The following is a 288,358-nucleotide window of genomic DNA, read 5'->3' on the forward strand; positions in this document are numbered from 1 at the left end:
GAAACACTTTTTTTTTTGTGTGAACTTCCTGTGCTTCTGACATTGTAATTTGTCTCTACACGCCCGACATCGTTCATACTCGCATGCATGTGTCTGCTTTGCCGTCCTTTCTTGTGTTTTTCCACTATCCAATTTTTTCTTTCGACGCCATTGAAATATGAGAGGACTTGTAATATTCTGGGACACTCTTCGAATAAAAGAATGTAATAAAAATGAATACCATGGCTTGGTTTTGATAGTACTAGATATAAAATCTAAACAGCAGCAGAAACATGGACTTCGCCTACCCGGAATACCGACGCGGCTGCGTTTGAGCTTTTTATAGGTTCGTATATGCAAAAGGGGATATGCAAAAGAAAGTTGGGCTTTGGAAACAGCGCCATGGTGGGGCCTGCAAAACAGAATTGCGGCATCAGATAGAAGCGGAATTGAGGCAGAGTTCGCTGTTCCGGCCTATCGAAAATAGAAAAAAGGAAGCCGTTTAGAACTCCCTGTAACGCCGGATTAGAGGGCAGCTCTTGAGGAGGAGGAGGGGCGGGAAACTGAGGGGAAAGTATACCCCTCCTCCCTCCTCATCCTGCCTGCCACTCCTCCCTCCGAGCGGCGTCACCGTCGCCTCACGAGGGTCACGTGACCTCACGGGGGTCATGTGACGTCACCGGGGGCACGTGACCTCACAGGGGTCACGTGACCTCACAGGGGTCACGTGACCTCACTGATGACGTCATCACCATTAGTGACGTCATCAGTTACGATGACGATAACGATGCGAACGCCGGTGACGCCATCAGTGACGATGGCGATGTCGATGCCAATGACGTCATCAGTGATGTCACTGATGACGTCATCAGTGACGACGATGATGACGATACAGATGCCAATGACGTCATCAGTGACGTCACTGATGACGTCATCAGTGATGTCACGCGTCCCATAATACACCGCAGAGTTACGCCGGCGGCGACGCTGATGCCGACGCCGCTCAAGCCGGAAAAGGGCGCCTAAGAGCTGCGCTCTAAAAAATGAAAGTCGCTTAAAACCCCCTGTAACACCACTAGAGCGCAGCTCTTGAGGAGTAGGAGGGAAGGGTACTGAGGGGAGCGTATAACTCTGTTTCCTCCTCCTCACCTCCTTATCCTGCGTGCTACTCCTACCTCTGAGCGGCGTCGCCGTCGGCGTAACCGTGAGGTCACATGACCCTCGCAACCACACAGGGGTCACGTGACCTCAAGGGGTTCACGGAACGTCACCGGGGTCACGTGACCGCACGGGGGTCACGTGACCTCACAGTTACGCGGACGGCGACAGCGTCGGCGACGCCGACGCCGCTCAAGCCGGAAAAAAAGCTGTTAGGCTAAATAAAACTTATCAGTAAGGAACGACGTTCTTGAGGATATCAAAGTGCAATCATTCAACTCTGCAATGTGACAAAACATATATAAATATAAAACCTTGAGCGGTCATGATAGCACGCCGGTGGTCGTGTCTATTGTGCTTTTAACCCCCGTTCCTCTGTTTCAAATCTTCGCAGGCAATCCAAGAAAGTTTTCGTCACGCATTTCAACAATGTCACCTTTTTGCTACGAGGTAGAGTCATGTTCTCTGGAGTTGGAATTTCGAATAAAGAGCATATGTAATCATGCTCACCTGTATGTTTATCACAACTTCTTATAAGTATTATCAAGCGGAATTGAATAGAAAGTTAACAGTGCTGTCGAAGCTACTGACACGAGCGTGTGGCCTTATATAGCGTTTCATGTGCATTCTTTCTCATGCAAGAAAGTCGGAAGATCAAGTCACACGCCTGCATCAGTAGCTTTAGTAGCGTTATACACTGTGCATGAAAGAAAGTATAAGATAAATATCAAAAGAAAAACGTAAATCTAGATTCCTAACTGCCCTCACAAAAATAACGCGACAAACAGTAAAAAATTGGTGCATGTAGAAAAGATAAGAACTAAATACTCAAGAACGCAGAGGGTACCACATAAAAACAAAGTTAACGTATCTGTTGATTTGTTTAGTTTCTTTCCGTCGAGGGCTTGGATCGTTTCCCTTAGTGATCAGAACATTCAAGATATATTTTTTTCAATAGTTGTAAACGACATTTGGAAATGGCGTCAAGGCGGCCAAAATAAATTTTATTGACATACCTTATGCGTTTTCTCCGCTGTTACTTATTTTATTGGCTACCAGCCATGTTTCAAAGGTTTGACCTTCGGATCATTTTTCTTAATTAACACGTCGAATGTAACGCTCCATTTCTCAATTCCACGTTGAGGTTAATGGGAAAACTGCCAAATACGCGAAGGTCATTGGTAGCGCAAGGTAAGTTAATGGTCTTCATTCATTCTGGGACATTCATAGTAAATAAATGCATTTCGCGCATGGATCAGCTACCAAACTACGACATATGGGAGATGCAAGAAAAGGGGCAAGGTGAAGAAAGGGACGCTATAGGCTCTGCATCGAATAGCCAGTAAGACTGCAGGCAGTTCTCCGGCCCTCTATCTCCCTCGGGAGAACGATGAAGTGTCACAAAGGAGTGCTTATGCATAGCGGCTGATCGAGGCAGCGTTTATCAGACAGATGAGATACGGTCTAGATGAAGGGAAGGCACTACTGGCTAGCCTCTACGAAATATTGTGGATTTGGGGGGTTGGTATTCATGTCTACGGTGAGTTCAGCGTAGAACAATCTGTCGATTACACTCTGTTTCACCTTACGTCCGGGCGCAGCGGATGCTACCAGCCATCAGAGCCAATCGAAGGCCGATTGAGTGTCACGTGACCTTGAAGAGGGGGCACAGCGACGCGCGGAAAGGGCATCACGGGCTGTTGTAAATTGTAATTTTGACACCTCCTACAGTCCTACTCACGGGAAACAGCCGTACAGTGCTCGCGTAAATATGCGGTTGACGAAAACGAGGAAGACGAGAGGAGAGTTGGGCGGGAGACAGATCGAAGAAGAAGATGTACGGAACGACTGCGATGACCGACACCCGTAGATTAACTTCGCCATGTAAATAGTAAATTTATTTTGTTTCTTACTGTAAGTCTTTGACGTTCAATTACTGCAACAACTGAATGGTGCCGAAACCCGGGACTTCAAGCCAGGAACGACCCTCAGCGAAACGAAGTCAGTTGCTGAGCAGCAAACGAGTGAACGCCATGGACTGACCTCGAACGAAATTTGGATCGACATCGGAACAAGTAAGCAACCCTATTACCCGAAGCTTACCAACCTTTGATTTATTCAAACATGGAAAGGGTGCGAACGAAAAGGACTGCTCGCAGAGCACAAAATACCCGAATTGTCAGAGAGGCCACCGCAATTCTCAACGCTGCGGATGTAATTCAAATCGAGGCCATAACAAGAAAGCTTGAGGTCAATTATGAAGAACTCAAGAAGCTGAACACCGAGCTCGAGCCCTTCATTGCTGATGGAGATCTCGAGAACGAATACCAGTCGGTAATTGAGTACGAGGAAGAAACGACCCAAACCTTGAGCTTGCTTCAAAGTCGAGCAGTGCAACTACGTTCTGGTGAACCAGCGCGACCATCAACATCGGCAATTGCCTCACGAAGCGAAGAACGAAGACGGAGCGGTATTAAACTACCGAAGTTGCAGCTGCAATCCTTTAAGGGCGAGCTTGCTGAGTGGCAGCCATTTTGGCAACAATTCAAGCGTGCCATTCACGAAAACGGAGAGCTGTCAAGCGGCGAGAAGTTTCAATACTTAAGGACGCTGGTTAGTGGACCCGCCAAGGCATCTATCGATGGTCTCCAAGTGACGGATGCGTGCTACAACGACGCAATTGAAATCTTAACTAGACAGTTTGGAGACTACAGGCGAATCCAGCAAGACCACCTTACAAAGCTTCGAACGCTTCCAAGTGTCACCTACTCAAACGACACCAAGGGTTTCAGGAGACTTTACGATCAGGTGCAAACCCACATCCGCGGTCTTCATGGACTTGGTGTCAGCTCAGACAGCTACTCGACCATGCTGATGGACATTCTCATCAAGGCTCTTCCATCTGAAATAGTGGTGGATTTCTACCGACGTGCGGGCCATTCCGAAAGGAAGACCGTCCATCCGTATGAGGGAGACGTGGCTGCACATTCATCTCCACCCACATTACACGCAGAAGAACTGGGGTCAATCTCAGGTACTTCCAGACCTGCTGAGCTGTCCGCCAGACCAACACCTCGAACTGAGGACGTTCAACTGAACAGCAGAAGGGCGGAGGGAGATTTGCAGCAGTTGCTCGAATATCTGCTAATCGAGATCGAGAGTAGAGAAAGATCTGGTGTCAGAGATGATCGTCCACCAAGAAAACATCGAGAGCAACTACACCAACGAGCTCATCTTCCGACTTCTGTGGTTCTCCATGCCAAAGTTCAAGATAACAAGAAGGAGTGCATTTTTTGCAAAACTACAGGACACAGCACGGAAAACTGCACCAGTAACATCTCTCTAATGGAGAAGAAGAAGAAACTCTCAGGAGAGATGCGGTGTATCCGGTGCACCCTAAGAGGGCATAGGTCAAAGGACTGCCACAGGAAATTGTCTTGCACTTCCTGTGCGGGGCGACACGCAACATCCATGTGCGATCCGACCTGGAAGCCTTCGGCGAACACGAGTGCAACACAAACCATGACGACTAGCGTTCAAAGCGCTGGCACTGCTAGCACTGAGATTTCGATAGACGACGACGTCCTACTTCAGACCTTTCGAACCTGGGTGGTCGATGATGGGAATACTGTCTACGCACGTGCCATCATAGACGGTAGTGTCAGTGAATGTTTATACGAGAAGACGTTTCTCGCAAGTTGAATCTTAAGGTGCTAGGAGAGACCAGACTACGCTTGAACACCTTTGGAAGTTCCACTTCACTGCCGCAAAAACGAAGGCTGGTTCAAGTGAAGCTGCGTAGTCAGTGCAACAACGAAGAATGCAGCGTTGAAGCGGTAGAAATCCCATTTATATGCGAGGACATTGTTCAGATACCTGTAAACCATGAGTTTGTCCGCAGCATTGAAGAAGACGGAGGCTGCATCGCTGACAAACTTCTCTTTCCCGGCGTTCCTACTGAACCAGGCATCAGCCAGCTCATTGGGTCGGACCAAATCTGGAAAGTCGCCAGTGAGCGGGCGCAACGTTGTGAAAGCAACTGCAGCCTGATGGCTTTAGACACTAAATTTGGGTGGACATTTCAAGGACCCGTAACACTGCAGTGCTCGCTTACTGGTCGCGCCAACACGATGGAGTGTATACTAAAGATCGGAAACATCGAAGTCGTAGATGATGCGACCTTACGCAGCTTTTGGGATATCGAAAGCATAGGAATAACAGACAACGCGTGTAGCTCAGGTGAAGAACAAAACGAGGTGTGGAACGACTTCAAACGAACTATTGCAAAAGTGAATGAACGGTATGAGGTGTGCTTGCCATGGAAACCTAACGCAGGGGAGCTAAACGATAACCGAGCTACAGCTGTGAAACGACTCAAGGGATTGCAGAAGAGGCTATCACGCAACGAGTCCCTTTCCAAAGAATATAGCAACGCTATGCTTAACTACCTTAATGATGGACATGCGGAGAAGGTTCCCTCGGAGTTACCATGCACAAACTCACGCACCTACTACATGCCTCACCAAGCAGTGATCCGAATGGACTCCGAAACTACAAAACTGCGAGTTGTGTTCGACGCGTCGTCCCATGCAAATGAAGCTCCTTCACTGAACGATCATCTAGAGAAGGGGCCCAACATGAGCGCGGATCTAGTCGAGGTTCTAATACGCTTTCGAACGTATCCTATTGCTCTCACAGCAGACATAGAAAAGGCCTTTCTTCAAGTGAGCGTGAGACCAGAGGATCGTGACGCACTCCGTTTTCTGTGGTTTGACACTAAGTATGAAACGTCAAACAAAGAGCCACCAACTGAAGAATGGAGAATGACACGCGTGCCATTTGGAACATCGGCAAGCCCATTCCTTCTATCGGCTACTCTGAAACATCATTTTCAAAGTGTGACAGGAGATATGAAGGATACTGCAAGACTTCTTCAAAAGTCATTTTATGTAGATGACTTGCTTTTGGGAACGAAAACAATCAAACTGGCTGCGGATTTACATAAGCAAGCCAATGAGATTTTGAAATCTGCAGGCATGACACTGCGAAAATGGGCAACCAACGCAAGACATCTTCAGGATATGCTTAACGATGGTCATAACACGTCAACGTTTTCAGAACCCAGAGGAATTCTTGGACTGCGATGGAGAAGGGATAACGACACTTTGATGATTCCAGTCAAGAATGTACTCAACTTCATCAACAGCAACACCACAACGAAGCGTTGTGTACTACGTGCTGCAGCGAGGGTCTTCGACCCACTTGGACTTATTTCCCCGTTTGTAATAAGGGTGAAGGTTTTGTTTCAGCGATTGTGGGAACGCGGACTTAACTGGGACGAAGAGCTTCCTGAAGACCTCTCAGGAGACTGGCAACAATGGTGCAAAGAGGTTTCACAGATAGAAGATATTGCGACCAACCGGTGTGTCATGAGCGCACAAGATGAGCACAAGACGTCTCTACAACTGCATGTCTTCTGTGATGCCGGTCCCCTCGCTTATGGAACATGTGCCTACCTGAGGGTGAAAGAAATGAATGGGAAGACAGATATCAGTCTGGTATTCTCTAAGACTAGGGTAGCGCCTTTAAAATGCTTGACACTTCCGCGCCTGGAGATTATGGCGGCAGTGATTGGGAACCGAATAGGCAACTACCTGAAGAAGATGATGGACCTCCAGGAAATATTCTTCTGGACAGACAGTACTATTGCTCTTCACTGGATCAAGGGTTCAGCAGTGAAATGGAAACCTTTCGTGTCTAATAGGGTTACCGAAATTCAATCAGGAGGAGAACCGGCCAGTTGGAACCACTGCCCTGGACTTGACAACCCTGCGGACTTGATGACACGAGGATGACACGAGGAATATCAATAGACAAATTACGAACTAGTCAACTCTGGTGGAACGGCCCTAGGTGGCTCTCTGAAGATAGAGACACCTGGCCAGGTGTCATTACAAACGAAAATATTCCGACGGAAGTAGAAGAAGAGGAACGAAATGGTAAACATCAAGTGCTTCAGATACAAACCAAAGTAATGACACCTCTTTTGAAGCTGGAACGATACAGCAGAATAGGACGACTACTACGAGTCACTGCATGGAGAATGAGGTTCGTTAATAACTGTAGAACGCCTCAAACTCGCACCAAAGGTCCTCTAATAACTGAAGAGATTGAAAGGGCAGAACTGCATTGGGTCAGGCGAACGCAAGAGGAGGCTTACCCCAAAGAGCTCAACGAACTGCTGGAGGGAGGGAGATTAACCGAGAAATCCAGCATCATCGCTCTCAACCCCTACCTCGACGCACACCGGCTCATGAGAGTTGGCGGACGGCTACAAAATATGAACGAAGCAGTGGAGATCAAGCACCCATTACTACTGCCACCTGAACATCCTTTCACTGAACTGCTGATTAACGACATGCATAGGCGTACACTACATGGAGGACTTCAAGACACTGTGACACAGTTACGTTAACTTTATTGGGTGCCAAGGGCACGACAAACCGTCAAGAGGGTTATAAACCGATGCAACGCCTGTGCGAGGTCAAGAGTCAAAAGAGCATCAGCACCGACCGCACCACTTCCAAAAGACCGCGTAAATGAGGCGAGCCCATTCGAAGTAGTAGGAGTGGACTTTGCCGGACCTTTGTTAGTCAGATCCGGACACTCCGAGAAAAAAGCATATATAGCACTATTTACTTGTGCAGTTACTCGTGCTGTCCACCTGGAACTAGTTACAAGCTTCGCAACTCCAGCATTTCTCATGGCCTTCCAGAGATTTACAGCAAGGAGAGGGACACCTAGAGTAGTATACAGCGACAACGCCTTGACTTTCAAGAGAGCCTCAAAAGACGTCCGCGACTTATGGAACGTGCTGAAAGACAAAAGAGTGCAAGAACACTACACCGAACAACGAATACAGTGGAAGTTCATTGTTGACCGAGCTGCCTGGTGGGGGGGTTTTTGGGAACGCACGGTACGCACTGTCAAAACAAGCCTTCGGAAAGCTCTTGGAAGAAATTGCTGCAGTTTTGAAGAACTTACCACTATACTCCATGAGATTGAGGCAGTCGTTAACTCACGGCCCCGCTCATTCCTGCATGCCTCTCCCGACGAGCCCGAAGCGTTGACCCCGGCGCATTTTCTCACTGGAAAGTGACTGACAGCTCTTCCAACTGCGGGTGCTGAGAAACTACAAGCCACTACAAGAGAAGATGTCACCCGGCGTTGGAGAAGGCATCAACAATTGCTAGACCACTTTTGGCAGCGGTGGCGAAAAGAATACTTGCTCCAGCTGCGATCAGCACACGAAACAACTTGTCGCCGAAACAGCCAAGTTCAAGAAGGAGACCTGGTTCTAGTTGAGGAGAACAAAACTCCCAGACACCTGCGGCGGACTGGACGAATTGGGCAGGTATTCTACGGCCGGGATGGTATAGTGCGATCATGCGCTGTGAACTTGCCAGGTGGACAAGTGTTAAAAAGACCCGTTCAACTTTTATATCCCCTAGAGCTTTATATTGGATGAGCGATCTAATAACGCTCATTTGGGGGCAGTGTGTTGTAAATTGTAATTTTGACACCTCCTACAGTCCTACTCACGGGAAACAGCCGTACAGTGCTCGCGTAAATATGCGGTAGACGAAAACGAGGTAGACGAGAGGAGAGTTGGGCGGGAGACAGATTGAAGAAGAAGATGTACGGAACGACTGCGATGACCGACACCCGTAGATTAACTTCGCCATGTAAATAGTAAATTTATTTTGTTTCTTACTGTAAGTCTTTGACGTTCAATTACTGCAACACGGGCTACGTCCGCAGAGCGGGACTGGCTAGAGTAGCTCGTTGCGTCCGCTGCGTCCGGACGTAAGGTGAAACGGAGTACAACTGTAGTTCACGCGTAACCCATTTATATATGTCTAAATACTCTTTGCTCGTGTTTTCTATTATATAATTTATTATCAATAATTTTATAAAGTCTTAGAAGCAATAACTCTGCATGGAAACACGGGTACTTCCGTGTCAAGCGATTTCCTTTCGACATAGATAAGTAGTGGCCACATACTCTCCTGTGGTAGAGAGTGTGTAGGCCAGACTGGAAGGTGCTTGAATGATCGTTTAAGAGAGCATTTTTATAACACCCACCGAGTCGTAGCTGGACACTTGGGAATCCATTGTGGCGATTGTGGCCCATTTTGAAAATTGTTCTGTAATAGGTAGGAGTCGAAACGCAAGGACAAGTGTGTAAGTAGTCTTTCTATAGCGCTGTCGACCCAAAGAGTTCCAATTTCTATCTAAATGATAGCGATGAGGGAGAGGGACGATTTGTAAAAGTTTTTGTGTTTATATATTTTTTTCGTTTCTTTATTTTTCTTCTCTTTTACTGTTATTTTGCCTTGTCTTTAGAATGTTCCTTGTATTGCGTGCTACTTCTACTTATCACGTTCTGAAAAGTCAACCCAGACGTTGAAGAGAAAAATGAAGTAGTCGAATACACAAGAGTTGTAAGTTCAGCGCGTGTGCTTGTCTTCCTGAGTGTCTGGTGTGAGGTTGGTGTTTCCTGCGCTGTCACCGTCAAGTATGGTTCACAAACTCGCCCAAGCATCCATGCTATCAAGTTACATGATTTCGCTTGTAAAAATTGCGTAGTAAAATTGATAAAATCGCTTTTATGCTTCTTGGCCGATTCAGTAGATTATTTGTTCATTCAATGCTTTTCTAATTGTCAATGCTCAAAGTGACAGATGTTCTGCGTGCCTCGTATAAAACATTTGTATGAGGCTTAGAATTGTGGAACATTAATTGTCAGGACTGTAGCGGGAATGGTCATCGCTTACCTTGAATGGCATGACTAATGAGTTGCTTTGATTTTTTTTTCCTTTTGAGGATATCCCTGTACTAGTTGACATATATAATAGATATATCACACAGCGCCGCCAGTGTGGGTGAGGATTTTCAGTTTCTAATGGAAATTGCGGCACAAGTTTTGACAGTTTCTGTTCCGCGCTAAAATATATATTCATATAATTGTATACGGCGTTTCTTTTTTATTGGTTTTAAAGTACAAATACCGTTTTAGTTTGGGGTGGGTGATAGTTTTAATTTGTATTAAAATATAATGTCGCAACTTTTCTTTTCTATTAGTATAATACGTTTTTTTAGATCCTTTGTTCGTAATACACGAAATAGATCGGTAACGTGAGGTTGGTTTGAGAGAATTGAAAGTACAACCTAACGTGACTTTTGTTTTCTAGGTTCAATACAATGTGCATATTAGCTATTAGGACAGTTTATGAATAGTAGTTCGATTTATAACGGCAATACAAATACATTACACTACAAAAAGTTACGAGGAAAAAGGTAGCAATGGAATGTTTTCCTCCCCTCTACTGACGTTTCCTCAAGAGGACACAAGAGGAAGGGAGGAACGAGACGTTTTTTCTCCTTCTCCAGGCGACGGAAGAAAAGTTTTGCCCTCCCGCCTCATCTTCTTTCGGTTTCGTTTTTCGAGCACGTCGCGCTCGTTGAAATATAAACGTCGTTGAGTTGATTGAGCTTCAGCGCCAGCGAAGGCCGTTTGTAATTCCGTCTCCCCGCCAAAACATGCAGAACATCTAGGTTGCATTCACGTTTTTACCACTAATTTTGTCGAACGAGCAAACGAAGCCGACAGAAACAGCGATGTTCCGAAGCAGTGCCAGCATTGCTACGTACACTGAGCTAAGATGGCCGCCTCCGGATTGCGAAATGACGTGTCTACGTTGACGACGTTATGGAAACCGCGGAAACTGCGTCAAAGACAGGCAGGTTTCGCTGCCGGCTGCCTGCGCCTATTCTGTGCTGAGCTCGGTTCTGTTTCCTAAGGCCGATTTCCAACCGACAATCAACGTGGTTTTGTATTTCCGTGTGTCAGCAACACAGAAGTGACATATCGATGACAGTGTTGTGCGTTGCGAACGAAGAGACGAAGAGAAGTCCCAGGAGAAACTGCCCTCCAAGTGGCGCACAATCATGAGCGCCAAAAGGTTTTGAGCTCAACATGGCGTAGCTCCGTGCATTTAACACGTGCCGCAAGTCGCGGCTTTGAGCGCGGTCATGTTTACCAAAAAGTGATTTCTCTGCCCGTAAATAATCACTTCCAGTTGAATGAATATCCCCTCGGACTAATTCAAGACAACAATTTCAGCCGCACAAGAACAGCCCAAATATAAAACAAATACTACGATAGAAAAACTGGCTATGACGTGCTGTGCGGAGAAGAAAACACATGGCTTGGAACCTCAGTGGAATGGCGCGTATTTATTGGTTTTCAAATATTTACGGCATGTGCCTTTATTTTTTACTAAGATATTCATCCCCCGAGCCGTTCAAAATACTTTCAGAGGCATGACATTCCCCCCCAAAAAAATCGATATGCAGGGAATGTTATTTATTGCTTAGGTGCTCTACAAAAAAATCCGTGCTATTAAAACGACGAGCACAAAAGGCGGAAACGCAGAACTCCGGAGTTGTTGTCGGGTAAACATATACAACGCAAAAACCAAAGCGGCCAATTCTGTAATAGCAACACATATACAGTAATACAAAAACTGCACGGCACAGTGGTCGAAGACAGAAGTAGTGCATAAAGAGGTTAATGATGTCAAACAAGTTGTAAGATAAACTATTAGAATTAAGTCAATATGCAACTGTATAAGCCAGCCTCCCATGTACTTGCTGACAGCGCGAAGGCGTTGCCGCATTTATAAATATTTTGTGGCTTGTCTTGCGTGCGTGTCCTTTTTCTTTTTCTAGCATAGGACGATTTTCGGGCGAAGTTAGGGTTTTGTGTGAAGAAGACAAATAGCGTGATGGGTAATGAATATTTTGTTTGTTTTGAGGTTTTCTTATGGGTTCGGTGGGTTTGGCCCAGCAGGGTCGTTTCGGGCTGGGTGGGAGCGTGGGAGAGGGGGGGAGTCCTAAGAAGTGTGAGCTTTCTTCGGATGTAGAGTGACCGCGCAAAGTCATAGTGTATCATAAGTGTGCATCTAAGTGGCTGCAAAACTTTTAGAACGATAGAAACGAGAAAAGGAATTTTTTTGTGGTGCTGGTTGGTGACGACCTTGGCTTTAAAGGTGTATATAAGATGTTTAATGAATAAACCTATTAGCTGAGTTTGAGACGTCGTCCGACTGACCTCTTCCCCCGTCTTTCTTACTTTTGGTTGATTCAAGTCTTTTTCACACCAAGTTTCAGGTGTTTTAGCAAAATGGTAAACTTACACCAGCCCGTCCGCACCCTCAGTGTGTATGCGTTATGCAATGAGTATTCACGCGTTGTATATGTTCAGCTGATGCTTGTGGTACGCGTAATGTATCTGAATCTGTGTATAATAAAAGTGCCCGAAGCCCATTGGTGATGCGAGGAAATAAAAATCTTTGTAGCACATGAATTGGGTGTTAACTAGCGCCACCTAGCCTAGCTACATGCAATTACCCTGCTTAACCCTGCCATCTGGCGGTGGACGATCTAACTTCTTCCACGCTTCGCGGCGTGATATTTTTTTATTACCGCGCTACAATGAGTAAAGTAGGCTACTTCGAATTCATCTTTTGAGAGCGCCTTTTGGTTTCGCGAATGGGTTACCACTCCTCCGTGATGTGCGGTACTGGCGAAGAAGTTGCGGTTTAAGAAACAGCAAAGGTAAGACGTAAAGTGCTTGAAGTAACTGGTATCGGATGTCTCCCTTTAACGACGCGGTGCTGACGACGGAGAGACTGAGTAACTTCTTTCGAAACGCAAGTCTCTTTACCTGCGGGGAAGCTGGCTTTGGAAATAAATACAGTTTGAAGAAAGCTCGTGTTACGCTTTTATTTGCTGCTCCTCTCACCCCGTGCAATGGACGTAGCGTCCTCGTTAAGCCTTATTGAGCTCGATACGCTCGATTCAAGGCCGCCATAATAAGATGTTAACGACGGAGGAACTTTGCTCCCCAGCTGTCAGGGAAGAAAGGTTTTCACTTTCTGAAGGAACATCGGTGTCAAGAGCGTTCCTTCCTTTAAGAAGGACTATAGAGACCTTTTTTTGCTTAGAGTGTAGGTGACAGATACCCATGTGAAGCCTTTTTCTTACGTACGCAGGGACATATGTCGAATAAATATATCAAATTAGTTATACTTTAGTCTGGAGACATACATCACTGTTTCTGCAGGGTGAGGTGAGAGCAACACCACTGCTTTATTCGACACGTATTATGTTTAATTTTCCAACATTTTTAGCCTAAACTGACTTCGTCCCTTTTTACTTTGCATCGTCAAGATAACATCGGCAGCGTTAATTAAAAAAAAAAAAAGAAATATGCTTCCTAAGAGGAGGTTTTAAATTATGAAAATATGTTGACGGATTCCAGTAACAGGTAATTAGAGAGCGAACTATTTGTCCTTCACACTGGAAGTAATAAATGGCCGCAGACAAGGACGGAGACAGTGAAAACAAACGCCCTTCTGATTAGAGCATAGTGACGTTATTGCGGCAAACGAAATCTGTAGTAAAAGTTACACTTTGCATTCGTTGCCAGATTGTACGCCACACATACGCTGAAGGTTGTATATTTTGAACGACAGAGTTAGGCCTTAGTAAAATACCTTACATAAGAGGGGAAATAAGTTTTTGTTGTCGCGTGTTTCATCCTTGTTCTGCCTATGTGTGGCTCTGAATGCGGACCATCAATCGCAAATTTCGGTACTTCAATATCAGAAAAAAAGGAAATTTATAATTGATAATAATTTCCAAAAACGTTTTAGATATCTATGTGGAGAATCCAGGAGCCGAATGTGCAGATTTAGTATGAAGACTTGCTTACACGAGACAGACACGTGAATTACACAAAAACACGCAAAGAGACAATTTGGAATACCTTAAGATAAATATGTAAATGATAGAATATATTTTTTATATTAACTGTCGCTCCTAAAGGTAGTGTGAAAATCGGGAGTAACTCTCCTGAAGCCCAACAGTAACGTCGGAAAGGTGCGGCCTGAAAGTAAAGTAAATAAACAAAAAGAGGGCACATATGAATGTTGAAACAAAACTGCAAAGTCTTTAACGAATGAAAGATAAAGGAACCTTGAATTTATAATACTAAGCATATGAAAGAATCTATTGACTGGAAGAGAATAAACTGACCTTATTTACGATTAATTTTTGACTTTTTTTTTCTTGATTATTTTTTTGTTTAAAAAGGGGCGGAACAGCGTCATTTTCGGAGCCTAAAAGATTGCAAATTTCAACCCCAAACATCACCAAGATTAGGGAATGACATGTTTACAGCGCAATTGTGGTGTTTTCGCAGGTTGCAGGGCTCTAAGACAACACGTGCTTATCGAAATTACCCCTAACCATACGTAACTAATTTTGGTTTTAATACGAAAATAGTCCTACATTCCTCGGGTATAATGCACTTAGGGGGAGTGTTTTTTAAACTATTATTTACTGTATCAAGATTGGAAGCCAGCGGAACGAAGCATTAACATGAAATACTGCTATATGTCTTCAGGTATCCTTCAACCACTTCCTGTGTGCTCGAATAAAGCAAAACGTTCGTAGATTCCGGAAGCCAACCCTCATACGACCACGAGCCGAAGAAAATGTATCTTTGGAAAACAGGCCATAAACAGCTATTTGTCAAACAAAAAGTCAAGAAGTGAAAAAAATACATAACGTAAAATATAAATAAATAAATAAACAACGGTTGAAGGGCAAAAACGAAAAGCGAAGCGTAAAACAAAATGTCCCGTCTTTGTGGGGCTCCAGAAGGCTCTCTTAACCATGCAACGCTTCTTGATAAACTTTCCTGTTATGGTGTACGGGGCACGTCCTTGGCACTCATTCAGTCATATCGACAACATCGCAAACAATGTGTCTCAATAAATCGTTATACCTCATCTTTGCAACTATTGAAGTCTGGTGTTCCGCAAGGCAGCATACTTGGCCCACTTCTGTTCAATGTGTACATAAATGACATCGTCAACATTTGACAACACTCACGTTTTATAATGTATGCAGATGATTCTAGTATTTTTATTTCTGCGACGAATATCGATGAACTGATTATTAAAGGTAATGTTATCTTAGAAAAGTTTCTCTTATGGTCAGAAAAAAATGGCCTCGAAATAAATACTACCGAAACAAAAGCGATTGTTTTTAGACCTGTAAATAAACATATTGATGCTAGTTATGCTCTTAAGATTGGAAACAAGGAAATTGAAATAGTAAGTCATCATAAAACGCTAGGCATAATTTTTTCAGAGTTTATGCAATGGGATCATCATATAGAATTTCTAACTCACAAACTGGCAAAGGTAGCTGGCATCATCGGTCACTATCGCTCTCTTTTGCCTACAAAAGTTAAGATTCAAATTTATCATGCTCTGTTCGGCTCACAAATCAACTACGGCCATTTAGTTTGGGGCACAACGACCAAAAGTAACGTCAACAAACTCATAACTCTTGAGAAAAAAATTATTCGTTTCATTGCTAATGTTCCGTACGACACACATGCTGAACCATTATATTTGAGCTACAATATCATGAAAGTTTCTTGTATTTATGACTATCGTTTGCTATTTTCTTACGCCTTTTCAACTTTGGAGTTTATTGCTTTTTTGTCACAGCTAGCTAACCTGACTGAGCGTGAATCAGTCTTCGATGTTCGTCGTAGAGAATTCTGGAAGGTTCCTCATTTTCGTACAAATTATGCACTGCAGTCGCTTGCTCATAATCTACCTACATTGCTTAACAACATTGTAATGAACCGCATCGATATTCATTGTATAACTAAGAAAACATTGCGTACTTTTCTGTGTTGTTAAATTAAGAAAAAAAAATGTTCTCTAATGTCGGTGATTTTAAAATTTTATTGGAACATTTTAAATTATTTGATTTGAATATTGGAAGAAATATTTAGGATTGTTTAAATATGATTGTGTTCCCTGTACATGCAAGGGCACCGGACCCAGTCAAGCTAGCTTCTGTTAGCTTTTTGTCCGGTGTCCTCGGCATAATGTTGTTGAAATAAAGTTCAAAGTTCAAAGTTCAAAGGTATCTTGATACGATACACTCGATATTGCAAACGATAGGGAAGTAAACTGTAATGTACAGGGATCGCTTTGGCATCATGAGGCATGCCATAATGTGTCACAGTTATGATTCTTTTTTGAGACAACGAGAATAATGCAATGCGTATGTGGGTGTGCGGTGGAAGAGGGGGAAAATATCAAGTCAGCAACCTAGTACAGGGGTGGCCAAGCTGCGGCTCGCGAGCCACATCCGGCTCTTCGCGTGTTAAAGTGCGGCTCTCGGCTCCCCCCCCCCTCCCCCCCGTTCCCTCCCCCCTCCTCCACACGCGCACACTTCCCCGCCTTCCTCCCGGTCACACGAGCACTTCACCAAAAAGAGAAATGGAACGCGTTTTAAATCAAAATACAGGTGGCGGTTTGGTAGCCTTGTGCTACTGCTACCTTACGTACAGTCGGACTGCTTTCGACTCGGATAGATTGAAAGTGGTTCGAGTTTCGTTTATTGCTCTAAACAAAAGTCTGCCCCCCCCCCCCCCCCTCTGTTTTTGGAAGTTTCGTGGTTTTGTTTACGGCTCTTAGGCTGGGCCAACCCGGCCACCCCTGACCTGGTATAAGGAAGTCATGCACAGTGAGTACAACAGAGTATTAACCCCCCGTCAGTGGGTGGCATTCGCTATGGCGTCAAAATCTTTGGGTGAGTCGCCCATGACAAATTAGCAAATTGAAAATGTTGAACACCGCGCAACCCTTGTACCAAATACCATAGAAGCCAATACTGGCAACTCCCGCGGAGCGCGGTCAAAAAGTGATTGCAGCGGCCCTGGCGAGCTCGAAGTTACCGCTAGCACTTATTGGTTGTGCCCATCCCCGTGCGACGTGACCAATGAAAAAAAAATATTCTCACGGGCATTCGCTGCTTTCAATGTTAAAAAAAAAGGTGTCACCTCATAAGTGAAGGACATTTTCTTTGCGTGGGAAAGAGGTTACAGCTTTCTGGGTGCAATTTTAGAGCTCTCCTGAAGAAAATACTGTCACAACTTATGTAAGCCAGGGGAGACACGAGTGTACTACCTTCGCGCTGCATCTCATTCGCTGCATCTTTTCCACCACATCGCAAATCAAGTTTTGCGATGTGGTGGAAAATCCTTCTTCCGCTTTCCGAAAACCAAACAAATGTGAGTAATTAAGTTACTGCGGCATTCAAGTTAAACTGTTCAAAGTGTAAATGAACGGAGAAAGCCATTTTATTTTGCTCTGAACAATTTTTTTGTTCGCATTTCAGTTGTCGCCTGTGGGTGTACAGTTGCAGACGTGCTGACCTTCATGCTAAGCTGGAGCAGTAACGGAAAGTAGATGCTGCTGCTTTCCATTTTCCCTTCTTTTTTCTGTAAGCGCCGCAATGATCGTTGTCGCTGAAGGAGCTTTTTGCTGGGTATCTTTGTATCGCCTGCTAACTTCTCTGTTTTATTCGCCGTTTGTCGCGACTGTTCCCCATTTCTTTTTATTTTCATCTGGGATGGCGACCCCACCTTTCCTGAAAAGTTCCAGAAGTTATTGCACGGTCATTTTTATCCTTACCTTTTGTTTTGTTCTTGGTAATCTTAACCTATTGTTTGCGCACATTTTAATGATCACCTATTCAGGTAAGAAATTCTGGCAACTCTGTTTGTAACGGATCAACAGTAACCTCTTACGACGAAGTTCGAGTAGCTAAACACCTTTTTTTCCGCTTCCCCCGCGCGCTTCAAACGCGTGTGATCCACTGAGAGGCGTTTGAGACCGCTGAATAAACTTCTCTATCTTTGTTTATGCGCGCGTTGTTATTTGTTTGTCGTTGCAGTTGCGATCAGTGGATTCCGCTTTGCAAGCGAACTAACCGTAATGAATTGTTTCAGCTGTGGGGTAACGAAACGGGGCTCGCAAAGCTCGAGGACGTCGCGGAGCCTATACTTTTCTATTGCGTCGTCTGCTCCCGTAGACTCCGAGTCCGCTAGAGGCGCCGCTGTCACGTTCGCCGCCGCTCCTACGGGTTTTCGGAGGAGTTTTCAGTATTGGGGAAGCTTTATCGTATTTGCCTGTACAGTTGCCTTTTTGTTTTCAGTTAGTTATTTTTTGAGTAAAAGTAAAGCATAAACAACAACAAAAAACCAGGTTGCGCCACGCGTACCTGTTATTTATTCACTCTGTGGAGAACATGTTCCTGTTCCACAAGGAGTCGCATTCCGCTGGAAACCGAATTCCGCCAAAGAGTTCCCCGCACAGCATCAAAAATAGATGCCGCAGGCTTATTTAAAATATTTTTTTTTCGAGATACTCCAACTTATTTTGTTTTCTTTATTTCAAGGGACAAAGCGGGACATGAAGCCATACAACGGTAGGATTTGTTTTTAGTTCTTAGAACTCGGAAATCTGGGTAAAATATTTAGGAAATGGGAATAGAGGAATCACGCCCTCCGTTGTGCTCAGCAACAACACATCAAGGCATGGAACTTCAGATCATATTTAAATATATGTCGTCATAACATTAAATTTCGTTATGCCTGATATATTTCAAACACATATGAGCATACCCTCGAATATCTCTTTCCGCCAATGTAATAATAAATTGTTTATCCATCTTAGAATTATACCATTATTGATAATATGCTAAACTAGTTTTTCCAGAATTGTGAGATGATGATTGTCACTTTCGTGTTAAAAGTGTCCAATACAACTGAAAATATCTATACTGAAACGCGCTCTTTTGTAGTTTTCTTTAAGTGCCCTGAAATTAAGTTTCAAAATTGTGTGTCACAAAATAAAGTCACAAAGCGCAAAAAAAGCGGTTTACCATGACACTGTCGGAACATGATGTAATTTACCACTAAAGGAATTCAGCAATACTTATCCGAATACTATAACCACAGAAATCCGCTCTACCCAAGCTCAATCTTTATTGTTGTAAAGAGTGTTTATAAGTTTCTTTATATTAAAATGTTCTATGCCACGTCTCAGTCTTAATAATGAATAATAAAAAGTTATCGCTGCATCTCGATGAAGAATTGGCAAAAAAAAAAAATGGCTACGTGCTGAGACAAACTGAAGAAACCGAGTTGGGAGAAGAGCGCGCTACCATTGCTCAAGAGGGGCCGAAACGAAGAGCTCGTAAGTCCAGTGGAAAGCGTGCAACAGCTGTTGCAACCAAACGGCAGCAACAAACCCGCCAAACCAGAGGACAGCATGCAACCACAGCAGCCGTCAAACTCTAGGAAAGAACGAGGTGCGACAGTGAATATCGTGTCACAAGGGCAGATACATTGTGTACGTACAGGCGTTGTCGTTGCAGTTGCAACCCAGAGGCTACGCAGCAGCCGATCATGAGTTACAATGTCGATTTCTCGACGAAACATTCGAACGTCTGTGCAGTATAGGCAGCTAGTAATGCTGTTAGGTTTTCCTATGTCTAGCGACAGAAGCAGCCAACATATGGGTATGCCTGGAAGTGGCGGCTGCATTGTTCAAACGTGACCACGCATCGCCGCGAGCTTTCGCTGCCATGAAGTGCCAGGCTTTTCGCTGCGCCATGCTACAATATGCGCGCATTTCGCTCATATACGTAGCGCATATCGAAACCGTCGGAACGAAATGTAGACGTTAGGGTTCCCAATTGGGCAAGTTACAACGAGACAGAGTATAACCATTGCCTCCCACTCTACTGACGCCCCCTGGCCCTTTTTGCCGGCTGTCTAGAGACATTCCCAGTAACCGCCTTCTGGGCGCTTTCATCTATGTCGAATGGGCTGCGGAAGTCATTCTGAGGGTGCGCAGTGGGCTTCTTCTACCAGTTATGAGACGCCGCGCGTTCCTTTCGCAGTCGAGTGACTCAGCATTTTTCGCCTGGGTGATAGGCGCTGCAACGGTTCATTAGCGCGGAGATGGTTCAGTGGCGCCCCTTTATTGTTTCCCTTTGCGACGTCACGAAAAGGATTTTCCTCGCCGTGATTGACAGGATTTGCCTCGTTGTGAACCGGAGATTGGGCAGTCATTATCATAATACAGGAAGCAATGGTTTGACCAATTGCAAAGTCCGACCACAGAGCCGCTTTCCGTCGCACACCCCGCTAATACTCAGCAAGTAAATAATTTGAAACGCTATGAAATAAACGCTCCCTTGGCAGCAACCAGAAAAGAGGCGCCCTTTTTTTCTTTATTTGTTACGTTTTTATTATCGACAAAGTTATACTTACATTCACTGTAAGTTCGATCGCAGCATACGCAACGATCCAGTTGAGCTAATCAAGCAGCACCAAAGTTCATCGTCATTGAGCTTGTCCTTTTTGTGCATTCGCTAACAACAGCTAAATCAATCAAGCACAAAAAAAGTTGGGGCTCCAATCCACGTTAAGATGGATAGACAGAGAAGCTGTCGTATCACCTGCAGCGATTGCCCACCGCACTATAGACCGTTTTCATGACAAAGGCCACCAAGTGGTGCTCCTGTCTTTGACGTCCTAATCAACTTGCGGTTTATAAAAATAATAAACAAAGGCCACCTTAAGACCGCAGGTTGAAATGTAGATGAGCGCTTAACCACCAATTCTCCAGATGAACGCCAAAAGAACGAAGGAGTGTGAGATCTGTTAAAATGTTTCGAATATTTTTGTAAACCAACTTGCCTGCTCTAATATGTAGTATTGTAAAGCCGAAGGTGCTCGTTAAATCTCCCGGTTTTTTTTTTTTTTGTCCATGTAGTACTTATGCTTTCTAGCACTGGTGACAGAAGCAAGCTAAACAGGCTTGCAAAGACGGTGTGAACGCAAGTCGCTTGGGACGCAAGTGGTAGTTCATGTTTGTATACAGAGAACGGGTCTATACCAAACGATTGACGAAAAAAAAGTAAATCCACTGTACCAAACCCTTTTTATTAGTGATGGACCGAATCTGCCAAACTTCAAATTCGGCAAAGTTCGGCAAATGCCGAACTTTTGCAGGAAAGTCGGCAAAGATTCGGCAAAAATTCGGCAAATGTCTGCGCACGCGCGAGAACGCGACGGAGCCAACGGAGCCTTGGATTGCAACTGGACGCCGTGCAGTCGTGCGGTTACCATCGTGCAGTGTAGTACAACCGGCGGTTACGGCGCAGTGTGGGGTAGGGAACATGGTAACTGTGGGTTTGTGAGCAAGTGTGGTTCTCTTCAATATTTTCTGCCTCAAGAATAGAAGATCGACCAGTAATTTACGCATGCAGTCCACTGCGCGAGTGACAAATGATTCGGTGCATTCTGAAATATTGAGACATTGGCCGACAATTAAATTAAAGCACTCCTCGCAATTATAACAATTTTGTTTTCGGCTCACAAGTATTGTTTGTGCGAAAGCAAAATAATACTGCTTTTTTAATTAGTGTTATTTCGCAGTTTTCATGTATCTGCTTAAAACTAAACACAGAACTATAATGCTCGACGTTGCACATCCGGCATTCACTCTCCCTATCTTTCGAAACGTTCGTGTGTGTCCTAACATCAGAAACAGGCAATTTGAAGGTTAAAACGAGACGTTGCGAATATGGGACGCAGACTTTCAAGCAAAGCTGACGTCAAGTGACTCAAATCGAAGAACATGCATATTTACAATATTATTATTCTCTTTTCTGGTGAAGGCTCAGCAACCGTTGCATTCCTTTTCGCGCACAAAACGGTGACTCCCAGAGAGAGCAAGAACGCAGTGTTATTGCCTTCATTTTAGCAATGTACACACACATGCAGGCTTACGCTGATGATGTCTCAAAACCGAAACTCTCGTAGCGTAATTCGTGACTGCGCCACGCTCGCTTCTATCCAACCTCGTTGTCACGCCACTTCTGCAAGGAGTCAATAAAAGTGCCAGTAAACACACAAAAACGACACCGACACAAGTATCTTGCAGAATATCACCCTATTCAGTAAACATCTTGGATTTAAGTTAAGAAAAAAAGGAATATAAAACCTTTTGTTTCTCCAGAAAAGAAAAAAAAAAAACCGAAATTTTAACGAGTTTGGGAACAATGTATTTTTGCCGAATCTTTGCCGAATCTTTGCCGAATCTTCAGAAAAGTTAGGCAAAAGTTCGGCTTTGCCGAATCCGAAGATTCGGCACCAAAATTTCGATTCGGCAAAAGTTCAGCCCATCACTACTTTTTATATATAAAATACTTTGTTCGCTGCCGTTGCGACGGGAGCTCATGCAACCACAATCTTTGCCGCGAAACGCATGCACTACGTGCTTCGCATTGTTCGCGCGCGCCTTATTATATATCATCTAGTTTTGACACTAGTTTTGTGGTTTTCTTATTGAATTATGTGTCAAAATCAGATTACAGAGGATAAGGCGAGTGCGAACGAAGATAAGGCGCACGTAATGGTTTTCTGTCAACTATCCTGTCAACTTAGATATAAAAATAAAATCCGCGGGATTGCGCTGGAGTTTTGTGCGTGACGTGTTTAGTCGGTGATAGTAAACGTACGAGGGGATAACACGCGCCGTGACAATACGCTATTGTCCCTGCTTGATTGGCATCAAAAGATCGAATTACCTACTGCGATCGGACTTAAGTAAAACCGAGTATCCCACAAAAATGCACGAATAGTGTTTTCCTTTAAGCACATCTCGTCGTATTAAACCAAGCCCAAAAATAGTAGTTTGGTGAATTTTAGTGCATTCGAAACGTGTTGTACCGTTGTTGAACTGCGCTGTCTATCGGCAGCTTTCTTTAACTTCTAAATAAATATATCTAACAATAGTTATATTGCAGCTATAGGAGCTTTTAGTGTAAGCATCTAATAGCCAATACCATACATATCTGTAGCCTCCTTTACCTACGCTATGACTATACCCGCGTGATATGTGCGCAGCTAAATATATATTAATTGTCTTATTAACTTGCCCTAGTCCCTTCGTGCACGCACATATGAGTATAGCCGATTTACACACGCGCTAAATTACAGCCACCCATTGCTGACCTTCTCGTCTCTTTCCCAGATGCTCAGCCATTAAAGCGGGAGCTGACAAGCCTCCAGAACGCCAATGCTGTCGAGAAGGACACTGTAGAAACTAAAATGGCAATAAACTGCCCCGCTATGGTAACGATGAAGCGAAGTAAATGTAATAAGAGGAAACAAGAACTGAAGGTCGCTTATGGTGGCGCCCATGCACAGCTGCTGCAAAGCGTCTATAAATAAGTTACACGCACATAAAAATGGCTGAAATGTTTTTTTTTGTTTTTTTTTGTTTTCTGTGGATGCATTTTCATTGAAAGTAAAACATTGCTCCTAAACCGGTTAGGAGCCAGGTATATTATGACTCGGGACATGCTCCCATTTAATTTTGTGCTTTATATTATATTTTACCACAGATTAGGTACTTTACAAAAAAATATATATATATTTATTTGAAAATAGAACAGTGCGCAGGTGAAAACACTTGAGGCGGATTATATTTTTGCAATGTTTCTAACCTTTCGAGGGAAATATTTCAGGGTAATGAATATTTCTAATAGTTTGACTAAACCGCAATTTTTAAGTTGTGCCATCGAAATAAAGCCCGATTCAAGCTTAAAAAAAAGTAATTCTGAAAAACGTTTTTAGAACTAAACTTCAAGTCCTGTAATTATATTGAATAAATTGTTTGGTAACGAAGCAACAGGTCGTCTTTAGCATTATGCTTATATTTTTAATGAAGGTCAAGTTGTTACGAAAATAAGTTTATTTTAAGGCGTGAAATAAGGGGTCTTTGATAAAAGCGCCCCCCCCCCCCCCCCGTTTTTTCGCTTCTTTTAACTAAAAGATGTTACTAGTTTTAGAGCGCAGCTCTTAGGCGCCCTTTCCCGGCTTTAGGGGTGTCGGCGTCGGCATGAGCGTAACCGGGACCTTCCTCCCCCCGAGGACATCGGGAAGACCTCGGGAGGACCTCAGGAGGACCTCGGGCTCCTTCGGGAGAACCTCGGGGGAACCTCGGGTACCTTCGGTAACCTCGGGGAGGGGAGGGGGGAGGTCACGTGACCCCCCCCCCCCCCCTCCCCCCGAGGATTTTTTTGTATATGCCTGTTCAACAATACAACAGTTGCTTTGACCTCGTCATCAAGAGCACTACAGGTAAAGCCTACCTGCCTCGGAACACGTGGCTTAAGAGCTCGCTTGATCCTGAACAAATAAACAGCATCCGCTGATGGTCGCGTCAGACCAACCCCTCGCTCTCCCAATTGAACGTGAAGCCCTTGGTCAAGCGTGGCCTGGTCTTTCCAAGCAGCACTGCGATTGGAGAGTTCTTCTGTTGAGCAGACCTCGCTCTGCCGCGCACGCCAGTGGTCAATATTTACGACCGGGTCAACTTCAGCAATGGCTTCTCAAGTTCCGGGCTAATTAGAACGGTCGTTCGGAAATTTGGAATGACTTTAGAAAACGTTCCTCGTGACTGCGTCCGAGCACAGTGAATTGAGATTGCTAGGCTGATATACGGGGCTTCTGGCAGACCCCTGTGTTCTGCCAGAAGTTCTGTTTCCGGGATGAAAGTTTCCCAGTCGGACTCTATTTTTGTGGAACGTAATTTATGTGTTTCACTATTGCGTCGTACCGAGTTCAAAGGGAGTGTTTGTTTTCGTTACGAGCACTTGGTTTTTAAATTTCTTACTCGTAAAGTTCTCTCAGTCTCAATTTCGGTGAACATATGTATTCTGAACTGTCGCACATTTCATTGGTAATATGAAACGCAGACAGTCACATAGATCCAAAATTATACACAAAGGATCGACTCCAGTGTACGTCAAAAAGTTGTCACGTCACTAAAAACGTCTATAGTAGATTGGTCAAGCCTGTTAAATTCCAGTTGCATTCCCGTTAAGGGAGACGTATCATATAAAGTCAGGGTGTGGAACAGGCTCTGAAACCGACTAGACCGCAAGGGAACATGGAAACACGTACTTAACAAAGGTGATGAATCAATACTTCCGTTCACAATCTTATGTAAAATTATAAATTCATATAAACGCTTTCTATCAATAAAGGTGCGTTCAGGTATAAATGGCTAAAAAACGAAGTCCTAGTTTTCGCAAAAAAAAAACACTGTTTTTATAGTCGCCCAAATTGTGAACTGAGACTCGCTGCGAGACAGTTTGAATATAAATCCTCGAAGTAGCAGTTTCCAGAAACAAGAAAACAATTACATATTTGTGAAAATAAGTTTGTAAAAATTATGATCGTGTTGATTTCTTTTTATTGGTCCTGAGGCAGATTTCAAGACTACCTAATTTAGCTGGAGTTGAACGTAATGTACAGAACTGTGCTTGCCGACAAGAGGCATACTTAATTCAGTAGATTCGTTCAAAGATATTTGCAAAGCGAGTGCCGAACATTAAGCAATGTGCAATTTTATTTTATGTTTCACATCGTACCTATTTTAATCTCTTAAACGCCAATTTCTCTCAAATACGCTAAGTTACCATATGTTCTAGATCTCAAAGCTGCCAGTTCAAATTAAAAAAAGGCTGGCTCTATGGAGGCCAACGCAGAACCTGGCTCATGACAATGTTACCACAAACACTCTGCAAAACGATGGAGTGCTATAAGCAGTGCGTGTTTAAGTATATGCATTAGGCGTTAAAAAAAAGGAGGCGAACACTATCCAAAGAAATATTTTCTTCACAGCAAACTCATCCCGCCCTGTGGACATTCAGTGAATAATAACAGTCACAATAATTTAGATAATGTCTTAACATTGTTAACAAGAGATGACACGCTGAATATTCGGGGTAATAGTTTTCATTTGATAAGTTTAAAACCACAACTTTAAGGCTAAGGGACAGGTTTAGCCGCATGAACTGAAATGTATAAAGGATGTTATCATTTCGAAAGAAAAAAAAGCAAAATGATTTTCTCGACTGAACTTTGTACGAATAACCTTATGCCTTGGTGCCTAATAGTGAGAATTTGCATAAGTTACTACACGTGGTCCTTAAATGCTCAAAATGAATGTAGGCGAGGAGAAAATAAGTAAACTAATGATTTAAGTATACTTTCATTGTAACTACAAGTCTGGGGTTGGTTTGATCTGTTTACAGTAAATGGCAATCTATTCCACTGTGCATGACAGACTAAATCTAGAAGGAAATCGAATTTTGTTTTGAGTTGTAATAGCAAGGGTATATGCTTATTTCTTCCAATTGGTACTTCGCTTAAAAACCATCTACTTAAAATTATCTATTGCGTTGGGAATTTATTGTTAGTTTTAATTTCGTTTTCATATGCGTTACAGGTGTTTGAGAATGCGTTGATGTAGGCTGAGGTAAAAATAAATACAGCAATAGGAGCATAAAATATTATTATTTAATGCGAGAGGCGTATGCTCAAAATTACAAAATTAAAAAAAAAGTCAACCTAATATACATTATACAAAAGCTCAAAGTGACACAACATAAAAATAAAAACAAGAATATTTTAAAACATTTACACGCACTACCCCTAATCCTGCTACCATATTTTTAATATTATGTAATGCCTGTTAGTAAAAATCTGGTAATGCAACTCATACTGCTCCGCAGTAGACAGTACTAAAGTAGAAAAAAAAAGTGTTGAATTTGTGGCATCCGGAATACTGCATTTTATTTTATCTATCCCTTGGCGAAAAATATAATGGGTGAAATAGCACTGATATAGATGAAGTGTGACTGTATTATATTAAACAATGCAACGTAACATTTATATTTCGGGGAAAGTCTCTATTAAATAAAACAAAATATTAAAAGTCAGAGTTAGACACGGCAAATGCCAACTTAATTATAAGGCCCTTCCCTAGGTATATTCAGTTTAGCTCCTTACCCAAATGTCAAAATATTTCTGAAGCCGGAAGTGCATTTTAGTAGAATTGGCATTCCTGCTCTCCAATAATATACTTTAATTAGGATCAAATCTCTCTCAAACGAGATTGCAATTCGAAATATAATATATAATTTTTGGAACAAAATTTTGTAGTCCAGAGCAGCCTGTTTTTTTTCTTTCTTCTTTTAACACAGATCGGTTTGTATGAAAGGCAGCTAACCATATCTGGTTAGGTGCGAGCGACAGACGAAAGTAGAGAAGCCGACTACCAGCAGAACTTTATTTCCTTTTCAATGAAAAAAAATTCTATAAATGTATTTATGAGACCATCATTACTCGTAAGTTTACATAATTGTCTTCGGACAAAGATAAAGTCGCCCCTTTGCCGTACTAACGTGGCAGATGAAGTGGTAATACAAAATATGTTGTGTTTGTGTGAAGAAACAGTGTACACATAAGAGCACTGCACGGGCTGGAGTTTCTAGGCCCTGCCCGACCCGGCCCGGTAGAGACACAGCCCGGGCCCGGCCCGAGCCGGCCCGGAAGAGCCGCTGCTTGGACCCGGCCAGGGCCCGGCACTATTTGAGACAAGCTTGAGCCCGGCTCGACCCGGACAACATTGTTTTTAAATATAATCCTGAGCCCGGTCCGAGCCCGACAGAATATGTAGATGAGCCCTAAAAAGTTTGCAGGCTTTAACCTAAAAACTATCTAAGCTTAAAACGAGCGTATTTGATTTAAATTTATTTTAAACTTGGACCGAGTTTTTTTACACAATAAATATCTCGATTTAGACGATGCAGTTTCGAGAATATGGGCGAAATATGGAAAACATAAGTGATTTTGCGGAAAAAAAGTGGACAATATTTTAATAATGCATTTCTTGAAGAGATACTGGGCTTTTCATTGTTCAATTCGTTTTACAGAGAACTCTCCTCTCTACATGTTTTTGTGAAGAAACAATCACCATCACGCTAGTGCATCTCAAAAACGGGTGTATAAGCATTAGATTATCTATGGTAGTTAGCTTATCTTTGGTGGCATGTTGTACCCTACCACTGGAGTGCCCCCGTTTTCTTGACCGCACTTTCCCGCCATGCTGGTGGAATCCATACGTTTCCTACGTGAAGGCTTTCCAAGTAAAAAACGTCTTTTTTGTTTTCTTGAACGGCGCCGTAGTTATTTTGCATTTGGCTTGTTTGCTTCCACTGAACCTAAAGGATCAATGATCACACTTTTTGTCATTGACAATTTCGAATTTACGGCACACGGCTGCCAAGGCACGGCCCTCGCACGGCCTGAAAAAAAATTGTTCAAGCCTGAGCCCGGCCCGGGCCTAAAAAAATTAGTGCTACCTGGCCCGAGCCCGGCCCTCGGGCCGGACCGGGTTTGGGCCTTCTGGCTGGCTTGGGCCCGTGCAGTGCTCTAGTACGCATGTGGAGACTGGATGGCGGAAAGCGGCCCCTTGTTGTGCTGTAGTCACGGGATTCTTGGAAAGTAGCGCCATAACCTTCCCTACCTGCTAGCCGGACAAAAACATATTCCAACATACAGACGACCGAAACCTCGAAAGTGCGTCTACGTCGCCATGGCAATTGCCGTCTCGGTTCATTCAAATCTTCGAAGGCTCCAGAGGGTTGTTCTAAACCAGTCGCGCCAAGATCACCATGGAGCATCATCCCCCTGGAAGCGTTCCTCGACAATATAAGTGTCTTTGTCACTGTATATGCAATCAACTGATCAATCATGCTCATCCCCACGAATCTGTTACACTTATATTGTTCTTCTCGCGTATTTTGAAATAATAGAATTATTTCTCAGTGCCTCTAAGCACCGACACTGCATGTGGTAGTACGAAAATGTACGCTTGTTTTGCCGGTGTGTGGATAGCAAATTCTCGGCATACAAGAAACGTCTCTATAAATGTACCCGTCACCAGGGAATTCAGATTGGCTCACCAAGAATGGAGGGGTCGAGGAAAAATCGCTCATTTCACGGACTTAAATGCGACCATACGGGGAGCTTGGCGCTACTTTCACAAGTTCCAATGACTTCATGTCGTGCAAGCTAAGCGCGTGAGTGTTCCGTAAATATCTTACTTCTAGATGCAATACTCTTACATTCAGGTGTCAATGAGACTTCCTCAGGGGTTGCTAGAGTGTCAGATGGAGTGAACGGAGCGTGCAGAAAAATATATCAATTGGAACGCGGCAACACCGAGCAGAGCCCTGGTACAATATACTAGAATTCGGGGTGGTGTTGGGACCCGAGCGGCTCGCGTGAGGCGTGTGGTGTAGATCACGATAGGTGTCCACATCGGCGCATCGGCAGAAGGGTCAGTATGGTAGTGGTTGTGAGCGTGCACCATGTGCACGCGCAAGTTAGATGGCACTTGTGGGCTGCAGCGACTGTATGCTTCCCTGTCGACCTCAGCGCCGCCAATGTTTTCTACAGGCGCAGCCTCACAAGCTTACTTGCCGAACCGCGTCGGCCAAAACACTACCGCGCATTCTAGTACACTGTAGCCATGGCACCCAGAGCCGTATACTGTAAAACCCTTAATGTTCGCGAGCCCTCAATTTTCGCGAATTTCACGAATTGAAGAATTCGCGAAATTTAAGGGCGCGCGAAAATTTCGGTCCTTAAGATTTTCAATGCAGGCGTCTGGAATTCGCGAAATTTAGTGGTCGCGATTCTGTCATCTGTGACCGATTCGCGAAAAATAGGGGCCACGAAAATAAAGGGTTTTACAGTATTGGGAGAGTGTGGCCATTCGTGGTATGAATAGGCAAGAATCAAGCAGTGGTCAGTTCTAAAATTGCGACTCCACTAATTTATGCCGTTTTAGCGTCACTAGAGGAAAAAAGGTGAAACTCTTCGTGACTAAAAACTTGGCGCATGTGAGGATTTCGTCACGTCCCTATTCAACGGTAGAGTAAACAAACGCACGTTTCAAACTAGAGCAAACTTTGTAATTCCGATCATTACTGATGCGAGATTCGACGCTTATATTTAGTGCTTTAAATGTTGTTTCCAATATTGTGACGTCGAGGTCTGCTAGTTGGTCAACGCTGTGTCGCACATTTAGTTTACGCGCTAACTGCAGGGGGGATAATTCGGCGTGTGCGGCGGCCTTTGCTGCGGCCATTGGCCAAACTCTCCCACTTTACGGCTCTGCTGGCACCAGCTCGCGGCAAGAGAGAACTCAACACTCGGAAGCATACCTCAACCCGTTGCAGCAAAGGGGTATGCTTTTTTCCCACTCTGTTTTTCTGTAGCTCTCTTGCGCCCTTTCTTTGAGAAAGGCCGAAGCGCGCTAGTTTCACGGAGCAGAGCGCCGCTATGTCCGATGGGAGTAAAACATCCGAATCTCCGAATCCAGCCGGGGTAAAACATCGCGTCAACACGCGATGTTTTATCCCCGCCGAAGGCAATAGGGAAGCACTTCAGAGATTTAGCTCTCCAATCAGTGAGGAGACGAGCGCTGCGACAACCTTCACCTGGTGGTCGGCCTGTCAATTTGTGTTGCTGGTTCCTAACCTGTTATAGTTAGGTGCAGCCGTATAACACATTCTGCATTAAAGCCCAAGCTCAGTCAATTTGAGTTTTTTTTTGTATATACAAAATAACACGACAACATTATGAAAGGATTTTCGCATAATATTTGGTTCCTAAATATAAGACTGGCTGTCATAAGAAGACAGACTTGATTAGAAATGTTTAATACTTTGACTGAATAGTTACTGTCGGAGACGTAATGCGAAAATGTAAATGTTCGCTTTTCCTATGTTCTGTCGAATTTAGCTTTTTTTTCCTGAACACAGCATTCAGTTTAGCCTAGCTTGTCTCCTGCCTGGAGTCCAGAAGTATTTAAAATTCACAAAATTTGGAGGGCACCAATATGCCCCCTAAATCAACTTCCAAAAACAACGACAACGACTATGAACAAAAAGTAAGGGCTTCTTAACAACTATGGACAACGACATGGCAACCATGGACAACGACTACGAACTTAGAGGGCTTCTTAACATATTCTAAATGTGGTGCACATTGCTGTAATGCCCGAATGTTGCCGTAATTACCAACCGTCTATGTTACGACAATCTCCCGGTGTCTCACGGGTGTACTTCTAAAAGAATAGAATAGTCTGAAGGAACAAAGGCACTTTAAAGTTTCAAGCACTCAGGTTGTAACACTTACCATTAGTCGCGGTTCCTTACACAGATGTCGACAATTTAAAAAATTATTAACAATGCATGCCGACATTGCGAGCACGTCCTCTCTTCGCCTATTATGTTTGTAACGTAACACTTCATTTCTAAACGACGAGACAAGCATCACGCTCGACGCCAGAAGGCCGCAAGTACTCCTAAGTTCGTCTCTGAATTGTGCGCTTTGTAATCCACATTCTCAACAAACATTATGGTTGTACTATGTAAACAGCATATCTCGAGCTCGGACTCATAGGATCGTTATATTAAAGCACACGCGTTGTTTTAGCTCGGTGGTTTACTAAAGAGGCTGCTTAACACCATTTTCGCTTGCCGAGTTTTGTTCAGAATGAAAGCAACAAATGTTATCAAGAGTTAGCAAGTGTCGGACATTTAGAAGCATACGTTCTGCAGCCATGGGTTTTGTACACTTTCTGTGCTGTAGCGCTTAAGGATTCTCAGCGAACTGTGTTCTGTGTGTGTAGGAACACCGGATCCAGACAAGCTTTGTATTGGAAGCTTTTTGTCTGGCTTCCTCGGCCCAAATTTGTTCTAATCGACCTCAAAGAGGAAAATGGCTATTTTCTTTTTTGTTAAATCATCGCCGCACGTTTCCTTTTCCTACTTTCTCGTAACAGAACGTTCATTGGTAACTCTGAGTGCTTACTTGCCTTTACAACGGCGACTTCAATCACTGAAATGTTGTAAGCCTGCTAGTAATGATCATAAACGATAACACAATGTGACTGTTTCCCGGTATTCTTAGTTCGTAGCCTGGTTTACTTTGAAATTATGCTTTTGGGGAAAACACACAGGAAATTTTGTCCACAATTAGGAGTTTGCTACCAAATTGCAGTATTTTTGTACGGGTACACATAGATTGAGTGTTAAACTCTTCAAAATAGTTTGCAATAATTTTGCAAAGAACTGCTGACCATTGCGGTGGGTCAAAAAATTTGATCATCATGGTTCTTCATTGGGCCGACCTGCTTCTGTGCTAACTTCATTTGAAAAATCATTTAACGAGGGCGAACACATTGTTAACATTAACGTACTAGATTAATTGTATTTCTAGAGAGTTCACCAAAATATTAGAATACTGGCGTCTACTTCTAATCCAGTCTACTCTTTGAGCTGGACTCTTCCGTAACCAAGCTCACTTTTAATAAATAAATGTTTTCTAGTAGTTTTGTTGATCCTAGCTTTCAGAAGTATCACACGTCAATATCAATTTCAGGTCTTACTATTTCATTCCAGTTTTTTCTATTGATTATTCATGGTATGAGACAGTTAATAAATAAGGTATAACTACGGTTCTACTCATTGGCGTGTTTTTTCGCTTCTGTGGCATCGGCTGCGGCAACTTTGCCTTATTGTACCAAATATTACAAAAGTAATTTTACTGCGAATCGTTAAGGCCTGGGGGACGGACGGGCTGGAGACCCGGTTTGGGCGATAAGATGATTATGTTTTAATGAGACATGATTCGATAGAAGCGCTCTATGGTAAGTCCCATTTTGTCTCTGCCGCGCTTGTCCACGAGTTCACTTTATATAGACCCTTCCACTGTTTACAAACGTAAACCGCACCTTGCGTTCCAAGCGACTTCTGGTCGCTCCGTTTTTGCAAGCTTGTTGAGCTTGCTTATGCCACCGGTGTTAGAAAATAAATTCTACAAGGAAAACAAAGTTAAAGCTTTCAAAATTCAAATAGGACGTCTAGTGGTTAATACAGCGTAAGCTCGGTCTGCCAGGATGGGCGACTCTGGTTTACACTGTAGATGTGCAATTTTGCCAGTGCAGTACGACTGCTAACCTGGGGTAGTTAACGTGATCATGCAGTAGTGATACACGACCGCACGCCGGTACGATACGATGCCCATCCATATCGAAACGGGCAGGGGTAGGGATTGAGTCCAGGATCCCTGGGTTCTGCAGCGCGAGTTTTCGCTCCACGTGCTCCGAGCTGGGTGTGCACTTTAGTTCACTCGGCCACCAATCTCAGTTAGAGATTTAGCGAGGGTCTTTGACTGCATAATTTAACGTCTTAGAGGGAACAATTTGGTTTACAAGAATATTCAAAGAATTTGAACGGATCTCGCGCTTTTTGGTTATTTGGTGTTCACCTGGAGAATTAGTGGTTAAATGTTTCATTGATCTTTCAAACAGCGGTGTTAAGGGGTCTTTGTTCATTATTTTTATGAACCGGAAGTTCGCTGGGACGGCAAAGACTGGAGCGCCGCCTTGTGGCGGTTGCAAAGTGAATGGTCTATAGCCGCTGTGCCATGGCGATATTCCGTCAAGTGCGGGATCCTTCCGTGATTAGAGGTGGCTGTCGGCATTAAAGAAAATGAGGTCCGAGAGCCCCTGTCATTCGCTTCTCCCGGAGGTTTATGTACATAATGGAATAAAACGACTACCAACTAGCCCAGCTATCAACCTTATTAGAGGTTTATGTCTTCGCGGCAGCAGTTTCTCTCGATGTTAGAGAAAAAAGAAGACGAAGACCCATTGACTTTGGTAGAGAGTCTTCGAGAGGGTTTCTGTCGAGCGATAATTTTGCGGATCGTCTCTGTAAGTGCCCCGTAATTGGAACACCGCCTCACCGGGGTTAGAGACATAACAGAATGTAAGTACCATTGGTAACAAAACGCTCAAAAACGTATTTATCTCCCACAAGGCAACGTCACTTTCTTTGCGAGTAGACTCAATTCTCTTGGTTTTTCTAATTAGTCAAGTATGGCATGAATTATCAAGAATGTAGCATCACTGAAGTATATTTATATTCCCTTGACCAGTATTTGAAAGTTTTTAGTAACATGCTTACAAATACGAGACAATGATTGAACCCAACAAACAAGCGAGGAAATCAATGTGTGTTAAAATACTTACATTAATGTGCAGTTGGCATGGTTTGTGCTCTTGTTGCTGCCTCACAAAAGCGTTAAACATTGACGTATTTAATGCTCCTCGCAGTCTAAACTTTTAAACTTCACCCGTGTTTTCTACGGGTAATTTAACTAATCTAAGTATTGCTGCTGAGATAACCAAGTTTGAAGCAGGCCACTTTTCCCTTTCCGAACGTTCCAGCTTTGAAAATATCCGGACAGTGCGCGAAGTATTTGGTCATGAGCATAAGATGCCCATAGGCTATTCACGCGCAACGTTAAAGGAGAACTATAGATAATCATGCAATTTTGAAGCCTATAGGTAGGATAACGCCTGTGAAAGCAAATAACCGTACCCTCTAAAACACAATTTTGCCGTAAAAGTTTATGTTTTGTAGCCTAAGCAGTTGTTTTATGCACCCCACTGAAGGTTTCTTCGTGAAAAAACGTATGGGTTTCTTTAGGCTCCTTTCTTGATGCGAAAGTTCATTGTGAAACCCTTAAAACTTTCTTTTGAACTCTTTTTGAACGGTTTTTATGAACAACCATTCAAGAGTTCTATTACGGATTCTTTTATGAAGCGGTGCTTTATTAATAACACGGAAGAAGTTATTATCAGCCCTTTTTTGGATTAATCAGTTCACCATAAACAACTCGTATTGAGTTCTGCTAAGATCGTTTTAGGAAAAACTTTTCTTCATATAGAACATTTGAAGAGTTCTTTTAGGCTGTTTTCCACATTAACTCAGTTCTTTGTGAGGCACATTTCAAGAGATAATTGAAACAGGGGACGACGGACAAGAAAGGGAAATACACAACACATCTCAATTAGGTGTATTGTGGGTCTCATTTTTATCTGTTGACTTCCGCCATCTCTAGAAAGGTGCCACACAAAAAAATTTACTTGTTAGAAAAAAAGCTAAAAAAAGACGCTTTGACAAAACAAAAATCATAATGATTTTTGTTATGACCGTGACGCTTCAAAAAGTTACTAAAAAACCTTAGCATATTTAAAATTTGAAATACGGCCAGAAACAAGTTTAGAACGATGGACACTTTTTTTTTTTTTTGTTGCAAACGCTGCAAGGCGGTGCTCCAGTGTTCGACGTCCCACTAAAGTTCCGGTTGATAAAAAACAACAACAACAAAGCTTACCTTGCCACCGCTGCTTGAAACGTCGATGAAATACATAACCACCAATTTCACAGGCGAACGTCAAAAAAGAAACAAGAAGCGTGAGATCTGTTGAAATTTCTCGAATATTCTTGTAAACCCAATTGTCTCCTCCAATACGGTAAATCGTACGGTCAAAGGCCCTCGCTAAATCTCCAACTTTTTTGTTGATGTAGCATTTTTTCTTTCGAGCACTTCTGACATAAGCGAGCTTGGAAGGCTTGCAAAGACGGAGCAACCGGAAGTCGCTTGGGATGCAAGCGGCGCTTCATGTTTGTAGATAGTAAAAGAGTCTATAGTGCTTCTCTTCTGGTGCTCTGCCTCTATCGAAACATTTCTGGCTCCATGGCGGCTTGGAGCACATTTATCCTTTCTGGTTGTATCAAGATAAGGTAGAGAGGTCTATGTCAATAGATGCAAGGAAAACTAGAGGTGCTATAGCATTTGCAACTTGCCACTGGCGATAAGTGAAACCAACATAAATGATACAGTTGCTGAGAAATATAAGGACATTTATTGAAAATTATTAGAATAACACTGGGTACACAACTGAAATGTTTATCGGCGCAAACTATCGAAATTGTGGTTCTCTGAAATGACGCACTTCACAAACTCATAAGACTTGGCATGTGTCTATTCAACCTTGGTATGTCTATGCAACACCAAGGGGTTTTAAAATCTGAAACATGTGTTGTCGCTAAAAAATGTAGCGTTCATAGAAACTGTTCACGACGAAGAAAATCACTCTTGGTTACTAAGCTTGGAATATTAATGAAAATTCAAGGCAACCTTGCAATGCTGAAGCTTGATATGTGGCTTTTGCAAGCAACTGAAAACCCAATTCTGATAAGCTGTTTTACTAAACTAATACTTTTTATCTGTTAGTATTCCAGACATAATACTATAGTCTTAACACATAACCTTGATAGTATAGATGAAAATTAAAAGCTGCTTAAAGTAAAAATAAGCCGCACATCCTCTTCAACAGATACATCGTAAGTATTTGAGCAAGGGCAGAATTTCCCTCTAATTCCCACGAATCGTTCGCCAGGAATTTTTGAAAAGACTTAGGTGTGGGGGGGGGGGGGGGGCAGCACTGTTATTGCACCCCGTTTTTCGACGTCACTGCAATTGAACATTTAGATATTGAATTACCTACTTAAACAACCTCGCTAAGATATTATCTTTCTTTCACACTCGCTCACACGAACGAAGAGTTGTGAGCAAATAGCCACTTGTCAGTATTCTTATATATTAAAAACATAAAGATGAAAACGAGGCCTTTCAGGATGAGCACCGTGAGACACCGGCAGAAACACAAAAAAAGGCTGGCCTAAACATTAAGCATGCGACGCACCTTCACGGGCCCCTCAAAAGACTTTTTAAAACATACTTCGCATTAATGACGAGCAATGTCTTCTCTGCACCTTGGCACATTGCAATATTTATCACATAGTAGCCGGACAAGACAGGCAGCAACACATGTGATGGTGCCAGTACTGGGTCATCGGTGGCCGAGTGGGCTAACGCACACAAGCTCGGAGCACGTGGAGCGAAAGCTCACGCTGCAGAACCCAGGGATCCTGGGTTCAATCCCCACACCTGCCCGTTTCGATCTGGATGAGCGTCGTACCGGCGTACGGTCCTGTATCACTACTGCGTGATGCGCGTCAAAGACCCCAGGCTTGCGGTTGTACCGCACTGGATAAATTTCTCACTATAACTGGGATAAAAGTTGCCCGTTGAGACAAACTGGGTTGTAGGCTGTGTAAACATGCATACACCCCAATTTTTTTGATGGTGCCAATACCTTCCACCAGAACCAATCCGTTATTAATAATTTACAATAAAGGAGGGTCTTAAGCATTTTGTTCTGCCTTGGTACATAGCACAACAGTTGATTGGGATGGGGGTGGATCATAGGAAACAGTAGAAGTGATTTCTCAACTAGGAAGACAGATACAGCCTCGCGGACTGATTAGCGTTTACTGATTAGCGTTTACTGTAATAAAGCAGTGAATGAATATTGTTTCTTTGTGAAGCTTTGGTTTTTCTCATTCAAGGACACTTCCAATTCGGGTTCTTTCGGTTTTCGGGAGTTTTGATTAAATCAGCTCAGGGGTTAATTGTCGGTTTTTATTACTATTTGAAAGAGACAGGAAACCTTGCTTATAAGCAAAGCGGTTTCATACATCCAAGCCCAATTAATAATTAATAATTGCGGTATTTTCAATAAAACTAAACCAATTAATAATTGCGGTATTTTCAATAAAACTAAATAAATGATGCAGGCACTATTAGTTCAGGCATTTTAACTGAAACTGATGAAGGTTTATTAAAACGTTACTTTAATTACCGAAGCATTTCACTTGAGGAACCGAAAAGCCGAGTGTTGAGTTTCACCACAAAGATCACTTTGGGGGGGGGGGGGGGGGGGGGGTATGTGTGAAAAACAGGCGTGGAAGATAAACTAGGCCGAATAGGCGGGCTGCCTTGGACGCAGATATTTCTTTTGCTACCATTCCCCGAGAGCAGGTATACGACTCCGGACGGAACCATTGATCACGGGAGCGTTGTTGTCAGTGCGACCGATTCCCCAGTATTGGCACCATCCTTCGCTCGGATTTCCTTTATAGGTAACTGCGTGCAATATAGTGGGCAGATGTATTGATTCCCCCCGCCGTACAATAGTTCTCACTTTGTTCAAACGTTTTTCTCATATACACGTGCGTTCACTATTTTATTTTATTTTTGTTATTTTAAACGGACATCCTGAAACGATATGTTTTTATTCGTAAATATCCATATGGTGTTTATATAGAGAAAAATGACACCGTGATAATTTTGGTCAGCTGAGAAATGCAGTAGGTAGCTTCTTCGGTAATGTAGGTTCCTTTATTCCCAACCGGATTTCCGATTAGCTTTAAGATTATCGTTATAGCTTTGATAGCTATAGCTTATGTTATCGTTATAGATTTGATTCGTGATTTGTGTACTCGTATTAAAATTGGAATTACTATAGCAATTTTTGAATCGATTTTGAACTGACTGAAAGGCAAAACTTGATTAACTTAACTTGATTTATTCTTTTTAGTTCATTTAAATATCTGTTCTTGAAACACGCGTTTTAACAAAATAAACATACGACGTTATAAAAAAAAAAAAACAGACTCCACTCGTTAATTGCGTAACTAAATGGCTAAATTAACCAAGGGTGTCAGGCTTATTTGCAAAAAACATCCTCAATATAAATTTTCTTATATTTTCAGGGGATTCTAAGCGGAATAGCTCGACGGACAACCTATAGACTGTCTCGATTTTGTTTTTTATTATTTTTTCCTGTCTGTGCTTTGTTCCTATCGTCCTAGCTGACTGTTTTCTTTTGCATTCTGTACCAACTAGCTCAACTTCAACCTGTTACTTTAGAAGTTTGAGCTTCTGTCTTACTAGGGTAGGTAAGGACAGCTTTCAAGTGGCTTGCCGTAGCCGATGAGGGGAAGCGTGTAAGATTACTAATTTTACAGTGTTTTTGTTACTGCACTCTGAACTATTGGCCTCGAGATGGACCTAGAGGTGGTGCTACTGTCGCGCTATCATCATCATTAAAGCGGAGATAGAAGCCTGGCCGCCCCATAGGCTCTCCACGTTCGCGAGCGAGACAGTGTAGATTCTTGTGTTTATTTTGTCGCATATTATCGGTGAGAAAACAATTTTAGCGGAAAACGGTGCAGTACTGTTGGGTGCTTCAGTGAAGATTGAATCGTAATACCAGCGTACGGCCTTAATTTAAAGAGTCGCACGTGTGTATACGTCGTCTGCTCTAGGCAGACTTTGGGAAGCATGGATCACCACGACGGAAGCTTGTCTCTGGGTCAACTGGACTATTTATGTTAAGTATTTGTTTCTTTTAAAATAGATGTATCGGTTCTAGAGCATGGGAATTAAACAAAAAAATAAATTCCAACCTAAATAACATAATGCGGGTACAGTGAACTGTAAAATCGCAGGTTCTGTTTTTTTTTTCTTTTCAATTTTCAGCTTTTGCAGTGATATTATTGATTTTTGCTGCAAGCATTGTTTCCCTTCGCTATGCCACGGTGTGGTTACGTATTTCGGAGTTGCAACAATATTCATACTTTGCGATGAAAAGAGAGTGCCTCTTCTATTTAAGGTTCGGAAACTGTTCGTTGGCAGGACAACTAAAACAAGTGAAACAAACAAACTATTCTAATATATCTGCCGCTGGTGGAACAAACGAGTGTAACAGAGCAACGCTGTAGAGTGCGTGTTATTCGATGCTTTCTTCAGTAGTGTTGCTTCACCCCCTTAAATTTTTTCGGTGAGGGCCGCGGATGTCAAAGGGCTAATATTATAAATTTATGGCTAAATAACCTTCTATTTAAGCATAGTAGACCCTACAACTCCAACAAACGACCCGCACCGCGACACAGACAGCATTGGCCGCAGCGATGCTCTCACTGATAGGTGCTAGCAACTCTCACCAGACTTTCCAGTCACCTTTTGCCCTCATCTAACGCATGTCGGGACTGGGCCGTTCATTGCATAACATTCAGGTTATGCGAGTGATGCTTTAGTTGAGATTTTTATTTTTGCCGTTTAATCAAAATCTTGTACTAAAAAAATTCAGGAAAAAGTAAAAAAAAAAAGAAAAAAAGTCTGGTTTATTGTTTTCGGCGTATTTATGTTTTTTTACAACAGAGGCTTGCACGGTAAACCACTTCACCGTGCTTGCGATTGTCATTGTGGTTGATGATACTGTTAAAATAATATTTAAAAAAAGTACTTCACATTAAAAGGCTTCTCGTGTTCATATTTCTGTGGGCGTCACAACATGAAGTTTAAAATGAGAATGCAATATGCCATTTATAATATAGTAAAAATAGTTGAAAAAGTATGTAGTTTTAACGTCTTTCGTGTAATATGACTGGAAAGTAATAAATTACCGGATTTATTGATTGATCAGTCTTTTAAAGGGTGGCTATCAGTCGGCTTAATTTGTTAATGAACCCGCAGCTCCATCAAGAATCAACGTTTTATAAAAGTTCTGGATTGTGCTAGAAAACAAAGATATGTATGGCCAAAGGCTGTACAAACCACAACACTAAGATTATGGAAGCATCCGACTTAATATTTATCGATTTTTTTTTAAATTTCCACACGTGTGAAACGACAAAACACAACGTTTGCTAAGAAGAAACAACAACAAAAACATCAAACATTTAATGAGGAGGATCCAGCTCAGCCGAAAACGGGCTTGCGTCGTCCAGACCATGCTTCTGAACCTGCGCCCGTAGCAGACGACGCACGGTGGTACCCCGGTTTTCTCATGTTTCCAATTTCGGCCGCACAGTCGCGGCATTAGGCGAATATAGGAAGTTGAAAAAGAAGCCTAAAAAATTAGTTCGCGAAATATATAGGGTGTTTCACGAGAGGCAGGCTATTTTTCTGTAAAAAGTGAGAATCGCACTTTTTAGGTATTCGAAAATAAACCCATCGTCCTGTTTAAAAACGTTCTGAGAGCCCTCGTTTCCGAAAGTCAATAAATCAGACAGTCAAAACAATGGCGGTTGTTTTTCTTCTTTATGTTTTGCTTTTGATTACCCGCTGTTTCGCCCTGCCCTGCCCTCTAGCCCAAGCGGTAATTTTTGCTGTACCGTCCCACGTGCTTCAAGCCTGAAGAAACTTCCGATTAACTGGCTGTGGCGAGGTCAGCAATTTTCTAATTAGAAGCACATGCTCGTTTTTAATTATCAGAAACCTAATTATGCCATCCTAATTAATGAGCCAAATATTAAAGCGGCACGAGTGTGGCGGAATGGCCCCCATCGCGGTGACTAATCGGGCAACAACACTTTTATTTTTTTGTACGATGCGTAGTTTTCTAACGAAACTTATGGCGACCGTTCTGTGAAACACTGGTATGCCGAGATTGGAATTTCCTGACTGGATGAAATCATTGATATGTCACCACGAAAACCGCATTTGATACCACACTAATTGAAAATAAGGAACTGTATAGGTATAAAAATTGTATATCTAATAGTCCATTTCAAGTCAAGAACGTAGGGCGAGGGTAAGACGGGCCGGGGACGAGGAAGCGTACGGAGCGCTAACGAGAGAAAGAGGTTTCCCCTCTCCCGCGTTCTGTCTGCTTCCTCCTCCCCCGGCCCGTCTCAGTATCCTTAATAACCTACATAGCACAGGTTCGTTTTTCACCTCATGCAATAGAAGTAGCAGAAGAAATTAAAGAAAAACAAGCAGCGTTCACCCCTCAACTCGCACCCAGAACTAGCGGCGACGTGATCTGGAGCCCATTGTATGACGCCAATACTGATCATAGCCAGGCGCTGGGGTTGGCAGAACACAGGACACGCGCTGTGTGCCAAGCATTGTTATGGTTTGGCTATTGTCGTATTTGCGGCGACTGGACACGGGCCACTACCCGAATGCTTCTAGAGATATGAATTATCACGAACCCAAATTGAGTGTCCACGCAATGCTTGCGTCCAATTCATGAGCCGCATTCAGTGATCGTCACCGGAGGATACTGCGATCCCACAGTAACGTCATCAAGTTTCGCGAAGGAGAGATTGAATAAAAATACTCGCCTTTGTCATTGAAATTACACCGCAACAAAGGAGTTCCTTGGCCAGTGCCATTGCGTGCGAGTATCCTTCGGTCCCCTTAATGCCAGTTAGCTCGTGTAAAGTGAAAGAAATTTCATTTGCATATTGTTGCACTGTCGCTTCAAAGGGATGCTGAACCATACATTTAGGTTTCTATAATAAGTGGCGCACTATCTTTCCATGAGCAAGCAGCCGCCGGTATGCGCGAGCACACACAACAAAATTGACGCCATCATATCCCCCCTTCAAGCTTATTAAGCATGAATGAGGGATACGATGACGTCAGTTTGGGTTTGCGCGTGGTCGTGCACATCGGCGGCTGCTGTCTCATGGAAATATAGTGCACCACTTAATATAGGCACTGAAATGTTCGGTTCAGCACCCGGTGTGCGCGAGCACACGCAACGAAATCGACGTCATCATATTAAGCGCGAATAGGGGATATGATGACGTCAACTTCGGTTTGCGTGTGCTCGCGCACACCGGCGGCTGCTGACTCATGGAAAGATAGCGCGCCGCTTATTATAGGCACTGAAATATTCGGTTCAGCATCCCTTTAAGGAGAGCAGAGTGTGGCCTATTATGATCACGCTTATCGCTTTGTGATTGGTTCGTAGGCATTCTTATCGGCTAATGCCGTTAATCTATTGGCTTCAGAGCGATGATAAGATGCTCTGAATTCGCCATGCCCTGCATCTGTAAAGCTACCAGTGGCTATACGGAGCGCAACTTCGTCTGCTTCTAGCACAGGTGTTGCGATGATATCAGAACGCTGGGCTTTTAGTGGATGATCGAAACAAAAATAGTGGGTATACCTCAAGGCGACTCGCATTGATGTCTACCCACTATCCTCCCGATCATACCCAATCAGAGCTCGGCATCGTTCTGACGTCACCGCAACCCCGCGCAAGAAGCAGACGATTTGCTGTCCGTATAGGCTTTGACCGCGCACGAATTTGAGGACAAACAAAGTATAGATTTTTGGGAATGCATTGGACACTTGGCGACGGCAACAGGTCTTTTAGCATCTATACGCAACCGGAGACCACAGAAAGCTTGCGCTGGCTTCGTGTATTAAGCGGACAGGACAAGACCGCGTGTGTGTGGACTGTGCAAGTCTACTTTCGTGCCTGTACCATACAAGAATCCAGATTAATAAACTTCCATTTTTTTCAAGCTTTGGTTACTGGTGCATCTTTTCTTTCCTGTCGCTCCTTTTTCCTTTACAAGATGTTTAAAAACAGAATAGATTGCATGGCTTGCCGCTGACCGCTATCGTCTCTCAGTCTTGAGGAGGATCCAGAAATCGCGAGGGCCCGTAAAATGTCGACGCTGTGTACTACCCGGGTGGATACGTGTGCCAGCCGCGCGTCTTGCCCTGGTTGAGACAGCTCAGATTTGGAAAGTAACCCGTTACAATAACGAAACACTTTTAACTTTTTTAGGCTATTTTTTTTTAATTTGCCACATTACATTTTTATAGCAGTTATTAGTAACGTAATTTAATTACAAAATTTAAGTAGCACATAACTTGGTAATTTCTAGTAACTTTTATAATAATGTATACGATCACTAAAACTGAAGTATACAATACTGGTCGTGTTTGAAATACGTATTGCTGTTTTTCCTGTTTTTTTTTTTTTTTTCCTTTGGCGCAGGAGGTTTTGGTTGCTGGCCAACCCCTTGCACTGTACGCCAAGGAGGCTAGGCCGTATGTTGTACACTCTTATTTCCTCGTCTTGGATGCTTGACAGAAATGGCCGATGGTGATGTCTATCATGGGCCATAGGTTGCGTACTACGTTTCACCTTGCGATGAATCGCAGTGGCCGCTACGAGCTAGCGGAGCAAGTCCTAATGCTGTGTTAGTGTCATGTGACCTTGGGAAGGGGTGTAGCAACACGGGCGTGTGAAGTCACGTGATACGTATACGTTCACAGCGCTAAATTGATTGAGACGGTTCGTGGAGTATGCCGCAGTTAATAGTCAGGGGAAACAGAGTAAAGGAGTATTAGATGGCGGCCATAGCTGTGTGTGCGACTGCTGAGCGCGTGCTGATGGCCAGCTTACACCGTTCTTTTGCAGCGTGCATTTCGCACTATCAAGAGTGTCGTTCTTAGCAGCCTACGTGGACTGCGCGATAGTGAGTGCTCGCGCCCCGAAATACTCAGGGTGAAAGCAACTCTGAAGGCCGGTCCAGACACTTGCGTTTAAGTGCGTTTGACTGCGTTGCGTCGAGAACCGAAAGCGAGACACCGGCACATCTGTGCTTCGTATGAAGCTTGGAATTCGATTCAAGGTATCATCTTGGCACGCGATATAAGCAGCAGGGGTGTCCTGGTTTCTCGCAGCCGCAACGCAGTCAAACGCAACTATCTGAACCAGGCTTAAGTCATTAGAGCTGGGAGGGGGCACAGGAGGCACAGTGACAGAATAGCGCCGGACGTTGGAACGCGGGGAAGAAGTCGGACAGATCGAGGCGCCGCTTCAAGCCTCCGGTTGTGTGAGCGCGTGGGTGATTGTCGTTCAGCCACCAAAAGTACCGAGGCACATGAAGACTTCTCTCGTTTCAACAGACGGTGGAAGAGCGCCATCCTAGCCGCCGCCCGGACCAAGTTTCGGACATTCACCCGTTGCTTCTCTTTTCTTCAAAATATGGTTTGCGTTGATTTTTTTTTTGTCCGCATAGTCATGTTTGTTTCTCGCGCAACCAGACTGTAGAGCGATTAATTATTTTTCCTGCTTTCGTACGTGTGTGCGCGGAGACATAAATTGCCTAAGTTCTTGTAAGTGAGCAAACTTTTTCTGCTGTGTATGTCGACTCTGTCACAGTCCCAACCAGAGCTCTCCCCGGGCTTCGCTCTTCTCCCGTGGGAAAATTTAATTTTAATATCAGGCTCGGGCTTACGAAAAGCCTCGTCAGAAGTTACCGCCGAGGGTATGGCGAGCTAGGCCACCTTTAGGATACCGGTTTCCGATGCAATGTGCACCAAAGGAAGCTGTCGACGAAAACGTCACAGTGTGTGTTAACAGAATGAACGCGAGCAAATACCAAAGAAATGAACTCTGGATGAAACGTCGCAGTGTCGACGGAACGATCTGTCGATGAAACGCCCTTCTACGAACTCATGGCCACCGGTTTGGGAACGCCATGAGCACGAGAGATTGATATTCAAAAATGCTTTCTTGTACTTAGCGCCAGCGTAACCAGAGCTCTGCCAAACCTGAGTTCTCTGCTTTTTATTTTCGATAATATCCCGAAATCTTAGGAGTGCACGACCAAACCGCCCAAGGGAGGCAACGTGCACCGACTGAAGGCAGGGCTTCTACTGCATTTTTTTTTTTATTTTCCCACCGACGAATGAGATTAAATGTATCGCTCTCATTCTTTACTACTTAGAACGGTCTCAATAATGTGGCACTGTAAGACACTGAATGCGGTGCTGTAATACGAATTTATAGAAACATCACATTTTTTTTATTTCTTGAAAAGCGTCCGATGGAAAGTAACGTGAAAGTAATCTGTTACGTAACAATTAAATTAATCAATTACCTTTTAACACAAGTAATTACTGACGGTAATTCATTACATTTAACCCTGTGTGACCTGTAATAGCATTCCATAACAGTTTGTAGTTAACAGTCAGGAGTCTGATTACAGCGCGCTCTAAACGAGCGAGCACTCCGCGCTTTCAGCCCGACGCGCTTGCTGTTTACTTTTTCTTTAGTTTCTCAGCGCGCTGACGCTCACTCGACTCGGCAACTGCGCGTTCCTTTTGTTCTGCTATTCGTATGTTCCGTCGACTGCGTCTCAGAGCTCCTGGCATCCACAAACAAAACAGCCTCAGAGCGCCCGCGTGCTTATCGTGCACGACACAAGACTGCGAAGCCAGCTGTCGCAACCAAGAAATGTTTCCAAGACATCAGCCACGCGAACGAGGCTCTCCAGGCTCTGCCCGTTTCAAAAGGCGGCACAGGCATCCTCTTCATGTGCCACGCGACCCAGTTTTCTTGACGACCACATCATACTCAGTGTTAGTACCGGCTTTGTCACAGTAGTAGGGCAAAGGGGAATTTGTGCAGTGTTGGTAAGGTACATCTAAAAAGTACTCGAGGTAAAGTGCAATGCAACCGAGAGGTTATGTACAACAAGTAAAGCAGTGAGAGAACTGGGCGCAATGTATTTAAAAGAGACTACTAAATCAGAATGTACTTTCAAAGGAAGGTATAAGTACTTTTTAACGCAACCTTTCATGTACCCTTTCATTCAGTGTTTTGTTTTTATTCGTAGGTCCTTATTCAGGGTAATTGGAGGTGCATAAGTTATTTTCGGAAATGGCGGCCAAGAATGAATAAAGCAAAATGGCCACAAACTAGTTGTTTTATCCTCGCTGACTAAATATATAACACAATCAACTAAAAAGGCGCATGTTTGTATCGGTCTTATAGCCGCAATTTCTTCACTTGGAGAAATAACCAAATGACGTCTCGAAAGACGACAGCGCGATTTCACACGATGATACACTTTTTGTTTTTTTTGGTTAGAGTTCGGGGAGTACTCACCTTCCCAGCATTTCTTCAGAGTTGACAAAGCTTGTTCTTGTGATACAAATTGAACAACACCAAATTTGGGGAATGTACTTTGAAGTCGGAAGTTGCATTTTCCACTAAATGTACCAGAAACTTACTTTAAGTGAAGTACAAGTACATAATCGGAGAATGTACTGCAAGTAAATTTCAAGTTTTCTTAGTCCACTTGAGTGAGTGAATAAACTTTTATTGTAGCGACGTGTGACAAACTCTCGGGTGGAGCCCCTAGTCCGGGGCCCCATATGTGGCGGCGACCGCCTTGGCGCGGTCCACCAGCGATTGCTGGCCAGTGGCCGTGTCATCGGTCAGCCGCTCCTCCCAGGAGGTGGGGGTGGGATTGGGATTGGGTGGGACGGCGGGAATGAGCCGGCACTGCCAGACCATGTGAAAAAGGTTGGGACGGTCGCCGCAGTGCGGGCACTGAGGCGGGCTGAGTGACGGGTAGAGGTAAGAGTAGAAGAGGGGGGTCGCGAAAGTGTTAGTTTGCAGTTGTCGCCATATTACGGCGTCTCTGCGAGTAAGGGAAGGGTGAGGAGGCGGATAATGCTGCCGAGCGAGGCGTAGCTCTGCAAGGTGAGTGCTGTAGGAGTAAGGGGCTGGTTGGATGCTGACAAAGTCTTCCCCTGGCGCCCGGTGTGAGAGGTCTCGGGCGAGCGCATGAGCGCGCTCATTACCGGGGACGGCTGCGTGCCCAGGCACCCATATCAGCCGGAAATTGTGGGAGGTGGAGGATAGGAACGGGTCGAGTAAAGATGCAGTGGAAGGATGTAAGGTGTTATATAGGAAGTGCCGACAGGTCGTCTGCGAATCAGTGAGAATGTGAATGGGCATGGAGGAGGAAAGAAAGGAGGTAGAAAGTATTGCCCTGGCGACCGCTCGTTCTTCCAGGATGGAGACGTCGGTAAGACCACGCTCAGTGGCCGCGTGGACTGTCCTGAGATCAGAGTCCACGACAACTGTAATACCCCCGCGCACACCCTGTGGGCTGGCGTCCGTGAAGAGGGCACGAACGGTATCGCAACCTACCGGATACGCGCGTCGGAGGTAGCGCGAACGATGGTCGCGCCTAGCCGAGTGGCGGGTAGGATTCATATGACGGGGGATGGGAGCCACAGTGAGTCTGGCACGCGCAGCGGGGGAGAGACCCTCAGCTGCGAGGGTAGCGGGACAGGGTGGAAAACCAAGGGTGGCAAGGAGTGCCCGCCCCTGAGCCGTGCAGCGCAAGCGCGTCAACTGGGCAGCCCGATGAGCTTCCATGAGCTCCTCCAGAGTGTTGGTCACCCCAAGCCTCTCGAGGCAAACGGTGGCTGTGCGAACAGGGAGGCCGAGAGCAAGTTTCTGCGCCTTCCGCAGCAATACAGACATACGAGTGTGTTCGGTCTGGGTGAGGTTGTGGTAAGGAAGGTGGTAGGTTAAGCGAGTGTGTATCAAGGCCTGGACAAGGCGTAGGGCATCCGCCTCTTTAAGGCCATGTCGACGATTTGAGACGCGACAAAGCATGTGCATAATTTGGTTGCACTGGGTGGTGAGTTGATGGAGGGTTTGAGTTGCTTTAGCGTTGGATTGTGACACAAAGCCAAGCACCCGTATGGCCGATTTACGCGGGACGGGTTTGTCGTCTAATGTGATGGTAATGGGGAGGTCGGTCTGTCCGCGAGCGTGTTTTGTCACGATTAGTAATTCTGACTTCGTGGGAGAACAGGTGAGGCCTCCACGCCGGGCGTAGTGCTCGATGGTAGTGGCGGCTTCTTGTAGCTGAGTCTCTATGTGTCCGAGGGAGCCTTTCGTTACCCAGACAGTAATGTCATCAGCATAAATTGCATGTCTGACATCCGAGATCTGATCCAGAAGGGGAGGAAGACCTCGCATGGCAAGGTTAAACAGGAGCGGAGAAAGTACAGAGCCTTGCTGTGTGCCACGGTTTGCCACTGGCGCGGAAGGAGAGCGAAGATGACCAAGGGCGAGGCTGGCAGATCGGTCACGGAGGAAATTGCGGACGTAATTGTACACTTTCACTCCGCAGCCAGTGGCTGCCAACTGTTCAAGGACCAGGTCGTGGGAGAGGTTGTCAAAGGCCCCCTTAAGATCTGCGGCAAGGACGGCGCGATATTGAGCAGTGCTCGGCGAGTCTAAAACATCATGTTGGAGACGGAGCAGTACGTCCTGGGTAGAAATGCCACTACGGTAGTCATAAAGGGTGTCAGGAAGAGCTGATGTGTCCGCAAGAAATTTGTGGAGGCGAAGCTGTACAACCTTCTCAAGCAGTTTGCCCAGACACGAGGTAAGAGAAATCGGGCGCAAATTCTCCAAGGAGAGGGGTTTGCCAGGCTTGGGAATCAGAACCACTGTTGCTTCCTTCCACTCCTTGGGAAGGGTACCCGACTCCCACACCTCGTTCAAGTAGGTAGTAAGCTGCGTGGTGTCCGAATCCGAGAGGTTGTAGAGAAGAGAGTAGCGGACCTGGTCAGGACCAGGGGATGTGTTGCGGCGTATGTCGGTCAGTGCAGCGCGAATCTCAATTGCTGCGATCGGTGCGTTAAGATAAGGGAGTGTGTTGGGGGGACCCATGTAGTCCGCGTAACGTGGAGCGTCAGGAGGGGGAAGGTAGCGTTGTCGTAGCTGAGTGAGGCATTGGGCGTCTGTTAGGTTAGTGGCGCGTAGAAGTTTATGAATGCCCTTGGCCCTGTGCGATTTGGCTTGACCGGGCTGTATGAGGTGACGGAGTAGGGACCACGTTCGTGCGGTACCGAGCGTGCCATTGAGATTGTCACATAGCGCGTGCCAGTTTTCACCAGTAAGGTTGGTAGCATAGTCTGCAGCATCAACAGTAAGTTGGGCAATACGTAGTTTTAGCCTCTTGTTGCGGCGTTGACGTCGCCACCGTTTGGTTAGGCTACGACGTGCTTCCCACAGATGGAGTAGGTGGGAGTCTATATCCGGTGCATCTGGAGTGGTAGTAAGGGTGCGCGTGTGTCGGTTTAGCCGGGTTTGCAGTGCCTGCACCCAATCGGTGAGTGTGTCGGAGGAGGTATAAGAGGAGGACGATGCGCGAAAGGCAGGCCAGTCTGTGATACGGATGTGGCGTGCTTCCCCTGTGAAGTCTTTAGTGTGGATACGGGTTTCAAGAATCGAATGGTCACTGCCGAGCTGTTCCTCAAGGTTCTGCCAGGTGCAGTGTTTAGTGCCACGGTACATGGTAAGGTCTGGGCACGTGTCTCGTGCAACGCTGGTTCCAAGACGTGTGGGTGTCGATGAATCAGTAAGTAAAGTGAGATTCTGTTGTTGAATCAGAGTGTGGAGCTTTCGGCCTTTAGGTGTGTCACGAGGGTAACCCCAAGTTGGATGTGGAGCGTTAAAATCGCCTCCAATGAATGTGGCGCAACCCTTGCAGCGTGCGGCTTCAAACAACTTGTCAAACCGTGCATGACGATCTTGAGGGAGGCTGTAGATGTTGAGTAGACGGAGGGATTGGGTGTTACGCGTGCGTGGATTTGCAGGAAGGAGTTCAAGTAATACATGTGGAACGGCCTGGCTGTCGAAGGTTAAGTCGACGGCGGTATGAACGCGCTTGACTAGGGTTGCCACAAGGTGGTCTTTATCAGGATCATTGTGTGCCACATATGTGACATATGCAGGAAGATTGGGAAGGGTACGAGGCTCCTGTAGAAAGATGATGTCGGGTGGGGGAGTTTGCGATTGGATATACTGGATGAGACTGCAGCGTTTTTTTCGGAAACTTCGGCAATTCCACTGCCATACCGTGAGGTCTGAAGAAGACCGTGGTGTGGTGGATGCAGGGGGAATACAGGTCGACATTTACAAGGATCGAATAAGGGGAAGGGCCAGTTGAAGAAGTGTAAGAATGCTGCGGGCCCATTCTGCATCAACAGATTCCAAGAACCTGCAGGCGAAGTTTGCTGCTGCTTGAAGGTTCAAGACCCACCCCTTGCTTTGAGCTGTGTCTGTTGAAACGGACAGAGTCCTCCGTTTTGTTGTTCTGCGCTGTCTTGGATCGGTGGGCGCGCTCCCTGTAGTTTTTGGATCCTCGAGTGGATTTGCTCCGTTTGAACTGGGCCCTTCTTTAGTCAGAGGTGCCTTTGGTTTATCCTTTCTGGGCAGCTTGATTAGTGTAGCATAGGTCGGTCTCTCAGGCCGCTGGTTTTCAGTTGTGCTAGTCAAGGTGTCTTGCGTTGTTGAAGAAGACCCTTCACTTTTTCTGGGCAACTCGGGCCAGTCGGATGCTTGAACTGCAGCTTTGGCACTATAATAATCGACTGCATGTTCCTTGGCATAATTCCTCGTCTTTTTTTCTTGCTGCCATTTAGAACAGGATGTTGATGTAGCAGAGTGAGCGGCTCTGCAGTTTACGCACTTCTCTTGAGCAGTGCAGGAGTCCCTGTCCTCGTGCGTGTTACCGCAGCGCTTGCACACAGGACTGTGCTTGCAGGAGGCCTCACGGTGTCCATAACGGCAGCACTTGCGGCATTGGACAGGTTTCTCTTGGAAGGGAGTAACTGGATGCCGAACAAGACCAAGGTAGACGAAGCTTGGCAATGAAGATCCGCAGAAAGAGATCTTAATTGCCGAACTTTTACCTAGCCGTCGCAAACGTGCAACTCTGTTTTCAGGAGATCTTAAGTTGTTGGTGATCTCCTCGTCGGTCAGCGTAGTGTCCACATCTTTGATTACACCTGTGGCGCAGTGTCTGGGGAGAGGCTCGTATGCTCTGACTTTGATTCCGCAGAGCTCTGTGCAGCGTAGCAATCCTCGTGTTGTCTGTCCGTTTCTCACGTCCACGGCAACGAGATTGAGGCGGCTGTTGTACCTGATCTCCAGGATGCATTCCGGGAACGTCTTCGCCAGAGTATTGGAGAGTCTCAGGCTGCTCAGCGACGTAATAACTTGGCCGTGCTCGACTGGCGCAAATATAACAGTAAGTCCTTCAGGTACTACTGCAGTACTGCGGACTGTTTCAACGCTTGGGCTGGAATTAGGGCTGTTCTTTTTTCGCTTTTTCCTGGCGACATCAGTCCAATCCAAGTCGTCAAAATCGGAGAGTTCTATGTCACTGGATGGCACAATGACTCGCCGCGAAGAGGTTGTAGCGCATTGCTGACCTGGAGTGATGTCCTCTGCGCTATTCATGGGTGTGTCCTGTTCTGATTCAGCGAGTGAGCTGCCACAGACGGACGAAGGCAGACTGTACTGATCAGTGGAGGCGCGATGACTGGAATGTGGCGAAGGTGGCGTTGGCCCAGTAGACATGGCCATGGTCGATTCACGGGCACCAGGGCAAGCCCCAGTGCGGCCGACCTCAAAGTGGACAGGAGTAGGCAACGTACGAATGAAGTTGGAATGTTTTAGACCGTCTTATAATATTAAAATGTTGATCCAGAAGAGCGAGGCTCAAAAACGCAACCGACTTCGAATCACTTCTTCTTCGTCCTCCTTGATGTAGTATTTTAAGTACAATGTAATAAAAGTACTTCCCAAACATACATTTTTATTGACCACCCGTCGTTTTATAGGACGAAAACATCTTCCTCCATGCGGCAGCCCAACATCTTGTTCTTGCGTCATTTTTATTACTGCGTAAATGAACAAACATACTGCCATGACGTGAGCATGTAAAGCGACATTCTCACTGTTCCATAGAACACTTAAATTTGAGGTATAAACATACTTTCCTTTTTGCTATAAGCAGTGATTGGCTATGCGAGACACACGGGCATTTTTAAAAGAACCAGAGGGGTCATTCCATAACAAACGTCCCAGGCGTGACGCTCGACCACCGCCGATTCTTTTGAAAAAAATTACAGGGGTTTCCTATGTGTTGAATATTGACTCGCCTAAATATTTTTGTACATAAAACTTTTCTGGCCGCGCTAGCGCGGCTTGAAATTCCCGAAGAAGCGCGGAACTAGGCACAAGTAAAAAAATAGCCAAAAGTATAGATATTTAGTTATCAATGGAAAATATTTTCTGTCTAATTCTACTTGCATTATTGCTTCATATGAACCCGATTTTAAATAATTTAGTTGTTTCTTTGTTTCTTTGTTTAATTGAAGACAAAATGCTGAATTTGAGCCGTTTTTTTAGATTTTTTGTTTACTGTAGATATACTGTATATACTGTAGATAAACTTTTTTTCATGAAATAGCTTGCTACCGTTAAAAGAAAGGTTTTTGTTATTTTAAAGTTTAAAGTTGCGTAAAACGGCATTTTGGTTTAAATTGAACCGCAAATTTCGCAGTGAGGTGGTCCAAGTAAAAGTATGCCAGACCACTCAAGCGAAAGAGCGCCATATGAACTTATGATTTATAAACTTTAAACGAAGTAATATTTTTTTGAGCGAGAAAATATTTTTTGAAGTTGAGCTCCCGCGACACCGCGCGGAGTGGTTTCATGCGGCAGCTTCTCCACACAGCACGACGGCAATAGACCTTATCTGAGCCCAGGCACGTTCTGGTGTTCTAAATGGGGCATGCAGCTTAGTTTGCGCAGCAATAAGTTGTCACAAAGTAGGCAGCAAGAAAACACAGGTCTTTATTCGTAATTTTTCCAGGAAGTGGCTTGTGCCTGGTGAGTGTTACGTTATAAAGCTGGGAGCTCTCGGTGCCATCTGTGAAGTTTTTAACCAGAGTCTACAGGTCGCTTTTTTAGCCGTTTTCAAACTGGACGGGAACGTAACTACACCGTTACTAAGTACACAAGCTCTATTTGCAGAAAAGTACATCTTGTAACCTAAAATGAAGGGCGTGAGCTAAACAAGATGAATAGTTTATTTACAAGCACATAGATGGCCCTAGGTGATAGCTAGCAACAAAGCATGCGCCACGGCTCGGATAAGGTCGATTCCGTCGTGCTGTGTGGAGAAGCTGCCGCATGGAACCACTCCGCGCGGTGTCTCTGGAGCTCAACTTCAAAAAATATTTTCTCGCTTAAAAAATATTACTTCGTTTAAATTTTATAAATCACAAGTTTGTATGGCGCTCTTTCGCGTGAATTGCCTGGCATATTTTTTACTTGGACCACCTCACGACGAAATTTCCGGTTTAATTTAAACCAACATGCCGTTTTATGGAACTTTAACCTTTAATATGACAAAAAGCTTTTTGTTAACAGTAGCAAGCCATTTCATACAAAACATATATCTACAATAGAAGCGGAAAACAATCCTAGTACGGGTATACAGACTCCCAAATTTAAGCGAAAAAATCCCGAACGTGGCACAAATTCAGCATTTTGTCTTCAATTAAAAACAAACAAAACAAAAACAACTAAATTATTTAAAATCGGCCTCACATCAAGCAATAATGCCAGTAAAATTGGACCGAAAAAATTGTACCTTGATAAGTAAATATCTGTACTTTTGGCAATTTTTTTACTTGTGCCTAGTTTCGTGCCTTTTTGGGAATTTCAAGCCGCGCTAGCGCGGCCAAGATATTTTTGTGTGCGAAAATATTTAGGCAAGTGACTATTCAACACATAAAGAACACCTGTGATTTTTTTCAGATGAATCGGCAATGGTCGAGCGTCACGCCTGGGACGTTTGGCATGGAATGACCCAGAGACCTTTTTAAGTGAAAGAGAGCGCGGTTGTTTTGTGGAACATTGCACACTGAATGGACCAATCATTGTTTGAGCATAGTTATAGACTGGAGAGGTACTAAGTTACGCCCTGGCTCTCGGCTTATAACGGTAATTATTACGTCCTATCACAGACGGCTTTTATTTTGTGTAAGGAAGGGGATACTTTCAAATGTTTTCGGGGCTTCGTCATTCGATGAAATGATCTTTAAATTGGCACAAGTGACTTCCCCTGTTGTTGTTTTTTTTTTAATTATACGTGTTGAAAAATGTTCGCAAAATATTGAACATCAACTTTCAACAAATTTGCGTCTGTTTCTTTTATTTGAGAACTTGGAGAGGGCAAGCATTCCCGGCGATCTCGGCAAATGACAAACGGGCACAAATAAGTTTAGATTTACAAATAATGTCAGCAATCTGAAACTGTACATAAATTTTCAAGTGCTGGCATCACGCTCAGTGTTACATTGGGGACTTCATTTTTAGCTTGCAGTGACTCACTCTCTGAAGGCTCGCGAAAGTAGACGATGTGTAATTTTTAGAATATATATTGGCATAAATTTGGTCACATCACTTGTCCTTAGCCCATAGGTATGACGGTCTGTCAACGATACTAAGGGGCATACCCTATTTCATGCAGGCGGAGTTTTACTTGATCAAAGTAGGCTGGGATTTGTAAGTTCAAATGGCAGCAAACATGGATATATTTGTTTCGCTTTTTAAAGGAGAAAACATGGCAGCTTCGGTTAAACTAGTATAAGCTTTCCTGCGCGTTAATTGTTTTAAAGCAGTTGCGGTTTTGTTTTTTAAAGTGTGGACATTTTCACATTTTGGTGCAAAAGTAAAGTGCCATGATTGGGGCGAAACATATCAAACAACAATTTGAAAACTTGAAATCTTGCTTACTGTATTTATCTTCAAAACACTTCTTACACTTTTGCTTGCTTGAAAATAGCCATAGTGTTTATTATGAATCCGCATGTTTTGGCCCTGCCAAACGAGAGTACACTTTCTATGAATCCGAATGCCATGGAAAGATCATAAAAAAAAAAACACTCCCCAGCTTTGCGGAAGGCAACAACGTTTGTGCACCTTAGACCCGGTCTATAACTGCAAAGGATCGCGAACTCCTCGGTTGACTTTTCTATGGACCACAAAAACTCCGACCTCTGCTTCTGACTGCAGGGCGATATGTTGCCTCAAAGACCTTAGCGGTGCCTGTCGGGAATACTAAAAAAAAGGAGAAAAATAAATATTTATTAATTTATTCCGCTGCACCAAAAATTATATCAGTGTCGCCACATGTTGCAGAAGCTCCGAAAATTGTTTTATGCACCTCTCTGCAGTTTCCCGAGTTTGCGAATTGGCTCGGCCATCGAACGTTTATACTAGCCTCGTTTGCCAAGTGTCAAAATACCGGCATATGTTTTTATTCTTTCGCGTTATGGAAATTTGTACCTGAAAATACAAAAGTACTTCGCGGTTTCGCGTGACTTCAAGTGAATAGCACCGGTCGTTGGGAGGCACGTTCAGTCTCTCATAATTTCAACGCTTGTCACTGGATTGCAAACTGAGCATTTATATGCTTGCGCTATTTTGTAATGTAGAGATAAAATACCACTCTCTTCGGAAAATTATTCACGCATATCTGGTAAATGTAAATTAGGCGAGACATTTGCACACATACATCTTTTGAATACCGTTTTGCAGCAAAGAAGATAGCGTGCTCTTATTCTATTGTCAAGGTTTTAGGTATGGGGCCATAGACTACCCTGATGGGCTATTGTTTGTAGAGCTTTATGGTAAGAGGTCAATCTACCTCATATTTATTTTGGTCGTAGTATTTTCTGGAACGTCACCTGTTAGTGAACTTTCTAATATTCTTAAATGTGAGAAGCTCAAAGGAAAAGCTGATGGAAATGGAATTATCAAACCGTAATTGAATTCAAATCTTTCTACAATTACCCGAAGAGGACGCTTGGGTTTTCTTTTATATACATAATTTTAGAGCTGCACCACTGTGGAAATATTCAATACCAAAGTAGTACTGACAATTGAATTTTCCAATCTGTGGTTTTTTGGGGGCTGCTTTCTTTACAAGAGTAGCGCTAAATGTAATATTATAATTCTTGTGCTCCAAAGTTATTTGCTTGATTCTATCTTTCTGCACTCTCAACTACGACAGCCTGCATAACACCTAGCCTGCCCTATATCCGAGCAAAGTTTATTTTTTAGTAATAAAATGTACATCGACCATGTTTATCACGATGTCACGCCTGCCTGCTACTTAGCACAGTTTGTGGCACTAGCATACTGCTGGATAATACAAAGTGTTAGAAAAATAATTACATTTTTTTGACTGCAACACAGAGTGCGCATTATTAAACGCTCATTTTCCCCACAAAATGTAGCACAAATCGTACACGTCAATGTTTCAGAACTAGCCGCTATCTCAATCAAAAGTTATAAAATATTATCTGAAACTGCATTGGGAACAGGGGGCCCGTTTTCGACCGTTTTCGCCCGTTTTCGTCCGTTCTCCAACTAGTGTTGTGAAAACGGAAAAGCCCCGGACCAGACCCTCCCCATCTAATCCGTCCGGCAACGGTGAACTCATTGAGTAGCATCGCCACATGGCTCCGGTCGGCTTGCCCGGAAACGAGGCGAGAGGCGACGAGGGGGTGCCGTGGGACCACCGTGTTGGCGTCGCCCCACCTAGGCGCGGAGCTAAGCCGGACCCTTCTTTCTGGCTGCGTTAACGCTGGTCCGAAACGGGGTCAGCCGACTCAAGAACCGGGAGGATCACCGGGCCAGGATTCCGGGTAACGACGCGCCAGCTGCGGGACCTCCGTGAGGGTGGGATTATCCCCGGACGCCACCTGCGGATGATCCGGCCAAGCCCTTTCCCGTGCCTCAACGCCGTCTGATGGAGGGGTCAGCACTACCACGGCCAACGTCGTCACCCGGGCAAACAATGGACCCCTTGCTCTCGCCTCCTCGGCGCAGCTTTCGAGGGCAAGGGTGCCTCGGCGCCGGAGTGTAAAGTCCGGCCACAGCTGCAGTGTGTGCATGTGGGTGTGGGCGTGCTCAGGGGATGAGTGGAGGCGGGGCCTGAACATGATTTGTTGGCAGCTCGGCCACCATTGGCTGCCAGCCGCGAGAGTACCGAAGAGCGACCCTATAAAAGGGGCAAACATGATTGTCGCATCTGTGCTCTCGGACGTTGTAAATACTTTGTACATATGTATTAAACAAAGTTTCGTTGCGAGAGACCCTTCCGCCTCGTCATGTTCCTGGACGGGAGTCTGCCCGCTGCTCCTTTCCTGGCCTGGCCCTGCGTGACGCTACCCGGAGAACCCCCTCGGTCCCAACACTAGTCGAATTGAGCTTCATGTACTTGAGGGCTCCATTGGCCATCGTTTTTTCATTGAAAGTATCAGAAAATCACCTATAACTTTTGAATTATATAATGGAAAGTTCCGAATCTTTGGCAACTGGTTCGAACTGCTAGCGCTAAATTTGGGCAAAGAATGAACGTTCGGCGATGCGTAGTTTATTTAAAATGTGAAAACAAAACCTGTAAATTTGTTTACACCTTGTATGTACGTCTTCTAGTTTAAATATTTCAGACTAGGATGTTACCACTGGCGATCAGAAGCCAAGTGCCTTGACATGCGTGCCGAAATATCTACTGCGGTTGCATTAAGTATCTTCTAAAATTTAGTGATACATGAGCCCTTGATAGGCGAGCTCTTTATCAATTCTGTTAGATTTTCTTATCACGGTCATGAGATTTTTTTCTCTTAATGAAAACCGGGCAAATCACAGACGAAGCCAAGCCTAAATATTTTAGCCGTCCAGAACAGTATTGCTTAAAGAAACCTTCAAATTTGTGTGATAATGTTCGTCTAAATCCGCTATTTCCTAAAACAGTTGGCATCTACAAAACCTCGAATAGACTGCGCTAAGTTCAAGGAATCCAATATTTCTAGGCTTGCAACACATACCTATAACTGGTTTATTTTTGGCACCATTTGCCTAAAGCGCAGTTATTGATTTATGGCCCTTAAGCAGCGTCAATATAAAAAAAGCGTTGTATGTTTTTGACCGTAGCTTTAAAATCCGGAAGGAATACAAGTAAGAAATAAAATAATATATTTAAATCCCCATAATCCAAATGTACTTTCAAGCGCCTCGGAATTGTGATCGTAGGCAAATACATAATAAAGAAGTAATCGTGGTTGACGATGGCTATTAATTACCTCTTATCCGAACGCTCATACCGATCGTCAGCTTCTGGGTGAGTCTTGCTAGTGACGAGTAAATATGACTATCCTGTGGCGAAGGCGACCAAGTTCTTACATCGCCACGGTAACAAACTGCTTAAAGCGGCACATATATTATTATCTAGTTCATTCCAATCTTCATTTCTCTCTATTGTTTGGGGTGCAAGAACTAAGCAAAGCCTAGAAAGGGGATTTTCAGGAAAAAGAGCAAAACACTTTATTGGAATATTTCAGCGTATGGAACATAACTACTCCTGCTCAACTATTGCAACTCAAGCTTGCAATAAATGCTTAAATCGAGTTGAAACGTGACCTCTCCACATTCTTCGACCTATACCTTTTTAGTAATACGCAGTACAATGTTCGACGTGCTAATATAGTTTTATACCTCGCTCAAGGACATACTGTTGAACTAATCTATTTGCACAATTAATATGTCTCATCCTAAGCGAACACCACACCGTTTTAACAATTATTCAATACTTTGCCATAAAATACTTGTTTAAGAAACAATATCAAATGTGAATTCTATTATGTCCCGCATAACAAATTTTATAACATGTCCTATTGTTTCTCTACATTATATAAAGAATGTTCCGCACGCTTTATTTATTATGTAATCATGTAAGAATTTAGTAGCCGTTGTTGTACGAACCTTGCCTTTTGCCTTTTTGCTACGAATTATTGTTTTAATGTTTATTTTTCTTGCAACTTGTGTTTTTGATTTGATGCTGGCTTATTCCTGCCTGCCAAAAATATAATCATATGATAATGCTTTGTCGAGAAAAACAGATCAGCCATTTACCATGTTTCTCGAGACATTGTGTGAGAAAAAAAAATCAATCAAACTAATACAAATGAGAGTCTGCCAAAATTTGTTTTTTGTATACAAGAGAGATAAATTTGAGCTCACCGAAGGCTATAACTCTCCTTGATCCATTCTTGAATAGCCTGAAATACGTAAACGGAAAGTACAGGTAACAATATTTTTGGCTGTTTTCAATTTGAACGAGGCTTGCGAACCTTTGTTTGAAGGTGGAGAGAGTAAAACAGAGTGCACTCTACATAGTGTTTTTGCGAAAAGTAGTGCTTCTGAAAATTGTTTAGCACAAATGGAGTCCGAATTCGTGTCGCATTCCCCAAGGCTTCATGTTTGTTTGTTTTTCGGGGTGTGAAAAATGTATTAGGTCTTGCTTTTGGAGAAGCTGCTATCATGTTTGGTCACTTGTGCTTACATTTCATTTCAGAAACAAAGCTTGCAGTTACCCGAACTTTTAAACATTACACGTTGAATGAACTTCTTCCTTACGTTGTATGTGATAAGAAGCAACAAAAGGTGCAGGAAAAAATAAGATTGCCATATAACAGTTCTGTCTTTCCCACGACGTCCAATGGTAATGAAATTTGCCAACTTCAGTGTAAAGGCCACAAACATTTTTACGTGGAATGACTAAATTCCTGTGCCATAGTCATCCCGAGGACGGGAACTTAATTTTGTACACTTTGCTTCATCGAGAAAGAAGCCGATTACCATCGACAAGGTCTTCTGGCATTAAAATTGCAAAACAACGAAATGAAGCATTAGGAGCAACGGAAACAATAAAATAAACGGAGTAAACTGCCGTTCGATAGCGGTCCTCCAAACCGTTCAAGTACCGTCTGAGTATACCATTAGAGTGTTTTCAACTACATTCGTGTACAACAGCATTTTCGTCAAAATACAATTGAATCAACTTTGTACACGGGCTGCTTTTTGTGGTGAAAATCGAGTTTCAGAATCATCCTCTGGTGTAAAAATGAACTGTAAATGAGTATAAGGTTAGGTAAGCTAATAATGCGAAAAAAACTGCGAAAAAAACAAAAGATAAGGGAGAAGTCGTAATATGTACACATCAAGTGCGGGTGCGTATGTTTCCTCGACTTGTCCTTTGTCTTTTTTTTTTTTTGCGCTGTTTTCCTTCAGATAAGCAAATGCTGATTTTAAGTCTGGAGAAACGTTGAGTTCAACACTAACACCTATAAATAAATATTCAAAAATTATTGTCATCATTTAGGGGTAGCCGTTTTAAGCTCGAATGGAGTGGGAGGTAGCCGAGGCCTTCCTCATACAGAAAAGCGACAACAATGGGAGTGACAAATTCGTAGCCGATGCCTTCGTCATTCAGAGAAGAGACAACGATGTGGGTCACAAATCCCTTAAATTGACAAGAAAGGAGGAAGGTTTTCTCGAGAAGGAGATAAGGAGCCTTGGTCGGGGGGAGAGGGATGAGCGTGGCCGGGAGCCAGCAGGGGCGCTGTCAAGATCACTCCGGCTCTGCAAGCCGGAAGAGAGAATGAACTTTTTTGCGTGTTGAACGCTGTCCGTGTCTGACGTGTTTTTGCGTGTCCCTTGTCTTCTTTTGCGTTCCCATACCAATATATTTAACCAACACGCTCTCCTAATTCTATCTAAGAAAAGTGCCATCACCGAGAAAAAAAGCTGAGGAGCATTATTTCCAAACCAGAGATATTTTTAATTACCCAATCATAGCCCACGAGCGCTAGTCACGTTATCAAACGTGGAGTGATCCCACGTATGTGTTCGACAGAAAAAACGAAAAACGCGAGCTTTCGTGTTTTTTTTTTTTGCGCTATCTTTGTCTTGATATTATAGTTAAAAGGAGTAGGGGCCACTAACTCTCGAAACATACAGCGGAATGAAAGCGTAGCTTTCATTTCGAGGACGTTCATTAGGGCTAACTTCCGGCTTCATCAACATACGCACATCACAGTTACTTCACTGTTAACTGTCACCGAACTCTTCCATGAAGCTGACAAATTGAGAAGCGCACCAATTTCGAATCAATACTGTGTATTTCGTCTATGAAGGCGACAGCCTCCGGTTTTTAATATATGATTTCCCAAGGTTCCTCGCAGCACCTCTGTAGCAGTACGAAAAAAAAGTTTCTTGTTTAATTTTTTTACCTTGCAAAGTCAGTTTAATCCTAAAACAAGACCCTTGTGTCCTGCACAGTACAAAGAAATGCGCTCGAGAGTACGATTATGAAATTCCGGGTCCTTTCAAAGGAAGTGTGGCCCCTTTTATATGAAACAAGCATGTGCGTGAAAAGAAGGTTTTATGTTATCTTCCATTCCTGAAGCGAACGTTGTGAGCAAGTTTCCTTATTGCTTACTGATGAATTAATTTACTTCAAAGCCACAGAATGTCTCTGAAGGTATTATTTTAATTATTAGCAAACGTAAAATCAGCATGCATTTTATTCAGTGTACATTATTACATACCTAACTTCTAAGTAGTTTAATTACCACATAGTTACTGTGGCTGATATGAACCTGAGTGCACATGAAAAATCTTCACTTATGTTTGCTTTGCAAAACCATTCGCATAAAAAAGGCGACATAAGGAGAAGTATTGCCTTTGTCGCTTTCACTCGGGTTGCGCTGAATCGGTGAATTTATCAAGTTTTGATTAGTCGAAGAGCCTTCTAAATGATCGCCTAAAAGTGGAAATTATTAGCTTTAGTAGATATACGGTGACTAATATTTACGCTTTTAAAATAATTACTTATATTTCACTAAGCATATTGACACAAAACAGAACTGATGGGAGACTTACTAACTCAGTTTTGATTCGTCTAAACTAATTTTTCACTAAGCAAAATTTAGGAGAAACAAACACTTCCAAGATAGATATTTATAAACGTTTTACCGAAACGATGCTCTCTAATAAATATACTGTCTGTCTCCGTAATCTGTTCTTAGATGTAATAAAAATTCATGAGTTAGATTACCTGCAAAAGTTCAAAACATTTATCGCAATGGCTTGGAAAAAGAGACAAACCTTAGTAGTTCTGCGAGATACAAAGGTGTGTTATTGTAAGTCTCATACCAATTTTTTCTATCAAATTTTATTGAAAAATAGACGCATAAAAAAAAGAAACTTTTCGCAACGGCCCTGCAATCGCTCAGATTTTTGCTGTGGATATACAAAAACGAACTCTACGATATTCAAGCGTTGAGCAACGGGCCATTTTGCACAAAAGCAATAAAGTGTAAGTTGAAAAGTAGTCCCTGCTTTTTCTTGGAAATTTAAAATATTAGAAGAAGAAACACGTGTGTGTCGCAAGAAGCAAAGACGACATTATCCCCACTGTCTCACTTAAAATGGGATCATGATGAATAGAAAAGAATCCAATCGTTCGATTCACGTTAAGCCCGGCGTAATCCTGAGCAGTTTACAAATTGTATCGCAAGGGGATTTTCGTAATACTGAAAATGGAACAGCGGTAATCTAGCTTAGAACTGGGCATGTGAATATAACCTACGTTTCTTACTAGTCTTTTTATTTCAAACCTGCTTCCTCGTGACATAAAGTTCGGGACACAAACGCCGACGGGTCGGGAACCAGGCGAGAGCCCGAAGTTTTAAAGTGCTACACGCCTATGTACACTATTGCTCATGTATACGGCATGAATATTTGAAGTTCCAAGCATTACGTCAAGATATATGAAGTTATCTTTAAGAGGTGTTGAAGCGGGAAATGTATCTTGGCTCTATAGGGTACGCGTCAAAATACTGCTTTTCCGTGCCATAAAAAACACTCTTTGTTATGCAGAAACTATTCCTAACTATGGACAAGTGTCATCACCACTACAACTTCATTTAATAGAGACGGTGATACTCAGGGCGACTCCGCTTCTGTTGAACCATTTCCTCTTCAGACGGCCCCTTCCTCTCGCGAAGCATTATGAAGACTGCGGAACAACCTGTGAGCGCCTAGCTCCGGAACTTGCGCATGCGCGAAATAAAGATAAAATGACAGTACATAATAACTACCGCTTCATAAGTCTCCCTCCTGGCACAGTAGTTGAGTGCTTTTCTCAAAATATTTGGGTATTGAATTCAATTGTCTTTGGGGGACGTTCAGAATTTGGCTATTTTTTCTTCAGGATTTTTATGTATCACCCCCTCGCCTATGCAGATGCTATTTGCGTTAAGAGATGAGAGCTTTCCTGTAAAATTTGTTCAAAAAATTGCTATTGCCTTTACTATTGCATTGAAGAAAAATAATGCAAAGGGTTATGGTTATAATGCGAATACTGCAAAGGTGGAAACAAGCTAGACAATAATAACGAAAATAATCCCTGCAAAAAGGGAACAAGGTGGACAAAGGACGATCACAAATTTGTCAACACAGCTCAGGCAACAGCTGAGCGACTGAAAAAATCCGCCTGGTCCTTATATCGAACGAGTGACCTCTCCATTTCCAGTGGAGCGCTTTATCGAGTGAATTAACCAGGAGTTAGACGTCAGTAGCGAACTCTATTGACGTCTAACTCCTGGTTACCTCAGTTCCTGAAGCGCTCCAATAGAAATGAAGAGGTCCCTAGTTCTATAGCAGGACCAGGTAGATATTTTCAGTCGCGCACCGGTCATTCGCTGTGTTTGGAGATTTCTATTTGTCCCTTGTTCTCTTTCTCTCAGTATTATTATACCAGGACTAGGCGAACTTTTTTTTTCAGTCGCGCACCAGTCACCTAGCTGTCTTCGAAAATATGTGTTTATCCTTTGTCCCGATTGTTTGCCTACTTCAGGGATTTTTATCGCCACGCATATGGTGACGCGTCTAGCCCCCCAGGGACCTCGCTCGACGGTGCTGCTGGACAGGGACGATTTAGCGGAAAAGACGGCTCAGTTATCGATGCAATTTAATTTTTAATCATAGTTAACCATATTATGAACCTAACAACGAATAATAGGCTTGTAGTGTACAGAGCTCGCTTTAGGTGACTCCAGAACATGAAATTCGAAATGGCGACGTGCGTGGATTACGGGTTTTCGCAGATCGCATATCACAAGGTTAGAGCATAATTTCTTCGTTCGAGAACCAAAAGAAACGAATTCCGTTCTGTCGAAGTGGTTCTTTAGTCAAGGCCTTTGAAAGCAAATTTAGCATGTATCTGACCCGAACATGAGGGGACTAGTTCACCATAGGAACAGCGTAAATGAACCTGTATTTTGCCAGTGATTCAGTAAATAAAATTAAAGAAAAGAAGCTTAAATTCTAGGGATTCGATAGTTGAATCAAATGATTTAGACAGTAATTATTCGATTCGAGTTTGAAACTTGAATTTTTGCACACCCCTAGCATTAAGTATGCCAAATGATAAGTTCCATAGCCTTAACCAACGTATTTTATAAAAGCCATGCCGAAGGATGTGTTGTGTATTACTAGGAAGGAATGGATCAAAGAATGTGGACAGATCACTTTTAATAAATCGAAGAAATCAATTTACACCTTCAGTTGCCAAAGTCGAGTCGTACGAAGTAAATTGCATCAAACTTGTGTGGTACATGCGCAGAAAGTTTTATGTTGCTCGTAATTATTTTTTCTAAATAGATTTCTTTTTGTTTTAGTTGCGGAACATCATACACATAGGCTGTGATCAAGATGATAATGCACTAATGGATATCATAACTGACTGTTTAACCAGCTTAGAACCAGTAGATAGTAGATTTATATTGTATTAGATTTGGTTAAATCTGGATATATTCGCGCGAATTAATGCATATAAGGTGTCAATTTTCAGGCTTTCCAACAACATAATTTGAAAGGTTTTTAAACGGGAAGGGGTATATCACACTGTTGTTTTGAGTTTTGTATTTGTTTTCTTAAACTTCAAGTTGAGCTGACTTGAGTTTAAGCTCTAAGGTAAGTCATTTGGCCACGCATTACCATAACTTCAACATCACGGAAATATGTGCCAAAACATGAAGCTTTACAAATCAAGCAATTGCGAAGTAACTGCATTACTCTCTGACAGTAATGTATAATTGTAATGAGTTACGTTTTGGACCCCTGAATTTTTATTTGCAATTATCTTGTTTAAAGTAAAGTAGTTGTCAATGTTATTAAGCAACCCGTTTTAAATTACTTTACCAAAGTAGCCTCGTTTATAGGGGTGACTGATTGTGCTAAACTTACACTCCTGGCTCACGGTCCTCTCATAGGACTTTCGATTAATGGCATTGATTAAACTGGCGACTCAGCGCATTCCAAGGAGCACGCATAGTCAGGATTGCTGATTGATTCGTTGATTGCAAAGGTGTTCGGTCTGAATGCCTGTAAACAGGCGTGTTGCTCGTATCTCGACAACGCATCAGCAAAAGGCCAACGTTACGAAATGATATTGACGACACGACAAGATACATATTGCAAAATAAAGCGGTCGTGGCGGCGACGTGTAGGAACCTATATTGCGCGCAGCCAGCCGGAAGAATCTTGAGGTGCTGGGGAAGGCACTGCCATACCGCGCCAATGATCAATGGTTCCGTCCGGAGTCATATACCTGCTCCCAGGGAGAGCACACTAGCCATATATTCTCGCCTCGAAGAAGCTGAGAGAACTTTGGATCGATTTATCCCCTGTGCTTGCTTTCCCAGAAATAAAAGTAATAAAAAAAAAGAAACCTATGCCTGCAGCTGCCGGCTTGTTATTGAATAGAATTCGCGCTGCTTCTAAGGGCAACATTTGGCTCCAAGCAACGGTACCGTGCTTATATTTTATTTAGTATCAGTGCACTTCTCCTAGAATCAAACGGTTAAATCCATCAAGGCCTCCATACTGCTTCTCTGGCAAGAAGTCACTGGATGAATGCATCGCCAGTCTGACCTACTGAGAGAATTATGCCACGCAAGCCACGCTTGTCTGCACTCATCCACCGAGACCTCAAGCGTATGGCGTCCCGCCGAGATTATGTCAAGCCCATTTGTGCCCGGTAATCGGGTTGGAACTTTGCGGTTTTAGTTTTACGGAGGCTGGTTGTGTCATGTAATGTGTATCGAGATCTCGGGCACGCTAAAACACACAAAATGTATATCGTTCAAATCGGCTCGCTAGTCATGCATGGTGGTCGCTGTATGATCTATAGTTATGGGATGGACGTAATCAGTTAAATACAGAAAGAAAAAAAATGAGGAATAGTTTTGCACAGAAGTGATATCTGAAAACGCAAAAGAACTACTATAGTTTCAAGGTTGTTTATGATTTCGCATTTGCTAAGACAGCGGTGATACCCTCTGTGAGCCGTGGCCATGCCAACCAATGCACTCGAAAGCAGCGAAATGAAATAAATAGTTGTGTTCTCTGCCAATTCGTGATACAACATGATAGTAGGTTTCGGTTTATGTTGCTTGTAAAAGCCTGACACTTATGAGCACAATTCGCATGCAGATTTTTTATAGCCTCCAACTACCGTATAGGTATATTTTCCTTCGCCATAATTTACTGCGCTTCCCTAACCCCTCGTGAATTTCCTTACATAGCAAGCAGCACAATGAAGTCAAACTGAGTCGGACATTGCAGGCGCCGCTGGCCGGCGCACCGAAGAGTCACGCCTTTCGAATTCTTTCTTCACGATGTAAGTAAAGTAGAAGGCTTTGTTAAAGGGCCACTGGCAACCTCAACGTCGATTAATATTTTATTGTGCTATGTGATCAAGGATGGCGTAATATAAAAATAAAAACTGCCTTGCTAGAAAGAAAGGATTGCACGAAGGTTCCCTTCAAAAATTCGTGGGTTTCTTTTTTTATATTAAGTTTTATAACCACAACACGCTCGCCTTAGCCAGTCCCCCCTGGCCAACCTCCTAATCGCTTTTTTCTTTTGATGACGTAGATGGCAGCAGCGTTTTTAATGAATTCTTTTATTTCGACAGTGTCATGTCTCTAATTAATATTAAGATTCGCCATATATACAGACTGTTTTGGAAACGCCGATCAAGTCCCTCCTGCAAAATGCTCCCGCACAGAAAAAATGATGACGCCGTTGTAGAAGCCAAAGTTCCCATTAAGAAAAATCATTATCGTTCAGTAGAATTGCGTGAATAATTACATTTCAGTAATTAAATGTTTAGTTGCTAATCGTAAACGCATAATTTTATTGAGAAAGTTGCTAGGCGTCATGCAAAACTATTAAATCCACGAAAATTAAAATGATATACGGGACGCGCAGCATTTTGCGGCGTTCTGACAAAATTCCCAATTTGGACGCGTTCCTAGGTTTCAGTTTCTTATGGGAGCTCGTCTACGTGACATCAATGCTGCTTCCTGTGGCGAAAACGGACATTGTACGTGCGCCCCCGCCTATCACGCGTAGAAAAGGCTGAAGTCGGTGACAGGTTGCGAATAAAGTGGAAGCTCCTCCCACCTCTTTCCACTTTAGCAGACCGAACGCTGGACAGGAGATTGCAACCTGTCCAGCGTTCGCTCTGCTATGATGAAAAGAGGCGGGAGGAGCTTCTACTTTACTCTTTTAACCTCTCACCGCCTGTAGATAAGAAAGCCTCTGGGCTGCCAGATCAGGTCTGGCTTTTTGACGTTGGTGTCAGTGTGCAGACACCCCTTTACATGCGATGCGTGGGAGCGCAACCTCGATGCCTGTTTTGAGCACGAGGAGCAGGCTTGCAGAGGGGGAGATGCGTTCCGATAAGAAATCGAAACCTAAGAACGCTTTTAAACCGACCAATGTTTGGGAACGCCGTTAAACGCCGCCACTTGCCTTACATATTCCAACATGGACGGATTTATTCGTTTTTTTAATATTTGCTTCAAGATTATAATTGAAACCATTTACCTCGAAAGTAATAGCTAAATTGAAATTATTAAATTTTAATTAATTATTTAATTACGCTGAACACTAAAAAATACCTCAGTAGAGCATTGGTCACAGACCACACGCCATCACCCATTTTGTTTGTGCGATGCGTAGTTTTCGGACGGGCGATTTGGTACACCTTTCCAAAAAACAACCTGATATGTGACGTAGAACGTCTGCCGTAGTAGTAAATATAAATGTGTATACATATCTTTTTGTTATAACGATTGGAAAGATACTGTATCGCTGATTTTGAAATCAGCGGCGTAGTGCGTCACGACAAGGCACCGCCTCTTTTCTCGCCTTTTCTGCTGTTTCTTGTCCACTCCACGCCTCCTGTGCAGGGGCAACGCCTAAGACAGCACCTAAGAGGCATCGCTCCTCACACCGCTCAGTCAAGTTTACGGCACGTGGTTTATTCGCCCTACTTAAAAAAAAAATAATAATTAAACTGCGTAAGTAGACCACTGTTCATATACAAAACTAAAAACAGAAAAGTGGCACGTTGCCTCCACCCGGTAGAAGTAAACATGCCACGCGCGGAACAAGGATTCTCCTTATAAAGCCAAGAGTGCACCATTTCGCCATCTATGTCATCCACTCACGCGGAACCGTGAAATGGAGCGCTTTAAAATGTTTTTGTTTATTTGCAAATACGCAATTTTTAAGCTTCAAATCTTGTGGATGACAGCTAGAGAGAATGTCCAGTTGTTCGCAAATATATTTGAAAAAAAATGTTTGAAGCGCCACTGATACTTTCAAAAATTTTAGAGAGAAAGTTTTCAATAGTCAAAAGATTGTGAAGTCCTTGTTAAAGTAACTCTGACGCACGTTCAAGCCGCTGGAGAATATGGCAAGACGCGCATCATGAAACAAGGAAGCGCTCCAATTGGTTTGCAATACTTGTCACGAAGACAAACTTGAACAGCCCTAGGGGACTCTCCAACTCCGACATGCATGGCGACATTGATTACACGTGTCAGACCTTAATTAATTTTTTTTTTGACATAGGCCGGCCGTGAAGGATTAAAAAAAATGAGTGAGGTCACGCTTTTTTTTTTGTAACTGTTCAAGCGAAGTAGAATGTTCTTTCAAAATGCGACATTTCAGGCATTCACAACTATAAATTTTCTAACTTTAGCATTTTTTTAGAGAGATAGGTCTATTTAAACTCTCTAAATATTCATTATAAGTACACCTCCTCACCCTAAAAAAAGCCCGTGCGTCTGCTTTCCCGAACAACACTCGCAAAGCCAATCACTGCAACTTACGGAGGCAGCTCAGCGAATGACAATGCCGAAACATTTGTTTAGACCAAAAAACGCAATCTGAGTTGTGACATTAGGCAATGCAAGCGTGACGTTTTGGATTGTTTAATGTCACAACTCAGACTGCTTTCTTTGGTCGAAACGTATGTTTCGGCATTGTCATTCGCTGAGTTTCCTCCGTAAGTTGCGTTGATTGGCTCTCCGAGTGTTGTGCGTGAAAGTAGACGCACAAACTTTCTTTAGAGTGTACGAGCTCCATAATGTGACCATTGTAAATCAGTCCTGCAAGAAATTATGTGGCTTCGATTTTTAGATAAAAAAAGATGAAAGACGTTTGCAATCCCATGTAACGCCGAATTAGAGCGCAGCTCTTGAGGGGGAGGGGAGAAGAAGGAGGTTACATGGAGGGTATGCCCCTTCTACTCATCCGTACCCTCCCCCTCTCCTGCTCGCCTCCCATTTAGCGGGAAATTTTCCCTAAACTTCTCCCAAATTTCGTGGTTAATATGTTTCCGTTAAATATAGCGGGGAATTTTTTCCGCTAAATTTCCGGGGAAATTTTTCCGTTAAATTCAGCGTGGAATTTTTTTTTCGCTAAATTTTGCGTTAAAATGTTTCCGCTAAGTTTAGCGGGGAAATCGTTCCGTTAATTTAGTGGGAAATTTGTTCCGCTAAATTTAGCGGGGAATTTTTTCCGATAATTTAGCAAAATATTTATCTGCTAAATTTAACGGGGAAATTTTTCCGTCAATTTTAGCGGTGAAATTTTCCCGCTACATTTCGCGGGGAATTTTTTCCGATAAATTGAGTAGGAAAATTTTCCGCTAAATTTCGCGGGTAAATTTTTTTCTTTAGTAAGGAAGAAACTTTCCCGCTAAATTTAGCGGTACAATTTTTTTCGCTAAGTTTAGGGGGTTAGTTTTCCCGCTAAACTTAGTGGGGGAATTTAGCGCTAAATTTAGTGGGTAAATCTTTCCATTACGTAAGTTTAGCAAAAAAACTTCCCCGCTAAATTCAGCGCAGACATTTACCCGCAAACTTTCCCCGCTAAATTTAGCGGAATATTTTTCTCCACTTAAATTTAGCAGAAAGATTTTTCTGCTAATCTAAGTGGGGAAATTTTTCCGCTAGATTTAGCGGGGAAATTTTCAGGCTAAATTTAGGGGGACATTTCTTTGTTAAATTTAGCGCGGAAACTTTTCCCGCTATCCGCTAACTTTCGTGAAAAATGTTTTTCCGCTAAAATTTAACGTGGAATTTTTTCTGCTAAACTTAACAGAGAAATTTCCGCTGGGTGATTTCATTTGAATTCGACCAAACTTGTCGGGGGGGGGGGGGGTCTTTAGATTTAATCGTAAAAAATATATATGATACCCGAATCCTTATGATGAAAGAAACTGCCTTTGAAAAAAATTAGAATTGTATTGTTTGAGAGAAAAACATTCTGAGGCGCTGCAGGGTAGAAAACGTCAAATTCCCAATTTGATTTTATCTCGACTTTAGCCGCCATTTACAAAATATCGAATTCTTGCAGAATTATTATATTTATTACGCAATATTTACGCAGACTTGGCTATTTTTAGAGGTAAATTTCTGTCTCATGTTATTTTAAATTAATTTTCTAAAAAATCTCAAACATGCAACCTAGAGCAAGTGTGACGCAAATTCGGACAGCTACATAAAACGAACGGTAGGGTGCAATGACGTGAGACAGATACCTGTGCGTAGCTATCAATGCAACCTATCGATTGACATGTATTTTCTGGTTATTGTGTTTGCCGTGTTGTTTTTATTCTGCCACAAATATAGACAAAAATGAAAAATATGCAAATTTTGAAGTCAATTTTCTCAAAAAAGCCATTTTTTATTTCGTTCATACTTTTTTTAATTTATTGCCCAGGTTCTGCTTAATAACCGGGTATAAATATTGCTTGACCTTTTTTTGTTGTAGTTTTAGGACAACCAGTTGAATAAGTCATTTTTATCGCGTAATACCAACCTCCGGCTCCGGTATGCGGGCTTCACCGTAACATTAATAATTGGCTCAGCAATATCAGATTTCACTGAAAACTACTTTACCCCGTTGAATTTTTACTAATATATTTAAAAAAAATCAGTAACGTCATAAAGAAATGAGAGATGGCTGAATTGACGAAGTGATGTCTGCGAAGTCACAGCTTGCATTTTCGAACGTCGCCACGACAACGTTTTACTACTGAGGTTGCACGAAACTTATATATTTAAATTATTTGTTTGAACATTGTGCCGTGATAAACAACAACAAAAGTAAATTTAGTTAACATCAATGTTAACTAGCCTAAGCGAGTGGAGAGATCCAAGACGTTTCATCCGTTTCGATCATGTCGGGTTGCAATATTCTACGGCACTATCTTGTCCAGAAAAACAATATCCCCGTTTATGCGTTTCGGACAATCTTTATTTTATACAAACATTATCGGAAAATCGGCTCGAATTTTTTAAATTTACCGCATGGCATTCTTTCGCCTATCCTTCATTGGCCCTTAGTATTCCGAGGTACGTGAAAAAAAAATTGACTACATTTTGTCCATCCTTCGGCTTTTGGACTACTTGTTGCATACGTTTAAATTTTTTGGGCTACGCACAGCATATCGGAAGTTGCTTTTCAGCTTACAGTAATCATACTCTTTTGTTGGCAGTATGCAATAAAACATTCATAGGTAACAGTTTAACAAAATCACTCTATTTATTGAGTAATTTATTTGGGTTAACAAGGCACACCTATAGAAACACATAATTTTTCACAGAAGCGCAAATGTACAAGAAGAGGCTTTAACAACAAAACAAAAGAAAGCCGTAGATCATCTGAGAGTTCCGCACGTGCACCACAGAGGTTCATGCATTAAGACGAAGATAGAACAGTTCGCTCAAGCTGCACTTCGCCCCTTTCGCGTCGCCACACGTGCGAAGCGCGGATGCCTTTCCGAGTTGGTACGCAACTCCACTCTGTTTTCTTGATTCTGCGGAAGTCACTCACCTCCTTCTCGGTTAAGTTCATGAGAGTTACGTTTTTGACACGCCTTCCAACCTTGTCCACAAAATCTACTGATGTTCGGACGAGCTGCTCCTCCGGTGAACGGAGGTTGTGCACCGTTGCGTGGTGTTTGAGAAGCCCTCCAACCCCGTCACAAGAATTTTTACCGTGCCCAGAGGCAGAAAATATCCACTTCAATTGGGTATGGCCCACTCGTTCGAACTCATGCAGCTGAAATCTATTTTTAAAATGAGCAGGTGCCCCGTCGGATATGTACGTTAGTGAAGCATAAACTGGGATGTGCTCCTCCAGCCAGTCTTCTATAAGTCTCAGAGCCAGCAGCGCATGGGAAGTGTCATGACATAAGTCCTCACAGACAACGCCGAAGCATTTTGAGCCTTGCGACGTGGATGCCACACACGTGAAAACAGAGAGCTGACGCTTGTGCCAGTGGTACTCCTGTATCTCGTGTGGCAAAATTACCGTCCAGTTCTCCGCAAAATCGAAGTGCATGACGATGTGTCTTGAGGTCACACTAGACTTCTCAATCCGTATGGCTTCCCGTTGTGTCCTACGAATAAAATCGTGCGTGGAAAACCTTGTGGCCCATTTCTGTAGCTCTTTCAAAAAGGCGCTGGAGTCGGCAGTCTTGCTTATCAAATTACCATTCTCCCATGTGAAAAATGTAATTTCCTCTTCAGGCACCATTTCCAATGATTCTAAGGAGAGTCTGTCAATCGAGGGGCAGTCTTTGCATTCGCCTCTGAAACATTCGGACGAGGGTTCAGGGCAGAGGCACAAAGCGAGAATCTCCTCTTTTGTTATTTTTTCTTCTCGCATGCTGTTCAGGGTGGAAAAGTACAAATCGAAATTCGTACAGCACACACATGCACAGACAGTCTGTTCAGGGTTTAGCTTGACCCACTTTGGCCGCAGCGAGTAAAATTTAGTCAGACCTAATTTTGAGTCCGGGTTTGCTTCCTTAAACAGCCTGTACGTCTCTCGGACAGACCTTGTCATATACCGCTTCACGACCACATGTTCTTCGCCATCCTTAAGAAGCTTAACAGCATCTTTTTTGTTTGGGCTCTGCCGAGAACAGTCGAGATCGTCGTCGGTGTAATATTGCGTGGCTGCCCGTATGGTGTCCTCGCTTATGCTTCCACCGTGATAAGGCTCCGGACGCTCCCATACGCCGAACCGTTCACGAAGCTGCTTTGATTTCTTCAGAAGGTACTTCGATGCCTCAAGAATTAGCCGTTCTACCTCCCTAGTGGCTACGCCCTTGGGCACAAGCGTGAGGAGCTGACATCTCTCCTGGTAAGATGCCGCCTTCACAAAGGCCTCTTTGATGTTTGCCCACCACCCGTCGCAGCCGAGGCATGGTTGATCACTGCGAGAACTTGACCCACTTGGCTCCAAGGTATATGCAGTCGCCAACTTTTTTCGTACCTGTCGGCAGTGTGATCCTTCAATCTCCCGCTGTTTTCTTTCAGCATATGCCTGACGGCTTTTCGGGTTTACTGTAGAAGGCATGCGCAAAGGAGTTGTTTCAAGCCCAGCAGCAGAAATCTCTTCGTTAAGACCTTCCACTACTTCGTGCTCTTCGATGCAGCTTGCTGGAGAGCTCGAGCATGGATCACTGACAGATGATGAAAGCTTCTCACCGGTGTACTGGAAGCAGTTCTGGCAGAGCACGTCATCCAACGCAAGAGCCGCGGCTTTCGATGGAGGCAGGATCATCTTCAAGGCGTCTACGTTGAGATCGGCGACATAACGAAAACGTCGGTTGCGGTATACCCTTCGCTTATGTCTCTCGAAGTAGTCCGCGCAACTCTTTCTTTTAAAGCTGAAAACTGCAGCCATGACTGAGTTCAAAATAACGCGTTCATTCCTCGGGAGGTTCCGGCTTTCTGCTTTCGACGCAGTTCCGCAGTTCTCTTATACAAATTCATTGCTGCAAGCCCTCTTCTTATATATTTCTTTTATTCTCTTATACAAGATGAGTTTGTCAAATATAGACACTGATTAGCGAATCAACCTAAGGACGCCAGAAATGTCATGGTGCGTGTTATTCGCTTACAAGTAAAAATAAATAATGGATAAGAGAAACAGACAGACCATAGCACCAGGGGCTCAAAGAGGACTACAAACATTAGTTCTGGAGAAAAGCGCTGCAACGAAGACACAAAATGATATGCCAACCAAACCTTCCTTTTTGTTCTGATGCTCTTGCCGACACTGTGGCCATGTTTGTACTGGTGATAACTTGGCACCCTTGAAACAAATAAGTATCCGCAAAAGCTGTATGTATACAGTTACGACTCCATCGACCGGCGTGATAATGTCTAGTGTTTACTGCATTTGTTTTCTCCTTTTGACAAACTTGACCCAGCCGAGCTACAGAAACTTCGGGCACCAAAGAGTCTCAAGCTTCCGCCCATAAATTTATTGGGAGAAGGACAAGGACTGCTTCACACAGTTCCACTTCTCTGTGATGCATTGCGACAGCCTGTGGCGACGCGAGTTCCACTCTAACAAGATTAGTATAACCCTCTTGCAACGGCGCACGCCGAGGTCAACTAAGAGTCGCATGGTAATCTTCATGATAAGAATCGCAGCCTTTCGCTGGCGCTCGCGAAGAGGTTACTGAACCTATACTTCACCTAACAACTGGACCAGTTGCAACTGATGTAACGAACATGGCTCTTTCTTTTGATGTAAAAACAAACATAAAGAAAAGCGCCAGAAAACGTGCATACCCAGCTGGTAAGCAACACACGGGAAATCAATTAAAAAAGTTTGAAAGAGAAAAAAAAATTTGCCTACGCCACTTGCCTTCTGTCATTTTTTTGTGACATTTCTTTTTTTGTAAAAATTATATTACTAGGAATGCAACGAGGTAAAGTGGTTGTCAGTGAAATCTGATATTGCTGAGCCAATTATCAATGTTGCGGTGAAGCCCGCATACCGGAGCCGGAGGTTGGTATTACGCGATAAAAATGACTTATTCAACTGGTTGTCCTAAAGCTACAACAAAAAAAGGTCAAGCAATATTTATACCCGTTTATTAAGCAGAATCTGGGCAATAAATTAAAAAAAGTATGAACGAAATAAAAAATGTCTTTTTTGAGAAAATTGACTTCAAAATTTGCATATTTTTCATTTTTGTCTATATTTGTGGCAGAATAAAAACAACACGGTAAACACAATAACCAGAAAATACATGTCAATCGATAGCTTACATTGATAGCTACGCACAGATATCTGTCTCACGTCATTGCGCCCTACCGTTCGTTTTATATAGCTGTCCGAAGTTGCGTCACACTTGCTCTAGGTTGCATGTTTGATATTTTTTAGAAAATTAATTTAAAATAACAGAAGACAGAAATGTACCTCTAAAAATAGCCAAGTCTGCGTAAATATTGCGTAATAAATATAATAATTCTGCAAGAATTCGATATTTTGTAAATGGCGGCTAAATTGGAGATAAAATCAAATTGGGAATTTGACGTGTTCTACCCTGCAGCGCCTCAGAATTTTTTTCTCTCAAACTATACAATTCTAATTTTTTTCAAAGGCAGTTTCTTTCATCACAAGGATTCGGGTATCATATATATTTTTTACGATTAAATCTAAAGACCCCCCCCCCCCCCCCCCCGACAGGTTTGGTCGAATTCAAATGAAATCACCCCGCTAAATTCAGCGTGGAAACTTTTCCGCTAAATTTAGCGGGGAAATTTTTCCACTATGTTCAGGGCGATAATTTTTCCGCTAAGTTTCGCGAGAGAATTCACCCATAAAGCAACGCGTGGTAAAGTTACTTGAGACGTCATCATGGGAAACGTCCTATAATGCACCGCGCGGTTACGCCGACGCCGACGGCGACGCCGACGCCGCTCAAGCCGGAAGCGGGCGCCTAAGAGCTGCGCTCTAAAAATATATTAGTCTAGGGAAGCCAGGTTTTCATTCGGAACAGTCGTAGTAAAACGATTTGTCACAAAGATCACTCCTAATGCGAATAATGTTTTCAAATTATCCGCCCCTGCAGCCGGGTTAAGATATTTGTTCTGCGAAATAAACATTTTTTTAGCAGTTTTCTTTAAATTAAATCGCATGTGTTTTTTGTTTGTTGTTGTTGTTTTTTACTAAAGGAAGCTTTAAGGTGCAATATGCTCATCATTTTACGCGGCGGCCACAGTCACCTAGGATTTTTCCTGGTTCCTTCTAAACATATTTCTAATAAAAACAACTGTGCCTGTAACAATGTTTTTGGCACTTATTTTTCCGTAAGGGCATAATCCTTGCGTAATATAACAGCAGTCCTAATATTTGTTGCTGGAACAATATATCCCTTGTGGTTTACTTTGCATTTTTACTTAACATCATGGTTGGACTGACACGTCATGTGCGTCATAAGCATCCAGCAAGCCGTGTTTAAACGCGGCTGACCGCTGGTTTAATGCCTCAAAAAGGTCACTTGCTCGATAGAAGTAGCTATTTTAAAAAAAAGACTTGTTTCGTGGAAAGCTAAGCAATGTAAAATAATGAAACTGTTCACATCTGGCTTCACTTTGTATCATTAAACAAAATCAGACTATAGTGCGGGGTCGATATTCAATTGTCTTGATTACAATTTAGAGATTATACCTTAAAGAAAACGTATAAATGCTTTTGTATCGCATCATTGTGTATACAATTGTCGAGCACCTCGAGCATATTTGTTTTTTAACGACTGAGGTAAAGTTTGCAATACAGAAAAGCTTTAGAAATTAAGTGATAGAATTTACCTTGACTCAAGTTCGTTTAAGCTCAATGTTTCACCTTACGTTTTCCTCAGTCCACGTCCTTATGAGTTGATGTCTTAATGCGGCACTCACACACACATAATGGCGTACAAAAAAAAAAGGAGAAGAAGGAAATAGCACTCACACCATACCTCGGCAAACCTCACTCAAGAGGGCCCTCACTCACCCTCACTCACCCTCATCTTCACAGGTGAGGTGAGGGTGAGTGAGTTTCTGAAGCAGGAAAATTCATGAGTGTGAGGGTGAGTGAGGGCCGTGAGGGCTGTGAGGGCGGTGAGGGCCGTGAGAGCTGTGAGGGCGGTGAGGGCCGTGAGGGCGGTGAGGGCCGTGAGGGCCGTGAGGACGTTGAGGGCCATGAGTGCGTGAGGGCGGTGAGTGGCGTGAGGGCCATGAGTGCGTGAGTGGTGTAAGGGTGGTGAGTGCGTGAGGGGTGTGAGGGCCATGAGTGCGTGAGGGCAGTGAGGGGCATGAGAGGCGTGAGGGCCGTGAGGGCCGTGAGGGCGGTGAGTGCATGAGGTGTGTGAGGGCCATGAGTGCGTGAGGGCGGTGAGTGCGTGAGGCCCCCTTCAGATCGAGCATCTTTCTCAGCAATTTTGGTGTTAATGGCAGGTTGTTCTCTAGCTTTCCCTAGATCGACACGAATTGCTGAGATCGGGTCCAACTCGAAATAAGCAAGCAACTCGGAGCAATTCGAATACGTTTGAAGCGGCTGCATCCAATCAGGGACGCAAAATTTTCACGTGATACCTCGTGCCGGTGATGATGACACCGAATGACTTGGTTCTGGTTTGAAATCGATCGTTTTTTGGAAATAAACTGTTTCAGAAAGGTGCATTAGTATTCTTAACGAGGTTTAAACGCATAAAAACACGTTTATAACGCGCAATTGTGTCTAAATAGTGCAATAAAAATAAAAATTTATGATGTCGATGGCAAATTGCAGCAATTGCTTGCTGCGTGTGATGGCGCGGCCCGTGTTGCTGGTGTTGCGACGTAAAGCTTCTGGGCGAAATTGCCCCATCTGAAGCTGGCCTGAGTGGCGTGAGGGCCATGAGTGCGTGAGGGGCGTGAGGGCTGTGAGGGCCGCATGGGCGGTGAGGGGCGTGAGGGCGGTGAGTGGCGTGAGGGCGGTGAGTGGCGTGAGGGCCGTGAGGGCGGTGAGGGCCGTGAGGGCGGTGAGTGGCGTGAGGGCTGTGAGTGCGTGAGGGCCGTGAGGGCGGTGAGGGCGGTGAGGGCCGTGAGGGCGGTGAGGGCGGTGAGGGCGGTGAGGGCCATGAGGGCGGTGAGGGCCGGGAGGGTCATGAGGGCGGTGAGTGGCTTGAGGGCTATGAGTGTGTGAGGGCCGTGAGGGCGGTGAGGGCCGTGAGGGCGGTGAGTGGCGTGAGGGCGGTGAGTGGCGTGAGGGCCATGTGTGAGTGAGGGGCGTGAGGGCCGTGAGGGCGGTGAGGGCGGTGAGTGCGTGAGGGCCGTGAGGTTCAGTGAGGGTGAGTGAAGGGCTGAAGGTGAGTGTGACTGTGAGGGTGAGGGTGAGTGAGGGGCTGAAGGTGAGTGTAGCTGTGAGGGTGAGGGTGAGTGAGGGGCTTAGGTGAGTGTGGCTGTGAGGGTGAGGGTGAGTGAGGGCGACGTAAAATGCCGACCTCTGACTCACACACACCAGGAAGCGTTGCGTGGGAAAAATCCACTTCGTCCGCCAGAACTACACACCAGTTCTCCTCGCCGGTCCACTACAGTTCAAGCAGAGCTTTCTTCGTGGACTTATATCAATCTTTTCTAACCACCAAACTTGAATCCGTTCTGGCAGGCAGCTTTCATTTCGATATTCTCGACCCGATTTCTCGATTTGTGGACATTTCCCTCCACCGACCTCACCGACCTCACCGACCTCGATCGCCATTCTCAACTGCGACTGCACCTCATCAACCCCAGCCGCTACTCGGACTGAAAACCAAATAATAATAATAATAATAATAATAATAATAATAGTAATAGTAATAGTAAATTTATTTACGCTGTGTTAGTTCAAAACAGAAGAAGGCAGGTTCGTCTAAGCCAACAAGGGCTTGTGGGACTGAACCTAAAGGTTCAGTCCCACAATAATAATAATAATAATAATAATAGTTTATTTTCATTACTCGTGATGGTGAAGCAAAGAAAAAAAGCAGCGCTACGTGGCTTAACGAGTTCTCGGCCCCAGTATATTCTGCAGCAGCTTCGGGAAATTTATATCGAAACGAAGTAGTACATAATTAATCACGGAGAAAGCGAAAAACGTAGAAAAGAGGCAAAGTGACTGAGCACCATATTAGTCGACATTCGTAAATAAACACAAAACATGTTCAAACAAAAAACAATTCACAGGTTTAACCAAAAGACAGAAAAAAAGAAGAAACAAATCAATGCAAAATTTATTCGCTTTTCGCACATGGCTAAGAAATGCCGCCGGTCGTTGTCTCTGCCCTTGGTATATTTTGCGTGAAAGATGTGGTTCTGAAAAGCCCAAGTTTATCTCGTTTCTCTGCTGATTGTGTGCTTTGCTTTGCTCATGAACTCTAATGACTGACTGCACTCGAAATGCTCTACCATACAAAAACACACGGAACCTAGTTCCGGCCCACAGCGACGCCAGGCATTTCTTTTTCTACTGTTGCATAGTTTTGCTCCTCACTATTGAGTTTCCTACTTGCATATGCTACAGGATGAGCATCGGGTCCCTTTCTTGTAGCGTCACTGCTCTAGGCTGATGTCAGATGCGTTAGTTTTCAGCACGAATTCCCTTTTCTGGGTTCGGTGCCAACAAGATGGGAGATTGTCCCAACCTGATCATCAACTGCTCGAAGGCTTTTTCTTTTGCGTTTTCCACATTAACCTTGTTTCGGACACCTAACTGGTTACTTCTACTAACGGTGCTGCTAGGCGTGCATAGTTCTCTACGAAGTCCAAGTACAATCCAGTTAGACCCTGAAATGACATTCTCGCTTCGTTTGATGCATTGGGCCATGATGAATTCTTTCTATAATCTTGAGGTCTGGCATGATCATCCCCATTCCAATGTCGTGCCCCAGGAATCTGATGTCCTGAAACCCTGACTCACATTTCTTTGGCTTAATATCGGGATGTTCGCTTCCCGGAAGCGCTCAAAGACCAGCTGTCTTGAGCGTCTCAACATGTTTGTTCCGCGAGCTCGTCGCGACCAGGACTTAGTGAATGCAGTATAGTGTGCGCCTCGAATAGAGTCTTGATCGCGGGCATTTTTCCTGGAGGCGCTCTGCCAACCTTGCCTTTGGGCACTTGGGCACGGTGCGTTGACACACATCACAAAAAGACCGCTTCTTTGAACTTTGTCGGGAGCACTAATTGATAAATTTTCCTTCCTGAGGTATACTCCACCGCCCTGTACAACAGGCCACTTTTTACAAAAAAGAAAAAAAGAAAAAATGCATCCCTATTGAAAAATCCGGCAAAAACTTCCAGTGACATTCGGTGGAAACGGGCTAATTTCCACTCATTTTTACCAGAAACCAGCGTAGATTACCAGTTTTTTGGTGGAAATATTACCGGCCGCCACTTTCAGTGACCAGATTTCGCTGGACTTTTTACCGGAACCACTTACGGTTAAAATCCGGCAAAAACTTCCAGCGACATTTGCGGGAACGGAATAATTTCCACTCATTTTCATCAGAAACCAGCGTAGCCACTTTCGCTGGAAGCTTACCAGAACCACTTTCGATTACCCGCCGCTGGAATCCTACCGGAAGCCACTCTCGTTTGCCGGACACCGAACATCACTGGAAGCCGACGCAAGGGGAACCGCTAAAGTCAAGGAGGCCAAGACGAGCGGGGGGACTGTGTTTGTAATGGGGGCCGCCAATGCAGAGGCTTTCTTGCGAGTGCGTGTTTTAGCTCGAAACGACGTTGCAATTCTGCAAGAAGTGCGTGCAGCGAACTGTTTTGACCACCCAAAAGGGTGGGCAGCGATCATCAGCAACTTGATATTTGCGACAGGCAAAAGGCTGGGACAGAGCAGGTACAAGACCACTCGAGGGACATCCTCGTGAGTGCGAGTTTTAGCTCGGGGCGATGTTGCAATCCTCAAGAAGTACGTGCAGTGAACTGTTTTGACGATCCAAAAAAGTGGGCACTTTCACCCGTTTTCATCCGAAACCAATTTACCATGTCTTTGGTAGATTATTTGCCGGCAAACTGATTTCGCTGGGATGTCACCGGCAGCCACTTTCATATACCAGACGACCCGGATTTCCTAGAAATCTTACCCGAAACGGGTGACTCGCTTCCCTGTTTACCGACCTTCACTTGAAGCCGACGCGAGGGGAGGGGAAAGCCTAGACGGGCCGGGGACTTGGTGTGTAATTACGGTGCCTCGCACCAAGGACGAGTTTCCACGAACTCTCTCTCCCCGCATTGGGTTCGTGGGGAAAATGGGAAAGGGTCGTTTGGCTGACATTTCTTTTTTTTTTCTTTTTTTTTTTTAAGTAAGCCGGTTTCTTTGTCCGCCAAGGAGCAACGGCGGGCCAGGAACAAACGTTCAGTCTCGGCTTCTCGTTCCATGTGTGCGGCCTGTATCTTCCAAAGCAGCTGGGTGTGCAGAAGGAAAGAATATATTTTTCAGTGACCTCTTTCTTACGCCTCTGTCCGTCCGCCTTTAGAAGCATCCAGCGAGCGAAAAAGACTGCGCACAAGATTTCTCAACGTCGGCGGATGTTCGTTTCGCGCATTCGTGGTTTTCGCGAAGCGCGCTACTGACGCCTGGTGCACCCGCGGCGACGGCATCAGGGACGACATCGTGAGTCTGCCCAGGATTTTTCAAGGGAGTAGGATGTTCGCTCCGCGCGGTCGTGGTTTTCGCTAAGCGTGCTACTGACGCCTGGTGCACCAGCGGCGACGGCATCAGGGACGACATCATGAGTGTGCCCGGGATTTCTCTACGGCGGCGAGTGTTCGCTCCGTGCGGTCGTGGTTTTCGCTAAGCGTGCTACTGACGCCTGCTGCACCTGTGGCGACGGCATCCGGGACGACATCGTGAGTGTGCCCGGGATTTCTCTACGGCGGCGGATGTTCGTTCCCTGATGTCGTGGTTTTCGCGAAGCGTGCTACTGACGCCTGGTGCACCCGTGGCGACGGCATCAGGGACGACATCGTGAGTGTGCCCGGGATTTCTCCACGGCGGCGGATGTTCGTTCCGCGCGGTCGTGGTTTTCGCTAAGCGTGCTACTGACACCCGGTGCACCCGCGGTGACGGCATCAGGGAAGACATCATGACTGTGCCCGGAATTTCTCAACGGCGGCGGATGCTCGCTCAGCGCGTTCGTGGTTTTCGCTAAATGTGCTGCTGACAGTATACGTGTGTGTGTCCGTGTGGTGCACCTGCGCGGTTTTATTAGTTGAACTACCGTGCGTCTAGGAATTTACCCGGCGGCATTGTGAGTACCTTGAAAGATATCTTTTGCGGCAAAGGACTTGGTTGTTCTTATTTGGTATGATTGTTTTTGCCTACAGCTCGGCAAATTGTTTCACTGGTATCGACCCTGTTAAATAAATACATAAAACCTTCAGGTCTGTATGGGCTACCCACTTAAGTTGTTAGCGAATCGTCCAGCATCTGGTAAACATACACCAACCACGGTTCACCGGCTTCCTCCTAAGTGCCTTTTGTTGACGTCCGAAAAAAGAAAGAAAAACACGGTAAATTCCGGTCATTCAGGTGATATTCTGTTCAATTCTGGCTTTACTGGAAGTGAAAAGAGTCCCATAATCCAGTGAAATAGATTTTTACTGGAAATATCCTTCCGGTACGAATCCTGTGACATTCCGGTAAACTGCGGCTTTACTGGAAATGAAAACAGTCCCATAATCCAGTAAAATAGACTTTTACTGGAAGGCATTCCGGTAAAAAAAATATTTTTCAATAGGGCAGGAACCTTGTTCTAGCTTTAGAATTCCTCTGAACTTTCCCAACCTAGTCGATGCATTAAGCAAGACTATATCGTCATTGTTCTTCTCTTGAGCGAGCTCCTGCACGGTGGTGTTAGTCATCAGCCCCTGAGATAACTTCAGTGGCGCCTCTTCCCTTTTCTTTTGTCCCATTCTTGTCACGCTTGTTTTTTTCCTGCTGCAGCGCTCTCGAGTTGCTTCGATTGACACTATCCGTCATCATGTTTTGTACTGGACCCTTTGTTGGCTCCACCCGACTTTCGTGGACACCGATCTGGCGCTGCCTTGTCTTCTGAACTTCCGTCTGAAGCTTCATGTTCCTGCTCCCAATCCGGATCCGGGTAATAGGCGCCTTGAACGAGCAGAATGTTTCCTAAAACCAAGTTCTGGCATTTTCCAGGACCGTTCCTGCATAGAATCGCGTTTTTGCATAGAAATCACAGCCTCCGGTAGGTGCCTAGCTGTCTGACCCAACAAGGTAACGGCACTTGACTTGCGAGTAGGACTCTCTGGTGGCACTATCTTTTTTCTAACCACCATCGAGTTGCACTCAGTGTTATTTAGTACCGTCACTTGATGGTTTCGGAGACATCCCTCCAGCACGGGCATGCTCTCCGCGAGGTCTTTAAGAGCTCTGCCCACGGCAGCATTCACGACAGGGAACTTCTCTTCGTTCTTTGTGTAGGAACGGCGTCATCAGGCTCACCCTAATTTCCTCCAGGCATTGTTCACAGGCACGAGACATGCATGCCTTCCGCATTAGGCTTCGTCTCGCATCGATTCGCCCTGTGACCCGTACGGCCGTACTTCCAACATACCGGTGCCTTAAATGCTTGCTTGTTGGGCCGACTGTTCTCGGTTTTGTGACCCGCCTTTCCGCAGAGGACGCACCGGATGACTCTTTGACTTCGCCTCTGCTCCTCTTAGGGGAATCTCCTGTTTTCAGTTTCCTGTCAATCTCCTCTCATTTAGTCTTACCGCTAAGTGAGGTTGCACTTGACCAGCTAGAAAGATTTCAACTTTTACTGCGACCTCCTGCAGCGAATTATAATTTCGCTTTTTGAGAAACATTGTCAACTTGCTTAGCAGGTCACCAGAAACTGCTCCACCATTACCAGATGTCGTAACTCTTCAAAGGTCTTCCCAACTTCTGCTACTTCGATCCAGCGATTGAAGGAATCTGCTAACCTTGCCGCAAATTTTCCTTTTTTTTTCTCTTTCCTCGGACTTGGCTTCGCGGAAAACTTCACAACGGTAACCTTCTCTGGTGTACCTGAACCTCTGGAGCAAGGCCAGCGTCATTTTCGTGTAGTCTAGCACATCCGCTGGTGTTATTCTCCCGACCACCATGAGCGCCCTCCCGGTCAAACATAAGGTTCACTGTTTAGACTATTTTTGCTGTGTCCACTACATCTTCATGGCCGGACGTTCAAAGTGCAGCAGGTAAGGGTTCAAATTAGCCCTCCGCTTGTTAAATTGGAGGATTAACTTGTGGGGTACTCCCGAGGAACGTATGGCCAAGCGTTTCCCGCCACCCACCATTCACATTTTTTTTCCACCGTGACGGCCCACTTCCCGAGCAGTGATCCTCATCCGCATCACCTCCCGTTCTTTGTCCAGTTTCGCACAGTCTGCAGCTAACCTCCTACCACCTGCCTTGCAGTCCAGCCTAGAGTTTTCCCGCTCTTGAGCTCTGTCATCTCTCAACCGCGCGTTTCTTCCTCCATCAGCGCTCTTTCGTCTTCAGTCCACATATTAAGTTCTGCCCCAGCGTGACACAACTCTTTTGCAGCCGCGATTATTTTATCAACTTCCATAGCTGCTCACCAGCCTGAGATCTTTCTCTTATCTCCTCACAGACAAACACGACTATAGGATGCGAAGGGGCCAAGATCCTGGCAGGCTCGCTAACATTGTCCCGGGTTTCGGCACTACAGATCTTTTGGGATGGCGACCCAATCGTGATGAGCGAAAATGACGGTTTAATCAGGGCGCAATTCACTAACAATTTGCCTACCGCTCGTCATCCTTTTTTTGCACTTCCTCTTCCATTTGTCTCAATTGAACGCGGCCTCTGTCTTTTGTTCACTTCTTCCATTACATCATCGAACATCCACCACCCACGCAAAGTCACACCGATGGCGTTGAGGATATTTCCAGCCGGTATAGAAACTGGATGGGTCTTTTTATCTTTACCCCATTTTCAAGTCGAATTGTGCAGGCACGCACTTTCCATCTTTACCGGAAAATATATCGTAGATGAAAATGAGATTCTGGTATGATATTGGGCGGTTGTCATTTCTGAGAAGAACAACATCTCTCAATTGGATGCCGCTCGAATCAAATGAGCGTGATCTGCGAGCAGATTGCAGCTCCAACAGATACTTCTTGCTCCATCTTGTCCAAAACATGTCTAGAATGGCTTTGCGCATTTTCCGGTGTCTCGATAGTTCTTGGTGCATAGACTGCTCAATTTCATTGGATGTGGAAGGTAAAGATGCAAGTCTTCTGCCAATATTAAAGTGTACAGGAGTCAGAATTTTTTTATCGGGAGAGGAGTTCACTTTTGTTAGAGGACATGAATCAATCACGGATTCTACTTAGATGAGCACTGTCAGCAGTTCCTCCTAATTTAAGCAGCTATATTTCCACTTCCGCAGCGCTGTTTTGACCCACACACAACACCTTCGTCACTTTCGTCACTTTGAACTGGGCATCGAGTTGCTTCGATGTTCCTTCATGAACAACGCGGCGTCCCTTAGCAAAAAGAGGCCGTACTTCAAACGAAGTTGAAATATATTTAGTACGGATATTCATTTTGTATTTATTCTGTATTATTTTGGCCGCATTCGAAATACGCGCGTAAGGTACTCAAAATACATTATAAATATGAATCAAAAAATATTTTAGATCTACCAAAAATATTATCCCTTCACACTCAAGATGCCATTTATGCATTAAAAACCGGTTACACAATTTTTTTTTTATTTTCGGTTTTGTCAGCAAATGGTGTCCCTGTGGTATTTGAAGGCACTACTAAATACATCTCACAAAGCTACATTTGAAACGAACGCAAACACAAACACCATAACGCACTGAACAGCTCATTCACAGTCCCGTTGACTGCTCTAGAGCCTTATATAGCCTACATATTGAAGGTAATCATTTTTTCGGTGACCACCTCTGCGCTTATTAAGGTTCCAAGTATTCGATCTTCGCCTCGGGAGTCTGTCAAAGGGGAAACAGTGTTTTGAAGTTCGTGGACGATATCTCTTACTAAAAGGCATTGGTACAACTAATAACAGTTCGGCGCAGTCCCTAAAACAATATCCACACAAACGGCTCATAACATACATGTTATTGCTTCTCTACGTAGCACCACTCAGGACGAAGCGAATCAAGGCAGTTTCTTCACTTTAAAATACTGTAAACGACTTTATTTTTGTGAGGACCTAATTCTCGCAAAGTTCGCGAATCGCCTACAATTCTGAAAAATAGGTCCCGTGAACAATTCCGGCAAAATGTAAAAAGATTAAAATCTATATTGCGATCCCAGCGCGTCGCGAAAATCAGAATTTGTGAATTATTCGAAAACTCCAACTTTGACCTAAATCGCGAAATATTGAGCCCGCGAAAAATAAATATTTTACAGTAGTTGTTCTGCCTTTTCTTTTTAGTAGTTGATTATTGAATATGGTAGTTAATGTCACTATATTAAAGTCACTATTCACATCACGTACAATGGTGAGTATACACGTTCAGTGAACTAACATTGTGCTAACAAAACCACGCCAAACGTATATCTGTTCACAGCACCTGCTGAAGCTTTTCAGCATCAGCAAATGTTGTGGTTGTAGTTCCCTAACCCCATTTGTGATTGGTGTGCAAGGAACTGATCAGGTGTGTTCTTGATAGACAAAAACAAAAACAAAAAAAAAAACAATAACATAAACTGGGCTGATTTATCAGTGCGATGCTGCGCAATTCAGTTCACAAACTAGTCAAATGTTGTATTTAGACGCTTCAGTGTACTCCATATCTGCTTGAAGTGAACTTCTAAAAGGGGAGCTTTTCAATATTTTGGTAGTTTAAGTCAAACTACCAAACTATTGCAGTCAAAAGGTACCTAGAGTATAACACAACAGTATTTACGATTTTCAGGTATTTTAAGAGTATTCTGCACGTATTTTTGATTGCTCCATTTTTTTAGGGTTGGAGTATATTTTGCATGAATTAAATAAATATTTCAAGAAATATATGTGAAAGGTATTTTGTGCCTATTAATTTAGTATTTACATATTTCGAAACGCATGAAGGGAACTTCAAATGTAGTTGAAGTAAAGGTATTTTAAAATGATTTGTAGAAGTATATTTTAGTACTAAGTAAAAAAAAATAAGTTTATATTTTCGGTCTATTTTTCGTGTACTTACAATTATGAACTGTATTTCAAATACACTCAAATTAGAATGTGGTATATTTCAAACGTATTAGTTTTCGCTAAGGGGTATCTCGTAGCTGCTGGTGTTTCATTTTTGAAGATGCATTTCTGCTTCACTCATAATGGTAGCCGCTGAGTAACATATGACGTAATCCTCTTCGACAGTCTGCGCCCGCGCTACGCAAGTCATATACACAGAGTTGGTTTCCCACCTCTTCTGTCACCTCTAGAAACCGGCCCTTCACACTTTCAGAGTGATGTCGCTAGGAAGCTGCCAAAAGTAACGAACTGGAGGCTGCTCAAAAATTGCACTCGGTTCATTTCCCAGGCTTTGATTGATGGGAGGTCATCTCCAGCAGCCGGCAGGGTCTTGTTTCACAGGAATCTCAACACATCTGTCTATCTGAGCCAAGCTAATTTGGAGGAACGCCCTTCTCATATCTGCCTTGATAAGAATTCGGTATGTACGGAATTTAAACAGAAGGTTGATAACGTATGTGTTCAAATTTTGAATTTATGAAGGGTGCCGTTGACTGATAGTTTCCCTGGACTACCGGAGGAAGCATCAAAAACTATTGGCGATGTCGGAGTTTTTGTTCTTCTTTATGACCGCTTTTTATGCCATATAGCACAACGGGCCGTGCGCGTGATCTTCTTCGATCTCCCCAGCAAAGTTGCCTTTAAGGTACCCCTGTATCACATACTTTTATTGCTTTGGCTGTTTCTCATTATTAGAAAACGCCAGGTAAGTCCTTCCAACCGGCTGAGGGCTACCACCTAATTAGTGCTCAACCCGTCCACGTTGTGTCCCAACGGAAAGCACACCTGGTACTGGTCACCAAGCTTCTTAACCGTAGAAGAAAACTCTTAATTACTTTGTCTCTGCTTACGTCGTGTTGCTCTTCTTGAAGAATACCAAGACTTTCAATTTCCAAGTACACCCATAACTCCTGAGAAAGCTCGTCGCTCTGCTGTTGAGTCATGAATTTCATGACCACTGTTTTCTTCCAGCTACCCTCAGATAAATCTCGTGGCGGACCTTGGAGCGTCGATCCGAATATGATCTCTACTGTCGTCAGATCCTCATCAATTCGTTTGATGAGTTCAGTCATGGCATCCGCGCTTATCCGCTTTACTCGAAATGCTAATGTTGATATTCGTTTCGAATCCCGAGCATGAAAAATCACTGAGCTGCAACGTGAAAGTGTCCGCTGTTTTTCAAAGACACCCAGGAAATACCGCAGAATGGCAAATGATAGGATCGTCCACAGCTTCAATTCGTACCTCTCCTCAATTGTGTTGGTTTTCGAGTCACACCTGTACGCTACAAGAAAACAGGATCACTATAGTCCACCCAAAAGGGAGGAACGCCCTTGACAAAAATGTTCCTTCAGATACGGAGAAACTTTCGTCCTGGGAGCAGAGGAGCAGAGTTCCTGCGTCGCATGCATCTCATTATGGCTGCCCCGAATTGAACAATTCTAGCTCAAAAGGGTTTAACGAGAACGTTAAGTTTTATAATACGGGGCGACAGGAGGCAGCAAATAAAAATGTAACACGAGCTTTTGGCAAACTGTATTTATTTCCGAAGCCGGCTTCACCCCGCAGGCTAAGAAACTTGTATTTCGAAAGCGGTCACTCAGTCTTCTCATGGTCAGCACTGCGATGTTAAATACCCAGATACTTCGCGCACTATACCTCTTACCTTTGCTTTTCCTCGAACCACAATACCTTCGTCAACTGCACATCGCATAGAAGTGGTAAACCACTCGCGAAACCAAAAGCCGCTCTCAAAAAAAAGCAACTTCAAAGCAGCCTTGTTGCACGGAAAGCAGAAATTATGGCGAAGCGTGAAAGAAAGTTAAATCACTTGCCCTCAGACGACAGGGTGAAGCAAATAAATGTAAGTAGCTAGGCTAGGAGGTGCTAAGTTGCACCCAATTTATGTGTTACAAAAATATTGTTATGTGATCACGCCACCATTACACTTCGGGCACCATTATTATACACACATTTAGCTATATTACGCATACCACTAGCATCAGCTGAAAATATTTAAGCACATACACACACGGCAGAGACAAGAATACAACAGCACACTAACCCGATAACCACTCCAGAGGGCTCTGCGTTTCCGCCTTTTAAACTGCTTGTTTAGAAGGTACGGACTATATCGGTGACCACCGAAGCAAGAAATAATATTCCTTGCACGTTTCTTTTTTTTTTTTCTGTAATGTCATACCTCTGAAAGTCTTTGAACGGCTCAGGAGATGAATATCTTAATAAAAAGTAAACAAGGCATGTAGTTGGGCTAGTTGGTGGCACATAATGTTTGCTGGGAAACCACGAAAGAGACGGATGATCAGACTATGGAACACACAGACAGGGCGCTGACTCACAACTGAAAGTTCATTGCTCTGCAAAAAGAGAAATAAACGCAGAAAGGAGGAAGGGAAGAGAACAAACAAATCAAACCGATGACATTCGGCATCAGCCACGCGCACACGCTGTCAGACAAACCTGCCACACTTTTCAACGAAATGTACCTCGTCCCCTGCAAGGGCATTAGAAGGAGCACTCACACACGTGTCAGCTCCAATAGACGCTATAAAATACGCGTCGTCTATATCCGTCGCAGTCTTGCTTTAGAGCGCAGCTCTTAGGCGCCCGTTTCCGGCTTGAGCGGCGTCGCCGTCGGCGTAACCGCGTGGTGCATTACGGGTAAATTTGGCGGGGTAATAAAAAATTTCCCCGCCAAATCTAGCGGAAAAATTTCCCCGCTAAATCTAGTGTAAAAATTTCTTTGGGAGGGGGTCACGTGACCTGCGGGTCACGTGACCCCCCGCCGAGGTCACGTGACCCCCCAAGGTCATTACACAAACCCACAGGTCACGTGACCCCCCCGAGAACAGGTGACCCTCAGTACCCTTCCCTTCTCCTCCTCAGGAACTGCGCTCTAATTCGGCGTTACCGAGAGTTGTAAACGGCTTTCATTTTTTGTGTCGCAACTAAATCTTTATATCATGAAATGACGACGAGCAGCCACACCTATCACAATGGACCGCTAAGTTCCCTGAGTTCAAAGAACGAAAAGAAAGCGAATGTTTCCTTGCCTTTATGTTGATACACCGCCCAGTCTGACCAATATACACACGGCCGGAGGACAAGCGAATGTGGTGCACGATCCCGCTTGCACAGGCGACGTACAGGGTGCGATGTTTGACGTCACACTGAACAGAAGGACGTCCCACTCTATCCACAGCGGCACCATGGTGCCGAGAAAACGACAGGCACATCAAACCTACTGGCAACATGCTTGAATCGGTAGGACAAGGAATGGATATACGGGAGTAAAAAGGATCTGGTGGATGGGCCTTCGTTTTTTTGTTTTGTTTTTAGGACTAGTGTACCCCCTAAACATTCTCACAAGGTGCTCAGCAACACCCACAACAACTACCGAAGTGAAGCCCGCAGAGTCAAGCCTTTTAACTTTAGTCACAAGACGTAACGCATACCTATGGTGACAGGATTCGAACAAAGTCGCCCTAAAGCACGACCCAGCAATCGCTCTTTTCACAAATTTTGAATGGCCCACGTCGTAATGAAGTAAACCTTTCTTCGACCTGGGATCACAGGACCCGCACACGTACGTGTGACGTCCCAAGGCGGAAATTAATATCCAAAAATTGCAAAGTCTCTTCTATTGGTGCCTGGAGTTTAAACCTTAGGCCCTGGGACCACCCAATAAAAAGTTTACAATCTCTCTAACCACTTGAAAACTGTCGTGATCAAGGCTGGGTCTAAGGACACTACTATAATCGTCTAAATATCTTAGCACTTTCAAAACGCGTCCGTCCATTCTCTCAGCAATGCCTCTATCACACTTTGCCAGATAAATATCACTAAGCATAGGTGCTACGCTAGACCCTATACAAATGCCACTCTTTTGCAAAACCTTATCACCCTTGTACCCGATCTAGATTGACTCGAGGAAGAAATGCAGCAACTCCAGAAACGAGTCTGTCGATACCTTTGAGGAGCAACTGAAGGCAACGGCCCTACTGGTTTGGATACATTCCTCCACAGCTGTCATGAGCTCTCCGTGAGGTTTGGAATAAAACATATCCTTAACATCAAGTGACACGATGTCACAGGACCCTGGGTTAAGCCCCCCCCCCCCTTCAAAAGGTCAATTCAGACGCCGTTTAGGGCTATTCTCATCCAAAGGGATTCGTGGCAGCTGCATGTGTCTTCGTTCCTTCAGCGTCCCCTGTCCTCGCTCACCCTAAAGGACTCTTTATATATTCGTAATTCCGAGGCTCTCACTGATATTTTGAGGAAGGAAAACCCAGGATCTTGTGACATCGGAACCGAATTCAGCACAGAAGGCACCCAGGCACGCGGCAGCCAATCCTGCCTGTCTTGGACGCAGTTAGCGCTGTTTGCGTAGGTCGTCAACGTTGAAGCTTCTTTCCACAATCGGAGGCGGCCATCTTAGTCCAGCGTATGTAGCGCTGCTGGGGGTCCATATCACATGAGCGAATGATGTTTTAGCGAACAGCGACATTTGAGCTAATCGACGTTTTAGCGAATAACGGGGGCGCGCGTTAATGCATCCGCCGCGCTGCGCTTTCGCCGCTTCGCGGCGACAGTCTGCGGCGGCTCATTACAAAGATGTGAACCCATTGGGCCCACCCGAAAACGCCGCTTCGCGGTGTCCGACTATTCGCTAAAGTGTCAATTGGTGAAACGTGGGCGTTCGCTAAAACGTCATTCGATCAAGTGAGTGCCTCCCCGCTGCTGGAGCTGCACCGGAACTTCGCTGTTTGTAACGGCTTAGTTTGGTTGTTTGATAAAATTAGTTTAAAAACGTCAATGCAACCGAAATGTTCTGCACGTTTGGACTGGAAGACGGAATTACAGTCGGCCTTCGCTGTCGCTGAAGCTCAGTCAACTGAACGATATTTATTAAGCAATGTGCGCGACGCGCTCGACAAACGAAACCGAAAGAAGATGAGGCGGGAGGGCGGAATTTTCTCCCGTCTGCCTGTAGAAGAAGAAATACGTCTCGTTCCTCCCTTCTTCTCGTGTACGCTTGAGGGCGAGTTAGTAAAATTAGAAAGACGAGCCGTTGATACCTTTTTCTTCCTTTTTTTTTTTGCTTAGAGTTTACTCTTTGAAGAGTCCTTGCTTTCTCCAGGGTCGCATTACCGAAGTCTGTAATTTTCAATTCACCTTCTCCGAGAATTTCGCACGGCTGCTTGTTGACAATTCTGGTCGTTACAAATGTCCGATGGTTCCCCGGCCAGCAACCAAAGGAATAAGCGGCGTTTGGTCTCGCCTTCTGCCCAGACTGTGGCGGTTTTCAGAAGCACCTCAACCCTGTTGGACACTGCGCTTGTCACTGAAATAATCCGGAGTGGTTAGCTCTGGTGTTGGACGGAGATTGTCACTTTGGGGTATGCGAGGAGGGTCTCAAAGGCACGTCAGATGTTTTCCTTGGCACTTCGAACAGCGAAGGAATCTTGCCTTGCGACATTCCCTTCCCCCGGGGGGTATTGTTTGCCTCACCTGAAACAGCGGTCGTATTTTTTTTATTTTTTCTTTCATGGAACGCATGTCACATTGCTCGAACGGGTGCTCATGTGTGTTCCAGAAAAAAAAAATCCTCAGCTCGATTATGGGGTTTTGATCGCAAAAGCTGTTGCCAATGGGGCGACATAAGGTTTGTGTGACCGGGATCATGCTTCCCCGCATACCTGACCTACGTTTCCGTCAGTAGCTGGTCTGAGTTTAATTTCCAGGACACGCTCTCGGCTTTCCACCTGAGACTTAAAAAACTGTAGTAGCGCTTGAAGACAACCCGTGGTGTTGACAACGTCGCAGGTTCTGTGTTAGCAGTAACGTAGCAAGAAATCGCTTGGGAGCCACTTCTGCACAGCATCACGCGGCAGAACGCTGTACTCCTTAGCATTCATTCCAAGCGCCGCTAGGCTGCTCACATTTATGATGATTTATCATACAACAGTCTTAAAGCTGCTACGTCGCTTGATGTAATTACATGGTTCAAATTTAAGAGGCGTGTAATGTGGTCGTCGCGTTGGTCACCTGGTTTTGTCCAAACCGGTCTTTTAGGAGGTCCGCAGCGAGGCTATATTTGTTATACGTTAGCGATAATCACCGAATGCTGTTAGCTGCTTTCCCGGATAAGTAGCCTGCTAATTACCTAAACTTGTCTTTGTGAGAGAGAGAATGTTCATGTGTAGATTTCTTAAGTTGGACCAGAGCGGTTTAAAATTTTACGCAACTCCCGCGAGCTTCTTGATCTCTAACTTCGGCAGCTTGATCGCTATGGCCGTTGTTCTTAATGGACCTTCGTCGTGATCTTGTGGCCGTCCCCTTTCACTCAATATGTAGTTTGTAGCACGCTGGGCTTCGATCTTAAGCGTAGCTTTTGTTTTCACACGGCAGATACACATTGGGTACGCCTCCTCTGCGCATTCTACCTCTTCCTCAAGGTTGTCAACATTAACACCATATCAACCTCTCTGTCTACTTTCTTCAGTGATACTTCTTTTATTGCAGGTATATTGAAATGCTGTGTGAGCTCATCCGAGGTTGCATCCGAAGAGTGCAGTTGTGCTGACAACTCATTGGTGATCCTGGTCACTGCTGCCCAGATCACGGTTGTTTTCCTTCTGTGGCGGTCCATTTTCGGTGGTTGAGTGATTATGTACACTGTTCTTTTGTTCCTTGCCGAGTCAGGTCGCGCTATCTCTTCTGTTATGTCCGACGCCTCAATGTTCCCGGGTTTCGGCACCAGTTGTTTAGGACGTCAAAGACTTACCGAATCGTGATGAGGGAAAATGACGGTTTAATCACTGCACAATTAACGAACAATGCGCCTCCCACTCGTCGTCCTTTTTTGCATTATCACTTCCCTTGTCTTTATTTGAACATGACCTCCTTCTTTTGTTGCACTTCTTCCTTTACACTCATTTAGGGTGCAAACGAGCTGGTTGAAGATTATACACAACGCAATCCCGAGACTGTAGGTAAGCGAAGGACTACACATAAGGTGTATGTCTCGTTCTTTGCTTGCCTGCAGCGTCTTGGGCTATGTGACATTCTTCTTCCTAATTATTTTGCTTAGTTACCTGACTAAAACAAGAATTCGAAACGTTAGCCACACATTAATTTTGGTGCTCACAAGCTAAATTAAAGAATCGAGTTATCTTTTTTCAGACAGTTAATATTTTGTTCTTCTAAGTTTGTCCTATGGATCACCTTAAATATTATGGGAATGTGACGCCCTAGATTAATTTCCAGGTATATTTATGATTCCAAAGTTTTATATGTGACGTAACGAGTAATGCACCCAATACTTGCACACGAAGCAACTGCTATCCGTACACTATTATACTAAGGCATGACACATTTGAATTCGCTATTTTATACGTTTTCTTTAATTGCTGAAAAATTGCTTTGAACGCTATCTGGTCAAAACTAGAATCAGCTTGCTCGCGCACTTGATGTCACCAGTAAGAATCTTTGATTCGCTCGCGTTTTTTTTGTTTTTTTTTTTTCTTTCGAAGTATTAGGCAAAAACGCCAATGTAAATTAGAGGCTTCCATAATCTGAGTGCGCAATGACCAAAAGAAACTATCTAATTCCTGTGATAATATTATGCCGACTGTTTAGGAATCTCGACTCATCAACGCATTCATCAAAAGTATAAAAATACATTCCTGTCACGTTCTGAGTGAACACTTTTCCAAAGTTCCTTGGATTTTCCTGCCGGAAAAACCTCGGGGAAACCAAATCAAAGATACCTCTGCTACCTAAAACACAACAAAGGGATCTGTTTCACCTAGCAGGGCGTTATTATTTTTAGCTGTTGCAATATTTATCTTTCCAAATCCCCCCAGAATTCGAAACTTTTCCCATTGCCCTGAGGGAAAACTTTCAATACCCACTGGAATCTTAGAATTCACTCGCAGTCGGACAAACAAAGCAGCTTCGAATTTAGCATACGTCCGTTTGAATAGAATCGTTCTAAAAAGAAGGAAATATCAACATGGAGCACGTACCAATGCATTGGGCATAAATGCAAAGATGATAAACACAAGTGGAATATAAATAGTGATATTGAATGATCACATCGTTCGAATGCAGAGGAAATAGGAGATGCCAGGCAATACCGATATGGGTTGCTTTTCAATTTCGCAGGTTGCTTATTTTCTTTGCGGTGTTACCGATCTTGCCCCTTGTGCTTTTATTCAAAAACTTAACAGCGTGGCATTGTTTTGAATATTACTATTTATTACAATATACTTATTTGTATCCGTCACCTCTTCGCAGGCACCCTATCCGACACCTGTTCAAGGGGTTAGTCCAAGACCTCTTCGCTACTGTCGTTCCAAAGTCACCCACCACTGTTCGAAACCTTATCGGTGAGTGCAAGAAGTACGACGAGTTGCAAAGTGGAGGCATCTCAAAGGCATCGTTCGAACGCCTTCTCGAAGTATCGCTTGCATCTGTTGCCAGTGCCGACTTGCCGGCATTGAATCGCAGTATCATTCATGAATAGCTGCATTAATTTCTTGACCTATGCCGTGCAGATCCTGACATGACCAAACACCGTCCTTAACGCCAGAGTGTCCAAAACGTTGTCCAGGACGGTCATGCTGCCCTTGGATCACTCGCGCGGTCAACTCCACATATGCTGCTGCATCGTCCCCCGCACCGTTTTACTGCTCCATGCCTTATGACTCTGAACCCTACTACTCCGTACCTCCCCCAAATGTGAGGATGTTGAAAGCATGATTTAATAAGGATTGATAATTCATTCGGTTTTCGAGTAATGAAAGGTTGTTGTCCACCAGCTGAGAGCGCGCGTTGCTTCGCACTTTCGCTTCCACTTTGTCATCTCAATCAAAATATATAGGCTTTTGGGAGCGTCATTATTAAGGCATACGTTGTGTAGTGTCGACCACGTACTAAAACAATTAAATTGTGCTGTGTGTATTTTTAGACAGCCAAAAGTTAAAGAGCCTCGATGGGCATCTGGTGTCTCAGCTGTAGATTATAAATTTATCGGGTGCAGTACAATGGCTAGCCTGAGTCTTTAACGTGCACCACGCAATAGTGATACACGTGACCGCACGCCGGTACGATGCTCATACAGATCAAAACAGGAAAGGGGAGGTTCGAAAGAAGGATTCCTGGGTTCTGCAACGCGAGCTTCCGGTCCATGCGTTCCGACTTCCGGTGCGTTAACACACTCGGCCACCGATCTTCCTCTAAACCAATCGGAAATATGTGCACGCGGAAGGAACAACAACAACAACAACGGTCAAAAAAGTTACTTTGCTCTACGTGCATCTTCAGCTTGAGAACAGTGTTCTTCTATTTTTAACTTAAAAATTCGACACTAACTTGCTTGCACCCCCCTTCGAGTTAAATTCAGTCTACATCTAATTCACTAGCCTCGTTGCGAGAACCCCCCACCCCGCCCCCTGGTCCGATGGACTAGAAGATACTATATCAGTGGTGAGTTAACACTGGACTGAGGCTTTGTATTCTCAGTTGTCTGAGAGCAGACCGCCGACGACGCATTCAACATACTGAACTATATCTGTTACAAAATATACTTTGGCTAAAAGATGTAGCCACAGCAGCTTACTTGCATGTTAGTCGCCTTTTCGCTCAGAGATTTTACATATCTGAGAAATACGTACCTGTATTTATTTGCCAAATATATTCCATAATGCACCCCCCTGCTCGCCACCAAAACAACAAAATACGACGTCTCAAGAAATAAAACAAGCATGAAAAAATCTTTGCAATGACCGAGCGGGAAGGTCAGCAAACAGACACTGTCCCCCCGGAACGAGAAGGTAGCTTTCATAGAATTTGTATCAAAGAAGCTCGCAAACAAATAACACTTTGCCAACAGAAAACTCTTAGCTCACACCCTGGTACAGAAGTTCTATACTGCAGTATGCATTAGGAGCTCTAGGTCGAAAAACAATGAAAAATGCAGCCTCGAAAAACAAAGAAAAATGCAGCCATTCTTGGTCTCTACGAATTTTTTAGACGTGCCGTCAAAAGTGCCTGAATGCTACAACTCGCATGATACAACACTGACGCCGACGTTTTTTAATGTCTTCAGTTGATTCCTTTGCTGCACTTTATGTTACTCAAACACACAAAAGAAGTGACAAGCTGCTGTAAGTATGCTTTGGGTTTAGTGTTACAAGGGCTTTAAAGTCATGCTTTCCCCGAGATAGCCTGTAACCAGTTTTGTCCCAAGAATGTCCGGTTCGCTGGCAGAGTTGGGAGATGCTTTCTGGTGACGCGTATTGACTGCAGATTATTTACATGTTGCCGTGAAAGGTACGGATTTCGATATTCTGCATGATAAGCAGCCCGAAAATGGTGATCAATAAAAACCGGCAATTATTTTTGCAGAGAGGAGGAATGAAGCGTTTGACCAAGTACGCATATCCAGTTCTCTTAGTGGTATCTTTATTTGTGCAATGAAATAGCCAAAAAGAAAAGCAAAAGTGCTCTTGTTTATTCCATAACAAAATACGTTACACGAGAACAATGGAACATTTTTTTTAGTGTTTAGCGATTAATCGAACATGGTACTAGCTCTTTTTTTGCCTCGTTCAAGCCACGACCACTTGCTCCTTTGAGCTGGTGTTATTACTTTCGCCGGGTGCAGCATATAAACTAATTTATATATTATAATACGAGGAAAAATTTTCTATAGGCACTATTTTAGATCGTTAAATTGCCACCTGCATCCCTTACATCATTACTTTTTTATTAAATCAAACTCTTCAGTAGCTTTTAAAACTTAAAAATTGTATTCGCAAAAATATTTTGCGTGCGAAAGTGCCTGTCAAAAGACAGGGTCGTTTCCTCCCAATTTGAGTTTTTCCTCGCTTTATTTTTATGGCTTAGAATAGCTCTGGCTTCGTATAAAAACCTAGGAATGGCACAAGCCCCGAGTGTATTAACATATTCATCAAATATATTCTTACGACCATAGCAAACGCACCCCACCGCAGAGATACACAAACTCCTAGCCGAGAAGAAGTGTTAGCTACAAGGCATCAATCGTCTCCTAGTTTTTTTGTTTTTTTTTTTACTTTTAATATGGCGGCGCCCCGGAGCATTGTATTGAGGGTGTTGAGAAGGCAGAGGAAAAATTGGGATGTCGGCGATGGCTCGGACGAGTGTTTTTTTTCAGTGCCTTATAAACTTTCTGACTTCGACAGAGTAATCGTAGAGCAATCAAGAAGTTCTGGTTGCCCCTCGCGTCGTTCACTGAATTCTTGAACACATCATGTTCTACTGTACCTATAAAACAAAATTGAGAATTACTAAAGAGAGTACTGGTAAGAAAATCGAACTGAAAACTGCCTCGTTGTCTACACACGAAGAAATGAACCTTGCAGGTGCAGCGCGAAATGACCGGATGATTGGATCGTTGGCAGACACGAGCGCCCGTAATTGCAGTGATCAATCAGAGTGAAGAAAGAGAAAGTTACACAGCACTAGCCGGTATGAGTCATACACTAGTAAAGGAGTGCGCAATTTCTCCATCTACTTCATTGATTTGGGACGTTGATTCAAGTCTGACTTTTTGAACATATTTTTTACCCATAGATAAGCCGTTCCCAGGCTTGAACACTTTAGGACGGGAACATTTCCTGTCCTTTGCGACAAAAAGATATAATTGATGGGGTTTTCTCTAGCGCGTTAACATACCCATACGTGCTCTAGAGGAATGGAGAATTGCGCTCCAATTGTTCCAGGTCGACTCGCTTCACTCGAGCGCTTCCAGTACGCACTGTATGCGATTGCTCTGTCAGCGACAGACTTAAATTTTTTTCATTCAATGCTTCGGCAAAAGTTTGGCTTCGAGTTTCGGTCAAATCACACGCCCAGCGCGCTACAAAAGAACAATACAAACTAGGCGACTGCCAATACTACCTGTTTTTTTTTTATGATATCTTGTTTTATTGCAAGTGCGGCTCGTTTAATTTTCTTGTCGCTAACGTACATTTGCTTCAGGCCGAAATAAATTAGTATAAGAATATATTCGAATTCCTCAAGATCTCCAAAATGTTATACTGCGTACAAGTTCGTCTGTTCTTTTCGCACTTTGTGCGTTTGCTTGGAGTCTGCCCACGTGCGCAATTCCTGCGCAGGGGCACCCCTCGCGCGCCCACATGCCCGCTCTCCCTCTCAACCAATGACTGCGCGCGCTCGGCTGCCTCATCTTCGCACGTGCCCAGCGCGACATTTATGGTGCTCTTGATTGGCGCTCCTTTCCTTTAGTTTTGGTGCCCCAAGACGTGTTTCTGAGCACTTACTCGGGGTTTGCAGTATAATAAAACCTTTCGACACATCACTCTAAACACGACCACGAAGTGTCATTTTCTTCTGCAGTGGTATTACGCACCTCACTATACCTCACGAAGCAGATTGCATCTATACGCTTGCGGCACATCGCGCGTTGTCTTTCCACGAGAATACCCAAACTGAAACATTATACACTGTATATAGATCCATAATGTGTTATCAGTTTTTTGGTGGTGTCGAATCACATTGAAAGTGAAAGTAAGAATTTCAGACAAATTAAATAGTATTCTTAACATTGCGAGAATGCAAATCGTCCAACAGGCTTGTGGCCAATTTGCATCATTCAGAACGGTGCACATGTTAGTGATTTAAACTCACGCTTTCGAAAGTTAGATGGTTTGGCAACATTGTAGAAAAACATAAGAGCCTAGCGTTTCTTGTCGCAAGAATATGCTTGCGACAAGTGTAAGCTTACGACAATGCACTAGGCATCGCTTAAAATTCCAAACATCCATTGCCGTGAATTTCTACACTAAGTGCAGGCGAATATTATATAGGGTGTGCGCAGCACCGAATTTTTTAGAGCGTCGCGTCCTCGAACTAATTATGGACTTCAGGTGAATCAGCAAACGCTACTAACTTCATTATATAATAAAAAAAAAGATGTTTGCATTGATTCAATAAATAAAAAAGTATGAGGCAAAATATTTGCTTCTTCCCGATAAGTTATCTATCTTTATATCACTGACTTTTTTTTTTTTTTTCTAAGTTGACTTTTATTAATTTGTTCGGCCGATCTGCCACTAGAGGCTGAGGAGTTTCGTCAAGCTGCATTTCTACAGCTTTTTTTCCTGCCTGCATCGCGCCTTTGTGTTATAGGGATAAATAAAATGAACTGAATTGGAAGATGCTATGTCTTTCTTCCGAACACCGTCAAAGCAACCATCCCACGTTCTCCCCACCCTCCGCGTACCGAATCTAATCAGTCCCTAGGCCTCTCTGATAAGCGCATGTCCGAACCAGCCGGCGTCCATTAGTGCCCCATTGTGCGGATCCGCGCGTCTCTCCCTTGGGGAATGGAAGGACCAAGAACCGAGCGTGTTGTTTTCGACAACCCCGCGCTCTGTGCCAAAGTCGTCCAGGCCGTTCACCGCGCGGCATCGTGCAACTGTTCTTTCGTCCGCCATCTGTCGCAATCTGTCGGCGGAGGAGGGAATGAAAGGAATTCCATCGGCTGCTCCGAGGTAATGATTATGTGTTTCATGGGGCACATTAAAAGCGTGCCGCGGTGTTAATTTGAGAACCCACGCTGCCGCCGCAGTGCCTTCGAAATCGATGACAATATCATGTGTTATATGAGAAGAACGCTTAATTAATGGACTTTAAAGATCGTCCGCACAAAAAGAAAGATACGGCTACTTAATACGTGCAATATAGCTATACTTTGATTCACGATAAAGTCCGTCCGCAGCCAATCCTGCGATCAGATGAAGCTATTAAAGGAGCGCCAAAAGTGCGTGGTTATTGAACTCGTCGTTTTTGTGTGTTTGTTCGCACCAGCTAAACCTACCACGCATAAAAACAAAAGCTTAGAATCACGCCGCATTCAGTGTACGTGACTGGTATAGATATGGTAATGGCGAACTCACAAGAACGGCGAGCGCCAAGAAGATGCACTTTTGGCGCAGCTTGATTTTCTCCACTCGATCGTGGTGGTAGCTTGTGAGTTGCTAAATATCGAGCACGATTACCCGCAAACCCACATTCGTTACAAGCCGAACACTTTATAATTGTTACATATTAACTAGGATCTGTATAATGGCCGATTATTTCTTTATTTGGTTGGCCTATTTGATGCTTCTTTTGGATCTTTCTGACTTCGCTGATGTAATGTATACTGAATACACGGTAGATGCGCGTATTATGTTTTGACAGAAATGAAAACGAATAGTTCACACGACGGGCTTATACACAGTACTTTAAAGGGACGCTGACAGGGTATTTATGCTCCCGAAGGTTTTCACTTGTACGTGACATATGGGAGCCGAACTACCTACAACACAATTTGAGGCTCGAAATTCGTTCTCTTTCCGCTCAAAACCCGCCGATGGATAACTGGCCGGTTTGAGTCGCGCTCACTCTCTTCTCCGTGGTCATGTGCCGTTTTCTATGGCTTAGACACGACCACCAAATGTAATCAAAGTCGTGGGTCATTGAAGGCACACACTCAATATTAAAAATAAAAAAAAAATAAAATAAAACATAATACACATTTTTTGTGGCTTCTAAAAAGCTGCAAATTCGTTGATTAAAGACAAAATGCTGCACAGTCACCTGACTTCCGCCAACTCTCTCCTCCTTCATATTCCTTCTTCCTTTATAGTCCGGTTTCAGTTTCGGTTTCGAGCAGTTGCATTGTTTCACTTTATTAAAAATATACGTGACGCTGTATTAAAATATTGATTGGGTAGTTTTCTAACACCACAATAAATCGCCTGCCAAAGAATAAAACAAAAGTTCTGGGTGGTGTCAGTGTCCCTTTAAGGAACTTTGTAAATCGTTCCTGCGAAGCACCTTTCGCATAAACGATTGCGCAGAAAAAGAAAAAAACAAAAAAGAAAAAAAAAAAAAACGTTGACGCCGTATTTTCCGAATAACGTTCGGTATAATTAAATTTTTGTTACGTAAGCCTAAAGGTATGGTTTCAATTAGAAACTTTCGGGGCATCATCTCAAATGACTAATTCAACCCACTTTAGAAAGGTGGACGTCCCGTGGACTGTTTTCCTGCGCTCCGAAAAAGCGCTAAATTTGGCCACGTTCCTCAGCTTCGGTTTTCTATCTAAGCACGCCCTTGAATCGGTGATCCCGTTTTTTCGTGTTAAAAGAACCGAACTAACCTTCCCCGCCGCGCATTCTTCGCGTGGGAGTGAACTTGAGATTTAAAACTTACTCTTGCAACGTCCTTCGTCACTGCGTCGCATCATTTTGCCGTAAAGTGCTCCCATCCCTTCTTCTCCTACGACGCGATGCAGGGGCTAGTTGCGCGTTTCGATAAAGGGGATCAGTACCGCCTACGCAGTTTTCAGCCATGGAAAGGGACGCCGCAATTCAGCTTCCTCTCAATTATTTCTATACTTTATACTTCGTTTGACCCGTAGACCTTTACATCCCCTATCCCTCGGCCAAGAATGCCGATCCACTGAGCTCTGGACGCATGCGCAACGTGTGATATACGGCACAGCAGAGCAACAGCGCATGCTCAGAAGGCCTCAGAAGGCGCATGCTCAGAAGGCGCATGCTCAGAAGGCGATTTTTGCAAAGGACTATACGTCTGGCCGCATCCAAGGCTTCGATCTGATGGACCCGATCAAGCGGCGCCAAACATGCATTGTCATGGCGTTCTTTATCTTTGGGGCTATTCCAGAACCGGTTAAACCAATTGCGCGCACGAAAAAAACCCGCAGGATTGCGGCACAATCACAGCGCGTGAGTGGTTTAGTCTGTGCCACCGAACGCACAATGGCGAGAAGCGCCATGGCGATGCGCTTTGGCGCAGCATGCTTGCCTCCTACGGATAGTGTATATAGCGTAGGCTGCTGTCGGACTCGGAGGAAAACAGAGTGTAGCAGAAGACCATGCGCATTATTAATGAGCAACCGAAATCATGATCTGACAGTAGGCTCGTTGCCGTCAGCCACCTTCCGATCGAATTATCCCAGAAAGTTTGGCAATATACCGACGCCTTTCTACCCTGATTAGGAGCTAGCCGTCGGATTCAATAAACTATTCTCGGTGGCAGCAAAGTTTGCAGCGAGGCGCCGCGACAGAAGAGAGCATCTTTCGTGGCTTAATTGACCCCCGCAGACTTGGAGGCAAACGGAAACCCAATTTGTAAGCTACTTAAAGAGGAGTTTGCTGGTTCCTTCCACATCGAACTCCTAATTTAAATAGCTCCTCTCGCAATCTTTGCCCGGTGAATCAAGTTTCTTGATGACGTGGAAGTTACCTTAAAGTTTAATTAGGTGCAACGCAACCTATTCTGAAGTTACCTAACAGAAACTTTAAGGTACGTTGAGTTTGTTATTAAATGATCGGTATATCACTGCGCAATTGTTTGTTGATTCATTTTGTTTGCTGACCTTAGAATTCAATTTTTAACATGAGATTAAAACATAAAATACATATATCAAATAAGATTATATTCTTGTGATATGAATAATTTTCAATTTTTAATACAACTCATTAAATGAAAACACGTTCCAATAGGAAATTAGGGCTTGAGATGTTCAATGTACTCCGTAATATTTCAACCCTTAGTTGTATCAACTCTTGTATTTAAAGTGCCCTGACTTTTTTATTTTCTATCTGGTGTAAATATCACGCAAAAAGAGTCAAAATTTAAAACTTACCCTCGCAAGTCCAGTATGCCGACCCTTTACCAGAAACCCTTCCGTTCGACGTGTCGTTTTTTGATTCTCTAAGGTTAGGTTCTACCTCTTTTTTAAGTAATATGTCATTGGGTTATTCTAGAAGTGTGTTATAAAAGCTTGATGCTCCAGTCTTTACTGCTACGTTCACATGTCAGAACAAGAATATAAGAGTGTCTAGAACGTACTAGGCAAACAAATTAAAAATCAATTTCAGAACCAAGACAGTTGGAAGAATAAGGATGAGGGTGAACCATTCACCTTTGTTTTTCACTCTTAAAATATATGCTCCCTGAATGTCATACAATTAAAATAACCATTTATCATATAAAGACCAAGAAAGTCAATTAAAAAAAAGTCTTCGAAGGTTATGACTTGAGATAAAATGCTTGTACTCTTATAGAGGAGACATCTTTCATATGTTCTTACTGAAGAAAAAAATGTAGAGACCACATGGGTGATTGATTATCTTTGAATGCGAAAGCATTCATCGCTGCACACATAGGCAGGTGTTCGGTCTCGACAAGCAAGAACTGGTGCACATTTACTTTTCAGCCCGGGGGGGGGGGGGGGGGGGGGGGATTAAAATTTCTTGTGACGTCAACTTTTATCAAATTTTGCGGGGAAACTGAATTGGTGCATAGGTCGTGAGGACCATTTCGCCACCGACTTTCAGGAGGAAACTAAACTGGTGGATAGGTCGTGACGAAAGTTTTCCCCTAAATTTAGCGGAGAACGTGAATGTTTCTGTAGGTCCCGTAACATGGCGAAATGTATCGATTTTTATGCGGGGAACCTGAATTGGTGCATAGGTCGAGACGTAAAATTTTCCGCTGAATTTAGCGGGAAACTGAAATAGGGAATAGGTCATGACTTCAAACTGTTTCTTTGGCTAGGAAAGGAGATGCCCATGTAGCTGAAAATTGTGGGTAGTAGCTTGATAACACCCATCGCATTAAAAACTAGGATAACCGTCAGATGCTTCACGCAGTAAGGTTTCTGTGCAAGCCTAACTTAGGGGTAAATACCGTGCAGCAGATAGAACCGAGATTTTCACTCTTTTGCAATCTGCCAAAAGCGATTACGCATTCTGTCATACTTATTTTTATTAATGTGACAATTCATATAAACACCTTTTTACTTCTGGTACGTAATGTGAGATCACACTTATGGACACTTTGCGCCATTTGCCCAATTCGTTTGCCCGTAAGCCACTCTTCATTAATGTCGTTTTTCGTTTTCGCGAAACTCAGAATCACTGCGACTCCGTAAACGATAGAAACACCCAAGTACGATCCTGGATGCATTTGGGTCGCGTAAGCCCGTGTTACTCTCTCTTTTACCCGTTTAAAGCCGCAGCCAATTTAGACGTCGAGGAGCCGAGTTTTCAAGCACCGAATCTCTTTACTTTCAACTATAAATAAAGCAAGATAGACATTACATTCTAGCACTAGCGTATTCGCTTTCATGACGCCAATCCCTCTGGCGGCCGTAATTGATGACAACGTAACATGACTTAAGGAAGCTGAATTCAGCATCCGTGGTTAGAAAAACATAAAGAGGAGGTTCACAAACATATATCTTAGTGAACTATCGCGCCGGAAGTATATCACGTGGAATCACCAATTAAGGTGTCCACCATAAAAAGTGAAAGATGTTTACAACTCCCTGTAACGCCGAACTAGAGCACAGCTCTTGAGGAGGAGGAGGGGAGGGTATGGAGAGGAGGGTATGCCCCTCCTCTTCATCGGCACCCTCTCTTCCACCCATCCCCTCCACCTCTCCTACTTCCCTGATACTCCCCTCCTCCTCTGATCCTCCTCCTTCCCTCCTTTCCTGCTTCTTCTCTTTTGAAGTATTTCGATTTCCGCGATATACCGTGCTAAACAATCTCAGAAGGATTTGCAGGGTGTATTTTTCTTTTAGGCTTTACAGATTTGTTTAAAATAATTCGTGAAAGTTACCCTGCTGCGATTTGTGCAGGTGAGGTATACAGGCCAGGGGGGGATAGTAAAAGGGGCTCATCGCAAGGATCAGTCAGCTAACTAATTAAAATTCGTTAATTAACTTTTTAATTAATGAAAATGAACATATGGTTCCAATTAGAAACCTGCTGAGTGTCATCGAAAACCTCCAAATCAGGGGCCCACTCAAAAAAATTATTAATATCCGGGACAATATATTGTTAATTACTTTTGCGTAATTAACTTTTTAAATATTGTGTTTAAGGGCACAGTTTCAATAGGAAAATGTCGTGTTTTCTACCGGCATGAACGGAAGACTTCCAGCCGCAGGCCAGGACGGACTAGACTACGGAAAGATACATAATGAGATAGTCAATAAAGTAAATTCGACATTACAAAAACTAGACGAATGGACGTGCCAAAACAGCTTAAAAATAAATATAAAGAAAACTAAATCCGTTTTATTTCGTAGTAAAAATAAAAGTGTCGTGTTAAATCAACACACACTGCTAAATTCGACTCCCATTGCAGTTGTTTCTAGTTTCAATGTACTAGGGGTTGTTTTTCAAGGAACTTTGTCGTGGGATAAACATATTGATTCCGTAGCCGATAAGCTGTCCCAAATAGTCGGGCTTGATTATCGTAATCGGCATATTCTGCCACGAAATATTATGATTTTAATTTATAATAGTTTGTTTCCATCTAGGCTTAATTACTGTGACTTAGTCTGGGCATCCACAACTCAAGCAAATCTACATAAGATACATGCCTAACAAAAACGGTTCCTAAGAGTTGTTGACAATATTCGGTCTTACTTTCATACACATGAGTTGTTCGTAAATTATAATATATTGCCAATCCATAAAATGTACGAGTATCGGCTTTCTAAAGCTGTTAAACAAGAGGTAAAAACTAAATCATCGTTTTTAAAAGGGCTAGCTAACCTACATAGTAATAGTACCTTCTACACAACCCGCCATACTGAGCCTTGGAATGTTAGCACTTATAGAACAATCTATGGACAAGATAAGTTAAAAAAAAACTGCCAAGGTTACTAACTAGATTAGCTGCCGATAATTTTGAGCTTTTAAATATTACGTTTAAAGCATTGCGATGTTATTTCAGCCCCCAGTCGACTTTTCTTATGTAAAAATGCTGTGTAATATTATTAAAATTTGAAAGTTGTTGTGCATGTAGGTGATCTTGTTTTTTCTTGCTAATGCTTTTCAAGATATCCTACAATTCCGTGGTTGTGACGTAATTTGACTGCGTACAGTGTTGCTTCTCTTTAATCTCTTTATTTTGCTTTTTCTGTTGATGCTGTTTGTTGATTATTTTCTTTTTAGTGCTGCATAAATGCCAGTGTGGGGCGTGTGGCTTTGTCAAGCTGGTCTTGTGACCGCTTTTTCCACAAGCCTCCAGTATCATGTACGCTGTACTTGATGCAAATAAAAATATAAACAACAACAACAACAACAACATAGCTGGTTGGGCCAGGCAGTATTTAGCTTGGACAGCGCTGTCAAGGATGAGTAGGGGCGTGGTCTCATTAGAGTTTTCTTCTGCGTTTGCGTGGTGGGCGTAGGTCGGCAAAATATCGACAAGCAAAGGACAGTTTCGCATGACAAAAACAGAAAAGGGAAAAAAAAAAAAAAATCTCGCCGGGTTTTAGGGGGACAAGGCGCCGAGGAGTGGGAAGAAAGGAGGAGGGGAGAAGCCCGGGGGGGGGGGGGGGGGGGGAGTGGCGGACGTATACACCACAGTTACAGTGCTCACGGTCCTAGTCCTCGCGACCTTCACGCGACGGTTTTATGGACCATTCGTTTTCTGCTCGTTTGCGCGGCTTGAAGCAGTCCGTTCGTTTCCCGAAAAATCGAAGTCCGTTGCCTTTATGTAGAGTCGAACCCTCCCAGCCTGGCTGGCTGTACAAACGAGTTCAGAAACGGGCTCTGTTTGGGCTGTCGTGCTTTCCGTGAATTCCTTTTCCCCCCAGCACTTTCTTCGCGGGCGAACCTCCGCCTTGTGTTACTATGCTAAAAGCGCGAAGGCCCTTGCATCGCCCTGTTCGACTCTATTTCTCCCTTGGATGGGACGGATGAATCGTAACGAGTAATTTCAGTATTTCGTTACTGAAAAAGTAATAAGATTACATTACAAGTTACATTTAAAAAAAGTAGCGAATTAATTACAAAATTACAAGAAAGGTAATTAATTACAAGTAATCCTGTTACTTGTAACGGATTACTTCCAAGTCTGCAGGACAGCAAGAGCAGGGCGGGAGACAGAGACAGCGTTAGAGTCAACACTTTGACGAAGCGCGTGATAGTCACGATGTAATCGTACTTGCTGTCGGCTCTGTCGAAGACTGCTCGGCGTTCTTGATTTCCTCAGCATTAGTCTTGAGCGTGCTCCCCCGAGACGCCACAGCAGAACAGCAAGTGCACGCGTCCCTCGGGGCGTGCACTCGCTGCTGTGCTGCGCCATCTCACTGGGATGTTTTTCTGCATGACTGGTATGAAGTCCTTTGTCTTGCACGAAATATTTGGTGAGTGCTGTAGGCGAGAGATACAGAGCTACCACGAGCAAGACGTTGTCGTCCTTGGCGGCACACATATTACCAATTTCGTCTGAGGTGCCATGGAGTTTGATGGGTACTGCACAGACCCGTACCCATGTAGATGGTCACTTGGATAACGAGTACACTACGTTATCGTACGCGCCTCCCTGTGATTTATGAATGGTGATATCACTGCCTGCACAACGGGTAGTCCCCTCCTCCTCCTCCTCCTCCTCTTTTCCTCCTCCTATCATCCTCCTACTCTTCCCTCCTCCTTTTTCTCCTCCCTCCTCCTCGTCGTGACGCTCGTGACGTCATTTGTGTCTCTCGTTACGTCACACGTGACGTCACGTGTGACGTCCTTATGGGAAACGTCCCATAATCAACGCGCGGGTCACTCGTGGCCTTCGTGACATCACTCGTGACCCTCGTGACTTCACATGTGACGTCATTATGGGAAACGTGCCATAATGCAACGCGCGGTTACGCCGGCGGCGACGCCACTCAAGGCGGAAATGGGCGCCTATGAGCTGCGCTCTAGAAAACAGAAAACATTCACCGGATCTTTTATGTTATCCCCGAGAGGACTTGGAGGCGAAAGCCAAAGCGCCGGTGTAAACCTGATAGCGAACCTTCAAAGACAGCGCGCTCTCTAACGACGCACTTTTGGTGCCCGTTTCATTGGTACTTTTCGTTTCGGTACCTTTCGTGCCGCCGGCGTGTTTTCGTACTTTTCGTGTCGCCGACGAATTTTCGCTTAAGGACTTTGGAGGCCGACTACACGATGAGACATATAAGGTTTTGGCTTAATAAAGAAAGCTGATGGGCTCACTGCTAACTACAACTGTAATACAGACCAATGAGGAAAACATGTTTTCTTAAAAAGTTTCTGAGCTATTCTAAATTTGAAATATTTTAGTAGGCATAATGATGTAGACAATGGGGCTAATTGATTTATTACTAAAAGTACAAACAGTACAAGGGCAAAAACACAGTAAAGATAAACTGACAAACAACTATTGCTGTTGTGTGTCAATAGGGAGTTTTTGTAGACCGCGGTGTCGGATCTCGAAGGGCCCGACATACATTTTGGGGGGTTTTAAAAGTGTTATCCCAATAGTGTCTGATTATTACAGTTTGCTAATATAGTGTTTTAAATGTTGGTAGAGAGAGGTCATTAAACAGGTTATTAGATAGTTGGAGACTCGAGCCATATGCCACGCTTCGCAAAATACCTCTAAGTAAAGAGTTCACCTTAGAGTCTAATCGGTCCGAACAATGTCCGAACACAGTTACCCTATACCGAAGTAGGCTGTACACGAGCCCGTGCACCAAAAGTCTTCTCGTTGACATCGAAAGAAATATGCGCAGGATGTAGAGGGTGCAGGAAGCGGCTCGTAACTTTTTAAAGATGTAGCAAAGGTGAGAGTTCCATAATAGATCACAATCAAAATGGATCCCTAAATATTTTGTGGTGTTGACATAGTCGATTGGCACGCAGTTGCAAGATACACAGTTTGACCCGTGCAAAAAAAAAAGTGGCTTGTCCAAGAGAATAGATTTCAGCGGACTACCAAAGCATATGAGTTGCGTTTTTTTTTTCATTGATCCGAATGACATTCTGCGAAAACCAATTTATCACCCGTATTACATCTAATTGGAGCAAATCAACGGCACCACGGTAACGTATATGACTGAACAACAAAACTATCATCTGCGTATTGAAATACTTTGCAGAACTTTACCGCCTGCGGAAGGTCGTTGACATAAATGTTAAACAAAAGAGGAGACAGTATGGAGCCCTGAGGTACGCCAGCCTTAAGGAATATTTTTGCGCTATGAATTTTACATATGGAGACGAGCTGCGTGCGATCTAACAAAAAGTTCTCGAGCAATGCGTAAAAATGGCCTCTTAAACCAAGACTGTATAGAGTACTTAAAAGAATTTTTTGAGACACGGAGTCGAAAGCCTTAGACACGTCCAAAAAAAGCGCACAAGTGAAAAGCTTGTGTTTGAACGTACTATGAAGCAAATCAAAAAAATCTTCAAGCAAAGGTTGTGTGCCCTTTCCCGTAATAAACCCGTACTTCTGTGGCGACATAATATCAAATTTATCTAAAAAAACTGTCATTATCGAGAAAATGTGTTTTTCTAAGAGTTTGGCCAATCAGGGCAAGATGGAGATGGGACGATAACTGTCAACTTTACCATGGTCTCCATTTTTATATCAGGGCCTGACGATTGCCGTTTTAAGATATTTAGGAATATTACCGGATGTTATAATACCAGTTAATATATTCAAGATTAGACTCTTCAGTGGCATATAATTTCTACGCAAATCAGCCATCCGCATATTACCAATACCGGGAGACAAGCCAGGCTTGAAACTACACAGCATATTATATAGTCCTTCCTCAGTTATTTCAGGAAGAAAGGCAGATGAAGCGTTTTTCGAAGTTGTCGCTGAGTGACAATGGTGACTGTATTGTGAGACACTTTACGTATTTCCGAAATGAACACTAAATGAATTAGCCGTGGAATGTTTGCTACCAGGAAAATACTTTTCAATCGTTTTATCGACAGAATGTTTCGCTTTGTGTTCACCGCGCAGTTCGTTAACGACAGACGAGGTAACGCGGGAATCGGAACGCGCGTCAACCAGCTTCTGTTTAAATAGTTTCGCTTGGTTGAGCGAATGAGTGCGGCAACCCGGTTTCGTTCACTTTTGAATTTGATTTGAAGATCCACATTATCGGGAGAGCGGTGGCAACGCATCCAAAAGAGTTATTTGTACTTTATTGCGGCGATTATGTCATTGCTCAAACGCAAGTGTCCCGCGTGACGCTTTTTTAGGGTAACAACTCCTTTACTAAGCCCTTTAAAATTTTGCCATACGTGTATGAATTTAGAGTAAAGTTCCTCTTGACTCGAAGATCGCATTAATATGTCCCACTCATAACCAGATATTTGTTTGTGGAATAAGATCCGATCTACAACTTCTATTCGTCGTGTTTCAGGGCCGGCATTTTTAGGAGGGGTATTCGAAACTAACTGAACCGCAGTGAAGTAATGATCGACAAGTTTTTGCGAAATTACAGCAGATTCAACTTGAAGTCCTCAATAATAATAATAATAATAATAATAATAATAATCTTTATTAGCGAAAATCCTACACTGGGCGGCTCGCAACGCTAGGCAGATAGTCAGGAGCCCGTACGCGTGAGGGTCTGCTAGCCAGCCACCCAGACTTCAGGCGATCAGACTAAAAACTCTTCCAAACTATATTGTTTGAGAGAAAGTAAACATGTAGAATACGTTCGTTGGTATCTAACTGAGATGTTATCATTATGCATCTGCCCTTCTAAGCAAAAAGAGCCTTACACAATATAGTGCAATGGCCTCGTAGCTGCCATTAGAACCGCAGGGATCTGGTTCGGTACAACTTTCTAGCTTCTCGTGCTATTCGATGTTGAATGGACACTGAACCGAACTTTGGATTTCGCAAAATAAGGCCGCAGAAGCTTTTAACAGGAGGCCACGAACTTTAAAACATCACTCATACATCGATATCTCAAACTGATGACCTTATTTTTGGAAAGAAGAGCGCAATCAAGCCAGGTCTATCACAGCATTGTTCTCCTGGAGAATTCGAGAATTAGATGAAGCGGCCTCGCTTCCGTCCTCCTCGCTTTGGTTCAGCAGCTCGACGGGATGTAGCGAGAAGGAGAGAGAATGAGAATTGTGACGTGACTTGTCTCGTCGGCCTCGTCGGCCGTGTTCAATCGCGCAACTTCTTTTCCAAAAATACAGCGACGCGTTAGAGACATCGCCGCATAAGTGATGTTTCACGGGTTTTGGAGCGTCCCGCCTATCCGTCCGGCCTCGTTTTGTGAGCTTGAAATTTCGGTTCAGTATTCATTTCAGGCCAAACACGAAACTTGTTTCAGTGCCAAGGTATGTCTATATAATTCGGATGATTTTTTTCTTAGAACCCTGCGTTGGCAGTGTCTTAACTCTTAAAATTGCTTGCAAAACAAAAACGGTAACATTTTTAGAATGATTTGAAATAGCATTAATTCATTGAAGTTGTTTACAAACTGAATAAAATTAAGCCACTTAATAGTTTTGGGGTATATTTTTTATAGAAACAGAGACAACACTGCTTATGGAGGATTTTTGTAGATATCGACATATATTAATTTTTTAATGCTTTCCCTACTTATAGGCAGACATGTACAAATTACTCAAAAAAGGTAGTTAAGTTAAGTTACTGAGTATCGACGCCAAAAGTAATTGGAGTAGAGTAGAAATTACGCATTTGTAATAGTAATTGAGTAAACTACTAACTACTGTAAAAAGTAGGGAGTTACTTTGAAGTTACTTTTGAAGTTACTTTTTTATATCTTTGTGGTAGCAAAATGAACAGCAGTTTTGATCAATGAAAAACCCTTCGAGCCTAAAATAAATACAGTCTATTTATGGCTTGCGTTTTCGCCAAAATAGTTTATTCGCTCGCAGAAGCAATTGACTTTCAAAGTTCTTGATAGGAGAGTTTTCCCCTTTTCCTTCTAAGGACGTCCCCAGCGAACCTAAATAGACGTTCCATCGACGGGCTGGATGGAACGGCAACGTCGAATTTGAGAAACAGGCTGTGCAGGGTCGGGTTAGCGAGTGTCGGCATCTTAGGTGTGCATGACTAAACATGTGAGGTTTGCCTCGGGTAGAGGATCTTTTATAACAAACTTTCCTCATTTTTTCTTTTTTCTTCGTCAAGTTGAGATTGTTATGACTGGCCCCTCTTTATTCCGACGTCGTTCAGAGAGTACGCTGAGCAAGTGCACTAGACCTTCAAGTGTTCAAGTCTCGCGCCACGACGATGAGATCATCCGGACGACTGCGCGTCCCGTTGTGGTGCTTGTGCTACGCTACTGAAAAAAAAAATTGTTTTGGTTTAACAGATGATGAACCGAAGTATACTTCACCGCTGACGCCGGGTCCAACAAAATGATCTCCCAAGGGTAACTCGCAATCCTCCTCGGCGACTGCAATATTCTGATACGCCTGACACGCCTGACAAGTAAATCGTTTTTAACAAAGGGGAGGTCTCCCAGGTATGGATGGTCGGAAGGACGCGAAGGATTACGTGAACAAGCATCGTCGCTCGTATACAGTTGCAGCTGAAAGCGGGAACGTGCTCCCATGAACGGATTATCCGTGCCAGGGTTTGTGCGCGGGGGAGTCCGACTTAGCAAAGGCGTATGCGCTGACGACAAGGTGACAATGGGAACAGGAGCCCAGTTGCGAGGTAATTCCAGTGGCGCCTCCCGTGGAACCTGCCGCTTGAGTCAGAACTCACTAAAGACAGACAACACGAAAACAATAACAACTTTCGGAGTGCCCCCGTCTTTCATGGTTGCAGCTGGAAACGCGGCGCCTGCGCGCATTACCGGATTAGGTCAATACCCGACCAAGGCTTGTTAAGTAACTCTTCCTGTGTTCGTGCGCGCCGGTGTTATGTTTTGGCTGCTCGTCGCCACCTTGGCCCAAGGACGCCTTCCCGAACAAGGGGGCCCCTTGTTCGGGAATGCCATTTCATCTGCCGGCGTCTTATTCATTTCTGCGCTCAAACTTTCGTGATGGGCAAAATTAGCACTATATAATTTCGAAAGTAGTTAGTAATTTGAGTAGAAGTTACCTGAAAAAAGTAGTTAAATTAAACTACTAATTACCCAAACCAAGTTGTAATTGAAAGTTACCAAGTTACTCGAAAAAGTAGTTAAACTACAGTAGTTTGAGTAGAGTAGTTGAACTACGTCCAAGTCTGCTTATAGGCTGCCACAGAAGGCGGACATTGTTTTTATTTTGTTTTTGTGTGTGTTGATATTGAAGGTGTAAATGTCCAACTTCTAAAGGAGTCGGAGAAACATACCTCAAAGTCCTGTTCTTCGTATAGCTAATTTTAATTGTAAATATTGACTTTATAATAAAGCCACATCTAAATTTTCAACTCCCAATTCACATGGATTTTGTTCATGTTACTCATATTGCTCCACAGCAGAGCGTGAAATGTTTTAGGTTATGCCTGACATATTTGTTTTGGTTAAATGTAAGGGCTGCCGACTTACCAACTGTTGAGGAGATGCAGGACTTTCATAATCGACTGAAGAAATCTCCACTCGTTTTGCTTAGTCCTCTTGAAATCCTTCAATATGCTCTGGGTGCTATTCACGGTTGATCTGTAGTCGCGAAAGCACGGCTGGTTGTTATTCTTTAATTATATTTTAATTTCTAGCAATGACTTTACCTGGAAGGTAAATATAATCTTTAGCTAGTATGCTAAAGGGACCATAAATATTCAGTTGGCAATGGGAAACGGAGTTTTATTTTCTTCCCTCAAGCGATTTTTGGTTATTTGTCGTCATTGTCCTAATGAGTGTAGAAAATTGTTATTGGCTGCAATTCGTTTTTAATTGTGCTACTTCTTAGAATGTGTCGTCTCTTTTCTTCATAGCGCGGCTTCTATTGTGCCTCTAGCTCTCATGATAGCATAGGCTACACCTGCTTCTCTTGTTAGCTTCAGACGACATATTTCACAGTTTCACTTGGCAGGACACCAATACGTGACACTTCGCTCACGTGTGAAAGACGCAGACGGTGAATGGGGAAAATAATTCACTCATGAGTAGATTTGTTTTTATACTCTACGAGGTTAGTGAAGGAACAGTTATTTAGTTATTCCTTAGACAAGAGATATTTAAAAGTTTTTTTGACCATTCACAAATCAAATAAACAATAATTCTATAGCCTTTTTAAATATTTATGGGTCGAGTATGTTTTTATTGCAAAGTTTTGATGTACGCTACATTCGATATAAGCATCAATTGTTTTCGTGCACCGCTCTTTGGGGAAAAGCATCCGCGGCAGACACAAATTGTACATGCTGCGCGACAATGTTAGCGAAAACACGACTTCGACGCTTTCTCACATTTTACTTCGAAAGGGTACTACGGTTGTCAAAACTGACCACATAGGTTAGTACCCCAACTGAGCACCTTCCATCGCTATACAAGTTTCGATAGCACTATTTAAATACTAAGAAATAATTAAAACACGTCGATGACTTGTTCGCGCTATCGGTGTCGTGGAGTGTAGATCACCATTATGCCACTGTTTAGCGATGCATTTTATTACGTCATTCAACTCTTGTCCAGTCGTAAGCTCTGCCAGAAATAGCAGAATTCGATCGCGGCTTTCTCCTTGTGCAATCTTGAACAGTTGAAATGTATCCGACGCCTGACACCGATCAATTGTGGTGTTATGCTGACATTTCGGCGTGCAATTGGAAACCCTCTAGGTAGCGTGAGACGTTGAAATCTGAAACATCTGCGAGAAAGCGTCCCGGTGTAGTAAAAACGCAGATCAATGCCTCTGATACTTGTTTACAACGGTCCAAGTTATTTCGATTATTTTTAGGGTTGGCGTTCTAAGAAGCAATTTTGATAGCTAAAACCCATCTAAGGGCCTAAAAGTTCATAGAAAGCACTTGGCTCTCGCAGTGTTTAAAAGTGTTTAGAATAAAACAGTGTGATTATACTTTGTATGTTTCTGTGTATTCTAAATACAGTTTGTCAAACTTCTAAAATGTTTTTCTTTTTTTTTGGGGGGGGGGGGGGGGGGGAGATTTGTGGCCAAGTGGGCCAGCGCACATTAGCTCTGAGCACGTAAAGCGAAAGCTTGCGCTGCTGAACCCAGGGATCCTGGGTTCAATCCCCACCCTGCCCGTTTCGATCTGGATGAGCATCGTACCGGCGTGCGGTCGTGTATCACTACTACGTGGTGCACGTTAAAGACCCCAGGTTAGCGGTTGTACCGCACAGGCTAAATTGCTCATCTACACCTGAGAAACCAGACGCCCATTGAAGCAGAGTACCCCCGGGCTGTATAAACATACACACAACACAACATTCAGAAATTTTTTTACAGGACAAAAGAGCCAATTCGCTTTATGCGTAGGCCAGCATTTGTGCCCTGTCTTCTTGATACCTTATGTGGTTGATCAACATGTTACAACTGCGTGGAACAAAGAGAGTAATAACCCAAGTATAGCTAATTTATTAGACTCCCTGTGAGTAATCGCATTGACATTCAGCCAAATAATATAGATATAAATTGGTTTCCTGTGTATTGTGCTCTTTGACACGTACATCAGAGCCCATCATTCGCAAGACGCTCGCTTCTAGAAGAAACCATCTCTGAAACTAGCAATGGGACCCCATTTTCAAAAGTGATATTCAAAACTTCGTTCGAGTTAGTATGACAAAAAAGGATTACTCGATGAATATTTATCGAAACGTAATTCTGTACTCTTTCGTAGCGACGAAGAGTCCGTTCATTCTGTAATAGTGAAATTAAGTTTTTACCTCTATGTGAATATGTTCGCCAGTGCCAACGCCACCACACATTTATGATATTGAATATTGTTTGTATGAAGCACTATCAATAAAAAAATATACATTGCGTTAGAAAAAAAAAACTATAGAAAAGGCTTTGACTATTTCATACTTTATGGTAACTAGAAAGAACAGTACAGCTGAAAATAATAACACAACGCTTCATACATATATTTTTGTTCAGGTACCTCGTCACCTTTCCTCAAACGGAACTAATATTTAAAAAAAAAATTGCAGGAACACGGGAATTGTACCGGTATAGTATTTTCACGGTCAGGTGGACATACATTCGCAGAAACAATTGTTTCCGGCCAATCTGATTTTTGATTTCTGCTTATTGTTCTTCAACGTCTGTTACGCCGCCATGATCCACCTATCCCCACCCTTCTGAATGGCGTCCTCCTGGACACCACTTTGACACCCTGAACTGAGTGTCAATCAAGATATTTTCTCTCTCTCTCTCTTTGTTGCGATGGTTTATGGTGAATTCCGCTCGCAGATCTCGAGCGCTCCATTAGCGCTCCATTTGGAGCACGCATATTCTGCTCGCAGATCTGGCTCGAGCTGGTCATCTTCCCCTCGTAGATCTCTGGCAGCGCCCGCTCCACGGAGCGCCTCAAACCCCGCCAAACTTGCTCTGGGGGATTTCACAGATCTTTCCGGAAGTCGACAGTGCGCCTCCGTCATTTCCTTCAAAATCGGCAGTGCGCATGCGTGGCGAGGTTGGTGAGGTCGGTGGGCCGGTCGGGCAACGGTCGGGTCGTCGAGCTGGATCTGTGGGATTGTGACGGCTCGAACGCTTCTACCTCGCGTAGATCAGGGGTACAAAGCCGGGAATGAGGAGCGTGGTAAATCGTAAGCGCTGACATCTGTAATCGTGGGAGGAAGAACGAGAAAAAGAACGACAGAAAAGCCAGAGGCACACGCAAGGTTAGGCCCGTTCATTCTGCAGCCAATGAATGTTAACCTTTTTACGCTACATTCCGCCGGCGTTTTCCCGTGCAATAAAGCAAGAAGAAATTAGGCAACGACCTTGCAAGTGATGCTCTGTTACCTCTATGTTTATTAAAGTCGTGCCAGAAATCCGAACTCCACCGCTGGCAATCGCTGTCCGAGCCCCGTCCCTTCGACGCGGCCGAAAGGCATGTGACGGTGCCGAACGCGGACGTCTTCATTATTCGCGACATGGACTCCGTGGTACGTATAATTTCGCGTGTTATTTCTGCGTCGGAAAGATCAGTCGGCTGAGGCGTTGGTGGGCTTGTCAAGTTAAAGCAGCGGCCATTTTGAACAGCGGAGGTAGAAGTGGTGGGGAGGGTTGTGGGGGAGGTTGTCCCAAAAATGCGAGTTTATCTTCCCCTTGTCGATTCGGAGCGGGTCCGACGGAGTGGAATTTCGCCTCCCTCGCGGTTTTTGGAAAGCGTTCCGGATCTACGAGTGGAATTCACCATTAAAGAAAATATCCTCGATAGTAGCTAAATATTTTTTTTTTTCAAGTGAAGCTGCTCGGACTTATGCCCGCAGAGTACTGTCACAAAATGTTGAAAACAAAGTGAAAGTTTTCGTGCGTAGAAATTTGGAATTTATGTTTCTGGTAATAATAGAGCTAGCCTTCGGATATCAGAATTAAAGTTCTAGACCGACGAGCCTTGAAAGATAGCTTGTGCTAGCGTAACACCATATAGTGCAGTGAGGTATAATAGCAGATTATAACAATGCCCTCTGTAATCATACCCTGTACACACATAATAAAAATAATAAGTAGTTGTTTTAGAGCGCAGCTCTTAGGGGCCCGTTTCCAGCCTGAGCGGCGTCGCCGTCGGCGTAACCGGGGGGGTCACGTGACCCCCCTTGAGGTCACGTGACCCCCTCCCCCGAGGTCACGTGATTTCCGAGGTCACGTGATCCCCGAGGTCACGTGACCCCCCCCCCCCCCCCCGAGGTCACGTGAGCCCCCTCCCCCGAGATCACGTGAGCCCCCGGGTTCACGTGACTACCCGCAGGTGACGTGACCTCCCTCAGTACACTTCCCTACTCCTCCTCAAGAGCTGCGCTCCAATTCGGCGTTACAGGGATTTGTAAACGGCTTTCATTTTTTTTGTTCCTTTTTTTTTTTAAAGACAGCTAAGCTACTCTCAGTATCCGAAAGGTGCGAACAAACGGAAGCTTATAAAACGGACTATAGGCAGTTTGTTATCGTAAGAGTTTGCCGCCCTCCTTTGTTTGGAAGTAAATATTTGCGGAAAGCTGGCTAGAATAAAACGTTTCTTTCTTGAGGTTGCACAATCTGAAGCCCTGCTTCTCTTTTGCACGAAACTGCATTTTATTCTGGAACCTGACAGCGCTATCTCCGTTTTCTTAATTAAGATGCAGAGTACCATCAATACGGCTTTGTTTTAGTGCAGCCAGTGACTCAAGCAAGGCACTAAGCAAGGCAATAAAAGCACTCTCTTGCGAATGCCCACGCGCGACAGTCTGAAAAGGGCGAAAATTGCCGGAACCTTTTCAAACTCCTTTGTTGTAAACACGGGACAATAACGTTTGTAGCGGTGCTTCCAAAAATATATTTTTTTAGTTGTCGTTTCGTCACGGATTGTACGCTTGACAATATTATGATTGTGAACGAATTGCCAGTCTGTTTATAGACACGAAATGTTGGTGGTAACATTTTACCAGTTATTTGGCAAATGAGATTCAGCCATTTAAAAAAAAATGCTTAAAGAAAACTTACTATCTGTTGTGCCAAATTTAAAAGTTTTAAATATTTTATACCGTTTTCATTGCCGGTAGATTTTCTTACCAAAGACATTTGTCATAGAAAATCGACGATTAAGAAACGTTGTTCCACGGTCATAATAAAATCAGCTATAACGAAACGTAAGACTGATTTGTCCGCAACGAAACTCATTTGTTTATCGGTATTGTTTAGCCTAGATCGTGACGAGTAATTTAACGAAATAAAGGAGCTCTAACTATACAACTTTGCTTTTGTGAAGCAGAATACTGCTTATCGAATTATGTTTTCAGAATAACTGTACATATAAACAATATAATATACAAAGTAAAACTAGAGACTTTAAAGTGTTTGCTTTTATTTATTTATTTACACAGTACCTACATCGCTGCGAAGGTATTATTGTAGGGAGTATATATTACAAGAGACAAAGACAATTTGTCAGTTAAAACAAGCATGCGAATAAACAAGACTAAGAGTGCATAAAGGAAGTGCAATAAAGCTTTTTGAAGAATCATAAAACACATTAATCAGAAATAGAGAAACTCCAGAACATCAATATTAATGTATGTGAAATAACAGAGAGGGAAACATTTCATTCTAAGTATCAGTAACCACGTGCTGTAGAAGACAATTCCAATCTCTAATCGATCTGTAAAATTATACAAGGTTGAATCAACGAGCTTCGTGAAGAAACTGTAGAAGAGTACAGGAGACAGGATAAACGATGAACTCAGAACTCAATTAATATAGTGCTTCTGCCCACGTTCACAGAAGGGTATATTTGTACATTTCATTACTCGTCAGCGCATTAAAGATTGTAAAAAGGGGTAAAACTTTATCACGTCTAGGATCAGCCCTAAAAATATAATGTTTACGTTACATTAATGACAGCTGCAAGACTCAGATTGACAGACTCCAGTCATCAGGGTTCCCGTGGCAGGTGTTAAATAAGGTTGTGCAATCCTTGGTTAAAAAAGTAAAAGGAGAAGAAGGTATAAAGCGTAATGTTGAGAAGAAAGGGGGGTAGTGATTCCATACTTGCGAAAAGTATCGCACAACTTAAAACAAGTCACCCAAAAATATCAAGTTCCAGTTGTACTTTCAGTTTAAAAAAATGGCCTAGATCTGTTCCACAGTGGAATTATATACATGTACTAAAAATGTATCTGGAATGAAATGTAAAAAGGAACATGTTCTACAGTTTGTGGCCTGTACCTCGGGTGTAGTATACACCATTCTCTTTACACGCTGTAGAACATATGTTGGGCGGTGAGGAATTTATCATAATGATGGGCTAAGTGTATATAACGTGCATATGCGTTCAACGGTGGGCGTTACCTCCCTAAGCACTGTCAAGGCTTTACATGTAATCCAAATCTGGCCATACCGCTATCATCGGTCGACATAAGAAAAAACGCCCCAGAAAATTATACGAGACGTATATTACCCACGGTTTGGGTGAGCACTGCGTGAGCCAGCTTTCAGTTACGCCATCTATAATTATGTTTAGCTTTTAAACACTGCGATGCGCTGAAACCATCTCCCCGTACACTATAGTTCTCGTGGCGTGAGCACATGCCTGTTTGTTTTCTGCCATCTTTTTTCTTCTATGTTCTGGATAAAATATTGAGATGTGAGCTCAGCGTCTATCCTGTCTCCTCTGTTCTTCTGCAGTTTGCTCACGTTCCTCGCTGACTTTAGCCACGTATAATGCTTACCAACTAGCCCAGCTCGCCACCCTTCTACGATTGGTGAAAAAAAAAATAGTTTTGAAGCATTTCAGTTGTGCGCCAAATTTTCTTTTTTTTCATCTTTAGTGGATGGTACACTTTTCAGGAGAGTTAATCAAGATTATGAAAATAGTTATCCTTTGTTATACCTATTTGTCAAAATAAACATTTTTGAGAAGTATTTTAAGATATTTTCGCCACGAACCCTATGGTTTTAATTTCAATTGTTCCTTCAAATTTGTAGCGCTCGAGCAAATTTCGTTATTATTTCTTACAAAACAAGCTGCTATATTTGGCACACGTTCTAGTTTTGATTCTAAACTTAGGGAGCCTGGGTCTCACAGTGGTCACGTGTACTCTAGGATTGGCCGAACATTATTGACGGAAAACCGCTCTTTAATATTACACTCTATGATAACATATGGTCCCAAAGGACTAACGGCAGCATTTGGTCCTCTAAACTCCCAGTTGTTCCCCCAAAAGGACATCTCTTTCAAGCTAGGTGCCGTGCGCAAAAGCTGGGGACTGACTGCGCTCGACTAGGACTAACCGAACGACGTGCGCGAGCAAAAGCAGCCATTAGTTCTCTTCATACGGGGTGCAACTGCATATTTTAGTTCCCCAAAGGCAAACGAAATGTTCGCCAGGAAGACAGCTAATATTTCGCTTGTCTTTTGGGTTTGCGCGACCCAGCCCAGCACTGCCGAAAGCCTTGACCAAACTCAAACGAAACTGGCGGAAATTTATAATGCTTAACGAACATTTATACATCATATGGTAGAGCTTCGATCGTTGTGTGAATGCGAGTTAAGGAATGTGTTGTCTCTACCAAACTATGTCGTCAACAATGATGTATTGACATTTGAGAAGTCGCACTGACGTAATTTGCCCTCGCGCAATGAATTAGCATTTATCCAAACGCAACATCGTCAAATGCTAACACTTTATTTTTTCTTTTTTCAAATGAAACAATGTCAGGGGTTGTAGAAGACGCGTTTGCAGCACCGCAGTCTCGCAGTCACGGTAAAGGGCTACCTCAATCGCTAAAGCTGAGTTTCCGAGAACAAGTCAACACCCGCCTCTGTGTCTTGCCGTCACCAACCTTTCTGGGAAGTAATATGTTGAATTCGAAGTCTGCAGCTAAGCACTTGATGCACGGCACATTCAAGAAGCACATTCAGGGGCAGTAACCAGACCCCTTCATGCCATCGTCGTCACTGTTTCACGTAACATTCCAGATGAAGAACGAATCGCACGCGCAACGTCACCCATTACAATACTTGCCCGTAACAAAACGAATGCGAACTAAAAAAAAAACAAACAAAGAAAACAGAACCCTTGAAAAATGAAGACGTTGGGAGAGGATACAAATGAAGAAAAAAATAATCAACGGGTTTGCTCGTACGTCACTCGACAGGTGTGCTGAAATGGAGACCTTCCACCGTCTTTTGGGGCCCTGCGCCGAGTGCTGTGTCCGTCTGTGCTGTGTACTGTGAGGGGTAAAAGGGCTTTTTCCGTGCGCGCCCTTCTCCCGACTCGGCCTCCCCTCCCCCCCCCCCCCCCCCCCAAACACACACACACCCCCGCACATCTTTATTCTGCTCCGCGCTCTCGAGGGAGATAAGGTGCGTCGGGAAAATGTGAAAGGGGGGGGGGGGGGGGGGGGTGTCTCGGTTTGATTGAAGAGACCTGTTTTTAGTAAGTTGAAATACAGCCTTTGTCAGAAGCTGGTCGCTATGTTTTTTCTCCCCGCGTTTTCCCTGATCATTGCGCGATCCGGTTTAAATTCACTGCGCTGCAGCACTGCACTTAATCTGTTCTGAAGTCACAATTCAAGGGAACTCGATGAAGGTATGCCGAAGTGCTACTGTTTATAGTGCATACATTAACTTCGGCTTCAGAAAGTATTTTCAGTTTGGGTGCGTTCTGGAGCTTGCAAAGCGCGCGCCATGCTCTATTCTTCTTGGCATCATGGGCGCTGATTTTTGTATGTAGCAAAGAGAACTGATATTTAATCGTATGCAGTTACCTTATAAAAGCGTACGAAACAGCGATTCTACCGATGGATTATATTTTGTGTTTTGCAGACCCTGGCAGGGGCCGTTTGACCAGGAGAGAGACAATAGAAAGTTTTCGTAGACCGTTTTCGCCGACCTGTAAAGCTCTCCGTAACCTGCTACAATAACCGGAACTTTACAGTCAAGGCCAATGGCGCGCAGGCGCAGTAGCGGCTTCGTTGCGGGGAGCTTAATAGAGGGGGAAACGCGGTCTACGAAACTCCCTATTTATTCGACCGTACACTACATTTTCGAGTTGCTGGCGGGAGCTCGTGCCGTTACTTTGAATCATGGAATGATACCCGGACCAGGCGGATTTTTCGCGGTCGCGCACCAGTCACCTAGCTGTGTTTGGAGTTTTATGTTTGTCCTCTGTCCCCCTTGTTCCCCTTCTCCAGGGATTATTTTCATCATTCTTGTCCAGCTCGCTTGCACCTTTGCAATTAATTGCGTTCTAATTATAACCTTAAAATTGCAAGCTTCACCCTTGTTGGTGTTAGACTGGTAACGGCTGATAAAATCCGTTTGCTCTACTGACGTCTAACCCCTGGTTAGCTCAGTTGGTGGAGCGCTCCACCTGTAATGGAGAAGTCCCGGGTTCGATACCAGGCGGATTTTTTTTGGTCGCGCACCAGTCACCTAGCTGTTTTTGGAGTTTTATGTTTCTCCTCTGTCCCCCTTGTTCCCCTTCTCCAGGGATTATTTTCATCATTCTTGTCCAGCTCGCTGGAACCTTTGCAATTAATTGCGTTCTAATTAACACCTGCACGCTGGATCTCTAATTCGCACCAAATGATAGACTAAAGATCTAATCTTGCGCAGGTCTGATGCTGTCAAGAGATCGCATGTGATATGTGAACCGTTGCAGAACTTACGCAACCTACTTGTGAGCTTATTATGAGTGTGCTATTTCTCATACTTTTGTCGAGCGATCTGGTATTTCACGCTGTCAATAATAACTAATAACGAGGGATTTCAGTTACTACTAACTCAAATCCTTCGCAAACAGGTAAGAAGCTTCAGGTTTCCCAATAAATTGTGATTAGACACCAGCCGGTTTGGACAGACGTTACAGTGTCCAAGTCATAGTCGACGCAAGTGCACTCTTTGGAATTCGGCCTTAGCGTTGCTTCCACTGTTCACGAACTTTGACTTCAGCCAACCTTGAATCTGATGTGTATCTACGAGGCAGTAAAGCTACGTTTAACTTGAACTTCACAATTTTGTTTCTAATATTGCAGTACACCTGGCGACCAGTAGACTTGCGTGAAGCTTGTTTCGTCAGTTCTGCGCGATTCGGGGGGTGCTACTTTGAGTCAAAAATGACTAACGGCAAGGGTTAAATATTTAATGGCTCGGGACCAAATTTAAAATATTAACTTTTAGTCTCAGGGGTCCAAATGCAAGGGCCCAACATACACACCCCGGGGTCTAAATGCAGGGGCGCAACATTTAGTGCCAGGGGTCTATATGCAAGGGCGCAAATCTCTACTGAAAAAAACAAATTATACGAATTTATTTCTGATATGTTTATTGGACATATTTTTATATCAGAACGCATGGGTCATTACAACAGTTAAATATGTCGCATATAAGTTTCAGCTGGGCTAGGTAACATTAGGAACCGCACAATTCATGTGCTAAAAAAATAGTTTTATTTGCCCACGCCATCATTACACTTGGGGCACCTCTATTATACACACATGTAGATACATTACAGATACCACTAGCATCAGTTGAACATATACATTGAGCGCATACACATACTGTACACGGCACAACAAACATGAATACGACAGTACACCCGATAACTACTTCTGATCTCTCCGTTTCCGCATTTTATACAGGTCGTCTTGAATGTACGGATTTTCTCGGTGACCACCTAAGCAATAATTAATATTCCCAGCATGTCGATTTTTCTGTTTCATTAAAGCCATATGTTTGAGAGTATCTTGAAAGGCTCGAAGAATGAATCTCTTAATAAAAAGTAAACGCTCACGCCGTAATTATTTGAAAGCCAGTAAATCAAGCCGCTCCACGCGGTTCCAATCCACGTGTTTGCTTGCCTGCGCGGCACGTCGTATACTAAAAAAAAAGAAAAAATATATGAGTTTAATTCTGATAGATGTACTGGACGCATTTTAACATCAGTTGGCATATGTTGCAAATCAGTTCTTATATTTCACATATCGTTTTTTTTTTGTATTTCATATCAGTTTCATATATCGCATATCAGTTCTTATATAGAAACATAATTTTCTTTTTCAGTACAAATGTTAGTCCTGGGGGGACTAACGGTAGGGGAGCAAAGGTTGCTGCCGTCCGCATCATTCTACCAGGGGACTAATTTGGGGTATCAGCGCATTTTGCCCCCTGAGGGACTAAGTCGCACTCTCTTTTTTCTAGGAGTGTAGCAGGGGCCTTTTTGAAATTTCGTTTTGACAAAGTTTTAAACACGGTTCGCCTTACTTGTTGTAAAGACATGTTTAGACCAGGGGCTCTATTCTGGACACTAGGTGAAACATTCGGCGACAAATCCAACGACCGTGAATGGCCAACCAAAGCTGCCGGATTTCTCAGTGCTTTTTTCACCCCATGTCCAAATTAAGGCCTCGGGAGAGATCTCTGCCAAAATAAACTCCTACCTATTTGACATCTCTAACTTCCTGGAGAACTCACCGTTCAGATGGTATCTCGATTGGACTGGCTTCGTTTTTCTGGTGAATCTAATATATTTGCATTTGTTGATATTTAGGAACATTTCGATTAGTCACACAAATTTATTACTTTTTCGAGGTCTGACTGAAGTAAAAGAGAATCACTCTCATTTTAAGCTATGTATAAATAAAATCAGTATATAGATGTATACTTCTTGTTAAATTCTACGCTATGTCGTCGATATATATAGAGAAGAGACGCGGCCCAGGTACGGACCCTTTGGAGGACACGCGAGGTTACATCAACATTACGGGAATTTAGACCACCACGGTGCACACATTGTGTACGATTGAATACGTAATTGGCAATCCATCAAAGAATATAGTCGTCGAGACCCAAAAAAGGAAGTTTGTGCATGAGAAGTGATAGAGGTACCTTATCGAATGCTTTCTGAAAATCTAGAAGCAAGCAGTCAACCTGAACATTTTTGGCTAGCGTAAGGGAAAGATCATGTAAATATTCTATCAGCTGCGTGGTGCGCGACCAATCAGACGGAAACCGTGCTGGAACTTGGAAAAATAATGATTTTGTCGAGGTGGCTAACATTATTTCTGGCTAAGTGGCACAAAGTCACCGCTCGTATAAAAGGGTTCAGCATTCCTCTGCTGTCTACCCACATAAAGCACAAGCGTTGGCTGTTAGCTTGAGACGCTGCATCGACCTATATTTGTGTGCTAAAACACTGAATAAACGTGAGAACGCAAGCTGTTCTGTTCATCGGCTTCCCAACACTCCAGGATCAAATATGGCAAAAATTCTATGTTGGTGTAGTAAAAAAGTATGACAAATATTTTAAAATTTATAACCAGTACAGCGAAGATTCTTTGGCTTAGACGGTTCGGAAGAATGGAATTTACGGTACAACAGACACACTAGGTTAAAGAGTTCTCGCGGTATTGATCAATTGTTTTGATGTCTTGCAGCATACCAAATATCATGGCAAGAAAGGTGGTGCTATATTGGCAAAATTTACGTCTTGGTAAACAAAGAGAAAAGAAGACATATAAAATTTGGCATGGCCTACCTGTGGGATATCTTCATTGAAAAATAATCAAAACAAATGTTCAATACTTGCTCGTTTTGATTTTTGTTGCACATTTTATTAGTGATATAATCCCCTCTCCCCCTGTTTCGGTTGTGGATTATTTTTTTAAGCGGCTTCACCTAAATAGCTTGAATGCCATCTTTTGAAAAGGCGAACCTCTTTGCGCATGGGTATGAATGCAGGAGACGTGTATGCATAGAGGTACCGTATAAATACAGGTTCGACTTGCCTCTGCGCAAACCAGTTTGTATACAGATCCTGTATATCCGTGATATCACACGAATTAAGCTGGTCAACGTGCATGAATATTTATACAGGTTTTTTTCTGTAGATATATAATCTGCCTTAGAAATCTGTTGCCTTCGTACCTATAGACCAACGCGCTGTGCTGACGTCACGCCACTGCGGTGGCGCTGCTATTGGCAGGGCGCATGCGCAGAAGCTCTACTTGATGCAAATGTGGTTTTTGAGCACGCAGAGTGCCCACACCTCGTGCGGAAACTGCGCGTTTGCCCGCAGCTCGTGAGGGCTTGTTTCGAAACAAAGCGTTGGTCTATAGGCATCCTTGCATCTGCGCAGGAAGTGTGACTGCATTCATAATACATTATCGCCTACTGATCTTTGTTTGTTTTTTTATAATTTTTTGTGTGAGATATTGCAGGTCATATTGTAGGCCCATGCAGGTAGGTAACATGCAACAAAATAAAACCGAAATAAAACAATACGGCATTGCGCGCACAGTATAAATTCAAAATTTGAAATGCGTAACGAGATCGTATGAAACGTGCGTAATAACAGATCATAAGCGGAAAATATTCAATGTAAATATATAAAAATACCCATGCAATGCAATGTCACGACACTTACTTGAGTAAACGAGGCTTAATTTTGCACTGCACGTAAAAAGAGTCTAGATCATGAAAATGCTTAGTCAGTCTATCAACGAACAACTGCGTTTCGGTGATATCAACCAGTTCTTCCGGTAGTGGTTTGAACAAAATATCAATATCTGAAGGCGTCATTCTTGCTGTGATAGTGTCTTATAATTTTAATGTGCTTAGTTCGATGTGAGGGACTGTATGGTGTTTTTGAATATTGATCCAAATTTATTTTGAGATAACCGTGGTATAACTGATGCTTAAATGTATTTGCAATTCGGATCTTGTAAGCAAGAACGTCATGCTTTTCGTGCGTCTATACTTACAAAATATTAATCGCAAGTTCCAATTTTAGACTTTGCTTACGGCGCGTGATAAGTATTTTGGTGAATATCCCACAGAAGGCTTGCACATTCTAATGAAGGTCGAATTAGGGTATTATAAGCAGCTAATTTACATTCTAGCGTTGAATGTTTTAAATTTCTCCTCATGAAACCTAATTTCGGCGAGCCGTGTTGCAGACACAATTTACATCTGTGTCCCATTTTAAGTCCTGTTATATTCCAACGATGTATTTAACTTTGTCTGTTTTCATTTAGGGGAACGTCGGAACTTTTAAGGGTGATAAACTTCCCTTTGGTTTGTTATCATCATGGCAACCGATTTGTTATGATTAATCTTCATGCGCCAGTTAAGGCACCAGCGTGACACTTCCTGTAATGACCCACTCAGTTCTTCTTGGTCCCTCTTTTCAGTTATTCCACTGTACATGACACAGTGTACCGCGAATACCCTGACCGTCACCGATGGATAGATACCTCTAGCCAAATCCTTTACGTAAATAAGAAAACATAATGGCCCAAGCACCAAACCATATGGTACTCCGGAATATACATAAAGCGTCGTTGAACATTGATCACTAATTTCTACAAATCGTAAATGTGGGCTAAGATACGCTTCTATCCAGGATAAAATATTCGGTCTAACACCGATAGCTCGAAGTTTATGAATTAGTTTACTCTGGGGCAGATAGTCAAAGGCCTCAGAAATATCAATAATAATAGCATTCGTTTTCCTTGGTTATTAATAACTTTCGTGAAATCATGAACTATTCCAACAAATTGAGAAACCGTAGACACCACCTCTAAATCCATGCTGAGTGGGATAAAATAGGTAATGTGATTTTATGTACGTCCTTTTGTGTTCACTCATATTTTCTCATAATTTGCAGAACGTGAAGTTGAGCGACATAGATCTATATCTTTGTAGTAGAAACTTTCTTCTGGTATTTGGTATCGGAATGACTTTTCTTTGTAACCAGTCACCTAAAACTTGAGAGTTTAGAAGAAACGCGTTATATATAATGAAGAAACATTTCGGAGATCTTTTCAGTATATATGTTTAAAAATGTGTTACTGATCTTATCCGGCCTTGGTGAATTTATAGTATAAAAATTTAGTAGTAGTGAGAGTGCATTTTCACTAAGCTTGAGTTATGGCATCTGTGACTCCACAGTTAAAGTCGCTACCTCGGGTAGTGTTGTAGTTTGTTCTGCTGTGAAATTAGAGTGAAAATAGGTATTGAAAGCGTTAGCTATGTCAAGCTTTTTTCTTTTTTTTTGTATGCAAAATGTTTAGAAATAATATGTGTTATTACTTCAGCTTCCAAAGAGATATACCGCCAGAACGTTTCTGGTTCATTTTTCATGAATACAGGAAGAGTTTTAGAAAAAAAGTTTGTTTTTGCTTTTTTTCAACTTATCTTTCAACTTTCCAGCTAGTTTTGTGAATTCGATGCTGTGTTTTTTTAACGCTCTTTTTTAATATAAATATTCAGTTTTTGTTATAAAATAATTGAGATTACTGAGAACAGCTAATTACTGAATCAGTGGTCTGATAAGAAATCGTAGACTCGAATATAAATTTTTAATTTTAGAAGCTCCGGGTCTTACTTAATGTCGCTTAACAAATAGTCTAACTAAATGCCAATTTGTTCGCGGTGTTTCCTACAATCCTTTTAGGATTCAGACGTTGCAATATTATTGAGGAATATTTGCTTGTGAATACAATCGAAATCCAGAGTTTTTTTTTATTGATGAACTTATTGTTCTGAGTCTGAAATGAATGTTGAAAGGTGTTTGTTACTTATATAGTAGTAGGCTGTTTCCTATTCTTGCTTGGTTTTGTATAGCACATCATCAGAAGTATATTGTTAGGAAGGTGAAGCCGACGACGACGCTGGGGCGCGCACGACCATCTCGGGCCAGGTCCCACGGGCCGGCTCGGCCTCCATTAATCATTCTATCTTCTGTCTGTCATCACCTGTCCTGTCCTCTATGCTTTGACAGCATCCTTCGAACAATATTAATATGAAGCCTGGTGAATGTTTTGTGTTAATATAAAATACCTAGACGTTTTAAAACTGAAATCTGCTTAGAAACTTTCAATGAAATTAAAATCAGTCTCGCACAATATTGCTGAGAATTTTCTTTTTGCCACATTCCAAGGCAAAGCGAATCTAAAATGTCTCCAGACGATAATTCAGGGCGTTTATGGTTCGAGCTACAGACCTGTACCCTGATTGTCACGTGGTATTATCCGTTGGCAATATTAGAATAAAGCTTGAGAGACAGCCCTTAGGGGATATTTGCCTGCGAATCCTTGTATCTTTACTGGCTGTAGTGTGATCCACAGGCATACTTAATCATTCTCGCTCACCTTGCTCGAAGACGCTAAGCGCGCACAAGCACATTAATTAATATAAACAATCGAAAAGAAACAACCAAAAAGCGTCCAAACATGGTATCATCACAAGACTTCATACGGCACCGGATGCCCGAGTTACATTCTTTTTTATTTCTCATCGTTTCGTTCAGTTTGCTCAAGCGACATGCGGACGCTGACTGCGTTTAAAGGGTTTTGAGCGGGAAACATCAAGATAATAGGGGTTTTCATTAACTGCTTCCGCCGACCCGCAACGCTGTCCGGAACCAAATAGGATATCCGTAACTCTGAAGCAACTCCAGCACCATTTTCGTTGCTGAAAGCGTAACGAAGAGAAGAAAACAGTCCACGGAAACTCTCAAATGCTTGCGGGGAATATGCAAGCACCCCCAACCCAATCCTCCCTCCCCCTCCCCACTCTTAGCTCCGTTTTTTCGGTTGCCGCCATGTTGTGGATTTGCTACAATGTTGGTCGCTTGACACGCTAAGAGCGCTGCGACTGGAGCTTAGCAGAGAGTGGTGTATTGAACCAGGCTGCGCCACGACGATCGTATTATGGGGACTTTTTAGTTGTAAGTTGTCGCATTTGTCACGTGTTTTACGCAAACAATAATGGGATGAAAGCAGTTGTCGATGTATCACGGTAGATCGAACCTGATATTAGCGCCGATATATCAAGATCACGGTCTTATGTGGCTTACCGTAGCAATGTTTTAACCTCGCAATAGTTTTTTTTTTTTTTTTTTTGCATGATATACTTATGATTCCTTGACTGTAACAAAAGTCATTTCCGCGTGAATGTAACTAAAGGATCAAGCGTATTATATTCCAAGACTGTATTATTTGTAGGCCTCAACTCATTAAAGGGTCACATTGTCGCCTCTTCGGCGATAGCTGGAGAAAGTTGACTGAAGACCAATCGTTATGACGGGTTCTACAGACAAACCATTTTGATTATTAAAAATTCCTCAGACGGAGAGTGCTGGCCTTCTTTGAAGCGCAGCATCAGTTGAGACCACTCGTACAATGTGCATACAAAACGCGACATGGCTTAGTGTAATAAACATCGTTAATTCTTAAGCATCTTTGATACTGACATCGTTTGCAAGAAATGCCGAAACCTTCGCCAAGTGTTTTAGCTAGGCCAGCGTTCCCCAGATTACTCATCGAATCCCAGAACAGTATAAAGGGCTAAAATGAACCGAAAATCGCAGGAAATTGGTAACATGCGAAAATTGTCGGGACTCTGTTGTCTCAAAAATAAAATAATATAAAATAAAATATAAATTATTCGAAACCACCTTTGAACAATGATCATGTCAGGAGAACAGAAAAAAACCCACAAAAGTGCGGCTTGACTGGGTTTGTGCCCCCCACATATCAGCAACAGCTGTGCTATAAAAGAAACAGAAAAAAAACACAATCTATAGTCTATATAGCAGCTAGCATACCTTGAGCCAATAACGTACTTAAACAAAAAAAATCGTATAAGGCGAACGTAAGTAACAGACGCAAATATTTGCAGTCTAATCAGTATGCGAATTGAATAAATATGGCAATGTGTAACGAAGCGATTGAGTTCCGTTGCTTGTGCTGGGGAAAATGTGTATCCTATATTTCATTGTGACGTGTGTCGTAGCTGCTTTTGTTTCTTGTTAATTTCGATAATTTTTCAATATATTTTTTTCAGACACATAGATCTTGAGCAGAAAGTCATTATGTAAAAACTGAACAGCAAAAATATTCAGACTATTACTAAGTGATTCCGTATGAGCATCGCAGGCTGAACCAGAGATAGCGCGAACGGATTTTTCCAATAGTATAAGAATAGTTTCGATGTGTTTGCCATGCTTCTGTTTCCCCAAACTAAGAAACAGAAGTTGAGGTTCAAAATAAAAAAATGGGTTGCAAAAAAGCGATTTCGTATTAGTTGACAGAAATAAACGCAGCCATTTCAAAATATCTATAACGCGGGTGAGTTTAATTGCGACCATCTCAGTACGCTTATTTCAAACTAATTCTAGACATTTTAATGAAGGTACAATATGTGTCATTGCAGTTCCAATCAGAAGGTTGTTTTCAATATTTACTTTACGATCTTCACGCCTTAAAATCACAGTTTTGTTTTTAATACGTTGTTAGTTAGGGAGTTGAAAACGCCCTATTTGTCTAATTTACTTAGCATATTGTTCGCCTGGTCTATTAATTATTTAGTACTGGTAGATTAAAAAAAAATAAGGTGGTATCCTCAGCGTAAATAAAAACTTGGATATTATTGTCCAGGTTTATTCCGTCGTTAATATACAATTTAAATAACAACGGTTGATGGATGCACCTTGGGGTACCCCAAAATTCAATGGTTTTGTAGCTGACATTTTATTGTTTATAACAACATTCTTGCGGCGAGACTAGATACTCTTTTAATAAATAACCTCCGCAAACAATAAATTTCAAGTTTTTTTGGGGGGTCTCGTGGTTTATTTTGTCGAATACCTTGGAAAAGTCTACAGAGACTCCCAGTATCACTAATATTTGGTGAATCGCATAAATTATAGTTCTTCTTTTGCCAAAAGCCCTGCTTTTGTTGAACGAACTTTTTAAAAACCGAAATGAGAGTCCGTTACTAGGATTTTTTCACAAAATGAAGTCATTCCATCAATTATAAGTTTTAGAGGCACTTTGTGAAAACTGAAAGAATTGATATCGGCCTGTAGTTCAATAAATCATGTTTGTGAACTTCTTGAAATCAAACACCCGCCTTAGCCAACTGCGCACGTTTTTTAAATATGCCATGCATAAACAAAATATGATACAGATAACCGAGATTATACACATATATCAATTTTCGATGTTAAACGATCAAAAGCTTGAGGAATTGTTTTGTTGGTGGCACGATTGACTTCGTTGGATGTGCCAAAGTAACATCAAGAAACAAAAATGTAAAAAAGGGTTTCTGGAACGATATGTTCCCGTTAGTGTTCTTGAATTTCTGTATATTTGTGGTGGATATCCTGAGCATGCTACCGAGATTAAACAAGGATAAGAATGATGCAAATGGAAAAGTGCGTGTACAAAAACAAATAGAAAAAAATTAACTGAAGAGGAGCACGAGCACGTTGGAAACCGGCTTAGTGCAAAGGAAACAGCGTTTTATTTTAGAGCGACTTATAGTCGAGAAGAATGAGCACTTGATACCGAGTGTTCTGGTTTAGAAGGAGCTACGCAGATACTCTATAAGAAAGCATTTTACACATTTTGTACACACGAGTTGGTGAAAATAAAGCTACATTTAAGGCCCCATGCGTACCAGGGCCGGTTTTCTCGAAGCGATGGTAAACCGATTTTGGTAAACTGCGGTGCCTAGGAAGGACAAAAGTACCTAGGCACTGAATAAACGGCTGGATATAGAACAACAATAATTATTTTTGATTGCGCAGTAAGATGCACCATCTATCGGTGAAACAAGCCAGTCATTTTGTTTATCCTCTTTTTCCGCTGGTTCTTATCGATCTAATATGGTATTTTAAGTCAAAATATAGTAATGTTGTACTTGAAGACCAATTTATTTGCTTCAGATGGTACAAAGAAATTTCAGCTACTATGCTAGAGTTTGTCGACGAATATTCGAAATTGTAAGAAACATTTCCTTTAATGTGTTTCGCCATAAACAACGCATAACTTTCTCGTGTGCCTTCCAGTCTGGCAACGCCGGTGCTGTAGTCTTCTTTTTGTTCCTTGCGACGCACGTTTCTGCGATTCCTGCTGATCTCAACTGTTTGCCTTCTCTTCCGTTTGCCCAACCGATCCACCGGTGACGAGAAGCTAAGCTTCTCGTCACCGTTGAATTGCTGGCCACCGGGGATATGTAGAAACCTCGATGCTGTTGGCATACTGTCGGCGCACTGTGAACAAAAAACAGTACAATGTTCCAGCTGTTCACCCGGAACGAAGACTTTATCGAGGATAACCCCCTTTCTCCGCAAAGTAGTCGCTGCTCACGAGTTGGCGTGCATTGTGTAACAAATTAAACGTGTTATTATAGATATATACCAACACTCGTTCGAGAACATTTTAGAGCGCAGCTCTTAGGGGCCCGTTTCCGGCTTGAGCGGCGTCGCCGTCGGCGTCGGCGTCGCCGTCGCCGTCGCCGTCGCCGTCGGCGTAACCGCGCGGTGCATCATGGGAAATGTCCCATAATGCACCGCGCGAGCCCCCCACCAAGGTCACGTGACCTCGTGGGGGGTCACGTGACCCCCCGAAGTCACGTGACTCCCCTGAGGTCACGTGACCTCCTCGAGGTCACGTGACCCCCGCCGATGTCGCGTGACCCCCCGATGACGTCATCGTCACTGATGACGTCACCGGCATCCACATCGTCATCGTCATCATCACTGATGACGTCACCGGCATCCACATCGTCATCGTCATCATCACTGATGACGTCACCGGCATCCACATCGTCATCGTCATCACTGATGACGTCACCGGCATCCGCATCGTCATCGTCATCATCACTGATGACGTCACCGGCATCCACATCGTCATCGTCATCATCACTGATGACGTCACCGGCATCCACATCGTCATCGTCATCATCACTGATGACGTCACCGGCATCCGCATCGTCATCGTCATCATCACTGATGACGTCACCGGCATCCACATCGTCATCGTCATCATCACTGATGACGTCACCGGCATCCACATCGTCATCGTCATCATCACTGATGACGTCACCGGCATCCACATCGTCATCGTCATCATCACTGATGACGTCACCGGCATCCACATCGTCATCGTCATCATCACTGATGACGTCACCGACATCCGCATTGTCATCGTCATCATCACTGATGACGTCATCAGTGACGTCACGGATGTCGTCACCGGCATCCGCATCGTCATCGTCATCATCACTGATGACGTCATCAGCGACGTCACTGATGACGTCACCGACATTCGCATCGTCATCGTCATCGTCACTGGGAAGTCATCAGTGACGTCACTAATGACGTCATCGGTACCCGCATCGTCATCGTCACTGATGACGTCATCAGTGACGTCAGTGATGACATCATCGGCATTGGGGGTCACGTGACCCCCAAGGTAACGTGACCCCCCCCCCTGGTTAGTTTAACCCCCCCCCCCCCAGTGCCCTTCCCTCCTCCTCCTCAAGAGCTGCGCTCTAATTCGGCGTTACAGGGAGTTGTAAGCGGCTTTCATTTTTTTTTATTCAGCATAAAAGCACTTGCAAGGCTTATGTACCGTCATATGTCTTGGATCCCGGACTGCTGAAAAGTGATGCGTTCGCGGAATGCTGCCGTCGGTTAGTTTCGTAGTCCCTCTGAACTACAGTCTTGCTTGACGTGCTAATAGGTTGATGGTGCGTCATTAATATAACAGCCGGATCGAAATCAATGTTCAGCAACCAAACAGAACTATTAGCCCTCATTAAGCGACGTCGCGGCCATTTTGCTTGTAGGTACTGCTCCTCCCTCGGCGCCCCTGCTCTCCTAGTCACGTGACCTAGATTTCCCCCTTCTAGGGACAATAGTTAACTTTAACCAACAATTCGCGTTCGAGAAAACGGGCCCAGGTGGCTTCGGCTTGAGCCCCTTCTTAGGTGAAGCGCGCCATGAAATCAAGAACTCGCACAGAATGACAGGTACGACGGTCTTGAGATCGGTAAGGCATTAACAACTTTGGGCTTTTGTCATAACACACCGTGATCTTCTTTCTGTTTCATTACAAGCATGAAGGCACGTAATGAGGCCCTCCAAACACAAGGAACAATTGAATCGCCGGAAGGCCGCAGTCTGCGAGTGTGTGGACATAGCTCTTCTAAGAAGATGTCCGGGAATAGAAGGCAAACGATACTTCCGATGAAAGGCCCGTCAGCAGTATTTATTCTTGTGCCGGATACACATGGCGGGTCGCTCGCGTCCGGAGGGCCAATTTAATTTATCTTAGGTCCTGCCGAGGAAATGCGAGAGAGAAAGTGTTCGCTGAGCAATGGTCTGCTCTTAACAGAGCGTGCACACGTGCGCACTGAATGTTTGCCAACTGAGACGATATGAAAGCTTTGTCCGATTCTTTACAGTTCGTGACTTTACGACTGGAAGGGGGAGCAGGATTTCCACCGCATCTACTTGGAAGTGCGTATAGTTACCTATTGGGAGAAGACAAAGAGTACGCCAGACGTGCCTTCTTTACTGCTTTACCGGTATAGGGAAAAGACCAGGAGTACTCAGCGCCTCGTCTTCGACCAATTTAAGAAGATGGAGAGTGTATCCATGTGTTATTAATAAAAACGTAGTCGTCTAGCGAGGTTGCATTTAACTAGTGTTAACTAGTTCAGCAAGGCATGCTGAACTAAGCTGTTTCAGTAGAAAAGCCCTTTCACACATTTGATTTGCTTACAGACGAGATTTTTCTTCTAACTTAGACGAGAGAACACACTAACACGCAGATACCATGCATCTATGTGATAACCCCGGAACTGTATTTCACTAGAGCGAACATTTTTCCGGTATTTGCGATATCAAATTCACATTATATTTATGAGACGTGGTCACTTATAATACAGTCGTAAGTTTTTCGAGCTAACAAAGAAAGAATGACTAGCGTAAAAAAAGGAAATGTACCGAAATGCCAAGTGTTCTGTGGCTCTACATGGCTTCAGTGTGTTCTCTTGTCCTAAGATATTTTAAGAGGTGTTAAAAAAACACTGAAGTCAGTTTTGAAAAAAAAGTCGTTTTTGATCTTATATTTTTTTAAATGTGTTAGGTCCTACGTATACCAAGTCCTATAGTACAAAACCGCCTATTCATCTCAGGGCAATAGAAAAACATGTGGACTCTTTATTCTCGCGGAATGCATTGTGTGGACCAATGAAAGCCCTACAATACGCGCAGAATCCGAATGATTTTATTATAACTCGTTTTGAAGAGAGTCTGATAGGCACAGATTCGGATAAAACTCATCTTTTCTTCCGCCGGCGAAGCCATCGCTTGCAACTCGCCGACAACGGCCCCTCGTCGACCACTTCACTAGGAAGACAATTCTTCCCAAAAAAGGACGTGTCGCGATCCTTGAACACGCTTTTAAAGAGGAAATAAGCTACGTTCGATTGCGATTTCGGGTTTTTTGGGATGCTTAGAGCGTCTAGATTGAGTTGTCAGCACAAAAGGACGATCTCAGAATCGACTTCAGTGCGCCTTTAAGGAACAGGGTCATCGGCAGTAGTTGAGTGTTTAAATGTTTTTAATTTACTGCAATCGACGTGGCGATCCGATGTAGTCAATTGGGCAACAGCAAAAGTACATTGTCATTGCATTGTATTGCTTTTGTGCGTTTTTATCACCGACTAATTTAACCAAGCACGGTGAATGCACCGTAATCCCGCGTTTTGTTCGCCACGCGATTGGTTTAGACAGTAATAGTTAATCGCCCCCCTCCTCCCCCCCCCCTTCTTAAAGAAAATTTAAAAAAGAGCGCCAAGAAGACGAGCATTTGGTGCTGCTGGATTGGCCTCATCGAATCGTGGAATCGGCTGCGTTCGGACTTCAAGGGAACCGAAGTCTAGACACATTTGCGAAGGCATTCGTATTCGCAAAACTATACATATGCATATGAAATGCCAGAGCATGTAAAGTTTGATTGTTGCAGACGTCTTTACGAGCGAATAGAATTGCACAACAAAGCAGAGATGAACTTGTACAGAAAACAGTTTCGTGAAGCGGAAATAATTTGCTGACGTACTTTTCAGATATCAATATAAAAAAGTTATATGTTCGTTCTTTGATTTTCGCGTTATTGATAAATGATTTTATATGCGGGAGAGAGACAAACTTCTAAGAACATATCAACGTTAAAGCGCACAATAAAGATATTATTATTATGATATTTTTGCTTCAGTAGGCAGTGGAGAATTTCTTGAAAGGAGATCGTTATTCTTGTGCGCGTTTAACGCTCTAAGGGTCAGAAAAGACGGCCGTTAAAGGAAAAGAAATGTCTTTTTCGTCCTTCAGAGTTTTCAGAACGTGAAGATCCCTTCTTTTGTTCGTTCGACTTACCCTTTTCAGAAGGGACAATTTGAAAGTCCCCGCAATACTGTGTCAGCACTTGAAAGAATCCTTGCTTGAGTTGAAGATAAAATATTTTCACGGTCCCCGATGATTTTATTCAAACGGGATAAAGATTCAAGGGTTAAAGCTTCATTTTTCATCTTTGGAAGGCTCCTCGAAATGGTAAGGAATGTTACCACAGTTTAAATGTTCGATCTAAGAGTGTAGACTTTCTCTACGCAAAAGATTTTTGAGTAATTACTGAATCCCACATGGGCTTGTTTTATACAAGTCTCGATCATATGATATTTAACCTCATAATTAAATCACCAATATATGCGAAGTATTGCGTTCTGACTAGGGCTGGGCGATTGATCGAGTAAGGCCTTAATCGTGATCATTTTTTTACCGGTCAATCGGTTGAATTATGACGAACAGAAACAAAACAGGATGAATTATTATAAGGTTTTCTAGTTTGGCAAACTAAGATTGAAAAAAAAAAAAAAAACAACAACACAGATTTGAACGGAGTTTTGGCGTAGTCAAGTGATTTTGGTCATGTATGTGTGTAAAGTCACCAAGTTGGTTAACATATATATCGTTCTCGTTCCTCCTAAAGTCAACGGGCGAGTCGCGCGTCGAGTCGTTCAGTGGGGGCGGTCCGACTGACAAGCCTGGCACCTTAGCTCGGAAATTGACTGGATATTCATGGGGCCAATTTTGAACATTCCGCCGACTGAGTTCTCCTGCAAACTAGCGAGAACACAACGAGGGAAGACCACACGTCTACGTGGTTAGCGTGGTGTCGGCAGCCGCAGGGCCCGGCCTGGTCTTTCCCGGGTTCACGCCAAACGCCGTCCATGCCCTTGTAGAAAATTGTCAGCCACTCTCCGAAAACCGCAGAGCCCACAATAGTCGAAAGTACGCACAGAAGGCGAAGAATTAGCCCGGAAGGATCAAGAACACACAATAAGTTATTATTTATTTATTTTTTATTCTACTCGGGAGTACGGGTAGACAAATATTTCCGTCTTCTACATTCCTTGAACGAGTGTCCTCATCTATAGTTGTTTGGGTAGAGGACACGTTAGCAATGCTACATTTAAACAGATAGTTCTTTAAGAGGAAAGAGGCGCGGCGTATCATTTGCCACTTTTACTTGCTTCAGAATTGGTGTACTTCTTCACACTTCACAGACGTGGAGAAGCACACCAATATAAAGGGCAAACTTGGGGTGAAATTTAAATTTAATATAAGTTGCAGGGGCGACGTTTACATTCCAGAGCAAGGAGAGAAGGTTATATCTCACGCGGTTACTTCAACGCCAAGCGAGTGTCTGTTTAGCGCAGCAGTGACTATAGTGAAGAAGCAAATCAGCTGGTTCCTGCCGGAGGATATCAAAGAACTTCACTGAATCTACAAGAGGAAATATTAGCTGTAAGTCTCTTTGGACTGTACTCAAAAACACCAAATTTCAACTCTAATTGAAAATACATACATTGCGTCGTTTATCACATGATAATAATAAAAAATACATCAAATGCCACAGTGCAATATTTTTTTTCTTTTTGACATATTACGCATGTAAATAAGCGAAACCAATTTATTATTCGATTGAAGTGTGCCGAATTATTGGGTACAAAATTTTAATCGACGCCCAGTGCTAGGTGTGACTTCTCTCAAAGCGAATTTTTATGGTTCTAAACGTTTCAAATATATTAGGTGTCACTACAACGAAAGCAATTGGGAGACGCCCTGCACTTCTAATGCAATTAAAAAAAAATGTGCGATTAACGCAAGATATAATACAGAGATAGCAATCATAACTTTTTCAGGAGCCTCACCGTTCAAATTTGAAAATCTTAATCAAAGCCATTCTTGAGAACTGTAGGCTAGAACCGCAGCTTGGGCTAGTTGGTTCGCCATATCTTTGTACTTCACAGCGCATAAACCCCTCACAATAGCAGGCACTTACTCACTTACAAACGCAAAAACATGGACACAGCTCTGTATTTGTTTTCGTTTTCTTCTACTAATGAACACTACTGCGTTAACGGATCTTGCAACTCGGGCGCTGACGGATAACTCTACTCCTTCGTTAACGTCAGTAAGGCGCGGTGTATTCGTACTCAGTGGTGCAGTGACAACGCTCCTTTCTGCAATATGATGGCAGAGATTGTTTTTGCTGTTTTTTTCTTTTCAAAAAATATTTACTTCATGCTACCTATATGCGCACACTTATAGATTTTATAATTTTACGAAAATGGGACATAGTTGCATTTGATTGTTAGTGTAAACTGCCCTATTAGGCTTATTGTAAAAATAAAAGTTAAAATATCTTACACACACTGTATTGTGTTTTTTTTAATTTTTATTTGACCATCAGGACACGAGGCTGCACGAGGTTGAAATGTTGGGTAATCGTTTTAATAATAACAAAAAGTTTCTATTTCATGCGGGCGAAATTCTCCCAACGACCAGTTCAAGACACTGCAATGCTTGGGATACATGTTTAAATGTATGCAGAAATGATGGCCCAATCATCCAGACAAAATCATTTCTCAAGAGTAAATTAGAACGTAAAATACCTCATAATCTGAAACAATTTCAGGCCAACCAGAAATATAAAAAAATACTCTTCCACCTTTTCAATGTAGTTAAAATACACAGTAAAAGTAAGAAAAGCACACCATTGCACATTAAAAAAATACATAAAATGAGAAGTGTTTTGATCAAATCGATATTCCAGAAGGTAAAAACTTAATGACATCACTGGTGCCAGAAGATTGCCAAGCAATTGAGGCAATTGTCCCTCACATTCATACATTCAACCTTAAAGCGCAGGCTCCAAACGTCTACTTTCAAGTATTCACAAGGCTTTGTTCAAAGAAAGCCGAAAACTCGTCTATTTGCGCTCGCGGAGGTGGAGGCGTGATTTAGATAAAGAAACAGTTTTACGAAGTCTAAGTTATGTAAGAGCACCCAGGCAGCAACCAGGCTGACATGGGACTAATGAGGTTTTTCTCCAAGGCCTTAGTCAGCCCCAAACCATAGAGGTAGGAGGCTGGCACCCGAGGGTGAGCAGTGATTTTGGTCATTCTTGTTGGCGTGTGCCTCCATACTTCTGGTTTCTCCTCGGTGCGTCATGTCACCTCTGGAAGCTTGCTACCTCCATGGTGTCAGGGTAATTTTTTTTTGTAATTTATATGACATTTTTTTTGACTCGACACATAGTAGTTAAAGGGGCAGGCTTGAACCAAAGATGCCAGGTAACAACCAAACTACTAGCAGTTAAACCTAAATGCTTGTTTGGCAATTTAGGCCCAAAGTGGCCACATGAAAACCGGACAACCAAAGTGAAGCTTAGCTCTGGCAGTTGAGTGGCGATATAGGCTCAAAGATGTCAGATGACAGCCAAACAAGCCGCCGTGAAACCTTACTTTGGCACTTAGCTTCTGGCGAAAAAGGGCCAAGGCACCCAAATTCTGGCCAAACATGGTCAAGTTTGACACTAACTTGGCTTCTGGCTCTTTTAAGGCCCTAGATTTTCATACAAAAAGCACATTTTGAACTAAAGAACTTTGCTGCCTGGGCTATAATTTTTTTTTCAAATCTTTACAAACGGCTTTTGGGCTTTGCTTTTGCGTAATGGAACGTTCCTAGGCGAAATGATGTATGACCAACGTATGATTAAAGAGGTTCGTCCCATGACCTGTAAACATCCGAGTTCTTCACCCAGTGGCATTGTTGATTGCTTATTGTACCTCCTTCAGTCAGCTTTATACAATCAGGTATGGCGAGTCTCAATTATGCTCTGGTAGTTAAGCGCAGCGTGAATAACTAATACATATTTTATTAACGTCCACGACTGGGCTTGTTTGTTTATCCTTAAATGTACAGACAGCAAAACACTCCCGTACAAAGCAACAAAGAGATTGATAGGCAACAGCACTGTTGCCTGGCAGTCTTGTTTGACTCTCCTCGTGTCGTTGCGTTGTTTGTACAGCCAAAACCATTAGCAACCAGTGGTATCATAATCAGTCACACATAGCTACGTGTGCGCAGTCAGTATACTATAACCCTAATCATCCGTAAGAAATTGAAAAAAAAAATAACAGAGTTAGCAAGGCTTGCTTGCTTTCATTCCAGCTACGTTCCTATCTTTTTACTGGTAACAAATGTTTACTGGCTGAACTTCTCAATTTGTATTTAAAGCAAGATGGGCATTTTCTTTAACATTGATAACAAACGGTATACACAATTATTGAACAATATGAGAACTCTATATATTTTTAAATTCATTTTTATACAACAAGTTGTGTACTAATTAAGTCCCCTAATCCTATCCAACCTCAGCCTCTGTTGCTATATATTGAGCAATGTTTTGCGATTAATGGGCGGAAGTCGAAAAATAACGGCTTGTGGACTTTGGTGAACCTATATCCCACCATTACAATGTATGCAAAAAACTAATTTAAGAATGGGTACGATAATTTCAAGATAAACATTAGTATGAGCTTAAAGGGGCCATGAAACGATTTTTTAACTCTTTCTAACTTTTTCTCCTCAACTCACAAATCGCGCGGCGTAAAAAACTGTTTACAGGAAGGACTCCCCCTCCTGCTAGGACCCTTATTCGTGTACCCGGACGTCGCCATTCTCCCCCTAGAAAATTAGTCCGTCGCTTAAACTTCGGATACAAGTTGCTTTCGACACCACGTTGACCCCTATGCTGACAGTGCTGAAGAAGCCACGTGCTTGTTGGGACAGCCACACTTCTATCTTTTGCCACGTGATCACACTTCCCCGCGAATACACACTCGCAGAGAATGGGGTCAGTGATGAATGGGAGGCGGCTGATAGGTCCTGCAAGAGCGTTGTTTCCACCGCACTGCCAGGTTGGGATTGAAGGGAAAAACACTCGAAGAAACTTAAGACTATTTACGTGTAGGAATGCGAAACCATTATACACGTTTGCAAGTACGGCTTCAGGGCGCTGCCATCTTGCTTGGCTGGGGTGCGCTTGGACGAGCCATAACCCGATTACGAAGCCTTGCTAAGGCGTCGTAATCGGATTATGGCCGCGCCTAAGAGCGCACCTAACTGAGAAAGATGGCGGCGCCCTGAAACCGGACTTGCAAACGTGTATAGTCCCGGGGGTGAAATGTTTTGCTCCGGCGGTGACCATCACGCTCCCCACTGCTTTGGCGCGGCGCTCCCCGCCGGCTTCACGGCTCCCGTGACGAAGCATCTGCGCTGTTGTGCTTTTCTTTGAGTTTTATTTGATACGAGTTAGCTTTGACCTTGAGCAGCGGCGCACCCACCGGCTTCACGGCTTTTGTGACGAAGCATCTGCGTTGCTCTGCTTCTTTTTGTTTTTTTATTTCTGAAGCGTGTCCGCTAGGGCCTTGAGCGGGGGCATGTTTGGTAACATATTTTTATGGCCATCTTTCGGACACAACGCCCATGCCGCCTTTTCTCGTAATGAAACATATAAGGCTTTCGCCTTAATATAGTGAGGTCAGGTGTTGTGTGACGTACGTTGTGGCCGGGTGATGCTCTTTTGGTACCGCGTATGTATCGCAGTGAAAAGGCAAAGCTTTCGAAGGAAAGATGGTACGAGTTTTTACTTCAAAAAGAAAATAATCAGAATTATATGTAACGCTCCGTATGACTCTCATATTGCCGACTTGTCTACGCGCCTTGTAATTATTAGTAAACATGATTTATATAGTTAGAGGTTAAGCGTTAGTTTCTAAAACGAAAAAAAAAAGGAATACTTGCTTTCTAGCTGAACTTTCAGCGCTGACCAAAAACATTCAGGCGTATCCCACTCGTCACATTGAGTAATGGAAGATGATCCCTCAAAGAACAAATTATGGTGAAGAAATGCTCAAACACACCCAACCGTAGTTACTCAATCGCCTCACAAGTAATCATTTGGACCTTAGCTAAATAACTGTGAAATTTGTACTGTAAAGGCTAGAAATGGAACCATGAATGACTGTCGAGCCACTGTATTTCATTTTTTATTTCCTTTCCAGTTTTTTAATTTCTTTGTTGCTCTTGCTGCCGCCTGTTTTGCCACTGTAGTGGGCCGCGACGTTGGGTAAAATTTATGTCTTGCGTAGTGCGTTCTCCGTTGACAGCGCGGTAATATAAGACTTTTCTTGGTCAACTGAGATTTGCCTGGTGACTGAAGATTCTCTGGACAGCGTTTTACAGAATTCTAACAAAAAATTCTTTCAGCCGCTGGAATTTTGTGCAAACAGTACACCAAATATTGATGTCAAGGTACGTTCCACCTAATTTTAGGAGTAAGCTGTCTGCCTTTTAGACATCGGTAACTCATTCTTCCCCAAGGAGCGTCAGTTTTCTTCGATGTGGTTGACAAAAGTAGCCCGTGCAGTACGACTGCTAGTTTGGGGTCTTTAATGACAGACACTAACTAGTGGTTACACAAACACGCGCGGACCTAATGCATATACAGATTAAAGTGGGCAGGTGCGGCAACATTTATTCAAAATAAACATATCATAAGACAACTGTTTGCACCGTGCCACGTCGCGTGATGAAGTATTATCATTATCCTACACAATGGAAGTTACCACGGTAGTGCAGTGGCTGAGTTATTTTTAAGTAGCCGCCAAACGCTCGTTCTTTCACCATCGCAAGATGGCGTTAGTTTGCAATGGCGCATTCCCAGTACTTAGGTGGAACACGACATCCGAGCTTTCTTCTTTTTGCTATTATGGTTTAGTGCGAAAGACAAAGTTGCCGCCTAAGTTGTATTGTAGCATGGGAACATTCCACACTAGTAGTATGTTTGCGAACGGCCATTGTTTAATATGTATATATGGCTATCACGAACTTGTACCAGCTGCGTTGAATTTTCTGATAGTCATTTAATGCTCTATAATACAAATACCGTAAAAATGTACCACTTTGTTGTAAGACATAAGTTTTCAATTTCTACATTTTTTCCTCTGAAATAGGGGTAGGCGTCGACAAAAACTTTTAGTCAAATTGATTGCCACCTTCTAATTAATGAATTAGTCAATTAATCAGTCGCCTTAATTTTCACGCATATCGTCCAAGGGCAAGAGTTTATTTTCATGTTTTTTTTTTTTTGTCAGCAATCGCTGCAATGTAGATATTCAACACTGGAAAATTGCCCGCAATGGTGAAAGGTATGGTTAAAAACACCCATTAACATAGCACTTTAGTTCCGAAGGTAGAGTTTTCTTGGATTCTTGGATATGAGGGAGTTTATTAGGTATTCACAATCGTACTTGCTCAAATTAAAAAAAAAATAATTACAACTCATGCATTACACGATTAATCGGGATGTTGACAAATCAATTGCCCAAGCCCATTCTGAACCGTTCTTTTTTTTTGTCATAATTCGTGCAGAAAGCATGCACCCAGACTAAAAATCATGCTCTTTGTGCAAAAAGTGTCTATTTTGTATACTTTTCTCAGCGATATCAAAATAACGAATCACGAAAGACATGCAGGTAATTAGGGAGAATGTAATAAGCAACAGTATACGTTTCCGTGCAGGGTGAAACACAAGCACTATGGCGTGCGTGGCATTTATAGGGGATAAGAGTGGTTGGGGCGGCGAACGCCGCACTTCGATCAGCAGTAACAGAGATGTGAGGAAGCTGAGAGCTACCAAAGAAATCTCATGACATGTTGGCCCGAATGAGTTTCGAAATGAAATCTGAAATGAGAACACCAGAGTGTTGGTAACATGGCAGCTATGTTATATACGCTGCTTTCATATTGATCAACCGATCAGAAAACAATAAGTACCTGTTAAGGTTTATTTTTTAGCCTTTACTCGTACTCGCTCACATCTACGAGAACTATAGATCCAGGTAAAACGTGTTCCGACCGACTTTACCGCTCTATGTTTGTTTGAAAAAATGTTGTGCATTTTATGCAGACGCCGACACTCGGCCGTACTCTTTGGATAACGTAGATCTGTCATAAATAAGGGCTCAAAAACTTCGGTTGCAAAGAACGGAACAACAAAGACAGATACGGCTTGTATTGATGGTCGCATCAAACATTTAGTGCCCATGTAAAAAAAACACGATGTCGTTAGCGTTATTTGTAAAATTATTCTTTGGGGTCGAGAATTCGTCCACACATTGCATTTAGAAAAAAAAAATCTTTTCACATATATGCAGTTTATTTATTCAGAAGGGTGAATTTTCAGAACGTCTTAGTAGTATAAAGAGATCCACTTTTTTACAACCCAGACTGTATCACCATAGTTTATAGATCATTTCGTCAGAGTTTAATCCGATCAATTAAAAAGCTCCCTCACTACTCGTTCTACGGGTTGCTTTTTGAGGCAGTATTCGCATATGAACAGCCCTGAAATGCATATCTTTTTTAAGTTTAGCTCCTGTTTTTTCTTGTTTTATTACTAAACGTAATTGTATATTTCAGCAATTTAGGAACGCTCCATACTCGCGTCCATGGTTATATGTTTGAGAGGGTCCACCTAGAGACTGCTTAAAGCACACATTTAAAAAATGAAACCTATATATTTCTAAAACATCTAGAGTTCGTGCTTCTTTAGAAATAATCAGGAGATTAATTATCTGATTTTTTTAAATGATGCCAGACGCGTGTGTATTTTTGTGTGACCTTGTTTATCTACCTTCTTGTTCTTGTCCGTGTCCTTGCGCTGTTTTAATTTTTATTCTTGAAGGTTTAAAGGTGAACACTAGGATTGCTTGAAAGTAATCTTTGAATTGCCTTCGGTTGCCAGTTTGTTTGTGATGTAAGGAGAAATGAAGTCTATAAAGCGAACTTGACTTCAAAAAAATTAAATTATTGTTGAAAGATCCACCAAAAATGTTTGCTTAAAGAAGTGAAGCCAATGCAAGGCCGGTAAAATTGGGAGTGCACGGCTCCCGGAAAAAAGGATATATGTGACTGTTCGTAATCTTTTATCGTGCTTGTGATACATCTTCGACAAGTTTGAATATACATGCTGAAAGAAAAATTAAAGCCGTTTACAACTCCCTGTAACACCGAATTGGAGCGCAGCTCATGAGGAGGAGGGAAGGGTAGTGAGGCTCACGTGTTCTTGGGGGGGGGGGGGGGTCACGTGACCATGGGGGGTCCCGTGACCCCCCAGAAAAATTTTGCCGCTAAATTTAGCGGGGAATTTTTTCCGCTATATCTAGCGGGGAAATTTTTCCGCTAGATTGAGCGCCGAATTTTTTCCGCTTGATTTAGCGGGGAATTTTTTCCGCTAGATTTAGCGGGAAAATTTTTCCGCTAGGTTTAGCGGGAAATTTTTCCGCTAGATTTAACGGGAAAGTTTTTCCGCTAGATTTAGCGGGAAATATTTTCCGCTAGATTTAGCGGAGAAACTTTTCCGCTAGATTTAGCGGGGAAAATTTTCCGCTAGGTTAGCGGGGACTTTTACCCGCTCGATTTAGCGGGGAAATTTTTCCGCTAGATTTAGCGGGGAATTTTTTCCGCTAAGTGGGGAAAATTCCCGCTAGATTTATCGGAGAAATTTTTCCGCTAGAATTAGTGGGGAAAATTCCCGCTAGAATTAGCGGGGAAATTTTTCCGCTAGATTTAGCGGGGAAGTTTTTCACTAGATTTAGTGGGGAATTTTTTCCGCTACATTTAGCGGGGAAATTTCTAAATCTAGCGGAATATTTTCCGCTAGATTTAGCGGGGAAGTTTTTCCGCTAGATTTAGCGGAGAAATTTTTCTGCTAGATCTAGCGGGGAAATTTTTCCGCTAGATTTAGCGGGGAAATTTTTCCGCCAGATTTAGCGGGGAATTTTTTCTGCTAGATTTAGCGGGGAAATTTTTCCACTAGAATTAGCGGGGAATTTTTTCCGCTAGATTTAGCGGGGAAATTTTTCCGCTAGATTTAGCGGGGAATATTTTCCGCTACATTTAGTGGAGAAGTTAGCGGAGAAAGCGGCAAAAAATTTCCCGCTAATTCTAGTGGAAAAATTTCCCCGCTAAATCTAGCGGAAAAAATTCCCCGGTAAATCTAGCGGAAAAATTTCCCCGATAAATCTAGCGGAAAAAATGCCCCGCTAAATCTAGCGGAAAAATTTCCCCGCTAAATCTAGCGGAAAAATTTCCCCGCTAGATCTAGCGGAAAAATTTCTCCGCTAAATTTAGCGGAAAAACTTCCCCGCTAAATCAAGCGGAAATATTTTCCGCTAGATTTAGCAAGGAAGTTTTTCCGCTAGATGTAGCGGGGAAATTTTTCCGCTAGATTTAGCGGGGAATATTTTCCGCTAGATTTAGCGGGGAAGTTTTTCCACTAGATTTAGCGGAGAAATTTTTCCGCTAGGTCTAGCGGGGAAATTTACAAACAATGCACCGCGCGGTTACGCCGACGCCGACGGCGACGCCGACGCGGCTCAAGCTGGAAACGGGCCCCTAAGAGCTGCGCTCTAAAAAAATTGTCGTGTGCATGCACAGTGGTAGGATCTGGACGATGTTTTATGTGACCACAGGTAGAACGCTTAAAAGGAGCGATTCGGTAATCTAGTTTAAGCTTAGCTTCCGTTATATCCTCGTTGTCTCCAATCGTTCTGGGGGAAGAAGGGAGGCGAGCAAAGAACACTGTGCCTTGCTGCAAACTCAGGGTTAATCATTAGAGCACAATATATATAAAAAGAGAAAGCGTCAAGTGACAAGGATCATAAATGACGCAAATTGAGGTCATGCAGGGCTGTAACAAAAACCAAGAATTTTGTTGAGGGACTGCTATTACTTTTGTCAAAAATCATGCAGTGAGTTCATATCTAAATTATTGAAATAACAACAAAAAAATGCCCAGTCGCAAATTGACATCAATGAATATGCGGCATTCGGAATTTCGCCCCGTTAGGAAAGTAGTTCAGTCGATGAAACGTGGCTAATGACACAGCCGGCACTAGAGAGAAAGCTGCCTGCCAGTCGGCGATAGTTGCTTTTTCTTTTTTGTTTTTTGTTCTGTTTTGATAACTTGGTATTAGTTCCTTGACCTAACGGGATGGCGTAATTCACTAACAACAAACGAAAGCCTGCAAAATAAACGTGACAGTCGTGTGTGACTCCCAGGCAGGCACGCCGAAGCGGATTCCCCAGTAGAAGCGTAATGTACCGTTGGCGTTTGGATGGCGAAACCACGCTTGAGCTCGCTATGACGCAAATACGATAGTAAAAGTGATGACACGAGTGGTTTTGCTCCGACAACCAGTCTCTTGTTTGACCTTTACCAAACATTCACAAAATGATTTATGTTACGTAGTAAGTTCGAGGCTATAAACAGAACTGCCTTGCGATTAGGAAATACACCACGGTGAAGAGAGACGTACTCATAAAGTTACTAGCCTCATACTCGTAAGCATTCTTTTCCTTGCTTTCCAAATTTTCTATCACACGCAACAATTATCTACCTTTTACTTGACAGCCTATTGAGAATCTCGCGTGGTTATTCTAAAACGTTTACATGTATTTCTGGTGACTCGTTCAGAAAAAATTAAGTAACTCTAAAAGTTAAAATATTGGGCAATAACAGTAACGCCGATCCAGGCTGGAACAAAATATTATGAACGGACAATCTACAATAACTCTTAAAATGATTAAACTCTGCGTTGTCTTCAATAATTCTTGCAGGGTCTTCAAATGTATTGTAGTCTCTTTATTTGTGCCAGGGTGTCTTTCTTGCCGGGTAATGAAAGGGGGGATAGAGGTGGTAAATCATCTGACAGTGCGAGTTCACCGAACACCTCATAACTGTCAACGCCTTCGAGCAGACATCTCTAACTCAACAGCATTTATTTTTTCTATCCGGTTTTGTGATGTCACAAGATCATGCACTCCTACTTTGTGGTCTTGATGTTCAGCAGAGGTTAACGGTAGACAGGTTCGATCTAGAAAGGACGCGAGCTCGGCCGTCTGCCGTCTGCCGTAAGCCATCTAAGCCGTAAGCCGTAAGATCGAAGTCTACGACTTTGCGAGCAAGACTTCGGAGGGCGTTTTTTTAGCTTGCTTTAGGCGATTACTGCCGTATGGGGACGATCGAACCTCGATCGATGGCCGTCGTGTGGACGTCAGATCGTATGGAACAAGGTAAAGGTGGAAATGGGTTTTTCTTTCGCCCACCCCCTCTGTAGGTTGTCTACACAAAAATTAATAAAGAAAATAAATAAACGAGAAAGAAAACTCAGATATTAAAAGAACGCCGCCAAAATGCCCCCAAAAAGCAAACTTATATCACCATAACGCAACATTTTCGTCGCAGTGTTACTCCTCGCGAAGAAAACCGAGATGCTATTTTCATCTGCCATTATTTTCTCTGGTCCCTCGCAGTCACTGATAAAAAGGTGCAAACATATTTGTCTCAATTCTTTGAACACTTTTTCTCTCTGACTTTGGTTTCTTCACCTCAGCAGACCATTCAGCCATCCTGTAATCTACATTCTAAATAATATTAAAAAAAAATAAAAAAATACGCGTTTACAGTAACCGCAAAATTTCGTTTACCACAACCGTCGGACGCAATCCCATTTTCACTTTCCAGCGATTGTTGCCCAACCGAAGCGTCACTTCGATATGTGAACCTTTAGAAGTGTAGAAGCCGGTGTTGAATTGGAGCAACTGTTTTGATTGTTTCGGCATTTACAGGTACAGCGAATTCAGGCCGTTCTACTCTTCATAAGAACGTTGGAAGTGGAGAAAGAAACCGGTATTCGATCGTACGAAGGAAGATGCGTAGTTTCACGCAGCCACATAGTTTCTCTGTACAAGCATCATAGGTGCCCTACTTTTGCTTGCGTTCAGATGATGTGCGGCATGGTTGCGCAGCGTTCGACAGCAGCATATGAAAACTTATAAGGAGGCTGCACTGTTAGCACTCTCTAACATGATCTAACGCAAACAGCAAACATATTTCGTGACTAGTGCAGTGATCACACGACAGGCGGTCTAGCCAGGCAACAATGACATACTTCGCGGGTGTAGATTTTGACATAATATGAAAGACCCATTCACGAAGACAGCTGATGCAGCCGTTCTAAGTACGCTTTGACAAGAGGCACTCTATATCCAGGAAAGTAAAAGAAAGGTTCATTTATTTCTTCACCTCAAGATTTGAGGACTTGACCCAACGGTAATCAAGCAGAACCGCTTTAAACGCCCTCATACATTGGCTTTTGAAGCATGGAGCGCTATTTAACGTAGCCGCATAATCTGATAAAATTGTCCGTCCTTCCGTCAGTCTGTCCGTGAATTTTCCCGTAAAATTTTGTGGGGAAATTGACGTTACGTGATATTAATAGGGGTGGGAAATTGACCGATTAACTTTCCGATTGTTTACGGTTTTTTATTTTATATACTGTCAGTTCTTGTGAAGACTATACAGGAGTGGGAAGAAAAGAAATATTTCAAAGAAATGTGCAGTGGTTCAAAAGCCACACCCGTTCATTTAAATGCAGATCACAGCAATTGAAATAATATATGTACATTGAATATTGCTTTAATCGCGATCATTTTTTTACTTTTACTTTTCCCCGATTAGAACTTACATTTGCGATGCGCGCAGGAACAATGTGCATTATGTTTAGCGAGCTCAAATCGGTAATGAAACGCAACTTTGTTACTACCGTGATTGTTTTTCCGCGGGCACCACACGAACCGCGGCGATTGCAAAAGTAAAAAAAAAGTGACGGGAACAACACATAAAGAAAAAAGATAGCAGGGGTCTTGTTCCTTCTGAGCATACCGATTCTGGCGTCAGAATTTCAAATGAGGCGCCAACCTTTTACCGCAGTCGCCTGGCCTTGAATAGAGATTATCGGTACCCATTGTTAAGACCGAGACGTTCCACAGTAAGCCGCAGACTCCCACAAAGAGCCGTCCAGGCGTCGAAGTTTGTACTTCGGTCACCCTTAAGCTGAGACTACGGTGGAAGCTACGTGCCCGCAGGACCAATCAGCTTCCTCCCTCTAATCATCTAACCTGGCTCTGCGTGCCTGGGTATGTTTTAGAGCGCGATGACGTGGTAAAAGAGAGGCCTATGACTGCTCTAACGAAGACGTAGGTTCCACTGAACTCTCAGGTTAGGGGTGAACGGAGTATAGCCTGGACATTATTTTGCGCTTTAAACTTCGCCGCCACGACGACCCTATATTAGGATGTTACAGCGACCACTTTGGGCAGGAGATTATCCAGGCATATCGGAAGGGGGCTAACCCCCGAAGGATTGCCCCGTCAATTCTAAGATTTAAAAAATGTGCATCTCGTCATTTTTAAATTCTCTATCGTGTCCCGGAGGATAGAGAAAACATCTTCTTCATTAAAAAAATGTCGCGATTTCGCTGCATAATCGCAAAGCAAAAGTCCAGCCTTTTCCCCCACCTGCAGCCGCAGGTGGCACTACGGCGAAAAGATTACGTGACCTCCCTCGGCTCTAAACTGCAGCCTGACGCCCGCTAATGTCAGCAGAGAGAGGAAGAGGAAGCGTCCTCTGAGGGAGCACACGGGAGGCTACACGGCACCCCGAGTTACGTCGCTAGGAGGGGGGCCAGGTGTGACTCTAAAAGCTGGGAGTGAGTTGAGGGGTGCCAGAAATGCCAATCTTTATATTTTTTTAACAAAAATTTGGAAACGCAGGCGAAATCGGTTATCTGGTCTTTACTTCAGAAGTCACAGAGGGCAACTTCCACAAATTTTTGACCGAAGACCGGAAATCATTGCATACCCGCTTTAAGGTTTCCAAAAAAGGGATAGGCTTTCTCAAGACACCGCCAAGAGCCGGACTCATTTAGTGGGAAACTATAAAAATTAACATTTCTTTCACTCCTCAAAGCGACTGTTTAACGTCACATACGCCGTTAACCAAAGCACATACAAAAAAGCTCGATTGAGCCTTAGTAGGTGTAACGTAGAACACGGTATGAAGCTCGTATCCTGCTTAAAAGGAGCGGTTTACAAGATCCAGTTCTCCTTCGACCGTTCATATATTGACGCTTTAAACACGCTCCAGTTTGAGCCGCCATTTCCGACTTCCTCCTCTCACATCGAGATGCCGCGCCACTGAAGAGGGCGCTGACGAGCCTCCACAAAGACCTATGCTAGGAAGGACAGAGTATCACCTAAAGTAGCCCTGTCCTGCTGTGGCAATGATGAAGTGAAGCGGGCGGAATGAGAGGAAACAAGAACTGAAGGTCGGTTATGGCGGCACCCATGCACACCTTCCTGAAAGTGTCTATAGGGCGTACCGAGCGATGCATGACTATTCGACACCGGGAACACCACAGCTCTATAAAAAACAGCATACAATTTCGGCTGCCAACTTCGTTTCAGAGGCCTAAATATATTTAAAAAAACTAATCCAGGTGCGTAAGCCCGCCATTAATAACCATTACAAACAGCAAATTGAATTATTTGAATTTGTGTTAGCATTTGAGGCGCAAAAATAAGTGTTTCAATATCACGTCGTGCCAGTTCCTGCACAAGTGTCAGCGTCAATTTCGCGACTATTATCTAACAAGATATGAAGAAAGAAATTTTTGAAGATTACAGCATGTCTGTATTTCTATTGAATGCCCAAAGTACGAAGAGCAGTGTCACAAATTACCAAAAGTATTACACAGTAATCATGAGCAGCCCTTACGATTCAACCTCATGGGTCTCTGGGTTAACGAAGCCTGTGCTTCGACAATTACGACCGCCCTTTTACGCATCCTAACCGCAAAACACCTAGACAAGAGACTCTAACATGTCGCACTGAACTACATCTTGCATGTACTTTATCTGTATGTTTAATTTACGAGTGCGATTCCCTTTTTTTTTTTTCTTGTAGCCCCATTTTATTTTATAAATGATATATTTTTACGCTTTCAAGTCAAGAAAACAGTAAAGAAAACCGTTTCAAGCAAATTCGCAACTTTCACGGCCTAAAGGTCGCACCAGTTCCTATCAAAATGGCTGTCATCTGGATGATCGACGTAAAACAGCACTACGAGGTTGGATCTGCGATGAAGTAATTCTAATTTTGTGAAATACGAGTGGTATAGGAGCCGTGCCTTTTACTTCCACGTTAGGAAGGGGTAAGCCCTCACCTTCGCTGGGCACACGATCATCCAGGAGCTAGGGAGCGCGATCGCTCCCTAGCTCCACAATTGCTGAAAGTTGCAAATTTCAGGATACACATAAAGAATAAAACACATGAAGGACGAACACAGACACACACAGTTCTTTCAATGAGCAACGAACATTTATAAAATGCCCATGACACTACGACCGTGAACTTCAAAGAATTGAAAGAAAGAGAACAAAAATTTAAACGAAAATAATGAGAACGAAAATGCTCAAATTTAAAATAAAACTAAATTACTCAAAAATTTTAAAATACCAAATTAAAACGATAGGACTATTATGAAAATTAACCCCTGAATAAAGGCAAAAAAGGAGGAAGAAAAAAGGAATTAACCCCTGAATAAAGGGGAACAGGAAAAAAAAAAGAAAGACAATTAGCCCCTGAAAACGAGGAAAAGGGAGACGGGGAAAGAAATACTCGGTTTGACACGAAGGGGGTCTTCACTTGTAGAATGAGGTTAATACAATTGTGCCAGAGGGTGAACAACGAGAGTTGACCACTGGAATGCGCCATCAAGCACTCCAAAAAGTATGTTAAATGTAAAAAGAAGCCAATCTATTCAATTACACTGAGCTGCAAAGGCCAATACATCGGCCAAACTGGAAGATGCCTAAATGTTCGCTTTAGGGAGCACCATTTAGAAGTCACCAAGGCATCATCGGACTCATTTCACCCTATACTTGTGCATGCCCATACCTGCCACGATCGCACCCCAAACTTTGAAAACACCACTTTGCTTGAAACACACAAAGATAAGTGTGGGCGAGAAATAATTGAGGCGTTTTAGAACAAATAAGCTGCGAACAATGTTTCTGAGCCTTCTCTGGTGTTATCGTCAAAAGAGCTGGAGTTCCTCGCGCCAGAGTTATTGAAAAGCCAGTTTTGATCAATTATTAACTTTTGTCTTTTTTTCCTTTCTTTTCTTCTTCTTTTTCCATGTTTTCAAGGGCTAATTTCCTTTCTTTTCTTCTTCCTTGTCCTCTTTATTCAGGGATTAGTTTCCTTTTTTTTCTTCTTTCATTTTCCCCTTTATTGAGGGGTTAATTTTTATAAATATCCTATTATTTTATAACTTGGTATTTTAAAATTTTTGAGCAATTTACTTTTAGTTTTATTTTAACCTTTGAGCATATTCGTTTTCTTTAATTTTCCTTATTTTCGTCTAATTTTTTGTTCTCTTTCTTTCAATTCTTTGAAGTTCACAGACGTAGTGTCTTGGGCATTTCATAAATGTTCTTAGCTCAATGAAAGAACTGTGTGTGTGCGTGTTGGCCCTTCACGTGTTTTATTCTTTCTGTGTATTCTGTAGTTTTCAACGCGCTCTGCTACGTGTACTTAGGAAATTTCCCTGGCTTGCTTTTCTCTTTGCCTAAATAAAAAAAAAACACAAAAAAACATTGTGCCTTTTTCTGCGTGGACATCAGCTTCAATTTTGTATTAGCGGAAAACAAACAGCGCAAGAACAAGGAAAGAGTAGAAGGCGGTAGACACACACAGCGCTGACTTACAACTGAGCTTTATTGGCACTGACAACCTGTATAAATACACAATTTGCCCGGCCCAAAAGCCAAGAAAAGAAACAACACAAGAGAGGACTACACGTGTTCCTAGAGTCATCTGCAGGCGCCGTTGTTCTCCGATCTGAGTAGAAAAATACCATCCTTTTCCGTCAAGGCAAGTGACGGGGCACTAACACACTCAGAGCCCGATTGTCCAATGGCGCGGGCTTCTATAATCTCACGTGTCAGTTTATCTCTTTGTTTTCTGATGACCGTGCATCGTTCAAAAATCGGAGTACATCCGCAATCGCGGCAATGCACTCCAAGGTGCCCCGACACAACCTGAGACACATTATAACCGCTAATATGAATGACCAACTAGCCCAATCGTCAACACTACTGAAATTCAGTTTTGTGTTTCTGTTCTAATATGATTTCGGTTGCTAGTCTGCACTTGTCCAGTGTATATCTCATTATTTATTTACAAAAGAACACCTGCAGCGCCGACACTTTGGCAATATAGAAGGTACAGCCCATGGACGCTCAATAAAGATAAAAAGGACAGTACACTTGAATATACAGCCTCGGCTGTATATTCACGTCTTTTTCCCAGTAGCGCTGTTTTCCTTTTTTTTATTTTCAAATAATGGTCATTATTGCATTCACAAGCAGTTAGGTATTTGAAAGTATCGACAGTCTTAAACATACGTTGAGCTTATTTTAATATAATACTCCCAATTTGCTTTTTATCCATCGGTTATCGGTTAAATCCAGAGTTCAGTCTCACCGAAGGAAGGATTTAGAATCCTATTCTGAATGTACCTGGGTTGAAATACCTACAAGAGATGGTTTTAATTACTTAATTCGAAATTATTATTTCCCTCCACTGTTCGATGAGTCAAAGTTCATAGAACACTTTGAAGCCCTCTAAACAGCCATTAACTTTTCTAAGTTTCGGGTTCAGGTATATGATGATTTTAATTTACCTGGAATTAACTGGGCAGGTGGTATTGCTTCCTGTACAACAAGCGTGACTTCGAGGAAAGCGTCGTGGCTATTATCATTTGCTCACTTTTTCAATTTTCCCAGTATAATGAAATAGCGAATGCATGTGGTAATGTTCTTGACTGTGCTTATCTAACTCCCCGCTTGAGCGGACAATGCTGGCTGATAACCCACTTCTGCCAGTTGATGTCTACCATCCGCCGTTTATTACAAAAGTTTTCTTATCTGGCCCGCCACGTGCGAAAGAAAGTTCAGTCGCTTTTTGTTATTCCCGGAGAGATTAACTTGGTTTATACAGATTCCTCGAACAGCACAACTGGTCGGAGGTCTTATCTGATGAAATAGTTGACTCAGCTGCTGAAAGATTAGGTTCCATTTTTAAAGACGCACTTAATGTCTTTGTTCCGAAAAAGCGCATGTGCCCCTCTCACTATCCTAGCTGGTTTTCTAGAGATTCAAAGATTTCCTCAAGGAAAAAGCTGCACTATCATCGTTTATATAAAAAGACAGGACTAGAGGTTTGGTATCAAAAATTCAGTATTTATCGATGCCTGGTTAAACAACTGTATAAACAGGACAAGCCTATGCACCTTAATGATCTTGAAGGTAGTTCGTCTAAAAATCCTAAAGAATTTTGGAGATACGCGAAAAAACACCTTCGGGAAAAGAATTCGGACATTTTCCTTCGTGATGGTGCTGGGTACAAATCGTTACCAGCTGAAGTAGCAAATCGTTTTGCTGACTTTTTTAGCTCTTGCTATTTGCCTCAGCAATCGAGTTATATTAACAGCTTGGGTGTAGAACGTGGTGACTTTTTGACTTTTTTTTGCTGTCGACATTAAAGATATAATCGAAGCAATAGATCAAATGAAACCGAAATTTTCTACGGGTATTGACGGCATACCCACTTTTATCATCAAAGGTTGCTGTGCTATATTTTCCCCTGTTCTGTGTCATATTTTTAACTTATCACTTAAACAAGGACTTTTTCCTGAGCTCTGGAAGTTCGCCGTTGTTGTCCCTGTATTAAAAGGAGGTGATTCTTGTTTAGCCAGTAGTTATCGTCCGGTGTCATTATTATGTGGATTTGCGAAGGTTTTTGAGAAAGTAGTTCATAAGCGTGCTTATTTTTACCTGAACACGGTGATATCTGATGAACAGCATGGTTTCTTAAAAGGCAAGTCTGTAGAATCCAAATTGTGTTCGTTTTTAAGTTACACCGCACTAACAGTTACTAGTAGAGGTCAAGTTGACGCCATCTACCTAGACATGCCTAAAGCATTTGACTGTGTTAGGCACGATTTATTGTTCAGCAAGCTGGCTTCACATGGTTTCAGCCCGCATTTGTGTAGATGGTTTCATAGCTACTTGTATGATTGTCGCAATTCTGTTCATGTCAATGGCATCTTTTCTGTACAGTTTATTTCAACGTCTGGCGTGCCGCAGTGCTCAATTCTTGGCCCGCTTTGTTCCTGTCGTTTGTAAATGACATTGCTTATTGTGTCAGCAATGCTAACATTCTTCTGTTTGCTGACGATGTTAAGTTATTTCTAAGTGTGAAGTCACTATCTGACTGCTCTCTTCTCCAAGCAGATCTAAGTCGTGTTTCGAGATGGTGTTTAGAAAACAGCTTGTTCCTGAACCCCTTGAAATCCAAGTCTCGGAAGCGTGATCTTAATTGTTTTGAATATTACCTGGATCGCGTATTAGTTCCTTCTGCCTCCTTTATCAGGGACCTTGGAGCGTATATTGACAGCTCACTTTCTTTCAACAATCATGTCTTCGCTACCGTAAATGCGGCGTTGAGGACGTTAGGAATGATTTCAAGAATTTGTTGTCGGTTTTCAACTCACCGTTGCTTGCTACTCTTATTTAAGTCTCTAGTTCGATCGCAACTGGAATTTGCCTGAGTCCCTCGAAATTCCTTGACTCTGTCGCAAGAGCTAGCTATTGAAAATGTGCAAAAACGAATGGTAAGAATTTTATATGACCGCTACATTAGAAGATGTTTTTATCACTACGAAACTTTGCTTCGTAAATTTTCGCTGCATAAATTGGCCTTGAGAATGCAGTACAGAGATTTTTTATTCCTTGACAAAGTTGTTCATGGCAGGTTAAATTCGGCGGATTTATTACAAACTATTGAGTTTCATGTTCCTGCTCGCCCGAGTCGAAACATTTCAACTTTTTATCCAACTTACATGTCCGCTGTAAACCCATTGTTAAGGTTACAAATTGCTTTTGATTCAAATAAATTTAAACTCTACATCTTTTTATCCACCCAGGAGTTTATGTTAAATCTTCGTGACTGGATCTTTGTGAATTAATCAATAATCAATTTTTGCATTACGATAATGTTGCATGACTTTTATTGATACAACTTTCTTGTTTCCTCTATTTTTAGGTTTTACTCCATGTAGATATGTTTAGTGCACCACACTGTAAACCGAGAGGTTGTTTGTGGGCACGAGAAAAATAAAACAATTTATTATTATTAATATTACTATTATTATCTATCATCTCCACTTTTGTTCGGGATATGAACAGCTTTGTTATGTCAAAACGAGTTGTATTTCTCATTGACATTATTACGCGCTCATGAAATTGTGCTATGCAACTCATATTTCTGGATTTGTTTTTTTGTTCTTTGGATAATGCTCTTTTTTAATAAATTGGATTTATATATCAAAATGTAACTTGCGTTTACAGCCTTCTATAGCCGCTGTTTAGCCCTCAGCTAATTGACAATATTTATAAATCAAGATATCGTTCACAAAATAAAAACAGAAACTATGAGCACTTTTTGAAAGAAATAATTCTGTCTGAAAGACTATTGCATCAGCTCATTACAAAACCGAAAACATTTATCACTTTTTAGGGCGTTGCTTCTGAGCATAACGCAATCTGTGAATCATCTCCTAAGCCCTTTGCAAATAAATGGAATTTTCGGAAAAAGTTAAAAACAGTACTCAAGATTTAGACACTTTTACACATTCTGCAATACTATATATGATTCTGCTAGATAAAGATCGCCAAACTACTCGCTTGTTCTTTTCTTTTAATGCACAATAGTTCCTTCACATTTTTTATGCATCACATTTAGGTGTCTAATTGATTTTTTAAGACACTTTGAAATCAGCAGAAAGCTATTCTAAAGGGCGCCATTACGTGAAAATTCGACCTTGCCCTGATGCAGTGGTGACACGGTTTTTTCTTGTATCGCAATTAATGGTACCTAAATAAGCACGCATGCCTAATAAAGCACGCACATTCGATATCTCGAGCGAGTGACAGCCCTTCCTTTAAGAAATCTTCTAAAAACAATGCGAACTAGCTGCTGCAGTAGCTATTACTACCGTTATTCTATATATCAGTCGGCCGACATGATTAGTCTTATTCAATATGGCATAAGTAATATTGGAGTCCACATATCTCAGCACCAGCCCGACTGTTTAACCATGATAGTCTAAAGCGCCTAAGGCCCCCGTGGCAAACATGGCGACGCCCTGCATCGCTCGCTTCAGAAGAGATGCGTCATGGACTGCACTATTAAGCACATTCATCGGGAATGAATGGCCTTGCGGGCTTTGGCCTTGTCTTTCGAGCTCACAAAACAGGGCTGGAGCGATAGGCAGAACTCTGCAGACCCCAAAATACCGCTCATACAGCAATATCTCTAAAGGGTGGCCGTACTCTTCGAAAAGAAATGCGCGACTGAACACGGCCGACGAGGCCGACGAAGCATGTGACGTCACGATTCTCATTCCCTCTACTCTTCGCTTAGTCCCGTCGAGCTGGTGAACCGAAGCGACGAGAAGAGAAGCGACCCCGCTTCCCGTCATCCTAAAGTTTTTCAGGAGGTCGTGACATCTGAGTCCTCACTTGATAGAGCCCGTCTCTAAAAACAAATACGGCCATCCGTTTAAAATATTAACGTATGAGTGAGGTATTGGAGTTCATAGCTTGCTCTACGTTTCTTTGGTATATTTCGTGAAATAAAATTTCAGCAAAGCCTTCCTTTAAATCACAAATTATGAGTGATGATCCTGCCCTGTCTTTTAGAACGCCTTCTCATTCTCTGCCGTTCTTAGCCCTCAAGAGACGCTGTAATTTATTTACATGGTAGCGTCTCGCGAATTCTAGTGGCTTGTCGTGACTCGATCTCAAACACGAAAGAAAGACACGGAAATGGAACAGGTTCTGACTCGGAACTCGCCCAAAAACTCGAAAGCCTAAAAAAAAAAAAAAAAATGTGGTCGCATAGGACGTTGGAGCAGCTCCACCTTAACCTCAGCAGAGTTCAGCGAAAACACGAAAAGTCAAACGAGGAGCGAGCTAGAAGAAAAAAAAGGGAGAAAAGGCTTTCGTGAAAAGAAAAAGAGACGTAATCGTATTGATTTGGTCTTGACTTCAAGCCTTTAATGATTTTTCAAAATCAGATACATTTTGTTTTACCTATCCCGTTATCTAAGCCACAAGCAAGAAAAAAGTATTTTTTTAAGCGCAAATATATTTTGTTCACATTTTTCTCTTTATTAATTTCGCTTCTGGCCATATCGGCACTGCAAGCGATTAATTCAAGCATGCCACGCTGCGTATTGAAAACACTAATTTATATAAGCCGGCATCGCGAGTATTGCTGTGTTCGTGTACCCCCATGGCTTAGAGGCCCCCGAGCGAAGGGCCCCCTATTATAAAACTCCCGAATATCAACACCCTAAGCAAAGCACACACGAATGCACCCTAAATTCAACCAGCGCCCGGCGTTCTGACCCCCGCTTTCTCGTGTCCTCCACTTTCTCAGTTTCTGGGCGTATAGTAGCCATAATATATAAATAGACGGCTGCGTCTGAAACCCTTTTTCAGTTTACTTGGATGTATAGCAAGGATTTTGTTTTCGAGTCATTGTTATTTTTGATTTTGTGCATTGATGACAGGAGATAGTCCAGTAGCAAAACAGCACATCAGACCTTTTTGCTTGCTTTTGTATGGCTTACCCAGATGTTAACTCTCGACAAGAAAGTATTTGTAACTAGGTATATTTAATACTTAAAAAACAAACAATACTGCACGACCGTTGGTATAGGAAAACGAAGCATACTGATTGAGAGTACGTAATTGTTACAATGCAGCGAAGCATATCTCAATCAAGCACTACTGTCCATGCAGAAATGCATCTTCAAGTACTGCACTAAAGATAGATTTTAAAGGCAGCCAACGTACATAGAGATAGTACGGTGTAAATTCGACAGGAGAGGAGGAAATTTTGCATGAGGTACTTTGGCTATTGCATCGCACTGGGATCCGAGCTGCTAGGACAAACCCATCTTTTAACGTGAAACGTTTTTAGGTTAAGCTTTCAGGTTAAGTGAAGCCACAAAAAGCGTAACAGCGAGTTGGTCGGGCTAGCACAACTAGCCCCACTAACACCATTAACTCTAACACAAACTAACTTTAAATTGAACTCTAACTCTAATGATATCTAACTCTAGCTCTAACTAACTGTACAAACTATAACTTTAATCGCGAATATCTAGGTCGTTTTGGAGCTCGCCGGGGTCAGTAGACCAGATCCGCGATGGAGCACGGCATCCGAACGGAGTCGCTCCGCCTCTGGATCCCCATGTGGAACGTGGCCAGTCCTCCGAGATCTGTAAAGGCCTTCCCGTCATTCACCTTCACTGGAATCCCCTTCCCGCGGTCCCGGATCTCGATGCACATGTTTTCGCAATCGCGGCGTTAACAACACACCTGCAACGCACGAGCAAAGTTAATCATGATGTGAATGATGCGTGTCGGTAATCAATGTGCATAACCGTACCCCACTTGTCTTTTCATCGGAATACTTGTGAACGGCGTCCAAGTACGTCAAGATTGTCGGCCTCGTCTGCGGAGGTCCAGAAAGGCAGTAACATTCATGCTGAGAATACAAACAAAACTTGTAGTCGCTGCTACTATAGCCGCTGCTGCTGGAGGGGTGTTCTAGCAACTTGCCCACAAACCATCATCAAGCAGCAGCACCAGTAAAGCGGACGCCACTTAGCGAGCGGCAATTACGAATTCTTTTGAGGCGAGATGGCCGGCGAGGAAAGAAATTATGTGTACGCGCCGAAAGCTGCACTGTAAAAAAAAAAAAGAAATCCCGTCAAATTACTGAAATTGCCAGTTAATTTTTGATGCCGGTACAATTTCCGTTGTCTTGCATGACGGTCACAGCATTAACTAGGTATTACGTGCATGACAGTAATGAGGCCCTACGGTTTTTGCCCGTAACTTGTCCCGTAGAAGCAAGGCAGAAAACCGTAACTCTCATGCACGTGATCCATAGATACAGGAATTCTTCCGGCATCAAAAATTAGCTGGCGTGTTGCCCGTAACTTGTGACGGCAAAAAACCGTAACAGTTAATGACTGAGCTGCTCGTGATGTGCAACGACGGAAATTGTTCCGGCATCGAAAATTAGCTGGCGTGTTTGTCCGGAACTTGCAACGGCAAGAAACCTTAAATCTCAATCACTGAGCTGTACAGTCTCCGGCGATATGAAAGACCCACTGGGAGCGCGTGGCCCGAGGCGGTGGCCGGCGGGGGCGCTGCGAGCGCTCCGGGCAATTCTATTCTGCTTCGAGGGGAGGACGCTCACTCGGGGCTCAGCACAAACTGATAAGCGCGCGCTTTAGCTGAGCCCCGAGGGGAGGACGCTCACTCGGGACTCAGCACAAACTGATAAGCGCGCGCTTTAGCTGAGCCCCGAGGGGAGGACGCTCACTCGGGACTCAGCACAAACTGATAAGCGCGCGCTTTAGCTGAGCCCCGAATGAGCGTCCTCCCCTCGAAGCAGAACGGAACTGCCCGGAGCGCTCGCAGCGCCCCCGCAAGCCACCGCCTCGGCCACGCGCTCCCAGTGGGTCTTTCATATCGCCGGAGACTGTACGTGATGCGCGACGACAGGAATCTTTTCTACATATAAAATTAGCAGGTGTGTTGTCCACACCTTGCAGCGACGGCCACAGCCGGTTGAACTGCTAGCTCCAGTGACTTAACAAAACGGATGTCTAAGTGAACAATAAATATAGCATTTTACTGCTTATTTATTGTTCACTGCGATATCTGTTTTGTAAAAATCACTGCAGCTAACATTTTAACACGCTCTGGCCATTGTGAAATGTGCGGACAACACGCCAGCTAATTTTTAATGTCGGAACGATTCCCGTCGTCACTCAGGACGTGCAGCTCAGTGATTGAGAGTTACAGCTTTCTGCCGCTGCAACTTACAGACAACAGGTAAACTAATTTTTAATGCGGGAACAATTCAAATTAAATATCTAGTGCCCAGGGAATGTGACTAGGCTGCGGGTCCAAGTTACTTTCAGGAGTTAATGACAGCTGCCCATCCCAGAGATTAACAGCTGCTTAAACACTGTGTTAGGAATTTCGAGGAAGTGCACACAAGATACAGTATTAAGTGAAACTTGTTCATACCTTTATTCTTAAGAAATAATTAGTGGGCCATCTCCAGCTTTCATGTGGAAGGCAATCTCCAATTTCCTGAGCAATCAAGTCCATATGAAGAATTATAAAACCTGGAAAATAAAACAAAAAATGTGGAATGTCGTTAGGTTATGAACAGAATGTGATGACCAGAATAAACCTCCCAATTTCCGCAAACTATGAGTTACACGTAAGGGCATTGAAGGAGCCTCAGCTGAACTCTGGCGGGCACTAAACAGTGAAACCAACTTGCGACTTAAGATATGAAACCATTTTAACAAGGGAAGTTACAAAAATACCTTTAAAGACAGAGTTACGTCAAGCTTGTTGTGACAAGTTAATTTCAGAAGTTACTGCCAGCTGTCCCTCCCAGACATAATTAAACACCCTGTTAGTAGGGTTGTGCGAATATTTGGAATTTCGAACAGTGGTTTAAAATAATACACTATTCTATATTCGCTTTAAGAAGAACTGCGCTATTCGTGTTTTTCGAAGTGTTGGTTGCGCTAAGCTAGTCTCGTTGAGTGCGCCTCTTACCGAGCACCGTTGCACTGCGGAGAAGCAATACCTGCGGAAGCGAGCTCCGCGGGCGTTGCTTCTCCTTACTAAATTATCTCTTTCTTACTAATTTCTTACTAAATTATCTCTGTCAGAGATAATTTAATAAGAAATTTCAAGCAAATGCGCATAAGAATTAAACATGTTCATACCTTTATTCTTGAAATAATTAGTGGGCCAAGTCCAGCTTCTACGTGGAAAGCAATCTCTAACTTCCTGAGCAATCAAGTTCATATGGAGATCTACAGAACCTGGAAAGCAAAACAAATATATGGGGTGGCACCATGACAGAACAGCACACGACATAACAGCACAGCGTCAAAACAGCACGGCGACAAAACAGCACGCGTCAAAATAACACGCGACAAAACAGCACAGCGTCAAAACGGCACAGCGACAGAAGAGCACGTGCCAAAACAGCACGGTGTCAAAACAGCACGACGTCAAAACAGCACAGCGACAAAATAGCACAGCGTCAAAACGTGACATTCCAAACACAAGTTTTCGGTTTATTGCGGTGAATAATTGTAGACTCATAAACTTCTCAGTTATATTAGGTTTATTGACGAAAACCAGTAAACTAACGAAAATTCAATAATTAAAAGCGTTTGTGTAAAATGTATATTGAGTACCAGGTACTTGTCTGCTTATTTGTTGCCGTCTTTGGCAGCCGACGCGACCTGTTCTGTAAGACGCACTGGGGGCTTATCGTGATCTGACATTATCGTTGTGTGCTCGTATTCGTACACAGGACGAGCATGAGCTTCAGTACCACTTCGGTCGGAGAGGCAAATATCAAAATGGAGAAATTAGCAAGCATTGTACTCGGTGCGTTTATTCCATTTTCACGACTGCGAGAGATGATAAATTCGCGCCGACGGCAGATATGACAATAAAACACTCGTATTTATGCCCTCCTCTAGTAGACGGAAGCTAGGGGTGTTAAGAAATGCACGGCATTTACGGACGCTCTTGATTTCCGTTGTTTGATTTGATAATTAAACTCTCTTCTTTTAACAAAAAATCCGGTACGAATCCTTATCAGGTGAACAACCCAGATTTCGTCCTGAAGACCCCTGCGCCCCCGGAGTTTTTGTTGAAAGTTGAACCGATCACGCAGAAAAGTTGAAAAATTCGAAAGGAAGGGGTCATAAGGTCAATAATGAGTAGGGTTCCGTGTTTTCGGAGCTTAATTTTCGTCAAGTTCGGAGGGTGTTTTTTTTAGTTTATTTTCTGCCGAAAATTCGGAGTTTATCGGAGTTTATTTTTGCTTGATTCCGAATTCTCCGAAATTTGGAGCTCGATTTCGCAGTGTTTCTAATTAAAAATAAACAAATAATATTCAAATGTAAACTTATGCTGGACAAAAAAGAAAAGAAAAACGCTATTGTATCAATTAACATTTTCTTCAGTTGGATTTGGCGTTGGTGCCATTACTACTGGCAATACTAATTTGTCCTAGAACAAAAGTGGTACACAAGTGTTATTTCGATAAATGTCGATACCTTAAAATCAATAACCTACTGGAGGTAGTTGCTGGGAAGCCTGTATTCATTTCATGCTATTCCATCGACGTACCGCGCGGCGGCAAGAGGCAGAGTGGAAAAGGATGAAATAGAGAAGTTTCAACTGTCCTTTTCCCCACTTTATGTAATCTCTATGGTTCCACAGCTTTCACGTTTACAAAAACACAACCTCTCCTTCTTCTCAGGTACAAATAGTATGACCCAAACTAGCACCGAAAACAGTGACTTTTGTCTTGACCCGATAGTACAATGACCTGTTGCCCTGACCTAAATTTGAAAGATGTGTGGTGGCATTTTCCCAGGACCATTTACTGTACGCGCTGATTAAACCATTAATTGTAAAATGTATTTGTGTGTGTATGTGGAGGGGGGGGGGGGATTAGCACATCGAAATTCAGAGTTTATCAGATCAATCCGAATAGACGAAACTTTTACCGCCGGGTAACACAAAACCCTAGTTATGAGTCACATTCTGACCCCCCCCCCCCCCCCCCCCACACACACACACGCACCACTCCAAACGCCCTCGAAAATACTGAACTTTTTCAGTTAAGACCGAATTTGGAAAATTAATTCTGCGTACTTTCACCGGTTATATTCGGTTTAACCCGAAAACGCTGAACCCTAAATATAGCGTTTGAAGTTAAAGAATGCACGTCTCAAATAAGGAACTGTAAAGAAATTGAGGTTCTAGGCCAATTCGTCAAAAGCCAACTCGTCGACGGCCAATTTTTCAAATCTGTTCTTTTGGGAGCAAGTTCGCGCATGAGGGTTCCCTGGGTAATACCGAAGCCCCCGCTGGTGCTTATTCTGGCTAGTTTGTAGCGTGACCTACATTGGGGCCGAGGTTGAGCAGTTTCGCGCGGCTCGCATAATGAGCCGTGCTCCGTGCTGCGCAAGCGCGAGGAGCGGTGACGTCACACGGTGCACAGCTGGCGCGCCGGAGCCGCCGCCGCCGCGCCCGCCTCGCCGGTCTGCGCATTCCAGAGGAGTGACGTCATAGCCGCGGCAGACGCACTGGCGCTACCGCGTGCCCAGCTGTGCTCTTCCGTTGCGCAGTAGCCAAGTCTGACGCTGCACCGAGCCGCTTGATAGCGCCTCTCATTTTGTGCGTATAAGCTCACGCTACGTATATCGTGGCATGGCCGAGCTAAGCCACCGCAATTTTTTCGAGCAGTTTTGCTCATTTTGAGGCGCAAGTTTGCCTGGTGATATCGTCTACAATAAATAATTCAATCGCACCGCAATTTGCTGTCGTTAGTTGTTAAAAAAAAAAAAAAAACAGAAAGCGTGTGCGGCAACGGTGTATTCAGCCCATGCTGCAGTGTTATACCACAGCATTGAGGCTGCGGCGTTTACTGCTTCACCGGTTTCCACTCGATTAAGGCCTTCGTCGCCAATAATCTGCGAATTTAACTCAAAACGTACAACTTCTCCTGCAAGCTCACAGCCGTGTGTTTCGAGGAGATTTTATTCACGCTCCACATTAAAGTCACCTTATCTTACCGTTTGTATCAATGCACCTGCAATCGGCGCATCTCCCGCTTTTTTTTTTTTTTTGGAGGGGGGAGGGGGGGGGGGGCGGACGTTCTACGCTTAGGTGGTAATTACGAAACGAGGAGTACTACGGAACCTCACCGGACCGCCAAAAACCAGGCAGTTCATAACTTGAACTTATGGATACCTTTTTCCCAATAACTTTTCCTCTTTCCCTGATACTACAAAAAAGACCAGACAACGCAGCCAACATCGACGCGAAGGTATCCCCTCTAACTACCCAATCTCTTCAGAGATTAGCGTAGTTAAGTAGTAGTAACTACTGCTAACTTTATTTGTCTTTAGCAATCACACAGCAGCAGCACTCGGGGTTTGAGTGCGATCCCGTCGCCGCCATGCGTACTTTTTTTTTTATTGTTTCTCCACTAGCTGTTAAATAATGCCATGCAATGTCCAACCCTTTTTCTTTACGTTCTGTTTTGTTTTCATAAAACGCTACCTATTACAGCCTTTTTACATGCGTGCTGTTTTGTCGCATGTGCTGTTTTGACGCCGTGCTGTTTTGGCACGTGCTCTTCTGCCGCTGTGCCGTTTTGACGCCGTGCTGTTTTGTCGCGTGCTATTTTGACGCGTGCTGTTTTGTCGCCGTGCTGTTTTGACGCTGTGCTGTTTTGACGCGTGCTGTTTTGACCGTGCTGTATTGTCGCTTGCTGGTTTGTCGTGTGCTGTTCTGTCGCGTTCCCATATGTGGTATGTGATTAGGTTCTGAACAAAGTGTGATGACTTAACGAACCTCCCGATTGCTGCAAACTATGAGTTACACATAAGCAGTGCTTGAAGTCTCAATTGAGGGGGGTCCCAACAAGAAGGGAAGAGGGTGGGCAAGCGGGGGGGGGGGGGGGGGGGAGGGGGGTGGGGGGGAGTTCACGAAATGTATTAGATGCACATAAAATAAAACCGACTGCTGACTATGTCCCCGCCGTACCTGCAACCCTCAAATTGCCAATCCCCAAATGTCACATCCCTGAAAACAAGCTATTTCATTGCAAGATATGATTTTGATTTCACTAATGCTGGGGCTGTGGAGGGGGTCTCAGACCATCCGTTAAAATCAGTGGGGGGTCCGAGACCCCCTGAGACCCTCCAAACTTTAAGCCCTGCACATAAGTGCAGTGCAGGATACTCAGCTTAATTCTGGCACGCGTTAGACAGTGAAACCAACTTGTGACTTATGCTACAAAACCATTTCGGCAAGGGAAGTTTGAAAAATGCCTTCGAAGATGGAGTTTCCGCATTCACAGAGTTTCTTCAAGCCTGCTGTCGCAAGTTAATTTCAGATGTTACTGCCAAGTGCACCTCCCAGAGATAAACAGGTGCTTGAACACCGTGTTAGTAAGAACTTTCGAGGAAGTGCACACAAGATGCAGCAGAGAGTAAAACGTGTATACCTTTATTCTTGAGAATTAATTAGTGGGTCACGTCCAGCCTTCATGTGGTAGGTAATCATCATAACTTCCAGAGCAATCAAGTCCATATGAACAACTACAGAACCTGGAAAAAAAAAGTGGAATGTGGTTAGGTTCTGAATAGAATGCGATGACAAACTAAACCTCCCGATATCTGCAAACTATGAGTTACACGTAAATGCACTGCAGGTGCCAGTGTGATTTAAGAAAGCGGTAAACCCCTAATAAAATTACTTGAAAGGGGCATGGACACAGAAATTAGGCAAGTTAGAGTATTTGTTACATGACAACACCTATTGGTCATACACGAAACATTTCAGAATATTTAAAACTCCAATAATTACACAAATATTTTTTTTAATGTTCGTCATTTTTTTTGGTGACTAGGATACCTTGACACAACTCCTACTGTGGCAACGGCAGCTCGTCCATAAATCACGTGACCCTGACTGAGACGTTGAACAATCTCTCTTTCGTTGTTCTCTACCCGCGTTCGCCACGCCACGCATTTCCGTTACTCAGGCTCTGTACCTGTTTCTTCCTTTTCCTTCACCCTCGATAAGTGACGTTGAATTCGAAGGAGCAAGCTGTGCCAGATATTCCAACTTCCCAAAACTTGGAAGGGAAAAGTGGGATAAAGGAGCTTAGTTGAGGTGAGGGACGCCTGGGCGCATTCTGATCTATGCCTGGAAGTGCATACAAGATATCTACGAGTGGCACCGCATCGCCGCTTGGGACTGACTATACTCCGTTTCAAACATAGCGTGCAACGCAGTCAAAGCTAGCGCGCCGGTTTACACAGCCGACCGCGCCTACGTTCGCTCCACAGAATAGTGCGGCCCCTGCAAAAAAAAAAAAAAGGAAAAGTCGACAAATGTACATTTTTGGAGCGAGTAACTGATAATGGCGTTTTGATTTCGACGAAAGATAAATTTTTTCAATAAAAAGGAAAAGATAATGTAAGCTACTTTAATTCCTTTCCGTTTTCGTCCGTGCGGCAGCCGCTTCGGGTTTTGGGTTGTGCGGCTGCCAGCGTCTTCCCCTGCCTCGCCGGTTTTGAGAAGATGGCGTCTAACGCAGCAAGGTCAAGTAGATCTCCTGCTCGGATATTTTCGAAGATTCGTTGTGCGAAGATCTCGAAAGAGTGCAAGCAGGTAATCGCCAACGTGTACCCGAGTGCAAGAACGCGATTTCCGGAGATGTCGGTTCGTGAAATCCTGGAGAGGGTCAGTAATGACACCGGAGTGTGCGCCCGCACTGTCGCGAAGTACAAGGCGCAGTGTCTATCTGGCAAGGTGGCGTCCCCGAAGCGAAGACTTCGCAACGTAAAAGTCTCGAGCACGCGAACCGTCAAGCATGACGAGTTCACACTCAACGCCATTCGCCTGAAGGTGCATCGGAAGCACTCTGAGAGGGATATTCCTACTCTTGATAGCATACTGCAGGCTGTGAACGAAGACGACGAGCTGCCCGACCTGTCGAAGACGACTTTGTGGAGGTTCCTCAAAGACATCGGCTTCGCTTTTGAGAAGAGGAAGCGGAGACTGGCCCTTATCGAGCGCAGCGACATCATTGCCTGGCGTCGGAGGTATCTGCGAGCCATCAAAGAATTCCGAAGACATGGCAGGTACGGATCGTGCTATACGAATTTACTCATGTGGAACATGTGCGCCGTCTTCGCGTCGCACATACTGTAAACGATTTATTTTTCGCGGGCTCAATATTTCGCGGGCTCAGTATTTCGCGATTTAGGTGAGAGCTGACATTTTTTAATAATTCGCGGCTTCTAATTTTTGCGACCCGGTGGGATCTCAATGTAGATTTCAATATATCTACATTTTGCTGGAATTGTTAGCGGGACCTATTTTTCGCGAATTGCAGGCGATTCGCGAAATTCAGGTCCACGCGAAAATAAAGTCGTTTACAGTTTTCCACTTCGACCATAATTTCAGAATCGTCAAATGTCGTCCTTGAGCTATTTGGAACAACTTGCTCATCTCACGGATTGCCCTAATTGAGATACGTAGATTTCAAGAAAAGTCTAGCGCGTAACTTCATTTTACTTTTCTATAGTTAACTAAGTATGCAAAATTAAGCCTGACCCAGTAAATGATCTACGTCGTATTACGTTATTGTGATATTGGAATTAACACAGAATTTGAAATAACAATATAAGGTGTTTTCGTGCAGGTATATCATCTACCTTGATGAAACCTGGGTGAACGCCGGACACACCAAGCAATTCGTCTGGCAAGACAAGACTGTGAAGTCCTCACAGGACGCGTTCCTGAAGGGCTTGACCACAGGCCTGGCAGCGCCGTCTGGTAAAGGAGGCCGTCTGATTCTTGTCCATGCTGGGAGCAGCGAAACAGGCTTCGTTGAAGGTGCTGCCGACTTCTTCAGGGCCAAGAAAGGCAACAATGCGGACTACCACTCCGAGATGGATGGCACCTACTTCGAAGGGTGGTTTTCAAGCCAGCTCCTGCCCAAGATCCCGCCCAGCAGCATCATAGTGATGGACAATGCTCCATACCACAGTGTAGCTCTTGAAAAAGCATCCACGTCGTCGGCTCGGAAAGCCGACATCCAGGCATGGCTCACAAAGAAAGGAATTTTATGGTCATGGGACATAGTGAGGGCTGAACTCCTGGAGCTTTCCAAGAAGGTCAACACACCCGGCACTGTGTACCGGATCGACACCTTGGCAGCTGTTCACAGCCACGAAGTCCTACGACTGCCTCCCTACCACTGTGAATTCAACCCCATTGAGCTGGTATGGAGCAAGGTGAAGGGCTACGTGGCGAGCAAAAAAAAGCTTTTTACGCTTCAAGAGGTCGAGCGGCTCCTGCCAGAAGCACTGGCATCTGTGACCCAAGAGGACTGGCGAAACTGTTGCACCCACGTTCAGCGTGTTGAAGATGAAGCGTGGGAACGGAACATCATTGTCGACAGTGAAATTGAGCCAGTGGTATTCACTGTTCGAAACACGAGTAGCTCCTCCGATGAATCTAGCCAAGATCTGAGCGGCATCGAGGAACTTGAGTAACGGGCGGACACTCTGTCAGTGTTTTCGTCTATCCAACGGCCCTTGTAAGGGCCACAACAATCTGTGCAAATCGGGCTTCTTTCGATGGCTTCAAACTCCTGTGTCTCTTGCAACAACAACAAAAAAAAAAGATCACGAGTGCAGAAGGAGTTGAGTGTCATGATTGCATGTGTACAAGGAATCCCCACGTCGGTTGCCGTTTTTCGCTCGCTATCCGTGGCAAGAAGAGTGTCAGTTGAAGCAGATAGCCAAGAAAGTCTGCAATGACGAGCATTTGTATCGTCCATCTACAGTATTTGTTTCGCCCCGTGAAACACCTTGTAATCAGCTGCGGACGTGTACTGCAGTCGTAACAGTAAACCTGTGCCTGCCAATAATGTAAATGAGACACTGAAGGAAATACCCATTTTCTATCCCTAGAATGTCACCCAGAGAAAGACCTGACTCTGTGGTGTTGCGCACCAGTATACCTGTGCTGCATTTGACTTATATAAAATAGTATATAACTCAAATCCAAACTTTTTGTTGTCCCAGCAAGAAAATGACAGTGATGTAGGGGCAGGATTTTTTCTTTGTTGGTTGTTTACATTCTTTTCTACAATGATGCGAGGGGAGCTATAAAATGAGGCCTCAAATGGGAGCATACCTCTAACAAACTGTGCTAGCTTTCCAATTATGTTTACAACATCAAAGACCAGGGGTTTCTCAGGAATTTAAATTAGGGGGGGGGGGGGGGGTTTCTCGATGTCAGGGGGAAGGGGGGCATGGAGAATAGAGGGGCCGTTCCGAATTAAGGGGATGCCTTGAGAAAAACGAGGAGCTGTAAACCCCACTCCCCCCCCCCCCCCCCCCCCCCCTAGAGGGAGTGTGGGGAAATCACTGATAAAGACACGAGAATCAGATTTGCCCAGACATCGCAGCAGTAACTTGTGTGAGGAAATATGTTTCCGGTATGTAATGAAGTACCTGACGGAAGAAAGATGTGGACAAAAATTAAAACAGCTATTTCAAAATAAACTGAACAGGTCACAACTATTGTTGATTAACGTCTTATAACCGCCGCCGAGACGTCGCGATCGCCAGAGCAGCGCCTTGTACCGCTCGTCCATAAAACGCACGGAGTAATTCATTGTTTGGTGTGTTTTCATGCGCACTACTTCCGTACCTTTCCCAGCGTTGCACGCGATGGTTGAAACGGAGTACAGGGACACTAAAGGGACAAAGCAGATCTCGTCACGGACGCCTGCAAACATGGTTGGCTCGCTGAATAGGTGGACCCGAGGGTCCCTCAACTAATTAGAATTTTTGTGTGAAACTAATGGATTCTTTGATAAACAAATTTGGCAGTTTTATAGTAACATGTAATGGGCTTCTGTGATATATTTAGATTTCATTTTTTCCATTCCTGAAAAGTCTAGAACCATTTGAATGCTGAAATAAGATCTACAGCTGTTTTTTGTTCTACACGTACACATAAACAATTGTTTATGTGTACGTGAAATTAATGCTTAATCTATTTAGAATGTTGTTAATGCCGCTACAAATTCTTGTTCCCCCCCCACCCTATAATGCATTCCACGAGAATGCCCTTAAGGTAATGCACTTGAACTTGAGCTGAGGTAACTCCCATGAAACACAGTGTGGATTATTATGTTGCTCCAACAACCAAACCAGAGCTACAAGTGATCCTACTCGTCAATATAATTAGGATAAAAATCCATGGTGACTAAAATTGTAGACTGGCTTGTTGATACGTCACAAAGGAAGCATAAAAAACAGGTATGGATAGAAGTGACTCGGCAAACACAAGGATCTCTCAGGGGAGGTTGCTACCAGAAATTAAAAATAAAACAAAACATAGAAGACAACTTAAATCATATGGCACCACCAACGCCACATGGATATCAGTTTGTGTATTGACCAGAAAAGGGGAGCAAAAAAAAAAAAAAAAAACTTTGGAAGAGGAGACACCTCCAGGTGCATTGTATGGTGGGAACAATATATTATCTACTTTTGCATAGCCTATGCAGGTCAAGCAAAGCCCTATATCAAAGACAGCCCTCGGTGTCGTGTGAACATTTGGCAGTACCAGAAGCGGTTGCATGACAGAGTTCGATAAGATCAGATAAGTGCAGGCTATCAGGATAGAATCACAAGGATATGTGGAAGCTGGTGAAACTTTGGCTCGTGACAACCACAACTGCTTCCTCATCCGGTCCATCTCTTTATTAAAAAGGATCTTGATCACCTTCAACCAACAAACAAGTAGGTGGCACAGGGTGATTACTTGTTGTGTAGTATGTATCATAGGAATAAACCAGAGACGCAAATAGTGAACTGTGAACTTAAAAATAGGGGTGTGCGAATAGTTGTTCGAATCGAATAGCGCTCCGTCCTCGCTAGCATCAACAGAGCGAAAAGAGCCGGTTGCATCGGTTTTTCTTTGCACGGCAAAGGCTATGAATGACGTTGTGCTATTCGATTCGAACCACTATTCGCACACCCCTACTTAAAAATAATGTGTCACTTCAGTCTTTTTTTCTGGCTTTTTGGGAATCAAGTTATTTACAATCTTTCTTATCTGAGCCACTTATATACAATTGAAAATGTAGAGAACCAGATTTGTGAACATATGAAGAAAAACTATTTCTTGTACCAGGCATGTAGCCAGGATTTTGTTTCGGGGGGGGGGGGGGGGGGGGGGGGGGGGCCGCCAATGACAAAATGCTGTATGAAGGGGAGGGGCGAGAGGAGGTCCCAGCAAAATGGAAGATTTCGGAGGGGGGGGGGGGGCCGGGCCTTATGGGCCCCCCCCTGGCTATGTGCCTGCCTTGTACCAAACCACACTCCAAGTACAAATCTTAGCTAATAGAGTAGCCTACAATTGAAATAAAGAAGTGCTGTATCCTGCATGCCAAAAGATGCACAAAGACTTGCCCAGTGTGATGCAGATGGACGCTGCGGCTAGTTCTTTGAGTTGAACATTGGAGATGTGTGTTGTATTCTAAAAGTAAACAATGAAGCCCCCGCTCCCCCCCCCCCCCAGTTTAACTTCAAACCATGTCATTACCTGAGCATGTTTCAAAGGCAAGAAAGCACAAGTGGCTAATGTTTCCATGCATTAACACACAAAATGTAATCATCAGTGATAAAGCTTACAAAAGAACTGTTTGTAGCAGCTTTTGCAGCAAAAAGATGGCTTTTGTAACACAGAATTAATTGATTTAATTTATTTCACACTGCAAACTCAAGGACATGACATCCCAAAACCCAGACCTCACGCAACGAAAACGGCACAACCAAGCACTGGGTAGGATACCACTAGCAGACAATAATTGCTTGAACGACGGCAAGCTAAAGTATTCAAATAACGAACCTGCAGCAAAAAGATGTGCGAGCATTCCTTCATGGCTGTGGTAGCGTGCCTCGAATGAGTGGCGTTTGATAGCGGCTTTTGTAGAGGCATCGTAGCTGAAGGCCAGTGCTGGCAGGCTCCTAATGCTCCCAACTTGAAATCCACCAAGATGGGTCCCAAGAACCACCGTTTTCCCGTTGTTGGCTTGAGAACAATCAATTTCGTGGCGTCCTGTGATTCGTCCTGCATATGGGCCCCGTCATTACTGGCGATGCTCACAAGTATAATCTGCAGCAAAAATATGCGTGAGTGCTTCATCACGGCCGTGGTAGCGTGTCCCTCACATTTAAGCTTTAGGAGCAGGCGATTCCGGTTTATCACATTGTAAAAAGCGATGCAAGTACTATAAATATTCCCGCAGTTCTTCAAAGTGCCATAAAAACTATTATAAGTGCAATTATGACACACAGTGATTCGCAGCAAGAAGATTGCTGTTGGAAGTGCTGTATTAAAAGGGGATATAAAGCAAAAACACAGAACTTTGGCAAAGACCTCATTGCCTTTAAATCTCGATGCAATTACTAAATCAGTCCCATCTTCGACAACTGCCCAAAGCAACAAAACTATTTCAACATAGCGAATAAACCACACATGTCACGACAAGCATTTTTCCCTAAAATGAAAATAATGGGAGGAAGATTAATAGGAGTGTTCCTTAAGAAATCGGTGCCACCGGAACAATGATTGACACCGCTCTTCCTCCCACGCAAGGCATCCATAATCGTTCCAGCCAATGAGAAGCTACTACAAAAGGGAAACTAAGGGTTGAACACTCTTCTCGGAAAGTGGCCACTTTTTGCTAGAGCACATATTTTAATACTTGCTTTTATGTAGGTAAATATAAGTAAGTAACTCGGGGTTCCTCAATTCCATAAAAGGACAAAATTGTTTTCGTCTATGGAAGCTCACCGTGGGACGGAAGTGGTTTGTGTACTTCAGTCCTATTTATTATCGAGCAGTAATACATCTCATATCTGCTGAAAGTATTTAATAAATCATAGCGGCAAAAGCAGGTGGCGTGTCGTCATCTGCTTCCAGCCAGCATCTAATTGAGAGCCTCAAGTAAGAGTGCGTTGTACTGCTAGATCGGGTCTTGTGTTTATGGGCGCCATTAAATTGCAAAATTTTGCTCTTGGTCTACTGGGCTACGAGTGGTTTTTCAACGTAAATCCGGTTATAAACAGATGCTTGAAGATTTTCTTTCTTTTGCGAAGAATAAAATAGCATTTTTCTATAGACACCATTTTTGTTCCGACAATATAGGCATTTTTTACACGCAAAAAAGTGTTTAATGTGTGTACATCTCTAGCGCCGCCATTAAATTGTAAACGCTGTCCATGGCTTAAGTTGAACGCACTCTTACTTGAGGCTCTCTAGCATCTAATGACGTCGGTGGTGCAATCCCGTGGTATGTTATGCACGCACGGCCGTCGTTCGCCCGGTAGGCCTACCTCAGTGATATCTAATATAGGGGGGTGGAAGGCGCTTAGCTTCGTTCCGAGTCGGGCGCGAGTTAAGCTATCGGAAGTTCGATGCCTGCCCCGGAAGTCGAGTGTTTGCTGGGTTGTATAGTGCATTTAGTTTATTTTTTTGGTTCACGCTTTCTTGCAGTTTTACGAGGGTTTTAATAATCCCTTTTAGTAATCAATCTTGAGAATGAGGCATTTGAACTTGGGGCATGTACACTTAATCAATTAGAATCTCCAGATTGTCACACATCAAATGGCTTCCACAAAGACTTCTTGGGCCTGGAAGAACTGTTATTGCGCAATAAGCATGCTCTCTTGATATAAGAATAGCAAATCAACCGCTTTGGACACTGTTTGGACCACCGCTCTTAAGAGTGGGAAAGCCTGTCAAGCCGCTTACTTCCGGTGGCTTCGTACCTGTTTGCTCAATGCGCCATCCAGCTCTCTAGTTGAGACTATTGGCCTACCTCGAAACAAACTGCCATAGACAAGAACTTTTTTTACATATAAAACTCACTGATCTCTATGACAATTGTTGGATCCCGCGTCCCCGCTCCGTGAGTGCGGCCACCAGACGGCCATCTTGCATGTAGAAAAATCGCGTTTTTGGAGCGTTGCGGAGGCTGGCCGCAGCGTGCTGAAGACACGTTTTCTACTCGTTCGTTGTCATTCACCAGAAGCTTTTTTTAAAACCCTGTGTAAGCCGGATACTTGCTGATAAGAACTTGTGTAAATTTTTACAGAAGCCCAGTGCCGCAAGAAAAAGGCACAACTCGTCGAAAGCAACATTCGCCGGTCTTGCGGCGTGATCAAAGCTTCCTTGGCATGCCGAAGCGCTGAGTCTCTGTGCCTTCGCACGCTTGGATACCGAACAAGAATCGGTGCCGCGGCAAAGCTTGAAGGTGTGTCATGCATAGATGTCTTTGCATCATATATCGGCCAAAGAGTTCTGGATCGTCCAGATGTTCCGGTGAGTTTCTATCAATAAAGGGGAGAAAGCAATATGTACAGTTGCTCTTATGCAATATTAACCATGGCTATGTTCCAAATCTACTCTAATGAATCATATGGGAGCACGAATAGGGCGACGCTGTGGAGCAAAAAGGGTTTTCGAAGGCAAAAGTAAAAGACGGCGAGAATGAAAATCTTTGAAGCGCGGCCCATATGGTCGTGTGCAGTCTGTTGACCAATCACAATTAGGCGAGCCGTGCTCAAACGTCAAGTAAAATTACGTAGGTTGATAATGAGCCACCGCTGAGCAGAGATAAGGAGCTGTTTGCGCGGTATTCTCTGAAAGCCGGGAACACATTTTAGAAAAAACGAACCGAAAATCGGAGAGAAATCGGAGGCTGCGAAAATCGTAGCTTGCGATTTTCGGAAGACGAGCCACATGAGCTGGAATGCGCGGCGCGGAAATCGCAATGCACTGCGGTTTTCGTGCTCCGACTTCAGGAGGCTGTTCGGTAGTCTGGCAAAGTGGCGTCCCATATTTCGCACCTCTTAAAAACTTCAGCTATTAAAACCTCGTTGAATGCCACGCGAGCCTTTGTACCACCACCCTTTGATAGAGACAGAAGAGGTTTTCTACGAAGATTGAGATGAGAACGCAGGGATGGCATACGATGTTACCTGCGCTGCTTCCGAAGCAGCGTCAGCCGCCATGTTGCGAGCCGATCGTATCTTTACGTTCCGTCCTGTTTCAGGCTTTCGCTCACCGAGATCCTCCGTCCCGAATTCGGAGGCGCCGTGCAAAAATATCTGGCGCTGCAGATCTTTCGAACCGCTCCCGATTTTCGGAAAAGGGGAGGAGCAAGGGAAAAAGGAGCCTAGCTGCCGTGCGATTTTCGTGTGCAGTTTCCGCACAAAATTCGGCTTTTTTTCGCAAATGTGTTCCCGGCTTCACAACAAAAAAAAACGTACCTCTCCCCGCCCCCCCCCCCCCCCTCTCTTCCGTCGCCACTTAGTTACAAATAGAGTCGTCAGAGTAAAGTTAAACGCTGCTTCAGAGGCACATACGGCTACAGGCACACTGCCCTGGCTAAACACATCCACACGGTTTCGAGTCTTGACCGGCATTCAAGCGTGCGAAGGAAGCTTTGAACACGCCGGCAAACCGGCAAGATTTGCTTTTGACGAGTTGTGCCTTTTTTCTGCGGCACTGCGCTTCCGCAAAAATTGTCACGTCCTCTCAACGGCAAGTATTCGGCTTGCACAGCGTTTTAAAGAACGTTTCTGGCGAATGAGGTTTTTGGCAGCCCGAGTGCGGCCACACTCGGGCTGCAGCGATCAAGCGGGGATACGCGATCCAGCAATTGTCCTAAACATCAGTGTGTAAACTAGAAAAAAACACGACATGCTCTTTTAAATTCAGTACGCGAGAGCGCTCATTAATTATTCAACGAGCGCGGTTAAGTAATTCATGTTAAAATCTGATTTCTCCGGTTCTTACCGCGCCCGAAAGCGGAAGGGTAACGGCGCCCGAAAGCAAAAAAAGGTACGAACAGAAAGAGTTCAAGAGAGCCATCTCAGCCCAGAGCAAACCAAACACCCATGGCGAAGAGCCCTGTGCCTGCACACGCCCATCGAGTCGAGTCTGATGCTTGGATAGGTTTCCCTAGTGCAACTGAGTCGGGAAGCTAAAGCAAAATAAATTAGCGCGTTTTGTGACTCAGCCCGCGCTATTGCGTTAAGTTACGCGTCTTTGATTCCTTCTGCACTTCAGTTATCTCGCAAGGCGCATGCGAAAATGAGCTAGCTTACCTTTTTAGTGCGGTTCTATGGTGACAGATGTTCACGGCGACAACAAAGAAAGCTGCCGCCCTAACCGCCAGTGGTGGTTCACGCGCGAGCGAGCGTACGGACCGGGAAGTAACAATCACGTGACGGACGGAGGCTCCCGCTCGGATGTCTTCGTCCGCGAGCTGACTGCGTCGGCCTTCGGGCGGGTCTCCCTCCTCCGTTTAAAAGAGATTTTCGCATTCGCGCGAATGGCACGACCATGAGACATCTGCCAACAAGAAAACTATCCCTAGAGCAAACGTGGAGTGTGTTAAGTGTTTTTACTTGAAAGAAAAGGGAACACAGACCTGAACTAACAAATATGTGAAGCCGTATACATTTACGGACTCGTGCCGTCATGTCACCTCTACGGCGTTTTGCCCGTGCGCGCCTCTCACGGCGCTTTCCAGTTTTGAAAAAGGCTGCTAACTTACGTTTTTTTTTGTTTTGTTTTTTACAGTGTGGGGGCGGGGGGGGGGGGGGGGGGGGGGTGCCAGGCTGGCTTTTGATCGAATCCTCCGAAATCGGAGCAGCCTTTTCTCGGATCCGGATCCAGATCTGGAGTGGGAGCTGATCCAAAACGACGTGTGGAACACGTCCTTCTCGATCCGGATCGTCCAGTGAAAAATGCGCGCTCCAGAAAAGTCGATCCCGGCGCGCTCTAAAACGACCAGTGGAATTCTCCATCACTGTAACCAACTGACTCTAATTTTGACTCTAACTCTAACCCTAACTCTAAATTTTTCGACAACTCTAACTAACACTAATTCACCACTAAGTCCACTGATGACTTGGGTTAGCGCTTGTCGTTTAGCTCCGCTTGAGCTAAGTCAAGAATGCTTCAAGTAGCAACAGAATCAGAGATAAAAAAAATTAACTTTGAAAAAGTAATTAAATTACATTGCGAAATATGTTTCTGAAAGCGGAGAAAATGTAATTACATTTCATTGCAAATCACCAGACTAAAACTACAGACATTACATTACAATTAATTTCCAAAAGTAATGAATTTACGTTGACATCCCTTTTCAATACCTAGAGGAAGTAGTTCCTGCACATTTTATTTAGAGGATATATAACATAGCTCATATCTTATTTACACTACAACAGCCTCACGCGCTTAATAGTGAACCATACTGAACAGTCGTTCCACTGGCGCACACGACAGAAGTGTTAAACATGATGAATAGCTTCATCTTTATATCTGACTAAAAGACAGTCGACTCACCGGTTTCGCTGTTCATACAACGGTAAAGGTCCTCAGTTAAAGGGTGATATGATGCCGTCTTCTTGATTTTGAGAAAGTTATATTACGTGTCAGTAACTTCAGTGTGGTCATGGGAGTTCATTCTTACCAAAAGTAAACTGAAACGTTTCCCTTCTGACTCGGACACAGTTTAATTATATTCTTCCGAAAAGACTAGTGGACGCATTCCTAGTAATTCACGTCGGGAAGGTCCAAAACACCGAAAGAACCCAAAAGGTTTGCAGGTTGCCGCGCAAAGGAGCTGGATGTCTGCAGGGTACAAGCGTCGCCAGTTGAGGCTGGGGACGGTGCGAGCTTCTTAAAATGTGTACTTTTCCAACAATCGTGTGGCGATATCTGCTCGCTTCCTTATTCCCGAATAAACTTCTCGGGGAAAGGCAGAGAGGTGCACCGCGAGCGGTACCTCCTTTCCTCGCTTCCCGTCTTTTCCACTTACAAAGGTCAATGACACGCACGAACCGTTCTGGAGCCTTGACAGGGCATTTGGGATGAACTATTTACTCCGGTTGTTTGTTGTTCACCATGGTCGAAACTTAAGGTTTGACCTTGCTTGACGAAAGAGCAAGGCTGGGGATTAGCGTGCCTTGTCATCTTAGGTTTTAAAATGTGTTGAGCTCACTAATAATATGCCATTAGCCTTTAACCCTATAAGTCATTCAACCAAATCAGACAGCTCGCATCAGCTGTCTCATTTGAGACATTTGAACCAACTAAAATTGTGCGCACTTCCCCATCAGCGGACTTCGCAGCTCCGCTTATAGTAATCGCGCTTTTAATAATCAATTGTGCTTATTTTTTCTTTAAAAAAACAAAAAAAAAACACTGTTGAGTATTTTCTGTCCTACGATGGCATCATGCCAATGATCACCTGGTTTTGATGATGATAACATCATGCCGAAATGCGTGTTTTGATTGCTTGTTTTGAAAAGCTCAATGCGCGTCTACCTATTTTTTTATGGCATTTTTGGGTTTTAGTAGTTACGCGAAATCTTTCTTTACATAAGAGACCGAAAGAAAGACCTGTTATTTAAAACAATTGAACTAAATTGGTTATATAAGTAGTAAAATTTGCGTGCCTAAATTTGTGAGTGGAGCAGGTTAGAAAATCTGTCGCTTGTATACATAGAGTTAATATCATAATCTAGATGGAAAGCTCCCATGTACTGGGGCCACTTAGGAATGGCGGGGCATAGACGCGGACAATTGCGATCCCCAATTGGCGGTCCCTATTGGCCCACAACGTTGGCGACACCTTTATATGTAAAACATACAGCAAACATCCCTCTAAAGTCTGTACCTTGTTCATTTCAAGCTTACTTCGCAGGGAAATACCGGAATCGCGCATTATATAAAACTAAATAAACTTGATTAGCGTTTGAGCAACTTTAGCTTATCGCGAAAAAATGAACAGTCCCAACATTTCTTCTGCTTTCTTTTTCCATCCTTCTGTCATTCCCTATCTCGTTCTTTCTCTCGGGACTGCCACTGGATTTGCCGCGGTCTGGTCCCGTCTTCACCCCCTGCCTTTAAAGCGCCTTCCCCTTCTTTGTAATTATCTTGGCTATACCTATGCAGTCATCAAATATTTGTCTGATAACATATGTGGCCTGTGCTCTTGTTTACCATACTGAATTTGTTTTCAATTTAATTGACTTGATTGGAATTAGAAGCGACAGCCGCACTTGCTCTCTTTTAATATTCCTACCCATCTCGCTTTATAAAAAGGAGCAAACCCGGATACTGGTCTGGGTTACCTTCTTTATCTTTCTTTGTGCATTTTTCTGAAATCAGAGTTTTATCTTAACAATTACTTCTGAGACGTTTTCGTTACGTACTACGATCCACTGTCCCCTAAGATCTTTTTTTTTTTTTTTTTTTTGGGGGGGGGGTGTTTTTTGCTTTAGCGCGAGTTCGTTTTACATATGAACTTTCATATGACAATGCGTTTGGAAAACGCATCGTCATAACGTTTTTTAACGTTTCTGGAAAACGTTAAAAATGTTTTATCTATACTTGCTATATTAAGTCGTTCACTGCGATTTCGGGCATTTCATTTTAAGACAATTCAAGTGCATTTGCAAAAGAAATCGGTGTCAGTCTGAAATGTATTAACCAGAGTTTGCACCAAAAATATTAAATCATAAAAAAATGAAAATTTCCAGAACTTCAGAGTGAAGGGGTGATCAAGGCTGAAAAGTATCACATTGTCATTAGTTTCGGCCGTGCTTTTTTGACACATTCCATATGAGCACATGTTTGATCTATTTCTCGCCCCCCCCCCCCCTACCTTTCGCCCCTTCCCATTCCCCTAAAATCCCCAAAACAACAGCAACCACATTTTTGCGTTTACAAAATATTTGAAGTCAAGAAATACGAACTAAAAATCACTTAGACTAAAAAAAAATATATATATATATATGAATCCTCTAAAAAATACAAAAAAAAAACCACTATAATTATATTGTATCTTCAGCAACGTTTTCAAGCCAGTGTGTGTTGATTTCATTCACGAATTACTGTATTACCGCAACAATACGCAGACAGCTGGGCCATGTATCGGACGGGTCCTGGGTCAGGCAAGACTAAGAGAGAGGAAAACGCTAGGACGATATGACGGTCCTGAATTACTTCGGCCAAATAATCTCTGGAGAGTCGATGCGAGATGGATGCCGAACGAGCATGCCTTTCAGGACACAGGCATGGTGGCTCACTCACTACGTTAGAACTGGCCAAGCGTCCGCGCCTGCCCTTTTTAGATCATTCTTCTAGTCGCCCGAGTGTCATGGAATGCGAACCGTTCATCCCTTCGGAAAGATGTTTTGAAGGATTTTTTTTCTTTATGAACGGTCTTTATGTACGGTGCATATCATTATGGACGGTCTTCGCAACGCGAGGCAATGGGACTTTTGGGAATTTTTCAGCCGTCCCACTTTCAGGCGGCTGACGGCTGGTTGGGGAACATCTCTTCATGGGTAGGCTCAGAAGTAAAGTTTTAGAGATTCTACCTACCAAAGTTTTAATTATTATAGAGAGCGTTGTTCGACAAAATGATATATATATCTAACGTTGTCATGAGGCATATTTTTAATGATATTTATAAAATGTATAAATTAAAATATATTTTTAGAACATAAAATTATAATTACGGAAGTAAGTTACTTTGCAATGTTACGGCACCATATTTTTTCGATATGTAAAAGGAGTACTCAAGTAGCAGTGAAGCTTCTTACCTGGATGTTGTTTAGTCCAGGCAGGGGCAACGTGAGCATACTCCTAACGGTGCCTACCTCATTTGGAGGGATGAACACTTCAACTAAACTTGAGACCTTATAATATTATCCATCTCAAGCTACTTTACCAACTTTATTTGCTCAGTGGTAATACTTTACATTTTTTCATATCTGGCTTTGGATAGATTATGTGAATGATCGCATTTAAATTTCCAGTCTGAAAGCATAACGTCTTTTGTTTTGCTTAGCTCATTTATGCGGAAATCTTCCAATTGCAAATGCCATTTAAAATTCATAAACGTGTCTAATGCAATCACGATTAGTTCAACCTTAATTCACTTCAACTGTAGAGGAAATGATAATACATTAAGTTCATGAAATCCATAGGATGATAATAGTTTTAGAATAGGGGGCCCCAGAGCTTGGGGGCCCCATAGAAATAGGGGCTCACCACTGTGCATGCGCACAACCCAAACTCCGTTTGGGGCTTTGGGTTGGCGCTTGGTTGCGTCGGCAAACATGGTGGCGCCCTTTCCGCTCCCTTTGGAGGAAATTCCTCATGGTCGCTGCAGTATTAGCCCACTTCAATGCCAATGAATAGTGCAACCGGAATGTGCTTTGCTTTATCTCGCTCAAATCACAAAGAATGAGCGGTGGGCTCGCCCCATTTGAAAGATCGTCCCCGATTCTGGTCGTTACTAAGCCTAAACACACGCGGTAACCGTTGACACGGCAACGTATTGCTACACCGTGGCTCCGAGTAGATTTCGTTCATGGCACGATACCTGCCGCTTGAAAACAAGTATTTTAAGGCTTCAAAGTCGCTCCACCTCAGATCTAAATAGTGCAGCTGCTCGCGAAGTATGCGCGCTCGCGTTCGTCTCAGACTCGGCATAGTTGAAGGCCTAAATCTTCGGCTACAGATGGGAAAAGTGCACACGAACGCCTGAAAAATTCGAGAACGAGCCATACCTGAAACAGCGCGCAAGCACAGGAGGAAGAAAATAGAACACAGGAAAGAGCGCTGACTCCCAACTTATGTATTGTGAAAGAAAGAGAAAGAGGAAGCTTCGGACATGAAGCCCACGAGCACGCACAAGGTAAAAAGAAGAAAGAATAAAAACAGATACATTACTAAGTTGCAGTAGAAAAGGAGAAAACTGACATTATAAGGTCCCGACAAAAAAAAAAAAAACGATGAGAAAAAAGAACGAAAAACAACAACGTGGGCTTCATGTCTGAAGGTTCTTCTTTCTCTTACTTTCACAATACATAAGTTGGGAGTCAGCGCCCCTTCCTGTGTTTTGTTAAGTCTTCTAAGTACAAGGTACCTCAACTCTCTATGTTACTACGAAAACAAGTGCCAAACTAGAGCGCTACAGATTGAATTGTTTCGGCTACACCCGTAGCGGGATGGCTGAACGAGTCGAGGCCCATCCCAGGCCAGAAGAAAATGGCGGAAGAGAATGTTCCCGCGCGCGTTCACTTCTCGACCGACGATGACATTTATGCGCTACGCGAAGCGTACGTAACTACCCCATTCCAGGATTCCAGGAGATGGACTTTAATTGCCGAAAGGGTCTCCGAAGCAATGGGAAGAAATTTCTCCACGCGGGCCATCCGCGACCGGGTCGACCTGCAGCTGGCACAGTTTAATACGAAGACAGATTTCCCGGTGACTTTCTCTAGCGTAACGTAAAAAAAAACAACACAAAAACGGGTCTGTATGAACGAGCCTTTAGCCACGGAGTAGCAATACGTCATTCCATGTCAACAGTTACGACGCATGTTTAGGCTTAGGAATGGCCAGAATCCGGTACGATCTTTAAAATGAGGCGGGCCCACCGCTCATTTTTTTGTGACTTGAGCGAGTAAAGCAAAGCGAAAGCCGGTTGCACTATTAATTGACAATGAAATTGGCTAATAGTGCAGCGACCTTGACGAATTGGCTCTGAAGCGAGCAGAAAGGGCGCTGCCATGATTGCCGACACAACCCGGCCCCAAGCAATTGGGGGGCCCCACGCTATTTCACGAATTTCACGTTGGGGGCGCGCGCCAGCCCAGAACCCCAAGGAGTTTGTTTTCTGCGCATGCGAAGTGCTGAGCCCCAATATCTTTGGGGCCCCAAAGCTTTCGAACCCCTATTATAAAACTCTCTATAACTGTCGTGCTGCTTCAGCTACAGGATGGACTAAAAGCAAGCTACAATTACCGGCATCGTGCCTGTGACCGGGGAATGGCCCGTCGAGTTCGCAAATAATTCCATCGGCGCACATGATAGCCTGGTATTTGAGGGCGTGCACTCTCTTGTGACGAAATAAGTAAACCTGATTCAGAGACGGTCGGCAGATGGTTGTTGCTGTGCCGTTCCAACTGGTGTTACCCTCCCTATTATTTGAACCGCAAGCCACACTAAAGTTTCGTTTCAGCGTGAATGTTTTGCGTTTTAATAATTTTTCACTGTTAAGAAGTTCGTTCGTTGTCCACAATGGCGCTGCATGCGAAAAAGGCGAGCGGGCCGCGTTGCGTCATCACAAACCCTATTCTATAAGCACGCTGCGTGAGGTGTCGTTGCGTTGGGTACCCCAAAGCGTTGGGTTCCCCAAAGCGTTGGGGCCCCCTGGTCTAAAACTCTCTAATATTGGTGACGAGCGCGTCGGTTTAATTATTCACCTAGTGGAAAGAACAAAAGAGATAGAGGACTAAACACAAACCGGCCCGTTTGCGTTCAGTCCTCTGTTTTATTTTTTCCGCTTGATGAAAACGGTAAGAGGAGCTCGCTCAAAAACTTAAAAGAAACGAAAAGAAAAAAATCTCTTGCCAAATTAAAAAAAGAAAACAAAATGCAACATTAACACAATTCCTACCGAAGGAAAACGGCGGGGATGTAACTTATTATTTTATGAATACGAAGCAACCTCCCTGTTATATACAGCCGAAAAGCAATTTGTGTTTAATTCGATATTGAACTTGCTTGGCTGCTAGTTAGAGGCGCGATATAGCTGTTAAGCTTCTAAACTTTTGTTTCTCCGAGTTCATAGCACCGAAGAAACATAACCCACAATACGCAATTTTCTCGCAATTTTAAACTGGATTACGTTATAAATATTTTTAAGGAACTGCAGACGGTGGGCTATTAAAAAGAAGAAAAACAGGCCAGTGCCCAGGTAACAGACGTTTGTGGAATACGGGAAGCCGCACCATATATTGCCACCGCTTGTTTGTGCAATGACCGCCATTCACACGGAAGCAAAAGCGGAAATATTTTATTAAACAGAACTCCCGCGATTTCCTGGAGCACAATGAGCCCAGCAACGCGTCCAGGGTCCGTCCACGTCCGCGAAGTTTTCTAGCTTGCCCTTAACGTTATTAGTACCGCTTCAGCGACCTTTTTCCGCCGGGCTTCTTTGGACGGAGCTGTTTTAAACGAAAATGAGAAGGGCTGCAACCTTTGTGCATCGCGCCTGATCAGCTACCCGGGAAAGGCGAGTTTTGCCCGCAAAAAGGTTCCAGGGCCGACCTTTAAACCAGAATTTTCGTTATTGAAAATGTCGAAGAATCCTAAACAAAAAATCGTGAGGTAAAAAAAAAAATCATTGTAAATTTTATTTTACAGTGGAAAGGCTGCCGTAAAAACTACTGGTGCAGTGAAAAGTTTTTATTCGGGGCACCAGCCTAAAAAGTGCGGAAATTCGGTGCTCATTAATCCCATGCCTGCGTAAAAGTCGCAAAAAAACGCATTTCATGTGTTTACACAAGCTTCTTTGCGCAGCACATATTATCGCATTATTCTGCATTATGCTAAACGCAGTTGGCTTTAATTAATGTTTAAAATATATCTGTCTCTTCCGTTTACGCGACGAATAACAAACTATAGCCACGGACAGATTAAGAAATGCAGGACGGAAATTTCATGGGCTGGGAAGGGATAGTAAGATGTTCCGGGTCCGCCACGCACTGGGTTCCTTAAGGTGTCCGATCACGGTTTGAGGCGGAGCTTTGCGCCCTTCAGAATGCTTTTGTGCCAAGGGTGCAAAAAGACGGAGAGTGTGGCTGGTGATAGTAGGTGACCTGCACCGTGAACTTGGAGGTTTCTGTATATACTACTCGCGAATTTTAAGAATTAATATTTTATGAGTGGCACCTACGAGTATTTTGTTTTTGTAATGCAGGTTATCGTTACTCGAGCGTCGTACAAAAAATGAAACAACACAATAAAACAAGAGAGAAAGCCTTAAAGCAATCGGTTGGAACTGGGGTGCTCTCGGTTGTAAATCTAGTGATGAAGGAACTTTCCGAAAAGTGCCCTATTTGTACCTCCATTATAAGGCCCAAAATGTGCTCGCGGGAAAAGTGAGTTTGAAAAGTGGTCACGAGGCAGCGAACGCAACCACAAATACAGCGGGAGAGTGTGTAGGAAGCAGTGTTGTGCTCGTTACTGAAAATAAGTAACGAGATAATGTTACTCGTTAGCTTGGAAAATAATCTAACGCGTTACAAAGCTCCGTTACATTTTGCAAATGTAACGAAATACCTGTGTCATGACTTGCGATGACTAACGGACGGTAATTTTACGTTAGTTTGTAGTTACTTTCTGTTTCACTATTAGTATATGACGTCTGTTTATAATAAACCGCCTCTAAAAACTTTAGCAACAATACACTTGTTTAGAGTGATTATTTATTTATTTATATATTTGTACTCTGCAGCGCCGAAGCTTTACAGAAGAGGAGTGCGGAACAGGGGCCCTAAACTCGTCAAAGACAAAGTTGGAGCCCAAAGTTCGCTTAGCGCGCTCATTGGACGTCGGCGAAAGAAACGCGAAGTCATCGTCCTGATAAGCCAATCAGTGCGTTCCTTCAACTTCGGCCCCAACTTTGTCTTTGACGAGTTTAGGGGCCCAGGTCACATTTATATGCTGGGAACTCACAAACAGCAGAAGCCAGCAACCAACAATATAAATAAACAATTCAAAACAACACACAATAATAACGTTTCAAAATTTCAATGGCGCCAAAATAATAACAAAGAAATTCACATTGCATTGATCAGGTTAGTAAAACATTCAATGTAGGCAAGATAATGTAATGTGTACCCTCAAACACGTGGCTCTTCGCGAGCGCGATTCGGAAAACTCAATCTTGCCTATAGCACCCGCCTGAGAAAAAGAAACCCATCTGAAAAGAACGACCGGATGAACACCATGCAGCGGACAAAAAAATAGATATCTTCATGTAATCAAAGTTAAGCCGGCAAAATAAACATTACTTTATTCCTTCACAAACCAGCGTCGCATTTCTAATTAACGACACGTCAGCACCCGGCCACCGCAGACGTACTTGTTTTGATTCAAAGCGTGGGAACGTCAACACTCGCAAACTTAGAGTTCATCCCTTCTATTGCTGACAGTACGAGAATTTATAATTGCGAAAGCATTAACTGTCCCATAAAGCGGAGCCGGCGTTGTCCATAATCGCGAAAAACGGCAGAGAAATTCCTTCCGCCGAACGGGTTTTAAAATGGCTGCGAGGGGTAGTTCCAGGGAACGCCACCCCACAGAAAAGCCCTCTCAGCGCCCGTAAGAGGGAGAGGGTGGCGCTCGCGAGGCCGCCTCGGAGGTCCGGAGGGGGTTGGGGGGGGGGGGGGGGGTGGAGGGGGGGTACACTGTATCACGTGTTCTACGCCCTGCTTCCAGCCGTGTATCGCGCCCCACACTCGCGCGGGCATTAACGCTTCAACCTGACGACAAAATGACGGTCGATAACTGTTTTGGCGAAGCCGAGGTTCTCGTCAAGCCGTCATCTTCGAAGTGACCGCTACCGCGCGCTTCCGCCAGTTCCTCCAGACGCGAAATCATCCTGATGAAAACAACCTCTTGTGGAAATGCGCAACTCAAAAGGCTTGGTATTAATCAGCTAATTCTAAATGAACCTAAATTTTATCGTGGCATACGCAGTCGAAGGAGACGAACACTTATGAATACGATAGAAAGCGGACGGTAACCGTTAGAAATGCAGACAGAAACGCATTTCCAACTGAAACCGATTCCGAACTCGCTAAACCGCGAAGTGTTTAATGTAGCGTACGACGTGGCGTGGGGGAAAAGGAGCAACACATGCAGACGACGCCCCGCGCTTCCACTCCGCAAGCAGATCACTGCACGAGTACTAACGCGGTGGCTGCACTGGTTCTGCTGCGCCGCTGCACGACTCCTGCAGTCGTTGGAACTGGGACATACCTAGTTCAGGACTTCCTGGCCGAATCGAACATACTTATATGTTATAATTCTATTGCGTTATCATTTACCGTCACTAAAAAAAAAACGCGAACGACGGAGCGTCAGCCTCTAGAACCTTTCGCGTCACTCAACGGTTGTTAGCTGAACATCTCGCGCTGCCTGTTATAAGCTTCTATAGTAGTGACGTTGCTAAGCGGCCGACCCTTTTGAGAAATTAAATTCGCGCCTATTTGCTCCAGTCTTTCGCCATATCCGGCGCTAATCGCGAAGTTGGCAACGCAGCATACGCGTTTTGGATTCCCAGTTATGGCACATAAAACAAACGAGCCTCGTATCGATATTACAGTAATATCAAAATTAGCACAGAAGCGTGCGACTGATAAGGTATGATGTTTTTCTGTCATCTCGGGGCACTCAAAATGCCTCTGCCGCTTTGTCAACATGATGAGGGCTCGGCGATTAGCGCCGCATGTTGTGGTTAACTTAAACAAGCCGACGCGAATTTTATGTACTGAGCAGGTAGGCTACTTGCCACCGTTACTACTCTCGAAGTGTACCACAACACAAGCTCCGCGATAGCTTCTACTCTGCTGACGACCGTTGAGTGGCACGAAGAGCGCGAGGGGCCCTCGCTCCGCCGTTCCCGTTTTCCTCGCTCGGGACTGTGCATTGCGCTTAGTGTCCCCTGTTGCGACTATTCAATATGGCCAGCATTAGTTTTATCATTATTGTTAGTTTCTTGCACTGCGGGAATGTGCCGAAATTCCATGCGCTTTTAATTATGCCGGTGGAGTGTTCTTGGCCACAAGCGTTTTGCCATGCCATAAGTGGCTAAGTATTAAATGTTAAATTAAAGTATATGTATTAATCTACCTTATGATTTTTTCATCCTTACTCTAACATAAATTTCTGCGTTTAGATGCCTATGTAGGTTTCTTTATTTCAGGGACAGAAGGAGCGGGTTGGTAGGGATAATTAAACTTGAATTATTAAAATAAAAGTTTGTGGTTGCCCGTTCTTTGTCGTTCTCTTCCTCAACTTTAATTGTTTATTCCCTCTCTTTTCGTTTATATGCACTCTTTCTTCCCGGCCCTCGACACTGCGACTGATCGCTAATCCGGCCCATTGGCGAAAAACTTTGGATACCCTTGATTTGAAACATCCTTCAGTGTTCAAAGGGGAGGTGCTACAGTTCTTGTGTACTTTGCGCAAATACCCTTTAGAATGAATTCCGGACATTTATAATATATAAACACGAGTTAGCTTCATTTCGCACGCAATGGTAATCACCAAAAGATTCGACAAAATCGAGCAGCGTTCACACCCTCAAATAACAGCCAGAACAAGCGCCCACGTGACCTGGAACCGATCCTATGCGTTTACGCGCTTTGATTGGCACACAGGAGGACACGCGCCGAGTTCTAGACATTGTTAGGGTTCAGCTACTGTGGTCATTGCAGGGATTGGACTGAAGCGACCACTCGAATATTTCCCGAGGTGATCTCGTGTCCAAATTGAGTGCTCACGCCATTCTCATGTCAAAGCTTAGCCGAATTCAAATATCGTCACTCGGATGATTATGGCTGGGCTTACATGTATCCTACCGTAGCACATTGAATCAAGCATGGACCAATTAAACTCGCCATTTCTTTGTACTTCTTCATGTTCTGCCCATCTACTACCAATCGAAATAGTCAAATCTTAATTCGATGCGCTACAGTCGCATCCATGTAAATGCAGTGTATGTCAACACCGCGACCTTCGAGCTACGTTATCAAGTTTTCCAAGAGCATGAAAGAAAACGCTCGTGTTTATACTTGTAACTGCACCGCAACGATGATTTTTCTTAGTCAGTGGCGTTTCTTGCGAGCTAATTGGATCCCATAGTGCCAGTAAGCTCGTGTAAAGTGAAAACAATACAACCGGATATTGTGGCACCGCCAACTGTCATGTTGCAGCCTTGCGTACATCAGGGGATCGGCGGCGGAGAAAGTGAGCGCACCGGAGCTTGGAGAACGAACAGTGAAAGTTCGCGCTGCTTAACCCAGAGATCCTTGGCTCAGTGCTAACTGCTGCCCGTTTTAATCTTCTGAATGGGCATCGTGCTCACGTGCGGTGATGACCACTACTGCATGATATACATCATATTTACGGTTTCCAACCTAGCAGCAGAAATGCAGTGGTTAAATTTATAACCTACAGCGTAAACCAGAGTCATCAAACGCAGACTGACCTCACGCTGTTTAAATAACATCTAACTTGCTCTTTCCTTATACCCTCAAGAAAGAAAATATGTGAGCTTGTATACGTTAAAATTTCAGAGAAGTGAAGCTTCTGGAACTTCGCCAATGCTGGTTAGCATGCATATCTAATATAGCGACATCCACACTTTATTTGAATCAGGCTTTTTATCCTGATATAATCTGTTTATGAAAACATTCGTACAACGTTTAGCATTTCACCATGAAATAATGCCTTCGAAACACGGTGAAACATTTTGAAACCGGCCAATCTCATAAGCGCTTTCGCTGAGATTCAGGGGGGCAAAGTGATCAGCGTCGACTGCAGGAAATTTCGTAAATGGGACCGACCCGGAGGGACCATGAGTTCACCTTCGAAGACGTGTGCATCAAAGAAGGAACAGTTGAATGGCTCAGTGAATCGAAAAGCGGGGAAGATGTTGACGCAGTTGTTGTCGAAGTTCTTCGTGTCCTCATAGAAAAGAACGTGCAAGGGTCAAGTGGACTACTGGGTGACAAAATTTCTACCAAAATTCTCAGATATCTCTTGCGAACATTCTGCGAGAGCAACGGTTACCGCTACCAGGATTTTGTGAGTGACGAAGCGGGGTTCAATTTAAGTGCCCTTTTTGAACAGCCTTTGGTGGAAATGCAAGATAGTGCAATGAAAAAGCGTCGCCGTGGTAGCTCGGCCCACGGGTCGTCATCCGATCACGGGCCCGAAGTTCCACCCAGGGTAACCAGGAAGCGGCGGAAATGTTTTACTCCCGTTCCCGAGAAGCGAATGCTCACATGGAGCCAGCGGCGAAGGACGTGTAACATTAAACCTTTCAGATTCGGCCGCTGGGAGCTGCAATCTGCAAACACGGTAGGCTCATCTGACTCAAGCGGCATTCAAGTGGGAGATGTGGCGCTTCTCAGGAACGACCATCGCCCAAGAACATTCTGGTATTTGGCCGTAGTCGACGAGAAATTCCCAGGTCGAGATGGGAAAGTGCGTGCCTGCACTATTCGACTCGGAAGTCGCGTGAAGAGAAGACCCATCCATATTCTTTACCGTCTAGAAATTCCGACGAAACAGTCGGTTTGACTTTGTTGGGTGGGAGGATGTTGGAGAATGTTGGAGACACGGGACGACGAAGAAGTGGGCAACGGGGATACGCGCGGGAAAAACTCGCGATGTTCGCATTCTGATAAAACCACTACCATCACGTCGATGGGGTCGTACTTTTTTCAGATCCCAAACAGATGAATGTGGGTGGCGAACTCAGCGGCGAGGAAGCTGCGCCACCACCTCGTGGCCTCATAGAAAGCAAGCCGCACGAGCGCTAACGATCTCCTAGTCCGCCGTGTTTCAAAGTGACACGTCGAGGGCTAAGAAAACATGACAGTTACGACGTAACACCTGCGCTTTGGTCGGCAGCTCGCGTCATCTACCAAACTGCATAGTTTGTGACCCACTTGACTTCTCAGACTACAAATATTGTTGAAAAAAAACAAAACAAAAACGGCATGGGTATTTTACGCTGCCAACAAAATGTGAACCAGCGAAGGGCACAAGATCCTATGCGGAATAACGAGGGTCAGACTACATTTTATTTTTTTGTTTGAAGTCATGGTTAAGAACTGAATATTTACGATATATAATAGTATGAAGGTACAAGCACGGCAGGAAGAACCATGATTATTGCAAACGAATTCATGATTTTTTTAGGTTGGTGTATACAAACGGTGAGAATATAAAAGGGGATAATAATCTTTTATATCCTCAAGTAATGGTCATCATCTACAGATGAGTTTATCTATTTATCATGAGAAGCGAAAAACAAAACACCTGTAATAAAGTATTCTCATACGCCAGCGTCAGAAGCATTGGTTTACTTTAGCCAAAACAGGGGCTTGGTACTATTTTATAGGATTTTCACTTTATTATTTTCATTTTGGTATTGAGAAAAAAAATTATAGGTCGCTTTTGGAAAAATAAATCCTTTTAGGCTCCGATGGGATATAAAGGAACACAGTTTTTACCCTCTTGTTTATTTGTTTATTACAATACCAGCGGACGCCAAGTGGCGGAAGAAAGGGTGGTCACGAAATATTAAGGTTCCTCTAGCGCTCGCTGATTTCCCTGAGAAATCGCAAAGCTTTAAATCTGTATATGTTTTCAGCACGGCACAAAATAATATACGCTTGAAAAAAAAAAAGCAAATATACGTATAAAATGTATAAAAATATAGATATTTTTTTCGTATGCGTTGTGAGTTTCGACGTGGCTCTAGCGGTTTTCAATATCCGACCATAAATTTGACCTAAATTGAATGTCACTTCATAGTGACATTCAAGATTGTTTGGTGTTTTTGTTAGATATCGTGGATGACTGCCTTGACCTTGTTTTGAATTAGGTAACTCTGTATTATATGCGCAAGAACGTAATTCGGTTTACAATTTTGTCTTTAATAATTGAAGTGTGTGCGTACATTTAACAGCAGTTAGCACACTTAATCCCTTTAATTTTAACAGTTCAAGGGTTGTATGCTAGCTTGCCACACAGTTTAAACCATCTTATTTACTTTTATTAATAACGTTGTCAAGAGGTCATTGGTTCCACTACGCTCTGGGACAAATTCCTATCCAGTTTCTGTTTTTTATCTATATACTTATAAAGAGTTAGTTCAGGCACGGATTCAGTCATTACTTCAATGCGATAAGTTATTTCAGTACCACATGTGCTCTATTACAGGCTTAATTCCCGGAGACAAAGATATATTTAGCATACTTTTACATAATTACAGGCTAGGTGAAAATATTAAGAAAACGAGCGTCTTGGGAGAAAGTACAAAGATAAGATTATCGTAACCAAATGCAAAACATTTGAAAGTCAGTGCATGTGAGGAACCAAGCGCGAGCTACCACCGAGTGCATGTTTATTAGTGATTGCAGTCAATCAAAAAGAGGGAGAGGCACATGTGCAGCTGCTTCTTGTAATGATAACAACCTCACTATAACAGAAAAGGTCGAGTTATATATTAATTTACCCGATATACGGCATTCCAGCTTCAACAGAATGACAAACAACTCAACACTTATATCCACAGATCCCATACGTTGTTCGAAGTTTCGACCATCCAGTTGTATACTTACCCTCGTATAAAAAGTTGAAGGCATAACGCAATCTCGCGTCAACGAAACAAAACCAGATGCAGTAAACAAATATAAAAAAAATCGCCTGGCAGCTTTTGTAAGCGCAATTTGTTTGCTAATATAGTTGCGTTCACATGTATGATGGTTAGATTTTTTACAATTATGTTTGTATGCTTACGTATGACGACCTTCAAGGGGAGCTGGGACAATCGCGTGCTTTACCCAAGGAGCAAGATTTGTTCCGCGACTTCGTCTGCGGAACGGAGTATCATTTGCCAGTTGGCTGAAGCGCCACAACTGGGAGCCAGGATTGCAGGCTTATTTCGCCCTTTCACTCTGGACCTTACCGCACATCACTCAATAGGGGTAGGGAGTAACACTGCTGTTGACCTAATGATAATATAACACCCGTATGCTGAACCGCGGGACCGCTTTTACCAGCGTGATAATATGATAATGCAGCCTAAAAAGGAAATAAATATTTTAAAAATATTGCACAATAAATAAATTGTAGGTCATGAATAAACCTTGAAATGCAAAAAGCACTAGAACTTTTAAAGTTTGAATAAATACGAAAAGAGATTGGTTGAAGTCCTTCGAGAGGCCGGGAACACGAATTAGATTTAGGCTCACATATGTCCATATATACGCCCGCCTGAATATATCGCCTTCCAAATATTGTATTTGTTCTTAAACTGCACGCCCTATTTTTATGAAAGAAATATTTTTCAAGCTTCATTTTCCTTCTAATTATTTATTTTTATTTTCCAATGTTCTTGTAATTTTTATGGTCCCTTCTCGTAACCTTTTCTTTTTTTTTTACATTGGAAGCTAGTTGCGCGTATTTAAATCTATAGTCATTAGTTTTCGGTATCTTTTTGTCTATTCTCAACGCTTACCACTTCTTTCAAAACGAAAGAAGCCATAATTGTCCAACATTAAATATAACTCTTCTAAAAAATATAATCGCAACATCCGAATTGTGCGTAGTGGTGTTGGATTTTCAAAAAAGCAACACGCAAAAATGTTAGAAGAAATTGAAGTGATTAATCTGAAAGACATGAAAGCACTGAAAAGTTTTCGACTCTCTACGAACATCATCTTTCTTTTAAATAGGCAACTTTCGCACTAATGGTTTATTTGGAAGTAACTCGGTTTGTGTAATGAATATTGCAACCATTAACTCGGCTCCATTTGCACCGGTATGTAATTTAAATGTGTAACCGCTCCTCCGAACTTGTGATTTGCGAACTCGTTAAGGTCTGAAAGAAGAGTTCAAGCTTTCACGATGCTAATGAACACGCAAATTATAAGATTGTTCTGACTTTCTTTTATATAATTTAGTTTCACTTTTTCAAGATCGTTCTACATTTATAAAATAGAAAACGCCAGACAGTCGTTCATTTCTTTGCGTATTGGGTAGCACCTGTTTACAATGATCGCATTAACTTGAGGAGAAATGTAACGGAAAATTTGGGAAGGAGCTGGGTCTTTCACGTTCCCTTTGTACATAAATATAAATATACAAAGGATTAAAAACATCTGGATATATACCGAGCTTTTATTGTTAATAACGTAATATACAAAATTAAAGTCTCCAAATATTTTTTCCCGTAAATATTTCTTTCATTCCGATTAGCCTCATGTATATGATTCATCTGTATATTAAAGGGGACTGTGTCTGCAGGGTATGCGGAAGCCAAACCTTGCAGTTTGCAGAAAACCGTGAAAGGCGAAAAAACAAATCACTTTTAGACTAAACACAGGAAACGGCATTGAGGTACTGAGCTTGATGTTAACACGCTCCGTAATCCGTAGCCTGTAGCTGCTCCGAGTTAAAACAATATCTGTTCACCCTCATTTTCCAGTCTACTTCCAGGCATTTTTATAACCAGCTCCATCGTTGCCCCAAGAGAAACCAGGCACATAGGCCAAGCAGGGGCGGTATAAGCACAAGAAAATTAAAATCTACATTTTGGGCCTCTTAAGAGTATAGCAACCACGCATTGCAATGCAAAATTCCAGAAGTTTGCCCAAACTTCCTTAAAGGGGCGGTGCAACGATATTTAGTTGGAATGTCTTTCACTTCAAACGAGCTTTTCGGCACTACTCTAACTCAAGGCCACTCTTATGCAATGCCACTGCCCAAGAAATTCCTTTGTAGCGGTGTAATTTCAATTACAAAAGTTAGCGTTTTCATTCAATATCTTCGCAAAACTTGATGACGTAGCTGGGCGGTCGCTGTACCGCGCTGTGACGATATTTAAATGCGGCTCATAAATTAGACCCTAACATTACGTAAACACTCAATTTAGCCTCGTGATAATTGATAGCACGAGAAGCATTCGGGTAGCGGCCCGTGTCCAATCAATGCAATGACGACAATAGCCGAACCATAATGTCTGTCTGGAACACAGCGCATATCCTGTACCTTTACAACCCCAGCCCGTTGCTATGGTCAACATTGGCGGCATATAATGGGCTCCAGATCATGTTGCCGGTTGTTCTGGCGGCTAATTAAGGAGGGCGAACGCTACTTGTTTATCTCAAACTTCTTTGGAGACCTCGACTGCGTGTGGTGAAGAACGGACGGGTGTTTCACAAGTCATTAACGTCGGGGAACCGTTCCAAGAGGTATTTGCGCAAAGTATAAAAATCGTTGCATCGCCACTTTAAAAAAATGTAAACGGAGCTTCCACTTTCGTATCGGATAGGCAATATGCTATTGACAACGATCAACTTGGTGACACGAGTTAAAATGATATCAATATTAAATACTATATATATATAAATACACTCTAAGAAATCCCTGCGCGTCTACTTACACGCAAAACACTCAAGGAGCCAATCTCTGCGATCTATGAAATCAGCTCAGCAAATGATCAGCGGAACATCCGTTTAAACCTAAAAATAAAGTTTTCGCTGTGGCATTACGCAATGCAAGCCTGACGCTTTGCATTGCGTAATGCCACAGCGCAGATTTAATCGGCTCTAAAAAATTGCGTCTTCAGGGTACTTGGTGACTTTGTGAGGAGAGCAGTTTTTCACCAGCATAGTGTTTAGTCCTTTTTAACTCTCCGAAATCCGTCGTAAGATCACAGGTGCATGCCCTTCGGTGCTTTCTGTGGAAATGAAAAAAATAGAATGTTCTGGACTTTAGTTTGCTCTGATATGAAGCCCGTGCTAAGTGCACTAAATTATAGTTTTTTTTAATGATATTGAGACCACGTGTCAACTAATATGCAAAGAAAATGTCAGACTGGCACTTCTCATTTCTCATATGTTTCACATACTTTTGAAGGAAATATTTTAGATGGCTTTTTTACAAAAATGTTAACAGTTTGTATGATCCTTTGAAACCTTTGTGGGTTCATTTGTTTTGACTCGAGGTGAATTGCACTATACAGTCAAAGCCGGTTTTGTGAAATGCAGGCACTTTGCTCTCATATCCAGTAACTCTCAACGTCACAACAATAGAAGCCAAGTTCCTCTTTAATCCTCCTTACGCACTGATCTTCTGATGGAAATTGCTTGAATACCAGTGAAATGTATTCATCGGTATCTCTGTAGTCACTGGCTACGTGAGAAAGGCGGCAAGGAGCTTTAGTTGTCCCGCCTCCAGCGGGAGCGTTATACCTTCGACGAAGCTCCGGCGCCTCATTCCCCTCGAGCGAACGCGCACAACAAAAGAACGGGGGAAGCCAAGAAGCTCGTGCTAGAGGTCAGGCGTTCGGAAGACGCCCCCTGAGGGTTTTACTTTGTCAGTGATTACCGACTGGCGGGAACATCTGAATGAACATCACATTTTTAGTCACGTTTGCTGTACCCCATCTAGCGTCCTCAATGTGCAATACTACGTTAGATGTGCTCACTAACTCTACCTGCGTAAGTTCTGCCGTTCCATCTACATTATTTTGAGTAACAGTCTCGTTAAAAGTAGTGAAATTCTCCTCAAAGCGCCAATGCGACTTCGCTAAAAGGTTACTGGCGCGTTTTGGCATTTACATTGTTCTGTGTCAGTTTTTTCTTTTTAAAATAAGCCTTGTCCTTGTCTCATGAGTGTTAATTTTGTTATTTTTCTTCTTCTACTCGAGTTTCCATCCAAGCGCTTGGCTCTTTAGGAGATACAGTGATGTCTCGTCAATATAGACAACCCCGTCCCCCCCCCCCCCCAAATCGTCCATAATATGAGTTTGCCATATTAAAGAGAGAAAATGTGTCTATCTTCCCACTTTGTCCCCGAAAATGGTGTCCATATAATGGTGTATCTATATTAATGGAGTCTATATCAACGAGACTTGACTGTATATACTTTACTGAAACAGGTGTTGCTTTCTTAAGTGCGTTCCTAAATGTCACACCGATGTGTACGGTCTCCACTAAGATTTAGCTTGCAATTTCTATGAACATGGCCAGCGGCTTCTTTTGCTTGCCTGGCCCGGATTTCATAACCTCTACAGTTGAATCAAGAGAACCTCACAATACCCTCACCACAAACCAAACCAGTGCATGGTGAAATGGCCTCTGAATTGTTTTTCGCGCAAAGTGGTCCAACATTTCAGTCTTCGACTTCTTTTATGAAAACGAATGTTGATTTCTTAGCTGCCCGAGGCTCACTAGAAAGTACCACTTTCGCTTTGCCGGCGCAAGCCTGGTTAGTCGTCGCTATTCATAAATAAAAATGGTTTTCACATTGCATCATAAAAAAAAAAACTTGACCCTTGCGTTTTTAATTTTTTTCTGTTTTATTAAAAATTACTACCAAGAACGTTCGCTAAGTTGCACAATCCCCGTTGCTTCACATTTTGCAGTGAGTACAAATCCTCCAAAGACACGCGTGGTTAATCCAATCCTCAATCCCAATTTTGTAAGTGCCTTCTGGGAATCCGACCGTACTTCAAAACCGATGTTCACATTTGGTAATGCTTAAAAATTATTAAATACTCCCTTATAATACAAATGAAAAATACAAAGGAGGTGGAGCACACGTGACCTGTCCAGAAAGTAAGTATAGTTTATAAAATAAAAATAAATGCGTTTTTATGTGTTTGGCAGGTTTTAATACATTTTTAAAAGTCTATCACACCTCATATTAAGGCATTCATTATACCGCGACGCGCGTTTCTGACACTTTCTACATAGGGCTTTTTTCATTGAGACTTAAGTAACCTTACTATCTCCATATATTCGGGTAATTTGTGATACTTATACATTACTGTAACAATTTCATGACGTCGTATGGCTTTGAAGGTGACAAGAATATTTGTTGCAAGATTGGTACTTTTAAAACGTTGGTTTTACCAACATTTTTTATTCACACTATCTATCATATCTTATATATTCTGGGAAGGCATACTGCTTTAAAAATCGTTAGGAACGCTAGATCATTTTAATTATATTATTTTCTTCTAACGCGACATATATTCCTTGACGTTCTATCAATTTCACGTAAATTTACCGAATTCGTCAATATATTTCTTGGTTTGAAATTTGCCGTAAACTAAAATTATATCACATATTGGACTTGATGAGCACGTCATTCTGGGAAAGTCCCATAATGCAATGCGCGGTTACGCCGACGGCGACGGTGATGGCGACGGTGACGCCGCTCAAGCCAGAAACGGGCGCTAAGAGCTGCGCTCTAAAACATTCATAATGAATATTGTTGCACCACCCCTTTAAACCAGCCTTTTGATAAGAACCACTTGTATCACAACCTGTTTGGACGTACAGGGAAATCGAATGTTATTAAAGCTACGCAAATGAGATGGTGGTCTAATAAACAATAAATGTATGCATTGTGTATAATATTATTTCGAGCAGAATTATTTGAAAAAAAAAGTCGTCAAAGGTACACTAATGCGGTCTGTGCAGGTCAGACTTGTACGTAACGCGTTACAAGTAATTGATTACTTGTAATCAATTACAGTTAAGTGTAATTTTGTAACGCTTCAATTACATTTGTCAAGCTGTAACGCTCGGAGTAATTCAATTACTATTTTTCTGTAATCAATTACAAAATCAATTACACAATTACCAATTACATTTTTCATTCCACAATTTTTTTTTCTCACAAAAATCAACATAGTCACTCAGCCATGGAGCAAAAATGATTGACATTTTTTTAACATCTAAAAAAAATAAAACTAGGATTAGTCGACAAATTCTTTTTTCTTTTGCGCCACGCTCTTCTACAAGCGCGCCTCCAACCTTGGCTGGGGAGTTCCGGATCTCGTTGCAGATTGCTGATAAAGTCGACGGGAAGCGGGAACTCGCTATTGACTTTTTAGTGGGCTTTGTTCCTTAGGTCGACGCGTCAGCTACACGACAAGGTCCGGGTCTGAAAACAAAAAAGGGAACAATAACCAAACAAAATTGTGTACGCAATATTTTACTGTGTATTTGTGTATTTCTGTCATCGCAATAAGAAGTAACGTGAAAGTAACTTGAAAAGTAATCAATTACTTTGCAGTAATTGTTCAATTACTTCTGGGAGGCAGTAATCAGTAACGGTAATCGGTTACTTTTTTGACTGTAGTAATTGTAATTGTAATCAGTTACTCTTTTTCAGTAACGTGTACTAGTCTGGTGCAGGTGTATTATATGGACAGAGAGACATAATCTAGGGTGCTAATCCTTATGATAAGTAGAAAACTGAACTCAAACTCCCTAATGAAATTTTTTAACTAGCAAAAATTAAGATGCAGTTTCAATCAGAAACTTGCTAAACGCCATCTAAGATTACTAAAAAAGTAAATTTAAGAAAGACCACGCACGCGGAAAACACGGTAGCACGAAAAGGTTAACACTCGCGCAACATTCGTCAATCTAGCGGTGCGAAGACGCGGATGATCACCGAATCACCCGTGTTTTCGAACCGCTAGCCTTGCGCGTGTTGCTTGAGCAGTAACCTCGGCGCACCCACAAATTTCTCACGTGCGTGAAGACTTTCTAAATTCGACAGATTTAGTAGTTTTCTTAAGGCACTCACTAAGTTTTTATTTGAAACCGTATGCTTATTTTTACTAATCAAAACGACGATTAACAAATTCTAGTTAGTTATGCGATCTATCGTGAGGATTAGTTCCATATAGTATATCCCCCTCACCGTATAACTCGTGTGCATACACCACATGAGTGTACCTTCCAGAAATTTTTGTCCAACAAATGTGTTCGAATTAACATCGAACACCTTGTATACGAAAAGGAAGGAACACGTAACGAACATAACGAATAAGTACTGAGAACAGGTTGCATTAAGTGCAATGCGTTTTCCTACTTTGCCCAATATGGCACACAGTGTTGTTTCCAGGATCACTTCACCATGAACCGGGCACAAAGTTACGTCAAGATGAGTAAACTGAATCTTTGGAAACTGCTGCAGATAAGGCATAGGGTTTTGCTAAAGGTTCATAGGTCTACACTGAGACCATTCACGCAGCGCAACTGAACTAAAGCATGTTACTATAGTACCACTTATGCTGTTTTGCGCTCAGCATAAAGGCAATTCCAGCGAAGAGCAGATTACTTTATACGACTAGAGTTGTGAAAGAGCAGTAGACCCAACGAACTTACCCAACCCCAACGGAACGACCTTTCTTTACTGAAGTTCTTGCGACAGATTAAACAATAGATATGCCTCGGGATCAACACAACGCAATAAAATCTGCTCTCTTCTGCAGAGGTGTGTTGACCGGTAATCAGCCTCGAGTGAGGGTGAGTGAACTTTCGTAGCCAAATATTCAGAGCGCGACAAATACAGCAGATTTACCTGTGTTGGTATCTGACTAAAGCCATGTATTTGTTGTTAAATTTGCACTTTAAAAGGGTCATTAAACAATATCAACAATATTGGGTTGGAATTTTCATGACTTCACAGAGTTCGCACAGACCGCCGCGGATTCAGGAGCTACTTTGTTACGGTGAAATTGCGAGAATAAAAAGGGACCATTTCTTTCATTCCTGCGTTCGCAAAGCTTCATGACGGAATTGCGGGATCGAAATCACCCGAATGGCGACAGTCGAGCACGGCTAATGGACTGGACACGAGATCTGCGTGAGGACTTGACTTCGGCTCATAACAATCAATGCCTCGGTGTAAATTCGGGTAGTGGCTCGCGTCCAACCACCGGTGTGATGAGAATAGCCGAACTCTAACAATGCCTGGAGGTTACCACGCATTTTCTGCTTTTTTAACCCCAGCACTACACTCGAACTTAATTAAATTATCTACCTCCACAAAGTCGAGTTCTCGGAAAAAATACGCAATAGACGACAATATCATTGTTGTAAGAACATTGATACCATCTACCAACAATTACGGCTGCCTATTTAATTGGGTTTTAGCATTAGCGGAATCCATGAGAAGTATTTTAATGTTTTTTGCCTAGCTAGGACGGAAAGAAGACAGCATTGAAGTTGAAATGTCCAAACCGCCATATCGTGTAAAGTTCACAAGAAAAAAAGTAGTATATGGGCAGAATAAATGTTTCGCTTTCAGTAGACAGACTGCTCGATGAATGCAACTTGTCAAGAACGCATTTAATGCTACTCTGGGGTTCTAAGCATCTGTATGTCAGAAGCCGCCTTTGAAACTAATGGACTTAAGTAGTTTAGCGGAAAACATTTCTCGTAATCCAAGGGGTAACTAAGCATAACCAAACTTACATTTTATTTAATCGTGAAGGCCATTAAAACAAAGTGCTTGTACTGAAAACACGTTGCGCTTCAGGATCCTTTCGGGAAATTTCCCCCCGAAACATATGTTTTTGATTGAGTCTTTGTTGTTAATAAAATTAGAATTTCTTGATGAAACATTTTTAAGATGTAAAAAAAAGACCTAGCTGGAGAAAGAAAAGCAAGTATTAACTCCAATTACAATAAGTTCTCAAATAAAAATTGCCGCAGGCTTTAAACAATTTCCTCAATTGCATTTACATTCTTTACTCAGATGGGAACTGAAGCATGTCTGAATGAAGAAAGTTCTAACTGCAGACCATTTGTTCAGACTTCACTGTCACTGGCAGGCTGTTGTACCATCTGCCTTTGTTAAAGATATCCAGTAAAAACGCTTTTTAAAATGAAGCCAAATATTTTTTAGAATTATAATTTTGGAGTAAAAGCACCTATGTAAGTTATTCAGGTGTGTAAAATATTGTGTATATATAATAATTTTTCTAGTACTTATTTCAATATAAACAAAACAAAGGCGGCAGCAAAAAGCCAACATTTCATCAGCTTTCTAAATTTATCACAATAGCCATCGCAGTGGCAGTGCCCTACTTAGGTCGCATAAATATATTTACGATAATCTAGATCTGAGGGCAAGAAAATAGGATAGAGTAAGGGAAGCACGGTAGCCACTTCTCGCAAAAGCACATATCGTTAGTTAAACAGCAGCTACGTGCCACCCAGAAAACACAGTTCTGCTTTTAGTCTGAGTGGCAGAGCGGCGGCTTGAATAAGACGACCGATCTCGTAAAAGAATGCTGCTTTGCATTTTTATTTGGGTCACAAGTGCATTGTTGCAGGCTTGTGTGGATAGCCTCCACGGTGGAACGTAGGGGGCCTGAACCCTCCCCCCCCCCCCCATGTACGTCTTTAAAAACAAACAAACAATCAAATGCCTCACGCTTCGCTCATATCATTAGCCGGTTTGCGACACGTTTCTTTGATATTCCCTACAGGGTGTTTTTTTTAAGCTTTGCAAATGTGTTTAAGTAAAGCCGTTAAAGTTACACTTATGCGGCTTGTGCATCTGAGTCATACCGCTAGGGGGCATTATAGGGGTGGATAATGTTTACGATAAGTCGGCTAATTAATTAAACAAAATCGTTAAATAAGTTTTAGTTAGTGAATATAGACATAAAGTTTCAATTAGAAACTTAGAGAGCGCCATCGAAAACCCATAATTCGACTCTATAAAATTACTTGAAGCTCGTGGGAAAGTAGGGGGCGCATTAAAGTAACCACTCGTGAAGCAGGCGCGAAGCTGGCAGTGGCAAAACGCGGATGATTAGATTATCATTGCGTTCCGCCTCTGCCAGCATCGCGACTGCCCCACGAGTGGTAACGTTTGTGCGCCCCCGATTTTCAATGAGCTTCAAGTCGTTCTAAAAATAGTTCATTTAGTGGTTTTCGATGACTTTTCTTAGATTCGAATTGGAACCATACCTCTATTTTCACTAATTAAAAGTTAATTAACCAATTTTAGTTAATGAGCCGACTCATCGCAAACATTATCTACCCATATAATGTCCCCCTGGCCGTATAACCAACCTGCAAAAACCGCTTTAGTGTAATTTTCACGGCTTCTTTTAAACAAACCTGTAAAGTGTAAAAACAAAGCGCTATTTTATTCATGTATTCAATCCTAAAGTTAGGCGAGTGCGGGACATGTATCAAAATAAAGTTGAATTTTTCAGATTGATCGCGGATTTATAATCTGGGAAAACTGGATCGTTAATATTCCTGTAATGCATTTGGGATAGTCAATCACTGAAATCTACGGAGAAAGCTGAATGACGAGGCTCAAATTATGTTTAGGTCTAAAAAAAGTGTCTGCGCTGCGCAAAAATAATGATGCTTACCAGGCTCAGTGCCACATTGATGACATGTTTTTTGCACGTCTAAACACACTCGCCAAGTACCTCCATCTAATAAAGCGACTCTCAAGTGCTCTGGGGGAAAGTAGCCGCTCCAGATTTTGTACAGTGTTCATATTGATATCGATGTTTATTGCTCACCCAAAACCACCATAATGGTTTTGACATTGCTGGACAGAAGTCAGATTTATAAGAATTTCCAGCATGCACACCCCATATGGAACCACAATATTTATATTAAAACCTTCATCACAATAGGACTATCGTAAAAAAAAGATATAATAGACAGATCAGGTACTTAAGTTAAGTAAGGCATGGGAAAAAATCGTGATGGAGAAGTATGTTGCATGATGTCGGAATACGATAAATTAGCGATTCTTCTAATCCCCTGTCAGGATAAAACATGTCCCAATTTCATGTAAATTTAGCTGGCACACGTAACGTTATGGTGCTCAAAAGATCAGGAACGTAAATTACAGCCTGGATAAGCTTTTGTAGAAACACCGCATCTCGGCAATGCCTTCGGTCACCTAAAGCACTGACGTTCAAAATCTTAAGCAGAGAACAGTGTTCGAATAAAGTCTCCTGTGAAAATGTCGGTCATAAACTATTCGAACCAAACGCCTTTGTACCACATCAATATGCTTACATTCAGTTTTCGATAAATGGTGCCCCGCGAAAGAATTAAATCCTGTCGAATTGAAGCACAAAATAAACGTAATATGGCATCATGTGCTTAAAAGTGCCATGTCAAACGGGGGATCATAGCAATAATTTCAAAACCGGTACCACAACGTGAGTGCGCAATTGAGTAACACACCAAGGTCCCTAAAAATGACATCAGCTCAAGTAATAATACAGTTTCCCTACGTGTATATACTGAAAATGTACGTGATCCCTGCGCCTCGTTAGCGAGATGACTTTTGTTTTGTTGGTATTCAAAGGCCAACGGTTGGATCAGCACCATTGTGAAATACTCAACTGATTCTATGAGAGTTCATTATAATGTAAAATACATATTATATGAAACTAACAACCTATTAATGGGGCATGAGTAGAAGCGCGTTAACAATCAGTGCCGTCATTCGTTTGGTCGCCATTTGGAAATAATTAGCTTTATGTACAGTTAATTAGTGAATCGCCTACTCACGGTGTTAAAAAATGGGGACCCTAAAAAGGTTGTCTTTGAAGATTTTGGCACCCTCGCCTGAATATACTATGCAGTTGTATTGAAACCAGTCGTAATGAGATAAATTTTGACTGACTTAGCTCGCTGTTCTTGGTTTACTTTTTTGTGTTCTGCTTGATGTGTGCACTAGAAGATGATGGACTTAATGTAGTGCACAGTATTTTAAGTTAGAAAAATCGGGAGCGTTCATATGTAACGGAAAAATATCAAAACTAATGAAGAGAGTTACGAAGTAGATGCCTATTTTCCAGATGCAAGCTAGCAAGCCATGTGTAAGTATTATGTGAATAAATCTCCCGCTTACCACACTATACTTATAAATACTAAGCGAAACTGGGGTATGTGTTTAGAAATCACAAAGGAAGATGGCTCGTAATAAAAGGCGTTAATTTGGGTGTTTATACTTTTACTATGGACTATTAAAGCGCTATATCTATTTTTCAAAGACCATCAAATCAAAGATTTCGCCAACGCATTTATTATGCTAAAAGAATCAAGGCCCTAATCTATTTATTGTGAACGCTCTGCTCAAAATCACTTTTGTTTTTTCTAAAACTGTTCTTTACTTTAATTTATAACAGATACAAATAGTGTCTTAAAACAAACGTGGTGCTTTAAAAAAACAAAACAAAAAAGGTTGTGAGACCACGCTTACGCATCACTTGACCATCTTAAACTGGGACACACAAAAAAAAACAGGGTAAACGCGGATACCCAAAACCTACGCTTTCGTATGAGGAAACCACCCGTTTAACATAAAATCCCCCCGCATAGTTTTATTTCGCGTGTTGAGCTTGACCGGGTATCGATCTCCTGGGGGGGGGGTCTTTTTTTTTTCTTAACTCTCTGAACCTGAGCGCCTAAGGAAATCTCGGCTAGGCGACCCACACCTCGAGCAGATTCGTTGAACTGGAAATTATTCGTCTTCTCGCAATGTTTACAAAATAGCTGTGTTTGTGGGAAAGTGGGCAGACGAAAAATTGAAGGGCCGACTGTAAAACCGTAATAAAAGGTTTGAGAAAAAATAAAAACTTTCGGCCAGGACACCGTTTCCGAGAATGCGATCCGTCTTCCTCAACTCACCGATTGAGCTTCCACTTTTTCTCTTTTATTGTGAAAGCAAGCTCCAGCAGCCCTTTGGTTCTGAGATTACATTAACCCGTGCATTTTCGGTGGCGTCAATTACAGACTTTGTGGATATTGGCTTTTGGTCCTCAGTAAGCGCCATCTTAGATGCTATGCACCAAATTGATGGTGGTTTACTCTGAAGGCGACTCTTGACAGAAATAGGGTTTTACCAGCTCATAGTGAATTAATGATATCAGTAATTGAGATCCTTTTAATTGTAATCGTTGTTATTTTTTTTTTGTTTGAATAGTCACGCTTATTTTGGTTTCATGTTAAGGATGTCAGTCGCCTTAGCGCATTTCGTCCTTCAAATAGTTGCTTTAGCAATCTATCAGTATTTTCCTCCAATAAAAAAATGTTAACTTCGAAAGAAATAGTAATACCTGTATTGTGCCTTAGTAAAAAAATATTTTTTATAAAAAACAAGTTCCGGATAAATAATATTTCATACTACATTTACGGTATCCTAAGCATGAAGAGGATTAACTTTTTTTACGCTGGAATATCTTGTGCGCCTTTACTGGAACTTTTAGTACAACTGGCCGGTAGTAAAATATGTAAAGCATTATCATGGCATTTTTTTTCCCCTTGCTAAGTACATTTTTATGAAACCAAGGGATTGTCGAAAAACACAAATGGAAATGCTCAAGCGCCAAAATAATATACCGGGTGATTCAATGAGAAGGCAGGCTTTTTAAATCGACCGGAAAATTCGGTTTCTTAACCTATCGCGCTACGACTTTGTGCAGTGTTGCCCACAGATGGTGCATTTTGTTTGTAAAATTTCCAAAGAGCGAACTTACCTGAGGAAAAAGTAAAGAAAGAAAAAGCCTTAGCTCCTATGGAAACGCAGCAACGCCACCGGTCTGCAAAAAACACAATATATGTATATATATATATATTGCCACCCGCAGAGCCGAGAAGGCAACGCTCGGTCACGGTCTTCTAGAAGATTCCCGGTCATTCTCGCAGCAGACGTAACTTTCGTTCTGCTTTGTTATTCTCGAAAGTGCCAGTTCATCCTCGCCCCGAGCGCGCGACGCTCGAACCTTCTTTGCCGAACTTTCGAGATAGTGACGCAGGGTAGATAAGCGGCTCCCGCGACCTTGTCGAGTCAGTCCCAGTTTCGCTAGCGCTCTGTAGTGCCGCCGAACCGCCGCCCGCTTTTCTGCTACCTCGACGCTCTTTCTTTATTTATTTTTGGTTGGCACAAGTTCGCCCATTAAATCTTTATTTTCAGTTCACTGTTCGGCTTTTCGTCACCTTCATTCGTGACATTTCTGGTGGAGGTGCGGGGTACTTTGCACGGGTTTCATACGGTCTACTGCCGAAGAAGATCAACCAGTCGACGAAGCCGACCATGGACCCCCAGTCGTCGCAGACCCCGACCGTCGCCCCCGTCGTCTACCTGCCCGTCGCCCCTCGTACACCGACGTCCTTCCACGGCGAGATCTGCGAAGACGTCGAAGATTGGTTGCAGCAATACGAACGGGTGGCGCTGCACAACCAATGGACTCCGGAACAGCGTCTGCAAAACGTCTATTTTTCCCTCGAGGGAACGGCACGACACTGGTTCGAGAATCGTGAAACCTCGATTACGTCATGGGACCAGCTGAAAGGAGAGCTCCGAGGGACGTTCGCCAGTCAGCACCGAAGGGAGAGAGCCGAAGACCTCCTTCGGACGAGGACGCAAGGCCCCAACGAAAGCGTCACCAGCTTCGTTCAAGACGTCCTGCGACTGAGCGCGCGTGCCGACCCACAATCCACCGAAGACAAGAAGCTGCGTGTCCTTATGCGCGGGGTGAGGGACGACATCTTTGGGGGCCTCGTCCGCTACCCGCCGACCACCGTCGAAGCGTTTGTCACGGAGGCTACGAACATGGAGCGCGCCCTCCAAGCACGCGCCTCCTACTACCAACGACATCCCGGCGTCGTTGCCTCCACACTGCTTAATGACGACATCGGCGCCCGTACCCGCGACATCCGTGACATTATCCGAGACGTCGTCCGAGAGGAGCTCCGGAAGCTGCTCCCCGCTGCTGAGCGTCCGGCGTCGCTGTCAGTCACCGAGATCGTGCGCGACGAGGTACAGCGGGCCTTGCAGCCTGAAACTCCCGTCAACGAGCAAGCCCCTGAGGAACCGCGGCTGACCTACGCCGCCATGGCCAGACGACCGCCGCAAGCTCCCCGCCAAGCTACGGTGCCACCACGACGTCAACCTCCAGCGCCACAGTACTCCCAACGTCGCGAAGAACGGCAGTACGTGCGCCCGGAAAAACCAGCACCCAGGAAAACCGACGTGTGGCGAACGGCCGACCGACGCCCGCTTTGTTACCATTGCGGGGAAGCCGATCATGTCTATCGCCGTTGCCCGTACCGGCAGCTGGGGTTACGAGGCTTCCACCCCGACGACCCGCGACCACGTTACGGAGAGCGACCTAGGGACATCGACGAATACCTCCGCCGTTCGCCATCCCCAGGACCGTCTCCCCGCCGCGGTTACCGATCGCCATCACCGCAACGCCCTGCATCGCCTCATCGTAGGTCCCGCCGAGAGAGCCTGTCTCCCGTGTCCCGCCGGGAAAACTGAGTGCGGCAATACCGGGAGGTGGTATTGCCGATGACGAACGACGCCAATATCCTCCACAAACGTCGGAGGGCTCCCACACTAGCCACGAGACGGATAGGAACGACGGTTCTTCGACGGTGTCGAATAACCTCGACGTTACCATCGACGGCCACGACGCGAAGGCGCTCATCGACACCGGAGCAGACTATTCGGTTTTAAGTGGGAAGCTCTCTCGCCGCCTTCGGAAGGTGATGATGCCGTGGGAAGGTCCGAAAATACGAACCGCCGGTGGACATCTCATCACACCAGTGGGAAGGTGTACTGCGCGCGTGGACATCCACGGAGAGACCTGCCCCGTGAAGTTCGTCGTCCTCAAAGACTGTTCGAGAGACGTCATCCTTGGCATGGACTTCCTCTGTGAGTACGGTGCTGTGATCGACCTTGGAGCAAACAGGTTGACGCTGCGAAAGCCCGTGCTACCTCCGGAGGAATCCAAAACTTCGCCAGCCGCCGTCCGAGTCCTTGCGGACCACGTGAACCTGCCGCCACGGTCGAGTGTTCTTGTGCCCGTCGTGACCGACGCAGTTGCCAGCGGGAAAGTCCTTCTGGAAGGCAACGTCCAACTGCTTCTCGGAAGAGGAATAGGCGTCGCAAGGGGCGTAGCAGAGCTGCAGGATAGACGTTGTGTGGTCCTCGTGACGAACTTTCGACCGGAGGCGCAGCATCTAACGAAAGGTGCAACTATAGGACACGTCGAGGAACTCCGGGCCGACGCCGAAATCGCCGCGATCTCCGAAGAGCCCTCGCCATGTCAGCCGTCCAGTACAGTGCCGCAACAGCTTGACGTTAACCCCAAGCTCAGCGCCACGAAACGACGACAGCTCGGAGACCTCCTCGCCGAGTTCGGCGACTGCTTTGCGACGACGTCGAGGGTGCGCCAGACAACAGTTGCGAAACACCGCATCATTACCAACGAGGACGCGCTCCCTGTGCATCGGCCGCCGTACCGGGTCTCCCCAAAGGAACGAGAGGCCATTCATGAACAAGTACAGGAGATGCTCAACGACGACATCATTCAGCCTTCGAGCAGCCCTTGGGCCTCTCCAGTTGTGCTGGTAAAGAAGAAAGACGGAACGCTTCGATTCTGCGTTGACTACCGGCGGCTCAACGCGGTCACGAAGAAAGATGTGTATCCGCTCCCCCGCATCGACGACACGCTGGACCGGCTGCGCCACTCCCGATACTTTTCGTCGATGGACCTTAAGAGTGGCTACTGGCAGATCGAAGTCGACGAACGGGACCGAGAAAAGACTGCCTTCGTCACGCCCGACGGACTGTTTGAGTTCAAGGTGATGCCCTTCGGACTGTGCACGGCGCCGGCAACGTTCCAACGTGTCATGGACACCGTCCTGGCAGGCCTCAAGTGGCAGAGCTGTCTCGTTTACCTCGATGACGTCGTGGTATTCTCGGCCAACTTCGACGAGCATTTGCGACGCCTTCGGGCCGTTTTAGAGGCAATCAGGACCGCTGGACTCACACTCAAGCCGACGAAGTGCCGGTTTGCCTACGGCGAACTGAAGTTCCTGGGCCACGTTGTGAGCAACGAAGGTGTAAGTCCTGACCCTGAGAAAACTCGCGCCGTAGCGGCCTTTCCACCGCCCACCGACAAAAAGGCCGTCCGAAGATTCCTTGGACTTTGCGCATACTACCGGCGATTCGTTGAGGATTTCGCCAAGCTTTCTGCGCCGCTAACGCGCCTTACGAAAGACGCCGTGAACTTCGAATGGGGTGGAGAACAACAACAGGCATTCGACGAACTAAAGCGACGGCTCCAGTCACCACCGATCCTCGGCCACTTCGACCAATCAGCCGAAACGGAGGTCCACACGGACGCCAGTAATACAGGACTCGGAGCGGTACTGGTCCAACGACAAGACGGTGCGGAGCGCGTGATCGCATACGCTAGCCGGACGCTGTCGAACGCGGAACGCAATTACTCAACGACCGAGAAGGAATGTCTGGCCGTCGTCTGGGCCATCACGAAATTCCGCCCATACCTGTACGGAACTCCTTTTCGGGTGGTCACCGACCACCATTCGCTGTGTTGGTTAGCGAGCCTGAAGGACCCATCGGGACGCCTCGCTCGATGGAGCCTACGACTGCAGGAGTACGACGTAACCGTGGTCTACAAGTCAGGCCGAAAACACAGCGACGCCGACTCCCTGTCCAGAGCCCCTGTCGAGTCAGCTACCGGATGTGCCAAAGACGACGACGACGACGACCACTTTCTTGGCGCGGTGAGCATTCACGGCATGGCAGCGCTCCAGCGGGACGATCCTGAGTTGCGTGCATTGATCGACCACTTGGAGGGACGAGGGGGTACGATTCCCCGAGCCTTCTCACGTGACCTGCCAAGATTCACCGTCCGGAGAGGTATCCTCTATAAAGAAAACTTCAGGGACAACAACTCGACGTGGCTGCTGGTGATTCCTGCCAGTCTTCGAGAAGAGATCTTCCAAGCCTGCCACGACGACCCAACATCTGGTCACCTTGGCTACAGTAGGACCCTTGCACGGATCCGAGAAAAATACTACTGGCCCAAGCTTCCGAAGACTGTCCACCTCTACGTCCGTTCGTGCCACGAATGCCAACGACGCAAGAAACCACCGATGAAGCCGGCAGGTCTCCTGCAACCGATCGCGCCCCCGATTGCACCATTCCAGCAGGTTGGAATGGATCTTCTCGGACCTTTCCCACCGTCGGCGCAGGGAAACCGGTGGATAATCGTGGCAACTGATTATCTCACCAGGTACGCCGAGACAAAAGCACTCCCGTCGGGGACCGCCGTGGAAGTAGCCAAATTCTTCGTGGAGTCTATCGTCCTCCGACACGGCGCTCCCCAAGTCCTGATTACGGACCGAGGATCCTCGTTCATGGCGCACCTGACACAAGAGATACTCCGCCTGAGCCACACCGACCACCGCCGGACCACGGCATACCACCCGCAGACCAATGGGCTGACGGAGCGACTAAACAAGACCATCGCCGACATGATTTCTATGTACGTGGACGTGGAACACAAGACGTGGGATGAAGTGCTGCCCTACGTCACGTTTGCGTACAACACGGCGATTCAAGAAACTACCGGCGTTACACCCTTTCAGCTGGTGCACGGCAGAAAGTTGACGACGATGCTCGACGCCATGCTGCCCCACGATCCAACGGACGACGGCACCGACGACGCCCAGCTGGTCACCCAACGAGCAGAAGAAGTACGACAGCTAGCCCGTCTTCGAATAAAGAACCAGCAACGTGTCGACGCAGGCCGCTACAACCTCCGCCGCCGCGACGTGGAGTTCCAGCCCGGAGACAGGGTATGGGTGTGGACGCCCATTCGCCGCCGCGGCCTCAGCGAGAAACTGTTAAAACGCTACTTCGGACCCTACAAGGTCATCCGCCGCCTTGGGGACTTGAACTACGAGGTGCTCCCCGACGGAACTCGCCCATCAGGACGCCGCCAGCCACGACCCGAAGTCGTCCACGTAGTTCGACTCAAGCCGTTCTACGCGCGTTAGGATTGTGAAACTGCATGTTTGTTTTGTTTCGCCGTAATTGTTTTAGCCATTTCCGTTTTCCTTTCGTTTTGCATCGGGGCGATGCACTTTTAAAGGGGGGATAATGCCACCCGCAGAGCCGAGAAGGCAACGCTCGGTCACGGTCTTCTAGAAGATTCCCGGTCATTCTCGCAGCAGACGTAACTTTCGTTCTGCTTTGTTATTCTCGAAAGTGCCAGTTCATCCTCGCCCCGAGCGCGCGACGCTCGAACCTTCTTTGCCGAACTTTCGAGATAGTGACGCAGGGTAGATAAGCGGCTCCCGCGACCTTGTCGAGTCAGTCCCAGTTTTGCTAGCGCTCTGTAGTGCCGCCGAACCGCCGCCCGCTTTTCTGCTACCTCGACGCTCTTTCTTTATTTATTTTTGGTTGGCACAAGTTCGCCCATTAAATCTTTATTTTCAGTTCACTGTTCGGCTTTTCGTCACCTTCATTCGTGACAATATATAATTTTTTTAACTCCACCAATTTGAAGAGCAAAGTTAAACTCGCATGGGAGTTCTATTGCTTGTAGATGTTCCCTTTAGATTAAGCGCAAATCAGCATTCTCTTTGCTGTAGAATATAAAGAAATGTACAAGGTAGTAAATTTCTTAACGTATACGCTTATATGAAACGCACAAGGGGTACTAATTCTTGCGAGTCCAAAATTTTTATTTGTTATAGTCTAACTCGTATACGTTGCGTGTTGTTCTATCAAAGAAAGGTAAGAGCGCACGCAGCTCTTCAATTTTACTTGATTTTTTTACACTCCACACACACACAGACACACACAAAAATGACTTCGGAATCACATGAGCTTGTAGTAATTTTTTTACAAAAACGGTACAGGAGGGGCTTTAGATGAACCCTAAAAGCCGCTTACTCTATCCTCCTACTTAACGACGAATCACCTACGTGGACTGATCGTTGCGTTGCGATACATTATTAATCGCACCGTCTTACTGCGGGAAATGTTAATTACATTTTAATGTGTTTTGGAAGATAATATTACGTAAGTTGTCACCACGTTTAAGATATTGTCTCGTTTTGTAATTATTTGTTAGCCATTGTTATGTTCCTATCTACTCAATGGCACCATCCCCACACGGCGCTGTATACTGGCTAGGCTGCTTTTTGGCTCCGCTTGACAGGAGCAAAAGACGCTGAACTTGAGTTGTCTGCAAGCGACGGAAAGCATCCTCATTACCGTGTCCTCGCACAATTGCCGAAGCCCGATTTGATTTCGAAAGTTTAGTCGGGAGGAAGCACGTAATCGCTGTAAAACTAGAAATAATAGTATTATGGTTATGGCATGCGCTATGAATAGTTCTATATTCACCAAAGCCTGATACGAAGGTATTATAACTTATAATGTCAGAATAGCTGTTCGTCTTCCTACACCACTTGTTGGCTTGAAACAAAATTACTTCAAGGTTTCACACCTTTTCTAAAAATACTTTGAGACTACAATGCGTTGCTTTGTTTCAGACTGCAACTATGAAAAAAATCATTAAATATTTTATAAGCACTTTTTATGATAAAGGTGCGCGTTTCGCTTACTCACCTTTGTAACGAGTGTTGGCTCGTTTTTCCCAAAATGTATGCAGCGTAAATTTTCAAGAGAAGTTGGATGCAATTGGTCTGTTATGTATATATATATATTAGTAAGGCCCCGTTGTCTGTGAAATGCAAAAACTTTGAAAACCAGCTCTACTTACCTCTCACTAAAGAGATAATGTAAGAAGAGCCAGATTCTTTTCCCAATTGGGGTAGCTGACAACTAAAAAAAAAACAATACGTGGCCTATTATGTTCACGTTTTTTTGCTTTGTAATAAATTCTTCGGCATATTTACAGGCTAACAAGGAATTTCATCGTATGCGGTTCGATAATTAGATGCACGGTACTTGACACGCACCGCGTCTATGAAGTTGTCAGTAACCATATTTAAAAGGCTATACAGGCAACGCCGCTCTTGTATGTTTTTTTTTTTTGTTTTTGCGGACGAGTAAGCCAATTTTTATTTAGGGTAGTCGCTGAACACATGCTTCACAACTGAACCGAGTTTCAAAGTTTTGTGGCCCGTTTCAGTATAGTTTCGTGATGAGTAAAAATGAAACAAAACTTCGAAAAAAACATTTTGATAAATGATTCCACCTTTGGAATCTCTGTAAAACAAAGCAATTTTCAAGTACATGGTATTGGTTCAGGATGCAGTTGTGGAAAATGACGTTATTGATTGACGATCAGTCTTTTTTTTACAAATAAAAATATATGTCAGCGAAGTTCGACAGCTTGTGCGATTTTAGATGAGTGGCAGAAGCGTTTTTGTAGCGATGAATACACTCCACATAAATAAAATCTTCGCATTAAGTTAGCCATTATTCATTTTGCAATAGTTTTTTTTTAAATAATACTTATAAATACATCGGCGTGCAGTTTGCTAAACACAATTTGATATCATACGACATCTTTGACCACAAGGTTTAACTCGCCTCATAGGATCACAACAAATATAATGTTTACTTTTCCATCAAGCACAAGCCCAAGTAGCACAACTCGCCGGTTTGGGACTGGGGCGGTACCGGTCTGCCGGTAAGATCCTACTGGGGCGACGCTGAAAACGCACCGCGGGGCGACAACGGGCCAGTGAGATTGCCAGTCACTGGCCAGTGACTGGGACTGACTGGGACGCCCGGCACTGGGCGTCCCAGCGAGTTCCCGGGATGCTGCCAGCACAAATCCCCAGCGTAGTACCAGTAACGCGGTAAGATACCAGCAAGACCCCAGGCTAGCGGCCTCAAGCCATACAGTCCCCGGGCTTGTTTTGTCCCAGCGAGTTCCCGGGCTGCTGCCAGCACAAATCCCCAGCGTAGTACCAGTAACGCGGTAAGATACCAGCAAGACCCCAGGCTAGCGGCCTCAAGCCATACAGTTCCCGGGATGCTGCCAGCACAAATCCCCAGCGTAGTACCAGTAACGCGGCAAGATACCAGCAAGACCCCAGGCTAGCGGCCTCAAGCCATACAGTTCCCGGGCTTGTTTTGTCCCAGCGAGTTCCCGGGCTGCTGCCAGCACAAATCCCCGGTGCACTACCAGCAGTACCGCAAGATACCAGCAAGACCCCAGGCTAGTGGGCTAAAATCGTACAGTTCCCGTTCTTGTCATACAGCCTAACATGTGGTTTTGTGTGCAATTTACACCTGAATAGAAATGATGTAGTTCATAAGAAGAATAATTTTAACAACAAATGAGTGTAAACAATTATGTTGCACTGTACATGAAAGTAAATTTCTGGCATAGGTATACACCTTAATGGTAAAGCGGCTGCCACAGCCATCTGTCGCTCATACACATGATAGCAAATAAAACATACAAAATTGTTACCGTAATTGTTTATTGCCAGTTCCAGTGAAGCTACAGCTTGGCTGGTCATCATGGGCTTGTCGCTAGAGGAGTGCGCTGGATGAAAGAGGCTGCATGTCACGGGCCTAGGAAATGTTCTTCACACTTTTCATGCAGCTTGTGATGCAAGTCAACCATGCACCCAGGAAGGGGAGTCCTTCATTAGAGCACCTGCAAAGAGAATCAACAGCACAGTAAAATGACAGGGTAAATCAATACCAGCTGCACATGATAATCCAGAAATTCCAAACTGGGCAAGCGCTTAAAAGGTTAAAACAGCGCACAGGACGACGGACAGGGTAAAGGACACGGACAGAGCGCTGACTCGAAACCAAATTTGCATTGAACTCAACGGCGCAATATATACACACTATTGAGAACAAAAAAAAGAAAATCAGCCTGAAAAACACCCAAAACAAAAGCACAAAAACTAAGTAAGTATCACCTCTAAAAAGATAAACCAAGCTAATCAAGTGGCCAGAAAACCAGAGGCATGAGACAAGAAGCCCATGTAAAAGAAAAACTTTTTGTAACCAATGCGTTAATTGTCTTCATTTCATTTTCAATATGGAAACTATATCAAAACAAAAATACTTTGATTGCCCTAAGGGACACCTGTTACAACACACTGGATAACCAAGCGGCAAAAATGGCCCAGTTATCTCATAATCAAGGTTAGCTATTTGCATGAAGAAGGCCCACTTCAAAGAAAGGCTCGTGGAAATCATCTACTTTAATTCAAAAGGGCATGTCGAGAGACGGGCAAACTCGCCGGAGTAGTTGGCATGTAGTTTAACATTGCCGTTCGTCCCGATAGGTGCAAGAGATCCAGCATTTTTAGGTAAATATAGCGATTCATTAGTCTTACTGAGACAATGACAAATCATATCCTTGACATATTCGCGACCCTAGCAAAACGGACAGCATCAAGCGGGATAACCAGGAACCAGCCAGAACAGGTCGCTCTGCGCCTCTCCACGTCTCTGGCGGCTTTCGCGGACACGTGTTGTCGACGCGGTGGCAAACAATGTAATTTGATGAAGGTCTGAATATTTCTCAAGTTTGCCTGAGTGTTCATCAGTGTGATGAAGCCTCAGTAAATTGTTTTTTTCTATCACGTGTTTGAAAGCCTGTTTACTCCACAACACACAATCGCGTGCTTTCAATTTCTTGGATGGGGAGGAATCAAGGAAAAACGCTTTGATATCTTCTCTGTCTCGAATGACATTCAAAGTGACGACTACTCGGTAACTGATAAGTGGTATGTAAAACAGACGAGGTGTTTCACTGGAGGGAACCCCAATGCTGCAGTCAAGTGAATGGGAAGGTTCAATAGCTGCTTTTCTTGAATTTGGCTGTGTTTGATTAGCGTCAAGATTGAGCCACCCACGCTGGTCGGTGCATTGGCTATTCATCTTGGCAGCTTTTCACCGAAAAAGCCTCTGGACCACACCGAAAAAGTTGGGCTGATTTCGCATCTACTTGATTCTCGAAAACCTCCTCGCTGCATACGATTAATGAGGGATATTGTCTGCTTTCAAAAAATGGGGGACGCCTCTCGCAAAGTTAGAAGCTGTCACGACATTATGATCTATTGCGCCTCCAATATTTATAATATACCCTCGTTGAAGCCAGCAGCAATATCCGTCTACATTGCTCAGGTTGTCCGGCCACAAAAGATACTCTCTTTCTCCACTCAGGATTTGAAGTCAAGTTTAATGCAGAGGGGTTCTGCGTGAATCTCCGATGAAGACTATCTTCAAATTTGTCCGCAATCATCTCCGTGCTGCCGGCTAGAACCATATGGCTGAGTTTAGGTAGTATCTCTCCGTCTGTCAAATATACTTTGATTCAGCAGTTCACCTAATAGCTTGTCAAGCAAGCTCATATTTCAGCCCAAATAATATACTAATATCCCTTTAGTGGGACATGGTACGTAATATAATGCATAACCCGCACATTCGTCAAAATGACTTCGATTGTCACTAAAACCTGAGTTGAAATACGAGTATCAGCTGCTTAGTGGGGCTCAAGAAGCTCAAGCTTGGCTCAAGAAGCGCTTGCTTAATTTTCGTAATTTTCCTGCAGCCTGTGTTGCTGATCGAGCAGACGACTGGAGCTGTTTCTTAATACGCACAAAAGCTCGATTTCGCTGACAGATAAGTCGTATGGTCGAGTGATGCGAGTTAGTTGAAAATTACTGTCGGTGGAACAATTCTGTAGTCATCGCTGCTTTCCTTACCTGATCAAAACTGATTAGAGTCTATTACCGTCTCTCCGGAGCCCATAGTTTCGGTAATGAACGAAACCTCCGAAACAAAAGTTTGACATGAAAAGAACAAAAAGCACCGGGAAAACAAAACTATGCTCTGCAAGTTTATCTGCACCGGCTACACTTAACCGTCGCAGTTGAAATACCTATAAAATAGGGCACTAAACAAAAGAAAATCTGTTAAATTGAATGCGCTACCCGTTCAGGCGGCCCGGCCGAGCCGACGCGACCTGTTCCCAGCCGCCATGTTTGTTTGGTGGTGGCGCCCCCTATAGATTGTTGGAGTCGCGAATACAGCTCATTGTTGTACACATACTAATGAGATTGGGTAGACACATGTAAACATATAATATATTGCAGAGTATGGCCCCTGTGTTCCCACATAATGGCAACCTGACTAAAACTCATCTGCAGACTTCACCAAATAAAAAATAGCGACTTACCCAGAAACTAGTATATACTATTAGCGTCTACCATAAACTCACATTGAGTGTTTACCATCGGCATGCCCCATAGCCCTTGAAAACGCCCGCAAGCCTCACTTACTTTAAGCATATAACATCATATGACAACAAACATTCCCTCGTGATCATCATTAATATCTACAGGTGCGAACAGTTCAGGCAAATCAATAGAAAGATAACAAATCAGTAGTGAGGTGGTGTACAGTGGCTGGTAGGTGCAGGTTAATATGTATGGGACATCTATTTTCTGAGTAATATTGCTTATCTGGTCAATTTTCTTCACAGACCCATCACATACTGAGACAAGGTTCTCAATACAGTGAAAAACAGGAAGGAGGAGTGAGTTCCAGATTTAGCTTTGCACAAGCTATGTGGCAACTGACTTCATCCTCTTAGAATTTATTGGAGTGGATCTGGGTATGATTATGTCTAGCCCAACAATACTGCTAGGAGTACCTTCAAAACCTTCAGAAAGGGGTAGAGGAAGTTTGAATCATAATTTCCGTATTGCGATGAGAGCTGCTCATACTGAGAATTGATGTGAGTCAATGTCGGCCATCCTTCTGCCTGAAATATCTATGTGTCAGCCACCCCCTATCAGAAAAAGTTTTAGCCGAGCGCTTTTTACGGGCCGTTCCGCTCAGCCACTGAGCAGGAAAGTAACCAGGCACGCACGTAACGCTCAGTCGGCAGTGGTCATCAGGGTGCAGGAGTTGTCTGCTCCATCGGCATCTGCGTTCCGACTGGTCGTTGCTGACTGAGCGTTGTGAGCATGCAGGTGCTTTCCTTTTGAGTGGAGCGGGTCGTAACAATGCTCAGATAAAACTATCTAATGTCTATGTCGCAGCCTTAACAGCCAAACGAGCAGTCTTCTTCCTCGCTTGCACAATAGACCAAAATTGCACTGCATACTGCTTTAGAGGCTTGTTGGCATGTTTCACACTTACTCTCTGCAGACAGCTAGGACTGTCGGTAAGCGAGGAAAAAAAAAAGTGTGAACACATATCATGCACGCCAAAAGAAAACATCAATGGAACTACACGAGACTGCATTAAAGTGGCCGATTGGGCGCGTTTTATACCGCACAGCCACTGTGTGTGCACAAGTAAACTAGCTCTACATATACCGCTCAGCACACCACAGCTAGGCTGAATCACATAAGTGTCACACTTGCTGAGCTTGAAGTACAGTCGTGATCTCTACGAGTGTGAACAAGCGATCGTCGACTGCTCAGTACTGGGAGCATCATGCACCAGCGGACTTGCTTTCCTTTTAAAATGCCTTGCGAACCAAGCATGGTAAGTCATCTGATAAGGAGAGAACGTCACCACGGACAGCACCGAGCAGTTGATAATCGCCTGCTTACCTTCATATGTATCAAGTCTCTACCTGGCCGAAGTAGGCAGTATGTGTGCAGCAGAAACGGCTGTACTGAAATCTCAAAAGGATGAAAGATCAGAACAGGCTTGGTAAGCTTTCACGTTGCAAGTATGCCCATGCGAATTTCACTTTCTAAAACATAAACATGCATTTCAAATTGTCATCCAGGACAAGCTGCTATTACACAGCTGTATATATAAGGCAGCTTACCATCAACAACCTTTGCAGACTGCCATGGACCTGATCCTCGGGTCGGCTGGTGATGCACGAACGAATTGGCCCAGTCGATGCTAGCTTCCGTTCGGCAAGGGCTGCACTGAGTATAAAGGTGAAAAAAGTGTTGTAGATAATGTGAAACAAACAAAAGCAATCCTAGCATCCACAATTCGCTAGAGGCACTGAAAACAAAAATCAGAGGTTGGGTCAATTATGTTAATGCAATATACTTCGGACACATACCATGACTGCAGGTAAGATATTTGCTGCCTTCAATCTAGATCTGCTTGAAAATTTACAAGCCAAATAACAAATATTTTATAAGCTGAAATATATTTCGATGGAACTACAAAATCTGAAGACTATCTCTGCAAATATGGTGCTATCTAGTACACCAGGGATGAGTAGAATTGGATTACAGCATCCCCCTTACAAAGATTGAAGCAAAACAAGTATAGACTCTGCCGTGCCACTACAGTAAAACCTCGTTAATTTGGATCTCATGGGACCGGCAATAATGTCTGAATTATCCGAAGGTCGAAATATCGAAAGAACAAAGAAAGCTGCGCGAAAACGTTTCCTTTATTTTGAGAAGAAATCTGTTATTACCGCCTGCTTTCTGGACGACACTTGGGCGGAGACGGCAACTTTCCTTAGCGCGGTTGAGTGCTCCACCGCACTCGCACTGTCGGAGCTACGCATCCCGTGCGCTGACAATGTAGTACAGCAAGGCCTCTTCTAGTTTCGGGTGCACCACCTTCCAAGGCCGCTTTCTTTTCGTGTTGAACTTCTCGCTCTCGAAAGCCTGTAGGATATCGGCCACAATTTTTACGTATGTAGCCAAAGTGCTTCTCTTGACGTCGCAACCTTCCATCACTTGTCGAGAGACGCCGCCCTCCAAGGCCCTCAGTATTTCCACTTTCGTCGCTAAATTCTTAGCCTAGTACAGCTGCAACGGAAAACGAGTAGCAAAACTGACCAGTAATCGGAGCGGCGAAATCGCGACAGCCGGCGCTATTTTCCCCGAGCGCCGATAGCGAGAGTGCCAGTCACGATGCATTTTTCAATGCAGGGGTGGCCGGCGAAAAATTGAGGGATAGGATAGTTGTTAAAATGGCGGGCTTTAGGATCCCCGCGTTGAGGCATAAAACGTGACTGTCACTCTTGCTATTGGCACGCTCGGGAACAATAGCCCCGCGTGTCGCGATTTTGCCGTTCCGGTCGTCGGTCACTTGTGCTACCCTTTTTCCGTTGCAGCAATGCTTCTGCTGCTTCCATGCCAGGAGAGTAACGAGCTGAAGCACGGCGATCCAGAGCAAAACTGGTGCGAAACACGGAGAACCGAAAGAGCGAAGAACCATGGGAAAACCGGAAAAACCACGTGCGCACTTCGGATGGATAGCGGTCATACCCTTTGGAACAGACGGTAGCTAGCACCACCTGCCGAATTTGTCCGAATTAACCATAGTGCGCCGCGTTCCCTCCGAATTAATGAGCGTTTGCTGCCATTGACTAATACATATGTTTGACGGGACCGGATCGACAGTTCAAATTATCCGAATTAGCGGGGGTTGAATTAACGAGGTTTTACTGTACAACAGAAACGACTCTACTGTGATCTCGTGGAGATCAGAGTTCGGAACAGGCATGAAGGATTTGGCACGAGAAATATGCCAATGTCATTATTCATTTTTGCAACATTAAAATTACTCTGAAAGTGCAACCAGCTGCAGGGTGTATTCACGCAAATCTTGCGAGTGCTGAATTGTAGGCACAGTGCCCTGGTTGTGTTCATGTGCGATATATGACCAAATACCATAGAGACCAATACTGCAAACCTCTCCGAAAACCAATGGGTGCGGTGGCGAACGGCGTGAGTGGCGCTGTGCACCTCTCTTGCTGTCCATTTGTGTTTGCGTGTTGCCACTTCCAATGGGAAGGCTGCAGCCATTATTGGGAACATTAAACAAACAAATAAAAATACAAACACAACACACACAGCAATACTGGCAGCAAGTTGAGACGCACTTCTGTTGTAAACTCAGCATTCCGCTTACGAATGGGATGCGCAATTCCCCTAGAGTGTTTCATTCCACGTGAGTGGCATCGGAATTGCTAAAGGCCAGTCCATAAACACAGTCTGCGTTAAAAACAATCCTATCAGCAATAAGTTGCTATTATATTGCTCAATATATAGAGCACCTTACCATGAACAGCCTTGGCAGTCTTCCATCAAGCCTGGCCTTCAGCAGAGGAAGCTGTCATTCTGTGTCGCCTCAGGACACTCACATCAGGATGGTGAAAGTGAATGCCAACTTCTACTTGGTAAGGACTGCAGCAAGTATAAAGATGAAAACACAGATTAGAATATACGATAAAAAATATCATGGACCAACTTGAAAAAAGTGCACAAAAAGACAAGGACAAAAGGATAGGAACACAGAGGACGCAGACTGGTGCACACTCACAACTTGATCTATTGAGCATAAAAGAAAAAAGAAAAAGAATCAGAGAAATCAGAAAAACTGTGTTCGGAGAACGTGAGCTTCAGAAACCGGGGCGTGAGCAAAAGATGTCAGGTAGATTGTTTTACAGACACTTTGGAATTAACAACAGCCTTTCCATGTAATAAGGTGGTGAGTTCATTCTGAATGAACATCCTGAAAAATAACAGACAAAAAACAAGGAATAAAGGAGAGGAATACATACACTACATACGAGTGTAGACTCCCAACTCACAAATTGGAGAAGAAAAAAAATAAAGAATGCGGAAGGAGCTTTAGCAAAAGTTCGAACAGGTCCAAGTGGAACGTGCTGACTCCCACCCATATGCATAAGACTGTAAACACGATTTTCTTGGCAGCTCAGGTAACAGATGGATGTGCGAACACATTGGTGGCCCATACTATGAATAACAAAGGCCTACAATAATTCCCTTGTATGTTTTTCACAGTATCTGCTAATTATTCACGTTTTCTCTAAAAGCCTCGTCCCACTAGAGTGACAAACACCGATTTTTGTCCGACGACACCACAAAGTTCCGTGTCGCCGATGCTGTCCCACTGCAACGGCCAACACCCGCGACAATCGCCGACAAACCATCGACGACGGACGAGTTCTTGTCTGTTGTTAGACTTGAAGCGCAGCAAGCAGTCCCACCGAGGAACATCTGTGGGATACAAACTTATCCTCCTCGCCCGCTTGTGCCCTCTGTTGCCTCTCTTTCCACCCTTCCACCCTTCCTCCCGTGGCTTGCTCCACCGCTCGACCTTCAGAGAAGCCCTTGGCGGCCTCTCCCCGTTCCCGCAGTTCCAGTCCCTCGATTGCTCATAGTGGTTGCAGGCGCGGCTTGCTTGCTGGCGCTGGGCAGTCATGTTGCAAAAGGCTTGTCTGTGGCTGGTTTTGCTCGCAAAAACTTGCTGCGCGATTTGGTGCTTCAAGACGCCGAGGTCTACGCCCCTAAATCAGGATGGATACACCCATGTTCGAGGACTGACCAAAGACCGCTCACCACGAAGTAGGACACGACGTTCCGCGGCAAGCCATTCCGGCAGACGAGACTTGTCATCACGTTCTGTGATGATCGGGATGCCGTATTGTCCCCCATAAAACGCCTGCCCTCGATCATTCGGATATGAAGTTTTAAACATCCTCAAAATCAGGGTGAAATTCCTTGGTGCTAACTTAGAATTCCTCGAACGACCCCCCCAAAAAAAAGGAACGATTCGGGTATTCTAGTTCAGAAAAAGTTTGGTGTCAATCGTCACGACTGTTTGTGGAAAGTCGCCAACGGCAAATGAAGAGAAGCGGAAGCTTTAATCAAGAAACAAAGTAATTGTCTCCACTTTCACCGTGTTTGTCGGCGCATTTAATGCCCAAAGAGCAAAATATGAAAACCGCATCGCCAGACTGTTTATCTGTGTATTTTGAAGTGTTTTGTTGACAACTCCAATCCCACTAGGAAAGAAGTTTCCTCGTCCCCATGTCCTGCGTCGTGTCCGCCAGGTGGGACAGCGTGCGTCGTGTGTCGCTGTCGTTTGTTGCTGTCTGTCGCTCTAGTGGGACGAGGCTATAAGGATGACACACGAGCAGTGTAAATAGTGCATAAGTAGGTGACAATTCATCGTAGACTTTAGAGAGAGATTAAGCTGTCTTTATGTATTGGCCATCAATCTGTTGCCTTAACAGACAAGGAAATTATGGTTTTAAAATCTGCTCTTGCTAATGGGTGAATCGGCGCATTCCACTTGGGCCTGTGCTTGAGCTCCTTCCGCATTCTTTATTTTTTCCTTCTCTGTTCATGCGAGTCGAGAGTCTGCGCTTGCGTATGGTTTACACGTAACTCTGCTTGTCTCCTTGCCTTTTGTGGTGAACTGTTTTTCAAGCTGTTCAATTAGTAAAGCTCACCACCTTACTACAATCATGCAACAACTAAAAACAATTACAACCTACACCATTCGCTCAAGGCAGTACCAAACGAAAAAATACAGGGATTGGGTGAGGCATGTCTAACACTATATACTTACACTGAACTAAATATACCTCTCATAAACTGGCGAGACACTACCTTAATCCAGGACATGCTTGTAAATTTCCCCAGAAGCGGCATCAAAAAATTATTTCGTGGGCACAAAGTTTTGCGATCAGGAGCGGTATGCTATGCAAATCACCATGGGATGAATTCATCGCGGCACCAATTTTTGACAATTCTTTTCTGATAACGAGTCACGAAAATAAAGCCGTTTGCAGACGACTGCGCGGCGGAAGCTACGGACTTGCTCGATCCTCCTCTGCCTTTTGCCTGGCTCAGCTCTCCGGACGCAAATACGCACACGGAATCCACCCGTAGTGACTAACCTAGAGCTTAGACGATGGAGGGGCACCGCGCTGAGTTAAGTGCTTTATTTATTTTTATTTTTTTTTTTGGGGGGGGGGGGCACCGCGCTCTTCCAGACATCCTAGTTTACCAGTGAACAATACGGTGGAGGGAGGCAATCAAACTTCCCCCCCTCCCCCTCCCCTTTCCGCCTCCACCCGCCGGCTGGCCGGCTGGCCGGCCGGCCGGCCGCCCGCACGCCCGCCGCCGCCGCCGGCGGCGCCGCCGTCCCCCCCCCCCCCCCCCCCCCATCTCCCAAAAAGTTCCGCCGCTATTGATGGACCTGGACCGAGTACACAGCCTATTTGTGAACGAAGCAAAACAGCCTCGCATAGCACCATTCGCGCACAATTAGTAATACTGGTAAAAGCAAGCGATCTAGACAATAACAAGCATTTTGAACGGAAAAAAGAATAATCTAGCCCTAACGGGCAAAGAAAGGAACTTACTTTGAAACGACCGTGCCATGATCTTGGCTGTTGAGCAGATTCGACGTAGTTCCACGGCTCACAGTCGCTTCCTTCTTTTTCGGACACATTTGAAACTAAGTTAAACTCCACGCATCACGACTAATCGGTAACTTGACCTCAAGACAGAGACGTGAAACACACACGGCCATCACGTCCGGCAAAACAAGGCTGCGGATTGGATTGGATCGCGTTCGTTGGCTATTATGTTTGTCTAACGACTTTACGGAATCTTTGTGCGCGTATCTTCAACACGCTTGCAATAAAACGATCAGCAAAGCGCATTAAAAAACTATTAAAAGACACAGTAATAATAAATCATTGAGTATGCAAAAATTGCCACAATATTAGAAATACGTCCTGAACACGTAACAAAAAATTACATACGAAACTAACCGTACAATGTATTCAAACGAACTCAGCAGACATATAAACTACTAAAAACAACGCGTTTCCGATTTGGTGATTTGGTCGGTGGAGGAAGAAGAAGCGACCGTGAGTGGAAGCCATTAATTTACCTTCCTGCAATTTAATTCAACAACGGGGGCCCGGGGCTTCCCCGGGTGACCCTGTTTGCCTAATCTTTGCCTCGAGAGGATGGCGCACGCCACGAGTGGGGAGATGAGCTCTGGAGGGAGCGGTTCGACGGCATCTGATGGCCGGGTTTCCAAGAAGACTTTCGAATCTTCAGACTACAGAGTTATTTTACCAAGGCTACCACAAGGCATTCTCGTCCTGAACTCAATATTTATTCATGCGGACATCACCGGAAGGCCATACAAGGCCAGCGATTTCAAGGAAGCCCTATTTTCTATCGTCGACCGGAAGGACGTCGTCGGCTTAGGGCAGTATCAAATGAGCCACGTCTGGATGATCACCTTCGGAAACGCTGCTGCAAAGAACAAGCTGAAGGCACAGGAGGAGCTCGTAATCAAAGGGAAGAAATGCATCATCATTGACCCGTGCAAAGAGGAAATCAAGCTGAAGCTTCTATGGGTGCCTATCCCCATGCCGGACTCGGAGGTGAGAAAGGTCCTAGAACCCTTTGGAAAAGTCAAGGAAATGACGAGAGAAAAGTGGAGATTTTCAGGTCTCGAGGACTTAGAATCAACGACGTTAGATGTAACCCTTACTCTGAGACAGGATCTCACAGTAGACAAGATCCCACACATCTTAAACATATACGGGTCGAATGTGCTCGTTGTAATACCAGGAAGGCCACCACTCTGCCTGAGATGCAAAGCGATTGGACACATCCGCCGGCAGTGCCGCACTCCTCTATGCCATGAGTGCTGGCGGTATGGACATACAACTGAAGAGTGCGTCGTGACGTATGCCTCCAAGCTCCAAGGAAATGCATCACCGGAGACTGACCACAGCGAGCATCTAATGGATGTGGAGGAAATGTGCAACGAGGAGCTAACACCTTCGCAAGCGACGGACGACCACGCTATCACAGAAGACAACTCTAACAGCGCTACCAAAGACGTGCTAGCGGAGCAAAAGAACAGTGTAGAACAAGACTTGGGACATGAGGCACCACTAGCCGAACCAGAGATTTCTGCAAACATAGAAAAGGACCCGCGAAAGCAACTGACGCAAGCCAAACAGCTGGCGGATGATGACAGAACCGATAGGCGACACAGCAAGAAACCCAAGGTTGACGTCACCGAGTCTGCGAAGGAGGAATCTCAGGTCGCAACATTTCCAACAACCTCCAACGACCCACAGAAGCAGCTGATTCCTAAAGAGCAATGGCTAAAGCCAAAATTCAAAGACCGGAAACCATCTTTCCCGGCTGCCCTAAAACCCGACCCACAAAATGAATAGGAACCGCGTCACCCCCGCCCAGATAAGTCCCTTCACTATTTCCACCTTAAATGTACGAGGGATAAATTCGAGAAAAAAACAGTACCAACTGTTTCGGTTTCTAGAGAAACATGACAGCGACATTGTAGCCCTGCAGGAAACGAAAGTGTCAGAACAGAATACCTTATTTTCGGGATGTAACCTGTGGATGAACACCTATGACGTGGTCCACTGTCCCGCAATCGACTACTCAGCAGGGTGCGCAATTCTGTTCAAGAAGCATATGAATTACAAATTGTGTAGCGTTCTCGAAGGGACTGACAGCGGGCGCCTAATGGTAGCAAACGTCCTCCTACAAAACCAGCCTTGGCGAATAATTATTGTGTACGCGTACAACGACGTTGCGCAAAGGGAAAGCCTCTTCTGTCAGGCTAGAATTTACGCCGACACTAGGTTTAACGTCATCCTATTAGGAGACTTCAACTGCGTTTTAAACAAAAAGGATAGACTTCCACGAACAAACATTGTAGATCCAAGCGCAGAAGTTTTAAAATCACTGGTACGAGACTGCGACTTGTTAGACTCATCAGCAACATCAAACCAAGCGATCTGCTTTACTCACTTCCAAGGGTCGTCTCATGCACGATTGGATAGAATCTACATCTCCGGAGCAGTCTCCGGTGCAATGAGCAGCTACAACGTGATTCCTGCCTTCTTTTCTGATCATTGTATGGTTCAGGTGACAATAGGCACGAGAACATCTCAGAGAACAAGGAACTCACAGGCCTGGTCCCTTTGGAAAATGAATGAGAGCCTACTTGAAAACGAGGAATTCAAGAAGGGAGTAGAATCAGCTCTTAAAAATATCGAGTGTACCAAACATGGGTGGGGACAGAAATGGGAAATGTTTAAACAAGAAATAAGGAAGATGAGCATCGAACTGTCATCAATTGTGGCATACCGACAAAAAATGGAAGAAAGGCGACTTAATGAAGACATTCTCTACCTGTATCGCCTTGAATGCCAGGAACCAGGGAAATACAAAGATGACATAAAGAACCTTAGAAAACAAATTGAAGAACATGATAAACTGCACTACGGAGGAGCCGCAGTAAGAACACGTACCTTGGAAGTCATAGAGGGAGAGCAACCGACGAAGAGGTACCTTAATGCAGAGAGAGAATATGTGAAAAAGAAGCGAATTGACACACTACAAGGAGTTGGTCAAATTTCGACTGATGAAAAGGAAATTCGCGAAACATTTGAAGCCTATTACGAAAACATATTTACTTCCAAGCCACTTACCACAACCATGCAAATGCAAGAATCCTTATTATCTGGGCTACCAACACTACCAAAAGAGACGACCGAAAACCTGAACACCCCCATCGATGTAAGCGAAGTTGAATTAAATATAAAAGAGATGAAAAACGGGAAGGCCCCAGGCCCAGATGGTTTACCAGCCAGTTTTTACAAGAAATGGAGCAAGAGACTTGCACCTGTACTCTTAAATGTTTTCAAGGAATCGTACTGCAACGAATGTCTACCTCCATCATTTCGGAAGGCACACACAGTGTTAATACCTAAATCCAAGGACTTAGACAAGCTTCAGAGGGTAGAAGGTTATCGACCTATAAGTTTAGTCAATAACGACTACAAAATTTTTGCACGCGTGCTAGCAGGTCGATTGCAAAGCGTAATATCTTTGATTGTTGGTGACCACCAGACTTGCTCCATCAAGGGAAGGAATATACAAACCAACCTTCACATAGTTCGATCTATAATAGAAATTTGCCAACAAACACACGAAGCCGCGGCAATTTTACAACTCGATCTTGCAAAGGCCTTTGATAAAGTCCAACACTCCTTTCTGTTCTCTCTTCTGAGGCACATACAAGTAGGAGAAAATGTCGAACGTGGGATAAAACTTTGTTATACTGACATATCAACCAAATTAATAGTCAACGGAACTCTTACACGATCAATAGAAGTTCAGCGTTCGGTCAGACAAGGATGCCCCTTGTCACCCCTTCTTTTTGATCTCTACCTTGAACCACTCCGCAGAAGCATCCTGAACGACAACAAAGTTCAAGGCTTTCGTCTCCACAGCTGCGAAGTCAAGCTTCTGGCCTACGCCGACGACGTTGTGCTTGTGTGCTCCAACAAGCCAAGCATAGAAAATGCAATGTCGCGCGTTTCGCATTTTTGTGCCGTGTCTGGTGCGGCAGTAAACAACGACAAAAGTTGCGGCTCGTGGTGTGGGGAGTGGGGGACGACTCCACCCCTATTTGTGAACATAAAATGGTCCACCGAGAAACCACAACTGTTAGGAGTACCGCTGAAGGCAGTGGACAATCCAAAGGCAATGTGGGACAACGTTGGAAAAAATGTCAAATCAGCTGCACGCATGTGGAACCTCAGATATCTGTCAACCTTTGGTAGAGTTGCCGTTTGCAATATTTTCTTTTTGTCAAAACTAACATACCTTCTGCAGGTTATGCATTGTTCCAGAATAACAGTTAACGGTTTCAACAGGATATTTGCGACATTCATCTGGAGGTCACCGTATGAGCCAATGAGAAGAACAAACTTATTTCGGAAAATTCAAGACGGGGGGCTTGGTCTGGGTCACATCTTTGTGAGGCAACTAATTGCCAGATGGAATTTTTTTAGACACGAACAGCATCCTTTCTTGGAGATGTGCAAAAAGTTCTTTTTGGCAAAATACTTGGTACCACCAGCTGATGATTCACTAACCACAAGTAAAATATCGTTACGAGGATATTATAAAGAAGTAGCAGACACGTTGGAGTTCCTAAGAGCGAGGTTTGACCTAAGCTTTTTAACATCGTGCTCAAAAAGATTACTGGTAAGGAAACTTCTGCTTTCGTTGTTTCCGGACCCAGTGTTTCGCCTGTAACCTTATGACCCTCCAAAAAATTGCAGAACGGATGTTCTAAAAAGAGTCATGAAAATGCAAATTCCTCCCAAGTGCAAGACTTTCTTTTACAGATTTCATTCACGTACCATACCAGTAAAAGAGTGGCTCGACTCCCGCGGCATTGGAGTATATGGAACCACCAACTGTCGTCTTTGCCAAACAACTGAAACGTTCACGCACGCTTTCGTTTTATGTGTAGACGCTGTCTTTTTTTGGGACGTTTTCAAAAGGACACTGAAAAAGGACTTTGAAGTGGTTGAAAAAAATTTTCGGTACTTACATTTTGCCGAAAGCCTGGATACAATCCAAGATGTTTTAGTTGTACTAGGCCTTTATAGCTTATGGAAGACGCGAAAAGTAGATACCGAAGCGGGAGCTGCAAAGCCCTCCTGGGTAAATTTTAAACACATAGCAATTCAAGTTGGCCACAGCATACTCGCATGCCAAGAGAACGATGAATGGAAAGAAATAGTTAAAAACCTCAGTCAGTCGCCAGATATTATATAACAGGCAACTACTCGTGGAGAACATATTACCGTAGCAAGATGTCAGCCTTGCAAAGGTCACGCAGGTGCCCTACCACCTTAGTTAATTTACCTATCGCTTGCTTAAAAGTTTTTGCGTCATTGACAAAAATCGTCACCTGTATATATTGTACATAATTTGTACAAAATTGAACACTGTTGATATTGTGTAAATAAATGTAAATAAATGTTTCAAAAAAAAAAAAAAAAAAAAATTGGCGATTTGGTCTTGGTGGTTAACGCGCGATGCGGGTGATCGTGTGGTCGGTGGTTCGAATCCCGGAAGCGCGAAGTTTTTTATTGTTTTTTTTACTACGTTTTTTTTTCTTTTTAATATTTTTTTTAATGTTTTTTGCAGTTGCCGGCCCCTTACTTTAGGGTAAAAATCACGCAAAATGTGGAAATAAGATGTGCGAGCCCAAATTTAAATTGATGCAATGCACAAGCCGTGGTCCTCTTGTTTTGCCGGGATAATTCGCTCCCTCCGTGCTAATTTCTGGGTCAGTGTAGTAGGCAAACAGCGCAAGTCCTTTCAACGAAGTAAAGAAGGTAATAATAATGGGAATATTGAGAGCAAAATGAGAAAATGAGTAAGTGGTCAAACTGCCACAGTGATGCAGCCGAAGTTTGTCTGAAGGTGGTCAACTTTACCCACCGTTAAAACAGAAATACCGCTATTTTAAGACAGTTATTTAGCTGAGCTCACAACGCGGTACGTATTAAGCACATCTCTTATTTTTCTGACTTACGGAAAGTAGTACTTAATTTTCTTCTGGTACATCAGTGATATTTCCCTCGCCTGCCGCCTGATTGTACTTATCGAGGTTGCGCTCCGCAGTTTTACTTTTTTATTAGTCCTAGACATGTTTTTATTCCTGAGATCCAAGAACAGTGCGGATAATTAAACTAGCTTTCAGAGACGGCATCGTTCGGTATTAGAACATTTTTGTTTCGCAGCGTCAAGGGGTCACAAATCCACGACCCGGCAGTGTAAACATCCACAACGCCTTTATCGTGTTAAAAAAAAAAAAATGTTTTTATATTTGTTTTTTTTGTTTTGTTTTTGGTGCGGTATGTCGTATATAACATAAGCTACCGGGGGACAGATCGTCTGGCTATGTCAAAATTTGAAATATTTCTGTTAGATGATCGTAACTACCACAGAAAACAGCCGATTCTTGACTGAAATAGCATATTTTCACACTCAATTAAAATCACCAATAACACGATCTCGGGAGAGTTGTGTACCTCTCGTAGCGTCATAAGCAATACACACATCTCTTTCTTGTCCAGATTCTGCAATGCAATGCAAATTATAGTTTTTGTAACTCAAAGCGCGTGCTCAATCATGCCACGTGTTTGTTAATTGTGGTTGTTGCTCTTCATTCGGATTCTCCGCTATACCGTTTTTATTTTAATTTTCTTATCAGAGCCAAATACGTGCGTATACCACCGACCTTAAGTATAGTGCATCAAATTAAACTAGCTTCCTGAAAAGGTATCGTTCGGCGTTGTGTAATTTATTCTTCATGGCGTTGGTGGTCAGATTCTCGAATCCTGAACTGCAAATGTTCCTCGCCGCATTGTTTTTTTCTCGCGTTTTCGCAATAAAACACGTCAGCCTTGCCATGCTGGGATCAAATACACCAGCGTCGGCAGTTATTTGCGAAGGATTGATCTATGCGAATATTTCCACTCGCTATTCATGAATTGACACAGTTCGTCAGAATCTGAATGACTTGACTGCATAGTAAAAACGGCAAAAAAAAAAAAAAAAAAAAAAAAAAAAAAAAGATAAAACGATGTCGGTTAGTAAACGGAACTTCCATGGCGGGGCTCGCCAGCCTAAACAGCAAAGCGCCGATGCCGGCCAGTCACTGAACTTCCGTGTAGATACTGGCCATCAGAGACAGCAAAGTGCCGATGCCGGCCAGTTACTGAACTTCCATGTAAATACTGGCCATCAAAGACAGCAAAATACCAATGCCGGCCAGTTACTGGAACCTCCATGGAAAGACTGGCCAGCAAAGACAGCAAAAACCCGATGCCGGCCAGTCACTGTAACTTCTTCGGCTGAACTGGCCAGTGAGCAAGACGAAACCCCGACGCCGGCCGGGGCCGGTAGCTCACCGGCGCCAATGGCCGGGCGCCGCCATCCTGTTACCAGGACCGGCCGGCGTAGTCCCGATACCGGCCGACGCGGTGTGCTACCTGGGAGTACATGATGGAAGGGGACTGAGGAAAAAAGTTGTATTTGTGCAGCTGACGAGTCCTGAGCCCCCTCCCCGATTGCCAACAGCGGCAGGTCACAAAAGAAATGTATCACTTTGTAAACAAACAAACGAAATAAAAAGAAAAAAAAAACGCAGGTCAGTAATTCATTGTAGAACATTCCGATGTAGCAGATAAATTACCTCTGCTAAACAGACGCTTTACTAAAAAAACAAGTGCACATTCAAGGGTTCAAGATATTCAAGACATTCAAAGGTTCAAGATTCAAGATATATAGCACGACTATGTAATACTATACTCATTCACTAAATTCATTCTCAACGAATATAACTGTAACTTAAAAATGAGGGCATTGAGTGGAATATTTACTTAGTCATTGCTATGCAATTCACTCTACAAGAAAAATAATTCTCTGATATATTTTACTGTTAATGTTAAAGGATCAATATTACAACAAGAAAGGGTGTTCCTGGCTAACTACGCATTGGATTACACACTAAACTGTACAAGCATTTTTTATGCAGATAAACAATTTACTAATCACATATCTATTAGCGTTTCTCTGGAAGAGCAACTGGTGCATGACTTCTCGGCTGATTGGAGCGTTAAAACTTTGTAATCGGCTTAGAGAGGTGTTGCTTTATGTTTTTGTTAAAACGCGGAAAAGTCACAAGCGTGTATTTGGTCCTTCTATTACAGTGACATTCCAAAGGGATCCTTACCAATTTCTTTGATTATTTTTTTTTGTTTTTTAATTGGAGTGTACATACAGCGCTCTGGGTGAATTTCTTTTTTCGTAAAATAAATGTAAAACAGAAATATATTTCGCTCTACGGAAGCTTCTAGGTAATGTTAAATGGGTCGCCCGTATACCAAGCCTATCGATGTTTGCAAAGTGGTCATAAGCACTTAGACATTCTGAAAACTAAGGAGACTCTTGGCGTACCTTGAAGGAAGGAATACTTAAAGGGGCCCTGCAATCATATTTAAGCGTCTACCTTTTTTTGCGGTTTCCATGCCTCTTGGGGTTCGGGCAAGCCAGCGGGCACGGAGAAAGTAACTAAATATCAGTGCGTCATACTTTAACCGGACGACGCGGAAACCTCCTCCACCGACTGGGGCGACTTCCGGTACCGAAAGCGCGCGATATGTGACGTCTTTGGTCCTGGGCTTACTACTGGTCAGAGCCGCTAAAAGCATCTTTTTAGTCGACATACAAAATATAAGTGGCGAGAACCATTTCAATTATTTGTAAAAGTAGTTTTTGTTCAGTATTTTAGATCAGAAAAAAAAACAGTGAATAAAGAACGGAAACAAGAAATGACCCGTCGGCATACCCGCCACGAAGCGGCGGGAAAGGCGGCGCATACTAGAAAGGAGTAGTGGGATCAGGCGCCGACACGGAAAGGTCTTGGATATACGCGGCGGCGCTGCGGTCGTAGGTACTGGAGGATCCGACCGGCTCCGAGCGTTCCGAAGGCCTTCGACGAGCAGCTGTGTCTGGCGGTTTAGCCGTTTCGCGGTATGGCAGCGCAAAGTGACTCCCATTCTGAACTGATCTTTACCCCGTGTTTGCTGTCGTTTGTGGCCAATGAGGTGTCATGCCGAATTAGTGTTTAAACGCGCAGCAAATGCAATGAGAGCCGCTCTTGCTGCCCGCTGCATACAGCCTATCCAGAACATGCTTTCGTGGCGTCCTCTCGCGCCGTTGACAAGGAGTGCGGCAGTCCGTGAGCGCTCGCTAAGCTCACTACCCCTTTTCTAGTTAATGGTCACTCAAGCAACCAAGGACGTCATGAAGGAGGTTATTTTTGCTTGTTTTTGTAATTTTAATTTGGCTATAACTTTTGAAATAAAGGGAAATTCTAGAAAAGAAAAGTTTTATTAACTTACTACGTTCTGTGCGCTCAGGTTCGGTGCAAATTAAAAATTAGTAAAAAAGTAATTGCAGGGCCCCTTTAAAGTTAACGTGATTCAAGAATATAGGTAATGATACGCCGAAGTGCCACTAAAGGTGCTGACTTAGCGAAAACAAAAAATGCAATTAGAAATGCTTCGTCTATGGGTACAATCTTTATTTCTCAATGATTAATTACTTCAGCATTGGTAGCACATTAAAGTGCCCTAAATCTCTATGAGTGCATAACTTTGGAGTCCTTCTTTTGAACTGCTTTGAACGCCGAAATCGCAGACAAGTCAATACATACACCCTCCCCCCTCTTTCCTGTTCCCGCGTTCAAAGCACAGGTAATGAATTAACTAGCTCACCTTACAATTGCTCCTTGAGCCTACCCTGATCTATTTATTTTTTTTTTTAAATTCTAGGACACCTAAGTACTTCTTAGGAATTGTGGATGCGAAAGCATCCCTGGCTCGCAGGTGACTGCTGCGTCGATGGGTGAAGCAGCGACGCGGTGTGTGCGGAAATCACGTGTCCTCTCATCATCATCATCGCTCTAGCTGCGGGTACCGCTTGACGACGTTAGACCTCAAAGCGTCACGTTAGGCATAACGTTAGGCCTAACGTCAGGCCAGCGAATACTCGCGTCCCCCCTTTCCGCTTCGCTGCGCTGCCAGCAGTTCGGCTGGCTCCTTAGCCACGATAACGCCGTTGCTCTGGAGCCACATGACGCGTCGCAGCCAATAAGAATTTAGGTCCCGTTTTCGCTCAGGAGAATTTAGGTGGCGTTTGTCGCTCCTACAGGCAATGATAACGCCGGCTTCCCTCAGATAACGTCAGATCTCTCCATGAGTCATTTATTGCTTTCGCATTAATATATAGATAACTTGTATCATATCAGACTTTCCTATGATTGCATTGCGTTACTTCCTATGTTTTCGATAGGGCAGCACAAGGCGACTAGTAACAGTATTCAACCGCGTTTAGTTCCTTGATTTATCGCGACTCCAGTTTGAAAACGCTTCGACTACCCTTTTTTATAAAACAAAAAAAAAAAAAAAAAATGTAACCCTTTTCGTATTTTTTTTTTTTTCTGAATTCATCGATGCCGGCCAAGCATTTTCGCTCCTGTTTACGCGCACCTCGCAACACACTTGCACGCAGAAGAAAGCCCCCGTCTACGCGCGGTTTCCCGTTTTCCAAGCTCTCCAGGGATTGCCACCGAAGATGAGTTTTGGGTTGGGGGCGGGACAGAAGCCCACAGGCGTTTCTTGTGCAGCACTGAGGAGTTGGTGTTTCCACAGCGGGAGGCGATAAGCGGCGAGCCATTTTTCGTATTTCATTCACAGTGATTATTTTCTTTTTTTCATCACTTTTGTTTGGGACCGACAACAAAAACGCAATATCATATGGAATTTCCGGGTCGAAGTGGTTGTCTAGACTATTGTAATATACGGGTATAAAAATAGTCTGGAAACGATGCGAGAAAAAAAGAAACTGATTTCAAAATTTTCGTCTTTATAGCTTCGGCAAGAAGGGTGAATAATTCAGTGTCAAAGTTTCAGGGCATCATTAAAATGATAGTGATAAGCAATTTTATATGACAACATGTAAAAGCTAGCCGCTTTTTAGACCGGAAATTTTGCTATCACTGCATCGAACCTATCACATCACTCATCGGAAGAAGAATGCCTGAAAAAAGACGCGATATCTCAGGTAGATCATTCGTGACGGATGCGTCTATATTTGTTTCAGTGAAGCCAAAGTCCAACGACTTTTACAAGCACTGCTTCCACCGTACCGGCAAGTACTCAGTAAGATATTGATGAAATTGCAGCCTATAGACACGATCGATCACTGAGAAACTTTTTTGAACCGCCCACAAAGCACATTAAATATTATAATATATCCAGAAGAATACGTACATCTCTAAAACTCACTCTATATTGTTTTTTAATACGTATCTGCCGTCTGTCACCTTTGTCGACTCGATTTGCTCTGTAACGCATTCTGAACATATACTATAGGTCACTTCTTCGGACTGTCAGACGCAGCGCAGGCATCCTTAACCCAGTGACTCGACATTTTTCGCAGTGGCGCTCAGTTATAAGGTGTTCGGATAGGATCGTCAGTACTTCAAGCTCTAAATATTCTACGGTCTTGCTCCGGTGACCCCGACGGCAACGACCGTATCTTCTGCCGTTGTTTTCTGGGATCTTTGCCCAGGAGTCCAAAATGCCTCCATATGAGCCGCAGCGTTCTGGGCTCAAACACTATCAACTTCAATAGCATTTTAATTATTTTTTCGTTTGATGAAAAGCGCTCGAGATACAAAACAATATGGGTTGCTTTTTTTTAAATATTAATTTACTATAAAAACTCGGTAAATGTTGAAAAAAAGGTGTGACTACACAGAAAAGAGGGTGCGGACAAACGTATGAAAGGATTCTACGCTCCGTTTCGTCCTACTTCCCAGCGCGGTCAAGAATAGACCACATCCAAGTACGAACACACAAACACACACACAAACACACACACGCACAGACACACACACACACACACACACGCAATAAAAGCGCAAGGCAACGATACATTCGTTGCTGTTGATTAGTTCAGCCGATGATAGCCCCCCCCCCCCCCCCTTATTGCCCCATCCCAGTGTTGTACGGGACGGCGTTCCTGGAACGCGTTCCTTTTAGGAGGAACAAAGAAACGCCGCCATTCCATTTTGCATTCATGGAACTGGAACGCGAACTCGTTACATTTTTATGGGAACAGAAGAAGGAACGGCGTTCCTTTTTCTTCGTCCTGTGGGGTCATTTTTATTTTATTTGTAAGAGGGGAATTTTGAAAAGAAGTATGAGAAACATTACATTTACGAACAGGAGGATCTCTTTCAGTTGTTTTGATATTTAGGGTTTATTTTGTGGGGTCCTCGCTTAGTAACAGTAGGGTGCAGGAGAGCTAGTGACCATTGATTATTTTTTCAGTGCCCGAGACTGCGGCACAGAAATCAGAACATTTGGTCAAGGAAAACGACAGAAAAGGAACGTCTCGAACTCAGTTGCTTTCCTTGCTTCCACGAATCCTCATACACCCAGAAATCTAAGGCCGACTGCAGCCATCACTGAACTTCTACAAAGAAACCAGTTACACCAAAAAAACAGATTACTATACATCATACACACCCTTGTATCCCAAACATTGGCCAGATGCACAGAAATTAACCTTCTTCCTCTGTCCTTTTCACCCACCTTCAAACTGAACAACGAGTCCAACTTTCACGAAGAAGGACTGTTAGTTTTCAAGACTGACCTTCAGAAAGCCCTACCTTCTTCCCCATTTGCTCGTCTTGCTGACAGCAGCATCAAGAAGCAACTGTTGTTAAATTCGAACACGGAACTTTGTTAGATTGAAAGGTGTGAGGTTGTTTCAAAACGCTCGTGCGATGGGGGTAACAGTATATTTGGCTAGTCTGAATTGTCCACCACAAACGTGACTATGGCAAAACGCTGAGATTTTTAAAAAAATGAATATGTCAACAAATGAAAACTTGCTTCCGCTTGTTTTCTTCTCCTAGCGTCCTTCCATCACGGCAATCAAATTCGTACGTTGCTATTTAATGGGATAGATAAAAAAAATGTTGGTTTCATCTAACTAAATATTTTAATCAGCAAAATACAAATGTGACGTATATGTAACGACACGTTCCATTCTTTAAACTGTAACGGGAACGAGTTCCTTTCTCGCAGGTGGAACTTGTAACAGGACGCGTTCCAAAAATCAAGAGGAACGAGAAACGAGCTTCCGTTCCTCTGTTTGAGGAACGTATACAACACTGCCCCATCCTATTAGAGCGCAGCTCTTTGGGATGGGGCAGTCTGTTTCCGAGTTGACCGGCGTCCACGTTGGCGCCGCGTCGGCATAACCGCCCTGCTAAATGTAGCGGGGAAACTGAACTGGTGTTCAGGTCACGTGACGCCAATTTCCCCGCTAAATTTCGCGGGGAAACTTAACCCGCTAAATTTAGCGGGAGGAAACTAGGAGAAGCAGGAAAAAAAGAGGAGGAGGAGGAGAATGAGATGAGGATGAGGAGGAAAGGAGGAGAGGAGAAGGGGAGGGGAGGAGGAGTAGAGGAGGGGAAGAGGAGGGGCTTACCCTCCCATCGGTACCCTCCCCTCCTCCTCCACAAGAGCTACGCTCTAATTTCGCATTAAAGATATTTGTAAACGCCTTTCATTTTTTCTCTTCTTTCTCATTAACCGCGGACACTTTTTTTTTATGAGTATAGTCCTCTCGCACTCAAGTTTCATGATACGTACCGCGCCTCGCTGCGCCAAATAGCCAACCCCTCCAAGAGTAAAAAAAAAAAGAAGAAAAAAAGTACAGAAATGATTACAGTTGGCAGGAAAAGAACAATGATGTGGCTTTATTACTCCATACTATTTGTAGCGACGCGGATATAAATTCTATATCGCACCGAAATGGCAAAATTCTGGTGGGAGACGGTGCATGCTGTCATGCAAAGAGAGGCGTCGCCATTTGGTTGATGGTGAACGCCGATGCGCCCCTGACAACCTTAAGAGCAAAGGTGCTGTCCCGCACTCGGCCGCTATCATGAGTGTCTCAAGATAGAAAAATCAGAGCTCTTTAAAGGAGGACGTTTTTCCTTTGCTACAACGAGGGGGTCTCATGGCTGCAACTATATTCTGTCTAACAATAAGATGGACTGTAGAGGACTCTACGAGTTATTGAAGCCCATTCAACGCTGTGTGACATATAACCTTCGGGAAGCGCACAGCGACGTGCAAGGTGCGTACTCACGTGATACACTAGAAACATTTTCTGGGTTGGCTCGTAACCCCGCTTTAATCCATCATAAGGAAAGCCTGAAACGGAGTTTTTTATCCGGTTCGTCGCGTCAGCTGTGAGCTTCGCAGATGACGCCTCACTATCCGTCACCGTCTTCTAGGGTTCGCCCTTCATTTATTTTTGCAAACTGTTATTATTGGGAATAACGCTAATCCGAACTTAACAAGGGGGAAATGTCTCAGTTGTCGCTTAAAGAAGAAAAAGCGAAAAAATAAAGATATAATTTTAAACTCCCAAAGCGGTAGAAAGTATATGCCCCCTTACAATCTTAAGAGTAATGGTGCCTTCAGCTTCGCGTCTTATCTTAAAATAAAGGCGAGTTTTTTGACAAAGAAAGAAACACTTTACACAGTTTATTTATTAAAATACAAAATCCCCAGTTTAGGTTGTTGTGTAAGCTTGCTCAAACAGCCATATTTTATCCTGCTTCAAGAGGTGGAAACGGTTTAAAAAATATTCGGGAAAATATTAAGAAAGAACAAAGTGGGGGAAAGAGCAAGCGGACAATACTTAACCCGCATTTTTTAAAAGCATCCTTAGATTGGGTAAAAAACTCGAAATTATACCTCGAAACATAGGTGCATTACATCATTAGCCGACTGTATCCAGGGAAACAACTCAAGCGAAGCGGGTGAAATTTGCGTTCAAGAAAACCGTATGCCCCGCTCTGTAATACGGGCTTCTTAGAACTTGAGTTTGAGATTAAGGGCAGCGGCAGCATCACCTGGTTTTCTCCCGGCGTCATCCGCCACAAACAAAGTGGTCCAATCATTCCGCCATAGGTCCGGGAAAGAAAACACACAGAAACAATATTGCAATGAGACAAAGCTTATTTGTGCGAGTGTACGGAAAGGAGTCCGGGTTGACGGAAATTAAAATAAACAGGGACCGAAATTGACGCAAAAGACCACTTCGTCAGCGGCGTCGGCGACCTTATCGAGATTCTGCATTGGCAGATAAACAGCTTGGTCGAGGCACATGTCCGACCGGTAGTGTCGAATGACTATTGCGTCCGAACGCAAAGGAACACCACTATAGACCTTTGCATCGCTTATCATCCGGGCGACAAATGCTGAGTCAGTGAGCTGTACACATATGCGAAGCGTCTAATATACCGCACAGCAGAGCAAGAGCGCATGCTCAGAAGCATGCGCTGTTGCTCTGAAAACAAAGATGGCAGCGCACTGAAGGCGATTTTTACAAAAGTCTATAGTCACTCGCACCTGTCCAGACTCCTGCGCGAGCTTTCTGCATTTGATAACTCTTACGTTTCTCGTTAGCCTTCACGTGCAGTGAAAGCACGGCGGAAGCTAACGATAGCGTGCTGGAGGCCAGACACTCGAAAGAGAGATTCTGATACTCTACGTTCTCATCTTCTCAGTGATTATGCATCGTTCCAATGATTACAAATCAACAGCCCCGTGCGTGCGATCTCCACAGTCTAGCACGCGCATGTTTTTCACTCCTCGATGCGAGCAAGACAAGCGCCATACGCCCGACGCCACACATGGAACCGACCATAAGCCCTTTCTTGAAAAAGACTATATACACCTTTCCCCAAAAAGGCCTTCTGCACGACGGCATATTCAGCTTCCGCGCGTATGGAGCCTGATTTGCTAAGCTCTGGTAAGCAAGGAATCAGCGCACGTGCTAGGCTGTGCAGATCGCACGCTGGGTTGTGGATTCTGAAACACTGGGTTGGTGTATAGACCAACAAGTGGTTCTGACGTCACGTCGTTGCAGTGGTGCTTCGGCTGACATGGCGCATGCCCTGACGCTTTACCTCACGTGTATCTGGTTTCTCTGCAAGCGCAGTGCGCCCCCCCCCCCCTTACCCTCCCTCGTGTGGTAGTGCTCGTTTGTGCACACCTCGTGTGGGCAAACAAATATATATATTTTTTTTTAAAACGTACTTTGACTCTTGCTTGGACGTGGTGAATGGTGATACCAGCTCCCTGAGCTGGTGCCTGCGCGAACTTCTCATGAGATCCACAATGTCTGCACCGCTGAGGAGGGGACCTTAGAATTTTATATGGCTGTTTGGGCATCTCGCGCAGTTGGATCATTTGCATTTTTGTTTTTGCGTATAGGCAGTATGTAAGACTGTGGTAATTCGACTGGGTGTACGTACACTTCCTCAAGATATTACAATATTGCATAGTTTCTATTCGCAAAAAAGCCAAGGATTCAACCGCGCGATATTTCTAAAGTATCCAAGTAATGATCAGTCGGAAACGACACTAAAACACAAGTATGAAAAAAAAAAAAAAAACTATGCGCCAAACAAATCTTTTTTTGCGAAAGCACAGTTTATCGCATACGTGTACAGATTTCGAGATACAACTTCCACATTATAGCAGCACACTATAAGCTATAGGTAGACGAAAATATATCCAAAATGCATGGTAAGGCCGGGAGGCACAGAAGCGGTAGCACCTCTTGTTGGAGAGCGGTCAACTGGCTGCCCGGAAATGAGTTAATGTAAAAATTGTGCGGCGCAATTTTTTTTTTCATTACACTATCCATATAATATTATTATCATTAGATGGGCATTAGTCACTGCTTTCTTCACATGTAATGATGCTTGACTTCCTTTTCAGTGAGCACATGAAAGAACATAAAGCATCAAAAAAGGCTGAAGCGAGTTCATACATCATAATGAATACCTTGTGTAAATGAAGCAGATGAGAATCAGTCAAACTCTACAAGGTAAGCTTCTGAGGAACATTGAAGAAATTATCACTGAAGTTCATGGTTTCGTAAAATAAGTTTCACGGGAGCACGCAATATCACAAGCTGTCTTAAGGTTTCAATTTTAAGTCTGCTGGGATACTGTGGAACAAGAAAACATGTTTATTGAATTGAAATAAAATAGAATTCTAAAGCGACAGTTCAGTCATGACTGATGAATGACTACGGGCTGGCTCTCTCGTGTTCTCTGCTTCTCCTTCGTCAACACCTATCTCCGAGGCAAGTTCGGCGCTGTGGGCAAGCACAATGCTCCCATCCGACCTCCCTTTTCTTTTTCGAAGGTTAACGAAGTTTATTCTGTCAATAATGTACACGCTGGAATTAGGCTTGATTGGAAAACGGAGTTTGGCGGCACTGGGTCCGAGAGGACAAAGTTCGAGGTGACTGAGTCCGAGCGAATGGGGTCCGGCGGGGCATCGTGTGAGCCAGTATCCGGCTCGGTTATTAAATTAGAATCGTATGGCATGCTTCAGACAGGGCAACTTTCTCTAGAATTTCGGTGTTGCTGGCGGATTATTTCCTAACTTTCCATAGATCAACAGGAATTGCTGAGATCGGGTCCGGCTCGAAAAAAGCGAGCAACTCGGAGAAATTGAAAGACGATTGAAACGCGGCAGAAGGCCAATCAGCGACGCGATATTTTCACAGTGATACACCGTGCCGGTGATGATGACAACTAATTGTCTTCGTTCTGGTTTGAAATGAATTGTTTTTGGAAATAAACCGCTTTATAAATATGAGTTTGTATTCTCAACGTCATTAAACACGTTCAAACACATTAAAAACATGCCTTGTGTGCTAAGGCGCGAATCATATAAACCATTTCTGTTTAGTTTAAAAAAAAGGTGCAGCATAGAGCGAAGTAATTGTGAAGTATGCTCAAATTTGACTAGTATTTACTTTATAAATGTTACATTACATATTTCGACGCTTTGTCTAATGCTCAGATATATACCAAATTCAATCGTCTTGATTATTCATCAATTTCCTTTTAAACGTTCAAACATATATTCTATTTTTTTCTCACGCAATAAAAGTTTGTCTATGGAAAACACTGATGTACGTCGAGATGTTCTTGTACATAACAACCGTTCTGCAGAGGTTCTCCGCACTTCCCGAAGACGGTAAACAGCTACATTCTCTTGATTTCCTTGCCGTTACAGTGACCAATACGTCCATCTAGAAACTGCGCTTCGTCTCACGCTAAATTAACAACAGATTAACATTCACAGTTCCAAGTTTTATTACCCGCTTGGTTGTAAGTGACCACACTGAAAGACCAGGCGATATAATACTGCTAATTTTATGGAATACCTGAATACTTGTTGGGAAAGCTGGCGGAAAATAAACCCATGATCGGATCTTTTAATACACTAGATAAATAAAATATAGTTTACTAATAAAAATATGGCAGGGATTGCGCATTATCTTGTAGATTGTGGTGTCGCGTAACTGGAATATACGCACATAGAGGTATTAACATTTGGAATTCTTATTTTTTATCATTCCAGTCTGTGGTGTTTGTTTCACTAATTATTTTTTTATGAATGCCACAAAAAAACGACTACTGAGTTTGGTTCTTAAAGATATAAATGCTACCTTTTTAAATAGAAGAATGAATAAAAAAATCTCTATGTAATGCTCCTAAAAATGTCTCACGCACAGTGGTGTTTTATTTTCGTGGAAATCAGGTGTTATATTTACTGTCTGTTGAGCCTTGAGGCTAGCTTGGCACCTCACTTTACATGAGCCGGAGCTAATGGCAGCAGCTTAAAGTTTTTAGAATATATTTTTACTACATATCTTTATAATATATAGCCCAGCTCGTCACCTTTCTAAAGTTCAGCAGTATTGAACATTCATCCTAAATCAGTACATTGATTACTAAGACGGCAAACCCTAAACCGTAATGTTGGTTCTTGTTGTATTCTTTGGTCTACTTAAATACTTTTACCATCGAATTATTTAACTTTCATCTCCAGGTGTCTTAAGGTGCGATAATAATCATTTTCATGGTAAGGCGAACATTTATTTTATTTGGACGAATTAAACGGAACTATGAAAAGTGATCATCGCACAAGAACACTGCGAACACTTACTTCCATTCAACTTCCCAACAATAAACGGCTTCGGGCGTAATAGCGGTGCAAACAGACTACGCAATGAAAATCAAATTATCGAGGGCTTCTTTCACAGAAAAGACCTATTCAAAAATGGCTGTGTTCAAGTACCATTTTATCGGAAAATTGAATGGCACCCAACCCGCTCATAAGTAATGTTCTCTCGAGTGTGTGCCCTGAATGGGATACATTAGCTTAATTGCCTCTTCCGAACCTAACCCTATGAGTATCAAATTAAAAGCAGCATAGAAATACCATTTTGTGGTTGACCTTATCTCACCCATATTATGTAGATCAGAGTTAAGAAAGGACGCTATAAAGGAACCATGAAATGATTTGCAAACATTGACTGAATAGTAATCACTGTAAACCATGAATGGACGTAGTATCCAAAACAGTTCATTTTAGGTTTCAGTGAGTTAACCATTACAAACGAAAATAACAAAAATCAGAGTCAGTTTTTTTTTTTTCATTCGTTTGCCGTGGTCCAGTTAAACAAGCCTTTGCAGGGCCAGGCACATTTTGCTGGCTAGATTTCGGCTATCGGAAGACTGATATCTAATTTGGCTTTCGGGGAGCGAGCGAAGATATAAACAGCAGACTGTATGTTTGCTAACGCGGGTCAAGAATGGGTCATTGTCCTACGCCTTGCCACTCGCTGGGGCAAATGAAACAATAAAACAGCTTTGCGTCCTCTGTTGACCGAAAAAAAACCAGAAAACAATGATTTGCCATGGTCTATGTGCCTGGGCAATGTGATACAGGACGCAAACTGAAATAGTATTCGTGTGTTATTTTGCGTCGGAAGTGATAGACATCCGTGGTTAATTTAGTATCTATTCATTAAGCTTTATAATATGGATCATTAATTCTTCTTTGTAGATCAGTTCATGACTCCTATAGACAAAAATGTTTAAAAAAAATTGCGAATATCAAAAATGTTAGTTAATTGACACCGGTTTTATGATTCAATTGCAAAATAATTCTAGAAAGCCTTCAATAGAAGTATTCAAAGCATTATTCACAAAGGGTACTAAAGAAACCTCCAAGTCAGAGTTATGAGCGAACGAGAAAAACAACAATGTTATAATAATTAAATACACTTAGCTGTGTCTCGACATCTCTAATCCTTGGTTCCCAATTCAAATTTTTTCAACGTCAGCTCTGGCTACAATTTTCGTCTCCATGAATACAATTTTCATATCGATTGTCTCAATAATACCGGATAACAGGCAGAAGTAATGATTGAAACAGTGAATTTACATGCATTTTTAGAGCGTAGACAAGCTTGCGCCAAAATAACTGCACAAAAAATATACACGTACAAGAGTGTGGCCCACGTACTTCTTGCGGTCAGCAGTCAGTGATTAAGCACGCAATTCTCGCAATAAAACAGCACCTAGAAATCAAGACCACACTAACTTCAGTTTTCTACAAAAAGCGGCACGCCCTTATAAACAAGGTCGTCCAAAACACAATGTATCAGTGATGAATCTTGTCCCATCATAAATCGTCTGTAGTGTGGAACTTTCTATCACCTAGCGATTGCAGACGCATTAAAAAGGGACAAAGGCGTTTGATACGCATAGTCTACGATAGAATGTTATCAGGAGACTTTATTTCGAGTATAACTTTCTTGTTAAAATTTTAAACCTCAAAACTCTTATTGACCACAGGCATTGCCGAGATGTGGTGTTTTTACAGAAACTCATACAAGGTCGCTTCGATGGACCTGATATCTTGAGTAGTACATGGTTAGCTGTGCCAGCTAAACACACGCGACTCTGCGATACTTCTTATCGTGACAAGCAGACTGAAGGGTCACCAATGCATAGAATTCATCTTTTTTGAAATAGCCTTGTGCAGCATGATTTCTTTTTTATGCATTAATTTACTTTGAATACTAAGTAATGGTTGTAATTTTGTTTTATTATGACTGATATGGTCACTCCAGTATTTCATGTCTTTGCATAGCGAACTCATTTGTGACTTCTAGGGGCTCCGATATCAATGCCTTCACGTTGTTTTCGGCACGCTATAAATATCAGTACCAATACCTCGGAAGTGTCGGACCGCCGAAGGGGCGTGGAATTTTATACTTAAGATTTGCTTGAGGTGTATCGCATCAAACAAATTTTGACATTAACGGCAATAAACGAAACTGAACAAGAATCATGGGTTAAATGAATTCTGAAACTTGTTTGGCCAAATAACTGTACAACGTATTATCTTTGAGTCTTACACTAGAACACGATCTATACTTTGTTTCTCCCGGGATGGCAGAGCTTCTGGCTGCGTGGTTCTCTCTTTTTTTTTAAAATATGTATTCAAAGCCAATGCGCGAGAGGAGTACCTCCCTTTCTACTAAAATTATATTTACCTTCAATGTGCTTCGGATCTCGTTTACGTTTTACTTGCTGTTAAAGGGCAGAGTAGAGGGTCTTGCGGAGAACGAATGAAAGAAAGAAAAAAATGCGAGGAATTCCTACTTTCCTGCGAGGCGGACAATGATTTTCTACACATTCGTTTTGAGCCGGTGAGATACAAAACAAGCTGTTTTTTTGTTTTTCTTTAACAAGAAGATATGTCAATCGTCATTTGTTCTGAGTGCATGTGGGGGACACGGTTTCTTGCTCTTCTATTGGGAAAACCCGTATTGGTTGAGATTAAGGGGCCTCAATCAAACAGAAAACGCTGTCTCCGGGACATCTTCCTACTTAAACGCATCCAATGCAAAAATCTAGCCTTGATCATTGCACTTACACCCAGCTAACACAAAATATGTCGCATGTGTCTTTCGCGGGAGTTATGGCCTGTTATGCTTTGTTATGGGGAGATTTCACTGGTTTCGGATCGTTGCAAACTCACCACAGTCATGTGATCTCCGGGTTTATCAAAAGTATATAGACAAGTGTGTGAGGAGTATATGTATGTATGGTTTACCGAGAAGGTTGCATGTATTGGTGCTTCTTCCAGTGGCGCGTGTAGCACCTTGATATCTTTCTGTTTTTGGATTTCAAGGATACCCTTGTGGCAACTAAATTAATCCTGACGGGAGGTGGGTTATGACGTCCGCTACGTAATCTATTGGCTGCTTTGGGAAGTCCCAATATCATACGCCCGCTGGGCTATTCGCTTGTGCGTTATGATTAGGCCTCCGTGTTTTTGGGGCTTCCTTTTGTTCGAATTCGGGGGTGTGAAAATTGCTGTGAAGACTGAATTACCTCTCTGCCGTTCTTATACTGAAAATTTTTATAGGTGACTTGCATTGTACACTACATTTCAGAGTGATTTTTAGAGCGCTTGCTCATAAAAAGTCTCACATTAAAAGGCTGAAAAGACCGGCAATATTGAAGGTATAGAATGAACGATGCAAAATAACTCTGGAAGCTCGCCGTCAGCACGCGGTACGCAGTTGCGTACACCTTCCAGTGAATACTTCCTATTCACTGGACGCCACATTTGAGGGCGCTGTTTAGAGGGCATGCTGAGAGCAAGCTCACATTATTAGCTTGATCAGACCGGAAATCTTGATGGTATATATGGTAGGGACGTTGCCAGAGAACTGTGGAAGCTCTACATCAGCACGTGCTAAGCATTCGCGCACACAGCTATGTCACATTTTCTAACTAAATACTATTAAGGCAGTGCTCTCACCGTAATAAAACTAAGTAAAAATGTGCAGCGTGCTCTATAGTAAAACGTGCACCCTATTTTAGCGTTATTTTTTTTTAATTCCGCTGCATTTAATATAATTTTATTTTTGCGTAGCTACGGCGCCACTACACTCTTCCCACATTCCTCGATACATTGCAAGTTTTTTTTTAACATTATTTTTCAAATTTTTTTTTTATATGCTTGTTTCTTTAGCCTAAAAGAAGAATTACCGGATGCTTTAAAAACGCGCGTTTGACGGCATGCGCGCAGTTCCATCATGTTGCGGCATATATTATTCATCCTTCGAAATCTCCTCCTGAAATAACCTGTAAGGTCGCCGCCGGGCATCTCGGGGAATGCTTCCGATGCAATCGGTACAAAGCTTCACCTTTCGAAACGAAAACAAACCTCCACAAGGGCGCAAGCGCGATTGAAGTTTTGGCAAAGCCTGCCGAGGGAAACGGATGGGTAGGTCTTTGAAGGGTTTGCATTATATCTACATTGACGTCCAAGTGTGACTCACGAAGCAGCAGAGCTATCTTAATTTCCGCTCGGTCCACTCAAGAGAGAAAAAAAAGAGCAAAGAATGAATGTTGCAATGCTGTTACGTAAAAGCGTGACCTTGATCTTCTCGCGCATTTTACGGTAATGCAAAAATCAAGTAATAAATTTGCCCATCACGTGGTTTGTTGAAACAGTTCACAAATGCGAGCGAGAAATGCGAACGAATGGAGCAGCTCGTTTTTTTTTTTATTTCTTTTATTTATTCTGATGTGCGGCAAAAACAAACCTTACCCATCTGGGCTTTCAGCAGAAAGCACTTTTCTGCGAGGAGCCACCAGATACAAACACACAAAAAAAGAAAAAGAGACGGAAGTATAAAAATAAACAAAGTGCTTTTACTAGCGTTACCGATGACTCGAGTGCCAATTTCACGAGCCTTTTATTGACCATGTCCTCCAGGTTCGTCTTTGGAGGAAATCGCACTCACTCATGGGGGCTTCCTATCGCAACAACGGCTGCCCATTTTCCGAGCCTCGCAGGCCTGAGAAGGCTTCCACGTTTAGGTTCAATAAATCGGTGTATTGGTAAACGGGGTAGTCGCGAAGTTACGTTGTTTGATGGCGTCACGCTGGCTCAGAATGGCAAACTTCTGCAGGGATTGATGACGCAATTGCACGTGCCGCCAAGCATCTGCATGAATTCATTGATCTTTGACGTGAAAAGAAAGGCGCTGTCGTGTGGGCTGCGCATGAGAGGGTCTGTTTTGCGTGACGTTGGGTCATTTTGGGTAAACGGGGATTACCAAAGCCGCTGGGCATATATAATCTTAGAAATGAAAGACATTAGCATATAGATATTATGTGCTTGATGTTGTTTAGTGGTAAGCGATTAAACCTGTAGGATTGCAAAAGGTTTATTTAATGTTTTTTGTGCACAAAATAGATAACTATTTTAAGGACCAAGAATGTTCGATTGGTTTTCTCAAACTAATGAAAAACCGAATGAAAAGCTCCTTTTGGTTTTCTTATTATTCATGCATAAATTTTCGCGCTTTAATCAGGGTTGACCAAAAGTATATCTAGGAATATTAAATTCCTAAAAACACAGTTTACATATATAGTTCGGTCTTATTACAAATATAGTTGGGCAGAGAATATCCACGCTACAGCGATTAAAAAGACGCCTAAAGTTTTTCTCGTTTTATGTGCTAGCGAAGCCGAAGCTACAACCAGAAGCGTGTTGTCTTTTACGACACTTGCACCGCACGAGTGCTCGTGCTTGGCAAGGGTGCTGATAAAGCACCTCGATCTGTTTGGGTATGACTTCCCAGTAGCGTCAAATGTGCCAGTGCGCGAGGCCAGTGTCTCAGCGGCCCTTGGAAGCAAATGTCGGAAGCAACACTGAAATGATTAACCACTGAAAGTGAATAGCGGAGCACACAATTGTGTCACGTGTCTTGCGCGTTTCCACAACAATGGTCGGCGGTAGTTTTAAGCGCGAAGTTTATCAAGGGACTTTAAGTGCTGAAAGTTGAAAGCGCGCTCTTGTGGCATCTGCCATGCTCGCTTGAAGCAAAACGAAGTCTATATCTAAACTAGTGACATTTAATAAGTTCATCACACAGAGCTGTACTGCGAGCACTTACCAACAACGTATCTTATATCTCCAAGACAGCTTATCATTATTGAGGCCGTGCAACTATATTCGGTATGAATATTTCTTGCTGTCAACAAGCTTAGTGGCAATAGTGTGGTCCAAGGATACTAAAAGGTAACACTACTAAACAAAAAATGACTTTGCCAAAAAGAACAACTTTTTGTTTGTTTAGTTTTGCAAAACTGGATGACGTAATCTTAGGGATTGAATCGTTCTTGTGGTAACAGCCATTACCCCTTAATGTGGCTCAGATTGATTTCGAACACTACGTGCTCGAGTTCCATCGGGTTCAACCACAGCGCGTGGGTGTGGTGAACATTTTGGACATTGAATCACCTCTATATGACGTATGCGCTTATTTTGGCTGTAAGTTGTAAAGGCAAACGGTGCTCGTTTTTTTTCTATCTTTTTATGCGACTGCCATAGCGTGGAATTAAAAAATAACACGTGTTTTCTAGGTTATGAAAGTCAAGAGCTAATTCCAAGCTGTACATTCTAAAACCAAAAAAAAAAAAAAGCATGTTTTACCTTTTTTATAGGAACAACTGAACTGACATGGTTCACACAGTATTCATTTCTCAACTCACTAAATAGATGCAGCTGCTGTTTACGGGTTTATGGCATTGTGAGATACGAGCTAGCCAGAGGAGAAAAGTTGATTGGAGGTGTCTGCCTATCTTATTTTTCTGTGCGCCCACACGTTCGAGCGAAGGACGGTTGCCCCGAGGCGATCGACTCCTGTGAGGCTTACTGTAGCTGCTCCCGCGTTATTATGCCCCCTGGCACCTTCCGAGAATAACCCAGGAGCGTGCTAAACAAAACCACGAAAAAGCACAAGCTTTTTTTTTCTTTCTTTTGGTCGGGAGTGTGGCACTCCAGAAATCTGAGCGGGCGTCCGCTGATGTCAAAGGGGGAGGGAAGGTGTGTGTGTGTGTGTGTGTGGGGGGGGGGGGGGGGGGGGGGAAGGGGCACACTGCCGACATCGGACCCGTCGGAGCGCTGGAAGCTTCTGCGCTTCATCTGAATATTTGAGTATGCGTCATTCTACTGTTGGGAGGTGAATGAGATACGTCTTTCTCTTTTAGATTTATGCCTTACTGATCCGACGTTTCGGAAAGACGCTTGAACACAGGCTGAGGGTAATACTTTAAGACAAAAAGATATGTAGAGAAATTTGACGCGTTTTATTCTTTAAATTGGAGTATAAGTTTTTCTTTTTTAGAATACCCGAATAAAGAAGAAACGTAGTAAGTTTGTTGAGCCCTGAAGTTGATAATGTGAAAGTACACTCGTGTGTGCTCTAAAACCTATTGATACCTAACCACTAAGATATCGTCATATTCAGAAAACTTTTATGAATCACGAGAAACAAAGAAAGGACAACCTATTAGGCTGCGATTGTGGAAGTACACGGAGCATTTGAAACCCAATGCCCAATCCTGTTCCGCAATCCTCATACTTAAGTAATTCGGCGTTCTGTTCATTGGGTGCCACTTAGAAACACAAGCACTTTAGAAGTAAATCATAACTGCTGTGTGGGATTTGCTTAAAAAAAAAAAAAAAAAAACGTGAGTGTTTGTAGGGTGAAAGTTTGCGCGTTTAGAGGTAGGGTGCCTGTTTGTTTATTTACAAAGCGACAAAATAATGCGCACGTAACTGCACAATGCATACCCGCTGCCACCGCTGACGCGAAAAGTTTGATAGCGATGGTTAGCAGCCGGCTATGTAAACACGGGGAAGTAACTGGATTCAACAATATTTTAAAAGTGTATGCTGACATATCCACACAATTAATACTTAAGGCCGAATGAATAGCGAACAAGTACTTGCTCTCAAATGAAAAAAAGGCTTCTTGTTCCTTAGTTGTAAATGTTTAACCATTTGAAAAACAATTATTGTATAAATGACGTAAAGCGGGACTGCTTTCAAGCGCCTAAGTGTTTCTACAGTATGATTTTTGTGCTGAAGTTGTACCTTGATCGAGAACACTTCAAAAATTTGCAAGCGTGTGGAAAGAAAAGTAAAAAAAAAATATACTGTACTTGTAACACTGTACTGATGGAAGACGACAGAAGAAACGGTGGTAATAAAGCATTTTGCAATTCGTCTGACGATGAAAGCGGAAACAGTATTGGCAAATACAGTCCAATAATAGATTATGCTGTGAAGTGAGCTGACGCAGTTGTCGAACATGTTTCAGATAAGAAGGGTACAGCACTTCAAAAACATCATGTGTCGTAATTTATTTCACCACTGCCCCAATTAAAAAAAAGAAGCTTTGGTGCTAAAGACATTTGTGATTCGTGCTACGCAAAACCGCAGCGCAGTTAAAGTTTTGTGTGAAGGTGTTTATGATGTGTCTAAGTCATACATTTATTTAACATAACAAAATAACGCTGGTACGCAAGAATCACCATCGCGATAGAGATATTTCAAAATGCTAGGTGCTGCGAACAGCCTTTTCGGGCTCCATGTATACAAGAAATGTTTATAAAATTGATAAATTTGGCGATTCCAGAGGAAATATTCTTGACTCTTCATAAAAAAAAAACACCTGAAAACCAGCTGGCTTTATTACAAGGGAATATAATTGTCGGAATTTCTTTTCTTGTATTATATTTCTTTAGGCAGAAACCACTCACAGGAGAGAAAAAAAATGTAAAGAACCACGAAAGTGGTAAAATTTCCCCTTCCCCCTTTTAAAACTTCTTTGAATAAAATGTCGCGTTTAGCTCATTCTATATACTACTCACTGGAAGTACACGAGGTGATTACCGACGCGTCTGTCCTCTTTGGTTTGAAGACATGAATAAATAGCCTTTCTACTTTTATGGTGGCATCCAACAACCCGTTGGTCACTGAGTAGGGAAAGCGGCAATGTAACTCTCAAACCTCTATTATGTTTCTTTGCGTGTATTTGCCGTTGCTGTTATATCCGAGTGTTCCTATGACTTCAAGGAAACGTCAGAAAGAAGAATGCGCATGGGAACGGCTCTTGCTAGTTAGGCTAATTTGGAATCCAACAAAACATAATCAATCATAATGTTACGGGTGTTATTTGATCCAACGTGTGTAAGTAAAGTAGTTTCAAATTATATGATCAAACGAACTGTCCATATCACCGGCCAAGTTTTAATATGTTAGAAATAGTATTAAAGGTAAAACCGGGCTCAATATACAGCTGCGGCGACTGGAACGCGTATCTGACTGCAGTATCGAGCGTCCAAGAAAAAGCAAGAAAGTAGATTACATGCTCCCCCAAAGGATTGATCGTCGCAATCCTTGTTTCAGTGGGAAGTATTCAATTGCTTGGTTTTCTGTTTTGCTGTTATACTGCATATTTCTTACACCGCGTTTCCAACTAACAAAATCAAATTATTAGTAACTGATTGCAGACTGATAACTCGGAAGCTATACCTCGTCTCCTCCTTTCGCAACGAGCGGATTAGTTGGTGTGGAGTTTAGGTTCCTGATAAGTGGTCAACTTTCGAGCAGAGAGCTAGAAATGTTATCAAAGAAAATAAAAGCAGATCATAATCTTTGTCTCGGGGACGGATCACGCTTTTCTCATGAATTAAAAACAATATAGCGGGCTTTCAATGTGATGCAATACGCTCTCGTAACGCACTGCACTGTACCAACGACAATAAATTACTCAAGCGCTTAATATTTTCTATTTTATATTTTGAGGTAGCATTTGCCCAGTGCTTCCCGGCAACATCGATTATTGCAGATGTTTTGATATTTCAAACGTCAATAGCTAGCTGTGAGAGCATGGTAGAATAATCGTAACCATTATTATAAAAATGTAATACTATATCAAGATCGCGAGCGATTGCTGCAGCACGAAAATTCCGAGCTTTATTATCACAGACTTCTGAGTTCTTGCCATAGCTCAGTCATCACGTTCTTTCACTTATTGTATTTTAAGTTTGTTGCCATTCAATATGCATAATTAAATATAGGACGCGTTGGAGTAACACTCATATCGTTGCGTTTCTATGATTAATTTATTGAGTATATCTTTTTAGTGAATGTGACTTTGTTAGCAGGAGCAAAAATTTATATTGTGCCAACCACCGAAAAACCGCTATCTCTGGCAGCACCCAATGCAACTAAACAGTGCGTTGTTTCCACTGAGCAGTAGAGATCATTCACTTTCTATGCGTGAAATATACAGTGAAGATTGCATTTTTAATATTACTGCTCTTAGATGTCACAGCACACAAAATAATTACATAACCGTGTTGGATCTATACACACACACACACACACACACACACACACACACACACACACACACACACACACACACACACACACACACACACACACACACACACACACACACACACACACACACACACATATATATATATATATTGTTACGATGACTTCGACGCCAGTCGGAGTCGGCGTTAGAGCTGTAGTCAGTCTCGCTTCAGCGTTCGATCCGGCTGTTACACCGACTTCGACACCCACGACACTTTGTTGTTATCTTCTGACTCCTTTTTGTTTTAGACACAAGGTTGCCCCATTAAACGTTTCAGTTTCCTTCGTTATTCTTTGTTTCGTCACCTAGCTATTCGTGACAATATATATATGTATATATATATATGAGTACCGAACATAACCTTAGAAACTGACATGATTCTAGACCTTCACGAATAAGATTATAATATCTTTTCGAACCTCTTCGTTTGCGAATGCGAGTATATAGATGTTTGTTTTCTATCATTCCTTCTTACCTTTTGAAGGTTGATTAACATATTATTTTTAACACGAGTTTGCGCTTTTGTTTTACCAAGGAAAGTGAAAATAGTATAAAAAAAGGCCTTTCGAATAACGGCACGTAAAATTTTATTAACTTACAGGTAAGAGTGTGCATTATGTACCCTAGAAAAAGTTCAATGTATTATTTCTGGCAGAACCCTCTACTAGCTACTAACTGCAGTTTTAGGTCTGGGATAAACAAAAGAACAAAAAGTAAAACTCAAATCCGCCTAAATATGAATTTCTATATGTTATATAGATGATAACATGCACATGTGAAACATCATGCCAAGTGTGATATCATAGATTTTATTTTAAGTAAAAGCAGTTTTTCGATTTCGTCATTTGTCGAGATTGCAACGAATATCACATTAAATACTTCCCAGAATTTTTTTTTTTTAGAAAAAACAAGCAGGAGCATTTTAAGGGCTTAGATAATAAAGAGCAGATAAGTGTTTTGTCATAGAAAACAAACAGTATTTTTCAAATATAATCTAAGCCATGTTTCAACTAGTTCAAAGAAGTGTTGCGTTCAGAAACACAAAGCCGCTGGTTGAGATGACATAAGTTATTGAAAACTACAAGAAATAGACACACGACTTCTAAAACGAGAATTGGGGCTGCGTTTTTTTTTCAATTGATGGCACAATTTGTAGGTTGAGGAGCTGAAATGACACGGAAGAGCGACGTTTCTCCTAAGTTACAGATCCTGTTCAAAAGTAAGTTTCACCTGCACCCCTGCATGATATATTTTGTATTATTTTTTTGTCACACAATATATTCCACAAGAGATAGGAACCGTTCCTCATAATAAATTACCAATGTATAATTCATCACTATCTGTTTCTTTTCGTACTGAATTCATGAAAATAAAAGTAATCCCACTTTGCTTTCAGCTAGAAAGTTACTCAGCTGCTAAATTAAAGATGACGAATTCGCAGGACTTCTATTGATATTCAATGTGTTCAAAGCTAATAGTGCTTCAAATTCTAAGCGTGTGAGTTTTGTTACTTTAGTTTTTGAATGTGCAATGAACAGTTTTGTGATACATAAATGCATTATTACGCACGCGACCAATTTCATCTCGCAAACTGAAAATCCATCTTTCCGCAAAGCTCGTATGAAGGAGCCAAGAAACGAAAAATGCGTGCGTTCACTTCCGAACCCTTTGCACAAAAAAAAGCTGACATAAGTATTTCGTTCGGAACTTAACAGCGCTACCCTTATATTTTTCTTTACTCAGAAAACTAAAGTACAGTTTCTTTAGTGGTTTTTTTCTCGAAGAGGGAATTACGACCTTTGAAAACAAAGGGGCAGAACCATCTTCTTTTGAAAGTAAAGAAAAATACAAACAGTAGCTAAATTTTAGGCCCGATTCTTCTATAAGAATAGAAATGAACGGCTATGCAGAATTATGAGTCAAAAATATATTTCATTTGTGCGTTGAACCAGATAGCAAATTTATTCGTAAAGCTTGAACAGATGCCTTGTGTGAAAAAAAAAAAACTTTTACTATTTTTAAGTCAATGTATCTAAAATGCCAAAATATTTCAAAATATGTACGTTAAAAGTTTTGTATCTTATCGTTTTTATTCTCATCTAGCTAACTATTTTAAGTCAAGAAATACACGTACAAAGCATACGTACATATATACCAAACCCGTCATTAAGTTGTAGAAGAGGAAACTGAAAATTATTAATATTGCACATCCTGGCACCCTGCCTGATTCCTTTTTCTACGAGTAATCAAACAATGCATTTGAAAAAAAAATACTAAATTATCGTGTGGTGCGGCTGGTGAGCTAGGTAATTAGCAACGAGGCTTGGTTCCCTTACGGCATATTCAATTCTGAAAAAAAAAATTACCCTTCCGCCGCACATGATAAACTTTTGATTTTGATCTCGCTGATGACTACGGCCAGCGGGGCCTAAAGTATGAAGGTGTTAATATATGCAATAAGATACCTCCACGATATTTCATTCACCTAATAAACATACTGCACTAAAGACGATTTCCCAGCCACTACTTATTCTACCGGACGCAGTGCAAAAATTGAGCGCGTAAAAGTTTTGAGAGTCTAATGATCTCTAAAGTTCATCATATTACCACTGGATTGTTGCCTATTCAATAGGACCGCATAAATATTTTTTAAACCATCAAGCTAAACGTTCGTACAGTGGTAGCTGAAAAATATTGTGTATCACAGTTTTATAAAGTGAGCTTACAATGAGTACATAGTAACACATTAAGAGCTTGAACCCGCTACCTATTGCAGCCTTTCACGCACGAAAGTCGCGTAACTTCTCAACCTCTTGTAATCTCTCCTTTCCGGAATTAAGGCAATCAGTGTGGTAAGACGAATCTATTTATTAGTCTAGCTTAGATCAATACGTTGCACTTAGGTGGCTGGGTCGAATTGGGTGTCACATTTGTTAGGTGGTGTATACAGTATCATCAAACGCGCGCTCTCGATTCGACGATTTATCTTTTAAGTTGTCCTTAGATAATGATGGGGTTCTACACTCTTAAAAAAAGCCCGTGCTTCTGCTTTAGCGCACAACATTTCGGAGAGTCCATCACCGCAACTTAAGAGGCGGCTCAGCAAGTGACGATGCCGAAACATATGTTTAGACCAAAACACGCAGTCTGAGTTGTGACATAAAGCAATGCAAGCGTAACGTTTTGCAGTGTTTAATGTCACAACTCGAACTGCGTTTTTTTCTTCTAAACATATGTCTCGGCATCGTCATTCGCTGAGCTGCCTCCGTAAGTTGCGGTGATTGGCTCTCCGAGTATTCTGCGGGAAAGCAGACGCACGGACTTTTATTAGAGTGTAACTCGTATGTTACGAAACCCAGGTTATAGCGAATTATGAGACAAGAATTGCGGCTTGTGTAAAACTGCACAAGTTGAGGACTGGTGAAAAAAAAAAGATACAAGTTGGCAATGTACATAAAATAGAAAAAAAAAAAAAAAAAAACGAACCGAATCGAGCGTCGTCCGGAGCACGTAATATGTCAGTCATTAGAGGGGATCTGGGTAACTTCTGAACTGAGGGAATCAATTATATAAAACTGTAAACGATAAAAAAAACACTATAGAATTCACATGTTCCTTAGTGTCCATGTTAGACCATTTTTCTAAATAAAAAAAAGAAGAAATCTACACGTCATTATTGACAAGCCAGAAGAAGGCAATAAAAAGGCATGAACGGTGGGAGATTAACGACCGGCGATTACCATGGATCGCTCACATGGGCTGTGTTTCTTGGCTTAATTATCTTGCGAGGTCTTTAGCGTTCGGTGAATATTTTTAAGAAGCTATTTTGTTACTAGGTAATATTGTACTCGCTTAGTGTTCCCGGAAGTATTCCACATAAATACTTTTGTGTTTAACCTCCAGCGAAATTTTATATCAGTTTATTCAAAGATAAATCATGGGCAACGTTTTCATATTTCGAACTTTGTTCTAGGCATTAACGATTTATGGTAAGATGATGTCGCATAAAACATTTTGTAGCACCCGATATATTTGAAACATTCTTACGATACAAAGGAACCATAACCTTTTAAAACAACCAACGCGAGAAAACAAAAGTCAGGGTTAGTTTTTTTACACAAACTTAGGAATGAACATCACTTGTAAGTAAGTTTTCCAGGGTAGTCTTATAGGTAGTATTATATTTACAACCTACGCAATACGTTTAATTAATGTGAAGGCTTTTTAAGTGAATATCCAAAAATATGTGACCGGTATTGGTTTGGTGTACTTGGAACAGCTTTGCAGTTGCTCAGCGAAGACCAAGATGTTAAGAGAGGGAATGGCACCTATTTCAATTGCTTGGATACTTCAATATTTTTCACTAACTGGTGCGAACCTGCTCTATAGGGAAGGGAAATATGGTCCTTAATAACAGACAAATCTGCGAATACTCAACTTGTTTGCTCCCTTATTTTCCTTCTGCCTCCTCAAGCTACCCTTTTTGCATCTTATGTATTAGAAGTAGGTTCATCATTTCATGAAAATGTCCGGTTCGTTGACTTTCCGACACAGCACATATAAATAGTTTGATGCAGTCAACCCGTACGCAAGGATCACCGGATTTTTTTCTTGTCTCGCCTGGGCGGTTGTTTATCTCGCCCTGCTGCCAGAAATTCTACAAGTGGAGGGCAGTGGTTCCGTGTGCGACATGATACGGGCCCCTATAGAGAAAAAGATCTTCTGACGGGCACCCACTGAATGAGAAGCCAGGATGAAACAATATGTTTATTGCTTAATCAACATGTTGCATCCAGAATAGCATAAAAATCCGCAGGCGTCTACTTTCCCATTCGAACACTCACATATCCTATCAGTGCCACCTACTGAGGTAGCTGACTACTCAGCCTCTTTTTATTTACCGTATTGTTTTCCAAATATCTTTATTTAACATCCAACTTTGTTTAAGCACTAAACCATTTGCAGGAAAATCAATTTCTCTCACTCACATTCTAAGTGCACGACGAAGCCGTGAGTATGAAGTCTCACACACGTCTTTTATTATCAGTCTCACACTGCAAACTTCATTTTTGTTTTGAAATGTCTTGAGTGGGGGGGGGGGGGGGGGGGGGCGGAATCTAAATGAAAATTTTTCATTAGAAAATTGCATTGGTGCTCCCATGCTTTCTAGTTTCAGGCCCTTCCTTATTGGTACCAACGGAGCAGCTGACGAAAAATATGTTTAAATAAACACAAAAACTGCGATCGATAAGAGGCAAATATTAGACTCCGGCCGGAAAGTTTCTGAATTCAAAATAGTGAATAAATATTTCTGAAGATGCCGTGAACGCAAAGTATCTATAGAATTCGAGATCTCATAACTCAGGAGGGCATGTGCGCTTTAGGTATATATATTTGGTCAATACACACATAACCTGACTTTTTTAGTTTCCTGGATGCGTCCTGGTAAGAAATATAATTTTCGCAAATCTGCAACTAAATATGAAGAAAGAACACTCTTTGGCGCTAGACTAAACTAATTAAGCAACTATGCAACACGACCCCAGCAATTTAATATGCGTTTCTGGTCCCAGTCAATAATTAGCTTCCAGAAATATCTTGCCACGTGGATGTAGGCAGTGTTGCATTTTTTTAGCTCTCCACGTATTACATGGGAAAGATTTCGATCAGTCAGGCTCTCCTCTCTCTGCACAGCAGTCACAATTGTTTTTATGTATACAGATGACGAGTTCTCACCTTCCGGTTTTCGGAACTGCTACTAATGTAGTGCTCGTAGCAGTTCCAGAAGTGATGCTTGAAAAACGGTGATTTGAACCAAAAGTTCCCTCCAAGAAAATGAAAATTAGCTCACTTTTGTTGTCAACGAACATTGTTTCTGACGGCTCTGTCACCGCCCTCGCGTTTCTCACTGAACTATTTGAGCGGTGGGGTGAGTAGCACTTTAATGACAAGCGCTTCCAGTCGCGCTCTTTTCTTTAAAAATATAAAAAACAAGAAAAGAAAGTTATAGTTGTTAATTTAAAACCACCAACCCTATGCACGTGTGGAGTCTACTTTGTTCCGTTTATCAGATAAATGCAATGTAGTTTTGATGACACGTTTCTTAGGTAGGTAGTCGTAACTGCGATCTATGTGAAACTTGTTCGTGTCGGTTACGGTGAAAGATGAAGCACTGAGTTAGGAAAATTAGTTTTGTGGGGGACAAAAAATAATAAGAAAAAAAAGCACCTATATCTTATTCCGCTATAATACAGCAAAAAGACGTTAAGCCTCAGATGTTCCGGATCTGACTCGGAGGTAAATGGATTCGGATGCAGAACGGAGCTGGCGTAACGCAATTTGGCGGAGATATGGTGCCTCTATTTTTGTTTTATTTTATTTAAGCGGCTATACTGTGATGCAAGGAAGGTAAAATTGGATCTCGGTCGATTTTCTCCTGGGAATATGTTTATGGGGATAACGGCTACAACCGACCTCCTAATCGTCTGAGTGCTGCAATTTTTACTGGCGTGTGCTATCCCGCATTGTTGCGCAACGCACTAGGTTAATGGTATGGCATACCTGACTGGTCAGTGAAAACAACTTCCCCCATTTCTTTTTGTGTTATATGCGCCTTTTTTAGGCGCTTTTCGTGTTTGCTAATTATTTTTCCTTTTTTGTGGCACCTTAATACGCTCTCTGTCGTGATTCAAGCTCTGCCTTACTTTAAAATTTTACTATTTTTGTCGTTCTTTTATCTCTGTGTATTCCAGTATCTTGTGCTGCATTTTGGTCATTTATAAATATCTTAGTTGCTAACACGAGGAAGGCTACTATTAATACATTAAACTGTATATGGGCCGCGGAGATAATTTATTTGACAGCATGACGGTATTCACACTGGCAAATACCAGTGCTCTAATGACGAGGATCGACGAAACGAAGGGGCATACTTTGAGTTTCCGTTTTTTTTGTACATTTGTTTTGTATTGTATGCGTTTTTACGTAATAGATCATATCGATTTTGTTACAATTAAAATTCAGTTTAAATATTCAAGAACAGGCATTGGAACATAGAGCTTTTCGTTCGTTTCTGCTCTCAAGCAGTTCATGCAATGTATGCTTCGTTTTTTATACATATATGGCGTGTTATCATCTTTAAAGTTAGATTACATGGGTTACTTAATAAAGTATATATTATGCTAGGGCTGGACAATTCATCAATTAACCTACCGATTAAGCTATCACAAGCCTTAATTGCGAATACTTTTAACAGGTTACTAAATAATATTTTGACAAAGCCCCCCCCCCCCCCCAAAAAAAAACAACAAAAAAAAAAGAAAGAAAAAAGTAAAAATTAAACTCTTTCACCACGCAGTCGTGGACGAGTACAGCTGTATAAAGAACGAACCTTACATAACATTTTAAAATGCTTATCTTGACATCAAGATTCTTTAAATTTTCTTCATATTCATATTCCTACGCTGGTCACCAGTCCGGATACCTTATTTGATTCAAAGACCTTAGAATCCCTTACTTATATCAACGTTATTATCGATTCAATTGATAAATATATTTCTCGTACTATATAATAAATAAGATTTAATTATAACATAATTAGAATGTTCTTTGGACTGAAAGTCTATAGTCTTCACGACTGGTGGACGTGATTAACTAGCCATAAGTACAGCTCAAAATTAGTTCAACTCTAGTTGACTTTGTTATAATTGAAATTGTTTTCTTTTTTATATCAGGACAGAATGATTTGTAAACACGGGATCTTTTGAAAAGAGCTACTGCTCTTGTGCCCCCCCCCCCCCAAAAAAAAAGAAGGAAAACACGAGTTTTTTGTTAAAGATATTGCCGCGCGCGCTGCCTACGGACGGCACTCCAGAAAGCACCGTTCTTGGCTTGTAGAAAACGAAAATAACGGTCGTGTTTAGACAGCAAAAGATCGGTCTGCGCTTGAGGTGCGGCGACACTGGATTCCGCCGTCGGTGAGAACTTCAGGAAGTGCAGTGTCACTGCCAGCATTGGGGTCTTTAACGTACGCCATGCTGTAGTAACACACGACGGCGCGCCAGTACGATGCTCATCCAGATCAAAAGAGGCAGGGGTAGGGGACTTTTGCTGCACAGGTGCCGAGTGTGCTGTTGATGTAGACTAATGGCTGTAGTCTACATCAACAACTTGTTCCTGTTATGCTTTGTAAAGAAGCATACCAGGAAGGAGTTGGGAAATATAACGCTAAGTTTTTTACCCAGATATTCATAGCAACTTCTCACCGGTATCCCGAACTCTACATGTTTTAAACATGACATTTTGCAATGTTTATATTTTTTGCACCAAATGTCCCCTTGTTTTTACAGAATTGTTCTGAAATTACTAAACCTGTTTGCGTGTGGATTAATGTAAGGCATAAGCATAAGTTTCAAAATATATGTATAATTTGAAGCATGTAAATTTGCGATGAATATGTATTTTATGCTCGTGCTTTACCGCAAGGGCCTTTGAGCTGTTGGTAAGCACGCGAAAATAAATTCTAAATTGAATTGAATTGAATGGAATAGTGCCCCCAAAGAGACACCAAAGGTGACATTCACTTGCACGAGGAGCATTCACCTACAATAATGACGACTGCGACGGAATTCGCACAGCTACCCACTTTCTCAGACTAAGTTCTCTCCCGTCAGAACGAGATATATCGCTTGCTCAGAGCTCAATCTTCTGCCGCATTAATCATAGATGCCTCAGATATTGTGCACAATAGAAGGCGAACCAAAACATTTGAAGCTGAGCTTTTCTGTGAAAGCATTTATAAATGCAAATGCGTATGATATTTTTATTCGGGAATAAGGCGATGATATTTTGTGTAAATATATTATTTTAAACGTGTCACATAATATGATCCCAAAAGTTTAAAAGTAATATTGAAGTCTGTCGTCTGGCCTTACACGCCTGGCTTCCGCTGTTTTCGTTTTAGCTCTCAGCTTTAAAGACGGGGATTTCGTTTAGGGTAGAAAATACCCCAACGAAATTACTGAAAAAAAGCCTCCCTTTAATAGTTTACGATATCGCGGAATTCCTTCCTAGCTAAGCAATGCATTACAAGTCCCTGGCACTACTTTTCAGTACACTTTAACCTCAGTAGGCGCTGTGATATTGTCACGAATGACAAATGATCAGGTGAGGAATAACTGAAGAACCTGAACGTTTAAAGGGGAGAACTTGTGCCCAAAACAAAGTAGAAGTAAGTTTGCGTCGCAGGCGTCGATGTCGGCGAAACAGCAGGATCGAGCGATGGAGCGAGACTCACTTGGGCTCGCCACGCGGACTCCTTTATATACCCGCGAGGGTTTCTGCAATAGGCAGCGTAGAAGGCTCGGCGACTAGAACATTGAGACCTCGAACAAGCAACAGGGTTCTCAAATTTGCCAGAATATTAAGTTGCAAGAATTAATAAAAGACGCATCGGACCCTGGCTCTTCGTGTGGGAGGCAAGCACGATAACCGTTAGGCCACGCTGCTGGCACGCTGCTGGCCACGTAGCTGGCCAAGTAGCCATGCTGGCTACTTGGCCAGCTATACGCGTGGCATTACTGCCCCCTTTTAAGAAGTGCATGGACCAAATGCAACACAAATCAAAACAAATCAAATAAAAAGAACGACCAACAAAAGAGTTATTTGACACACATAAGCTCCACAGTCCTATCGAGCGTAGTACGGCTTCAGGCGCACGACGTGGACGACTTCAGGTCAGTCACGGGTGATGTGGGCCCCACGCATGTACGGCAGAAAAAATGGTGAGTATACATGTGTTTCATGAACGGCAGTATTGTACGCGTATGTATAGACCAACAGGCGGCCCTGACGTCACGCAGCTGCGGTGGCGCTGTTGACGGCACTGCGCATACGCAGACGCTTCACTTCACGCGAATCCGGTATCTGCGCACGCGCAGTACCCACACCTGGTGTGGGCAAACGCGGGCTTGTTTGTAAACAGCGTGTCGATCTATTGTACGCGTATGTATTGTACGTGTATGTATTGTACGCGTATGCGTATATGAGGAGTGTCGCACCCCAGCGGCGTTGACCTCCCGCTACGTTCATAGAGAGCATATCAGCAATGGTGCGATTAAATATTTCCACCATTCAGTATGTTTTGGTATGGTACGCGGTCGAGAGTGTGTGCACAGTCCCACAAATATTTGAAAGGTCTCGGAGAACCCGCGAATGAAAAGCACGACCACAATCGCTGATTAGTTGTTGACGTGCGGCATGACGTATAATAACGCGTGAAAGAAGAAACGAATTGTAATCTTTGTCGGTGCTCCTTGACGCAAGGCGCACGTTTTAACGTACCGCGATAAATAATCGATCGCGCTTATCACCCAACGGTTGCCCGAAAACGTTCTAAGAAACGGTCCAAGGAGGTCGATCACTACTCGCTCAAAGATGTAATGGGGCGGGGAAAGAGGTTGAAGGTGACCAGTTGGCGGTTGGGTAGACTTTTTGCATCATCAGCATTTTTCGCAGGATATGGCATATTTCAAGACATCACTATACATGCCTTGCCAGTAAAGCAGGTTGCGAGCAGGCATGTATGTTTTGAAAACGCCCATGTGGCCAGCGGTGTGGTCGACATGCAAGGCCAAGAGTGTATGCTTCCGAAGATACTTTAAAGTTCACCTTTTAGGCGTCCGTTTGGGGCTTGAGCGGCGTCGCCGTCGCTGTCGCCGTCCGCCTAATCGCGCGTTGCATTATGGGACGTTCCCCATAATTACGTCGCACGTGACATCACGTGTGACGTCACGAGGGTCACGAGGGGCGTAACGAGGGTCACGGGCGACGTCACGAGGGGAGGAGGAGGAGAGGAGCTGAGTAGGAAAAGGATGGGACGAGGAGGAGAGAAGGAGGAGGAGTGGAGAAGGAGGGAAGAGGAAAGAGAAGGAGGAGGGGATGAGGCGAAAAGAGGGGGGGGTAGAGAATGGGAGGAGGAGAAGGGGGAGGAGTGGAGGATAAGAGGATATGAGAAGGGAGGGAGGAGAGGAGGAAGAGGAGGGGAGGAGGAGGAGGAGGAGGAGGAGGAGGAGGAGGAGGGGAGATCCCAGCTACGCGTTGTGCAAAAAAGTGCTATCACCATTCATAAATCACATGGAGGCACGTATGAAAACCTGGTATACTCGTCAGCCGAGTGGCTGGCTATCTACCTGGGTACGGGTTGGTGCTGTACCCACCGATCTCTGTGGCACGTCAGACGAAGTTGGTAAATTGTGTGCCGCCAAGGTCGACAACGGCTTGCTTGTTGTAGCTCTATCTGTCGCCTACAGCACTCACCAAATATTTCGTGTAAGAACAAAGAACTTTGTACCAGTCAAGCAGGAAAACATCCCATTGGCCCAGAGGGATGTGCACTCGCTGTTCTGCTGTGCCACCTCGGGGGAGCACGCTCAAGACTCATGCTGAGGAAATCAAAAACGCCAAGCAGTCTTCGACAGAGCCGAAAGCAAGTTGGATGAAATCAAGAGAATCACGTGCTTCGTCAAAGTGTTAACTCTAACGGTGTTTCGTTCTCCCGCCTTGCTCCTGCTGTACTGTTTCCTGGCAGCGGCAGAACTTAGAGTACAGCTTCCAGATGTGAGAACTATATTTCCTATCTCCGAACAAGCTGTGCGCGAGAACAGCAGATATATATAAAAAAGAAAGGGAAAGAGAGCTGCAACCTTCGCCTGTCCGGGGCGACGCCTTAACCGATTAGACCATCCTGGCCACTGGTTTCGGCGGACACAATCCCTGTCAGAGGAGGAGGAGAGGGTACGGTGGAGGAGGAGTGGCATATCATCTTCTCCGCGCCCTCACCTCCTAATTCTCAAGAGCTGCGCTCTCATTCGGCATTACAGGGGAATTAGAAAGGTGTTAAATTTTTTAGAGCACAGCTCTTAGGCACCCGTTTCCGGGATAAGCGGCGTCGCCGTCGTCGTCGGCGTAACCGCGCGTTGCATTATTTTACGTTTCCCTGCTTAAGCTTCCGGGGAAAGTTTCCCGCTATTTTTCCACTAAATATAGCGGGGAAATTTTTCCGCTCAATTGAGCGGAAACACTTCTCCGCTAAGGTTAGCGGGAAAATTTTCCCCAGTTTAGCGGGAAACTTCGCAACAACTTTCCAGTAAATGGGAGGGGAGTGGGACAGGAGGAGGGATGGTCACGGGAGGGAGGAGGGGCATACCCTCTCCTCCGTGCCGTCGCTGCTCCTCCTGAACAGCTGAGCTCTAATTTGACATTACAGAGAATTGTAAACGTCTTTTATTTATTGGACAACGAACAAGAGGGAAGCTATATGTCGCCGATAATTCCGTTTTGTTCTGTTAGACACCAATGACAATTCATCGGTGCTTGCATACAGTGATCAATTACGGGCGAAAAAATGTCGGTGTGCGAAAAATTGTTTTTTAAAGTCTTCTATTTAATCGCGAATTCGGGGTGGCACAAAGGCAGTGAGGTGGTGGCAAAACAATAATTACCCCTCCAAGGCAGTGGCACCCCTAGCGGCCATTTTAGGTCCTGTACAAAACCATGACCGACGTTTTTGTAACTAGTTGCCCATTGAATAACCCTAGTATAAGCCACTAGAGCACACATAGAACATCATATTGACCAACAAGCCACCTCTGTGACCACGGACTCACGGACGCACGTCTGAAAAGATGGATTATAGATTTTATTGAGGCCACTCAGAACGAAATGCAAAATGTTTTGTTGGTATTATTTAATGAACCGATACAATGCAAAACCGAATTAAAATATTATTGAATGTTGTTTTTTTTTTTTTTTTTTTGTTATATGCATCATAATCTCCGCCGCACATGGAGTGTCTGAGCTAGTTATTTCTTCTGGAGGCGGCAGGCGATGATTTCGGGGACGAAAATATGATTTTGTGGAAGACAACAAGGTCTAGATGAGCGACTTTCTTTGGGCTGTAAACGGGATGTGGGCGAAGCGAGGCCTGCCGTGACTGCTTTAAAGCTGACTTTATGACTGACTCCGGAGTGTCATCAAGTACTCACCATGTTGTTTACCTGAGAATGCTATTGCTGCTCCTTGGTATACGAAAACCACTGGTTTCATTTACGTGTTCTACTATAGCAAAACAGAATAAAAGAGGTTAATAATCATTATTTCTTTTTCTATATCGCTTCTTATTCATGGCGTCATTGACCTAACTGAACGTTGAGATAGAATTGATACATTTTATTGTCTCCTTATAATTGTCTTATTCTCGTCTTCGTATTCAAATAAAAATTGTATTTTAAAATTATTTTTCAGAATAAAGTTTAAGAGCGGAAGTTATATTTTCCAAAGAAACGCTCACGCTTGTCTTGATATTAAAAAAAAAGCCGACTAGTAAAATCATTTTTGTTTGTAAGGGTCTCAAGTGTTTTTCTCTTTTTAAATGAAAGTGAATATTTTATAATTGTCTCGTTACAAAACTTTATGGTTTTTATTTTAAAATATTCTATTAAATCAGTTTAACAATACGCGAATGTTCTTTGTTAAAGAAACCCATGCTTGTGTTAATTAAAAAAAACAGCTAAAATATTAGTCATTTTGTAATCAAAATTAATTTTAACACTCCCTGTCCTAAATATAGTAATCTTAATCTCATTTAGTGGTGAACCCGCGAGAATTTTTCCTATAGGCTCAAATCGCAGATGATATCGCGTTTTCATCCTGATTTAATTATCAAGACGAGGGAAGCATAAAAAAATCTAAAAGAAAAAAAGAGAAGAGCACTCAGTCTTGCCGCCACCATCGTGTAGAAGCCAGGTCCTTAGGGCAGAGCGAGAACTCACTAGCTGTGGTACATCTGCACTTCCGCGACAGACCCCAAAATCACTTTTGCTAATGCCTTGAAAGCTAGGAGAAAGGAAAAAATGTCTAGACGGCGGCTTTCTTCCTCGCGCAAGTGTGTTTGTGGGGGGTGGGGGGGGGGGGGGGGGGGGTGGGGGGGCGTGTCAGCGGGAGCGGAAAAAAAAGTGGTCGTCATTCTTGAGTGGGCTGGAAGAGCCAGTCGTGAAGGGCGGAAGGGCGTTGAACAACGCCCTTTCGCCCGAAAGTTTTCGTTCTCAACGTCAACAAAATTCTTAGAACACACCTTTATATAATCGAACTAAGTCACCGACTAAAAAAAAAATACTTCCATCGCCTCCCCGTGTAACTTACCGACGTTCTAGAAACCTAAAGGACATGCTCGTTAATTTCCGCACCACAGGCGCCTCCTCCTCCGGATGCAGACCTTGCAGGAACCCTGGGTGCAAGGTATGCGCCCACATCGTCACGACCGATACCGCGCGAAGCCGGAAATCCAATTTCCTCATGACGAGCGACGGGGACTTGGTCCACTCCTAATGTTGTTTACCCCCTTGAGTGTCAGGCTCGTGGGATGCAGTATGTGGGACAAACCATAAACAAATTATTTACGCGAAAAGAATGAGCAACCTAATTATGCCGAACTTTAATAATTTTACTTATTAGGCCCCTGGCCTTAAAGGGACAATGAAGACGATTTTATTTAATTTTTTTAAATGGTGTTTTAATGCTTCTGGGAACATAGCATGCCGCCCAATTGTTTGTAGACATTTATGACGCGTATTTATGTGCCGACGAAAGAAGCAAAGAAACCGAAACTGAACCATCTCCAGTCTCGTTTCTGGGCCTCCGAATACGGAGGTGACGTAGGGAGTGACGTCAAGTGTGAATAGTCGGTATCGGTAGTATTTAGGAGATGGAGACTCTGGTTACCGCGGTGGGTTATAGCAGCGCGGTGGCGCGGTCGTTGCGCCGACTCTGTAAACATGGACGAATGCCGCTCTCGCGAGCAAGTTCGAGCTTCCGTTCAGTGACCGAACACCAACGGAACGGGAGTACGTGTGTGGCGGCCACTGCCATCACCCGACGGAGACCGCCCAGCCGGCAACGAGCGGCGCGCATGCCGAAGGACGGACGCGGGGGAGACGCGGAGGGGAAAGCGGCAGCGATTCCGCCGTTCCGGGATCCGGTTCCTCCGCAGACGTCCCCTTTTTGTCGTCAAAGAACACGAACAGCTACCCACACGTGAAAACTAGCGTCGCCGGAACGAATACTGGTCTTCAGTCGACCGTTAGAACAGCCATCTACAGCTACCATTTTGCATAATCTTTCGAGTACCGTGTTCTTTTTTAATTTTATTGTGTTGGCCCATAGTTGCTCATTGCCGGTTTCGCGTCCAGCGTAGCAAAGAAAAAAAAACAATGAAGCTGCTTTATTTACGGTTTAGTAATCATTTCCGATCCGATTTATACTTTTGATGGTTATTCAAGCGGAAATTAGAACAGTATTTCTAAAAATCGCGAACTAAAACGTGACCGAGGGCACGTTTCTCGTTTCAACCAATCGCTGACGCGTCTCTTGTGACGTCGCGCTCCTTGGCCCCGCATCGGTCACGTGAGCTCCGCTTCTCCTGGCTTCTCCCGCAACTCTTGGGGCGTCGCCCCAGTCGATCCCGGTACGATTCTTACCGCGACTGTTTAATTGAATTGTGCGGCACACAAGCGCCGGTTTCGGCTGAAATTTGGGCAACGTGGCCTGAGACGTGCCTGGAACCCAGTTCAATCGCCAAAAAGACATCCGAAATTGCCTTCATTGTCCTTTTAAAGCAAAACGACACAAGCCTTGTTTTTGGTGCGATGCGTTTTTTTTTTTCGCAATATCGAATTTGTCCACCTTTTATGAATGCCTTTAAATTTAAAGTCCGAGTAGTCGGTGAAGTTGGATGTCACATGTGGAATTAAACACTGTCAGTGGTAGAGGCCTAATTTAATATTCACAAGCCAATATCAGAAGCCCTCATGCCCCAGTGCTTGAAACGAAGCTCAAATATTCTGATAGTTATTTGTCATATTAACAGATTGAGGCAGTAAGAATGCGAAATCGTAAGCTCTGTCCCGATGGGTGGTTCCCAACTGATGTTTCAAACGCTGAAGATCAAAAAAACCGCGAGTTTGGAGGTTTTTTTTGCTGTTGGTTCGATGTTTCATTTGAACATTAATGTTGACCATATAACATTAATGCGCTTCAGTTTTAAAAAAGTTTAAAAAGCCAGTTATAAAACTACTAAGAAACAGAGTCTACGTTTTGCTGCGAATGTCGGAGACATTTTTGTTGGGTTATGAGCCGATTGCGAGCAGGAGAAAGAGGACGTACATTAAGTAATTTAAGTAAATAGTAGAAAACAACGGTGTACGCTAGATTCGCTGATGAACAGAAAAAAAATTGTTCAAAAAAAGTGCGAGAAATTTAACCCCTAGGTTAAAAAGGCTATCGAATGCACAAACATGTTAAACAAGAAATATATATTTCAGCATCCATTAATTCCTACCATTCAGTCACTGCTTGAATGGTGCCCCAGTGTCTCACAACTTATAATCTTGAATCAACTTAGCTAATTCCTTTCTTTAAAGTACGTCGAAAACTCATCCTGATAGCAATCCACGGTAAAATGCTTGGGAATTGTAGGTTTATTTTTTAATATACAGAAATATTGCATATTATAGTGACTGGCAGGATGAAGAGAACAGGGAGGTCTTTAAGTTCTTCCGCCTAAATAGGCCTCCTGTACTAAAATTTGGAACGAACTGTAGCGTCTTTTCTTTGCGTAGTTAGAATCACCTGATTGGTCCTAACATTATTTGTAAGGCCCCCGTTTTGGGTAGTGCAAAACCACCTCATTAGGCACCGGAAGGACTTCGCATAGACGTGTAGCTTTCCAGTTTGGAGCAGCGCCCCTGGCAAGCAAATACGAAAGTTTTTGTAGGTCGCATTTTTGCTGTGTGTCGCGTTTCATACCTCAGATGCTCTGTTTTAGTGCCCGCCTACAGACCCTAAGGGACTTAGTGCCCGCCTACAGACGCTGAGGGACGTGGATAGGCGCTAGTGTGCGCCATGGGATCGTACATCTCTGGTGCACGATGGGACGCTAGGACGCCACTGCGAGTCAACAATAAATTATGGTGCCTCGAACGCGTCTCCGAGTGGTGTGTTCACCGCGTCCAAAAAGTGGTCCCTCGATTTGCTCGTGAGGACATCATAGAAGTGTCATGCTGTCGCGGGTCGCGATCCTATCTGTGTCCCAACAGTTGTTGTGTATGCGGCAGGCACCGGTTCTCCCGCAGGTCTCTCTCCAGTGTGGTAGTTCACTGAAGCTTCGGTAGCCAGAAGTCTGGACGGCGTGACAACAGCGACAATCGCGTTCGGTTGTACTACTCGCAGCTTCTCATTAGCATTTTTACGACCAACCGCCAGGGTCGCGACATGCGACAGCATGACACTTCGTCTTCTGTAACGTCATTTGTTTCTACTTCGGGTCCATTTTTGATGTATGGGAAGGATAAGACGGTAAACACACGAGTTGAAGAAGCGCTCCAGCCACCATAATTAAATGGTCGCGTCTCATGGAAGCCGAGAGAGACAGGTATATAACAACCTCATCTTTGAATTTTTTTGGATGGTCTTTGTAATGTTTTAATGCTGATGAACGGCAAACACCCCTCCAAGTCTGAAAGAGGCAAGATTCAATGCCGTAAAACTGTCGAAATGGTGAGACTCATTCCCGCACCATTAAAGTACGCGTCTCCTACTTCTGGGTCGAAATGTCAAAACACCTAGCTTCAAGATTCTATCTTTCTTATTTTGTTTGTCTTCTTGTCTTTTTTTCTTTGGAAAGCTTAACACATTGTCTCCGGGCTCGTGTTCTTAAGGCTGTGTTATACTCCAGCGTCGAGTGTAGCAAACGCGGCGTAGTGCAGCGCACACAAATACAGATTGGTCGCAGATCTCGAGTTCCCGCTCGCCGGCCAATGAAACACGCACGTTCTGCGCTACGCTATGTTTGCTGCGCTCAACATTGGATTATAACAAAGCCCTTAGTGTCTTAGCTTTGAGCTGCGTTAGAGGGGCGTTTTGACCTTTGCTTTTTTTCGTATTTTTCTCGCAATGCGCTGAGAAGCAGAGGGAAAGAAGGAGACGAGAGAGCGGGGTGACGTCCGAACACCGAATTCTGGTTCGTATGATTAGTGGGTAGACCTAAATCTAGCCACCTTTGTCTCCACTACAGTCGTCGAACGCGTTCGAATGCGAATACCCAAACGGCCGAACGCCGGCATTCCGCATTCTAGGGCGTTCGACGAGTGCACGGGAGGCGAAGGCCACCCTTGTCTTCAGTGTACTCTCCGAACGCGTTACAATGCCAAAGCCAAACACTGGGCGCCGGATTTCCGCGTTATACGAGTGTAGTGAAGACAAACGGAGCTAGCTTTAGGTCTACCCACTAATCATTCGAACCAGAGCTCGGCGTTCTGACGTCGCCTATGCCCTCTCGTCTCTTCCGCTCTCTCAGTTTATCGGCGCATAGCGTGCACCATCAGAGCCGGAGCACTGCCGCACCGGAGACAGTTTGAGACCCGCAAGTTTGTACTAACCATTACCGATGAACAATACGTTTTTCGCAGTATCCCCTGGGAAACGTAGGAGGCCTATGGAGCGAGGTTCCTACCTTCAATAAACCTTCGGCGTCTCGTTAACTCTGGGCGTGCACTCGCGTAGCCAAAGCACGTCGCAAGGTAAGGAGCGTGAGCTGGATGCTGCACATTCGAAGGGGACGCCATGCAGTTTTTATCCTGCCAGTGTCTATAGTCGGGGAAACCTTTGCATTTTTCTCTAGACTTTTTACACTTCCTAAACAGGTAACGCCATGCTTCAGTAATTTCTGTTTAAAGCTATACCAATGCAAGCGCCACATAGACGCGAGTTGAATTTTGAATTGTATTCCTAAAGCTAACACGACAAGAGACGGGCATAAGGTTTGTTAAAAGGTCATTCAGTCTTCGAGGGGGTGGCGTGTGAATGTCTCTTCTATGGGAATATTATTCTGTGTACATTTGCAGGAATGTTCACCTATTTCTAGTTAAATGGCGCGTGCAGTCTAGCGCCAGTAAATAAGGAGATTATGATCGTGTATTTCCATCATTAATTGTGCCGTATCACATAGAGATTCTAACAAACTGCACTGTCAAACTGTTCCAGATCTTCCAGAAAATAAAAACACCTATTTGCTAATGTGCATTATTTTTTCAACTGCCGAGAACAGCGATTTACAGGAGGAGTTACTCAACTAAAGTCAAAATCTTTTGTATTTTGTGGCAATTTATATTGCAAGAAAGAAATATAGTTTGTCAACATGTCTGTGCTGTCCGCACAGAGATTCCGAATTTTAAGATTGATTTTTACACAGGCGCCATTGAAAGGGAATCGTTTTCGGAATGTTACTTAGGAACTATATTTTCATTTTCGGGCCTTAAAGGGATACTACAACTAAATTTCGGCGCTCATTTTTTAATATGTAGATGTTCAAAGGAGCAGTATCACATCGAACATACCAATATATTGTTAAAGAAAGTCTTGAAAAAGAATTTTAAAACGAATTAAACGATTATCAAAGAGCACCTGGTGGATGTCGCTAACACCTCGCTTGTAATGCCCGTCTAGGAACATTGACAGCTAGTGACGGTGAGTGTCTCGGCTCCGGCCATGACGAGAGAAGAGGGGAAGGAGGAACTCTCTCTTCCCGAGAATGCCTTTTATATGTCGCAGGAGTCGCTATTGTCCCCCTCAAGATTATAGAAGATTAACCCATCACTCAGAACTCGTACAAATGCAGCCGCTTCGGTGGCTGAAACGACTAGGCCATTCTCTCGACGTTAGCCTCGCTGTAGGTTTGCCCGTCCCGAGACGATCTATGTCACGATTGCGTTGACTGTCACGTGGTCTCTGCTGGGCCTTCTCCGAGCGCTTGCCAGAGTGGGCCGTTTATAACGAAAAATACAGCCATCAGACTCAAAATACAAACGTGCGATTGTCATTTACGGATATTGTGGATCATATTCAACCTATTTTTGAACACGACAGGAATATTTCAAATTTCGTTGGAGTATCTCTTTATGCTTCGAAGCTCGGTTGAATAGAGGAACCGTGTTTGTTCGAAACTGCCCATACTTAGAAACGGTGTCTAGACCGACACCCCCCCCCCCCCCCCCCCCTTTCTTTCGCACATCAGTTAAAAAAAGAGTTATGTGTTTTGTCCATCTAATTTTTATTATTAAAAATTATAATAATGCTACTTTTTTAAGTTCTGCTCTTTACAAACGCCGGGGCCTTAGGATTATGCACACATCTATTTTCTGGTACGTGTGTCGGCTGTTTCGGGTGCTCAAGACATACATAGGGAAGCACCAGCGTGCAGAAGACTGCTTCCAGACAAGACACCGCAGACCCCAGTGTCATAAGTACCGTTTTGTAAGTTTAGAGGTTCAAACAAAACACACGGTCATTTTGATTAAAAGGCGCGAACAAACAGGACGAAAAAAGACACACGTGCGACACGGACAGGCGTTTTTTAGCGCCTTTTAACCTTTTAATCGATATGAACCAACTAGCCCCAACCAAAGTTTTACTGTTATTTTGACTTGGTTAAGGATATTGCATAGTGAAATTTCCTAATCGCTGGGCAAGATTGCCTTCTTCGCTAGCCTTTCAATGGTTGGTGGTGTGCGTTTCTATACGTGGCTTGCTCATGACGTCATTTCGGATTACCTCCAGAGAAAAGGGGAAGAAGGAGCTCCCCTCTAATCAAGATCCTCCTTCATGCCTCCCGGATTTGCACAGGCGTCGCTATTCTCCTCCCAGAAGATTACAGAAGATTAACCTGTCACTCAAAATTCTTACAAAAGCAGCTCTCCTCTCCTCCTTTACATGGTGGTCAAAAGTATGCGATGTGACGTCAGTGCGAGGAGCCTACCGGCTCCTTGCACTGACGTCAAACGGCGTACTTTTGAACACCATGTAAAAGGAGGAGAAGGAAGCTGCTTTTGCGAGAATTTTGAGTGACAGGTTAATCTTCTGTAATCTTCTGGGAAGAGAATGGCGACGCCTGTGCGAATCCGGGAGGCACAAAGAAGGATCCTGATAAGAGGGGAGCTCCTTCTTCCCCCTTCTCTGGAAGTCATCGGAAATGACGTCATATGCAAGCCACGTATACGCCCACTTAACTCTGTTACGTTACGCCGCGGTGGTGGCTCTTCGGGCTCACTTCCGGTGCAGGGGTGTGGGTGGAGTTCGCCATCCGGGACGTTCGTTCCTGTGTTCATTTCGAAGAAACCAGACTAAAAGCTGCCTTCTCGTCAACATTCCGCAACTATAGCTGTAAAAAAAAAAAAAAAAAAAAAAACGAGAGAAGTGTGAAGATTAGTTTTCACATCTTTTCTGCCTGCTCGGTTGGTCCGAGAACGTGGGCATAGACCGTTCCATTAGGGTCAAAGTAGAGAGGGTAATAGAGAAAAAAAAAATGCCCTCCCCCCCACCCCGTGTGTCGTCTGCTTCGCCAAGTGGGCTGTACCTAGCATCCGGCTGGCGTGCAAGCTCTGTTTAAGATCGCGTCATTTTGGTAATTTCAAGCGCATATGCGCAGATTTTGGTATGCCAGTTATCGTGTAATACTATGCTAGATAAAAAGACTAACAAGATCCAATTGCGCTGTTACGTACGTGCAAATAAAAAAAAAAGGGAAAACTGTGTTAGATTGGCCGGTCTCTCCGGCGAAAGGTAAATCTGGTTGCTGTACCTTTTTTACTATACAAAGTTTGTACTGCTGTAGGCCTTTAGTGACCATGAGTGGATGTCTGAAATAATAAATAAAAACGTGCTCTCCTGCCGCAATACACGCAGTAGTTGAGGATAGTACTGCCTGCTGACTCAACTGCTATTTAAGTAATATAAAAAAGATATGCCAGTTGATCATTTACCGAAATAGAACAACAGAGAGCTATAGGCCGATTTTGGAGTAGCCATTACTATTCCAAGAATGCGAACCACTTCACAACGGCAGCTAGCGGAGTCGGGTGCGTGCCCTCTTTCTCGTTTTACCCCGCCGAACCGTTTAATTTTCCGGATGTATGGAAAGGGCGCTGCTGCCGAGCTAAATGGTGCCGCCCAGAGAGCGCTAAATGGAATGGTCTACAGACCATGAAAATGGAAAAGCAGACAGCGTCGGACATCGATTGCTGGTGCGGGAAGCCCTTTGGCTTGAATTCATGGATAATTCACGTATACTGGTTGTCGTCAGATTTGCTCGTTTTGTTCCAGCAAGAACGCTGAAAAACCATCAAGTTTTCTAGACCGCCCACGGACCACGTTCAATGCGTCTTCACGTTGAAATGGCCGTGTGATCGCTCAAGTTGTCGTCTGCTCACGACAGTGGCAAGTAGATCAAGAGTTCAAATAAGAAGTAGTGCAGGCCTCAAACGATTTTCTTTTTAAAGTTTGAAGGTTGTTTGGGGTAAGTAGGCTCGGTGTAAACAGTAGCCACAAGTAGATGGCGACCATTGTTATCAGTGGCCATCACCGACTTGTTATGCCTGATTCACTTGGTTCGATCTTGCACGTGATTTTCAGTATTAAACTAGAACTTCGTATCTACCGTCCACACCTCTTTTTAGACCCGAGCGACGTCGCGACTGAAAATAGCGAGCAGAATATTATCATGTAAATCAGGCTTTAGCATACATTCTGTCACGTTCCCGCGGAATGAATCGGCACACGTCACATTATTTACGCCAAGTTGTGCTATGTAACGAGCCTCGTTAATTCCGCCCATGTCACTAAAGTATTAAGGCTTCGGTAGGAACACAAAAAATATACACAATTCGAACGCGAAAAAAGGCACGGGGGCTCACACCGACGCCACAGCATTCCATTACAATGGTTTGTGTATGGAGGACGCAGCTCTTCTGCTCACATTCCCTCGAGCATGCCGGTGGCGTGCCGCTAGGTGCGCTCCGGTTTGGTTGTAATCATGAGTTGGTGTATTGGGAAGTAAATTTACGTTACAGATTTTGGCGGCAGCAGCAGCGAACTGTCGACACGTCTGCTTAATCTCTGCTGCTGTATTTTGCAGCTGCCAAAGCCTGGTGGCCCACGAGTTATAAGTCCTCCAGGGTCTGGTAACCAGTGTGACATCTCTTCAAGTTGTCAACTCAAACCGAAGATTTTAAATTTTTATCTCAGGAGCCAAGAGGACAGGCTGTTCTGTGCAGCAAAATCGGCCACGACATCAGCGACGCCAGTGACATCACTGATCGCCAAAAGTTTTGGCGGCGCGTATCTTCGCATTTGGCGGCAGCGGAAGCGAACTGTCGACACGTCTGCTGAATCTCTGCTTCTGTATTTTGCCCCCAGGTTGGTTGAAATCTTATTTATAATTTTCTGTCAGTGTTACTATCTCTGCCGCTGCTGCCAAAGTCCGGCGCCTGATAGTGTACCCTCGGTTTGTGCATTTATCATGTCACGGTGCTGCATATATCGGTTATCTGTTCCCGATAATGGCCTATCGATCAGCTGCTCGGAATGTAAATTTACGTTTCATTTCGGCACTTGCTCTTTTAAAACCGAAGAAAGGCTGAAAGTAAAACCTAGTGATTTTGGGAAAACATGGAAATGTGAAGCGTGTAGAGAGGTCAAAGGAAGGTACAATGAAACAAAAGCGCAGAAATTGGAGGTAGACTTGTCATTACTGCTACTGGGAATAAGTAGCAAGCTTGATTCGCTCATGACTTTGCCAAGTGTGATCGGGGCGATTGAAAAGTCTGTACAGAAACTCTCGGACACGTTTGGCGATTTCCAACGGCGGTTACTTGAATAGGAAAAACGCACGAAGGAGCTGACGAAAGGAGTAAACCTGCTGGAGAACGCTGGCTCACCCAATAACTTCCTCAGATTAGGCAAGATTTGGATAATCTTGAGTGGCATAGTCGTCGCTTGAACGTCGAACTCATGGCATCCCAGAAACATAGAATGAGGACTTGATGAACAAAATAAATAAACTGGCATAAAAGCTGGATGTGCCGGCTGTGGCCCGAAGTGACATTTCAGATTTGCGTAGACTTCCAGCAAAACCAGGCGAAAATCGAGGAGTTCATATTCGTTTCACACGTCAGGAGGTTCGCGATTCTTGGCTCCTAAAGAGGCAGGCACTCAAAAAAGGAAAATACAACAAATACATTTGTGAGAATAGGACATGGCTGTCCTGCACTCTTCTGTCAGCAACAGGGGAATGGGCGCAGAAGTCAGGCTACGCGTTTGTCTGGCACGCAAATTGAAAAATGTTAGTTCGAAAACAGAACTGTGACCAAGCAGTTGTCGTTCGTGGTGAGAAGGATCTTGCCAGGCTAAAGTGAAATACACGACGTATCCTCTGAACACTGTTATCTTCTATGTCAAACTTTTCTGGTGACATTGCATCTTTAAAGAGGCCGTACCTTTCACTTTTTCACTTAAACGCCAGAAGCTTACGAAATAACATTGATGACGTGAACTTCTTCTTATCCGAACTCAACCATCGTTTTGACATTATCTGTTTTAGTGAGACATGGTTCTCATCTAGTGATTGCGTTGCGCTAGATGGCTACGATTGTGTGTCTGCATGCCGCACAAAAAAGAGTGGTGGTGGGGTTGCCATTTATATTTGTTCATAGCTCTCATAAAACGTACTTTCCGAACACAGAATTGTAGAAGGTAACTTTTAGTGTGTTACAGTATAGTGCTGTGATATCTTGTTTGCTTTTTTGTACCGCCTTCCGTCAGAATCCGTGAGTCATTTCCTTATTTCTCAGAAGCGTTACTTGATCTAAGCGCATCGCTGAAGTTACAGGCTGTCTTGGTTGGAGATCTCAACATTATTGCTTGCGCGGAAAATGTATCTTACACGGGTTTACAAGAAATATTTGAATCGTGTGGCTCCACAAACATAATAATTGTACCGACTAGAATTACTTCAACAACAGAAACCGCTCTTCGTCATTTGTATAACAAATCTTCCATCTGATGATTTGAGATCAGGCACATTAATCTTCGATCTAAGTGACCACTTACCAATATACTGTCTTCTGCCTTGTAAGCAGCCACGGGGCTACAAACAAGAAGCGTTAGTTAGAGACTGTTCTACACAAAATATTCAGCGGTTTAAGGATTTTATCTCGTATGTAGATTGGAGATATAAAACCATGGATATCTAATGAATTATATCAAAGGAGTAAAAATCGAAACAAGCTGTAGCAGATATTTTTAAAAACAAGAAGTGAAAATGACCTCGGAATATATAAAAAAAAGTACGAAATGAACTAAACACTGATATTAAAAAAGCAAAATGTGAATACTACCTGCAAACGTTTTCAGACGTTATGGGGAATCTCCGCTTGATGGGGCAAACAGTAAATGTGTTAAGTTCTAAAAACGTCTCGCCAAAAAAAAGTGCCATTTTACGATGAGGGGCTATCGGAAGAACAGACAGCAAACTGGTTTAGCACCCACTTAGCTGCTGCTGGTGCTCTCTTAAACGTCTGCGTAGATATACCATGTGAACAATTCATAAGGACGAATTGCCTAAATTTTCTCTTCTTATAAACGACTGATCAGTGTGAAATTATAGACTTAATTAGGGCACTAGAATATGACTGCGCTTCCGGTACTGATTATATTAACCCTAGACCTTTAAAGGCAGTTTGTGAAGAAATGAGCCTTCCACTGGCTCACATTTGTAACCCCATTCTATCTACAGGCGTCTTCCCGGACAAAATGAAACATGCACGTGTGGCTGTTATACACAGTTAATGATCTAAACAACTATAGACCTATTTCTGTGCGTTCAGGTTTTTTTTCGAAGGTAGCTTAAAATATTATAAATAAACGACTTCTTAAATGTTTTACTTCGAATAATATTCTAGTAAAGGAGTAATTCGGTTTTCAGAAAAATACGTCACCAGAAGTTGCACTGCTTGGAATAAAATAACAAATCCTTGAGAATGTAGAACAAAATGCATATGCGCTAGGTATGTTCCTTGACCTTAAAAAGGCATTCGATTGCGTTCAACATAACATACTCTTAAAGAAACTTCAGTTCTGCGGAGTCCGCGGTGTTGCGTTATTATTATTTAAAAACTATCTCGCGTCCAGAACGCAGTATGTAACAATAAACGGAGTGAAGTCAGACCTTCAGCACATTAGATATGGAGTCCCCCAGAAATCTATTCTTGGACCTATACTATTTTTGTTATATATCAACGACATTGTAAACATACATGGTAGTTCAAATATAGTATTATATGCAGATGATACAAATATCTTCCTCTGCGGCTTCTTTGCAAGGGCAAAAGGATAGTTGATGGAGTTAGACATGTTGTTGAAATCAACTAAACTTTATTTAAACGAAGACAAAACTAAGTACTTACTATTTAAACCGAAAGGAATGACACTACCGTCAAATTTTTAATTAGAATTTCAGGACTCTTTCATCCAACAGCATTCAACAATTCGATTCTTGGGAGTTGTTTTCCACGAAAACGTATCACGGGCACCGCATAATGATTCGCTCATAGGAAATCTTTGCCCAACTGTCGTATTTTGAATAGATTAAGATATTATCTCCCCCAAAAAGCTAAACGTCAAATTTATTTCGCCCTCATACACTCCCGCATAAGTTATTGTCTCTTGGTGGTACGTCCCAAACAAATGGACCTTTTCCGAGAAGCGTTCTGCGCACGCGCGAGCGCCCGATGCCAAGCGGCGGAAGTCGTAACGAAACATCGAGGAAATTCGGAAGGAGGCTGTATATCAGAGAGTAGAACACGTAACTGCGGCATATATATAATTGTGTTACACAAAAAAAAGAACGTCGACGGAAAGGAAAACACGACGTTTGGGTGGACGCCACGGATGCCCCTCTTTCAAGTCGCGTTGGGCAGGCGCCGCTGCTCAGAGTGCGAAGAAACTGGTAGCGTAGCTCCCATTATCGATTGGTAGCGCAGGTAGGTCACTTCCTCCATTTTTAGTTTGTGCAGCCACCGCCTGGTGCCGTCGGTATGTGGAAAAGGTCCATTCAGATCGTCTCTTATCTATTCAAAAGCGAGCATTACGAGCAATTGGAAACCGATTTTTTAGGGATGCCACACCATGCTTTGGAGCATACCGAATATTACGCTTAAGAGTTCTACACAAATATAAACTCTCCTTAGAGATTTGGCGGCAATTTCATACTGACAAATTGTTGTTCCATGCAAAGTACCCCATAAAAATTGGCTCGTACCATTTAAGACAAAATATATAAATGAAATCTCGTTCACGGACAAATTATGGACATCAGAAGCTAACTTCTCATATACCAGATTTTTTAAACCAACACCCCTCTATTTTAGACTTTCTAAATAGTACCAGGTCACCCCTTCATTATAAGAAAAGTGTGAAAGAAATTTTATTTACGGATGAATAAAAGAACAAAAAAATATGTCCTAAACTTTTTGAATGAAAAAATGCATGTATTAGCACAAAAAAAGTAATTTGTTAAAGATCGGCTGAAGCGAAATGTAATATTGCAGATAACAAGTTTACATCTCTTCGCACACCACTGGTTTGTTTCTTATTTGTTTTCTTTTGTATTTGTTTTTTATTGTATAGCAGTGAAAGCATGTCACTCTTGTTGTCTTCTTTTGCTACGGCTGTTGCCAAAAAAGGGTGGCTTTGCCTCGTCAGGCGCTTCAAAGTGCCTTTAGCCATGTCCCCTGAGATTTTCTCTAAGTTTGTCTCAAATAAACCCATTCAAACATTCATTCAAAAATCCAACCGTCGCGCCCCTAGTGGCTAACGTGACAACAACACCTATGGGGACAAACAAGAACATAGATAATTTGTTTTGTGCTTTGAAGCAGCGCTCGATCCACATAGCCGGACGTTGCGTCAGAGTTCTGCTGGGCCCCGTGTTCAATTAGTGAAGCGGAACGCGGAGATGCGTTTCCCATCTCTTAAAGCTATAGCGTTCTCGATCGCGGCCAAAAGCCTGATTTACTGCGAGCCTCCCCAAACGCCAGCGACAGACGGTAGAGAAGCGTATCAGCGTGTAGAATAAGCAGGGAGGAGCCTGATCCAACCCGATCACGTCACGCCACTTAGCAGCCCGTGGGATCTCCGCTTCAAGGAGCAGGAGCACTGGTATCGATCGAACTTGACAAAGAACGTGAACGTCATTAGACACGGCTGATGGCTCTCGCTTGCCTATTGTGGCAAGCGAGCGCGACGGTTGCCGAGTGCCAGGAATTCTATGCGGGAGTAAGTGTTCCAAAAATATGTCTTTGTTGAGTCGTAACCAACGGGGTAGAGGGGCTTAAAACGATAAATTGGTATTCCGTTCAAAAGGCGAAAGTAACTCCCCTCCCCCCCCCCCCCCCCCCTTTTGGCTGCCACCACGCAGTACATTTTTGACCCCTAGACTCGTGACCGTATTAAGTACTGAGGCTTTTAAGCAAAACTGAGTCGAGATTTGTATTGCGTTCGCTGTAAAAACATGATAAACAAGCCCCAATAAAATCCCAAAATACAGAACCGCGGGTGACGGCATCTAGCGGAGGCATTGCGAACCTGCTCGAGTTTTTTCCGTAAAAGCACATTTTGGAGTTAAAACAAACTAAACATAGCTTATCTCGTCGATATTGTTATTAAGGATCAATAAGCAATTATTTGTGCGCGGTGTTCCGTTAACATCTAGACGTAAAACTATAGGATCACGTGTCTAGCAGTAAAAAATGTGCAAAATGGTGGCGGCTAATTGGGGTCACTTCCAGCTCCCAGTTTATCGCCCTGAGGCCCTCTACCCGGTTGGTCGTAACCCAAGGAGAGACATACCGATCAACGAGCAACATAGATAACGTGCAAGGAACGTGCAATGACGACGCAGTCAAGCGCGCGCCTTCATTGGTTGAGGTTGGGGAGAAGGAAACGAAAGCATGTGGGCGCTTTCGAGGGGTAAACATACGCACGACGTGGCAAGGAGCAGACGAACTTGCATACCTTATAGTCACTGATCGCTAAAAAATGCAGGGCATGGTGAGGACGGGGCGTCTGCTTATCGCTCGGCAGCCAATGAGATTGCGTCATTATCAGATAATAACACCAAAGAACGAACGAGGACGCAAGAAAAGTGAACCTAATGAACCAAGTACTGTGGTTTTCTCTCCCGATATCTTCGACCATCAGTGTAATTCTGTTTGAAGAGTCGCCTGAAGATGCTAGAAATTATGGTGAAATATTTTGCGAGACCAATTTGATCGCAGTGTTTTTGTTTTTTTTTAATTAAAATATATGGTGTTACTCAACCGAATGGCCGTGGCATGTAGTTTTACATTCGTCCCCACAGAGACAATCGGTAGTGCAAGCCGCCGCCCGATTAAAAAAGGGCTCAGTGGTATGCATTCACCCGACCCCACCGAAATAGGGTGTGCGCCGGCCGCTGGGGTGACGTCTTCATAGGGAAATTATCCATTTCCTTCGTTCATTAGCTAAGATTTATATTGCCTTGTCTGCAGTTGTGAACGCTGGCCAAGGGGAGCAAGCTTGGCATTCACATAAGAGGTCAATGACCTAAAACCCTCCCCGCCGGCAACCCCCGCCCCTTAAAAAAAAAATAAAATGTCGTTTTTGGAACGCGAATTTCAGTATTTTATTTTACTTTATGCCGGCTACTTCATAGCCCTTTTTTGTTTGCGTGTATATGCCTTTTTAATCTCAT

The 288,358-nt window shown here is 43.5% G+C and overlaps 1 protein-coding gene and 1 long non-coding RNA gene across 2 annotated transcripts; one reads left to right on the plus strand and one right to left on the minus strand.

Moving 5' to 3' along the window:
* Positions 1-47,278: 47,278 nt before the first annotated feature.
* On the plus strand, positions 47,279-173,505 carry LOC121837192. Its single transcript, XM_042292740.1, has 4 exons — positions 47,279-47,293; positions 47,415-47,570; positions 171,905-172,086; positions 172,650-173,505. Exons 1-4 carry the CDS (start codon positions 47,279-47,281, stop codon positions 173,503-173,505), a joined length of 1,209 nt encoding a protein of 402 aa, XP_042148674.1.
* A 46,379-nt stretch (positions 173,506-219,884) lies between these two features.
* On the minus strand, positions 219,885-226,370 carry LOC121837398. Its single transcript, XR_006078154.1, has 3 exons — positions 226,310-226,370; positions 224,097-224,202; positions 219,885-219,941 (listed from the first exon to the last, which is right to left on the minus strand). It is a non-coding gene; the product is annotated as an uncharacterized LOC121837398 (long non-coding RNA).
* Between the last annotated feature and the right edge of the window lie 61,988 nt (positions 226,371-288,358).

Source organism: Ixodes scapularis, unplaced genomic scaffold (genome assembly GCF_016920785.2).
Source record: "Ixodes scapularis isolate PalLabHiFi unplaced genomic scaffold, ASM1692078v2 PGA_scaffold3__209_contigs__length_174095766, whole genome shotgun sequence".
Taxonomy (NCBI): Eukaryota; Metazoa; Arthropoda; class Arachnida; order Ixodida; family Ixodidae; genus Ixodes; species Ixodes scapularis.

What these genes read in the sequence shown, in the direction of transcription:
- LOC121837192 (XM_042292740.1), top strand. An exon ending in ACCGGATACGCGCGTCGGAG is followed by an intron (nt 47,571 to 171,904) that starts GTAGCGCGAACG and finishes AGCATACTGCAG; the next exon opens with GCTGTGAACGAAGACGACGA. An exon ending in GAATTCCGAAGACATGGCAG is followed by an intron (nt 172,087 to 172,649) that starts GTACGGATCGTG and finishes GTTTTCGTGCAG; the next exon opens with GTATATCATCTACCTTGATG.